Here is a 288,358-nt window from a genome sequence, read left to right on the forward strand (position 1 = left end):
AAGCCAGATCAGCTTAGCATTTTAGTGACTTGGCCTTGTGATAAAATAAGTAGGGGTTATCCACAGCCTGGTAACTGAGTAATGGGTGCAACGAAGGCTGAGTTCACACTTTATTTATTAGTTATTTGCTCAGTTATTTCCATCAGTTACTGTGAATCCAAACTAGGTGCATCTTTCATTATACCTTTTTTTGTGTAGGCCTCACTACTGGTTTTGGCTCACAATAACTAACCAAATGTGAAGAGTGAACTAAACGGATTCCCTCTAAACCTGTCTATTCATGGTAGCTGAAGTGTTATTTTCGAATTGGAAAAGGAATACATGGCCACTAGACTGGTCTGATGGTGTTATTCTCCCCCCCCCCCCCCCCGATTGTAGACATTAGGTGGTAAGGGTCCTTACTGACCTGGAATTATTGGTGACTGAAGAGCCCCTCAACTATAGCGTTCTCTAATGCACTGTGTGAATAGGAATTTAAAAGGTCCCCTTTTCAAAGCAGAGTGCATGTTAACACCCAATCTTACTAGTGAGAAGTGCATGCACACCTCCACTGGTTCCCCCTGAGTAACTGTTGGTCAACCCCAACAAACCACCATATCGCTGAGGCCCATGATTGGCTGTATTGAAAGTGGGGTGGGTCCAACAGGTGAGTTTTCTGGAACAGTCTGACCATGGTCTTCTTGACATGTACCCTAAAATTATTGACCATTTCAACTCATCCTGCAAACAAAAGCCCTCATATGGCTAAGTAGATAGAAAACAAGGGGTTGTTAGTCTTTTGGGGGAGAGAAAAAGCCTTTCTACCAAGACCCCCTCCACACACTTGTGACTGGACCTGCAGAGGGAAGCATACACTACTGATCCACTCTGCTGGGTTTCAGCTCCTTTGGTCCATTGCTGTAGCTCCTAGTGCTGGTTCCTTGTCAACATCCTGTTTGGCTGTGGTGTCCACGAGACCCGCATCAATGACTGGCCACAGTAGTGGTGTCCTCCATGTGTCATGTCATTGAGTCGTGTGATGTTTTGGACAGGTCTCCTCTGCAGAAGCCAAATGACCGGTGTTAAACAGGATGTTGACAGCTGTGGGCCATAACAAGGCATCCATGGTGAGGGATCAAATGAGCCAGAAGCTAGCTGTGGGGAGCTTTTTTTTTTTTTTGGGGGGGGGGGGGGGTTTTATCCCCATTAGTTATCCCCATCCACAGGACGGGGAATAAGTTTCTGGCTGGGGTTAAACTACTGGGTCACCTGCCGATCACTAAAAGGGCCCTGTGTTATTTTAATGGAGTTATGGTCAGGCACTTGGGCTGCTGCTCAATACAACTGTAAGGGACTGTTAAGGATAGCCATGTACAAGCACTTGGCCTTGTCCAGCAGTCCCATAGAAGGCATGTGGCCAGCACCATCATAATCATTCTAGAGGTCTGCCAATGCTTCCTTTCACCTTCTCTTCTTGGCAGGGGCACATGAACCCATTTGTCTCCTTGGAAACATCTATGCTCACATGAAACTTTGAAAACTGCCCCATCAGAAAACACAGGGAAATGGTGATGACATGTGGCTAGCATATATAGAATAATTACTGAAAATCCTCATGCTCTTTCTTGGTTTTCTAGTGGTCTGGTGCTGGAAATAAAAGATGTCTTCTGGCTGGGACAGCAGTGGTGCAAGCCTATTTGTGTCGAATGCCAATCTCACATTGACTGAGATAATGGACACAGGATTTGTTGCAACAGTGAGGGGTAATTCCTCTCCATACCCTACACTCGAGCAGCTGGACCACAGAACAAAGTCTGGTGGATCCCCATTCTTTATCAAAGCATCAGAGGCAACAAGACTGGCAAGTGGAGGAGGGAAGCTATGGCTGGAAGAAATTGGACCAACTGTTTGCAGATCTCCATTAAATCCTGATGGCCCAGTCTTTGAACAGTCGTCAATAACCTCTGAATCTATTAACCAATTTAATAACTCAATTGTAGGTGTCTTCTATGGAGCTAAAGTGTCTACACCATGTAAGAAAGAGGACTTGGAGAACTCTGACCCTCTTGTAGATGTTACCATCTCAAAGCTGCAAGATCCAGAAGTGACTCTCAATGCTGTTGGACAACCGAAATCTGCCTCACCAATGTGGGAAATTTCTGAAATAAACTCTGTACTGGAGGAGCCCACTCCTTCCTTAGATGTGTCAATCTCTGACTTGAGGTTTCCAAATGGGTCTAACGAATCTGAACCTCAAGTTCCTGCTCATTCATCTGCTCCCTTTGCTCAGTGGGTAGGGGTGAAGCACAAAGACATGGGACACTCCTTCCTTCGACCATTCTGCTACCAGCGTCAACTGAGTGCATCTGAGATCCAAATTGGCGGTCTTGCCCCTCCACTCTGCTCTTATCAGATTTCTGCAGTGGCTCCTGATAAACCAGGAGAGTGGCAGCTTGAGGTAAAGGGAATACAGGCGCCCTAAGCTATTGCATATTTTACCTGTCTTGATGTAGGCTTTGTTACATGAATGGTGGATTCAGATGGACTGAATTGTACAATACAGATTAAGACAAATTTAGACTTTTCTATGGACCACAAATTGGTAATGTAACAGTCTGCTGTTGTCCTGGTCATGTGTATTTTCAATGTGTGGATAAATAAAGTAAAACATAACTATTTAAAAATGAGTTGTACACCTTCTCTTCCCAAATGTTATCCCTCTAACTTAACACCCGACTCCTCTTGGTCACTTAGGTGGGGGTCAGGTGACTAATTTGTTTCATCCTTTAACTGAGATGGTAAAATCTGCTAGCTTTTTTGCATGTGTTTTTCCTGTTTGGGTTTTTAGTTGTGAAGTTGCCCTTAAAGGGGTTGTCAAACTGCCTGGACTCAGTGGGGTTCATACTTAATTGTTCCCCACCTCTGGAATCTGGCTGCATCACTCCTCGGCAGGTCCTGGGTCTCTGGGAATGAACATCCTGTTGATGGGTGTTGCCTGACCTCTGCAGCCAAATATTAGCCACGGCAGTGACCGGTCACCCATGTGGTACATCACTGGGTCACATGCAGCATGGGTGACAGAGCACCTGCAGTGGCATGTGACGCATACAAGATGTTGATTCCCAGCCACTCTGAAGAGATGTTTAGTCTTGGGATAGCCACTTAAAAAGTTTTTAACTCCAAGCTGGTAAGTGACATAATGTAATTGGGATTCATAAAGTGGATGTTTCTCATGACATTCAGTGTGAGCTTAAATGGGGTTCCTAAATTTTTACTTGTGCACGTACTGTGGCTTTAACCAAAAATTGCAACTTTGCACCAGAAGACACGGATGGCATCTGTTGCATTCATTCTTTTTCATGCACCTATAAACTATTATGGGTGTGATGGATGGACAAAATGGAGCATGCATCCGTGCTAAAAACATGGACCCACGGACTGTTCTAAAATATGTGGAGGGTGGCCATCGGGTCCCTGTGCTGCTGTGATGGATCTGTGAGATCCAGCCCCCTGGATCTTGCAGGATGTAAGGCCCCTTGCAGACAAGCGTGTCCGGATTAGGTCCAGATGCTTTCCGGCAAACCCGTGCAAGTAGGTACGCAATTGTCAGTTTTGACTGCAATTGGATTCCGTTCAGTTTTTATTGCGTGTGTAATGTGTTTTGCACGCGCGTGATAAACTGACTGGTACCCAGACCCGAACTTCTTCACAGAATTTTGGGTTCAAGGTTGTGTAGATTGTATTTTCCCCTATAACATGGTTATAAGGGAAAATAGCATCCTGAATACAGAATGCATAGTAAAATAAAGCTGGAGGGGTTAAAAAATAAATAAAAAAATTAACGCTCCTTAATCCACTTCGTGCAGCTGGCATCTCTTCTGTCTTCATCTGTGAGGAGAAGGACCTTTGACGTCACTACGTTCATCACATGGTCCATCACCATGGTGATGGATCATGTGATGAGCGTAGTGACATCAAAGGTCCTTTTCCTCACAGATGAAGAGATGCCATCTGCGTGAACAATTGGATTAAGGTGTGTGTGTTTTTTTTTTTGTTTTTTTTTACCCCTCCAGCCCTATTTTACTATGCATTCTGTATTCAGAATGCTACTTTTTCCCTTAACCATGTTACAAGGGAAAATAATAATGATCGGGTCCCCATCCTGATCATCACCTAGCAACCATGCGTGAAAATCGCACCGCATCCGCACTTGCTTGCGATTTTCACGCAACCCCATTCATTTCTATGGGGCCTGTGTTGCGTGAAAATCGCAGCATGCTCCTCTTTGTGCGTTTTTCACGTAACGCACACTTTGGTAATACACTTGCAGCCAATGCATTACAATACAGAAGTATTGTAAAGAGGATCGCACCCTAAAAAGTTGAAGTCCCAGAGTGGGACAAAAAATTAAAGTGAAAAAAGTTACAAAATTAAGTTTTAAGTAAAGCCTTTTCCCAAAATGGTGGGAGGGGGGGGGAGGGGGAGTAGACATATTTGGGTATCGCTGCATCTGTATCGACCGGCTCTATAAAAATATCACATGACCTATCCCCTCAAGGCTTTTTTTTTTTTTTTTTAACCTTACATCAAAAGTATATTACCAAGCGGTCAGTCATATGCACCCCCAAAATAGTACCACTCAAATGTCATCTTGTATCAAAAAAGAGCCCCTACATATGTCATCCAAAAAAAAATGGCTTTCAGAATAGACACTAAAAAAATCTATTAAATGTTTTATCTGAAACTAACCTAAAAAGTTATCATATTTGGTATCGTCACATCTGTAAAAACCTGCTCTATAAAAAAGGCACATGACTACCTGTCAGATGAACTGTCCCAAAACTTAACCTTTCCTCACAAAGTGTAATATAGAACAACCAAAAATCATATGTACCAACAAAACCGCGATCTTATCCTGTAGTTTCCAAAATGGGGTCTGAGTTTCTACTCTAGGGGTGAATCAGGGGGGATTTTAAATGTGACTTGGCAACTTAAAATGATTCCAGTGAAAAGGGCCTTCCAAAAACCATATGGCGTTCCTTTCCCTTTGCGCCCTGCTGTGTGCCCATACAGCAGTTTACGACCACATATGGGATGTTTCTGTAAACTACAGAATCAGGGCAATAAATGTTTGTTTGGCTGTTATTCCTTGCTTTTTGTTACTGTGGGGGGGGGGATTGAAAATCTGCCAAAAAAGTGAAATTTCACTCACCTTTTCCTTTAATTTTTTGTTGAACACCTAAAGGGTTAAGAAAGTTTTGACTACCTAGAGGGGTGTAGTTTCTAAAATGGGGCATTTATGGGTGGTACCACTAAGTGTTTTAACGTTATCACCACATAGTGACACGTCAGATTTGTGAAAAATGGTAGGGTCCTGAAGGGGTTAAACTTGACACAGAGAATGCTGTAAAAATGAATCCCCAAAACAATGGTGGAATTCTATGCTTCCCCTTTGCACCACAGAAATATATTGAACTTCTCTAGACAGTATATGGATCATAGTGGTGGTCATAAAAAAAAATAAAAAATGCATAAAACAAGCTGTCGTACAGCTATGTGGAAAAATAAAGTTATGGCTCTTGGAAGGTGAGGAGGAAAAAAAATTTAAGTGCTGCTTTCATTTGGCTGGTCCAGAAGGGAGTAAATCTTCCCACCTCTGCTGCATCCACAATTATTAGCTGAAAGACTTCAAAATTTCACTGTTTCTTACCAGCCAGAATCCTATGGCCAGATGTTACATGCAGCAAGAGTCCATCATTCTTCTATTATAATGTATATGTTCCGTGATCACTCAAACGCAACCATTGATTTCAACGAAACTTGGTAAACACATCCCTTGCTACCTGGAAATAAATCTTGTGGGGGTCATACGCCCCTACACAGCAGCTGCATGGAGTTTGTATGCTCCAACTGTTTTTGCTACACACACACACACTGCTCTGTAATTCAAAACCTCATCGATCAATTTTTACTAAGGGTACTTTCACACTTGCGGCAGAGGATTCCAGCAGGCAGGTCTGTTGCAGGAACTGCCTGCCAGATGCGGATCCGTCTCACAAATGCATTGCAATACCGGATCAGTCTTTCTGGTTGTCGAACAGAAAAACTGATCCGGTATTTATTTTTGTCACAGATTTAATGGTCTGTGCGGATGGAAAGAACAGACCTGTTTTGCCGGAACACTTGGGGCTGGATCCAGCATTAATGCATTTCGATGGAAAGTTATGCCGGGTCCGGCAAGTGTTCAGTATTTTTGGCTGGAGAGAACTGCAGCATGCTGCGGTATTTTCTCCGGCCAATAAACGTAAGAGGGACTGAACTGATGCATCCTGAACGGATTGCTCTCCATTCAGAATGCATTAGGATAAAACTGATCAGTTTTCAGATATTGAGCCCCTAGGATGGAACTCTATGCCGGAAAAGAAAAATGCTAGTGTAAAAGTACCCCTAAACTTAATACACGTATCACTTACTATCTGGGAAAGAATACTGTGTAGGTAACATGCCGGTACACAATGAGTTTCTGTTCTTTATGCGCAACCAAATCACTGGACTGATCTTCACAAAATTTGGTACATCAGGTGTCCGGGAAGGTTTTAGACCGGGTCTCGGCTCTCTAGGACATACCGTTCCTGAGATATTCACAACAAAATGACCTGCATTAGCCAATACAAGCCTGCAAGTCTTTCTCTTCATATCCCAACTGCCATACACACGGTCACATGTCCCTTATCAGCCAATAGAAGCTTGCAGGCCCTTAGTCTCCACATACACCCAGGTTTCCATAACAACCCAGCCATTTTTCGTCACTGCTGTAGGTCAGCTTTAGGCTACACAACGACATAGGGCACAACCACGTGTGTCGCATGTTTTTTTTTTTTATAATGATAGACTATGGTGTTGCACTGCAACATGCTGCTACTGTGACAGTTGCAGAAAAATCTATTTTGGATGGATTTTTTGTGACTGTTGCAGCATGTCACAGTGCAACACCATAGCCTATCATTATAAAAATTGTTGAGACAAAATGTTGTGCGACACGTTGTCGTGTAGCCCTAGCATTAAAGGGGCAGGGCTCTGTGGAGGTCACTTAAGGGGGGCAGGTCCCAGAGGAGGGCATTCAAGGGAGTGGGGTGCTGTGAAGGTCAAAGTTAGGCCTCTTTCAGATGAGAGTAATGGATTAGGTCTGGATGCATTGAGTGAAACTCGCACCATTTTGCAAGTTCAGTTAGTTTTGTCTGTGATTGCAATGTGTTTTTCATGCGCGTGATTAAAAAAAAAAAGGTTTACAAACATCTCTTAGCAACCATCAGTGAAAAAATGCATTGCATCTGGACGCAAAGCGTTTTTCACTGAAGCCCATTAATTTCTATGGGGCCAGAGCTGTGTGAAAAACACAATATAGAACATGCTGCGTGAAAAAAACCGCTCATGTACACAGACCCATTGAAATGAATGGGTCAGGATTCAGTGCGGGGGGCTATGCGTTCACGTCACGCATTGCACCCGTGCGGAAAACTCGCTCATGTGAAAGGGGATGGGCTGCTGTGGAGGGCTCCTTTCAAAGTGGTGGGGTGCTGTAGAGGTCACTGTTATGGGGGGATACTTTTGACCTTTTTTAACGACACACAAACATTAAATGAAATATACCCGTGCGAAGCTGGGTCCTTCTGCTAGTTATGATGAAATGCATCCCACGCGCTGTCTCCGAAGTATTCATTAAACCGACCGGAAAATACTGGCCTGTCTGTTCTCAAGAATCACCCAAAGGACTCTATAGACGGTAGTGTGTGGGTGAGCAATACGCTACTTTGAAATGCGCTGATGTTTGTAATATATCATGCTATTCTCTGTAGTCATTCATTTTAGAGATTGAGGATTTTGCGGAAGACTATGTGCAAATCCCCTCTAGATGAAAGACTTCCACTGTTGTAATGGGCGAAAACAAATCCAACCACTCTGTGTTCCTGTGGATCTAACCACATAACACGCACAAGGGGTCAGCGAGCAATGGATTATTTGCATGAGAACATTATGTGCCTGAGGAACTTTACCACCGCTATTCCTGGCACAAGACTCCAGTACGGGTAGTTCCAGCCTGACGCTAATGCACTATGACATGCATCCAGAGTACAGCTGCAGGGGGCAGTGCCAGCCTTCCTCTGTCTAGCATAGCAGGCACTGTACCACAGAAAACTGATCTGCCTTCTGCCAGATGGGAGCTTTTGATAAAAGCAAGACTACACTTCATATGTGAATATATAAAGCAATTTAATCTAGGTACTCCTCATACAAATTGCATATTTACAGTGTTCTTACACACGACAATACAAAATGATAAAAACGTGAATAAATATGATAATGGAGTCGTCGTCTTCGGCTGGCATAAGGGTTGTTTGTTGAGTTTCAGCTGCTCTGGAAACCCGTTTCACTAGTATCCAAGTCGTGCTCCTGCAAGACAGTGACAAGTAAGCCATCAATGAAGAGAGTATAGTCGTGGTTCTAGGCCAACTGGAACGCTGCCATATGTATAATAAGAGAAATTAATGGGTCTGCAGACCCCCAAATGCATAGTTTTTTTTTTACAGTATCTCTTATTTGCATGGCTCCTGGATTTTAGGACTTAAAGGGACACTTCTGTCAGAAACAGTTTAAAAAACTTTTTGGCAAAATTTAAATACAGAATATTGTCCTACTTTCGCAGTCAGCACCTATACACACAGATAATCCATTGTCAATTTACTGCTGCTGTGAGGGAAAGATATGTTAGTAAAATAGTACATTGGAAGAATTATGATGGCAGCTTTGTTGCTCTCTTGATAGGACTAGATAGAGATACCCACAGAAGAGCTTTGCATTTATTAGTGTGATCTAATTTAAAGGGTTTGTCTCATCATGGACAATGGGGGCATATCGCTAGGATATGCCTCCATTGTCTTAGAGGTGCAGGTCCTAGCACCTCTATCGAGAACGGAGCGCCGCAAGGTGGCTCCCCATAGAAGTGAATGGGAGCATACCGCGCATGTGCGGCCCCCGCTCCCATTCATTTCTATAGGGCAGACGGCTATTTTCGCCGGCCTCATAGAAAATGAACGGAGGGCGGCTGCGCATGCGCCCTCCTTCACTTGCGGGGCTCCGTTCTCGATATAGCCATGGGACCCGCACCTATAAGACAATGGGGGCATATCCTAGCGATATGCCCCCATTGCCCATGATGAGACAACCCCCTTTAAGGGCATCTGTCAGCAGTTTTGTACCTATGAAACTGGCTGACCTGTTACATGTGCACTTGGCAGCTGGAGAAATCTGTGTTGGTCCAATGTTCATATGTGCCCACGTTGCGGAGAAAGATTGTTTTAATATATGCAAATGAGCCTCTAGGAGCAACGGGGGCGTTGCCATTACACCTAGAGGCTCTGCTCTCTCTGCAACTGGTGTGCCCTCTCCATTTTGATTGACAGAGCCAGGCAGTAGTCATCACATTTACACTGTCCTGTCAAAGTGCAGAGGGCGTGGCAGTTGCAGAGAGAGCAGAGCCTCTAGGTGTAATGACAACGCCCCCATTGCTCCTAGAGACTCATTTGCATATATTAAAACATTGTTTTTCTCAGCAATGCGGACACATATGAACATGGGACTAACACAGATGTCTTCAAGTGCACATGTAACAGGTCAGCCGGTTTTATAGGTAAAGATCTGCTGACAGGTGACATTTATAGTCAATTCCTCCACAACCTTCTCTCTCTGGTCAGAGTGAATGGTCTGACGGAGGCAGTTTGCTTTGCTAAAATTCCAAACAAAAGAGAAAGAGTGTCAGGACAGGACGTAGAATGCATGGAGTCACTTCAAATAAATGATATCTAGAAATCCATCCACCTATTTGTTAAAAAAGTACATGGAATATTGATATATAGACTGTTAATATGTGATAAAAAATAAAATTGTCCAGTTAATCTTGATATATGATTACCCAGTACCTTAGCAAAACAAAGGGCATAGGAAGCCGCTGCTCTTTCAGTATTCAACATTGCTCTGATCTCGATCATGTGGCTCTATAGGTACTTTAGCTTATCTCCCTTCTCTTGAAAGGAGAGGGAAGGTCCTGTGTTGGGTACCGTGGTGAAGGGGGCCTTTGTTCTGCCGATTTGTGGGGTTAACATTTGCTGGATTCTTACTGACCGAGTTATGAAAGACCTTGTTGATGGGAACCTATCACCTTGCTTATGATGTGCAATACTGTGAGCAGGTTATAGAGCAGGAGAAGCTGAGCAGGTTGATGTAGCCGAGCTAAAATTGACTCTGATAACACACGTGACAGTGTTATCCTGTGCCATCTTGTGACAAAAGCCATTAAAATGCATACCTTTTTGTGCCATTTTTTTTACTTAACGCGGCATCAAGTTTAGCTCGGCTGCATCTGTAGTTTTGTGGGAACAGATTCAGTATAACTTGCATTTCATTCATGTAAATGCTGTGAACACCTTTTGGGGTATTTATAACTTGAGATAAAATACCTTTTCCAATGGTTTTTATTAAAAGCTTTTAACAGTTTGTCTTCTACTGCCTTCAGTTGTCACTGTCTCTGTAGACTGTTCTTTGTGCTTTTCAGTGAAATCCATCACAGAGCTGCTCTGTAGACCTTATCAGTACTTTCAGTTTATAAACACACATTTTAAGCTAGATTCTTATCAAATTGATATAACTTCAGCTTAAATGAGCACTGTGCTGTCAGGAAACTAGAGAGAAGGGCTGTACAACAAGTTCAAGAGCGTAAAAAAGAAAAAAGAAAACAAGGTTATCCCAACTCTATCTAGGGATCAACTGAATGCCCCTGAAGAGAAGGAAAGACGGGCGCCAACAGGACTGTGATAATTGTGAAGATAGGGTTAAAAAAGTCACTAAAAAGAAGTAGGCAGCTCAAATCAGTGTAAACAGAGTTTAAACACTAAGTCAATGAACAGAAAAAACAAAATCCGTAACCCGTGAAGTGATAGAAACGACACCGGGGAGGAGAAGGATGAGCGCCAAACTTCCAATCTGTGATGTTATATGTAAATGTAAATATATATATATATAGTGATAAATACGTAAAAACAAGTAATAAGAGCTTTTCCACTCGCTTCACAAGGGGGGTCACCTCCAAGATAAACTCAAGACACTTGGGGTGATACCCCCCTGATCCGAGGTCGTTCGTAGAATGGTAGAGATCCAGGTAAGTGGACCAAATCAAGCTTGTTTTATTCTCAATAAAGAGAGATTTCATGAAGTTAAGGATCCGCCTGCTGTTTCCATCTTCACCGCAGATTTGGTCCACTTACCTGGATCTCTACCATTCTACGAACGACCTCGGATCAGGGGGGTATCACCCCAAGTGTCTTGAGTTTATCTTGGAGGTGACCCCCCTTGTGAAGTGAGTGGAAAAGCTCTTATTACTTGTTTTTACGTATTTATCACCTCTATATATATATATTTACATATAACATCACAGATTGGAAGTTTGGCGCTCATCCTTCTCCTCCCCGGTGTCGTTTCCATCACTTCACGGGTTACGGATTTTGTTTTTTCTGTTCTATGTACAACAAGTTGTCAGGGCAGCTCTCTAAAGGCCCCTTTACACTGCTCAACTCCCGACAATCGCTTGCACCTCAGTGAAGAAGATCACACTTACATGCAGGGATCTCATCCACAGTATTGGAAGGAGCAATCTCTAACGCCATCGCTCATCCCCATACAAAATCATGGTTTGCCAGCAGGAGAGGCTGTTTAGATGGCACAATCTGCTGCCGGCAAATAATAATTTAGTTGATCGCGCCAACGATTCTATTACCTGATGAATGAGCGTTTCACTTGTTCATAGGGTAATCAGCGGCACCTTTAAACGTCCCGATTATCGCTAACTAGAGATGAGCGAATTATTTTTAAAAAAAGTTTGATTCGGCTGATTCGACAAATTTTACAAAACAATTGGCTTGATGACGAATTACTTAGTCACGAAGCTAATTTTTTTTGTAAGTAGCGGGTGCAATGACAGGGAGCTGCGATAGTGCCGCCCCTCGTCACTGAACCCCTTAGATGCCGTGTTCATACATGATCACGGCATCTGAATGTAAAAACAGTGTAAAATTAACATAAAAAAAAAAAGTTATCAAATTTACCGCCTCCATTTGCTCGCGACGGGCCGGCCGTCATCTTGCTTGAAGATCTGGCGCAAAATCTTGTGCGGCGCGTGGTGACTTAATACGTCGCCACGCACAGGATTTCGGCCGAGACCTTCAATCAAGCTGGCGGCCCGTCGCGAGCAAATGGAGGTGGCAAGTATGATTTTAGTTTTCTACACTATTTTAGGTTAAACCGATTAGTTAATACGAAGAACGAGGAAATTTGGCTTCGAGGCGAATCAAATTTATTGTGGGATTCGATTCGCTCATCTCTATTGCTAATGAGCGTTCATGTATTGAGCAGTGTTAAGGGGCTTTTACATTGCACAACTGTCCGTCACATTATAGGCAATGATTTAGGTGACCGCACAAACAATCATATTACGCTCTTTCATTGGGTAATCGGCGGCACCTTAACACCAGGAGATCATCCGTAATGAGCATCCAAACAGGTCTAATGTAGTTATTAAAATGCCTCCAAAAGGAGACCGTAGCCTTGTAATATCTGCTCTTTCTATATTCAGGATTTGAATTTTTTTTATATCCTTTTTATTTACAACGTAACTTTTAGGGCCCATTCACACGTCCGTAGTGTATTGCGGATCCGCAATACACCCGGCCAGCACCCCCCATAGAACTGCCTATTCTTGTTTGCAATTGCGGGGCCGCGCTCCGGAAATGCGGATGCGGAGAGCCAGGGTGGATTTGATTTAAATCACGATTTAAATCACTAGTCAGTAAGGCTTCATTTAAATTCTAGTTGTCTACATAAAGACAAATTCTTGCTGGTATAACTTATAATATGCAAGTAGATGAAGATTTTCAGAATAACAACTTTTCATATTAGTTTGATTAGGTTGATTCTGCATTCATAGGTTTGTAGAAGTTAGGATTGAGGTATTTTTCTCAACTCTGTTCATGTTATAACATTTTTGAGTCAAATTCAGTTTTGAGAACTGCAAAAGTAAACCAAGCATCTGTGATATCTTGTAGGCAGAGAAACTGCCCAATAATCTTACAAAAACCTCTGGAAGAGCATGACATTGTGAATGGATTAATGGAATTTATTTACCCAAAAATTTACACACTGTATACAGCCTTATTCTACATAATTAAAAAACGAATCTTTATTTCATGATGGAATAACCTTTTGGATGGTAATATATTTTCCTCAAAAAGCATTTTATATTAAAAAAAAATAATCAAATCTTTTAGATTTTTTTTAAATCTGTTTTTTTTTTTTTTAACCGCCTCCGGACCGCCTAATGCAGGATCGCGTTCCGGAGGCGGCAGCCCTGCGCACAGTCACGCATATATGAGTCATCTCGCGAGACGCGAGATTTCCTGTGAACGCGCGCGCGTTCACAGGATCAGAAGGTAAGCGAGTGGATCTCCAGCCTGCCAGCGGCGATCGTTCGCTGGCAGGCTGGAGATGCGATTTTTTTAAACCCCTAACAGGTATATTAGACGCTGTTTTGATAACAGCGTCTAATATACCTGCTACCTGGTCCTCTGGTGGTCCCTTTTGTTTGGATCGACCACCAGAGGACACAGGTAGCTCAGTAATATGTAGCACCAAACACCACTACACTACACCCCCCCCCTGTCACTTATTAACCCCTGATCACCCCATATAGACTCCCTGATCACCCCCCTGTCATTGATCACCCCCCTGTCATGCTCCATTCAGATGTCCGTATGATTTTTACAGATCCACTGATACATAAATAGGATCCGCAAAACACATACGGACGTCTGAATGGAGCCTTACAGGGGGGTGATCAATGATGGGGGTGATCACCCCATATAGACTCCCTGATCACCCCCCTGTCATTGATCACCCCCCCTCCCCTGTAAGGCTGCATTCAGATGTCCGTATGTTTTTTACGGATCCACGGATACATAAATCGGATCCGCAAAACACATACGGACATCTGAATGGAGCCTTATAGGGGAGTGATCAATGACAGGGGGGGTGATCACCCCATATAGACTCCCTGATCACCCCCCTGTCATTGATCACCCCCCTGTCAGGCTCCATTCAGACATTTTTTTGGCCCAAGTTTTTTAGACATTTATATTCCAGAATTCTTCTCATGCTTTAGAGCCCCTAGAATGCCAGGGCAGTATAAATACCCCACATGTGACCCCATTTCGGAAAGAAGACACCCCAAGGTATTCCGTGAGGGGCATATTGAGTCCATGAAAGATTGAAATTTTTGTCCCAAGTTAGCGGAAAGGGAGACTTTGTGAGAAAAAATAAATAAATATCAATTTCCGCTAACTTGTGCCCAAAAAAATAAAATTTCTATGAACTCGCCATGCCCCTCATTGAAATCAAAATCTGTAAAAAATGGTCGGTGAAATCCGAAAGGTGCTCTTTGGAATGTGGGCCCCTTTGCCCACCTAGGCTGCAAAAAAGTGTCACACATCTGGTATCACCGTACTCAGGAGAAGTTGGGCAATGTGTTTTGGGGTGTCTTTTTACATATACCCATGCTGGGTGAGAGAAATATCTTGGCAAAAGACAATTTTTCCCATTTTTTTATACAAAGTTGGCATTTGACCGAGATATTTATCTCACCCAGCATGGGTATATGTAAAATGACACCCCAAAACACATTGCCCAACTTCTCCTGAGTACGGCAATACCACATGTGTGACACTTTTTTGCAGCCTAGGTGGGCAAAGGGGCCCACATCCAAAAAAGCACCTTTTGGATTTCACCGGCCATTTTTTATAGATTTTGATTTCAAACTACTTCGCACGCATTTGGGCCCCTAAAATGCCAGGGCAGTATAACTACCCCACAAGTGACCCCATTTTGGAAAGAAGACACCCCAAGGTATTTCGTGATGGGCATAGTGAGTTCATAGAAGTTTTTATTTTTTGTCACAAGTTAGTGGAATATGAGACTTTGTAAGAAAAAAAAAAAAATCATCATTTTCCGCTAACTTGTGAAAAAAAATAAAAAGTTCTATGAACTCACTATGCCCATCAGCGAATACCTTAGGGTGTCTACTTTCCGAAATGGGGTCATTTGTGGGGTGTTTGTACTGTTTGGCCATTGTAGAACCTCAGGAAACATGACAGGTGCTCAGAAAGTCAGAGCTGCTTCAAAAAGCGGAAATTCACATTTTTGTACCATAGTTTGTGAACGCTATAACTTTTACCCAAACCATTTTTTTTTTTTATCAAAGACATGTAGAACAATAAATTTAGAGAAAACTGGATTTTTTGTACTTACCGTAAAATCCTTTTCTCGTAATAGGCATTGGGGGACACAGCACCATGGGTATATGCCCAGCTGCCACTAGGAGGCTGACACTAGAAACAAAAAAAGTGTTGGCTCGTCCCAGGTGGGCTATACCCCTCTGCAAGAGCCGAGACATATCAGTCGGTACAAGAGCAGTAGGAGCAGTACACCAGAACCAAAAGGAAAAACAGAGCCAACAAGTCTTCAACTGGGGGACCCCGACAACTTCGGGGCCTCAAAAAAAGAAGAAAAATCGAGGGTGGGATCTGTGTCCCCCAATGCCTATTACGAGAAAAGGATTTTATGGTGAGTACAAAAAATCCAGTTTTCTCGTGCATGGCATTGGGGGACACAGCACCATGGGACGTCCCAAAGCAGTCCCCGAGGGAGGGAAGTAGGAAACGCCATGCCACAGTCTAAAGCACCGCTGCTTGCAGAACTTTGCGCCCCAGACTGGCGTCGGCAGAAGCCAGGGAGTGAATATGGTAAAACTTAGAGAAAGTATGAATAGACGCCCAGGTGGCGGCCCGGCACACCTGGGAAGCAGATGCCTGATGACGCCCAGGAAGCCCCAACAGCCCTAGTAGAATGCGCGGTCAACCTGCAAGGGGGAGGGCAGCCCTTCGCAACATAGGCCTCCTTGACGGCCGACCGAACCCAGCGAGAAATGGTGGCCTTGGAAACGGGCAACCCCTTACGAGGGCCCTCAGGTACCACAAAAAGAGAGTCCGAACGGCGGAATGGTTCCGTGAGGCGAAGATCACATCCAGGCAATGGAGAGATTTCTCCCTAGGGTGAGAAGGATTAGGGCAGAAGGAAGGAAGGACAATTTCCTCGTTAATATGAAAAGAGGAGACCACCTTCGGAAGAAAGGAAGGGACTGGACGCAAAACCACCTTGTCCCGATGGAACACCAGGAAGGGGGAACGGCAAGAAAGCGCCGCAAGTTCGGAGACCCGGCGGATGGAGGTAATGGCCACCAGGAAGGCCACCTTATACGAGACAAACGACAGAGAAATCTCTGCCAACGGCTCGAAAGGAGAAGACTGAAGAGCGCTGAGATTGAAGTTCAGATCCCAAGGCTCCACCGGAAATTGAAAAGGTGGGGCTCGGCGAGCAATTCCCTGGAGAAAAGTCCTGACCTGAGCCCGCGAGGCCACAGGACGTTGGAAGAGGACCGAGAGGGCGGAAATCTGCCTCCTAAGAGAAGCTAAGCGAAGACCCTTCTCAAAACCAGCCTGGAGGAAGACCAAGATGTTAGGGATGGAGAAACTGAGAGGGCGAAAACGCCCAGATTCGCACCAGGCAAAATAAGCTCTCCAGGTCCGGTAGTAAATGCGGGCTGACTGGGGCTTACGAGCGCGCAGCATCGTCTGGATGACCGAGTCAGATAGGCCGCGGGCCTTCAGGACCGCGGTCTCAACAGCCACACCGTCAAACGAAGCTGAAGTAAATTCGGGTGGAACAGAGAGCCCTGGGAAAGGAGATCGTGACGCAGAGGAAGTCGCCATGGAACGTCGGCGAGCAGAAACACCAGATCTGCGTACCACGCCCTGCGGGGCCAATCCGGAGCCACCAGGATTGCCGGAACTCGGGCTGTCTTGAGGCGCTTGAGCACTCGGGGCAGAAGAGGAATGGGGGGAAAAAGATACAGCTGGCTGAACTGAGACCAGGGCAGAACTAGGGTGTCGACCGCGAGAGCCTGAGGGTCCCTGGACCGCGCTACATAGCGCGGGAGCCTGCAATTGAAGCGAGACGCGAAAAGATCCACGTCTGGAGTCCCCCAACGGTGACAAAGTTGTAGGAACACTTCCGAGTGAAGGGACCATTCGCCCGGGTCGACGAGCTGACGACTGAGGAAGTCTCTGCCGCCCAATTGTCGACCCCGGGGATGTGTACGGTGGAAAGGACAGGAACGTGAATCTCCGCCCACCGCAGGATCCGGGAGGCCTCCTGTAGGGCCATCACGCTCCTGGTGCCCCCCTGGTGGTTCAGATAGGCCACAGCAGTGGAGTTGTCCGTCTGAACCCTGATCGGGAGACCGCGGAGACGTGGGGTCCAGTGAGATAGGGCTAGGAAGATTGCTCGGAGTTCGAGAACATTGATCTGCAGGGAAGATTCTTGAGCAGACCAAAGACCCTGTATGGTAAGGGACTCGAAGACCGCGCCCCAACCCGAGAGGCTGGCATCCGTGGTGATCACTCGCCAGTTGGGGGGGGGGAAAGACGGACCCAGGGACACCGTCCGAGGATCCAGCCACCAGGAGAGGTCCAGGCGAAGCTCGGGAGGGAGACGGATCTGGAGATCGAGCCCTGTCGGGGACTTGTCCCACCTGGTCAGGATGAACAGCTGAAGGTCCCGGGAGTGGAACTGGGAATAGGGAATGGCCTCGAATGAGACCACCATCCTCCCCAAGACGCGCATGCACGTCCTGATGGTCAGAGAGGATGAGTCGCGGAGAAGAGTCACCCCTGCCTGAAGAGAGGCAATTTTTTCCGGGGGAAGAAACACCCGCCCGAGGCGAGTGTCGAAGATCATGCCCAGGAAGGGCATCCTCCGACATGGGACCAGAGCGGACTTGGAGTGGTTGATGAGCCACCCGAATTGAGAGAGTCGAGAGGGTGATATGTAGACTGGACAGGTTGTCCTCCAATGACGGCGCCCGAATCAGAAGGTCGTCCAGGTAAGGCACAAGTGCAACCCCCCTGGCGCGGAGAAGGGCCACGAGGGGAGCTAGCACCTTGGTGAAAACCCTCGGGGCAGAGGCCAGGCCGAAGGGCAGGGTGACTAATTGGAAATGAAGAGAACCTACCGCGAAGGAACCTTTGATGAGAGAGGGCAATGGGGACGTGGAGATAGGCGTCCTGAATGTCGATGGACGAAAGGAACTCGTCGGCCTCCAAGGAGGCGATCACCGACCGGAGGGATTCATGCGGAAGTGACGGACGCGGACGAAATGATTGAGCGCCTTCAGGTCCAGAATTGGACGGAGGGAACCGTCCTTCTTGGGGACCGTAAACAGATTGGAGTAGAAGCCCAGAACCGTTCCGATTCCGGAACCGGAACAATGACCCCGAGAGCGCGAAGGGAACGAATGGCCCGAAAAAAAGCGTCTGCTCGAGCGGGGGACCTGGGGGGGGCGACGTCAGGAAGAACCGTCCTGACGGAAGATCGGCAAATTCTATCTTGTACCCGGAGGAGACCACCTCCAGAACCCAGGCGTCCTCCACACTTGCTTGCCAGATATCCTGAAAGGCGAGCAGGCGCCCCCCCCCACCTCGACCAGGGCCGAGTCATGCGGAAGGTGGTTTAGTGGACTGGGGGCGAGCAGGTTCGGGCTTGGCATGCCATGAGGGCTTGGCCTTAAAGGAAGGTCTGGTAGACTTCTTGTCGGATCGGGCAGAAGGGGCCCGAAAGGGACGAAAGGGCTGCGCACGAGAAGAAGAACCAGAAAACCGACGGCGGCGAGACTGATTCTGGGGAAGAAGAAAGCTCTTACCACCAGTGGCCTCAGAGATGAGCTCCTCTAAACGTTTACCGAAAAGCTTTCCACCAAAGAAGGGAAGGGAAATCAACGCCTTTTTGGAGGCAGAGTCCGCCGCCCAAGAGCGAAGCCAGATGGTGCGGCGACCGGAGCGGCGGGCCGATTCCATAGAGGCATCGCAAAGGAACTTGGATGCCTGGTAAATTTGAGAGGCAAGCGCTGCCAGCTCCCCTTGGGCAGAGTCCGGAGGTAAAGCCCGAACAAGCTGCTTTGCCCAAATAACACAGGCCTTGGCTACCCACGAAGCAGCAAACGCAGGTCGGATGGCGGCACCTGCTGCCACAAAAACGGACTTGGCCAAAGAATCGACCCGTTTGTCAGCGGGATCCGATAAGGAAGCCGCGTCAGCCAGAGGAAGGGTAGTTGCCTTCGCAAGGCGAGCGACCTGAGGGTCTACCTGAGGAAAAGCCGTCCATAGGTTGACAGATTCCTCAGAAAAAGGATAAGGAACATCCGATGCCTTGGTAGAGTGAAGGCGCCAATCAGGGTGACGCCACTCCTTAGATAGAAGTGCATCAAGGTCCTCATGATTCGGGAACACCATAGTGGACCGTCTAGAACGGCGGAAAGACACAGCCTCCTGGGAGGAGGAAGAAGGGTCGTCCTGTATATAGAGCGCGTCCTGTACGGCTCTGATAAGATCCTGTATGGCCGCAGACATCGCCGGACCCCGCTCAGATTCAGAATCAGAAGCGGAGGAGTCCCCAGGAGCGGCGGAAGCGGCTGAAGAGGAGATCTCGCCGGACTCAGACCTAACCGGGGAGTGATCCGGGGTAGCTGAGGAGGAGTGGGAACCGGCCGAGATCGTACGAGGACGTTTGCGGGATCTCGTGCCGGAACGAGAACGTCCATCCCCAGCGTAGGAGCCCCTGCTAGAGGCGGCAGCAATCTGCGCAGGCAGACTGTCCAGGGACTGCGCCAGGGATTGAGAGAGGCTGGCCAGGTTTCCTATGGCTTGGGACAGGGTAGCAGCCCATTCCGGAAGAACCGTCACAGAGGGACCCGCAGGGGGGGCCTGGGCGGCCCTGGGGGCAAGGCACTAAGCGCAGAGGGGATTAGACTACCCGCATGGAAACTTCCCATTACACAGGGAGCAAGCATAATGGGTTGAAATGGCGGCAGGGGGAGTGGGGTCCCGAACAGAGGAGGACATGATGGCAGGGAGGACTAAAAAGAAAAAGAAATCAGCCAGCAGGCTGCCTACCAGATCCAATGGTGCTGTTTCCCGGACAGCAGGAGCCGAAAGCAGGTGAGAGAGCGCAGGAGCTTGCAGCAAGATGGCTACCGAACCTCAGAGAGAAGGAGGACGGAGGCGGAAAGAAACTCCTCTTCAGAAGCCCGCGCTAGCACAGGATTGGGAGAAACAAGGTGCCTCCCAGGGCGCCTCCTACAAGAAGGAGGAGAAAGGAAAAAAGCCCGGGAGGCAGAGGGGGGCGGAGAGATAACGGCCCCACGTGACCCGCGGCCTAGACCACCGGGGCCTAGATTTCTTACACAGCCGGCAGGTACCAAACTCTAATGCCGGCGAATCCTAATAGCCGCCCTACGGTCCGCGACAGCGGACAACCGGAGGCCAGCAGGGCAGAGAGAGAGAGAGAGAGAGAGGGGGCTCAGCGAGAGAGCCGCAAGGGGGGTGGGGGGTGGGGGGGGGGGCGGATTGGCCGGAAGGAAGAGAGAGAGAAACCGGAGGGTTTCCCTGGGGGAGAGAAGGAGGCCTGAGGAAAAATTTGATGACAGTGGCGGGCCGCAATGCTGCGGTGACTGTAAGTAGAAATGACCCCTGCCAGCAGACCACTCGACATGAGCGGAGCGCAATAGCAATATCAGGAAGTTACGGCCGCCTTAAAGGGGCCGTAACAAATAAGAAAAGCCTGGGCCAGAAGCTATCAGGAGCCCAGGTACCAAAGAGGGGGCCTAGAGGAAAGCCAACTAAGCACCGCTTGCGCTGCCAGCTCCTCTAACTTGGGTCTGGGTGGAAGGGAGGGTAGAGCCCTGCAGTGGATCCAGGATCCAAATTACCTTCCGACGTCTTCAGGCGCGGCAATGACCACCCCCTCAGCGGACTCAACATGGGGGCCATGGGTCCACCGGAATTCCACTGCGGAAGCAGTTTCAGGTGGGGACTGGGTGGCTGCCAGGTACCTAAGTATGCGCCTGCAGCAGGTCGAAACCTGCAAGAGAGAACAAATAAAAAGAAAAAAGAAAAACAAAATCAAATATTAGCAGAATAACCTGCGAAAATAAAATAGCAGGTCATGTCTGCCTCCTACGGACACTAGAACTAGACTGATATGTCTCGGCTCTTGCAGAGGGGTATAGCCGACCTGGGAGGAGCCAACACTTTTTTTGTTTCTAGTGTCAGCCTCCTAGTGGCAGCTGGGCATATACCCATGGTGCTGTGTCCCCCAATGCCATGCACGAGAAAAATTTATATATGGATGTCGTTTTTTTGGCAAAATTTTACAACTGAAAGTGAAAAATGTCATTTTTTTGCCAAAAAAATCGTTAAATTTCGATTAATAACAAAAAAAGTAAAAATGTCAGCAGCAATGAAATACCACCAAATGAAAGCTCTATTAGTAAGAAGAAAAGGAGGTAAAATTCATTTGGGTTGTAATGACCGAGCAATAAAGGGTGAAAGTACTGTAGGTCAGAAGTGTAAAAAGTGGCCTGGTCATTAAGGGTGTTTTAAGCTAGGGGGGCTGAGGTGGTTAACATATGTTTTATTGTTTTCAAAAAGGAATGTTACATACATTCTATGAGTTGCATGTCTCATTATACAGTGTAAATAAACAGTATTTAACAATACTACATGAGATGTTTGTCCTCGTCATCCCCAACATAGGGACACCAGGGTAAAATTTATGAACATTACTATAAGGTAACATTGGGAAAGTAAGGAAAGTGGGACGAAAAGAAGGGGAGGTGTGTGTCAAGGATTGATAAATACTGGCTTCATTCCAAATTCAACAAAGTAAAGTACAGATGTATTTAAATCATTGATTTTTATCCATCCTGCGGAGAGTACATAGTGTGCTCTCCGCATCCATTTCTGCCCCATTGAGAATGAATGGGTCTGTACCCGTTCCCGATATTGCGGAACGGATGCAGACCCATTTGCGGACGTGTGAATGGACCCTAAGTCCCCTTAGGAAACTTGAACATGCGATCTTATGACCACAGTAGAATACTGTTGTGGTCTACTGGATTCTGAGACACCTGCTGAGCTGTGCCTTGTGCATTACTTTACAGTTAGTTAGGCTCCATTCACACGTCCGTAATAACGGGTCCGTATCCGTTCCGCAATAACGGGAACGGGTACAGACCCATTCATTCTCTATGGGGACGGAATGGATGCGGAGAGCACACTATGTGCGCTCCGTATCTCCGGAGCGCGCCGCCGATCTTCCGGTCCGCGGCTCTGGAAAAAGATAGCGGACAAGAATAGGCATTTCTATGGGGGTGCCGGACGGATCACCAATGCACTACGGACTTGTGAATGGACCCTAAACAGTGAGAGGCCTGCGAACTTTGAGAAGGCCCCAGACTGTCATGTTAACTGATCGGAGCCCGGCAATTTCACTGCAGTATTAACATCCAAGGGGGTCAAAAAACAGGGTCCATTATCATCGCTGATCTCTGTCATTATGGCTGGGTGCCTGCTGTATTATAACTTGCTCCATACAACTCTTTAAGCATAATCATATACATGATTATGAGCGAAGGGGTTAATAGGAAACATTTCTAAAGGATAATTTTGCCATTCCCCAGCTTGTCATTTTTTTTAATTTTAAGCTGCTCAGTAAGTAAACAAGGTCTTAGAAGTTCATTTATGTTCTTTATACCTGATTAAGTTTCTTGAATTCAACGACTTGGAAAAAAATGTGCTGAAGAATGTGTTTGGCATCTTGTTCTTCCTTTGGTAGGTTTCCAGTTACCCCCAGGATATCCCCACACTTCCGTACATAAAACTCCAGGTCATCTTCGGTGCCTGCATAGATACAGCAAAGTGTATACATATTAAAAGTTCTGGATGCTGCATGTGAGATGGCGGGGGCTACACAAGATGATAACAATGTTGCACTGCTAAAATTGCACCTAATGATAGAAAACATAGTTGCAATGGAATCCAGCGTTCTTGGATTTTGGCCAACTGCTATTTTGTGGTAACTCGCCAGTCACAACGCAACCACATTCTCATTAGTTGTGATGCAGCAGTGCGACATTGCAATTTCATGTCGCACGGCCACCAGTAGCTGTCTAGCCGTAGCCTTAAAGGGGTATTCTGGTTGGTTAACATTATCCCCTATAGATTGATGGGGGTCCTACCGCTGGAACCCCCACTAATCATGAGAACAGGTACCCCCTGCAGCACCCTTGAAATCACAGGAGCGGCCAGTCGCAGTTGCGTTGTACTCGGCTATTTCCAGAACTCCCATAAAAAAATGAATGGAGCGGCCACGTGCGATCTGTGGGGGTGCAAGCACACCGATCTAATACTTATCCCCTATTCTGCGTATGGGGATAACTTTAACCAACTGGAATACCCCTTTAAAGTCTGACTCTGAATCAATTACAGAGTATAGCTAAACTCTAATATATGGTAAATTCTGGTCCTCGTCTCAGTTTATTCTATTGCAATCTGCGTAAAAAGACCAATAAAATTAACTTTGAATAAAACGTGCAATTCGGTCATCATCATCAAATCTGGGCGATTGGGTATGTTATCTTCGCCTGCTCCTATCATTCTCAAGGTCTATTTATTGCTCCCATCCACTAAAACAGTTCTGAGAAAATCCTGCTCACTTTTCATACTGTATGTGGTAGATGGTGTTTGACACATTTTAATGTATTTGGATCAGAAAACTGGTATCAATACATTAATACATCTCCTCCCCTAAACATACCGCAGATCATATATAGGTATAAATCTGAATAATACTCACATCGATTTGTTATTTGGGCCAGCCGTGATTTTTCAGAAGAGAAATTCTCATCCAAATCAAACAGCTCAAGGGCTGGTGCAGAAGGTTCACGGAACGATGGAGGGAATACCTACAGGGTTACGGGGAAAAAACTAATTTGGGTGAAACTCATTTTCATAGTGTAGCTAATAGGAGGCCTCCTAGTTATATTCAAGATCTTTAAAGGGATTGTCCAATATCTGATCGTCAGGGGTCTGAAACCCTACACCCCTGCTAATCAGTTCTTTGAGAGTAGCTCCAGTACTGGAATTATACAGCTCCATCCATTGTGTAGTGGACAGAGCTGGATCCTGCAGGGCCGTGCCCATTGAAGTGCATGAGAGCAGCGCTGCAGTTACAAGCATGGACAGTGCTGTGTAATTCCAGCACTGGAGCTACTGCAGAACAGCTGATCTGACAACCAGCACCCCTGAAGATCAGATAGGACAGACTATTAATACATGTGGTCGACCCCTTTAATATAGGTGCATAACTAAACATGAGCGAATCGCTTTGTCTCATCAATAATTCTTCACCTGTGAGAGGCTGTCCCTGCCGCTGAAGAAGCCTCCCCTTCCGCTTGATTGACAGCGCTGCACATCTCGTCCGGCCCTGACAATCTTGCGCCTGCGCTGCTGCTCCAAGTAGCAGAGCTAGCACAGAGGCTCTGCTAATCCAGCCGAAGAGGGAGCTTCTTTAACGGCGGGGACAGCCCCTCGAAGGTGAAGAACTGCTGATGATAAGACTAATCAATTTACTCATCTCTATCTATAATCCAATACATGCTAGAAAATTGGAAAAAATACATATTTATGTAGCTGCAACTGTATTCTGAGAGTCTCAGAGGAGCACAAAACTATTGGCAAGATTAGAAAATAAGTACATATTAGGGAATTGTAATAAAGCTATTTTCTTACATACATATATAAATTAAAACTATCTGATCCTGGTCACAGGTCTCTTTTAGATCATAATTTTATCTTCATGACTGCTGAAAATGTCGCGGTGGCATGATTTTTTTTTTTATTAGAAAACTCCTGGGATGGTGAGCTGATCACAAGTGTACTGCTGTGGACACCTCCACTGATCAGCTGTCTTTGGTAGGGATGAAATATTACTCCTGCTGGGAGGCTTCAGTGAAAATGTATTAGATAATGCCCTTAAAAGCAAAGGGTGACCATTTCATACAGTCCTCCAGAGTGGTAGTTTCTGCAGGACCAAATATCCTTTGGCTAAAAAAGGGTGTCTTGTACCCCTATATGATGTCACAAAGTCATGACCATGTCATATAGAGAACTGTTGTCCTGATGGGACATCACATTTAAATGTCAATCTATGATACATGTCTGTTTTAGTAACTACTTGCATTACCCATTTATTAAAAATTCTGGGGCATCTGTTCTTATAAATGCGGGTGGATAAGCCTCGACGAGTATGAGGTCTGCCGCAGAAGCCCAGGGAACCACCGCGGGTGCGGTGATCTTGGTGGTAGTAGCAAATATTTAAACGAACATTGAAGGCCGAAGTGGAGAAGGGGTCCATGTGAACAGCAGTTGAACATGGGTCAATCGGTCCTAAGAGATGGGCGAGTGTCATTTAGAAGGGACCGGCGATGGCCTTGGTCACCCTCAGCCGATCGAAGGGGAGTCAGGCCCGGAACCAGGCGCCCCTTCTCCCTGTCGCAGGGTGTGAGAGGCAGCGGTAGGGCATCCAGTGTGGCAACACGACTGATCCCAGAGAAGCCGACAGTAGCCCCGGGGAGAGTTCTCTTTTTTTGTGAAGGGCAGGGCGCCCTGGAATGGGTTCACCCTGAGAGAGGGGCCCACACCTTGAAAAGCACTGCAACACCGTCGGCGGCCAGTGAGTTGTCGCTGGCACCTTAAAAATCCTGGGGAGATTGTGTAAATCTCGCGCCGGGTTGTACCCTTATCCGCAGCCGGTCTCCAGGGTGAACAGCCTCTGGCACGTTAGAACAATCTAGGTGAGGGAAGTCGACAAGTCAAATCCGTAACTTCGGGATAAAGATTGGCTCTAAGGGCTGGGGTAGGAAACGGGGCTGGGAGCACGACACGTCTGGACGAGGCACCACCCCTGCTCCCCCGTCCCACAGGCCCTCCCACCACCATCCCTGTCCATAGTCTTTCCTCAACCACCCCAATAGCCGACACACACGCCCCCCCTTCCCGCGCTCACCTGGGCCGGCGGGAGGTGGGGGGCGACCAGCGCAAAAAACAAAAAAAAAGGAGACTTTTGTATTACTTACCAGTAAAGTCTCTTTCTCGCTCTTCCTTGGGGGACACAGGAAACCATGGGTATAGCTCTGCTCCCTAGGAGGCGTGACACTAAGTGAAAGCTGTAAGCCCCTCCTCCATCAGCTATACCCCTCAGCCTGGAGAAGAGACTGCCAGTTGCGTGTCCAAGTAGTGAAAGATAACCACCAACCGGAAAAAGAACCGTCAAGCCCCAACGGGGGCAACCAAGCCGGAACCACAACTGTAACCCAAATGAAGGGCGGGTGCTGTGTCCCCCAAGGAAGAGCGAGAAAGAGACTTTACTGGTAAGTAATACAAAAGTCTCCTTTTCTCGCCCATATTCCTTGGGGGACACAGGAAACCATGGGACGTTCCAGAGCAGTCCCAGAAGGGAGGGACCAGAACAAACTAGACCAACACCGGGGGCATCAATCAACTGCCGCCTGCAACACCAGACGGCCTAAAGCAGCGTCAGCCGACGCATGAGTATGCACCCTGTAGAACTTGGTGAAGGTGTGCAAGGAGGACCAAGTGGCCGCCTTGCAAATCTGCTCCGTAGAAGCCCGATTCCTCTGAGCCCAGGAAGCCCCGACCGCTCTAGTGGAGTGAGCGGTAACACCGAGGGGCGGAACCTTGCCCTTGGCGAGATAAGCCTCAGTAACAGCCATCTTGACAAAACGGGCGATAGCAACTTTGGATGCCGCCATCCCTCTGCGCGACCCCTCCGGAACCACAAAGAGCGAGTCAGTACGCCTGAAAGAGCTGGTTACCTCCAGGTAAACCTTGAGCGCCCTGACAACGTCCAGGCGATGAAGCTCCCTCTCCCGGGGGTGGGAAGGGGAAGGACACAAAGAGGGGAGAACGATGTCCTCGTTCAGATGAAAGACGGAGACCACCTTAGGAAGGAAGGAAGGGACCGGACGAAGGACCACCTTGTCTTGGTGGAACACTAGGAAAGGTTCCAGACAGGAGAGTGCAGCCAATTCGGACACCCTCCGAAGAGAGGTGACGGCCACAAGGAAAATAACCTTGCAGGACAGAAGTCGCAAGGAAACCGTCCGCAGAGGCTCGAAAGGAGAAGCCTGGAGCGCTGAGAGAACCAGGTTCAGGTCCCAGGGCGGTACCGGAGGGCGGTACGGGGGAACCGCGTGAGCCACGCCCTGAAGGAAGGTCTTGACAGGACCAAGGGGGGCCAGTGGGCGCTGAAACAAAATGGACAGCGCAGACACCTGACCCTTCAAAGAACTAAGACCCAGACCTTGGGCAAGTCCGCTCTGCAGGAAGGACAAAACGGTGGGGAGAGAAAAGCGGAGCGGAGGAATCCCCAGATCGGCACAGAACCCCAAATAGGTCCTCCAGGTCCTATAATAGATCCTAGAAGAGGACGGCTTACGGGCGCGGATCATGGTGCGGACGACGTCCGCAGAAAAACCCCTACGTGTCAGGACGGTGGTCTCAACAACCACGCCGTCAAACGTAGGGACCTTAAACGCGGGTGGAAGATCGGTCCCTGAGAGAGAAGATCTTCCCTGGCGGGCAGCGGCCAGGGCGCGTCTGCCAGGAGCAGCATGAGGTCGGCATACCAAGACCGGCGGGGCCAGTCCGGAGCGACCAGAATCACCGAGACGCCTTCCGCCGCGATCTTCCGAAGGACCTTGGGCAGGAGTGGGATGGGAGGGAATATGTATGGACGCGCGAAGCCTCGCCAAGGAAGAACGAGGGCGTCGGCTCCGCAAGCTCCCGGATCCCTGGCCCTGGACAGATAGGCGGGGACCTTGTGATTGAACTTGGAGGCCATGAGGTCCACGTCCGGTATGCCCCAACGAAGGCAAATGGCCTCGAATACCTCCGGGTGAAGAGACCACTCGCCGGGGTCGACAGTGGTGCGACTGAGGAAGTCCGCCGCCCAATTGTCCACCCCTGGAATAAAAATTGCCGATAGGGCCGGGACGTGGGCTTCCGCCCAACGGAGAATGCTGGAGACCTCCCTCATTGCAGCAGCGCTGCGAGTGCCCCCCTGGTGGTTTATGTACGCCACAGCCGTGGCGTTGTCCGATTGTACACGAACTGGATGACCCTTCAACAGATGAGTCCAGTGTCGTAGAGACAGAAGGGCCGCTCTCAGTTCCAGGACATTGATCGAGAGTCTGGACTCCAATGGAGACCAAATGCCCTGCCCTGGACGGATCGGGGAGGAAAGACGCCTCCCCAGCCCAAGAGACTGGCATCGGTTGTAACCACCAACCAGTTGAGTGGCAGAAAAGACCTGCCCAGAAGAGGGGACTGTAACCACCAGCGGAGAGATGACCTCACCGGAGGCGATAGATGGAAGGGATGATCCAGAGACTGCGGCGATTTGTCCCAGGAGGAGAGGATCGCCCGTTGGAGAGGGCGGGAGTGAAACTGCGCAAATGGGATCGCCCCGAAGCAGGCAACCATCTGCCCCAAGACCCGCATGCAGAAGCGGAAGGACGGTCGACGGTGGAGAAGGAGACCCCGAACCGCCCCACGGAGGATCAGACGTTTTTCCGAGGGAAGACGTACTTCCGCCGCTCCCGTGTCTAAAAGCATTCCCAGGAAGACCAGTTGTCTGGAGGGGGGAAGGGAGGACTTGGGGAAGTTGATGACCCAACCGAACCTCGTCAGAGTCTCTAGAGTGAGATCCACGCTGGCAACCGCTTGAGAAAAGGACGGAGCCTTGATGAGGATATCGTCCAAGTACGGTAGCAGAAAAACACCCCTGGAACGGAGTAAGGCCAAAACCGGGGCCAGGACCTTGGTGAACACCCGGGGGGCTGTTGCCAGCCCAAAGGGAAGGGCGACAAACTGGAAGTGGAGGTCCCCCACGGCGAATCGGAGGAAGCGATGGTGACACCGGGCTACCGGAACATGGAGGTAGGCATCCTGTATATCGATGGAAGACATGAAATCTCCCTGCTCCAGGGAAGCCACCGCGGAACGGAGGGACTCCATCCGAAACCGTCGAAGGAGGAGAAAACGGTTGAGCTTTTTGAGGTCCAAAATGGGCCGCACCGAACCTCCCTTTTTGGGAACTACAAAGAGGTTCGAGTAGAACCCTTGGAACCTTTCCTCTAGAGGAACGGGGGTAATCACCCCCCTGTCCAGTAAGGCTTGAACGGCCGCGGAGAACGCAGCCGCGCGTTTCGGGTCCCGTGGCGAGCGGGAGCGAAAGAACCGATCTGGAGGGAAGGATGCAAATTCGATTTTGTATCCGGAGGACACAATTTCGAGGGCCCAGGCGTCGGAGACGTGAGCCAACCAGACGTCCCTGAAAAGGAGGAGCCGGCCCCCAACCCGGGTGGGTGGGGGCGCGCCTTCAGGCAGAGGATTGCTTTGCTGCGGGTGTGCGGGCAGCCTGCGGCTTGCGCCAGGAGGGCTGCGCCCGAAAAAACGGCTTCCTATGCTTGTCCTGGGGAGGAGCCGAAGCGGCAGCTGTGGTGGGAGCCCCAGAGGCCCTGCGGGAGGACCGAAAACGAGACGCACCAGGGCGTCCGCGGGGGGCGCCCCTGGCTTGGGGTTGAGGAAGATGGGTGCTTTTACCACCCGTGGCCTCCGAAATAAGTTCGTCTAGGCGGACCCCGAAAAGGCGGGAACCCGCAAACGGTAGCCCCGCCAAGGAACGTTTGGAGGCAGCGTCCGCTTTCCAAACCTTCAGCCAGAGCTCCCTCCTGACGGAAACTGCCAGGGCGGAGGAGCGTGCAATAAGGGCTCCCGCATCAAGGGAGGCCTCACAAACAAAATTCCCGGCCCGAATAATAAGCTGGGCCAAGGAACGTAGGTCCTGGATGGGGACGTCCGAGTCCAACTCCTGTTCCAGCTGCGCACCCCAAGCAGAGATTGCTTTCCCTGCCCAAGCAGAGGCAAAAACCGGTCTGAGAGCAGAACCGGAGGCAGCAAAAATGCCCTTGGAAAGGGTCTCCATGCGACGGTCCTCCGCTGACTGAAGAGAGGACCCGTCAGGAACAGGGATGGCCGTGTTCTTTGACAGCCGGGCCACAGGGGGGTCCACCTTGGGTGGGGAAGACCATGTGGCCACGACATCGGCTGGAAAGGGATAGCAAATGTCCAGCTTCTTGGGGTTGACAAAACGGGCGTCCGGGCGAGCCCAAGCCTTAGACACCACAGAGGAGAAATCAGAGTGGATTGGAAAGACTTTTGAGACCTGCCTGGGTCTGATAAAGGAGACGCTAGCTGCGTCCGAGCTAGGGGGATCATCCTGCACCTTAAAGGTGTCACGAATATCCGAGATGAGTTGACCCATCGCTGAGGCTAGCTTGGACGGCAGGGCCGAGTCCATTTCCAAATCTGAAACCGCCAATTCACCCTCAGAGAGCGAATCCTTTGGAGAGGAGAGGCTCGTCTGGGTGCGCACGCGTGGCGGGGAGAGGGAGGCATCCGAGGAGGAGGCTCGCTCTACTCTAATACGCTTCTGAGAGTGCCTAGCTCGGGAGGGGTCACTAAGAGGGAGTGAACCCGCTGCAGCGGCAGAAGCAGTGGACCCGGAGGGCGCGACAATCAGTGAGGCTTCCTGCGGGGTAGGTGGCCTGTCTATTAGGCGGCCCACGACATGAGTGAGGCTTTCCACGGCCTGGGACAGGGATCTAGCCCAGTCAGGGGGGTCAGAGGCAGCAGGGAGCGACACAGCGGGCGACTGAGGCTGCGGTGGAGCCCTGCATGCAGTACAGTGCGGATCAGACTGCCCCCGGGGAAAGGGTTCCCTACAAGCCGTACAGGCATGGTACCAAGGCTTGGCGGCTGCAGAAGGGTCTGACATGGTGGAACAAGATGTTGCACTTGAAGTGGGAGACCCCAAAGAAAAGGAACGGGGATAACACCCAAGCGACAGTACTGTGGCACGGAGGGGGTTAAAAGTCCTACCAGACCCGGATGATGCAAGCGGCAGCGGTAAGGGGAACAGACTGAGGAGGCTGTGGAGGAGAGGCAGCAGCACCGGCTTCGGATCGCACTGCAGAGAGGATTCCACGCAGCACTGTGCGATGAACCCGGAAGTAGCGGAGCGCATGTAGGAAGCTCCGCCCCCCCTCTGCCGCTCTGAAGCAGAGCCGCGCGCGCGGCAAAATGATTTTAACCCCCCAAGTGAAGAAGTGCCGGCCATGAAATGGCGCCGTTCACACCATGTAAGCGGCCCCCGCCGCGCCTGCTTCAACCTGCGAATTGGCCGACGGTTTGCTTGCCTGCAGCCGTCCCCTGTAAGGCAGCGTCTCTGTGCCCAGATAAAACTCCCCTCCAACATTGCCCGGTAAGGGGGGGGGGGGGGCTCGGGAGGGGTGGTGGGAATGGCTGTAGCAGTGTGCATGTAGCAGTGGCCATGGCCATGGGGACGTAGCAGCGGTGGGAGGGAGGGAAAAGGGGAGGCTGGAGCAGCCACTCTCACCATCCGCTGTCTTCACCCTCAATCCGTCCAGCAGGGTCGCCCCTTCAGCTCCTGGCACCGCAGTGGCAGGAAACCGGGGGAGGGACTTGGCGTGCGGGCGACCCTGAGCTGGCGGGACGCAGGGGAGCGAGGCTGCCCTGGTCCACCTTGTCTTCTGTGGGGGAGGCGGCAGTGCGGAATTACCGGCACTGGCGCAACTCAACCCCGGGAGAAACAGAGGGGTCTAATGCGCCTCTGTTGTCCCTGTAGGTAGAAAAAAATCGAATTAAAAACAACAAATAACGCAAAAATAAAAATCATAGGAAAAACAACCCTGCATAAGCAGGGGGTGTCTTGCCTCCTTGGACACTAAGCAAAAACTGGCAGTCTCTTCTCCAGGCTGAGGGGTATAGCTGATGGAGGAGGGGCTTACAGCTTTCACTTAGTGTCACGCCTCCTAGGGAGCAGAGCTATACCCATGGTTTCCTGTGTCCCCCAAGGAATATGGGCGAGAAAAAAAAACGACAACTAAGGGGAGAAATAACTGCATAAATATATCAGGGGTCAGTACAGAGATCTCTCCCATCATCTATTTATCCCCAGGACTGTGACGAGGGGACATCCTCTGCGTCTGGAGGAAAGAAGGTTTGTACACAAACATAGAAGAGGATTCTTTACGGTAAGAGCAGTGAGACTATGGAACTCTCTGCCTGAGGAGGTGGTGATGGTGAGTACACTAAAGGAATTCAAGAGGGGCCTGGATTTATTTCTGGAGTGTAATAATATTACAGGCTATAGCTACTAGAGAGGGGTCGTTGATCCAGGGAGTTATACGGATTGGAGTCAGGAAGGAATTTTTGCTGAATTGAGACAATACCTTTAAGTTTGTTTAAACTGATGATCTATCCTCTGGATAGATCATCAGCATCTGATCGGCGGGGATCCGACACCCGGGACCCCCGCCGATCAGCTGTTTGAGAAGGCAGCGGCGCTCAAGTGAATGGAGCTTAGCCTCGCCCAGGCCAGTTGATACTAGTCGTGACATCACTGGGCCTGAGGTAAACAGTGAGAAGGCCGCGGTGCTGCTATGGCGCCGCTGCCTTCTCAAACAGCTGATCGGCGGGGGTCCCGGGTGCCGGACCCCCGCCGATCAGATGCTGATGACCTATCCAGAGGATAGATCATCAGTTTAAACAAAGTGCAGAACCCCTTTGTAAAAATCAAGAATGACTTTATAAAGTACATACAGCAGGCTGAAGCGCAGGGAGCGGAGCCTCAAACTGTGGCTGGATAAGCTGAAGAGTCTCATGCTTCACATTCAGTTCCTTATAGGACCTGCAAAGTAACAATGTGGAAGATGAGAAACCAAAGGCCGACAATGCGGGGCAGAGAAGGAGAGAGAACAGACTGCAATCTGGAGGCCGACTCATACTTGATGACTTTGGAGAGAGAAGAAGTATCCAGCTGATAGATGCTCATGTCAAACAGAGTGGTGAAATCTCGAGGATTTTCATCTCCTTCCTGCAGACAGACACGCAGCTGCTGGGATAACTTGTTGGTGTCAGGGATCATGGTGTAATCACAAATCTGGAAGGATGAGAAGGTTTAGAGCAGGAAGAACCGAGACAAGGACCTCTAATACCCAATGTCTTACCGATAACCCCGTAGGCGGATTCTGTCACACTCACCTCTGGAGCGTCGGCATCAATTTGGTTCAGCTGGATGTCATCGGTAGTGAGCCATTGCATTAGCACATCCTGTGGAATCGGCCATACTGATTAGATAGATATATGAAGCTACTGAACCTGCCTATCAGAAATCAGTACTGCTAAATAATAAAAGACAACAGGATGGCATGTTTGCATTAGCTTTTCAGAAACCAATGGTAATTTGGCAGTTTACAGACTGAACATGCTGACATCCGTCTGAGAAGCTAATTCACAGGAGTCCCCCAAACTGGCTAGGCCTGCTCACAGTGTTTGGAAAAAAATGTCTGCCACAAGACAGAATAATGCCAAAATCAAGTAAAAAAAAAACAAGAAACAGACGTACCAAACAGTTTTAACTTCTGATTTAGACCACGTCCACTTTTGCTTTCCTAATTCTGGTCTTTTATTCCGGCATGGGAACAGAATACTGGAATTGCCGTATTCAGCGTATACCGACACCACCAGTGCCCAACGGATACCATTCACTGTAATGGGGTCAACTGGGTTTCCCGCATGAATACCAGCAGATGTGGACGTAGCCTAACTAATATACAATGTATTTGAAAAGTCTTCAGACCCGTTCACATTTTGTTAAAGGTGTAAAATAGGACTGAAGACTACTCCAGTCAGGGGCTTTTTTATGAGGAGGCCTAAGCCTCGTCATAAACTAGCCGCTTTCTCAGCCAGCGCAAAATGCCGGTCTTTGTAAATGACCCCCTACTAGAATGTTCAAATCTTTGCTAATTTATTGAAAAGGAAAAAATAAAATCTTGCATTGACATAAGTATTCAGCCCCCTTTACTTAGTACTTAGGCCTCATGCACACGGCCGTGGTTTGGGTCCGCATCCGAGCCGCCGTTTTGGCAGCTCGGATGCGGACCCATTCACTTCAATGGGGCCGCAAAAGATGACACTCTTGTACATCTTCTAGAGGAAGGGGAAAGACCTAAGGGTCAGGGCCCCTTTACCACCTTGAGAAATAAGAGTGTCAAGATGCCACCCAAAACATTAAATGACGCAAACATTGACATCTTTTTAAAATCGGTCACACGTGATCTTGAAAAAATTGTCTACACCACCTCTGTAAAAAATTACACTGCGGCAGAAATGACTGCATTACAGAATTTGAGCACTAACAGGGACATCATTATCAAATCATCGGACAAGGGGGGGAATATTGTTGTTCTCTCATTACAACAATATAGAGACATGTGCCTCTCCTTGGTCTTAGATAAAAATAACTATACAGTCCTGAGGGCGGATCCAACTGATAGATTCCAGATGGAATTGGCTCAGATATTACAAGGCTTGGAAAATAGATGTATTGACCGAAAAGAATTTGAATATTTATTACCTACCATCCCAAAAACAGCTACTTTCTATGGGCTTCCAAAGATACACAAGGGCGTAAGTCCCTTGAAGGGACGTCCCATAGTCTCTGGGATTGATAGTCTTACCCATCATGCCGGTGTATATATTGACAAAATCCTTCGTCCCTTTGTATCCACACTTCCCTCGTATCTATGGGACACGACTGATTTACTGCAAAGAGTTGAGGGTGTCACCATAGAACCCGACAGCTGGTTTGCTTCTATAGATGTAGAGGCTCTTTATACCTCTATCCCTCATAATAAGGGTCTATCAGCAGTTAAATTCTTTCTGGACTCCAGATCTGTGGACTTACATCAACATAATCAATTTACCCTCCAGCTTCTTAATTTTATTTTGACACACAATTATTTCATTTTTGAGGACCGCTTCTACCACCAGCTCAGGGGTACTGCGATGGGTAGCCCTTGTGCACCAACGTATGCCAACTTACTCCTGGGCTGGTGGGAGGACACAGTTGTCTTTACTGAATCTATGTTATCTTGGACCAGATTCATCACACTCTGGTCCAGATTCATAGACGACATTTTTCTTCTATGGTCTGGGACAGCCAGTCAATTCCAGCAATTTATGGACACACTAAATTCCAACCATATTGGACTGTTTTTCACTTCTGAAATACACCATAATACTATCAATTTTTTGGATGTATGTTTAGAAAGAGACGAATATAACAACATCAAGACGACCCTTTTCAGGAAAAAGACTTCTACCAACAGTCTCTTACGATGGGAGAGTTTTCACCCCATCCCCCTTCAAAGGGGTATCCCAAAGGGTCAGTTCTTGAGAGTCCGCAGAAATTGTTCAGACAACAAAAGCTTCACACATGAAGCATCCAAACTCTTTGCCCGGTTCAAACAGAGGGGCTACCCAAGCCCTTGTCTACACCAAGCATGTGACTGGGCAAAGTCAAGGGATCGTACTGCTCTATTTCTCAAAAATCAAGACAACAAACTCTCAAGATCCAATAAGAATTATTGGTACCTTTGATTCAGAATCCCATCAGGTTCGGGACATTCTAAACCGCTATTGGGCTTTGTTAAAGACAGATCCTGATTTAACACAAGTGTTATCCGAAAACCCGGCTATCACCTATAGACGTCGGCGCAATGTTGGCGACACGCTAGTCCACAGTCACTTTTGAGCCCCCAGAAAAGAATACATGGTTGTCCAATAGACAGATGGGCACATTCAAGTGCGGTAAATGCAAAGCCTGTGCATTTATAGCCTTAGGAAAAACCTTCTCCGATAGTGCGGGAAATCGAATCTTCTATGCCCGCAATTTTGCAAATTGTAACACATCTGGGGTTATATATATGGCTCAATGTGACTGTGGACTCAAATATATAGACCAACTCCTTTATCAAGGACCCCATATATATATATATATATATATATATATATGTATATTTACTTTTTGTCAATTACCCTCTAATAATTAAAATAAATTTGGCGTACTTAATTATGAAGTCATAAGCCCAATATATCCAAACAAATATTCATTTGATAACTCTATATGGGCCATTGCTATGTAACGTTATAATATATGTGGCTGTTATTAACATATATTGGGACCTACTCACCAGTACCATACATCCAGTGTGGTCTATGTATTAGCTATTAGTTTTGTTTTCTCTAAACGGCTATCAGACTCTGTGATTGGCCTGACATACTAATCATATGTCCGGCTCTGTAAGACTGGTCACATGATCGACACAGCGGTCATCGGGGCGCGTCTGCTGTCGGACTCATTAGGTTTACCTCCCACTAAAGTTTATGCACCTACGCATGACGTCGGACGCTATCCGGCACCGCGATCACATGACATTTCTTTGTGATCCGGAAGTCACAGTTTAACATTAGATATGCAGTGTTTACCTGGGTGCGCCTGACGTCAGACACTACCTTTCCCATCTCCTAACGAGGCTTGGCTGCTGGCGTCGGACGCTATTTGCTATCGCGATCACGTGGGTATCCATGTGACCCGATACCCGGAAGTCAAGGTTTAAAAGGCAGGAACGCCGGCAATATCTCGCCGCCTACCTACCGGACGCCACCACCTCAGACTCTCCTTGATGCCACTACTGCCATGAACACCTTGATCTGCGGACATCACCATTTACCTATCTAGCCACAAATGGGCATGCAAGTACTATCGATAAAAACTATCCGTTACTAGTCCACAGTACATAATGATTGGTGTTGTTGTATATATATACACACCTCTTGATGTGGCAGATGCCATCTATAGTTGATTAAACAGCTATGCCATAACTGAGAGAATCATCTATATCTTTTACCTGATATCTGTTATTGGCATAATTCTTGGTGTGGTTCAAATACACAGGCATAGTCCTAATATAACAGACAGAGTAGTATACACCTAGATACATGGTTTGGTGTATCCCAGTCTGGCCACAACTCTAAGCACGAGATATATGAACGAGTTGGGGTTTTTCATCAATATTGTAACCTTCTCTCGCTCACTCATTTATTTATTATCTCCTGCTGATAGCAATTGACCTGATCATCTTATTGACTTGATCGATCAGTATTTGTCTAGGTACTGGCCTATCTTATTTTAAGCTCCAATATCTCTTTGTGTATCCTCAAAGGGGAAAAAATATAAATAAAAAGAAAATAAAAATCTTTATATATATGTAATAATATTTGTAATATTCTATGGTGATAGGTACTCCTTGTCAAATATGTCCCCTGATGAGCCTGACACCAACCAGGCGAAACGCGTAAGGACAACATTGGACATTTCACTTCTGTAATTCTACTATCTAATTTTCTTATATATCCTACTTCATATTAGGGTGTTGTCTGTCACTGGTTTTTTGCTATCTATATACATTTATTATTTTTCTTGTGTAGATTAGCCCAGGTGTTCCTATAGGGTCCCTCACTACATAGGCATCCATCCCTATAGGGTTAACCAGGGACAATAGGAGGCACGAGAGACGGGATCGCCCCTATCGGGGCGGCTATTCCGTATTTAGGTAGGGCTACTACGTTAGGGCCAGAATTAGGGTTATTACCCCCAAATAGGTTTCACTAACATCTACTAATCTAACAGCAAACATCCTGCTACATAATACCATTCTGACCCTAGTTTTTCAATTTATTTTTCCTTTTTTCTTTTCTTTTTTCATTTTATTATCGATTATCTATAAATTAGAGGGATTTATTGACTATTTTATACATAAATATTAAAAGTTATATTTTAGAATGATGGTATTGCTGTGAATCCTTAAGTTGTTGACCATATTCTACTATAGAATTCCCTGAACAGGATTATGTTCAATCTGTGAATACCGCAAAAGATGCGGACAGCACTCTGTGTCCGCTTTGCGGACAAGAATAGGCATTTATATTGACGGCTGCCCGTTCCGTTCTGCAAATTACGGAAGGCACATGGGCGGCTTCCGTTTTTTGCGGATCCGCGGTTTGCGGCACGGTCGTGTGCATGTAGCCCTAGTTGAAGCATCTGTTGACAGTGTTTACAACCTCTGGTCTTCTTGGGTAGGATGCCACAAGGTGTGCACACCTGGATTAGGGGATTTTCTGCCAGTCTTCTCATGACTTGGTTTTTGCGCTAATATACATTGTCAGCTGTGAGACCTTATAGACAGGGACATGTCTTTCCAAATCATGTCCAATCAACTGAATTTACCGCAGGAGGACTCCAATCAAGGTGCAGGAACATCTCAAAGATGATCAAGAGAAATGGGAGGCCCTCAGAGCTAAATTTCAAGTGGCATAGCATAGGGTCTAAATACGTATGTTCATGTAAAATTTTAGTTCTTCCTTTCTAATAAATTAGCAAAAATTTCGAAAATTCTGATTTCACTTTCTCCTTATGGGGTACTAAGAGCAGATTGATGGGGAAAACGTTATTCCTTTTTTATTTTGGCACAAGGCAGCAACATTATAAAATCTGAAAAAAAGTGGAAGTGTCTCAAGACTTTCTGAATATTTACAGTATATGGACATGTTCAAGGTTTGCTAGAAATCCTGAAGATCCAGCCCAATGTTTGAAAAGGCACATTCTATAATTAATAGGTGATGCTTTCTGAGTTTATGCTCTCCTTCCCTTTCACGACCTTGATCACACTGAAGTTGCAGTGAAATAATGCCGTCTGCATTTTCGTTTTTAACAGGGTCTTCCAGGTTCAGAATATTGATGTTCCTCAGGATAGTTCATCAATATCAGATCAGTGGGGATCCGACTCTTGCCAACCCCGTCAATCAGCTGTTTGAAGAGGCTGCGGCATTTGCGGAAGCGCTCTAGCCTCTTCATTGTTAACCTGCACAGCATCTACATAGTAATGGCGGTGCATGGCAATTACAGCTTCATCCCGTTAAGCTTTGGCATGCCTGTAAAGATGAAGAGGCTGCAGCGCTTGCATAAGTGCTGCAGTCCCTCAAACTATTCAGCAGGGGTGCCAGGAGTCACAAAGTAGTAGAAAGCATCCCCTTAGAGGTTTGGGTTTACTACCCACTTGAAGGTGCAACATTATGGGGGTCATTTACTAACAGTTTTACGCCTGTGTTTGGCATAAAAAAGTCACGTTCCCTTTTTTTTGCAACTTTTTTAAATGCCAGTGCGACAATATTTGTCAGATAGGCGGTTTTACTCCGCGTTCAACAGAGAGGGAGTGCCGGAGAGGCCATAGCAAATGTACTTATTTTATGGCAAAAAAAAGGTGCAAGAACTATGCCGTAGATTTTCCAGCAGGCGCACAGACTACCAAAGGTGCGCCTAATTTATGACAAGGCGCAAGCCACGTCATAAATTATGCGCATCTTACAGCCCCAACGATGGTATAAAAGGAATGACAAAGACCGCAAAAAATAACGGTCTTAATAAATGACCCCCTATATGTACTGTTCACATAAATCATGGGACATAAGTTCAAGGCCTCATGCACCCGACCGTTGTGAGTTTTGCAGTCCGCAAACCGCGGATCCGCAAAACACAGATGGCATCAGTGTGCGTTCCGCAATTTGCGGAACGACACGGACAGCCATTAATATAACGCCTATTCTTGTCCGCAAACAAGAATAGGACAGGTTATATTTTTTTGGGAACCACGGAACAGAGCAACGGATGCGGACAGCACATGGAGTACTGTCCGCATCTTCCGCGGCCCCATTGAAGTGAATGGGTCCGCATCCGAGCTGCCAAAACTGTGGCTTAGATGCGGACCAAAACAACGGTCGTGTGCATGAGGCCTAAAACTGTGTGGTCTGTAAGTCACCGAAACAGAAGGCTTAATGAGGTTTAGGACATTTAACAAACTGACGTCCTTCTTTTAGAAACTGTTCATAGTCTGTGTCCGGAGCTGACCAGCAATACCAGACCACGGACATCTGGAAGAAACCAGGGCTGTGGAGTCGGTAGATAAATGGTCCGACTCCTCCGTTTTTGGTAACTCCGACTCCTCTGTATTTAATATGCAAATGTATTTTATACTATAAAATACATTTGCACAGCCCTGCAAGAAACCAAGTTTTTCCAATCTTATACCACATCTTTAAAATAGCTTAAAGTGGCACTGTACTTTGGGAAAACTTTTTGAAATGTCACAGAGAGACATCAAAAGCTTATATTGAGTCCAAGTGCTGAGACAAACACCGATTGCTAGAATTCACATAGGAAACGGCGAGCGATCGGCAGAGGTCTCAGCACCCCACCAATCAAAACCTTTGCTATGTCGCTGATATTTGTACCGATCTTAGAATATCGTCCCTGCTATGCAGGTCCTTGCACAAATGGGTGGTAGGGAGCACCACTGTATAGGGAAAAAGTGAAGGAGTTGCGGTGCTCCTTCTAAGAATTAGTAGGATCCTGCTAGTCTCCCCACCGATGAAGAAGTGATGACACATCCTAGAAATGTCAGCTTTTTCGAAAGTGGTTAAAATAGATTCTCTAATGTCAATACGGCTGCTCTAATGCCAAAGTACACCACTGGGCCTCCACTGCATATATCCAGTGAAAGCACATCCATGTATGAATAGGGAATGGTGGTCACAAACCCAATGTTGGGCAGAAATTCCTTCAAATTGACATATTCAATAAAGAACCAATGATTTACTTTGGTACTGAGGAATGGATGAGGATCCCTGTAAAATCACACTGTCTGGTAAACCGTGCTAGTTTCTCTTCTTGGTCTAGCAAAGCAGCCGTTCGGTATACAAAGCTCATTATACTTACAGCTTTTTCACCGATTTAAAAAATCCCTTTCCTGTGCATCCGGTTGAGCAGGAGGTTACTACAGCAATGTCTGCAATACTAGTCCAAGGGTCAGTACCTTGTCGGTCACCTCTCTATCCTGATATCGGTTATCTCTCTGTTATGTATCATCCGTCACCTCTCTATCCTGATATCGGTTATCTCTCTGTTATGTATCATCCGTCACCTCTCTATCCTGATATCGGTTATCTCTCTGTTATGTATCGTCCGTCACCTCTCTATCCTGATATCAGTTATCTCTCGGTTATATATCGTCCGTCACCTCTCTATCCTGATATCAGTTATCTCTCTGTTATGTATCGTCCGTCACCTCTCTATCCTGATATCAGTTATCTCTCTGTTATGTATCGTCCGTCACCTCTCTATCCTGATATCGGTTATCTCTCTGTTATGTATCGTCCGTCACCTCTCTATCCTGATATCGGTTATCTCTCGGTTATATATCGTCCGTCACCTCTCTATTCTGATATCAGTTATCTCTCTGTTATGTATCGTCCGTCACCTCTCTATCCTGATATCAGTTATCTCTCTGTTATGTATCGTCCGTCACCTCTCTATCCTGATATCAGTTATCTCTCTGTTATGTATCGTCCGTCACCTCTCTATCCTGATATCGGTTATCTCTCAGTTATATATCGTCCGTCACCTCTCTATCCTGATATCTGTTATCTCTCTGTTATATATCAGTAATGTTCAGGAGTAACACCTCCACATCTTCCATGTCCCACAAAAGACCAAAGAGAGGGGGTTATGTGGTTTGTGTTATTGGACGCAAATCAGAAATCTCACCAGGATCTTTGCATTTTCTTCCTTATCCAGGTACTGATCGTTGAACATGTGACCTGATCCCACCACAGCCAATTTGCCTCCATGTGGCTGCAAGGATAAAGGAAAGGTAAATGCACCCATGTTGGCCTGGATACATTGAATTTCAATAGAAAACATTCTTATGATCAAGTACTGTAATACTTGGGGTCCATTCACACGTCCGTAAATTGGGTCCACATTCGTTCCTCAATTTGCGGACCCATTCACTTTCAATGGGCCTGGAACGGATGCGAATCCGCATTTCCGAGATCCGCATCCATTTTCGGGATCCGCAATTCCGTTCCTGAAAAAAATAGAACATGTCCTATTCTTGTCCGTAATTGCGGACCAGAAAAGGCATTTTCTATTATAGTGTCTGTGATGTGCGGTCCGCAAATTGCAGATCGCACATTGCTGTTGTCAGTGTTTTGCGGATCCGCAATTTGAGGATCCGCAAAACACTTACGGACATGTGAATAGACCCTAACAGTTTAAAAAAGTTTTTTTTTTTAAGTTTTAAGCCATTAAAGGTGTTTTCCGAATATATAAACTAAGGGGGAATTTTTTAATTGACCGTTTTCTGGCATAAAAGCGAACCATGACTTTTTAAATGCCATTGTGACTAAATTTAGGTCCAAGCAGTGTTTCTGCGCCACTTTCTCAAGAAGGGGGTATAATGAGGGCAGAGAGGAAGCAGTGCCAGCAGTCCTGGCATATTTATCTTCTTTTTCACCACTTTTCTAGCGTAAAAGAAGAACGATATCTACGTCAGCTCTGAGCCAATATGATATTTAGGTGTATAGACTGCCAGAAGGATGCGCCTAATTTAAAAGGAGGCCAGCACCTCGTCATAAATTAGGTGCATCCTCCGGCAGCATGTAAAATACCCCTTACACTTTATTCCACCGGTCGGTATGAATGTTTTTACATTTTACTACTTTTGCACAATAAAAACATGATAATAAAAAATGAAAACCAAATTTGTAGCCACATTCTGGGAGGAATAACCATTTTATTTTTCGATAAAAAAAAATAAAAAAAATAATCATGTATCTACTTTTCAGTGGCACCATTTTGGGGTAGATATAATATATTGATGCCAATGTTATTCTATGGATCCTTATGATTGCAGTGGTACAAAGTATGTATTTTTTTTATGTTTAACTATTTAAAAAATATATTTATATTTTATCTTTTTCTGGGGGGAGGGGAGGATGTTTTTATGTTTATTAAACAACTTTGTTAATTTATTAAACTCAGCACGGCCAAACGGATAGAAACTGATAGCATACATTGGGGGAAGGACATCTTTGTTAGGCCTCTGCCTGCTAAGGTAACCATTGGCACCTCACTCTGTCAAACACCTTAAATACTGGCGTCGCAAATGACTGGCATCTAACGGGTTAAAGGAGTTATCCAATTTCACAAACAGCCCCCCCATGTGCCAGGCCCCTCAGAGGGAATATACTTACCCCGCTCCCCGCGCCTGGTCCCTGCACCGCCGCTTCTCCCTGTACATGGATGAAAACATCCGGTGTCGGGGGAAGGGGAGCAGCCAATGGCAGGCGGGAATGGGGGTGAGCCTCCCTAGCGTCACCCGCGATGCTAGGGAGGCTCGTCCCCGTCTGCCATTGGCTGCCCCCTCCACCCCCTGACACCAGATGTTTTCATTCATGTACAGGGAGAAGCAGCAGCGGCGGTGTGGGGACCAGGAGTATATTACCTGTGAGGGGCCCGGCACATGGAGGGGGGGGGGGGGGGGGCTGTTTGTGAAATTGGATAACCCCTTTAAATGGAGAAGATCAGAGACTCTTCTGATCTCAGTTATTAGAGCAGGCTGCTAAGAAGAAGCTGCGGTGCTCACCGAGGCGCCAACAGCCTCTTCAAACAGCTGATCATCGGGTTGCCAGGAGTCTGATCCTCACCAAATCAGATACTGATGACCTATCCTGGGGAAATATATCAAAATACTCGGAAAACCCTTTTGACTTTTAGATTTTATATTACCTTGGAATGATAAAATGCCATGACTGGTCTGTTCAGTGGGAAACACACTGATCCTGTGGACAGAACAGCCACTGCTGGCTTCATAACGTTGAGCGTGGCACCAAATGGGTACACAAAGGTCAAACCCCTGTAAGCAGAGGGAAAAAAAAACATGAGCAGCTATTGAATCACACTGTTAACTGCAAGGTATATAACAGAAATCGAGACAGGCGGAAGGGTGTTCCCATACTACATCAGCGGAGAGCATTAGCATTGCAGACGGCTTTAAAGGGAAACTTCCATCAGAAAGGGGCACTTTTTGTAACTTAAAATTCATAGAAAACTATATTTTTGTGTTATTTCATTTCCATTTATTATTTCACTCTACCATTTTAAATTAAATAAAATAAAAATACTGTCCTTTTGTAGCAACCATCACAGACAGACTCCTATGCAGATAGGGGACCCGCTGTCAGTTTATTGCTGCTGTGAGGGAGATGTTATCTGCTATAGTATAATAGTAGATTGCAGAATTGGAAGGACAGCTCTATTGTTCTCTAGATAGGCCTAGATAAAGCGGTCTACAGAAGAGCATTACATTCATCGGTGTGATGCTCTAATGAAGTCACCCCTCCACATCCCTTCCCTCTCTGGTCACAGCGATGATCTGACTGAGAGAGTAGAAACAGAGGAGGAATTTAAGAGGAGGAGGGCAAGAAGTAGAATACATGGAGTCACTTAAAAATTATATCCAGAAAACCATCCACCTGTTTTTTATTTTTGCAAATCACACAGAATATTCACATATAGGCTGTTAAGAAGTGAGAAAAAATATTTTGCTGGTAATAAAATATCCTTAGGATAGGTCATCAATATAACATCGGCAGGGGTCCAAGTCCTGGCACCCCCACCTTTCAGCTGTTTCGGGAAGCTGTGGCGCTCAGCGGTGCACTGGTGAACGTGGCGGCCTACCTGCAGCTTTCCGTACGTAGTATAGTGGCTGTGCTTGGTACTGCAGCTCAGCCCCATTCACTTCAGTGGGGTTTAGCTGCAAGTAGGTCAAGTGACCGATCCACAGTGACGGTCACATGGTACGGTCTTGGTGTCGGACCCCCACCAATTTAATATTGATGACCTATCAGAATAGGTCATCAATATTCATTTGTGGATAAGCCCTTTCAATGAAGACTAACACATCACACATTCTACTTCACCTTTCAAATACGCTTTTCTTTCTTTTGAGAACTTACTGTGAATTGTTGCCTTCAACCTCATCATCAGTTACTGTCGAGATGTTCTTTCCAGCCGCTCTATTGATCTCCCTGTAAAAAAAAAAAAAAAAAAGACAAAAACCACCGATCATTTATTTCCAGTACCTGAGAGCTGGAACCAGTCACACATTTCAATGAGGCTGGACAATCAACTTTCTCTGCAACAGCGCAGGCTGAATTCGCACTGCGTCTGCAGACTCCATTTACCATGTACTCCAGGAAAGTTCCCAACCTATACATGAAATGTATCTATAGGACCCTATTCAGCTGCGTGTCTTTGTAGTATACATCGGGATGCCTACTTGTCAGCGGTATGGGATGCAGTCTGCTGCACAATTCCATACAGAGGCATGTATAGGCATAGGTTTTTACACATGGGAGCCTAATAGTGTCACAATGGCATACCTTGGAGGCATCTGGTGGATGTATACAGTACTGTGCAAAAGTAGGCAGGTGTGGAAAAAATGCTGCAAAATGAAAATATTTTTGAAATCATTCTTATCAATGAAAAACGCAAAGTGAATGAACAAAAGAGAAATCTATATTGGGTGTGACCCTTTGCCTTCAAAACAGCATCAATTCTTCTAGGCACACAGTTTTTGACGCAACTCGGCATGAAGGTCGTTTCAAATATCATGGAGAACTAGCTACATAATCTTGTGTGGATGTAGGCTTGCTCAAATCCTTCTGACATCTTCTGATTTTAAATGGAAAGAAGCATGAAATGTCTTTCATCTGCTGCACTGAGCAAATGGAGTCGGATTAATGCTGAGAAATACAGACACTTACTTATCCATCATGTAATACCATTAGGGAGGCATCTGACTGGCTCCAAATTCATTCTGCCGAAGGACAGCAGCCCCAAATATACAGCCAATGCCATTCAGAACTATTTACATTGTAAAGAAGAACAAGGCGAACTGGAGGTGATGAGACGGCCCCCATTGAGCCCTGATCTCAACATCATCGAGTCTGTCTGGGATTACATGAAGCGGCAGAAGGATCTGAGCAAGCCTACATCCACAGAAGGTCTTCAAGATGTTTGGAACAACCTCCCTGCAGAGTCTCTTCAAAAACTGTGTGCAGGTGTACCTAGAAGAACTGATGCTGTTTTGAAGGCAAAGGGTGGTCCCCACCCAAATATAGACTGGATTTAGATTTCTCTTTTGTTCATTCACTTTGTATTTTAATTGATAAAAATAAACAAAGGGAACCTGTCACCAGGATTTTGTGCATAGAGCTGGGGACATGGGTTGCTAGATGGCCGCTAGCACATCCGCAATACCCAGTCCTCATAGCTCTGTGTGCTTTTATTGTGTTAAAAAACCTTTTTGATCAATATGCAAATGACCTGATATTTGTCCTGTGTCCGGAGATGAGTCAAGCGGAAAGGAGCCCAGCACCGCCCCGCGTCCTCCGAATCTCCTCCTTGCTGGCTGACGTCACAGAGCTGGAGCGCCGAAATCTCGCGATGCGAGAGCTAGCGCATGCGCAGTGTCATGTTCATTCCCTGTGCTGGCATCAGCACAAGGAACAAAGTACGCATGCGCTAGCTCGCGCATCGCGAGATTTCGGCGCTCCAGCTCTGTGACGTCAGCCAGCAAGGAGGAGATTCGGAGGACGCGGGGCGGTGCTGGGCTCCTTTCCGCTTGACTCATCTCCGGACACAGGACTCATATCAGGTTAATTTGCATATTGATCAAAAAGGTTTTTTAAACACAAAAAAAAGCACACAGAGCTGTGGGGACTGGGTATTGTGGATGTGCTAGCGGCCATCTAGCAACCCATGTCCCCAGCTCTATACACAAAATCCTGGTGACAGGTTCCCTTTAACATCTCTATTTGTGAAAGCATTCTTCCTTTGCAATATTTTTTCTACACCTGCTAAAAACATTTGCCCAGTAGTGTATGTAGGGAAATCCTGCTGACATATACCGTGCAAGTACCGTGTGAATAGACTGCTGCCGTTCTAGATACTGGTCAGTACCTGGAGTACAGACTACACTTCCCGTCACAATGAAACGCGCTCATGTGTACTTGTCCATCTCTATCCAACACCCAGCAATGTCCTTCATAACCTACAGCTATTTTTCTAGGATGTCTCCAAGATCTCTCTTGTGCTGCATTTGTCCTTTGAATGCTTTCCCCCAGTCTATCAGACTAACCCCCAACATAAAATGTATCCCGAAACCACATCTTTTGAATGTCTCTTACCACAAATTATGAAGCCGTACAGCCTCCTATTCTGCTTTTTAGTACACCTTCTACATGTGCTTGTAGAGAGCCCATCCTCTGGAGTGACATGTGCAGACTCGGCACGTGACCGCTGAGGATCAGGAGTCACGTGCAGTACCTGCACACGCCAATGCTGAGGCGGTCGGTTGGCCAGAAGAGGTGACATGCAGGGAGTCAGCATGTCACAATTGTGGCAAGACAGGAACCGGAAGCAGTGGGGACAAATCCATCCTGCAGAAACTGGAGCCACCAGTTCACGTCTGTACCATGCATGTAGACATCCTCCATGGCGTAAATAAAGATAGAACTCTACGGCGGCTCTGAGCCGTTGTAGATTTCTGGTTAGGCGCACGTACACCTCGTCATAAAATGAGGCACCTCCTCAGGCAGCGCAGGGGATATAAATCTCCCCAACTAAAACTGTAAGCAAAAAAATTGCCTGCAAAGTCTCAAAGCATGCAGCACTGACTGTTCTGGGTGGAGTAATGATATAGGGATGAATTAAACCATTAGGGTTTAGCCTTGTGGGTAAAGCTGCTATGGCAGGAACATCTCTTGGGTGTGAGCCTTGAATACACAACCAAGGGTCACAATGACTAAGCCTGCTTATCGCACTCGGCTGGCAAAGTATCAAGCTATTAACAAACATAATTCAGCCAAGTGTTCATGCGCCGGGACTTACCGGTTTAGCACTCCATTGGAAATGAGCGCCTCCTTGGGGTGGAAGTATTTGTAGTAAACGTTTCTAACAACAGCATCTTCAAAGTAAAAGTAAAAAAGAGAAATATGAAGGCGACATCTTGTTAATACGTAGATTCTCCATCTCATTCCTGACAGAGTGGGATTGCCACAAGGGGTCAGGGAGAAATCTCTCCCTTGTAGGGCAAATCGGCCAATGTCTTAGAGGGTTTTTTTTAATTAGTGTCGATCAGTAAGGGTAAATTAAGATTCCTGTACAGCCCCTACTATACAATTAGAGGTCTGATCCACCCAGACTTGTATGATGCATCGAAATGTCTATACCTTGATGCATCTGCAGGTTCCATATGGAGATTGTCCATAATAGGAGTAGGTCTGTCTCTACGGAGAACCTGCTGTGTGTGCTACCCAGTGCACGCCATGTTCATATCAGTGCCCGGCCCGATCAGTGCCCACTTGCTGCTCTTTAGTGCTGCAGCGGCGGCGGCATCACAATAGGAGGGAGGGACTCGTATTAAGCCAACGTTGAGCTAAATTATGGTGTGACTTATTATTAATGTGAGGCACGTGGTGTTATTCTTTTAATACCGCCATGTGCCTCACATTAATAGTAAGCAACCCCATCATGTACCTCACGCATTAACCCAATGTTGCCCATCATGGGAGGAGGCACTTTATGGGATCACATACTATTAACGTGAGGCACATGGTGTAATCAATTTTGAACCTCCATCACATATTACCCCCAAGGTAGTACAGTGCATCACATAACAGTGCCTCTTAGGACAAGGCCACATGGGGAAGCATTGGGGCTTGGCTTTCTAATGGAGTGTACAGCGTTGTCCAGCTGCTCCGTTTTGCCAGAAAAAGAGCCGTTTTACCCACAAAACAGAGTGTCCATTAATAATCTGATTGATAATGGCCATAAGGGTTTGCGAGTCAGATTTTTTAATTCACCTAAGAATCCACGTAAAATTATTAAAAGAGTTTTCTGACATCTTTTTATTGATGATCTATCCTCTGTATAGCTCATCAGTATCTGATCAGTGGGGGTCCGACACCCGGGACCCCCGCCGATCAGCTGTTTGAGAAGGCACCAGCCTGTGGCACCAGGGACCTCTCTCCGCTCACCAAGCACAGTGCCGCATATTGTATAGCGGCTGTTCTTGGTATCGCAACTCAGCCCCATTCACTTCAACGTAGCTGAGCTGCACCTAGGCCATGTGACCTATGAAAATGACGTCACATGGCCTAGGGAAAGCTGTGAGGAGGCCGTGGCGCTACAGCGAGTGCCGATGCCTTCTCAAACATCTGATTGGATGGGGTCCTGGGTGTCGGACCCCCACCGATCAGATACTGATGACCTATCCTATCCAGAGGATAGGCCATCAGTAAAAAGATCTCAGAAAACCTCTTTAAGGGCTCATGCACACGACTGTATGTACAGTAGATATAATAAGTCCCCTGTTAAAATGTCAGGTGTCTGTGCTGTAAAAAAATTTGACAAAGATAAATCATTTCAGAACTTTTTCCACCTTTAATGTGACCTATAAACTGTACAACTCAATTGAAAAACAAACAAATCTTTTTTAGAGGGAAGAAAACAAATATAAAAATAAAATATGGTTGCATAAGTGTGCACACCCTTAAACTAATACTTTGTTGAAGCACCTTTTGATTTTATTACAGCACTCAGTCTTTTTGGGTATGAGTCTATCAGCATGGCACATTTTGACTTGGCAAGATTTGCCCACTCTTCTTTGCAAAAACACTCCAAATCTGTCAGATTGCGAGGGCATCTCCTGTGCACAGCCCTCTTCAGATCACCCCACAGATTTTATATCGGATTCAGGTCTGGGCTCTGGCTGGGCCATTCCAAAACTTTAATCTTCTTCTGGTGAAGCCATTCCTTTGTTGATTTGGATGTATGCTTTGGGTTGTTGTCATGCTGAAAGATGAAGTTCCTCTTCATGTTCAGCTTTCTAGCAGAAGCCTGAAGGTTTTGTGCCAATATTGACTGGTATTTGGAACGGTTCATAATTCCCTCTAGCTTAACTAAGGCCCCAGTTCCAGCTGAAGAAAAACAGCCCCTTGGCATGATGCTGCTTCACTGTGGGTATGGTGTTCTTTTGGTGATGCGCAGTGTTGTTTTTGTACCAAACATTTTTTGGAATTATGGCCAAAAAGTTCAACCTTGGTTTCATCAGACCATAACACCTTTTCCCACATGCTTTTGGGAGACTTCAGATGTGTTTTTGCAAAATGTAGCCTGGCTTGGATGTTTTTCTTTGTAAGAAAAGGCTGTCGTCTTGCCACTCTACCCAATAGCCCAGACATATGAAGAATACGGGAGATTGTTGTCACATGTACCACACAGCCAGTACTTGCCAGATATTCCTGCAGCTCCTTTATTGTTGCTGTAGGCCTCTTGGTAGCCTCCCAGACCAGTTTTCTTCTCGTCTTTTCATCAATTTTAGAGGGACGTCCAGTTCTTGGTAATTTCACTGTTGTGCCAGATTTTCTCCACTTGATGATGACGGTCTTCACTGTGTTCCATGGTATATCTAATGCCTTGGAAATTCTTTTGTACCCTTCTCCTGATTGATACCTTCTAACAATGAGATCCCTCTGATGCTTTGGAAGCTCTCTGTGGACCATGGCTTTTGCTCTGGGATGCGACTAAGAAAATTTCAGGAAAGACCAACTAGAGCAGCTGAAGTTTATTTGGGGTTAATCAGAGGCACTTTAAATGATGGCAAATGTATGCTGACTCCTATTTAAAGAGGAGCTTTCATTACAATAAAAAAATCTAAACTAAGTATGCTGACATTGAGAGCAGCGCCCAGGGATCTCCCTGCACTTACTATTATCCCTGGGCGCCGCTCCGTTCTCCCGGTATAGGCTCCGGTATCTTCCGATTTTCGGCTCAACTGGGAGGAGCCTGCTCTGGTTCTCCTGGGCGTCTCCTCCCAGGCTGGAGTGCTGGTCAATCACAGCACTCAGCTTATAGCCTGGGAGAAAAAAAAACTCTCAGGTTATGAGCTGAGCGCTGCGATTGGCCAGCACTCCAGCCTGGGAGAAGGAGACGCCCAGGAGAACAAGAGCAGGCTCCTCCCAGTTGAGCCGAAAATCTGAAGATACCGGAGCCTATACCGGGAGAACGGAGCGGCGCCCAGGGATAATAAGTGCAGGGGGATCCCTGGGCGCCGCTCTCCATGTCTGTATGCTTAGTTTAGATTTTTTATCGTAATGAAAGGTCCTCTTTAACATGATTGTGAATGTGATTGCTTAATTCTGAATACAGCTACGTCCCCAGTTATAAGAGGGTGTGCACACTTATGCAACCACATTATTTTAGTTTTTTTTTTTTGTTTTCTTCCCTTCAGTTTGTTTTTCAATTGAGTGGTACAGTTTATAGGTCACATTAAAAGGTGGAAAAAGTTCTGAAATGATTTATCTTTGTCTCATTTTGTTACAGCACAGAAACCTGACACTTTAACAGGGGTGTGTAGACTTTTTATATCCACTTTATATTGCGGTCTGCAAAAACGGATCCGCAACAAAAATGGATGACGTCCGTGTGCATTCCGTATTTTGCGGAACAGAACAGTACTATCTTTGTCCGTAATGTGGACAATAATAGGACATGTTCTATTATTTTGCGGAACGGAAATACGGAAACGGAATGCACACGGAGTAACTTCCATTTTTTTTTTGCAGACCTACTGAAATGAATGGTTCCGCATACGGTCTGCAAAAAACTGAACGGACAAGGAAAGAAAATAGGTTTGTGTGCAAGAGCCCTAATGGTGTGCTTCTCCATTTAAAGTAATGTATCAGATAGAATTGGAAGTGGAAATTAGAAATACTGGGTTTGTTTAAATGCTATAAAATAAAAAAAGAACCATTACTCAACTGATAAATTCCTGCAGCTCAGGTGATCGCCGCTGGTCCTTGCCAATTTTTCTGAGGCAGCGACACGCTGTACACCAACATGACCAATGATTGTTCTCAGCGTTTTTGTGACATATATGCCAGTATTAAAGCTAAGGCCAGTGATTGGCTGCAGTGGTCACGTGGACGGACGGCACGTCAACACGGCAAAAAAATCCACATAAATGAGTGGAGACCATCGCAGCAGTGAAAAATTTACCAGGTAAGTAAAGGTTTGGTTTTTTATTTTATGGCACGTCAGTCCTTTAGGCCTCATGCACACGACCGCGGTGTGTTTTGCGGTCCGCAAATCACGGATGGGGTCCGTGCGCATTCCGCAATTTGCGGAACGGCACGGACAGCCTTCAATATAAATGCCTATTCTTGTCCGCAAAGCGCGGACAAGAATAGGACATGTTATATTTTTTTTAGCGGGGCCACGGAATGGAGCAACGGATGCGGACAGCACACTGAGTGCTGTCCGCATCTTTTGCGGCCCCATTGAAGTGAATGGGTCCGCATCCGAGCCGCCAAAACGGCGGCTCGGATGCGGACCAAAACAACGGCCGTGTGCATGAGGCCTTAGTCTAATTTTTTCCAATCCTGAAAACACCCTTTAATCCAGGTTCAATTCAACCACATCCAATTATAAGAGAAATTGGCCTCTTTGCACTTTGTAATTGTGCATCGCTTTGTAAGTGAACAGACTTTGTTAGATGGTTCGTGTCGAAATTCAGTCCGCTACTTCTGTAGCTGCAGTCCTCTAAACAGGATCAGTCTTAAACATGTAACATAGCAGTCTGTACATAGATCCAAATAACCCCTTTAACCAGGGCCGTCTTTACCGCAGGGCAAAAGGGGCAGCTGCCCCGGGCCCAGTTGCTCCTGGGGGGCCCAAGCAGCATTTTACTTGGATTTTACTTGGGCCCCCTATATTTTGTTGCCGCCGCCGCCCGCCGGCCCTGTAACATAACAAAGTCATGGTCCGGACTATAGAAAGAGAGAGTGAGGAGGGGGCGGGGCCCGGGGCCGCTCTGCGCTCCGCTCTGCTGCCTGGCCTGCCTGTCTCTAACAGAGCAGACCAGTGGCTGCTGGAGCGTGATGCAGCTGCCGCACAGACAGAGAGAGGAAGGAGGCGGAGCCCCAGCCGGCAGCCACAACAGACACAGCCTGAGCCAGCCAAGCAACAACAGAACTTACAGGTATGTGGTAGCCATGGGGGGGATGGGCTCATATAGGACAGGGGAGGGGGGGGGGGGGCGGCTCATATAGGACAGGGGAGGGGGGGGGGGGCTCATATAGGACAGGGGAGGGGGGGGGGCCTCATATAGGACAGGGGAGGGGGGGGGGGCCTCATATAGGACAGGGGGGGGGGGGGCGCCTCATATAGGACAGGGGGGGGGCCTCATATAGGACAGGGGAGGGGGGGGCTCATATAGGACAGGGGAGGGGGGGCTCATATAGGATAGGGGAGGGGGGGCTCATATAGGACAGGGGGGGCTCATATAGGACAGGGGAGGGGGGGGGCTCATATAGGACAGGGGGGGCTCATATAGGACAGGGGGGGGGCTCATATAGGACAGGGGGACAGTGTGTGCTTTCCTGCTACTACATCAACCCCCCCCCCAGGGATCTTGGGGGCATTAAGGGTTGGACTTTAACTCCTTGCTGCTGATTTTGAGTGTGCCAGTGTGTGTGTGTCCGTCCCTGTGTGTGTGTGTGTCCGTCCCTGTGTGTGTGTGTGTGTGTGTGTGTGTGTGTGTGTGTGTGTGTGTGTGTGTCCGTCCCTGTGTGTGTGTGTCCCTCCCTGTGTGTGTGTGTCTCTCCCTGTGTGTATCACCATGCCCACAGTGTTCCTATGTCTTGACGCAGCTGCTTCAGAACGTTCTGTGCGGGACAAGAGGAAGAAGATGGAAGAGGAGGCAGCGCCAGCATGGAGTCTGTGCGATAGACACAGGGAGGCACACTAAGGACGAAGGTAACACTTCCACATGATCTACACTAGTGTTATCTGTGGTTTTACATAGGACTGCAGGTAACACTACTACATTATTTAGCACTAGTGTTATCTGTGATTTTACATAGGACTGCAGGTAACACTACCACAAGGTTAGCTCGCACAGGGCGCCTGAACACCTAAGGCCAGCCCTGGCTGCGCACCCCAGTGCCAAGGGATGACGTCACTGATGTAATATGCCTCTTATATGTGGAGAGCGTGATGTCACAGATGTAATATATCACCTATATATGGACAGCGGTGATGTCACTGATGTAATATATTACTTATAAGTGATATATTACATCAGTGACATCACCACTCTCCACACATAAGTAATATATTACATCAGTGACATCACCGCTCATCACATATATGTGGAGAGCGGTGATGTCACTGATGTAATATATCATTATATGTGGAGAGTGTTCATGTCACTGATGCAATACAGCGCTCCAGATGGCGAGCAAAATGGTCGCCAATGTGCCTTAAAATTTGCAGATGGCAACAAGACTTGTCATAGACTACAGGCCTGAGGTCTATTTGGTAGTGAAATCCCAGCGCAGGCAGGCGTGATGATGTCATCACGCCCGCCTGTGCCAGGACGCGGTGAGGTGTGCACGTCTGCGTTGCACCATCCCTCGCCGTACCAGCAGCTAGTGAGCGCCAGTGAAAGGAAACAGGTAAGTATAAGATTTTCGCTTTTTTTTAAGGTGTGGGAAGGCGGGATTCAGGGGGCCCAAGTAAATTCTTGCCCAGGGTCCAATCAATATTAAAGACGGCCCTGCCTTTAACATATGTTCTGATGTCTAGACAAAGGTTATCACAGGTATAATATTTCAATCAGTATAAAAAAAGCACAGGCGTAATAAATACTTCATAACAATGACAGTGGATGCTTACCAGTATTCACCATTATGCCATACTCCTCTAAGAAAAAATTGATATTGGTATCATATTTGGCCTCTCCTCCCTCTCCCAGCATCACAAGAATGTCACCGCCTTTCTCCAGAAACTGCTTCAATGCTTCAAACTGCGGAAGAGTTAACCGAAACCATAACTAACGTATTGAGAACTTAAATTTCTCCTTTAGGGGTTAACACTATACCTCTTATTTTTAGGAAAACTGTCCACCATAATAATAATATTGTAAGTTTTCCTTTACAAATGATAAGGCTGGTGCTATACTGCGATCTTGTTCTCGGCAGTGTAGCAGTGCAGCCTTTGAAGTGAGAATGGGCCTTAAAAGGGTTCTGCACTTTGTTTAAACTGATGATCTATCCTCTGGATAGATCATCAGCTTCTGATCGGCGGGGTTCCGACACCCCAAGTGAACAGAGCTTAGCCCCGTCCAGGCCAGTGATACTAGTCGTGACGTCACTGGGCCAGCGGTAAACAGTGAGAAGGCCGCTGCGCTGCTGGAGCGCCGCTGCCTTCTCAAACAGCTGATTGGCGGGGGTCCCGGGTGTTGGACCCCCGTCGATCAGAAGCTGATGATCTATCCAGAGGATAGATCATCAGTTTAAAATGCAGAACCCCTTTAAGCGCAACTCACAAATTGCCAAGGCCCAAGAATCACAAAAAATCCTACACTGCTGGATTTAACTGCAGTTCTGGCGGTGGGGTCACTCCAACTTGTGAGTCCTCTGTGACCCTATTCAGTTCAAAGGCTGTAGTGCTACACTGCGGTCTTTGGTGGTGCAACGGGTCTTGCAGACAAGATTGCCACACAGTCCCAGCCTAAAAGGTTTTTTTCCAGGACATCCTCCATGACAGCACCCATTGAGGATGTCCTTATTGGCTTCTGTAGGGACAGGAAGAGAGACAGTTTAAAAGGCCCCTCCCCACCCCCTCTCTCCAGTGTTCTTCCTGTCCTTACTGGGATAGGGTGAGTGAGACAAACTCCCTCCTAGTAAGTTAGGTAGGGAATGGGGCGAGTCTGGTCGGGGGGTGCTTACCTCTCCTCTTCAGACTCCTGCAGCCCCTTAACCAGCACCCCTCTGTGAAGTGGTCCCCTGGTTTAGTGTCCGGTACCTTTTCTGAAGCATGGCCGCAAGGATCGGGGACGCCGAAGCCGCTTCTCCCTTCCGGAGCTCTGGGCTCGGCAGCGGCTCCTGCGCGCGCTAGGCCTGGATTGCCGAGCGCTCCCACGTGACCGAAAGCCAGCATGCGTCACCGGAAGTGTCATGGCGGCGCGCACCGGCATGCTGGAGACCTTCTGCATCAGGAGGTCTCGCATGTCTAGGGGGTTGACTCTTCCTTGGAATGAGTTTTCCCATGAAGAGCAGGAGGAGGCAGAGCCAGGTGGCGACGGGCGGACCGGTAAGAAAAAAAAAACCAAAACGATTTAAATGTCTAATGGCAACCTGGTGAGGATGCATCATGGAGGTCCAGGCGTCTAACAAGCAGGAGACTTGCTCAGACTCCCCCGTCCAGGCCCCTGTAAGTAGCAGCTTTTATGTGCTTAGACAGGGGTTTTTATGGGAATCTTTGACTCTAAAAGTGGTCTCTATTCCGTTTTCCCTAGAACTACTAAAAGAAGGGAAGAAAGTGTGCGACCTGCCAAACAAGGCTTCTGGAGCCATATAAAAAACAATTATGCCCAGAATGCCTTTCCAAAATTCTTAAGGACGAGCGGTCATCTCTACTCTCGGATTTGAGAGCTATCGTAAGAGAGGAGGTGCAGGTGGCAACCTCGGGCCAGAACCTAGACCCAGTACCATCTCCCCCCCCCCCCTCCAAAAGAGCCAGGATCCAGTTAGACTCTGATTCAGAGGAAGAGGGATTATGTGCTTCAGATGAAATGGAAGATGAGGACTCAGTGTCCTATCCTCAGGAAGAACAAAGAAGATATTTATTTTCATCTGAGGATCTAGACCCCCCTATTCACCGCCATTAGGCAGACCATGGCTATTGAGGAGGAGGAACAGGCATGCTCCGTTGAAGACAAAATGTTCGGGGGCCTTAAAGTCAGGAAAAGGAAGGTCTTCCCAGTAAATAAAAAAATTAAAAGACCTCATTACAGAAGAATGGGCAGATAGAGAAAAGAAGCTCTTCATTCCCAGGAGAATTTAAAAACAGACTGCGCTTTGATCCGAAGGACACTAATCTCTGGGACAAGGTCCCAAAAGTAGATGTCCAGGTGGCCAAGGTAGTAAAAAAGACCTCAATCCCGTTTGGATTCGTCGCAGCTGAGGGATCCCATGGATCGGAAGTTGGATGGTCTACTGAAAAAAATCCTGGGAGTCAGGGGCGGCTGCAATTAACACTAACATTGCTGCCACTTGAGCTTCCAGAGCTTTAGTCCTATGGATAAATCAACTAGAGAATCACCTCAGGGCTAAGACATCCAGGGAAGAGATCCTAGAGTCACTCCCTTTGCTAAAGATGGCCTCAAGTTTCCTGGCTGACGCTTCAGCGGAATCTATTAGATTTGCAGCTAAATCACAGTCTCAAACTAACGCTGCTAGACGTGCCCTCTGGCTCAAGTCCTGGTCTGGGGATGTAGCGTCTAAAAACAGACTCTGCTCCATACCATTCTCTGGTTCTTTCATGTTCGGCCCAATCTTGGACTCTATCCTCCAAAACGCGGCTGATAACAAAAAAGGGTTTCCTGAAGAAAGACGTAAAAAAAAAACGCACCCCTTTCGTAGAGCCTCTGGCCAGAGTCAGCCCAAGTCTTATAGAGGTAAAGGTAAATCAGGCCGTTGGAGCTACCCCAAAGGGGGCAGGGGAAGGGGTTTCCTCTTCAACCCCAATACCAACACAGGGAAACCATGACGCCAGACCGGTAGGGGGGAGACTTCATCACTTTTGGAAAAATTGGAAGAGAGTTACCCACAATCAATGGATCCTGGACTCCATCAGGGACGGCTTCAGGATAGATTTCAGAAATCCTCCTCCACAAACCTTCCAGTTGACTTACTTCGAATCTCCTCTCCTCCAGCAACAACTGCTGTCGGATGTACAAAAACTTCTGGTTCTGGGAGCCGTCACCCAGGTCCCTCCTCCCCAGCATTTCACAGGACACTATTCAAGAAGAATGTGAAGATGTGAAGAAACCAGATGGGTCGGTAAGGACGATCATCAATTTAAAATTTCTAAACAAGTGGGTGACCTACTACAGGTTCAAGATGGAATCAATAAGGTCCACTACACTTTTGATCCCACCAGGTGCTCACCTTTGCACATTGGATCTCAAGGATGCGTACTACCACATCCCCATACATCTTCAACATCAACAGTATCTAAGGTTTGCGGTCAAGTACAAGGAGGCGATTCTTCACTACCAATTTCAGTGCCTGCCGTTCGGGATTTCATCTGCCCCCCGTCTCTTCACAAAGATAGTAGCGGAAATTATGGCCCATCTTCGCCAGAGTTCGATTACAATTGTGCTCTACTTGGACGATTTTCTGCCGATAGACTCAGTACAAAAGCTGGAGGGGGACATCCATCAGACTTTGGCCCTATTAAAAAGATCTGGGGTGGATTGTGAACTATCAAAAATCGGACCTAGTACCAGACACAAGGAAAGAATTCCTGGGCACTCTCCTGGACACGAGGACACAGCACTCCTTTCTGCCGGAGAGGAAACAAATCAATATAAAAGAAAAGATGGAGTCGTTCAAAAAGTAGAGAACCCACTCAATCAGAGAAGCTATGCAGATCCTGGGACTGATGACCTCCTGTATTTCAATTATACCTTGGGCCCAGTTCCACTCTAGGACCCTCCAGGAGGCAGTATTGACAGCCTGGGACAGAGACCACCGCTCTCTAAACTCCAAGATAAGATTGCCAGACAGAGTATTGAAATCCCTGTCCTGGTGGATAGAACCCGAGAATTTGGAGAAGGGGGTCCCGTGGAATATGACTCCAGCCATAACAGTTACCACGGACGCAAGTCTCAATGGCTGGGGGGGGGGGCATGTGTACCAACATCTCTTCCAAGGTTCTTGGGTGCTTCGGGACAGAATAAGGTCCTCAAATTACTGGGAACTGAAAGCAGTGCTGAGGACGCTGAGAGCAGCCAAGCACCTTCTCCAAGGTCAACACGTCAGGATATTATCAGACAATATAACGACAGTATGTTATCTGAAGAGACAGGGCGGAACCAGATGCCGCTCCTTAAAGATCTAGCAGATCAGATTTTCACATGGGCAGAGAGGGAAGTTCTGTCCATTTCAGCGACCCATTTACAAGGTTTTCAGAACTCGAGAGCCGACTTCCTAAGCAGTCACAGAATCGACACGGGGGAATGGAGCCTGAACAAGCAAGTTTTCAAACAGATCTGCCAGGTATGGGGCCAACCAGAGATAGATCTCTTTGAGTCCAGGGAAAATTCACAGCTGGACTGTTTCTACTCTCTAAACCCCAGTGGAAGTCCAGTGGCAGTAGACGCCCTAGCCCACAGATGGGACATGAAAACTGGCATACGCCTTTCCTCCTTTGCCCCTAATCCCGGCAGTCTTAAAGAAGATGAGGACCAGCTCTACCACTCTGATCCCAAGAGAGCCTGGGCCCAAGAGAGCCTGGTACCCTATCTTAAAGGAGATGTCAATCAGAGATCCGTTTCCCCTTTCATACAGGAGAGACCTGTTAACGCAAGGGCCTCTGGAGCATCCCAATCTCAACAAGCTGAGACTGGCTGCCTGGATCCTGAGAGGCAGACCCTGAGGAAGAAGGGTCTCTCCGACCAGGTAATATCAACCCTGCAACAGGGCTGTAAACCAGTAACTTCGGCCATATATTTTAAAATATGGAAGAGGTTCTCAGCTTGGCTAGCCCAAAATCACCCAGGGACTGGAAATCCGTCCTAGATACTAGATTTCCTCCAGAGAGGGTTTGATATGGGTTTAAAACCTAGCACACTCAAAGTGCAGATCTCGGCCTTAAGTAGCTGCTTAGACTTTCCCTTCGCAGAACACAGGTGGGTTAAGAGGTTCATCAGGGCAGTTTCCAGAATGCGGCCCACCTTAAGACATACGGTTCCCACGTAGGACTTAAACGTAGTACTGAACAGCTTATGTGATTCTCCCTTCAAACCCATTGAGAAAATATCTGACAAACTTCTATCCTTCAAGACGGTATTTCAACTAGCTATCACTACTGCCCATAGGATAGGCGAGATGCAGGCCCTGTCAGTTAGGGAACCCTTTTTTAAGGTCCTAGATCAGTGATGGCTAACCTTGGCACTCCAGCTGTGGTAAAACTACAACTCCCAAGATGCCCCCCTTGCTTGGCTGCTCTCAGAACTCTGTAGAAATAAATGGAGCATGCTGGGAGTCGTAGTTTCACCACAGCTGGAGTGCCAAGGTTAGCCATCACTGTCCTAGATGATAGGATGGTTCTTAAATTGGATCATTCCTTTTTACCCAAGGTTGTCTCAGTGTTTCACAGAGAACAGGAGATAATACTCCCTTCATTTTGTACCGCTCCCAAAAACATACAGGAGGAACGGTTCCACTTTCTGGATGTGAGGAGAGCAGTCCTCGCCTACATCAAGCGGACGAAACCTTGAAGAAAATCACCAAACCTCTTCATCCAATTCGGTGGTAAAAACAAGGGATGCAAAGCCTCTAAAACCTCTTTAGCCCGCTGGATCAAGGAGACCATCAGGGAATGTTATAGATTGCAGAATTTGTCTTGCCCCATATTTTGAGGGCTCATTCTACCAGAGCCATGGCTACAACCTGGGCGGAGAAAGCCAGAGCCTCCATTGATCAGATCTGCAAAGCAGCAACCTGGTCTTCCTCCACTACCTTTGTCAGACATTACAGACTAGACTCAATGGCCAATCAGGACTTAGCTTTCGGCCGTAAAGTCCTACAGGCAGTGGTCCCCCCCTAAGATTACGTTCTAAGTTGTTAGTTCTCCATGGGTGCTGTCATGGAGGACGTCCTGGAAACATATATTTAGTTTACCGCTAAATGGCTTTCCAAGAGTCCGGAATGACAGCACCCAATACTACCCCCCCCCTTTTGTTCTTTTCTGTACACTATTTGGTTTGTATGGCTTGTACTGCTACTGTATACAGTGTGAATTAACATTGTTCCCAAAATAAAGATGTGGCAGCCTATCCGGTGTAGTAAGTTATAAGAACACTGGCGAGAGGGGGTGGGGAGGGGCCTTTTAAACTGTCTCTCTTCCTGTCCCTACAGAAGCCAATAAGGACATCCTCCATGGGTGCTGTCATTCCGGACTCCTGGAAAGCCATTTACCGGTAAAAACTAAATATGTTTAGACACTTTTTAACTGATGACCTGTACTCTGGACACCCAGGACCCCCGCCGATCAGCAGTTTGAGAAGGCGCTGCCTCTCCTATGAGTGACGCAGCTTTCTGACAGCTCAAACTAGGCCAGTGACTTCACATTCATCGGTCACATGGCCTAGGCGCAACTTGGTCCTATTCAAGTGAATGGAGCTGAGTACAATACCAAGCACTGCCACTATACAATGTACAGCACTGATCTTGGTAAGCTGCGAGAGGCACTGACAGGAGCGCAGCTCTCTTCTCAAACAGCTGATCGATGGGGGGTGTCAGACTCCCACTGATGACCTATCCAGAGGAGTTAGAAAAGAGTCGGAAAACCCCTTTAAGGAAATGGAGCTAGCGGCAGAGTATAGATTCCTGTTTACAATGACAGCGACACTATAACGCTCACCTCAGCTGCTGTGAATTTCTCCCTGGGTCCAGCAGTGATCCAGAGTTTGACCCCTGACAACTTCTCAGGTGTGATATCTTCTTTCAAACTAAAGGGAAAAATGGCCAAAAAGTAAGTGTCTCAGAAAAAAAAGCTATGAAGATTGAACAGATGAGATGCGTACAGAATTTATATACCAGAAAATCAATGTCCAAAAAGTGCAGGTTCTGCTGCTACATCAAGAACTGGACCCCAACGTGATGGACAGCAAGCTGGAGAGGTGAATGGAGAGGTGGCCACACTTGGGCGGTGTTCTATCCATTCACTGCTAGGGAAACTTCTGAAAATGGCCGAGTGTACTCTTTCACTGTGGCCCCATTCTTGACACAGGAGCAGGTTTAAGAGGTGGGAACCACACCTGACATTTACAGCATATCTTATCGATATGAACAAGCGGGCACAGACAAAAAATAGACGATGTGGTGCTCACCACAAGCATGAACACCTCTTGTCTTATTAAATACATCCAAGCGATATTTCAGCAATCGCCACCGATTGATACTGAGGCACAGGGATGAGGTGGGCACCTGCTAGAGCAGGGATGCCCAACCTGCGGCCCTCCAGCTGTTGCAAAACTACAACTCCCAGCATGCTCGGACAGCCTACAGCTATCAGCCTACAGCAGGGCATTGTGGGAATTGTAGTTTTACAACAGCTGGAGGGCCGCAGGTTGGGCATCCCTGTGCTAGAGAGACTGGCTAATGCTTGGTGGACTCCAGATGGACATGCGTTACATGGTTGCCCATTCATTTGCAGTACAATACAATACTTTCCCTGCTGAACTCAAAGCAATAAGCTCATCACTAGGATCGCTGCTTGTAAGTCCAGATGGGACAACCCTTTAAAAGGAATATGTCCACTGTCACCTTTGTATTTTCCAGTTGGCGCGGAGTCTTTTCTGTAGAGACTTGTAGCCCCCGCTCTCATTTTTCGATACATTAAACAAGATGGTGGTTCGATTCTCATGATCAGATGCAACCTAATAAGAAGAGGAGATAAGAAATGAGATACTGTAGAAGACACAGACCACATATGCAAATGTACTTAAAGGGGTATTCCAGTTATGTAAAGTTTTTCCCTATCCACCAATCATGAACATGGGGACACTGTACCCCATAGAGCCCCCAAAAATGAACAAAGCAGCCTCTCCATTCATTTTTATGGGAATTTTGGAGATAGCCAAGAACTGTAGTTGGCTATCTCTAGAACTCCTATAGAAATTAATGGAGCAGGCACACTCCTGCCTGAATGGCCACTTTGTTCTTCCGTGGGGAGCCTCCATGGGGCACTGGGTCTCCATTCTCATCATCAGTGGGTGTCCCAGCAATAGGACCCCCACCGACGTAATACTTATCCCCTAGACACATAACTGGAACAGATGTTTATCTATGGCAGCAATGTCCCCTAACAGCTGTCTGCTCACATATCCCTCATTGCTGTCATGGGTAAAAGGTGTTGTACAAAAAAGGATTATTATTGGCTTTTGGGTGAAGTGTGGCGGCATTTCTGAGACTGCGCATACTGCGTTGAAAGTGTATCACGAGTGGTCAAATGGCACCATTGTGAATGAAAGACGTGCAGAGCACCGCGTGCCAACGAAAGTGTGCGAGGGTCAACCCTACCGCCAAAATGAGCCAGGGGGCTACCAGACGTGTGTCTACAAGATGAGCGAACCCTACTGCGGATGGTCATCAGCAGAAAAGGCAGTATCAGAATTGGACCTCCGCTGATTGGCAGAGGGTTGCCTTCTCCGATCAGTCATGTTTTCTGCTTCATTGAATGGATGGACGTCGGAACACAAGCTGGAGGTGGCAGTGTGAGGCCACCTGCACCCGATGCGGAATATGTGCGGACTCACGTGTGTAGTACAGTACCAGCAAAGTGTATGAGATGACACAAATCTGCTGATTTTTTCTGTACAGAAATCGACCTGCTGTCCAGATTAACAAATTTATAGCATGTCCATTCTATAGTGGCACAATGACAGAGTCTGGAGGTGGCAGCAGCATGAGGAGGCCGCAGACTGGCACAATGCGGTTTTAGCTGCAGATTTCACCCTTTTCCAACGAAGGGCGAGATCTGCGGCAAAATCAGATCTAATCTGCACCAAAAAAAAAAACACTGCTAGAAATTGCAGAAATGCTGCAGAAACGCACATAAATCGGGATGCGAAATCCGTGCGGATCTTATGTGCGTTCACCTGTGTGAAGGCGGCCTTATGGTGCGGTGAATGTTTTCTGGGTCACTCTCAACTGATTAGGACATATCTCTATGTAGTCTCTTCTCTTTGCACGCCCTTCATATGAGGGTCCATTCACACGACCGTATTTCTGTTCCGTAGACCCATTCATTTTAACGGGACGACCAGCCCTATGATAGAAATGCCTATTCTTGTCTTGTAGGACTTGTTCTGTCTTTTTTTGCGGGGCCTCGGGACTGCACACCGCGTGCTGACCGCATCCGTACTTCTGTCCCGAGGCCCCTACAAGACAAGAATAGGCATTTCTATCATAGGGCTGGTCGCCTGCGTTCTGCAAAATCCACAACACACAAGGCCGGGACCTGAGGTCTACGGATCCACAATTTGCAGACTGCAAAATACTTACTGTCGTGTGAATGGACCCCTAAACCAAAAAGTCCTTGTAGCCCTGATGCCCAAGACGAGACTGGCATTCAGGGGCAGAATTAGGACACATAATAACGGTATATTATTAATATTAATTATTGTATAGATCAGTGTTTCCCAACCAGTGTGCCTCCAGCTGTTGCAAAACTACAACTCCCAGCATGCCCGGACAGCGTAGTTTTGCAACAGCTGGAGGCACACTGGTTGGGAAACACTGGTATAGATGATAAAGGGTGGCCATGTTCTCCGCTTTATTCAATAAACTTTAATGATCCGGTACAGAGCTAAAAGCCGAGCAGAGGGATCCCTGCCGCCCGCCACATGTATACAGACTGTACATTGTGCTAGATGTAAACCAACATGACACCCCCATCAATTACTGGGGGGCACATAATAAAGCTACCTATTTACTACCACTAGGTCAGAATTCTGGGCCACAGACTAGCAGCAGATCTTACAGGCATCTATGCTGGGAGTTGTAGTACCCCTGCTGCTGTAGGACTATCCCGCATCTTCCATACCTGCAGGCAGGACTGTATGTAAGGGCTACTTACCTGTCTGCTGACCCCCATCTTTCCCCCGGCGCGCAGCATTACCGGTAACCAGGAGCTTCCGCTGCCTAGCAACCAACCGCCGTCACGTGACGAGGGCCAGGTCTGCCCGCTCCGACGTGTGAGGGTGTTCAGTCGCCAGGCTGCAGCAGCAGGGCGGGGGCCCCGGTGGGAGAATGCAGGTGCAGGTATACGCCAGGCCTAACAGGAGCAGGGGTCTATCGACTATAAAATTAACCCTCCCCCTCACGGATATCAAGCCCGAGGAGCCATATTGGTGGTGGCAAACTCTCCTCAGAATTCCCAGCATTCCCAGCGACGGCCACAATGATAGGGATGAAAAGAGCGCTCATAGCGGTGACAATGTGTAATAACTGAGAAGGCTTATGTGGTGGAGCTTGTGTCTCCCAACCGTAAGGCTGTATTCACACTGCGGTATTACAGCTCCCGTCTTTTGGAAAGGGCTTTCTTAATTAGAATAATAACTTGTGCAGAGAATCTCCGGCATTAAATGTCCAATCTGCCAACCAACCAATAAAAACTACTGTATTCTGTAGATGGAATTATAAAAAAAAGTTATAGCTGTCAGAATATGGCGATGCAAAGACATTTTTTTCCCCCAATATGTCCTATCTTGCGGATCACAGACCCGTTCAAGTCAATGGGTCTGCACCGCAACACGAGTGCACAAGGCCGGTGTCCTTGTGTGGCAGACCCCACTCTTTGTGGTCCGCAACGCGGGCACGGAGGCCATACGTTCGTCTGAATGGGGCCTAAATCAGTATCTGAAAGGTGGGGTTCCAGGACCCCCGGCGATCAGCTGTTTGAGAAGGCACCGGTACTTCTGTGAGCGCCACTGCTTCTTCTAGACCAGTGAGGACACGTTCATTGGTCACGTGGCCTAGGAGCAGCTCATAGAAGTGAATGGGGCTGAGCTGCGATACCAAGTACAGCCACTATACAGTGTACGGCGCTGTGCTTGGTGAGCGGACAGAAGGACGAGGCGCTCACAGGAGCACCAATGCCTTCTCAAACAGTTGATCGGCGGTGGTCCCAGGTGATAAGAGGATAGGTCATCAGTATGAAAATCTCAGAAAACCGTTTTAAAGACAGTAAGAGGTAACGTAACTTACAGCTTTGGACTTTACTGCATGGGGTTTGGGTTAATTGCCTCTGGTGTCCGCTGCACTGCAGAGACGGACCGCACTCCGCAGCAGGGAACTGCAGAGATATACGGCAAGGACTTGAACGGCTTTGGTCATTTGGGAAGACTGCATGGTATACCTAGAGGGAGGGGACCATCATACTGCCTTGTGAAATATTCGAGAACTGTGCCTACTGCTTGTATTTGTAAAGCTACCCCCATCATCTACTCAGTAAGGAGAGACTTTATTTATTATAACCAAGACGGCCTAGTCACTGGTCTCCACGTCCTGACCCCAGGCCTCTGTTTTTCTGCCTTGCTATCTGTTCACCTAACAGGGACACCCCAGCCACCACCCGGGTGGAAATCCCCGAAGTCCAGGGTGTGCCCAGAGGGGAAGAAGGGTTGCGCCCTCCATTCACTGCCTGTGCGGACAGAGTTTAGCCACAGTAGGAACTATGACCACCCTCAGCCCCACTGGATTGCAGGGTGGTCGTAACCATGGAAACGAGCAGTGTATAATGTGATGGAAAAATGAACCCAGCCAGCAAAGGAGTCAATATGGATAATCACAATACATTAGTAAGTGCCTTGTATTAACTTTCTCTACATAATAAATGCCACTTGCTGAAGTGAGACAAGCCCTTTAAAGGGAATCTGTCACCTGGTTTGAGCATATTAAGGCGTTACTACTGCCATGTACAATAACATACCTTATTTCTTGCTGTAGTCTTCATTTTTTGTGTCATGTTTTACTAGCGATAAAATCCACTTTGTATGTTATACAATTGAGTGTCCGAGGTGCCCAGAGGGGCGTTATTATTAGGGCTGAAACGATTACTCGATTAAATCGAGTAATTCGACACAAAAAAATCCTCGATGCAAATTTTTTGCATCGAAGATTTGTTTGTGTCATGTGACCACGGATCGGGAGTGAAGCGCTTGCTATTACTCTCGCTCCGTGGTCTCCTGCGGCGCTTGGAATACTTACCTTTCCAGCAGGCGGCCTCCGGACACTCCACAGCACGTCCATGGTCCCGCGCTGCTCTGACCTCCTGACGTACGCATACTGTGACCCGACGCACTGTGACGTCAGGAGCAGAGCAGCGCAGAACGATGGAGTGTCGGCAGCGCCCCTGCTGGAAAGGTAAGTGGATGAAACCGAGGGGGTGGGGGCGCAACTAAGGCCAGGCGCCTGGAGTGCACAGCGTCATAGAAACCAGTGACGCTGTGCACTACGGGTGTCAGGAGGAGCATGGCAACAGAGCTGATGGCACATTGGGGGCAGAGCTAATGGGGCAGAGCTGCTGATGGCACAATGGTGGCAGAGCTAATGGGGGCAGAGCTAATGGGGGCAGAGCTGCTGATGGCACAATGGGGGCAGAGCTAATGGGGGCAGAGCTGCTGATGGCACAATGGGGGCAGAGCTGCTGATGGCACAATGGGGGCAGAGCTAATGGGGGCAGAGCTGCTGATGGCACAATGGGGGCAGAGCTAATGGGGCAGAGCTAATGGGGGCAGAGCTGCTGATGGCACAATGGGGGCAGAGCTAATGGGGGCAGAGCTGCTGATGGCACAATGGGGGCAGAGCTAATGGGGGCAGAGCTGCTGATGGCACAATGGGGGCAGAGCTAATGGGGGCAGAGCTGCTGATGGCACAATGGGGGCAGAGCTAATGGGGGCAGAGCTGCTGATGGCACAATGGGGGCAGAGCTAATGGGGCAGAGCTGCTGATGGCACAAGGGGGCAGAGCTGCTGATGGCACAAGGGGGAAGAGCTGCTGATGGCACAAGGGGGCAGAGCTGCTGATGGCACAAGGGGGCAGAGCTGCTGATGGCACTGGGGGGAACTGATGCACTTGGGCTGATCGCACAGTGGGGAACAAAGGGTGTTGGGGGCTAATGGCAGGGCGTCTGAGTTTTTATAAAGGAAAACAGTATTATTTTTTTCTTATTAGATTACTCGATTAATCGTAAAAAATAATCGATAGAATACTCGATTACTAAAATAATCGTTTACTGCAGCCCTAGTTATTATCCTTCTCTGGAGCCCAGGAACTCCCCCCTACAGTGCCCAGCCCGCCTTCCTCTAGAGGCCAAGCACGCCTCTTCCAGCATAAGTCACTGCCCACACCCGAACTCTTTGCCGCCGCCCCCCTCCGCTATGTGAAATCTCACGCAGGCGCAGTACCGTGGACTGCCTGCGCGATGTAGAAGCTCCTGAGGGCAACAGCTTCAAATGTGTCACTGGGCATGCGCCGAGCCCAGTGACGTAATCTGAGCGCTGTTGCCTCAGGAGCTTTATGATCGCGCAGGCAGTCGGCGGTACTGCGCCTGCGCCAGATTTCCGGCGGCAGACATGAAAAATAACGGGGCGTATCTAGAAGGTTAAAGATGACGTAGCGGAGGGGGCGCCGCCGTTTGCCTTGGCTGTGGGAGGATATTTCTGGATCAGGAGGCGTGCTTGGGCTTCAAATTAAGGCGGGCTGGGCACTGCAGGGGGGGGGGGCGTTACTGGGCTCCAGAGATGAAAAAAAAACGCCCCTCTGGGCACCTTCGAGGTTTATTTTCATAACAGAAAAAGAGCTTTTTTTTAAATCAAAATGACAACACGAAATGAAGAAAGACCACTGCAGGAAATAAGGTAGTTTATTGAACATGGCAATGGTGACAGCTTAAAATGATAAAACCAGGTGACAGATTCCCTTTAAGGGGTTAAATTGCCAACTTTCCAACATGTGTGGTCATTAGTGGAAGAGCTGGTGAATGGCATCACATGGGCAACAACAGCTTTCTGTAATACAAGTAGGATCTGAGAAGAAAAGCCTGCCACAATGAACAAATGAATCACTGGCAATCCTTGCAGCTGACCGCAAAAGTATTGTGAGTGCATTAAAAAAATTCTCCGCATACTTTTAATTCTTTCTTGCATTTAAAACACCAGTAAAAGTATTAAACTGAAAAATGGACTAATATGCAGAACCGTCTATCTAATATTACATATTGGTTACTGTCTGGGCCATTTAAAAAATCTTGAGTGCTAAGGGTACTTTCACACAAGCGTTTTTCTTTTCCGGTATTGAGTTCCGTCCTAGGGGCTCAATACCGGGATAAAACTGATCAGTTTTATCCTAATGCATTCTGAATAGAGAGCAATCCAATCAGGATGCATCAGTTCAGTCCCTCTTCCGTTTTTCTTGGACGGAGAAAATACAGCAGCATGCTGCAGTTTTCTCTCCAGCCAAGAATCCTGAACACTTGCCGGAATGCCGGATCCGGAATTAATTTCCATTGAAATGCATTAATTCCGGATCCGGCCCCAAGTGTTCCGGAAACGGATCCGTTCTTTCCGTCCGCGCATGCGCAGACCATTGAATCTGTAAAAAAATTAAATACCGGATCCATTTTTCCGGATGACAACCGGAAACACAGATCCGGTATTGCAATGCATTTGTGAGACGGATCCGCATCCGGATCCATCTCACAAATGCATCCGTTTGCGTCCAGATTGCCGGATCCAGCAGGCAGTCCTGCCTGCCAAAATCCTCTGCCGCAAGTGTGAAAGTAGCCTAAAATAACAGAAGAAATAGTACTCACTTGGAAGATTCACCGTCCTGGTGCTCCGGGCGGTCCGTGTTGCTGTCCTGCAGTGATGATGTGACTACCCGCATGTCACTGCTGGCAGCAGCTGTCACGTGCAGGTAGTCACACGTCATCACTGCAGGACAGCTGCAGATTATCTGGTGGATTCATGTTTATTGTGCTATTTTAGCACATGCTCTTCTTTCTCAGCAATTTTTTTAATCTCCTGGACAACATCTTTAGGCATTTTGCGGAACGGAATTGCGGACCCATTCATTCCTATGGGGCAGCACGATGTGCTGCCCAGACACGGAATTGCGGATCCGCACTTCCGGGTCAGTACTTCCGTTCCGCAAAAAAATAGAACATGTCCTATTCTTGTCCGCAATTGCGGACAAGAACAGGCATATTCTATTAGTGCCGGCATTCTATTGGGCACCTTCGAGGTTCATTTGCATAACAGAAAAATAGCTTTTAAATCAAAATGACAACATGAAATGAAGAAAGACCACTGCAGGAAATAAGGTCGTTTATTGAACATGGCAATGGTGACAGCTTAAAATGATAAAACCAGGTGACAGATTCCCTTTAAGGGGTTAAATTGCCAACTTTCCAACATGTGTGGTCATTAGTGGTAGAGCTGTTGAATGGCATCACATGGGCAACAACAGCTTTCTGTAATACAAGTAGGATCTGAGAAGAAAAGCCTGCCACACGTTGCAGACGTGTGAATGGACCCTTAATCTATGTATTTTAGGGGTGAAATCAGTTAGCATAGAGCTTAGGAGGCAGTTTCAGGACCTGCATTTTGCTATCTATGCAGTTGAGATATTTATATTCCTCTCCAAAAAAACCTATACATCTTATATTTGGACATATGTACCCACTGACTTTCATTATTTATAAAAAAATATATATATATAAATTTGTCAGAAAGTTGACCGCTTGTCACTGTTGTGGACAAATATTCCTGCATATGCAGAGGATGGGAGTGATGGTGGTCCTTAGATGATGTGTCCCTATGTGATGTGTCATGCTGTACTCTCTCAGGCCATTGCACCCTGAGGACTGGTAAGCTGGAAACGTATAGAGAATCAGGCCACAAGTAGAAGAATAAAAGTGTCTCTCTCTCATAATAGAAGTTGTAGTGTATCTAGCAATAGTTTGTACACAGTGCAATTTCTTTTCCCAGATGATGCGGTATGGTAGCTGGCAAAGTGACAGATAATGGTACCTCTGGTATGCTATCTTGCTGATGTCTCTCTCCTGAACTTCTGGCTAACAGCTGAAAGCTGGCTCTTGTGGCTGTGAGACTTTTTTTTTGTTAACCTTGCCTAGATGTGATCTAAGGTGATGGGTGTCTGATCCATAGTCCCTCACTTGCAGCAGAGTCTGGATAGCTATGGTTGCTGGTTACTCTGCTGTCTGTAACACTGTAGCTTTGAAAAATATCTGTAGTTTTGTCTCTGCAGTCTCTCTGGAGCAGTGGTTTCACAGATGAGTTGATTCTCTGGTCCCTAAGACCCTTGGAGCAGGAGCAATAAGACCTGCTTCCTCACTCCTTACTGTCCTAGCTAACACTTCCGTCTCCTGGCAGGAAGTTGTGCAAGTCCACTCCTACCAAAAGGGAAGGAATGAGGTGGTTAGCCCCATTCCTGATGCCAGCCATACCTAACCTGCTGTGCCAGTGTACAGCACAGGAATGTAGTGGACTTCAAAAGGTCAATATACTAGTGAATGGGAGCACACCACCCTTGTACGGCCACCGCTCCCATTCATTTCTATGGGGCTGACAGAAATAGCCAAGCCAGCGCTCGGCTATTTTCGGCGGCCCCATAGAAGTGAATGGAGGGTGGCTTCGCATGCACAGTCCACCCTCCACCACCTTTCCCTGTTCCATTCTCATTGTAGGTGCGGGTCACAGAGGTGGGACCCTCACCTATCGGACAATGGGGGCATATCCTAGCTATAGACCTCCATTGTCTGTGATGGGAATATCCCTTTAACTAGAAATGGTCAGTAAAAAATCCTTTAGGAGGGGCCGATAAGGTCACCAAGATAAACAAGTGTTAAGATGAAAGAAAAAGAAACCGAAAACACCCATGCATGGAGGAACCTGTCACCACAAAATGCAATGCAATCTGAAAGCACCATGTTATAGAGCAGGAGGAGCTGAGCTAAGCTTCCTATTAAAAAGGATCTGGAGCATCTATTCTCATGACTCTCTATGTTGTGCCATTCCTTTATTATTCCTGCTAGAAGTTATGAATGAATTGCTAGCAGTCTGCAGTAAGGGTACAGAGGGGAGGTAACCAGTTGGGGGGGGGGGGGGGGGGTGTACCTGCATAGTCTGAAAATGGCAGCACTGATTGGATAGAGTCAGACTGTGCAGGTACACGCCCCCAACTGGATACCTCCCCTCTGTACCCTTACTGAAGGCTAATAGCAATTCATTCATAACTTCTAGTAGTAATAATAAAGGAATGGCACAACATAGAGCCATAAGAATAGATGCTCCAGAATTGTTATTACATGGGGAATGCATGAAGCTATTAAAACAGGCATCAGGAGGTGAAAGGTCCTCTTTAATACCTCTCGGTACAGGAGGGACGTGTTATCAGTGATTGATGGCATTGTGTGTATAAGTGTGCATGCAGAGATCAGTCACTGATAACTCCTCCCTCCTGTACCGATAGCTGTTCACAGGAGGTTGAAAAATCTAAGATATAAATGTATAAATTACTAGTTTTACTGAATCTTTTCCCACAAATATATATATCCATCTACTCAGCTTCTCCTGCTCTATAACATGGTGCTTTCAGATTGCACTGCATGTTGTGGTGACAGGTCGTCTTTGAAAGACACAAACGACATATAAAACACTGAGATTAGACATACACAAGACAAACAGGAGGAGGAGGGTTCTCTCACAGGATGGTGGCCATAGCTGGTTATAATGAAACCTAAGTAGGGATTCACTCAAATGGAGAGAAATGAGTGCGGGTCAGCAAGGCAGTAGTCGATCCAAAAGGTCCAGATCTCTAAGGCCCCTTTCACACGGGCGAGAATTCCATGCGGGTGCAATGCGTGAGGTGAACGCATTGCACCCGCACTGAATCCGGACCCATTCATTTCTACGAGGGTGTGCAGTTGAGCGGTGATTTTCACGCATCACTTGTGCGTTGCGTGAAAATCGCAGCATGCTCTTTATTGTGCGTTTTTCACGCAACGCAGGCCCCATAGAAGTGAATGAGGCTGCGTGAAAATCGCAAGCATCCGCAAGCAAGTGCGGATGTGGTGCGATTTTCACAAATGGTTGCTAGGAGATGATCGGGATGGGGACCCGATCATTATTATTTTTAATTAACATGGTTATAATGGAAAATAATAGCATTCTTAATACAGAATGCATAGTAAATTAGGGATGGAGGGGTTAAAAATAAATAAAAAGTAATTAAACTCACCTGTTCCACTTGTTTGCGCAGCCCGGCTTCTCTTCTTTATTCTTCTTTAATGACCTGAGGGAAAAGGACCTTTGGTGACTTCACTGCACACATCACATGATTTATCACCATGGTGAAGGATCATGTGATGGACCATGTGATGAGCGCAGTGACGTCATCAAAGGTCCTTTACCCAGGTCCTGAAGAAAGAAGAGGAGATCCGCTACGCGACCAAGTGGATGGGGTGATTTAAATTTGTTTATTATTTTTAACCCCTCCAGCCCTATTGTACTATGCATTCTGTATTAAGAATGCTATTATTTTCCCTTATAACCATGTTATAAGGGAAAATATTAAATCTACAGAACACCTAACCCAAACCCGAACTTCTGTGAAGAAATCCGGGTTCGAGTCTGGGTACCAAACATGCCAATTTTTCTCACGCGCGTGCAAAACACATTAAAAACGCTTTGCACTCGTGGGAAAATCGCGCATTTTCCCGCAACGCACCCGCATCTTTTCCTGCACGTCACCCGCAACGCCGGTGTGAACCCAGCCTAAGGCTCCATTCACACGTCCGCAATGTGTTTTGCGGATACACGGAGTCACGAATCCGCAAAACACGGAAAGCGGCAATGTGCGTTCCGCATTTTGCGGACCGCACATTGCCGACATAATAGAATATGCCTGTTCTTGTCCGCAATTGCGGACAAGAATAGGACATGTTCTATTTTTTTGCGGAAACGGAAGCACGGATGCGGAAGTGCGGATCCGCAAATGTGGATGCGGACAGCACATTCCGTCCCCATAGAGAATGAATGGGTCCGCACCCTTTCCGCAAAATTGCGGAAAGGATGCGGACACATTTTGCAGACGTGTGAATCGAGCCTAAGACTTTGTCATCTACTAGATCAGAATTCAGCTTCTCATTCATCGTCTCTTGACCTCAGAGAATTCCTCTTTCAGGCCACAGCAATCGTCTGCTTAGTGGCCAAAAAAAAAAATATCTCATTGAATTCGAGGGGACCCAGAGATCCTCCAGTTCAACAGTACCTCCCAAGAGTCTTTCTGGAGGTTGTTACTCATTACCATATTAATAAGAAAATTGACCCAAATCCAAAGTCTTTTCACCTGGGGGCAAGCTCACCAAATATGTATCATGTCACAAAACAGCTAAGAGAGTAGCCCAGCCTCACATGGGATACCCTAAACTGGTCTAAGTGTATTAATGTTCTTTTTAACTATTTGGAGTCTGTGGCAGATATTCAGTAAAAATTCTATAAAGCATTGCTTCCATGGGAGATTAGGGTGACTCCCTCAAGAACAAAGCAACAGTAATGACTATGAGTGCGTAATATATAGTCCGTAGGGACGCTGGCACTGTGCAGGGTCCCTAGCACTCCGCTTGCCTTTATGTATCAACTTTTCATTTCTGCTCTATGTGGAAGGTTGAACTTTCGTTCCTCGTAGTTTTCTCCAGAACGAAGTAGCTCGGAGATCTCAAATATCAAGAAGATCTCAACTTGCTGTTGTGGTTTTATATAGTTATGATCTCTGGGAGCCACTACCTTTCCAATACAGAGATGATGAACCAGTCTGGTTGGTGTGTAATTATGTAACGCCTTAATCCTTTGTGAGGTTTTATATGGATTGGATGTAGGGTTGTTTCGGGTGATACCCAATCGATACTTTTAGCCCGGTATATCGATACCGGGATTTGTCTTTTATCTATACTAGGCTATGCTATTGCACAGCCCAGTATCAGAGAATATGGATCACTCTCAGTGTGCGCCATGTTCCCTCAGCAGCTCGGGGAGAAGGAAGCAGTCTCTCCCTCCCCCCTGTGCCGCTGCTGCCACTGCCTCCAATGAGAGCGCGGAGGAGGGGAGGGGCTGTGGCCACTGCACCACCAATGATAACTAACGTTTAATACATTAGAAATGCAGGCGGCGGCAGAAACACATTGCCTCTGACAGGGCGCTGAGATCCGCGGCAATTAACCCCTAAGGTGCCGACAATGTGTTTCTGCCACCGGCTGTATTTGTATATTAAACGTTAATTATCATTGGTGGCGCAGTGCGCCCCCCTCTCCCTCCACAGTATTAAAAACATTGGTGGCAGTAGCCACAGGGTCCCCTCACCTCCTGTCATTGGTGGCAGTGGCAGCTTCTGATCGGAGCCCCAGCAGTGTAATTGCGGGGCTCCGATCGGTTACCATGGCAGCCAGGACGCTGCTGAAGCCCTGGCTGCCATGGTAAGCGCCCTGCCGCTGTGTGTACTATGCACAGGGCAGCAGGGAGAGTGTGAAGTCCTATTCACCGTAATAGAGCTCTATCAGGGTGAATAGGACAAGGGATTAAAAGATCCCAGGTTCTAGCCCCTAAGGGGGAAATAGTCATTAAATAAACTAAAAAAAAAAAAAGTAAAAATAAAACACACCAAAATATTAAGTATAAATCCCCTCTTTTCCCAATTTTACATATAAAATATATAAACAATAAATAAATAACATTTTACATATCGCCACGTCCGAAAAGTCCAAACTATTAAAATATAGAAAAATATCTCCTATGCGGTGAACGCCGTAAAATAAAAAATAAGACAGGACTGTTCGATTATGGGCCGAACTTTCCATAAAATGCGGGATGCACGCGGCTTTTTTTGGCATTTTATTTTTTCGCGTGGTATTGAGTATCGCAATACTTTTTTATGGTATCGAAACCAAATCAAAATTTTGGTATCGAAACAACCCTAATTGGATGTACAGGTTGGGATAAGAGAATAAAATCTCATTGTGAACATACTGTACATCTGATTCCTTTCCTCATAACAGTAGAGTCTGACAACTGGATAAAATACTAAGGGGAATTTTTCGGATGTGCAGCTTCCCACCTATGTGTGTAAATGGGACACTTCAAACATCTTAATCTTAACATTATATGGTATTCTCTATTATCTGGCTGGCAATTTCATTTACATCCATTCGCCCCTAGGTGGTGCTGGCACCACATAATATATATATAGTGGGGGTGTCTAGCTGAGAGGAGAATGTAGAGAGAGAAATGAGTTAGTAGGAGAAGCAAGTTCATAGAGGCGAGAGACCGGCTAAAGTCACCATGTAGCTGTGTTCCTTTCCTCTGGGCCCTGATCAAGCCTGGAGAAGATACCTACAGAAACCAAGCACCAGACAGTGAGTCTATACACCAAGATGCAGAGAGACTAGTGAGGGTAACAGCTAACTATAACTTATGGACCTCATCAGCACAAGTGACCAGGAATAGCTTTCCGAGTGCCTGGACACAAATGGATCATTGATGCGCAGAATTGTCTTTATCACTAACTTAACCTTCTGGGTTAAAGCATCTTTAGTGCCAGAGTGGTGTAAATAGAGTGAACTTAGGATTACCACCAGGATCCTTGCCTGTAAAGAATCAGCATTAAAAGAATCTCTCCATAGACAACTGCCACTGCCTGATAATAGGAGTACAATTGAACTTCTTATTATTTGTGTTACACAAAACGCTTTTTATTTATGAACTGTACCAACTGTCCAGAGACAATTGATTTAGTAAATGTTCAACTGGTTTACAGCAACCGACTCCTTATTCTTACTACTGCTACTCTCAACATTTGCACCTAACAGTGCTGGCGTCACGAACCAGGGGCCCAGGCGCAAAAGCACCTTACACCAATTACCATCAAGGGCACCAAACCAACATCTGGCTGGTGTTCCCTGCAACTGAGAGTGCCCCGGAGGATTTTGTGCTGTCTTCTTATCCACTGCACTGCCGGCCCCAAGGGACATAAACCGTGAGTACTACTACTATCATCGGCACCTTTGGATTTGACCCTATTTCCCTATTCGGATTTTCTGCACAGAAATCTGCACCGTGTGCAGGCACCCTTAGATAGGTTTGTGGAGACTGGAAGTGGCACAGTCTAAAGAAAATAAGGTTCATCGATTAGTGAATTTTTGGTGTTCTAATTACTCATAAAATACACAGTAATCAGCCCAGAATTGTTACAAGTCAGCAGTTTTGAGATAAATTTTTAGACAGTGTAAACCTAGACTAAACAGTATAAATCTGCAAGATTTATCAAAGGGGCTGATGCTGGGTGATAAATCTGCTGTTTTTATACCGCCTAGTCTTGAGGTGGATTTATATGTCCAGATATTCGGGCAGATTATCGGAAACGCTCATTTGCAGCAATCTGCACGTGTAAAGGTGTAGCCGATCACCCGATGAACGAGCGAAACGTTCATTCATCGGGTGATACTGTTGTTTGTGAAGGCACTTAAATAATCGGTTCTGGGCAGCAGATCATGCCGCCTAAACAGCGATCTGCTGCCCAGAAACGATGCTGCTGTATGAGGGCGAGCGATCACAATAACTTCGACCCCACTAAACGAGCAGCCGACTGTCGGGAAGGAACGCTTCCTTCCCAGCACTCTGCTGCTCATCGGTAAGTGTAAATGCACCTTAAGTGTACACCTATTAGTTGGCCTACTTTATGCCAGGATCGTGTGCCAAAGTTTTGGCGCACATTGTCACATATATTTCAGTTAAGGCATGCAGACTACCAGAGGATGCGACGAGACCTGCATCCCGCCATACAGTGAGCTTATCCACAGCAGTCTTGATAAATGTTTACAGATTTTACATGATCTCAGAAGACTTGTGAGCCCACAGAAATGCTGAGATGCATGCCCGCCAAGCTCACCAATTTCATCAGGATTGGCCAACAATCTAATGTGCATAGTGGCTCTCCCCCAAAAGCAGATGTCAGGAGAGAAAAGGATTGGTCTGTTGGATTTGGATATGTCCAATCTTTTTGTACTCTAGTCTAGATAGAAAGCCGCCACCACCAGGGGTGTCTCGCAGCCGCAATGTTGTTAGGAGTGTTCGTAAGACAGCTATGTGTCTGGTGAGCTTACATTTTAAGCGCATTTGGGCAGATTTACTAATACTGTCCAAGATTTAGACCGTGCAAACTTAGACTAGGCAGTCTAAAACTGCATCAGATTTATCAGAGTGGCTGATGCTGAATAACACATTTGGGGCATCTTTACACTGTCTATTATATCACCTAATAGTTGGCTTATTTTTCAGCAGAAACATGCTCCAAAATTTTGGCAGTTTTTTGGGCACATCATAATCGTAAGCTACGCTGCCTTTCCGTAGTCCACACCCCTTTCCAACTAAACTATGCCCCCTTAAAAGGGTTTTCTCTGCTACCTGTATTGATTCTGTATCTTCAAGATAGATCATCAATATCCAAATGGTGGGGGTCCCACAACAGGAACCCCCTCTCATTAGCTGTTCCCTGCAGCCGCTGTGCCAGACCTACCACTTTAAATGCAGCCGGAAGCACAGCTTTGTGGTGGCTGTGCTGCAACTCAACTCCCATTCATTTGGCGTCATGCACACAACCGTATGTATTTTGCAGTCTGCAAATTGCAGATCCACAAAATACTGAAGCAGTCCGTGTGTTGTCCACATTTTTTGTGGACCCATTGACTTCAAAGGGTCCATGGTCCGCCTTTTGTCGGCAAGTATAGTACATGTTCTGTTTGTGAAATCAATGCCAATCAGTCAATGGTATCAATGGGACCACACAAAAAAATGTGGATGGCACACAGGCCACTTCCATATTTTGTGGATCCACGACTGGATGACTGAAAATGGATGCATGGGACCTAAAAGGGAGCTGAGCTGCATTAACCCAGCCCGGCCACTACATATTGCACTGAACTGTGCTGGTTCCAGAGGTAGTTCTGGCAGATGCAGGGGATAACTGATCGTATGGTTGCTGGGTGTCTGACTACATTGTTAAAATCTCTATTCTTTCAAGTACATGGACTTAAAAGCTATGGACACTTTTGGGCATTTTTTATTATTGCATTCTGCTTATCTTGGACTAAAAGTAATTTTTCCATTTGGCTTTTATTGAAAATTATCAACAATTTGTCTACGGCCTTAGGCCTCTTGCACACAAACGTATTTTCTTTCCTTGTCCATTCCGTTTTTTTTGCGAACCGTATACGAAACCATTCATTTCAATGGGTCCGCAAAAAAAAACGGAAGTTACTCCATGTGCATTCCGTTTCCGTATGTCCATATTTCCGTTCCGCAAAAAAAATAGAACATGTCCTATTATTATCCGCATTACGGATAAGGATAGTACTGTTCTGTTGGGGGTCAGCTGTTCTGTTCCGCAAAATGCGGAATGCACACGGATGTCATCCGTATTTTTTGCGGACCACAAAATACATACGGTCGTGTGCAAGAGGCCTTAGTTAGAAATAAGGGCTACAGAACAAGCTGTCAGAGCAGCTCCCTGATGGATTTTACGGAGAAGGAACAGTGCGCAGATGCAATATTGCGGAACGGCACGGACAGCCATTAATATAACTGTCTGTTCTTGCTTGTCCGCAAAACGGACAAGAATAGGACGGGTTATATTTTTTTTGCGGGGCCACGGAACAAAGCAACGGATGCTGACAGCACACGGAGTGCTGTCCGTATCTTTTGCGGCCCTATTGAAGTGAATGGGTCCGCATTCGAGCCGCAAAAACTGCGGCTCGGATGCGGACCAAAACAACGGCCGTGTGCATGAGGCCTAAGACAGTTTTTAATAAAGACCAATTGGAAAAAAATCATTTTTAGTTCAAGATAAGTAGAATGCAGTAATAAAAAAAATGCCCCCAAAGTTGTGATCAGCAGGGGTGCTGAGAGTCGGACCCCCACCGATCTCATACTGACTGAGGTCATCAGTATTAAACACTCGGACAACCGCTTTAACTCATAATTTCTTAAATGGGTGTATGAAAATAGGTTAACCCTTGACCCTGAACACAAGCTTCGCTTCACACATGTAGGCTACATGCACACGAACGTTTCCATGTCCGTTCAGTTTTATTTTATTTTTTGCGGATTGGATGCGGACCCAATCATTTCAATGGGTCCGCAAAAGATGCAGACAGCACACCGTGTGCTCTCCGCATCAGTATGTCTGTTCCGTAGCCCCTCAAAAAAAAATAGAACATGTCCTACTCTTGTCCGTTTTAGGAATTGTTACAATGGATCCGCAAAAAAACAAAACCGATGGCATACAGATGTCATCAGTTGTTTTTTTTTTTGCGGATCCACAATTTGCGGAATGCAAAACACATACGGTCGTGTGCATCTAACATTAGCTTGTATCAGTGGAGCATTGGAGCATAGCGCCTGACAAGGGTTGTTTGTTTATTGCCAGTGACGTACCCGTCTTTTACTCCGTATGCTAGGCGGAAGAAAAAGCCCTTGCCTTGTGCGACGAGTTGTAATTTGGGCCATTTTCTTTCCTAGTTAACCCTGCTCACTTTTAAAAAGTGTCGAGAGGTGAGCTAAGTTGTCAATTTTAAAGCAAATGTGTTAGGCTCTAAAACGTGCCATTTTTTTTAACAGCAAAGCTGTTGATAATTTCATATGGAATTTTTTTATTCATTTTTAAATTACCTTTTTTGTATTATTGTGGGTTTTATCTTTTGCAGAGAAATTGTTGGAAATGGAAAGAAAATCATAAAGAACGGAGTTCACTTAGGACAAAAAGAGGGAAATACCAGGAGGAGGTGCCTGACAAGCTCCAGAGGTAATGCTGGGGGCAAATATATCAGGTGAATAGTGTAGCCTAACTATTATACGCCAAAAATAACCTAAGGGTTTTTTTTTATTCAAGAAAAGTCAATAGGCAGACATGCAGGCATACAACATGTATTTGAAAGAATGCCATGTGTCTAAGTGGTTCTGAGGGTATACCATGATGTATAGCAGTTAAAAATCATTTTTAAACATATATGTGTTCATAAGAACAAATGTATGCCCCAAACATCATGTGAACAGAGCCTTAAGGCCTCTTTCATTGTGTCCAGTGTGGAAAACACGCTCCGTGTGGGAGAGTAATTTTTCTGTTATGGACACTGTTGCTTTCACAGGACCGCACAGCATTATAATGATTTATAATGCTGTGTGTCTCTGCCTGACCGTGCACCTACTGAATTGTACTGACATAATGCTGTCAGTATAATTCAGTAGATGCAACGTCAGGCAGAGACACACAGCATTATAAATCATTATAATGCCGTGCGGTTCTGTGAAAGGAACATTGTCCATAACGAGAAATCACGGTCCCACGTGGAGCGTGTTTTCTGCCCTAGACACACTCATCTGAAAGAGGCGTTAGGGCTCGTTCACATTCGTCTTGAGTCTGTACAGCAGTGCAGTGAGTCTATCTGTCTATTCCATGATCACTGTTTTACAGCCTTCGTGCACATCCATACAGGCTTTGTCAGACTTCATACACATGGAGATATTCTCCCCTAGAAGCAATGCTTCTAGAGGAGTTCGCCTCCATATATACAGCATCTGTTGGAGCATACCACAATTCCTACTAAATCTGTATGACTCCATATGAAATGGGAAGCCTATGGAGGTACAGTAGAGGATCCATAAACCTCTATGGAAGCCCTTTTACAGCTAAGCACTCTAATATGGCCATGTGCATGAGATGATGGAGCAGATCAATGGCGATTAAAAGAATATTGTAGATCAGTTATTTTTATGTATGTGAGATTTTATAAAAATATCCGTGTAGAACAATGCCTGAGAGATACCACTAGAACATAAGCCAACGTGACGGACAAAACAAATCCAGTAATTTAAGAAACCCATAATGAAGTGAACAAATAACAGATCCACGTGATGACCAGGGAATTTCAGAATATATTCAGATGATTAACATGACAGTCTTTGCTGATTTACACATCATCCACGCTCCCCTCTTTGCTTCTCCAGTTGAGGTTGGCCCTTGAGAAGGACTGAAGACACCTGAAGGTCTCTGATGGATGGACGAGGTTTCTACTATTCCATCAGGCGTAAGAAGCTTCAAGGTGCTTGTTACTCACAAAACTGTACTATTTATGTATGTAAAAAAAATGCTTGTACGTCAACTGCAAACTCAACTCAAAATGTCATCATCACTTTGTGCATAGGAGAAGCCATAGAAAGCATTGGAGCAGCTGGAGCTGGTGTTCAGGTCAGGGGTACGACTCACAGAGTTGGGCACTGCCTCTTGTGTGAACTCTGGATCAAAGTGCTGTAGATCGCCTGGACCAGCCTAAAAAAAAGTGAGCAGATCTGTCAGTATTTTCATTTCACACCGAGACATAATACATGTAAGCTCAGGCCATCACCATATGCATTGTGAAGATGGCCTACAGAGCACTGCTGATAGATATCACTTGCTAGAAATCTATTAAGTGTTGATTACGGGAAACTTCTTCCTCAGGATGGGTCATCAATAGCAGATCGGGGGGGGGGGGGGGTCTGACTCCCAGGACCTCCGCTGATCAGCTTATGAAGAGGCCACATGCTTAGGGTCCATTCACACGTCCGTATGTGTTTTGCGGATCCGCAAAACACAGACACAGGCAATGTGCGTTCCGTATTTTGAGGACCGCACATCGCCGGCACTCTCATAGAAACAGGACATGTTCTATTTTTGTGCGGGTCCCCAAATGCGGATGCGGACAGCACATTCCGGCCCCATTGAAAATGAATGGATCCGCACCTGTTCCGCAAAATTGCGGAAGGGATGCAGACCCATTTTGCGGACGTGTGAATGGACCCTTAGTCCTCTTACTAGGCCATGTGATGTCACGTTAATCCGTCACATTGACTAGGCCAGGGATGGGCAAACTGCGGCTCTCCATCTGTTGTAAAACTACAAATCCCATCATGCCCTGCTGTAGGCTTATAGCTGTAGGCAGACTGGGCATACTGGGAGTTGTAGTTTTACAACAGCTGTAGAGCCGCAGTTTGCCCATCCCTGGCCTAGGCGCAGCTCAGTCCCATTCAAATGAATGATCCTGCGCTGCTCACGAATACTGCTGAACGCCGCGGCTTCCTGAAACAGCTAATGGTCGGGGGTGCTGGGAGTGGGACCCTCACCAATCTTATATTGATGACCTATCCTGGGATAGGCCATTGATATGAAACTCCCTGGGAACCCCTTTAATTCTCAGGATTCTAAGTTTCATATGACAATTGTCGTATGACTTTGTATGCTAATGTGGCACCCCTGGGCATGACTGGCCACAGGTTGATGGTTATCCAATCAGGTCAGGATTCAGGAGGCTCCAAAATTTTCATAAAATCAGCACCTGCTGAATCATATCACTAAAGATGTTCTTTACAATTGATGAGTTTATGCTGTAATCAGTTCCAAATGATCCCATACACTTTATAACTATAAGGGGGCATTCATACAACCATAAGTGTTTTCCGGTCTGCAAAGTGCGGAGCTGCAAAACACAGATACTGGCCACGTGCATGCCACATTATTGTACAGAATTGACTTCAATGGGTCCGTGGTCCGCATGATGCGGCAATGTATAGGACATGTCCTATATTTTGCAGGGCGCCACACAGATTTGGAAGCACACAGAAGCCCTTCTGTGTGCTTCTGCATCCTTGAGGTTATACTTTGCTGCAATATGCAGACCACGGACCCATTGAAGTCAATGGTGCGCACGGTCATGGTTACTTACAACATTAGGGTTATAAGGTGGGGGAATCCTCTTATGATACAGATCATCCCAGTTAATTGGACTGAAGAACACATGATTCTTGATTTCCACCTGCAAAACAGAACATGAAATTGTATTATCACCAGGGGTGGACTTTATCATCATGCAAACAAAGCAAATGAGCTCAGGAGCCCTCTCAATGCATTTTACTGCTGGTTTGTTGGAGCACAGCGTCATGCATGTGAGTATGACGATAAAAATTACGAAACCGAACTCGGCGTCACACTATATACCACTTTTTTCAAAGAAAAAAAACTAAGAATAATTAAATGGAAAAAAAAACAAACACCACTATCCCACACTGCAACCTCTCACCCTGTAAACTATATACTGTAAACCATATATCCCCTATATGAAAATGACCATAACGGAAAGGGGGACACAGTTTAAAATTTTATTTTTGTTGTACTTTATGCTATTAAAATAAATGGAAAAAAAAAATCAAGGAAAGAAAAACTAAAATAAAAATTGCACAAAGCCTCCTATATCAGTGAAAAAATGCCAAAATGAATGGCCTTTGAAGCCACCTGTCCTAAAAAAAAACTAAGATGTGTCTGGTTAGGAAGAGGGAGGTGAGGGGTAAGGGGCCTGGTTTTGAACTGGTCAGCAATGCTTTTCTCACTGTGGCTACATGCTGATATGTTCAATAGAATTATATTATGTATAAATTGTGCTATGAATGGGCTGTTCCATTCATGTACATCATTATTGGATGTAAGTTTGTTGAACATGGATTACATGGAGTCCTGTTGTGTGTAGAAGAAGCCGGCCAAACACAATGATATGCCTCATTGATACCTATGGTTGGGGAGGCATCTTTTGGCACTCAGACCCCCTGCTCAGTGTGGGTCCAAATCTTTACTTTTTTGTCTACCAGAAAAGCAAAAATTCAGTTTTTAGGCTCCATTCACACGTCCGCAATTGTGGTCCGCATCCGTTCCGCAATTGTGTGGAACGGGTGCGGACCCATTCATTCTCTATGGGGACGGAATGGATGTGGACAGCACACAGTGTGTTGTTCGCATCCCCATTTCCGGAGCGTGCCGCCGATCTTCCAATCCACGGCTCCGGAAAAAAAATAGAGCATGTCCTATTCTTGTCCGCAATTGCGGACAAGAATAGGCATTTCTATGGGGGTGCCGGCCGGATGTATTGCGGATCCGCAATGCACTACGGACGTGTGAATGGACCCTTAATCAGAGATTTTCCAGTCTTTTTATGCCATGCTGAGAACTGAGAAGTATTCATTACCCCCCTATAACGTTTGCACTATTTTCACACTAACAAATAAAAAATTGTGGTGAATTACAAAATCAGCCTTGGCTCCCAGGCGGCAGTGCTGATCCTTGTGTAGCAGTCCCTGGAGAATGTCGCAGGCTGCGGTGGTTTTTCCTCCCGGTAGTTGCAGAGGTTGATGAAGGATATTGTCATACATCTGTGATACATCCCGGCTATAAAATGGTGGCTGCACACAAGAAGAGGAACAATGAAGGCATGACATGAGAGTTTACCAGACATGTATATATTAAAGTGACGCTCTCATCTGGAGCTGCTCTGAAGAAGATTTGACTGAGCAGCATAAATAGCAATTTCCTAATACAACATTATTCAGCAAATAACATTATAATAGGAAATTGCTATTTGTTCAGTTCATTAAGGCTATGTACACCTTTGGGAGCAATTATAATTTTTTTTTTTATTGCATCGTACACTTTTGAGCTAAAAATAATTTTTCAATTGGTCTTTATTACATTTGGATTTTCTGTCTTTATTTGGGGAGCAGACTGCTTCTTATCTCTGCTCTCTGACATTATAAACACTTACTATCCTCAGTTCTTATCTTACTGATAAGAATGTGGCTTAAATAAGTGTTTATGACCTTTCAGTAGTTTAGAGATAAGGTTTATTAGGCTACTTTCACACTGGCGTTTCTAGGTCCGCTTGTGAGATCCGTTTCAAGGCTCTCACAAGCGGCCCAAAACGGATCAGTTCAGCCCCAATGCATTCTGAATGGATAAGGATCCGTTCAGAATGCATCAATTTGGCTGCGTTTGGTCTCCGTTGCGTTTTTTAGACGGTCACTAAAACGCAGCTTGCAGCGTTTTGGTGACCGTCTGACTATGCGGAGCCAAACGGATCCGTCCTGACTTGCAATGTAAGTCAATGGGGACAGATCCGTTTTTCACTGACACAATATGGTGCAATTGAAAACGGATCCGTCCCCCATTGACTTTCAATGTAAGTCAAGACGGATCAGTTTTGACTTACTGTTTAAAAAATGAATAATGCAAACGGATCCTTTATGAACAGATACAAGCGTTTGCATTATCGGTGCGGATCAGTCTGTGCAGATACAAGACGGATCTGCACCAAACGCGAGTGTGAAAGTAGCCTTAGATGACCAGCGAAAAGTGAAAGTACCAGTCACACAGCTAGAAAAACAGTTAAGGCTACTTTCACATTAGCGTTTTTGCGGATCCGTCATGGATCTGCAAAAACGCTTCCGTTACAATAATACAACCGCATGCATCCGTCATGTCTTTGTTAACAATGTCAGTTGTTATTATGTCTTATATAGCAAGATGGATCCGTCATGAACACCATTTAAAGTCAATGGGGGACGGATCCGTTTTCTATTGTGTCAGAGAAAACGGATCAGTCCTGACACACAATGTAAGTCAATGGGGACGGATCAGTTTTCTCTGACAGAGGCAAACTGATGCATTCTGAGCGGATCCTTTTCCATTCAGAATGCATTAGTGCAAAACTGATCTGTTTTGGACCGCTTGAGAGAGCCCTGAACGAATCTCACAAACGGAAAGCCAAAACGCTAGTGTGAAAGTAGCCTTAGCCTGTGTGACAGAACAGCTCAATATTTTTAATAAGGGCCAATTGAAAAAAAGATTTTTAGTCAAAAATGAGTAATTTGCAATCATAAAAAAATTGCCTCCGAAGGTGTACATAGCCTTTTTCTACTTTTGACAACCTTTTTTACAGTCTTTCTTAAGGTATATAAAGTCACTAGAATAAGGTTTGAAAGAGAGAGAGATAGATGAAGTGGCTATAACCCTGGAGGATCTGGAAGATTTGAGAATATCCCACAGAACGAATACCTGTGGTATGTCCTGATGCATTGACACTAATTGTATCACCTGCTCAGATCTGATATGGGATTCTAAGGATCTGATATTGGAGTCTGATTTGGGGATATGATATGGGGGTCTGATCTGAGGTGTGATATGAGGGTCTGAACTGAAAGGTAAGGGGGGGGGATTTTTTGTACTGGTGCACAATGTTATTCTTCCCACTTTTCCAAAACCTCCTGAAATACCTCCACATCCATTCACCCAGCAAGGAACTATTCATCTTCCCCTCCATCTTACCTACTCATCTGAGCACTTGCACAAACCTGTTTGGCAAGGTGAAATACTTCCTTTTCAAACACACACAGCCACCTTATGCCCTCTCTTATTCTCACCTAACACTTTCTCTGCTTCTCCTTATTGCTGGTGATATCTCTCCAAATCCAGGCCCCCCTCAGCAAATCTCCACTATCACCTCTACCTCCCACTACAAATATCCTTCTACAAATTTCTGCAACCCCTTAAACCTAAAAAACATTCCTCTGTCCCCTGCTCCCTTGGTCCCTCTTTCAGCAGCATTATGGAACGCTCACTCTGTCTGTAACAAACTATCCTACATTCATGACCTCTTCATCTCTCGAACTTTCCTTTCTGGGCCTCACAGAAACAGGGCTGACACCCTTTGACACCTCCTCCCCTGCTGCACTCTCTTACAGCGGATTTAATTTCACTCATACCCCCCACCCTGGCTGCAAACACGGTAGAGGAGTTGGTCTTCTCCTATCAGACACCTTCTCCTACAGCTCAATTCCACTGCCACCCTCCATTACGCTCACTTCATTTGAAGTACACTCTGTTCGCATCTACTCTCCCTCCATCCTCTAAGTAGCTGTCATTTACCGCCCTACAACTTTACAACTTTAACACATGGCTCCTACACTTTCTTTCTGCCAACATCCCTACTATCATTATGGGTGACTTCAACATTCCTATTGACACCTGCCACTCAGCCACCTCTAAGCTCCTATCACTTTCTTCCTCCTTCGGTCTCTCACAGTGGTCTTCTGCTCCCACCCACAGAGATGGTCACACTCTGAATCTTATCTTTACCCGCCTCTGCTCCCTATGTAACCTTTCTAATTCGCCTCTCAACCTATCCGACCACAACCTACTCACCTTCTCTTCTCTGGTCTCTTCTGCTGCTCCCCTGGTCCACACGTTAACACCTCCCCCCTGCAGGAACCTTAAACGTCTTGACTTCACCACATACAAACAATCACTCCTCATTTTCAAATCCTCACTCGCTGATGCAAAACAGGCCTACATCTCATCTCTCATATCTTCCCTGTCCCACAGCCCTAAACAACTTTTTAACACTTTCAACTCCCTTCTCCGTCCCCCAGCGCCCCCACCCTGACCTCTCATCTTACCTGAGCACATACTTCAAACATAATATCGTCAACATCAGAGAAAGATTCAGTGCACAGTCCCCACAGCTCCCTTACACAACTACTCAGTCCACTTCTCCCAAAACCTGCTTCTCCACCATCACAGAAGAAAAACTTTCCATTCTACTCTCCAGATTACATCTTACCACCTGTGCACTTGACTCAATCCCAACCCACCTCATCCCTAACCTCACCACAGTGTTTTTACCAGCCCTAACTCATCTCTTCAACCTATCACTAACCTCTGGTGTGTTCCCCTCTGGTTTTAAACATGCTATCATTATACCCATCCTCAAACAGCCTTCACTTGACCCATCTTCTTTGTCCAGTTATAGCCCCATATCACTTCTTCCATATGCCTCAAAGCTACTTGAGCAACATGTCCATTCTGAACTGTACTCTCGCCTCTCCTCCTTCTCCCTCTTTGACCGTCTACAATCTGGCTTCCGACCTCACCACTCAACTGAAACTGCCCTTACCAAAGTCACCAATGACCTGCTAACAGCCAGAACCAAAAAACATTACTCTGTCCTCTTTCTCCTTGACCTGGTCTCTGCCTTTGACACTGTCGACCACTCCTGTCACGGGACGCCAAGGCACTCGCTCTCCTCAGCGCCGTCGGTGTCCCTTTGCTGTGCAGGAGAGAGGACGCGCACAGCGTCCTCGTCCCCTAGGTAACAGGGGCGGCGGGCATCCTCAGTTCCCCCAGTAACCAGGGGAGGTCTGAGCACCGAGCTGGACACTCGGTGCTCGGCTGTTCTCCCTGGTGCAGGTCATGTGGCGCTGGCCACGTCACATGACCTCAGCCTGCCTGTATTTAACAGGCAGCCTGCTGGCCAAAGGTTGCCTGTTAATTAGGTATCTGGCGTTTGTTTGGTTTACTGCATACTTACCTGATCCTGTGTTCCCTGACAATTCTCTGCCTGCTCCTCCTGTACTGCGCATCTCTCCTGGTATTCTGACCCCCGCTTCCACCTGACGATTCTTTGCGGACTCCTGTTGTACTTAGTCTCTCTCCTGGTATTTGACCTCGGCTTCTCCTGACTATTCTCTGCTTATTCCTTGGTACTACTTATTTGTCTTGTCTGTCCTTCCCGCACGTATCCTAAGTTAGCGACTGCCGTCCAGTTGTCCCCTGTCATCAGGACTCGTGAGACAATTAGGCAGGGCCAGGGGTGAGGGTGGAGCGCAGTGGTCACTATCCTCCCCCCTGTGTGTGCGCGTACGTGACCGTTACAACTCCCTTCTGTTACAAACTCTCTCATCTCTTGGCATCACTGACCTGGCCCTCTCCTGGGTCACATCATACCTCACAGACCGGATATTTAGCGTCTCCCACTCCCACCACCTCCTGGTCTCATTCCCTCTCTGTTGGTGTCCTGCAAGGCTCTGTCCTAGGACCCCTGCTCTTCTCTATCAACACTCTCGGCCTGGGACAGCTCATAGTCCCATGGCTTTCAGTATCACTTTTATGCTGACGACACACAAATCTACCTCTCTGGTCCAGACATCACCACCTTACTGTCCAGAATCCCACAATGCCTATCTTCCATATCCTTTTTCTCCTCTCGCTTTCTAAAACTTAATATGGATAAAACAGAATTCATCATCTTTTCCCATCTTGCTCAACCCCCCCCCAACAGACCTATCTATCACGATCAATGGCTGCACACTCTTCCCAGTCAACCAAGTCTACTGCCTTGAAGTGACCTTGGATTCTGCCCTCTCCTTACGATCCGCACATTCAAGCCCTTTCCACAATCTGCCGCCTCCAACTCAAAAACATCTCCCCCATCCGCTCTTTCCTCAACTTTGAGTCTGCAAAAATGCTTGTACATGCCTTTATCATCTCCCGCCTAGACTACTGCAACATTTTCCTCTGTGGCATTCCATCTAGCACTCTCGCACCCCTCCAATCTATCCTCAACTCTGCTGCCCGACTAATCCACCTCTCACCCTGTTACTCTTCTGCCTCTCCCCTCTGCCAATCCCTTCACTGGCTCCCCATTTCCCAGCGAGATCAGTTCAAAATACTAACAAATACATACAAGGCTGTCCACAACCTGTTCCCTCCCTACATCTCTGAGCTACTTTCCCGATACATCCCCACACGTAATCTCCGATCCTCACAAAACCTTCTTCTCTCCTCTCCTCTTATCTCTTCACATTCGCCTCCAAGATTTCTCCCGTGCATCCCCCATACTCTGGAACTCGCTACCCCAACATATCAGACTCTCACCTACAGTGGAATCCTTCAAAAGAAACCTAAAAACTCACCTCTTCAAACAAGCCTACAACCAGTGACCCTGCTGCCTCTATACCGCCATGACCATCTTTAGGCCTTATTCACACGTCCGTTGTTTCTTTCCTGATCTGTTCAGTTTTTTGCGGAACAGATCTGGACCCATTCATTTTCAATGGGTCCTGAAAAAAAATCAGACATTGAGCTGTCCGTTTTTTTTCAGGACCCATTGAAAATTAATGGGTCCAGATCTGTTCCGCAAAAAACGGAACAGATAAGGAAAGAAACAATGGACGTGTGAATGGACCCTAACCCTCTCCTACTGTGTTCTTCTACCATACTATGTAGATTGTAAGCCCTCACGGGCAGGGCCCTCTCTCCTTCTGTACCAGTTCATGCTTAGTGCAATTGTCTGTATTATGTATGTATACCCCTTATCAAATATACGGTGCTATGGAATAAATGGCACTTTAACCCTTTCGCTACCAGCGATTTGGAAATATGGCACCTGCTCGCACGTGCAGCGGGCGCCATGGCCAGCAGATCTCTGCTGTTTAAAACAGCAGAGACCCGCGGCTAATTACCTTGACCTGCAATAATGCCGATCGCGGTAATTAAATGCTTTAGGTGCAATGATCAAGTGAGATCACGGCATCTAAATGCGCAACAACCCGGAAGGCCGCGCTTCCGACCGATGCCCCGTGCAGCCAATTGGGGCATTGGTAGTTGTGCTGAACACTTTCAGCCTCACTGACGAGGCTGAAAGTGTTCATGCTGCAATTCTCATTTTGGCCACCAGATGGTAGGCCAGGGTAAGAAATGAGCAATATTCAGTTCGAATCGCATTTAAAAAATACCTGATATACAACTGGACGGCAATCCCTAGCTTGGAATTGCAGGGAGGACAGACCAGACAAACAACAGAATGTGAACGGACCGAGTCTATACCAGGAAAGCTACGAAGTACAAATGGAGCAAGCAGAGAATAGTCGGGAGAAGCCGGGGTCATAAATACCAGGAGAGTCGTGAAGTACCAAAGGAGTCAGCAGAGTATCGTCAGGAGGAAGCCGCGGTCAGAATACCAGGAGAGCAGCAAAGTACACAAGGAGCAGGCAGAGGATCGTCAGGAATTCAGCAGGAGGTAAGTACGCCAGGAAAGACAAAGTCGCAGGTGGAACCTAAATAACAGGCAATCTGTGGCCAGCAGACTGCCTGTTTAAATAGGGAGCCAGAGGGGTCATGTGACGTGGCCAGCGTCACATGACTCCACACAGACTACACAGCCGAGCGCCAAGTGATCAGCTCGGCGCTCAGCCCTAAAACCATTCTCATGAATGCGCATAGACGCGCGGGGGGCGTGCATAGTATTATCAGGAGCGCGGGTGACGCTGGACGCGCTGATGATGCGTGCGCGCTCCGGACGTGCCCGCCTCCTAGACCGCGGCGTGACAACATGTACGTCATATCTGACCGGGACTTAGAGACCAGTGACGTACAGTACATGTACTGCATGGTGATAGGGCGGGTGCAGGAGCTGCGCCTGCCCGATCAGCTGCAGGGGTCCGGCAGTCACTGATAGCCAGGCCCCTGCTGTATGCGCCGGCATCGGTGAAAACACAGATGCCGGCGCATTAACCCTTGATGTGCCGCGGTAACCTCTGGTAGTCAAAGGGTTAATAATAATAATAATAATATAAAGGGGTATTTACACTGAAGAACATTATAAGGGGGCAGTTTTTGTACTGGTGCACATTATAGGGGTATTTTTGTACTGGCACACATTATAAAGGGGGTATTTTTGTACTTGCAGATATTAGGGGGTATTTTTCTTCTACTGGTACACATTATAAGGAGAATTATTATTGCAAAAGGGACAAATTTGCTATTGGGGGCACTGTTAACACTATGCGCTTTGGGAGATAATTATTTCTATCGGTGGGACTTTAGGGAGCACTAATTATGTGGTGGCACCCTGGCACAGTATTATTTTGCACAATTATTTTGAGGAAAATTATGGTTACACTAATGTAGTCATTGGGACAGGAAGTGATGTCATTTGATGGATCGGAGAACATAATTTGGAGCAGAAGGGATGTCACAGGAAAATGCATGCAATCATGTTTCATGGCGTACTGTATTTATCACATAGGTTAAATATTGTTTTCATTCTGAACTTTGAGGTTTTAAGAAGAACACTGACAGTGAAATAGGTGAAGTGTGAACATGCGGCAGATTGATGCAAAGGACAAGTTTATTGTCACGAACCAGCGGGTGTGAACCCACTGTACCACGTGTCCTACCTCCTCTAAAGGCATTGTCTAAGTGAACCCCTCGATCTTCACAGTACCCCTGATGGTGGGGATAGACTTTCCTGAAGGGAACACCAGGTCACTACCTCTTGAGGAGGATAGGCACACGAGATCAGCTAGTCCAGGCGGACCAGGAGGTACCAGAGGTGCAGGACTGAAGGATGAGGCAGAGGCGAAGTCAGACAGGCAAAAGGTCAGGGCAGGCAGCACAAGTACCAGTCAGGCAATCCGGGTCAAACAACAAGATAGTCAAGGCAAGCAGGCAGGCAGGCAGGGATCAAACAGGTAGCATAATCCAGGAACACAAGTACGAATCAGGAACACAGACACACAAGCAGCTATCAGGACACAAGGACTTTGATACTGAGGCATCTGGGAAGGGGGGCTGAGCCACTTATATATGTGCAGGAGAGCTAGGATTGGTCAGCGAGGTCACATGACCTAATCCATAAAGTCCAGGAAGTGACACGCGCCGGCCCTTAAGGAAGTGCTGCAGGAAACAAGCAGCAAGCATGCTGTGGCGAGGGGCTGAGCGGAAACTGTGGAGCGGATCCTATGAACAACAGTACCTGCACAGAAGGAGCCCAGGACTGCAGCGGTGAATGGGAAGCACTGGCCGCAGATCACTACTGAACACGGTGCCTGGGACCGCGGTGCACCGCAGCCGCTGTTACATTTATGAGAAAGACAACTATGCCCTGCTTACCCAGTCCAAGGCTGCTCAATCTGCCCCAACTGCTGTACTAGTAGACAGCTGCAAGCAAGCACCATATCCTCAAATTTTAGGGAATGAAAAGAAAAAGAGAAAAGGCAATGGAAAAAGAGCCATAGAAAGAGTAAGTGATGAATAAAATGATTGATGTAATGTAATGTATTTTCTGCCTGGTCACAGATACTTGCCAGTCCATACAGCATCTCATACAGGACTGCGCCCAGACACCACCAGTCTACAGTGCGATCATATGGCTGCTTTTTTAGAACTTCTGGTGCTAGATACTTAAAAAATAAAAATAAATACATAAAAAAAAGTGTATGTGTATATATATATATATATATATATATATATATATATATGCAACTTAAAAGGTGAAACTAACATATGAGATAGACTCATTACATGCAAAGTGAGATATTTCAAGCCTTTATTTGTTATAATTTGGATGATTATGGCTTACAGCTTATGAAACCCCAAAGTCACAATCTCAGGTCCCCTTTGCTTAGGGGGTATGGACTAATTAGCTGACTAGAGTGTGACACTTTGAGACTAGAATATTGAACCTTTTCACTAAATTCTAGTTTTAAGCGGCATTAATGCAATTCCTTTTAATTTGCATTACTGAAATAAATGGACTTTTGCACGATATTCTAATTTTTCAAGTTTCACCTGTATGTAGGCTTTGGCAGCCTACATATGTGCAAAACATAAGCCCACACCGGAAATACTAAGGAGGGAATTTATCGTCCCGCCACGCTAGTGTTCTGGCATTAAAAAGTTGCAAAATCTGTTTTTTTCAAATAGCGATGTGACTTTTTTAGTCACAACTGCCATTTCTCTCTAGGTTTCTAAGAAAAGGTGGTGAGGTGTGGGCACATTCATCATTATTTATGCCAGAAACTGAGCTGGAGTAGATTTCAGACTGGCGCACGGACTGCCGTTGGAGGCATTTTATTTATGACAAGGCCTGCGCCTCGTCATAAATTAAATGCTAGCTCTGACAGCGCGGCTCTATCAAGACCAGCGTCACACATTCTGGTCTTGATTAAATCAAAGGCCTAAAAGTTCACACTATTATTTTAATACATGAAAAACAGCAATATTCCCATAAAATTATGAATACAAATAACTACCTCAGGTGTCCCACAGAAGGTACTGGTGGTCCCTTCTGGTTCCATCCCCTCTTTACAGAGTCCAAAGTCAGTCAGCACCACGTGGCCCTAAGTATGAGAGAAGTTGAATCTATAAGATGAGTCTCAGCTCAACTAAAGGGAACCTGTCACCATAAAGTGCAGTGTTATCTGCAGACAGCATGTTATAGAGCAGGTGGAGCTGAGTGGATAGACATATAGGGGTCAGTTATGACCAAATATACGCCACTTTTTGGTGCAGATTTTGTCGCAAAGGTGATTTGTGGCAAAATCTGCAACATCTTCCACGTCACGTACACCAGTTCTAAAGAAGGGTGCGTGGCATAGTCGGAGAAGAGGGCAGGCCGGCCTGTCTCATTTATCATTTTCTACGCCAGTTTTTGGCGTAGAAAATGAACTAAATATACGCCAGCAAGGGAGCTGGCGTATATTTAAGGCTTTTTTACACCGGCAGTGGATGCACCTAAGTTATGTAGAGGCCAATGCCTCTACATAATTTAGGCGCATCAAGCGCCAGCGCAGGGCTATTAAGACCGGCATCTAAAACGCTGGTCTTAATAAATGACCCCAATAGTCACATATTACCGCAATTTTTTTTTCCCATTTTTACTTCCTACCTGACTGTCGAGCAGGATATTTTCTGGCTTTAAATCCCTAGGGAAAAAAACAAAACAAGACATTGCATTGGAAATGATAAATCTGCACCATGTCCGCCATATGGTTGAGGTATATGTTATCAAAACGAATAATTAATTAAAAGTCAATATATGCTTATACTATTTAATGTATTTGCCACTGATGCCCCTTCATATCATATTAGTACACATAAGGGCTAATGCACACGACCGTATGTATTTTGCGGTCCGCAAAAAAATACGGATGGCGTCCATGTGACATCCATATTGCATCTTTTTTTTTTTGCGGATCCTTAGTAACAACGCCTATTCTTGTCTGCAAAACAGAATAGGACATGTTCTATCTTTTTTGCGGAATGGACATGCTGACATACAGAAAATGAATGCACACAGAATCATTTCCGTTTTTTGTGGACCCTTTCAAGTGAATAGTTCCGCATACGGACCGCAAAAAATACGGAATGGACATGGAAAAAAAAATACATTCGTGTACATGAGCCCTAAGAGAGAGTGATTTATGTACCATTAGGCCCCATTCACACGACCGTATTTTTGGTCCGCAATAGGATGCAGATTTTTTCATTTCAACGGGGCCGCAAAAAATGCGGACAGCACAACATGTGCTGTTTGCATCTATATGTCCATTCCGTGGCCCTGCAAAGCTAGAACAATAGAGGCCCACAAAAAGTACAGGATGCACACAGACCGCATCTGTATTTTGCGGATCTGCAAATTGCGAGCCGCAAAATGCATACGGTTGTGCGAACGGACTCTAAGGGTGCATTCACACGACCATATTTTTGCGGAACGGGTGCGGACCCATTCATTTCAATGGAAAAGATGCGGACAGCACACTGTGTGCTGTCTGCATCCGTAGTTCCGATTCGCGGCCCCGCAAAAAAGATAGAGCATGTCCTATTCTTGTCCGCAATCGCAGACAAGAATAGGCATTTCTATCATAGGGCCGGTTACATTCACACAGCTGGTATTCGTGTTTTGCGGATCCGCAATTTGCGGACCTCAAAACATATACGGTCATGTGAATGTAGCCTAAGACTGATACAGCTAAGGCTATGCTCACATCAGAGGCTCAGTTAAGGTCCACAGTCACTTATTCCGTTAAAAATGTCGGACAAAATACCGCAGCATGCTGCACAATTTTGTCCAGTAAAATGCCACCTTTTCTAATAGGAACCTGACAGATCCCATTATAGACAATGTGGCGCAGTTTCTGTTATATTAGTTGTTCTGTTCCTATAATGGAACAGAACAATGGAAATAATAAGCAGAGATGTCAACATTGTCTTATTTACCTAATAAGGAAAAGAGAAAAATCTGAAAACAAAATAAATAAATAACGCTAATATAAAGAAATTCTGAAATATTTTCAATTAGCTACTCATGCTTCTTTTCCTAATCAGTCCTGTAAATTAAAATGGCTGCTGTCCGTGCTGCCTGCATGAAACCTGTCCTAAAGTGTAGATCGGTGAGTTGAATGGCACTGATGAATGGGAGGGCAGCTTCCACCAGCCGTACAGGTAGTTCAAGTGTATTTCTGCTGACAGAACACACCTGTGCCTCTTATCTGCACTCTGTTTGCTTTTAACATTGACCTGTATTTAAACACTTGATAAAATGTAAGATATGATTTTTTCAACTGGGTGGCTCACCTCCCTTCTCCACTATGTACAAGGTGCTCTGACTGTATGAGTCACCCCGTTGATATAATATCAAATTGATTTATAACTATAGACAGGCACACTTCATTTGGAGGAATGCAGAGAGACCTTATCCATGTCACTCAAATCTTTCATTTATTAATGAATCATATACAGTACAGACCAAAAGTTTGGACACACCTTCTCATTCAAAGAGTTTTCTTTATTTTCATGACTATGAAGGCATCAAAACTATGAATTAACACATGTGGAATTATATACATAACAAACAAGTGTGAAACAACTGAAAATATAAATTCTAGGTTCTTCAAAGTAGCCACCTTTTGCTTTGATTACTGCTTTGCACACTCTTGGCATTCTCTTGATGAGCTTTAAGAGGTAGTCCCCTGAAATGGTCTTCCAACAGTCTTGAAGGAGTTCCCAGAGATGCTTAGCACTTGTTGGCCCTTTTGCCTTCACTCTGCGGTCCAGCTCACCCCAAACCATCTCGATTGGGTTCAGGTCCGGTGACTGTGGAGGCCAGGTCATCTGGCGCAGCACCCCATCACTCTCCTTCATGGTCAAATAGCCCTTACTTTCAAAGTTTTCCCAATTTTTCGGCTGACTGACTGACCTTCATTACTTAAAGTAATGATGGGCACTCGTTTTTCTTTACTTAGCTGCTTTTTTCTTGCCATATTGCAAATTCTAACAGTCTATTCAGTAGGACTATCAGCTGTGTATCCACCTGACTTCTCCTCAACGCCACTGATGGTCCCAACCCCATTTATAAGGCAAAAAATCCCACTTATTAAACCTGACAGGGCACACCTGTGAAGTGAAAACCATTTCAGGGGACTACCTCTTGAAGCTCATCAAGAGAATGCCAAGAGTGTGCAAAGCAGTAATCAAAGCAAAAGGTGGCTACTTTGAAGAACCTAGAATATGACATATTTTCAGTTGTTTCACACTTGTTTGTTATGTATATAATTCCACATGTGTTAATTCATAGTTTTGATGCCTTCAGTGTGAATCTACAATTTTCATAGTCATGAAAATAAAGAAAACTCTTTGAATGAGAAGGTGTGTCCAAACTTTTGGTCTGTACTGTATATATAATCATATGATGGAAAAATATAAAAAAATATACACAGATATTATATAAAACAAGTTATTGCGTAAAATATATGAATTGCAATTCATTAATTGTATTGTATAGAGAGAGGCTACTTGTTTCTCTTTGCTTCCCTCTGTATGTCAAATTGTTGAAGGGAATAACTGAAGGACATTAGAAGCAACCGTGAGTATTTGTGTTCTTGTGATGGGCGTATTTTTCATCAATTGTTACCCATATACATGTATCAACCTAGTGTCTTTATATATTGCTCCGATATATTCAGCTCCTGTATCAATTCCTGATTAAGCAAACCGTTCTCATAGTTGGTTTGTAACCGTTTGTGTCGATCTGTTTATGATCTCATATTGTAATAGTGACACTCTGTCGGTTTTTCAAATCTCCATATGATGGTAGGCAGTATGAAGGTGCTCAAACAGGTAGCGTTACCTTCAGATGTACACAATGCAGGGGTGATGCGGTGGGCGGCGAGGTAGCAATCCCCTCGAGGTGGCAAGCCGCCGTTCACTGATGTAGATAATCCGCCTATGTGGAAGCCGCCGGACCTCAGCGTTTTACGTGGCGCTGTGGTAAGGTGATTGGCGCTGGGATGACGATCCTCTCAGAAGTGGCAGCTACCGTTATCGCTGCCGTGAACAATCAGCCGCAGTGAGAATCAGTGTCCCACAATCGGCATGTGTATTGGGATATACGAGCTTCAAAAAAGGGGATCTAGTTTCATCCTTAGATCCAGTGGGTTCTTTGTGGAGGGTTCTGGGTTCTGTGTATCTTTTTGGTACCAAAGATACACAGAACCCACCACAAAGAACCCACTGGATCCAAGGACGAAACTTGATCCCCTTTTTTTGAAGCGCTTCTTTTTGGTACAAAAGATACACAGAACCCTCCACAAAGAACCCACTGGATCTACGGACGAAACTAGATCCCCTTTTTTGAAGCGCTTCATATGAGAGAACTATCCTGAGAACCCATTATATCCTAATACACATGCCGATCGTGGAACGCTGATTCTCGCTGCGGCTTTTTTTACACAATAACTTGTTTTATATAATATCTGTGTATATTTTTATTTTTATATATTTTAGATTATATTTTATATATATGATTAATTAATAAATTGAAGATTTGAGTGACATGGATAAGGTCTCTCTGGATTCCTCCAAAAGAAGTGTGCCTGTCTACAGTAAATCACTTGATAAAATGTGTTGTTTAAAAAGCCCAAAATGAGATAAGAAATCTATACAGTACTATAGTGACTGCTTCCTAAGGGTTCATTTACATCTACGTTACCGTATCCTCGGTGTCTATAGCGCTTTAGAATGCATACACCCATACACCGCTGACATGTCAGTGGTGTATGGCTTTCACTGTACTGTAGGTATAGGGACCGCAGTAAGCACCGTACATCACTGCTCCTGTCTGTGCCCGCTCCACTCTGAGCCTGGAAGCTGAAGCCTGGCATAGCACATGGGTGCAGGGTCCCCAGACAGGAGCAGCGATGTACAACGCTCACCGCGGTACCTATGGCGGCAGTACAGTGGAATGCATACACCCGTACACCACACACATCGGCGGTGTAACAGTCTATAGATTTTAATGCACTATAGGAACCCCCGTGCCTAAAACAATAAAATAAAGCATATTCTAATAATTCATAATAGGGCATGTAGAATAGTTTTAACAAAGCTGTAGAAAAGTTTAGTTACTCTTTAAAGGTAATCTGTCACCAGAGACCGTCCTATCAGACCTTCCTGATTCCCCAGTTATGATACTTTTTCTAATAAGCAAAGTAGGTCTTTGGTGCAAAGAAGGCGTCACCCTTGTCTTGTTGCACCCAAGCATCATTCATTTCTGGGGCCAGCTCCTCCCTCGCTGGTTTCCTACTGCCTGGCCCTATCAATCAAAGCAGCTAGGGAAGTGCTAGCCAGAGAAAGGAGTGGAGCTTGGGTGCAGCAAGAGCAAAGGTGACACCCTCATTGCACCAAAGACCTAATTTGCATATTAAGAAAAAGTAGCCTCACTTGGGAACAGAGCCTCGGATCAACAAACAGGGGATCATTTAGATGCTTGTTTCAATAAGGCCCTGTGACGGCGGTGGATCTGCTGAAGTTATGTAGAGGCCCTTTCCCATCCCACGCCCAGTTTTGTAGACCTGGTGTGAGCTGGAAAAGGTCGCAGATTGTGCCGCAAAGAACCTTTGCGCCGCAACATGTGCCAGAAATACACCAAATTTAGACGTATATTTCCGTAAGTAAATGACCCCCACAGTGTTTAAATCAGGTGAACCACAGCTATGTGTCAATGCAAACAGACTGATAACGAGATCGCTGGTGACAGATTCCCTTTAATTCACGCTTACCGTTCTGTAGAAACTTTTAATGAAGATCACAGGTGAGACTTCTCTGTACTGTAGAGAAGATATGCGGAGTTCAGAGCTGATGGAAGTACTGAACATCATCTCCTCTGATGTGCGATTCATCTCCTGCACTCATTTTCAGTGGCTGACCTCAATCTCTCCTGCTTTGAACTTGGGTGGACATCTGAAAACTTCTATTTGCCTTGATACTTTTGTTTAGGATAGAACCTGCCCATCAAGGATAATGTCTTGTTGCTATCCTCGCTCTTACCATGAGGTAAGTATTTTGACCCCTTGAGTACCAGCGCCGTACATGTACGGAAGTAGGGGTTTTAAATATGGCGCCTACTTGCATACAAGTGCACTGAAGTCGGACCCAAACCACTCCGTGCACTCTTGCTCCTCCTGCTTCCTCTGACAGCCTCTCCCTCTCCTTGATTGACAGGTGACAGGGACAGGTTCCTACATAGTCATCTCGCTTGGCCCTGTCAGTCAAGGAGAGGGAGGGGCTGGCAGAGGAAGCGGGAGGAACAAAGGTGTACATAGTGGCTTGGTCCCGCTCCTGGGACACTTTACTGTTCATCTGCATTTGGATTTAAAGTATTTTAGTTTCTTTTTTGGGAAAATTAATTTGAATGCTAGTACAGAATACATTGCTGCAAAATATATATTACATGTGTCTCATGTTCATATGTGCCCGCATTGCTGAGAAAAATAAAGTTTTAATATATACAAATGAGCCTCTAGGAGCAACAGGGCCTTTACTTGTAGAGGCTCAGCGTTCTCTGCTACTGCCGCGTCCTCTGCACTTTTAATTTCAGAGAGTCAGGGCCAGGTGTGATCATGTTTACACGACCCTTTCAAAGTGCAGAAGGCGTGGCAGTTGCAGAGAGAGCAGAGCCTCTAGGTGTAATGGCAATGCTCCCGTTGCTCCTAGAGGCTCGTTTGCATATATTAAAACATCATTTTTTCTCCGCAGTGTGGGCACATATGAACATGGGAACAACACAGATGTCTTCAGCTGCCAAGTGCACATGCAACAGGTCAGCCAGTGTCATAGGTACAAAACTGCTGACAGATGCTCTTCAAGACATATGCCTTGTATTTTATTCTACATTCCTCTAAGCAGTACTACCTGTAGACAATGTTTTGAGAATGTAGGTAGCCAATCGCACTGGCCACTTCCGCTGAATAGAAACGTGCCCGCGGCTCCAGGAAAGAACGCTCCCTTTGCAAGTGGAAAAAAAGCTACGGAGAGAGAGAAGAAAGATTCTGAACAACTGAGCAAAAACCCTCTTAGGTCCATTAATATGAATAAGTATATATAATATGAATAAGTATATATTGCACTCGTTTTTTACAGGCAGCCACCGTTTAGCCATTACATAGCATCTTCCATGGGTCAAGTATTTGGAAATGAAATGAGTATGTAAGCAATAGATTGGAAACTGTATGATCAGTGCTGCTGTCATATATTCTAACTTCAGTCTCATGTCTGGTGGTAACGGAAGTATAATCGGAGAGAGCACAGCGCCTTATATCAGTAGTTGTCATTTCATCCTCCTTGAGATAGAGGCAGAATATGGCAGAGGAGCTGTAACACCCCGATTGTGAGGCGATAAAACATTACATGGTATGGGGATAGTTGTGGTTTCATCATCATTGCATTTAGCGCTCCTCATGACGATATGCTGATCTTGCTGATTTACTTGCCGCTCTCCACCTTGTTTAGAATCACTTGGGTGACCATGAGGGAACATGCTGAAAACAGCACAGATATAGATCAGACTGCAAAATTTACCCTTTCCAACACAAGCTAAGCTAAGACATCTCTACAAACACCTAATACGTCTTGTTCAGGGCCCAGTCATATACTTTCGGGGGGGAAGGGGGAGTTATCAAAAACGGTGCAAAGAAAAACCAGTTTAGTTGCCCATAGCAACCAATCAGAGTCTAAATTCTAAAAATGAAAGGTGGAATCTGATTGGATGCTAGGGGCAACTAAGCCAGTTTTCTAAGCTTTACACCAGTTTTGATAAATTTCCCTCTTTGTCTCCATCCAGTTGGATCTCCGAGCATCAGTAATGATCAAGGGCAGTAGTTGGTGACAAAATTATCTGAGATTGTCCGGAAAGCAGGGCAGCACTGCTATGGTTACGTATTATGGGCTGTCAAATTAATCTATGGTAACTTGCACTCTCACCTCTCCTCCGTTTACATAGTCCAGGACGAAATAGAGCTTCTCGGGGGTTTGGAAGGAGTAGTGGAGTCCCACAAGGAATGGATGCTTTAGGTTCTTCAGCAAAACATTCCTCTCAGCCATGATGTGAGATTGCTGAGAAGGAACGGGAAAGAATTAGTGATATATCACTAGAAACGCCAGTAAAACCTGGTTGAGTGCGTATGATGCAGTACCTCTTTTCTCTTTAGAACGGTCTTCTTCTGTAGAACCTTCACCGCATAGAACTTTTTGTCACTTTTGCGCTTGGCCAGCAGGACCTGTAGAAGGTAAACCTTCTTTACTTGCCGATCCAAGATTTGCTTCAATTTACTGATATGGGCCACATGCTCGAGGCCATATTACAGATCTATGTTGTATGCATAAATCCATATTATGACTCCCATACACTGCTATGGACTCCAATTTTATACAGAGACACATGGAGGTTATGAATACTTATAGATTCCATGCCAAAAATAATCTGTTGGGATTTTCTGACATATTGAGCACCTTCCTTCATGGGAATTGCCCCTTACCCCCTCTATATGGTACCTTATCAAGCTGTAACATAGGACCGTATATGATCACCCTAATGCTCTTATATTAGTGAATTACAATCCCCCAATACCATGCTATAATCAGAATTGTTCTCTTTATCTACATACAGCAGATTGAATGGATTTGCTTCGGCATCAAGCACATGGAGTTCTGCAATCCCTATTTTTGCAGAATCATAGAAATGAATGTGTCCGATCCGCAAAGAAATTGCAGATGTTAGGACCTATGAAGAAATCCATACTGATCCCCTCTGGTTGGTTCTGGGCTATCTTCACTGGACTTCCAGTAAATTCCTGCACTGACTGGCCTCAGCATTGACATGTCTCCAAAGGTACAGTATCTATACTATATATGTGCTAAGCAAGAAGGATCTTGCCGCTTGACCTACCTAAATAGTGATATATATGTAGAGTGTATGTGAGTTGGCCATATATTAAACTCCTGCCGGTTCTCATACACGATACATGCAACCAATATAGAAAGCGCTTTATTGTGTATTGATTGGGCTTTTGCCCCTTTTTTGTTTCTGGGGGGATTTCATTATCCATGTTTTTACCATATACTTATTTTATTTTGTGTTTTTAATATATATGTACCTAGCGTGTATTTGATCAGAAAGGAGGAGTGGGGAGTGTTTTTACTTTAAAAAATTCAGTCTTTTACAGCACAGTAGTGGGTGTTCCTGCCTTATTCTTATAATTAACATGTCCCCAAAGGGCACGTGACACAGCAGTGGCAAGCTCCCTGGCCATACATCACCACTGCAGCCAGTCATTGGCTTTAGCGCACATGTGACTCAGACCATGCAGGAAATTGACAGCCAGGGACTTGATGTGCAATGAAGACCACCAGGAAGCCGGACACCAAGCAGCGGGGACTGAGTATGGATTTTTCCACAGGCCAAGATGTCTGGGGCTTAGATAAAAAAATAAACTACTGGACAATCCCCTTTAAAAGACTGCCATTTTCTTGATGGTCTATGCTCATTGTATATGGGTAATTTGAATTCCCTAGCAGAGATATCAAGTATATTGTTAGATGATTATTTTGCTTTAGAGGGAGAATATCTCATAATAACAGTAGGGAAGTTCTAGTTATGTAATTACCTACACTGATCATCTTGTTTCCAAACCAGAGCTTTGTTTTATGGCAGACTTTATTTTTCATAATCGGATTGGATATGTATAGAACTGTTTCACACAAGCGGATGCCGTGCGTGTCATCCGCAGCGTGATTTTGTAGTAAAAAGGTCACAGAGATGCATGGAGCATTATCAGTCATGTTACTGCTCTGTGTCTCTGCTGTCCAGTGCGGGGCTTGGCTGTCATTCACGCTGCGGATGACACGCACGGCATCCGCTCGAGTGAAAGAGCCCATAGAGTTAAACCATCCACACAAACTAAGCAGTGCTAATACACAGAAACAGAAGAATCTGCTCCTCGTAATAGGTTATGTAGGGCAGGGGAGTCTATGCAAACTGTAAAACATTTTAACAGCAGCCCCTCCACCCAGCAACATCCTGCAGGGTCAGCTCCAGATTATAAGATTAGCCGCAAACTTTGAGTCCTTGGCAGCAGAGGCAGGAATTCTCGCAGCGGTGCCCCAGAATTTGCACTTCTCTAACCCCGAGTCCCATGTAGCACAAATCCCAGTCAATGTCATGGTGCAGTCTTTTTAAAAAAAAAGAAGAATATATCTGTCACAGCTTATATTTGCTTGTATGTATTTACTTTACAGTTATAGTATTATTGTCAGAGGCTCCAGAGTTTTTAGGGGACAATCATAAAAAAAATCTGCCTGAAATCACTGCTGCATAAAGCTGGGGCTACATGGTCACATGTTTTGCACAACAGCAAGTTTCAGAAAAGTAGTTTAATCAGAAATATTTGTGCGACATGTCTGCAACTTGATTTTGTGTGACTATTGTAGAGCTGTGATTTGGCTGTAAAGAAACAGCCACGTTGCGGAAAAGTCACAGGTGAGTTGTATGTCACCCCCAACTTGCATTGTGGTCAACGATGGCAAAGTCGTATGCAATTTGTGACAAAAAATACAATCTATGTTAAATGGTAAAACACTGGGTAACACGGAGATGAAAAAGGACTTAGGAATTTTAGTGAACAGCAAACTTAACTGTATAAATTAGCGTCAGGCAGCTGCTACCAAGGCCAATAAGATAATGGGTTACATCAAAAGGGGCATTAATCCCTGTGATGAGAACATATTCCTACCACTTTACAAATCACTGGTCAGACCACACATGGAGTACTGTGTACCGTTCTGGGCTCCTGTAAACAAGGCAGACATAGCAGAGCTGGAGAGGGTCCAGAGGAGGGCAACTAAAGTAATAACTGGAATGGGGAAACTACAGTACCCTGAAAGATTATCAAAATTAGGGTTATTCACTATAGAAAAAAGACGACTGAGGGGAGATCTAATTACTATGTATAAATATATCAGGGGGCAGTACAGAGATCTATCCCATCATCTATTTATCCCCAGGACTGTGACTGTGACGAGGGGACATCCTCTGCGTCTGGAGGAAAGAAGGTTTGTACACAAACATGGAAGAGGATTCTTTACGGTAAGAGCAGTGAGACTATGGAACTCTCTGCCTGAGGAGGTGGTGATGGTGAGCAGTGATGGCCAGTTCACAGTGTTCGCCGACGAACACATGCGATCTGCCATCTTCACTCCCAAGTCCGGCGATGAAGGCTGTTCTCGGAACTGCCTGCTCCCGGTGACCGCATGTGTTTCAGAGCGGCTCGCGGCGCAGGCACAGGTAAGGACTTACCTCTGCATCGCCGGACTTGGGGGTGAAGATGGCAGATCGCATGTGTTCGTTGGCGAACACTGCGAACTGGCCATCACTGATGGTGAGTTCTCTAAAAAAAATTCAAGAGGGGCCTGTATGTATTTCTGGAGTGTAATAATATTACAGGCTATAGCTACTAGAGAGGGGTCGTTGATCCAGGGAGTTGTTCTGATTGCCTGATTGGAGTCGGGAAGGAATTTTTTCCCCTAAAGTGAGGAAATTTGGCTTCTACCTTATAGGGGGCTTTTTGCCTTCCTCTGGATTAACTTGCCATATAACAGTCTGAACTGGATGGACGGATGTCTTTTTTCGGCCTACCAGACTATGTTACTATGGTGTTGGATTTTATGCGTTTGACATTCGCATACCCCAACCCCTGCAGTGCCCTCAGTATATATTATGCCTGTCCAGTGTCCTCAGTATATATAATTGACCCCTGTTGTGCTCTCAGTATATACAATACTGACCCCCCCACCGCCCAGTAGTGCAAAAAAAAAAAAAAAAAAAACATGTGCATGAACACTTCCTCCTCACTTTTTCAGCATCCTGACTTCACATGATCATGCTGTGCTGAGAACATCAGGTCCTGCTGCTACCAGTACAGACGCTTGCCTCTGATGAGGTCAGTACTTTTTTTTTTTTTTTTTGTTTCATAGTGTACCCATTTTTTAGTCTGTCTGGCTTTCAAAACGGGCAAAAATAGGACATGTCCTGTTTTTGGACGTCCATTATTCACTGGCCGTTAAAAAACATCCTTGTAAATAGTCCCATAGACCGCAATGGTTCTGAAAACAGCTGTGTGATGGCGATCAAAAAACTGGCTATCATATGGACGTTTTCCACTGTCGTGTGAATGAGGCCTTAGGTTTCTTTTACACCATCATTATTAGTCCCGGCAGCCTGTTCCAGCGGAGAACAGTCTTCCAGAGCTCTCTGGATCTGCCACTGGCAGATGTCACCTCAATGCGTACTGGCCCCATTGACCATAATGTCATGATTCAGCCCGAAGGTAGCGGCCGGATCTCCACTGGACCCCATTATAGTCAAAGGGGCTGGCGAGTATTGCGTTAATATGCCTGATCCAGTGAGGCCGTACTGGGCGACAGTTAGGGGAGGCCGTCATGAGGGGTTTTGGTAGGAGGGGGCCAGCGGTGATAGGGTTAAATGGATGTAGGAATTGCGGTGGGTGGAGTGAAAAGGGGGTGGTATAGGGAGGTTATATTAAGGGGAGGAGTGTAGGAGCCATTTTAGATTAGATTTTAAATCTGAGGAGAAGGAGCAAACTAGCACTTACGTGATGGAGGTTGAGGCTTTAATTGAGCAGTTGCGGGCAGCGGCGGAGACCCGGGGACCCGAATGGCTGCAGGAACAGGTGGCTGGTGTGTTGCAGGGGGCGGCGGTGAGTAGTGTCAGCTCACCGCCAACTGGTAGACGGCCGGCCTTAGTCCGGAGGCAACCCCCAGGGCTCGGCGCCGGGTGCAGAGCCCCCTCGGGGACCCTTCACTGAGGGAGGGCGGCGGTGTACCTGCTGCCAGACCCTCCCGACGTGGGAGGAATCAATATGCACGGCGGAGCCCTAGGACAGGCGGGCGGATTCCTCCCCCGCCTCCGGCAGTGAGAGCGGTGGATGCGGGACCAGGTGCGGCGGGTGCCCCCAGTCCGGGGGAGGCCGCCCGGCGTGGGAGAGATGAGCAGGCGGTCGTGGCTGTGGGCAGAGAGATGGCGGTGGCGCACAGGCCACAGGAGACGGTTGGGCGACATGGCGGAGGCTCCGCCCATCGTGTGAGGGGAGAAGATCATGGCGCATCCAGCAGGCCAGGTGCTGGGATGTTGGTGGCGCAGGAAGAAGAGGTTCGTGCTGAGGAGGAAGATCATCAGGAAGCAGGACCTTCGGCTGCGGGGTTCACAGCCCCCCGGCAGCTTGGTGAGGCTAACTGTGGTATCATTAATGCGTGGACGGGTGGCCAAGGGGGGGGTGGGGTGCCACAAGGTGATTTGGGTAAGGGATTGGGGCAGCTTTTTCAGAGTTTGGCGGGTTGGGTGTCTGGTTTTGGGGGGGCAGGAATTTCACCTGTGCCTGCATGGGGAGTGGGGGCTGGGGTTAGTGGTGGTCCGGCCAGTGTGACGAGCAGGGTGGGAGACTCGGTGTCCGTGCAGACGCAGGTTGGGGGGGAGGATGATAGGTCAAAAGTGGACGACACAGCGCGGGGGGAAGTGTATGTCTGCTTTGAGGGTCCTTTGGGGGCGCACTTAAAAATGGAGGTGCGGGAGCGCATATGGAAGGGGGAGTATGTGGAAATATTTTCCTTGCTCCCCCTGGAGAGGTTTAATTTAGATAGGGGTAAGAAGGAGGATGGTAAGAAGGAGGAGGAGGAGAAACGGAGGTTTCGTCTTATTCCACGGACGTTTTCTAATTGGCTGCAGGCATTTGCTATTTTAGCCAGTGTGGTAGGAGAAAAGAAGCCGGAGTGTTGTTCGGCTCTTTTTTGCTATATGGATGCGATTGGGGAAGCGTTTCGGGTGTACGGGGGGACGGGCTGGTTGCGGTACGACGAACAGTTCCGGCAGAGGATGGCGGTGCGTAGTACAATTAGATGGGATCATAAGGACATAGGGTTATGGATGCGGGTGATGGCTCCGGTGCGTGCGGGGCAGTCCTTTCGGGGTGAGTCGGGGGGATCAGGTCAGGCAGCTTTTTCAGCGGCGTCGGCAAAAGGGCTTTGCTTCCTCTTTAACGAGGGCAACTGCAGGTTTGGGGCAAAGTGTCGTTTTAAGCATGAATGTTCCGCATGCGGGGGGGAATCATGGATTCAGTCGTTGTTTCAGAGGGGGTAGGCAAAAGGGGGGTGAGGCAGGTGGAAAAGGGGCTGACACCGGTGCGGGTAGCAGAGATGGGCCCCTTCCTAAATAGATATCCTGATCAAGGGATGGCGGAATTTTTGAGGGTCGGTTTTACGGAAGGTTTTGGTATCCCCTCGTTTCCAGTACCGGTGATTGCAGGGAGAAAAAAATTGCGTTCGGCACTTGAGCATCCCGAGGTGGTGTCTGAAAAATTGGCGAAGGAGGTATCTTTGGGGCGCATGGATGGCCCCTTTGTGAGTCCGCCTTTGGTCAATTTGAGGATATCACCTTTGGGGATTGTCCCCAAGAAGGAGCCGAACAAGTTTCGGTTAATTCATCATTTGTCCTATCCTAAAGGTGCGTCGGTCAATGAAGGTATTGATCCTGAACTATGTTCGGTGGTATATACTTCATTTGATGCGGCTGTAGAGTGGGTGAGGAAATTGGGGGTGGGGGCGTTGTTGGCAAAAACGGATATTGAGGCTGCGTTTCGGTTGTTGCCTGTTAATCCGGATAGTTTGCATTTGTTGGGTTGTTATTGGGAAGGGGGTTATTTCGTGGATAGGTGTTTACCAATGGGGTGTTCAGTGTCATGCGCATATTTTGAAGCATTCAGTTCTTTTTTGGAGTGGGTCGTTAGGGACGTTTCGGGTTGTTCATCCATTATTCATTATTTGGATGATTTTCTTTGTTTGGGTCCGGCGGGGTCTAGGGTTTGCTCGTTGTTACTTAGCACATTGGAGTCGGTTTTTGGAGTATTTGGGGTGCCGTTGGCTGAGGGAAAAACGGTGGGTCCCACTACGGAATTGAGTTTTCTGGGTATTGTTATTAACACGGAAAGGATGGAATGTCGGTTGCCTGAGGATAAATTGCAGGATTTACGTTTAGTGGTGGAGAGGGCTAGGAAATCGGCTAAGATCAGGTTGAGGGACTTGCAATCGCTGCTAGGGAAACTCAATTTTGCATGTCGGATTATGCCAATGGGGAGAATTTTTTGTCGTCGGTTGGCGGGGGCTACTGCAGGCGTTACGGCCCCGCATCATTTTATTAGGTTGGGGAAGGAGTTCAAAGGGGATTTGGCGGTGTGGGGGGAATTTTTGCAGCAGTTTAACGGTCGGACTTTGGTTTTGGGGGCAGCTGTGGATAATTTTGACTTTGAGTTGTTTTCGGATGCGGCGGGTGGTTCGGGTTTTGGTGTGTACTGTCATGGGCAATGGTGTGCGGGTAGGTGGCCGATTGCCTGGGTGGAGAGGGGATGGCTTCAGAATTTGGCATTGTTAGAGCTTTTTCCAATTGTATTAGCTATGGTGTTGTGGGGGGATCGGTTTAGAGATAAAAAAATCCGGTTTCATTGTGATAATTTGGGGGTGGTTCAGGCCATTAATGGTATGACGGCGTCTTCGCCGCCGGTTATTCGTTTGTTACAGCATTTGGTTTTGGTCTGTTTGTCGCGTAATGTGTGGGTGGTAGCAGTACATGTGCCAGGTATTTTTAATAATATTGCGGATGCCCTTTCTCGTTCTCAGCTGGAGCGGTTTCGGCAATTGGCGCCAGGAGCGGATGCCGAGGGATTGGAATGTCCGGAGTCCATGTGGGAGATGTTGGAGGTATCATAGACGGTCTCCTTCGGGACTCAATGAGTACCGGGACGTGGTTGGCGTACGGTAAAGTGTGGGGGGAGTGGCTGCATTGGTGTGAGGAGTTGGGGGCGCGCGTGGATGAGGGGGATATCCCGTTATTGTTGTTTTTGGGGCATGTGAGGGAACTGGAGTGGTCGGTGTCAAAATTGAATAAATGGATTGCTGGGCTGGCGTTTGGTTTCAAATTGAGGGGTTTGGCGGATGTGACCAAGACGTTTTTAGTGAGGCAGGTGTTGCGGGGTTGGCGGCGTGGGCAGAAGGTCAGGGACAAAAAGAGGCCAGTCTCGTTTGATTTGTTATTAAGATTAGGCACGCAGTTGGAATTGGTGGGTAGTTCAGGTTGGGAGGTGAAGTTGTTTAGGGCAGCTTTTTCTTTGGCGTTTTTTGGAGCGTTTCGGATAGGCGAGTTGGTATGTCAAAGTGTGCGGGCTGTTGGTGGCAGGCTGCTGAAGGAGGATGTGGGGTTGTTGGATGATAGGGTGGTGATTAAAATTCGTAGGTCTAAGACTGACAAGTTAGGTAAGGGAAGCTTGGTGAGGTTGTTTGAGGTTCCTGGCTGTTCGATGTGTCCGGTTCGGTGTGTTGGGGAGTATACAGCCTTGGGTGTCGCTGAAGGAGGTCCGTTGTTGAGGCATAGGGATGGTTCGTATTTGTCGCGGTACCAATTTCTGGCAGTGTTCAGGCGTTGTTTGCAGGAGTTGGGTATTACAGCGGAGGATTTTGCGGGGCACTCGTTCAGGATAGGGGCGGCTACGGAGGCGGCCAGGTGGGGTATGAGTGACGAGGTAATCAAGAGGATTGGTAGATGGGAGTCTGTTAGGTTTAGGTCCTATGTGCGGGTGGGGATGTTGTAGAAGGGCATTGACTGATGTGTCTTGTGTTTGCCTTGTCTTATTTTTCAGATTCCGGTTCCGCGTGGGTTTGGATCATGGGGCACTCATTCGTGTTCTGGGGTGCTTTGAGGGCGGATGTTCGTCATGAGGGTCGGCAGCTGGGGTTTGACAGGGACGTCGCGGTCATCAGATGGTTGGGGGTGAGAGGTATGTTGTGGCAAGGGGTGTTAAGGGAGGTCCATCGTTATGTACGTTTGAGTAGAGCGCCGGATGTGTTGGTGCTGCATGTGGGTGGGAATGATTTGGGGGGGCGGCCCGTTAGAGAGCTGTTAAGGGATATTAAGTTTGACTTGTTACGTTTGTGGTCTTTATTCCCGGGCATGGTCACGGTGTGGTCAGACATCGTGCCTAGGCAGGTATGGCGTGGGGCGCGTTCAGTGGAGCGACTCAATAAGGCGAGGATAAAGGTTAATAGGGCGTTGGGTAAGTTTATGGCCAGGAACGGGGCAGTGGCAGTGCGGCATTCGGAGTTGGAGCCTGGAGTGGGGGCGTTTTGGAGGGCCGATGGTGTCCATTTGAATGCCGTTGGTATTGACTTGTGGTCATTGGGGCTTCAAGGAGGAATCGAGCGAGCATTGGGAGTGTGGAGGAACGCGCAATTCTGAGGGTGTTGAGTCAGGTTGCGCGTTGTTGGCGGTGGGAGGTCCTCGAAGTTGGTGGTAAGGATGCTTCAGGTGAATGGGAGGGCCTCAATGGTGGGGCTGGACTCCCATGCTTGGACAGTTGGCTCGGATAAAAGGCGTCCGTCAGGTGGTCTCCGAGCTGGTGCTTTACGGCTGGAGGCAAGACGGATGTGCCAGTTTTTTGGTGACTTGTGTTTTAACGAATTTGGGGCTTCAAGGACCTCCCTCGTCATGGGTAAGAAACTGTAAGATTATTTATGGTTTATTGTATTTATGTTAATGAACGGCTGCTGTGGCCATTATTATCCAACTCTGGTCTCTGTGTCTTATTTGGAGAGTTAGGGTAAATATGTGGTCAAAGCAGTAAAAGAGGGGCCCCCGAGTGAATAGCCAATAACCCTCTCAAGAGAGTTTTGGCAGGTTGTTCTCTGCCGGAACAGCCTGCTGGAGCTAATAGTGTTGATGTGGAAGAAGCCTAGCTGGTGCCAGACACCTCTAGTGGCAGCTTATCTTCCTTTTTACAAAAGGATCAGGTGTGTTAAAAACCAATGGGCCGGTCCTTCTTTCCTCTTGATATTTGCCGATTGAGGATATCTACATGAAATGGCTGACCAATCCTACCATAATCAGCCTTAAGTGCCCCTTTAAAGCAAAGCTTCACTTTTATAACTACTTCAATCATTCTTTCCCTCATTCTGCTCAGTACACGTTTATAATTTTACACGGATTCACTTAGGAGGTGACCGGCTTCCCGTAACATCTCTCGGTAAAATGTGGAGGTTTGTAGGTATCGATGGCATATGCTTTACAAACCTTTCCAAAGCTCCCCTTTCCTATAACTTTCAGGAAGTCAAAGTCAGTTGGTTTAGCACTGGAAAAAAAAGATAAAGATGACAATGTAACAATTTATATGACTTTATTGCTAGGATACATTCACACACAAAAGATTTATTGCAGAAATTTCTATTGCTGTTTCATTAAAGGGTTTGACCACTTTCTGGTTACTGTTCACCAATCTGTTTGTGAGATGATTATATGTCACTTACTAATATAGTCTTTGTTGAAATTCTGCACCATTTTCTATATTTCATGATGTATGCCCCCTTGTTTACAAAGTCTTTTGTGCTGTCCACACAGAGGTCCTGTCCATAAGATGGCCGCTGATGTGACCAGGCAAATCACCTCCATGTGATGTCTCCTCCATTCAAATGCACTGCACCTGCACTAAACTTTCAACAGTACAAGTGCAGATGACAGGTGCAGTGTATTTGAATGGAGGAGACATCACATGGAGGTGATTTGCTTGATCACATGACCCTCCATCAGCAGCCATTTTATGGACAAGACCTCTGTGTGGACAGCACAAAAGACTTGGCAAACAAGGGGGCATACCTTATCAAATATAGGAAATGGTGCAGAATTTCAACAAGGGCTATATTAGTAAGTGCCATATAATCATCTTACATACATATTGGTCAACAGTAATCAGAAAGTGGCCAATCCCTTTAATCTCAGTGAAGCTTAAAGAAATCCATGCACATGGAGAGGAAACCACATTCATCTGTATGGAAAGTTTGAACTCTGTAAGGAAAGATGTGCAGCTCCATACAACCTCCCAGTAGGACACCCATAGACTGTAATGGGGCCCTACTGTACTTCTATACAAAGTCAAAAAGTTATTTTTCCTGACAGATTCCATATGATTTTTTAACAAACTTGTGCCTCCAAGGGGCTCCATTGGATGCTGTATTACAGAGGAATCCTCCCCTAAAAGCATTGCTAGGGAGCAGAGGAAAGCCATTGGGGGAGAGTTATCAAAACTGGGGTAAAGGAAAACTGGCTTAGGCTACTTTCACACTAGCGTTCGGAGCGGATCCGTCTGATGTTTCATCAGACGGATCCGCTCCGATAATGCAGACGTTCGCATCCGTTCAGAACGGATGCGTCTGCATTAAAACTTAGAAAATTTTCTAAGTGTGAAAGTTGTCTGAGCGGATCCGTTCAGACTTTCCATTGAAAGTCAATGGGGAACGGATCCGCTTGAAGATTGAGCCATATTGTGTCATCTTCAAGCGGATCCGTCCCCATTGACTTACATTGTAAGTCTGGACGGATCCGCTCGCCTCCGCACGGCCAGGCGGACACCCGAACGCTGCAAGCAGCGTTCAGGTGTCCGCTCACTGAGCGGAGCGGAGGCTGAACGCTGGCAGGCGGATGCATTCTCAGTGGATCCGCCTCCACTGAGAATGCATTGGGGCCAGACGGATGCGTTCGGGACCGCTCGTGAGCCCCTTCAAACGGTGCGCACGAGCGGACACCCGAACGCTAGTGTGAAAGTAGCCTTAGGCTACTTTCACACTCGCGTTTTGTGCGGATCCGTCATGGACAGATCTGTTCAGATAATACAACCGTCTGCATCCGTTCAAAGTAAATGGAGGACGGATCCATTTTCTATTGTGCCAGATTGTGTCAGTGAAAACGGATCCGTCCCTGTTGACTTACATTGTGTGCCAGGACGGATCCGTTTGGCTCAGTTTCATCAGACGGACACCAAAACGCTGCAAGCAGTGTTTTGGTGTCCACCTCCAGAGCGGAATGGAGACGGTACGGAGGCAAACTGATGAATTCTGAGCGGATCCTTTTCCATTCAGAATGCATTAGGGCAAAACTGATCCGTTTTTGACCGCTCGTGAGAGCTCTGAACGGATCTCACAGACGGAAAGCCAAAACCCGAGAAAGTAGACTTAGTTTGCCATAACAACCAATCAGATTCAACCTTTCATTTTTCAGAGCTTCATTAGAAAATGAAAGGTGGAATCTGATTGGTTTCTTTGGGCAACAAAGCCAATTTTCCTTTGCGCCAGTTTTGATAAATCTCCCCCATTAGGCCTCTTTCACACGAGCGTGACAGATTAGGTCCGGGTGCGTTCAGTGAAACTCGCACCATTTTGCAAGCAAGTTCAGTCAGTTTTGTCTGCGATTGCGTTCAGTTGTTCAGTTTTTTCCGCGCGGGTCCAATGCGTTTTAATGCGTTTTTCACGCGCGTGATAAAAAAACTAGGTTTACATACAACATCTCTTAGCAAGCATCAGTTTTTCACTGAAGCCCCATTCACTTCTATGGGGCCAGGACTGCGTGAAAAACGCAAAATATAGAACATACTGCGTTTTTCACACAACGCAGAACAGATGCGTGAAAAAAACGCTCATGTACACAGACCCATTGAGATGAATGGGTCAGGATTCAGTGCGGGTGCTATGCGTTCACGTCACGCATTGCACCCGCGCGGAAAACTCGCTCGTGTGAAAGGGGCCTTAGTGTCAATGGACACTGAACTGAGGCAAATGGCTGCCCAGTTCAGGATGCAATCCCAGCTTCTGGACCCATATTCCATCTGAATGACAAGCTATAAGATAATGAAGACCTAAATGCAACATTACTTTTTAAGGGTCACTAGACTTTCAAAAATGTTATGATGTGTCCAACTTTTGATATGTCATATCAAAGGCTTTGATCAGTGGAATATCTCTTGCAGTGAGGAAGGAGAGTGTGGTATGTGAGGGCTTGTCTCGTTCTATTGATCATGGAAGTCTCTGCACTCAGGCCCCCACCGATCAAAAGCTTTGATATGACACTATGACATATCGAAAGTTTTTTGGGAAAATCCCATGAACCTTTGAAGGCTTTTCATCGAAAGAATGACAAACCTGAATTTGCACAATAATTAGAAACACCTTATTGACCCCTCCCCTGCGACAGGCAGATAAGAACAAGAACTCTTCAATGCAATATTATCAGTGCACACGACATGTGACGGTATTACATGCACCATTGTGTTATGATTGCCTAGTGGTAACTGTACTTGTCAGGGCTCATGCTCACTAACAGTCTGCAATATACTGTATATGGGAAGTGGTCACGTGCTCTCCATATCATGGATGCAGACCCATTCGCTCGAATGGGTCCGCAAGATACGGAGATGAAGCCCACAGAAACACTTCAGAGCGCTTCCGTGTGATCTCAGTCCGTGCTTCCGCACCGCAAAAAAATAGATCCTGTTCTATTTTTCTGCGGTGCGGACTGAATCTTGAGGATCACGGACCCATTCAAGCGAATGGCTCCACATCCACAAATGGCGGGCACACAGCCGGTGCCTGTGCATTGCAGACCGCTGTTTGCAGCCCGCAGCACGGGCATGGGGCACACATGGTTCATGTGCATGAGCCCTTAATGTATTGATTATTATTACTAAAAATGATATTGTCATTTTCGGATCAGGCCAGTAGACATAGGGCCTCGTGCACATGACCGTGTCTGTTTTGCGGTCCGTTAAGCGCAGATATCAGCAGTGTGCTTCCCGTTCCGCACTGCCCGCCCTATGTTAAATATGCCTTTTCTTGTCTACCGCACAGACAAGAATAGGACACGCTCTATCTTTTTTTGCGGGATGGCCGATGGATGGGAACGGACTTTTTTTTGCAGCCCCTTTGAAATGAATGGATCCACATCCAAGCCACAAAAAATGTGGATCGGATGCAGACTAAATATACCGTCGTGTGGATGGAGGCTTACTACTAGTGTTGAGCGAACTTGTGTTTTAAGTTCGGCGTCTAAAGTTCGGGTTCGGGTTATCGAAGTATCCCGTTATGGATTCCGCTACCACGGACCATAACGGAATTTAGAATCCATAACGGGATACTTCGATAACCCGAACTTTAGACGTAGAACTTAAAACAGAAGTTCGCTCAACACTACTTACTACGTGTTTCTTCTGACCTGTGTGCACTTACAGATTTCCACAGATCTAGTCTTTAGAGGCACAGCTGAGGGGGGATGTGTACTCACTTAGGGTTGGCAGACGGGCCCAGGTTTATGTTCGAAGTCATGACTGAAGAGAGACGTTGACCGATTCCAGTCTCGATGTCACTCAATGGTCTGTAAATTGAAGAGTTTAGACTCCTTTATAGTTAACCACAAACATTCAGAATGAAAAAGGAAGAAAAAAAGGCACAACAGGAAGAATCAGCAGGTAGGAAGTCATTTATTAAGAGCAGTGGCGTAACTAGAAATGACTGGGCCCCACAGCAAATTTTGAACGGGGCCCCCTAGCAACTTCTTCACAACCCCTTCCTCCCATGCAACCCCCACTTCTGTGGCTAGTCAAGATCGCTCTCTCAGACGAGGCCCGACAGCTGCTCTGTCCTACAGTGTCACTGTATATAATGTCATTTTATAATACCGTTGAGGTGGCCCTGACAATAAAATCTTTTATTCCTCCTCTCAGGTGGGCCCCTTCTGAGTTCAGACCCCAAATCAGCCGCTTCCCCTATAGCTACGCCCTTGATTAAGAGTCAAGGGTAGGTTCACAAGAATTTTTTGGGAAGTGTTTTTTAAGGCAGATTTTCTGGCCGGTTTTTCAGCCAAAGCCAGAAGTGGGTCCAGCTGGAAGGTGAAGTATAATCCTTCCTTTCTATTTCCGATTCCTTGTAATCCACTTCTGTCTTTGGCAAAAAAAAAACTGCAGGAAAATCTGCCTCAAACCCTCCACAAAAAAAAAAATCTGTGTGCACCTACCCACAGTGTTATGGATTTTCATAACATGCGTGGTGATCATATCACACAAGCTGTGTCTTTTTTATGTAGAGGAAATCTATGTCTGACCACCCGAAGCCTGTGCACTACACGCCTGCTTTTGCAGTAAATATAATTGTGGCCACCATTGCACCAAAACTATAAAAGTGTATTGACGTGCTAATTTTGCGATTTTATATATTTTTTTTACAAAAATAGGATTTATTTTCAAACTATCTTAGGCTTCGTTCACATCAGCGTTCAGCCTTTCCGTTCTCCGGAAAGGACGGATTCGGCACATAACTGAGCCGAATGGAGCCTACGGACCCCATAGACCCCCATAGACTATAATGGGGTCCGTTAGGTTTACGCTCAGAAGAGACAAAAGTAGTGCATGCAGGATTTTTATCTCCGTTTCAAAAATCTTCCTCTGGGCGTAAACCTAACGGACCCCATTATAGTGTATGGGGGTCTATGGGGTCCGTAGGCTCCGTTCGGCTCAGTTATATGCCAAATCCGTCCTTTCCGTTTTTCCTGCCCCTATAACAGAGTAGGAGAACGGAAAGGCTGAATGCTGATGTGAACGAAGCCTTAATACTTTTTATAAGTTTTGTGCACCTGTGGTGTTTTTATTTGAAGTGATTTTGTGGCATCTAACAACGTGAGGATGTTCCTTTTGTGCAGAATAGGTCACCAATATCCAATCATTTAGTGTCCAACACCCGCTACCCCACTAATCAGCCGTTCCCTGCAGCCTTCGGTGCCAGAAGCAGCTCTCGAATGGAGCAGGGAGTACAGCTCCACCCAAAGTGTAGTGGCTGTGCTCGGTTACTGGGCTGCTAGCTGCTACTGAAGGAGACCTCCCAAGTGTCCCTCTTTTTGACTTTTTGAAGTCCCTCTGTCCCTCTATGCTCCATAAATGTCCCTCTTTTTGATCTGAGGTATTACTGCATTTACAATATTGATCCAGAAAGTCTGGTTCCTTTCTGCATATTAGAGCCCACCTTGTATATTATTTCATTACGGTATTTGATGCAATTTGAATTTTAGAAATGTCTATATTCCGAGTATTTTTGCACTATTTTGTAAGAGAGAACAATTGAAATATATAGATATGGAGGAAAAATTGATATTTCACGCAATGAACCATAAGTTTCCCTTTTTGAACGTTCAAAAAGTTGGGAAGTATGCTGAAGGGAATGGGGGCTGAGCTGTAGTACCTTGAGTGAGCGCTAAACTTTAATCTTCCGCCTTTCATTTTACAAAGGAGCTCTGAGAAATGAAAGGTGGAATCTGATTGGTTGCTATGGGCACCTAAGCCAGTTTTCCCTTTACATCAGTTTTGATAAATCTCCCCCATGGTGTTTTTATATTATTTATCCCAAAGTGTCTTGGACAACTACAGGTATAACTGCCTTTACTTATCAGTACAATGGTTCTGGTGAAAGATGCTATTGCCATAGACAAGACAGGATAAAAGAATGCACTCATAGCCAAGTATGTTTGACCCAAACCAGGTCACGTGGACTGCTCAATTTATAATAGTCCACCTAAGTCGCAAAAAAATAAGTGTCTCCTTGTAGGTATCATATGGAGACATAAAAACTTGTTCCATGTGATATCGGATGTTTTCTTACAGAGATTTTCTGCGCTAGAAACATTGATTCAAAGACAGAATATCCATTGACTTTGACACGGCAAACGCTTATCAGCCCTTTACATTATAATAGCACCATTACCAGCCGTGTTATTTTATTCCATTAGTGGCACTTCTGACTTTGATGCCTTTTCCTTCTCTAAAAGGCGGACAGCTTAGGCTAGATCCACGTCCACTGTGTCTGGCCTAGCCGGATAGTGCCATGCACCGCTGGAGCCCAATTACTATAATTGCATCCGGCGGTGATTCGACCAGTTACCAGCATGAGTGCCGGGTTTTGGACGGACAAAAACGAATGCGTGCACCAGTTTTTGTCCGGCAGAAACTCTGCACTCATGCCGGGTCGGCCGCACTTACAAAAGGTGCAGTCATCATAACTTGGAAAGTGCCAGGTCTATCTCAGAAACCTATTTCCCCGTCGACTTATATTGGGAAATGAGATGTGGCATCACGACCGTGTCATATGGTGATACACTTATGCTGTTCCTTTGTTATTCTTCCTGGAAAGTTATGAATACAGTGATACTAGATGTTATCTAGTCAATAGACTATAGTGTGCAGAGTCTGACATGTCCTCACTGACTGGTCTGTATTAAACTCTGTAGGGACAGGCCCCACTGACAAGAGGAATCATGACGTCCAGTGGTCAATGTATTCATTCATTTCCAATATTTTACGGTGAATAACAGAGGAATGGCACAGAGCAGAGTTGTAGGAAAAGATGCTCCAGAATTCCTATTACATGAGAAATAAAATTACAGGGAAACTTGCTCAGAAAAAATGGTCTTTAATGGGATAGTCATCTCAAAGAAAAAAAAAGCATACAGAATGAAGTCGGCAAACATGTACAGCACACAAATAATCATGAACCCCCTAAATCGTGTCACTTCCAGTTTAAGATGGTCCCATCATCTGAAATTCATTCACACTTAGTTTACTGGTATAAGCTGAATTGCGTTATGGATTCTGTTACCACGGACCATAACGCAATTCCATGACGGAATGCATAAAGGGAGTCCTCTCCTGCATAACGGAAATGGGACGGATCCGTTTTGCAGCCCATAGACTTCAATTATGACGGAATGAATAACCGAATGCCTCTAAAGGCATTCCGTTATGCATTCCGTCATAGAATTGCGCTATGGTCCGTGGTAACAGAATCCATAACGCAATTCACCTTTTACCAGTAAACGAAGCGTGAACGGATTTCATAACCTGAAATTCGCTCATCTCTACTCCCCAGCATGGCACTTCCTAAACTCTTGGTACCCATCATGGCTCCATTCTCATTTCTGATCCATATGGTGGCTTCCCTCATAGTCCCAGTCCCCAGCATGGTGCTGCCTCTCATTCCTGGTCCCTATTATATCCGCCTTCTTAGTCCTAGTCTCTGCCATAGCTCCCCTCTCATTCCTGGTCCCCAGCATGGCTCCCTTCTCATTCCTGGTCCCCAGCTTGGCTCCCTTCCATAATATGGCTTTACCTCTCATTTCTAGTCCCCACCATAACTCCCCTCTCATTCCTGGTCCCTATTATGGCCCCAACTTGCATTCCTTGTCCCAAGTATAGCTCCATCTTGCATTCCTAGCTGGCAACATGGCTCCTCTCTAAATTATGTCCCCCAGCGTTGCTCCACCTCCTATGTCTAGCCTCCAACATGGCTCTGCATCCCATTCCATGGCTCCCCTTTTCATTTTCACCCCTCGTTGCTAACCTTGACACCTCAGAAGTGGTCTGCAGGCTCCCTTATTCAGCAGTTGTGTTAGCTGTTCAGTGCAGAACTCTGCTTTTCTGACAACCTCCCCTGATGTCCCTGTCTCTTGCTCCTGCTCACTCCAGTCAGGTGATGCAGTGCAGCCCCAACTCACGTCCAGGCAATTTACAGAGTATGTAAATCCAATATGTGTTCCTTTCAAAGGGTTCTCACTGAAAAATGTGCTAAAAAAAAAAAAGTTCTTTGGTTGGATGGGGGTGGGGGGGTCTCAGCATGCATAGAGGCCCGGCCTCCGTCACTCCCTCGCCTCTCCCAAGTGACAAGCACAAGGCAAAAAAACGCCCGTGTGACAAAGTATTGCCGCATGGGCATTTAAAAAGTAGCAAAATGTGGTCTTGCGACTTTTTTACTCCAAAAACTGGCATAGCGCCCATCACAAATGACTTCCATTGTTCGTAGCCAGCTCACCCATATGTTACTAAACTTACTAGGATCTCTGCTGCTTGTGAACAAAGCACACTATCCAAAAAGAAGTGTCCAGCGTCTTGAGGATCCTAAAATCCTGGCTTCATTTAGACATAAAACCATAACCATACGAATAGCCAAAAGAGAGTCCAAACAATGCTTGCGCGTTTTAGACATACACATAAATGGGCATCCCATGTGGGGTGCCTTTATTATATCAGTTGTCAGAGATTCGTCCTTATGAATTAGTTGTCGGTGTCATAGTTTATGTGCAGACACAGACTTGTAACTGCAATAGACTGCTTGGAACTAGTGTTGTCCTGTTTGGTGCAGGTTCTGCAACTCTACAAAGACGTGTGAGCTCTTATTTTAGGCGGCTCCTCTTCAGCCTGTGACATTCACTTATTGTTAAAGCAGTAGTAGTTAATAAACCAATAATCTCATGAATGTACCGGTACATGCAGGTCCAGTGGAGGAGGGCAGTTTTTGATGCATTTTTTTATCCAAATCCTGGAGTGGATTGTACAGATAAGACAGGTATAAAATGCACTGTGTGAAAGAGACTTCCAAGTTATTCTGTCTCTCTTTGTCTCGTGTTTCCAATTCAGATAATGGGTATCCTTGTAATATACACGGTCCCCTGATCCCCCCATAGAGGGAACAACTCTTTTTAGCAGCTGTTTGCTCTCTGTAATAGAGGAGGTTTGAGCTGGGAACCCCAAAAGGGATTGCCTTGATGGAACAACCCCTTTAAGGTGACCATGCCTAATTTTTCTATCTGTTGGAAGAAGGTTACGGCCACACGGTCAGGAGTGGATCATAGAAGGAGAGAAGGAGAGAAACTATTAAAGGGGTTGTCCATGATTTTGATATTGATGGCCTACCCTCAGGACATCAATATCTAATCGGAGGGGGTCCGACCGCTGGGAACCTTGCTGTTCAGCTGTTTGAAGAGGCTGCTGTGCTCTGGTGAGCACAGTGGCCTCCTCTTCCTCTTCTCGTTCAAGTAAATAGACCCGGGCTGCAAATCCACCACTATCGAATGTAAGGCGCTGTGCTTGCTATGCTGTGAATAGGCAACATCACTTGTGTCTCTTTAAACAGCTGATCAGCGGGGAGTCAGACATATTGATAACCTGAGTACAAGCCCTTTAAAAGGAACCTGTCACCGGGATTTTGGGTATAGAGCTGAGGACATGGGTTGCTTGATGGCCGCTAGCACATCCGCAATACCCAGTCCCCATAGCTCTGTGTGCTTTTATTGTGTAAAAAAACCGATTTGATACATCTGCAAATTAACCTGAGATGAGTCTTGTCCCTGACTCATCTCACGTACAGGACTCATCTCGGGTTAATTTGCATATGTATCAAATCGGTTATTTTACACAATAAAAGCACACAGAGCTATGGGGACTGGGTATTGCGGATGTGCTAGCGGTTCCCTTTAAGACAGATACAATTTTCTTTTCTTTTCTTTTTTTTTATTCATTCCTGGTTTTGGCTTCCAAAACTGCATCAGGAAACCGGATCGAATGTCTATACCCTACTAAAGGTACTTTCACACTTGCGTTTTTCTTTTCCGGCATAGAGTTCCGTCCTAGGGGCTCTATACCGGAGAAGAACTGATCAGTTTTATCCCCATGCATTCTGAATGGAGAGTAATCCACTCATGATGCATCAGGATGTCTTCAGTTCCGTTTTTTTGACTGATCAGGCAAAAGATAAAACCGCAGCATGCTACGGTTTTATCTCCATCCAAAAAAACGTAAGACTTGCCAGAATGCCGATACGGCATTTTTTTCCATAGGAATGTATTAGTTCAAAATACCGGAATGCCGGATCCGTCCTTCCGCGCAGACCGAAAAAAAGGTGAAAAAAATAAATGCCGGATTCACCGGAAAGACGGATCTGGCATTCCAATACATTTTTCAGACAGATCCGTCATTTTTCAGACTGATTAGGATCTTGATCAGTCTTACAAATGCCATCAATTGCCATACGTTTTGCCGGACCCGGCAGGCAGTTCCGGCGACGGAACTGCTTGCCGGATCACTCTGCCGCAAGCGTGAAAGTAGCCTAATAGTGCAGGAATTCTAAGGTGTATTGGAAGATGCAGAACACATGTTACTTCCTCACCTCTTCCAATATCTCTGCTTGCAGTCAGTGAAAACATTGAGGACAATATGCTTTTATGTACTGTAGGAAGGCGCAAGGGTCGGTCATTGACGGAAGGTTTCCTCGGTGAGGTAAGAGCCGGTAATTTCATCGGTCGGACCCCCGCCGGTCAGATGCTGATGATCTATCATCATTTTAAACAAACTGCAAAACCCCTTTAATGACTTATGACAAATCCGAAGGTCTCTATAGCAATACTTATAGCAGGAATACACCTTTCACGTTGCTGTGTACAAAACTAGTCACGCTATGTGTTAACAGTAAGCAAGATGTCATTTATAGAACAAGATCATCATGTCCTCATATGTTAGGAAGAAATACATTGTTGTGTACACACTGACCCAGTGGTGTACATAGAGAAGTAAAGGATAGCAAGGATTAAACCCGGCCCCACACACAGGACAGAAGGGTTTCTGCCTAAACCCTTTCAATGACCCTTGGGCCATTTTTCCCCTGCCTCATTTGCTAAAAGTTGTTCCTTTAAAGGGTAGAGTCCAGACCAAGTTTTCACCTCCAGTAGAAGAGGAGATAATCCCAACTAAGACTGGTCCCCTCTTGCCCTGGGCCCCATAGCAGTCGCATGGTTTGCCGCTATGGTAATTACGCCCCTGCTGTGACCATACCTCCTAACTGTCCCGGAACAGGCGGGACAGTCCCAGATTGCAATGGCTGTCCCAGTACTGGGGAGCTATGTCCCGCTTTCTAGCAGCTGTCTCTGCTTCCATAGAAGCCTGTATTATGATGAAGCAGAGATCCGTCATCGGCTCCCTGCTTCATCATTCCTCCGCCGGCTCCGCCTCCTCCACAGACCAGAGCAGCCGATGTCCTGCTGCTGCTAGGAACAAGGTATGTGGTGTTTATTTTTTTTACTTTCTGTAAGGGGCACATGACTGGGCATATTACTCGGGCACATAACTGGGCATATTACTGTCAGGGGGCACAGCTGAGCATATTATTGGGGGGCACAGCTGAGCACATTATTGGGGGGCACAGCTGGGCATATTACTGTCAGGGGGCACAGCTGGGCATATTATTGGGGGGCACAGCTGGGCATATTATTGGGGGGCACAGCTGGGCATATTACTGGGGGGCACAGCTGGGCATATTACTGGGGACACATAACATGGCATTGTCACGGACTTTGGTGGGCGCCGTGACACGGTTGCCGTGCATGTGCAGCGTACTCAAGTTGTGTGTAACAGGTGTTTCTGGGTGATGTAGTGCAATATACACTAACCTGGTACGGCTGACTCTCTGCAAGGGCAGGTGATGGTATAAAATGTTCGTGACGCCAGTGCCAAGTAAACGGTGGCACGCCGTTTGCGGATCGCAGGAATAAATGAGGAACACCGTGATCTTAAAGCAGAACTCCAACTTTAGTAGGTTTCATAGAGACAATAATGGAATCGCAGTTCCTTGGCATACAGTCGATTTTGCAATACGGTTGATGCAGGCAATTACAGTTTTAGCAAGGTGATTACAGAGTGTTGAACACAGGACTTGCAGTACAGGAGCTTGCACTCTATTTCTGTCTGATCCTGGAATATAGCAATTCTTCACCAAGGCCCAATAACCTAATTCTGGCTTTATATCCTTGGTTGTAGCTTTAGAAAGTACCTCCTCTGTTATTTTGAGTACCTCTTGCTTCTCTGCACTTTGCCTCGGTCTCTCTCAGCTTCCTTAGACTCTTTCACTTAAGTATTCCTGTTTCTGCATAAGGGAATTCAGGAGGGAATCTTCTCCTGGACAGCAGGCTTCAGGCCTGGACTGGTTTCTGACATTGTCTAATCTCCAACTGTAGATTACAGACACTAGACTCCGTCTGCCTTTCACTTCCCTGACTGGGCCTTATATAAACTAGGGCTCTCTAGCTCCCTCTAATGACTAGAAGCTGGAATGACACCCCTAGCAGGCCTGTACATGCAAGTTTCACAGTAACAGGGAAATACATGCATTACATTATATGACATTTTATAAAACTGACATATACCAACTTCCCATAATTAGGAGGGACGACAGCACACCAAGTGACACTTTGGTAGTGACGGGTATTACAGTCCCCGTACACTACATATGCTGTTGCCAGAGGCAACCTGTTGTGGTTACAGTTTGTAGGTGCCTCCTCCTTTCTCCTTGGGCCTTCCCTGTCTAGTGCCGGAGGGGTTAATTATCTAGCTGGTGGGGATTTAGGTGTGGCCATGAGGTTTATATTACCTGTGGCTTCCAGGCTGGAGTCAGTGGTACTCCAGCCGTTTGGTGATGGAGCTCTGCTCCTTTTCTGGGTGAACCTGCCCAGTCCTTGAGGGCCACCTTGTTGGACATAAATTGTCTTTCTATTCTATCCTCCATGTTCCGCTTCCTTACCTGTGTGAGTTTATGTTCAGGGTGTGGTGTCTCGTATTGTTGTTGTTACATGTCTGGTCAGTTGGTGTTTTATGTCCGGCATGCATGCAAGTCGTACCCTGTTTATTGTGCCTCCGGAAGGGGGATCCATGTTTTCCCGGAGGGGTGAACCAAAAGTCAAGTCTGTGAGCTTGTTCCTGTGTGTCAGTATGTACTGTATCCGTTTGGTGTTTGGATTGCAGTACGTGTGTATGGGTTCCATTGGTGTGGTCTTCTTTTGTGCCGTCCAGCAGTTGCGGCAGGTAAGTTACCATGCCTTCCTGGGTTCTTGGTTCAGTGGTTATTCCCTCCACTGGATACTTACCTGCCGTTCCACTTGGCTTTCTCTCCTTGCTGTTAGGCCTGCAGAGACTCCTGCTCTTCTGTGTCTTGGAAGAACCGGTCGTCTCTCCCCTGCTCCTATGTGAGGGATAATCAGGGCAACTCAGGGTCCTAGGTATCCTGGGTATGAGCCATTCTACCATCCAGGTAGGGGACGCTTTAGGAGGTGACCTGCTCCCTGATTCCGGCATCCTGGCCTAGCAGCTTCCCCGCATACCCATTATTGTACGGTGGGGAGTTTTCCCCACTACCCACCGTGACAGGCATATTACTGGGGGCACTTCTGGGCATATTACTGGGGGCATATAACAAGGCATATTACTGGGGGCACAGCTGGGCATAATGTGGGCATAAATACTGTTCGGTGGCAGAGCATTAAGAGGACTAGTTGGGATTAGGTGCATAAGTATGCTTTGGGCGGAGTTAGAGGCGTGGCCTAGTGAGGAAAAAATGTCCGCTTTGTGCGCCGCACAATATGTCCCTCTTTGTTCATTTAGAAAGTTGGAAGGTATGCTGTGACCACTCAACTGGTTTATTTCCTTCAGCGCTTTCTCCCCTCTACACTCCGCCTCGCCGATCTGTCAGACTGCTAGCAGTCATCATGGAAGACAATACCAAGACATGTATCATTTCCAGGGACCTTGGTCTATATAGAACAGAAATGTCCCATGTAGAGCAACCTATAATACATGCGGCAAAATGTTATGTTATGAGACAGAACAGCATTTGCTAATTTTGCAAATATCATAAGCTGTTATTAATAGTTGTACATTGGACGGTACAGTTAACAAGTACAGCACTGCTACATCTATATTTAAGCTGTCCATATATTTTAGACAGTAGAGTGAATGCTCTTTTGGCTACGTCTCTCAACCCCTCAAAAACATGCACACTCAACTCGACCAAGTGTGCTTGTGTTCTGAATGGGGAGAGGGGAGCATGCTGCTGACAGACCCCTCTGGTGGTGACTTATCTTCAGGAATGGACTGGGAACGTAAAGTGACCCTGGAAAATAAAAGCTAAAAGTGGCACCATGTTGTAGGCAGGTCCAAATTAACAGAAGGCGGGGCAACACAAGTAGGTGGGGTCAGCAATAGCATAAAGCAAAATACCATCCCAGCAGAACCAAATACCGTGGTCCCTCAAATTACAATATTAATTGGTTCTGGGGCGACCATTGTAACTTGAGTCCATAACTCCATGCAAAACCAATAATTGGTTCTCAAGATTAGAAAAAGTGAAATTTTAAGAAAAATAAGCAGATAACCAAGATGCATTGTCACGGACTGAACCATCACAGGGGCCGCTGGAGAGGCCTGAGGGCTAGCCTCCTTTCTATGGACATGGACTATGGACCCAGAACTATGGAGACACCCCCCCCCCCCCCTGCTCATTGTCCTAGGAAGTTTCTGCCTGTGAGTGATTACGTTATCCCATTATGTTGATTAATTGTATCATGTGTGTTTTCTGCCTGTAACTGCATGGTTTGTGTAAGAAACTGTCTCAGTCTTCCACAAGGTCCCCAATGGGAGTGTCCCTTGCTGGAAGACCTGCATAAAAGGCTGACATGTTGCCCCATTAAAGTGTCCTGTTCTACCCTTCATGAAGTCTGGGCTCATGTTTGGGGATTGGAGAACTACACTCTGGGAATTGCTATAATCATTATACTCTCCAGAGTATAAACCCTAGCTCTTGTAAGAGCTGTTCCTGTATCGCTCTCTGAAGGAAGAGAGGTGCACCCACTGGAACCTGGAAACCTTGTCGTAGGTCCAGGGTGGGTAGAAGACGGCGAGATCCCAACCAAGCTGTGGCGGTTCCTGGGGTCGGCAGTGCTTACAGTGTCAAGTGGAGTGCTTGGAGTCCTCGGGAAGCACTAGGAGCATCCATCAATGGAGGTACCCAGTCGGGTGCCAGGAGATCCGTTACAGTGGTGGCAGCAGTGGGATGGCGTCCTAGTGCAAGGATAAGCAGCTCGGAGACACCGTTCGTGGATTTACAAAATTGAGGGCAACACTTGTCCCAGTACAGCGCCCCTGGCTACAGCAGCATGGAATCGGCTAGTTCTTGGACAGCGTTCCATGATGAAGAGGAGGATCACCCGAATTACAGGGATGCAGTCTGGAAAGACGTATGGCACGAGGCCCTGGAGGACGTGCAGCGTCAGCGGGGCGAGAGTCTCCCCAGTGAGGAGCAGAGGTTGCGGATGCGATGTGAGCTGCAAATGCCTCTACTGGGAGAGCAGCCCCTGAAGGGCTGGGAGTCGGAGCGCGAGACACTGGTATGGCAGGAGAACTGGCTGGATGATGCATACCAGGCACTATGGGAGGACCCACAGTCGGCAGGTGGAGATGGGACCGAGGTCTCTCTACCGGCCCTGCAGGGATGCTGGGCATCCGGACCAGATCCCTGGCGGCAGTGTATTATAAAGGGAGAAGAGACAACCGGTCTCTCTCCCCAGCGCAGCCCATGTCACAGAGAGAGGAGACTGTCGGTCCCTCATCTCAGCAGCAAGCATCACTGGGAGTGGAGATGGTCATTACCGCTACCCAGCGGCGTTCCAGGGAGAGGAGACAATCGGTCGATCTCCCCAGAGGCAGAGGGCGTTCCAGGGAGAAGAGGTAGCTGACCTCTCTTCCCAGCGGCAGTATGGTTACCCAGGAGATGATATGGGTGGCATCACTCTCCTGCAGCAGAGTCAAGCGGACCAGTTGGAAGAGGTTCTGGATTCATCTTGTTCGACTAACACAGGTCCAGATCAGTTGGGGGTCTGGTACCTGGTTAGTCTACTCTAGTACCGGCTCATTATTCTGCAAAGGGAAAAATTGGAAGTTTCTGCCTGTGAGTGATTACGTTATCCCATTGTGTTGATTAATTGTATCGTGTGTGTTTTCTGCCTGAAACTGCATGTGATTGGTTTATGTAAGAAACTGTCTCAGTCTTCCACAAGGTCCCCCATTGGACATGTTGCCCCATTATAGTGTCCTGTTCTACCCTTCATGAAGTCTGGGCTCATGTTTGGGGGATTGGAGAACTACACTCTGGGGATTGCTGTAATCATTATACTCTCCAGAGTATAATCCCTAGCTCTTGTTAGAGCTGTTCCTGCATCACTCTATAAAGGAAGAGAGGTGCACCCACTGGAACCTCGAAGCCTTGTCATAGGTCCAGGGTGAGTAGAAGACTGCGAGATCCCAACCAAGCTGTGGCGGTTCTTGGGGTCGGCAGTGCTTACGGTGTCAAGTGGAGTGCTTGCAGTCCTCGGGAATCAGTAGGAGCATCCATCAATGGAGGTACCTAGTCGGGGTGCAAGGAGATCCGTTACAGTGACTGTAACGGATCTCCTAGCACCCCGACTGGGTACCTCCATTGATGGATGCTCCTGGTGCTTCCTGAGGGCTCCAAGCACTCCGACAACGTAAGCACTGCCGACCCCACGAACCGCCGTAGCTTGGTTGGGATCTCGTCATCTTCTACCCACCCTGGACCTACGACAAGGTTTCCAGGTTCCAGTGGGTGCACATCACTTCCTTCAGAGAGTGATGCAGGAACAGGAACAGCTCTTACAAGAGCTAGGGTTTATATTCTGGAGAGTATAATGATTATAGCAATACCCAGAGTGTAGTTCTCCAATCCCCCAAACATGAGCCCAGACTTCATGAAGGGTAAAACAGGACACTTTAATGGGGCAGCATGTCAGCCTTTTATGCAGGTCTTCCAGCAAGAGACAGTCCCATGGGGGACCTTGTGGAAGACTGAGACAGTTTCTTACATAAACCAATCACATGCAGTTACAGGCAGAAAACACACACATGTGATACAATTAATCAACACAATGGGATAACGTAATCACTCACACTCAGAAACTTCCAATTTTTCCCTTTGCAGAATAATGAGGGGGGGTGGGGGGTTCTGGGTCAATAGTCCTTAGGAAGGAGGCTAGCCCTCAGGCCTCTCCAGCTGCCCCAGTGACTGTTCAGTCTGTCACATTTCTCCACTCCCAACAGTAGACTAACCAGGTACCAGAACCTCTTCCAACTGGTCCGCTCTGCTGCAGGAGAGTGATGCCACCCATATCATCTCCGGGGTAACCACACTGCCGCTGGGGAGAGAGGTCCGGCTGCCCAGCCTGCAGGGCCGGTAGAGAGACCTCAATCCCATCTCCACCTGTCGACTGTGGGTCCTCCCATAGTGCCTGATATGAATCATCCAGCCAGGTCTCCTGCCACACCAGGGTCTCGCGCTTCGACACCCACCCCTTCAGGGGCTGCTCTCCCAGTAGAGGCATTCGCAGCTCCCATCGCATCTGCAACCTCTGCTCCTCACTGGGGAGACTCTCGCCCCACCGATGCTACACGTCCTCCAGGGCCTCGTGCCATACGCCTTTCCGGACTGCATCCCTGTAATCCGGGTGATCCTCCTCTTCCTCGTGGAACGCTGTCCAAGAACTAGCTGATTCGATGCTGCCAGAGGCGCTGTACGAGTACCAGCATTGCCCTAATTATAAATCCACAAATGGTGTCTCTGAGCTGCTTCTCCTCGCACTCGGACGCCATCCCACTGCTGCCACCACTATAACGGATCTCCTAGCACCCGGACTAGGTACCTCCGTTGATGGATGCTCCTAGTGCTTCCCGAGGGCTCCAAGCACTCCGCTCGACACCGTAAGCACTGCCGGCCACACGAACCGCCATAGCTTGGTTGGGATCTTGTTGTCTTCTACCCACCTGGACCTACGACAAGGTTTCCAGGTTTCAGTGGGTGCACCTCTCTTCCTTCAGAGAGTGATACAGGAACAGCTCTTACAAGACCTAGGGATTATACTCTGGAGAGTATAATGATTATAGCAATCCCCAGAGTGTAGTTCTCTAATCCCCCAAACATGAGCCCAGACTTCATGAAGGGTAGAACAGGACACTTTAATGGGGCAACATGTTAGCCTTTTATGAAGTTCTTACATAAACCAATCACATGCAGTTACAGGCAGAAACACACACACACACACACACCTGTGATACAATTAATCAACACAATGGGATAACGTAATCACTCACAGGCAGAAACTTCCCATTTTTCCTTTTGTAGAATAATGAGCCGGGGGGGGGGGGGGGGTGTCTCCATAGTTCTAGGTCCATAGTCCATAGGAAGGAGGCTAGCCCTCAGGCTTCTCCAGCAGCCCCAGTAACGGTTCAGTCCGTCACATGCTTAAAGCAAGTCCTTACACAAAACAGCCAGGAATAGAGGCTGGAAACTGTAAATCACCTTCCATGCTGAGGACAGGAGTTTTTTCAGGAACTTGCATAGTACATACATACCAGAAAATTAAAATTAAGCCTCAGCTCACCTGGTGTCCAAAGGAGCAGCTCTTCCTGGCATATATAGGGGGCAGTTGAGAAAATGTAGTACGAGAGCGGAGCTATTAGACAACCAATAAAGGTGTTTTACCAGTGAAATGGCAATGTTGATTGGTTGGACCTGAGTCTAAGGCATTGTATGTTGAGTTGAGTTTTAACTTGCGATGGCCCAAGAAAGACCATTGTACGCTAAAATATTGTATCCTGAGGCCATTGTATCTCGAGGGATCACTGTACCAAAGTGCTGCACAATATATTGCCCCAAAAGCTGTCCCTCTGTGGTGGTCAGGGGGCTTAGGAGGTGAGATGTGAGCCACAACAGCTGAATTCAGGAGGACAGTGTGGTCGCTGGACGGGTAACATGAGTACCTGATTCTCACAGCGTTAATTACCAATAAGAGATCATTATGTACCCGGCCAGCGGCAGAGAGGAGGGCTTGTGCGGACCCCTGGGCATCGGCCCACTGGGGAATTTCCCTGTACGGTCTATGGCTAGTCCACCCCTGCTTATGTTCCCTAAGAATAAAACAATCGGACATGCTGAAATCCAACTTCCCAATCTTCGTTTCCCCTGAAGTCTGCCGGGAAAGTCGAGGCACCTCTGTCCACATTATATGTTGCTTTTGCCTAATATCTTTCTTCAATTAAAAGATTATTCATCCACCATTCGCCTGTTCGGGGTACTTACCATAACTCCTTTCCGGACTAATGTAGCAGAGTTTGTCAGGTGGAAAGCCTTATTGTGCTTGATCTGTTTTACAAAGGACTGTAAACAAATCTACTGCATTATCTTTACTCCGAGTAGACACATTTAGCTCTGGTACATACACACCATTCATATTATTACCGCGCTAACATGCACCTAATAACGTGGTTCCATCTCTTATCCCACCGTAATTTCCACAAAAACTAACGCCATTGCTACTTTCACATTTCCGATAATCCCATACATGCTGCCAATGTAGCCGCCGCAGACCTGCTGCTGTCTTACCTCATCCGTATACTGCGTCTAACGTAGTTTTAAGCATTGATTCAACAGTTCTGGTCCAGTGGATTTGACAACCACATCGGAAGGCAGTCAGAGTGGCACAGACCCTACATATATCACATATTGCGTTGCCATGAGACGTATTTCCAACACGGCCGGTGACAGTCATTGTTTTATTACCAGCTCAGAAATAGCTTTACAGCCGCACATAGGTATCTACCTGCAGCCGTCGTGGAACAGAAGCCGTACAACACAAAAGTATTACTATTAACCCTTTTCATCATAGACACGGACACTTTGCAAAAAAATGGCTTTAACGCTGTCTGCGTCCTAACCTTTTGCATTGACATTCCTACCTGTGAAGTTCTATGTCTTGAAGGAAGGGGGGGGGTCCACTCTCACAGCCGCCTCTGACCCCGAATCACCTATAACTAATAACAAGTCTTGTTTTTGAGCTTAAGGAGGTGGGGAGAAAGTAGCCAGGAGGAGGAGGCATTGGAGGAGGTTGGTGCTGTGGAAAGAGGGGTGGGGGACAGTGTGAAGGTCAAATATATTTCTCTCAAGGAGCGCCTGGCATTTGGCTGGTTAATGAGTAACCCCTCTCAGTGTTTTGGCATTTTTACGGGCATTAAAAGTGTACAGAAATAATCCTCCTCAGACTTTCATTCAGCCAGGTGTACTTAGGACCATGAAAAAGGGTGAAGAGAGAGAGAGAGACGGCTCGAAAAAATGCAGTCTTTCACACAAATGGAGAAAAGCCAGAAAAACTGGCCGACAACACAAGTGACATTGTAGATGAAGAGTCTGGTCAGAAGGTAAACCAGGGACATGAGTCATGACATCTATGTGCTGACAGATGTAATAATCCTGGCACCCTGCAGCCAGACATTTTAATAAGCATTTATATTTCATGTTCGGTAGGGCAGGTGACATACAAAGTATGCACACAATAAAAACTGGGTCATGCAGCGCCATCTGGTGGTTGAAAGTTCTCACCACTTATCAGCTGTCTTCAAAGGCTCCAGACTGTGCAGATAGTACTCAGGTAGTACTGAAGCCCCCGGGGAATCAGCTCAGCCATGGGATTTTCAGATTCAGTGTCTCAGAAAACCATATTTGCTCTGCATAGAGGGCATTCATGTGGTAGCCTAGGACATTGGTAACGAAGGTCTACAGGATCTTTGAGCCAGTAGGTCAGTCAGTCTGTAGAGTCCTCAGTATTCTTGAACATGAGGATGGAGTTGTAAATCTTCACTGCCGGCCCCAGTTTTATGCACAAGATCTTTACAATGTCCGTCTGTGTTAGGAGCAGGAGGGCTTGTCCGTCTATCATCTGTCAGGAGAAAACAGAAGGCTGGGATTTGGTGACAATGACAATCAATACAGTAGAATGCCTTTTTGGTCAAAGGGACTCAAGGGAAGATATGTCCTGGGGCAACATCCCAGGATATACTACAGTCTAATATAGTATATCTTCCATGTACTTTATCATTTAGCTATAATATCCTGCCTACATTCAGTGCACGCTGCCTGTGCTATTCATATTGCGCCCTGCGCTGATGAATGGCAGGAAAAATACGCCTTAGACTTTTTCCATGGTGCGGGTGCCCACAGAGAGGGCTCTGAGTGCCACTTCTGGCACCTCTGCAATAAGGTTCACCACCACTGTCCTAGAAAGACGTAGGCGCCCAACACCAACACACAAAAGGACCACCTCAGGAAGGGGATAGTTTGACAGTAGCCACAGTATCCATTGGTAGTGCCTAAATGCCACCTACTGTGTCCTTCCCCCATACCTTGTAGATTGTAAGCCCTTGCGGGTAGGGTCGTCTCTCTTTCTGTACCAGACTCGTCTTGTTCATACTTATTGCAATTGTCTGTATTTATTTATGCAATTATATAGCGCTACTATATTCTGCTGCTTAGGGTATGTTCATACATAGCCGTTGAGCTGCAGCTAAAAACTGCTTCAAAACCTTCCTGCGTGATACGGTATTGTTGTGTTTTTTACAGGCAGAACACTTTTATTTAACACGGTTCAGCCGTAAAAACCATAACTGTATTGTGCCTTCACCTATGCCGTTTCAACCACACCTCAACCGCTCAGTGTGAGCATGAGGCTTGATCCTGCAGACAGATGCCCTTTAACTCTTGGCTGAGGCCTTATACACTCAAGCGTAGGCTCCATGCACGCGACCATATCGTGTATGTTCCGCATGTCCCGCCCTATGTTAAAAATGCCTATTCCTGTCTGCAAAACAGACAAGAATAGGACAAGTTCTATCTTTTTTGCAGGGTGGCGGAATGGATATACGGATGCGTACAGCTCCATTGAATCAAAAATACGGTTGCTTGCATGGGGCCTTTATTGAGATCCCACGGGCAGGGTCACTACATTTCCGTGGATACATCCATGTGGTAATGGCATGTGAAGTCAACATAAGGGTCCATTCACACGTCCGTGTGTGTTTTGCGGATCCGCAAAATGCGGACACTGGCAATGTGCGGTCCGCATTTACGGACCGCACATCGCCGGCATTTAATAGAAAATGCCTATTGTTGTCTGCAATCACGGACAAGAATAGGACATGTTCTATTTTTTTCGAGAACGGAATTGCAGACCCGGAAGTGCGGATTCGCAATTCCGGATCCGGCCAGCACATCATGCGGCCCCATAGAAATGAATGGGTCCGCAATTCCGTTCTGCAAAATGCGGAACAGAATTGCGGACGTGTGAATTGAGCCATAGTGACATGTCGCAACTGTGACGGTGCAATTGCAGAGAATCAACACACTGGATTTTTTAGTCGCAGGTGGAACACGACTTTGCCATTATAGACCCCAATATAAGTTGTGTGCAACATACTATTTGCCTGCGACATGGCTGTTCTTTACATCCAAATCACAGACCCCAAATTAGTTGCGCAACAGATATATTTCTGATCGAGCGACGCACAACGCCATGTAGCCCTAGCTTCAATAGCTGTCTGCCAAGTTACCTCATTGTAAGTGTAGGCTTGATACTTCTATAGTACTGCCATCTGCTGGAATGACATGGTACACAAACCACAACCTGCAGAGATACATGCTGTCTATAGTATATTTACACTGTACAGATGCGTCCATATTTATTGTAGGCACATTGTACATCAGCCTCTTATTACCTATGGAGAAATATTGCATATACACTAGACTGGATGACCGTTCAGCATTCGGCGCAGGCACGGTGAGGAAGGTGGCAGCCTGCGAGCGTCTTTCCCTCACCACGCCTGCGCCGAACACTGAACGGCGCGAGATTTCACCAAAGCACAGGGCTGGCAGACAGATGCGAGCGCTGCCTGGCCCTGTCAATCAGGAATTGGAGGGAGGCGACAGAGGTGGGAGAACGGAGCCTCTAGGAGCAGGAACAACGCCGACCCCCCCCCCCCGCTCCTAGAGGCTAATTCGCATATTATAAAAGTTAGATTTCGGGAGTAACAGGGGCATAGATAAAAGTAGGAAAAGACTAGTTAGGTTCAGCTGACATTAGCACATTGCGAATGTCAGCTAGCTTAATAGGGTTAAATCTGGTGACAGAATCCCTTTAATGTCAAAATTACTTACCAACGACTTGGGCTCAAATATGTATACGACATCTACTTAACATCTCTGGATAAATCTTAAATGTATTATATGTCCAGATGGCAGCCCAGCAGCAAGCAGTAAAGCCACACGCCGAATAGAAGAGCGACAACCGAGCTGATGTGCTTACGTGGCCCACTGAACACTTTGTCGTGGCCTTTCCATAATAATATCCACCCATCTGTGCTGCAGGCGTCAGGACAACTGATTCCTTTATACAATGGACACTTTTTACTTGACCTTTTGAGACAATTTTCTGCTCCGGCACCAACTGCCCGGTATCCACCCAGCAGTGACACATACAACCTAAAGATGGCACAGTCTTTAGGTCTCATGCACACGACCGTATTTTGTATCCGTGTACCCGTCTGCATTTTTTGTGAATTCCACATGGACCCATTCAGTTCTATGGGTCTGCAAAAAACTTATAGTAATGGGCGTGAGTAAAATGCGGATTGCACACAGAAGGTGGCCATATTTTGCGGATCCGTGGTTTGCGGACCCCAATACAGACACAGTCCTGTGCATGAGACCTTATGTAGGGCACACTGTCTGCGCTGCTGATGGCACTGGTGACAGGTCCTGCTGCCCCCATGAAACGGTGTGTTTATTAGATCTATCAAGGCGTTCATTATTTGGTATTGAGCAATTTTATATACTAGGACTGCCATTTTAGTAACCATTGTGACACAGAGTCGGACATCGCACCTCCTCCTTGAAAAGTCGGGCTTGGTCCTCACATCCTGTCAGCGTCTGCACGAAGTTGAACACCTAGAAAAGAAAAGGCTTGTATTTATCACAAATGAAAATCACACATCCAAAATACCGTAAGCAACGCTATTGGGGCCATTTACCAAAGAATGGTGTGTGCAGCACCAGTCTTGGTATCCCCTGCGCTGCGATGGCGGTTTGCAACTTTTTTACGCCATAAAACTGGCCCAAGGGTCACAGTAACTGACCCCCTATGTTTCCAGCATATGTTTGGTTTGCATTTTAGCCATCACTCAGCTCCAGCATGCTGCCCATAGCCTGAAGGGAAACATACCTCTTCTGTGCTCCATTTCGATACAGTGCTGGCACTGATACCAGCAACGCCAGGCAAGAGTCGGCAGTGCTGTTCCCAGCAGTGAGCAAGGGCTCGATCAGGATGGACCGACATGGCCGACATAAAGAGCGACTGGTGAACTGGGTCTAGGGACAGAGGAATGACAGAACTGCGGTATAATAGAATGAGGAGACATTTTATATAGAGATGGTTCATTTATTGTCACATGAACTTTCAGGGTTCCTTGTAGCACACTTTACGGAATCGGCTTCGTCTTTACCTTGAAAGCTGTCTTGTTGCACTCTGCGATATTTGGGAGGACGTCCAATTCTATAATGGGATATAACAGTTATTTAAGGATCATGAGGCTGTACAGTGCGACAGGATACGAGAAGGGGAAGTAACAATGTCCAGGACTCTATAATGAGGGACCCAGTTCCTGGACCCCCTGCTTCTTTTTCCAATGTCGAGATGAGACAAATACAGAAATCAGTGCAGAGCAAGAAATCTGGGATGACTCTGAACATCCTTACTATAGTCTTTCATTTTAGGCTACTCTCACACTTGCGTTTTTGTTTTCCGGTATTGTGATCCGGCAGAGGATCTCGGTACCGGAAAAAAAGGTAGAGATCCATTCAGGATGTCCTCTGTTTTTGCAGCATTCTGTTTTGTGACCGGACACAAAACTGCTGCAAGCTTCGTTTTTGTGTCCGGTCACAAAAACGGAAAAAAAAGGATCCGGCACTGAAAACAATGTAAGGCCTCTTGCACACAAAAGTCATTTTTTTCCATTTCCATACCGTTTTTGCGGATTCCATTTGCGGTCAATGGGTTCGCAAAAACAACGAAAGGTACTCCGTATGCATTCCGTTTCCGTATTTCTGTTCCGTTCAAAGATAGAACATGTCCTATTATTGCCCGCAAATAAGGATCCATGGCTCTATTCAAGTCAATGGTTCCGCAAAAAAACCAGAATGCATACGGAATGCCTCCGTATGTCTTCCGTATCCGTTCTGTTTTTGCGGAACCATCTACTGAAAATTTTATGCCCAGCCCAATTTTTTTATGTACTTACTGTTTTACCATTATTGTATGCTTCCTTTTCCGTTTGTGATATGCAAAAAACGGATCACAAACGGAAAAACTGAACGGAAACGGAACAGAAAAGGAAACACTACTGAAACAAAAAAAAATGGCAAAACGGATCAGTTTAAAACGGACCGCAAAACCATACGGTGGTGTGCAAGAGGCCTAAAGTAATGGTGACAGATCCATTTTTTCAGGAGCCTAAAAAAACTGATCCGTCATCCATTGACTTTCAATTTTTTGTATTGATTTCACACAACTGCATACTAACAGAACGGATACATCCTAATGTGCAAAATCAAAACTGATCCGTTTAATTCCGGAATTGAGATCCTCTGCCGGATCTCAATACCGGAATTAACAATGCAAGTGTGAAAGTAGCCTCAGCCATACCAGATTAATATCAACATCATTGAGCTAATATCCATGAGATGCAGTACATCTGCCTAGAACAATAGCCATCTTGATTTTCATACCCCTCCCATAAAAAAAAGTGCATACTCCCCAATAAATATAAAATAAGTACCGTACATACTTTATCAGGATATCTTAAAAACATATTAAAAACGCATAAAAATGAGTCACTGCGTGAGGAATGACGGCATTCCCTAAATACATAAGACAAAATTTACATGCAAATGACAGGATGCTCAAATCAAAACGATATGAGTATATAGTACACAGTACTTATCTGATATTGAGCAGAGTGTATGCACTTTTCTGTATATTGAGCTATAGACATGTATTACTTATTCTCTTTAACTTTATTTATCGACATTTGGTAAGTCTTTGTGGTATATTCATCTTGATTTTCATGCCTGCCCCAACCACGTTCATAGATTTTGTTTAAACAGGACCCATCGACACTCCTGATGTCTGTTTCAGGGCACTTTCACACTTGCGGCAGAGGATTCCGGCAGGCAGTTCCGTCGCCGGAACATCAGGATCCTGATCTGTCTGACAAATGCATTGAAATGCCGGATACGTCTCTCCGGTGTCATCTGGAAAAACGGATCCGGCATTTATTTTGTTTCAAATTTTTTGGAGTCTGAGCATGCGCAGACTGCAAAAACAGATCCGTTTTGCCAGAACACTCGGGGCCGGCATAAATGCATTTCAATAGGAAAAAATGCTGGATCCTTCATTCCGGCAAGTGTTCTGGACTTTTGGACGGAGATAAAACCATAGCATGCTGCGGTATTATCTCCGTCCTGAAAAGGCAAAAAGACTGAACTGAAGACATCCTGATGCATCCTGAACAGATTGCTCTCCATTCAGAATGCATTAGGATAAAACAGTTTTTTTCCGGTATTGAGCCCCTAGGACGGAACTCAATACCGGAAAAGAATAACGCTAGTGTGAAAGTACCCTTAGGCCCCATGCACGTGACCTTCTCCGTTTTGCAGTCTTCACTCCGCGGATCCGCAAAACACCAACAGTGTCCACAAAATGGACAAGAATGTGACAAACTTTATCTTTTTTTGTAGAACAGCTGCACGGACGTACGGATGTGCACAGCACACAGTCTGCTGTCTGCATCAAATCTGCAAAAAATTTATTTTACAGGAAATGACCCTTCTGAAGCATCTGTTCTTCCGACTTTGTGTTGTACTGTTACTCTGTTACCATTTGTAGATATGTCCAGTCAGTGCTGCCAGTGTCAGACTCTGCCGGGACACACCACTGTCACAAGGACCTGTTATTGCATGGGAAGCAAGTATTTACTAAAACAGACACGTCAGGAGGGGTGACAGGTCCCTCCAACGATGGACCCCCTGCACATTGATCTGTCACCTGCCATGATGTCTGGATTTCCTCCGAGGTGGCAGTGGGATAGGGTTCCTGCTTCTTGCTGGTTGCTGGTTCCGATCAGCCAGGGGACAACCAGACAGACAGTGATGAGCTGTGAATCTTCCGGTCACATGGCCAGAACCATCGCAGCCAGGAGTGGGGCACTTCCTATAGGTAGAACCAGATGAGGGATAAACGACATGGCAATCTCCAGACATTTACAAAAATTTGACCAGACATGGGTGGGAACGGGTGCTGGCCCCCTGTTTTATATTGTTTGTCGCATTGCTGTCTTATAAAAACATTTTTTATTTAAAAAAACACTATTTTTTCTGGTTATTTTATCTCCAGATTATTTTTCTTCATTCCCAGTCACTGTGATTTGTTTGAAGCCTCCTGTAAACAAGGGCGCACAATTACATTTTAGGCTCCGTTTACGCAGTGTCTTTTAACAATGGAATTTTGGATGGAATTCCGCCCCAAAAAGCTGACTCTGCCTCCCATTGTTTTTTGTGGTAGCCTGCACTGCCGTTCATGCTGCCAGCGGTTTAAAGCTGTGACCATGCCAAGAAAGGACATGGCGGACGGGTGTCGCATCGGGTGTCTTTTCATGGTTTAGCTCCATTTAATGAGGGCTAAACAGCAAGTGGGTGAAAAACCATGGCAGAACCCGGAGTGGTTTCTGGTGCGGAATATGCTGCGGATTTGCCTTTGCTTGTGTGAACAGGGACAGGGACCTTTTTAGGAATTATGTCATCTAATAGGAGAGACATAATACTTCCCTCCAAGCAGCTGCCAGCCCTCCCAGTAAAAAGCAACTTAGAGAATCTAGGAGACCATTGACACATCCCAAACTGTCACTCTACAGTAGTAGACACCAGGGTTGCCAACCGTTCAGAAATTAATAGACAGACCATAAAAATGTATGACTTTTTTCTGAGGCAGGTGGTACTTGACTAGATTATTTTGGTGTTAATTATCATCATTTTACAGCTCTCTGTAAATACTGGTAATGAGTTCTTATCAGTATATTGAGCTATAGACATGTATTACTTATAACCTTTATCATTCATTATGGTTTTCCAATTTGTCCGTAAAAAATGTTGGCTGTCCGTGATTTTGGGATAAGTTGTCCAGAAAAAAAGAAAAGAGCAGCTGACCTGTGGTGGAAACTGTATTTATTGCTTCGTGAGTGAGAAATCCCTTTACAGCTGAGAGACACACAAGCGCCCGGTGATAAGTTTGGAGAATCACGGTGTCCTGTAAAAAGAGAAGGAAGTGAAACCGAGGAAACGTATTCCGTTACTGACAGCCTGCGCTAAAGCTCGCCATACAGTCCCCATAGCTGTCGGCCGACTGCTATTCCTAAGGAACTCCCCATACACACTCATTCTCAATAAGGAAAGGGGAATATTTTGCTGCCAGACACCTATGATGGTGGATTATCTACCCTGAGAAAAAAGATTGGGCATGTTGAAATTCAACATACCTGATGTTTTTTCCACCAAACATACATTGGCTAAATACCGTATTTCATATAACTTAGGTGGTTGGCCATTCTCACCAAAATTGGCAGGTTGGACTGATTCAAAACAAGATGAATTAGGCTACTTTCACACATGCATCAAATAAATTTGCCAGGCTGTTCTGGCAGAGAACTTTTATAAAAAAAAACACGGCACTCTATAATTAATTTATAAGTTGCTTGTTTTATTTCATTTCATATCTTTTTTATATATATTTCTTTTGTAAATCCATCCAAGAAAGTAGCCACTGGCCAACGTTTCGGTCTAGTCTTAGACCTTGTTCACGGCCTAATATATAGATAGGTAAATATTTACATTAGTATATACAGTAATAGAACAGAAATAGAACCATGGTTGTCCTTGGTCCGTTATGTATTCTCCTGTAGGTTAGACATGTTCTCTCTAATTCATGTCATACCAAAGAATTACATTGTCAACATGATAACTTTCTGTTCTATTACTGTATATACTAATGTAAATATTTACCTATCTATATATTAGGCCATGAACAAGGTCTAAGACTAGACCGAAACGTTGGCCAGTGGCTACTTTCTTGGATGGATTTACAAAAGAAATATATATAAAAAAGATATGAAATGAAATAAAACAAGCAACTTATAAATTAATTATAGAGTGCCGTGGTTTTTTGATAAAATTTGGATGTACCCTTACCACAGAGCACCGCCCACCCTCCAACAAGGAGTGCCGCTCAACCCCCTTTCTTCAGTTCTGGCAGAGAACAGCCTGCCAGAGTTCTCCGGATCCAGGACAGTGCCGTGTGCCCACCGGACCACATTAACTATAATCGGATGTGGCGGGGATCCATATATCAACTGGGATTTGGTCAGACAAAAATTGCTGTACGCAATGGTTTTTGTTACGGCACTATCTGGCTATGCTGGATCCAGAGGACTCAAGCAGGCAGTTCTCTGCCAGAACAGCCAACCGGATTTCTTTGACGCATGTGTGAAGCTAGCCTTAGATTACATCTTGGATTTTGAAGGCCACATTGTAGGCAGTGCCATTCACAGCTAGTTACTTAAGAAAGAAAAATGTCATGCATTTTACGGATTGGTATCTTGTTGGGAGCGTCTCATTCTCTTTTCTGTATTTGCTTTTATTAAGACATCCACAACCGAATTATAGTGCGCAGTACTCACGGAGTGGAGTTTGCAGTGGGTGTCCTGTTCTCTGGCACCAACCCACAGGGTGTAAATCTGGGTGGTCAGCGTCCAGCCAAAAGTCATACAAATGGCTCCAGCCATCAAAGTGAACCTTGGAAGGTGGGATGGGTTGTCAGAAACCCAGGTATTAATAACCCTTCCCCGTGCCCCACAACATAAGATGGAAGCACACCAACACCCACGTAAGACATAGGCATGTAATGGGAGAGACGGAAATTTTACCCATAACGGACTGAACTCATGTATTCACCTTTATTCTGCACTCTTCCACTTCCACCACCGATGCCACCCGGATCAGTGAAGGATTCCTTCTGTCTACCGCCTCCAGCTTCATGTTGATTTTGAATCCATGTGGTGGCCGCTGCAGAAGATTTTAAGGATAAAAACTGATTATGAATGAGATACAACAAAGAGAGAAATGAGCAAATAACATTCATAGTATAGTATATATATGTACTATAGATAACATTACAGTGTGGAAGGCTCGGGCAGGCACTTCAGTGGCTCCTGTCTCCATCAGGTATTGCTCCCAGGTGAAGTTATCAGGGTCTGGATAGTCTACAGGAAGGCAGCCATGTTATTTCTTGTACTTTTAACAATAGCTTCCCCTACAAACACTATAACCCTTTTACATTTTTTTGTATGTCATAGTAGCTCAGAACTTTTTTCTTCTACTCTGTTGTCACCACAGCCCTTCTGTGTCAGTACCTTGAGGGGCGGTGAGAGGCTTCCCATGTTCTTGACACCATCCCACAGGGTGAACATAGGGACTGCTAGGGTCACACCTAGGTAAACAGAAAGAATACATCACTTAAATGCAGGAACACTTGCTTTATAACCTAAAATAATAATATTTAGCAGTAGTTTGAATGTATCCTTGGACAATCACAAAGATGCAATATTGATACAATATTTTGTGTAAGTCCCCTTTTATTTTAAAAGGGGTTGTCCATTGATAATATCCTGATCAATGACAGGGGGGTAATCAATGACAGGGGGGTGATCAGGGAGTCTATATGGGGTGATCACCACAGTCATTGATCACGCCCCTGTAAGGCTCCATTCAGACGTCCGTATGCGTTTTGCGGATCTGATCCATCTATCAGTGGATCCGTAAAAATCATGCGGACGTCTGAATGGAGCTTTACAGGGGGGTGATCAATGACAGGGGGGTAATCAATGACAGGGGGGTGATCAGGGAGTCTATATGGGGTGATCACCAGTCATTGATCACGCCCGGACGTCTGAATGGAGCCTTACAGGGGCGTGATCAATGACTGGGGTGATCACCCCATATAGACTCCCTGATCACCCCCCTGTCATTGATCACCCCCCTGTAAGGCTCCATTCAGACATTTTTTTGGCCCAAGTTAGCGGAAATTATTATTTTTTTTCTTACAAAGTCTCATATTCCACTAACTTGTGTCAAAAAATAAAATCTCACATGAACTCACCATACCCCTCACGGAATCCAAATGCGTAAATATTTTTAGACATTTATATTCCAGACTTCTTCTCACACTTTAGGGCCCCTAGAATGCCAGGGCAGTATAAATACCCCACATGTGACCCCATTTCGGAAAGAAGACACCCCAAGGTATTCCGTGAGGGGCATATTGAGTCCATGAAAGATTGAAATTTTTGTCCCAAGTTAGCGGAAAGGGAGACTTTGTGAGAAAAAATAAAAATAAAATCAATTTCCGCTAACTTGTGCCAAAAAAATAAAATTTCTATGAACTCGCCATGCCCCTCATTGAATACCTTGGGGTGTCTTCTTTCCAAAATGGGGTCACATGTGGGGTATTTATACTGCCCTGGCATTCTAGGAGCCCTAAATCGTGAGAAGAAGTCTGGGATCCAAATGTCTAAAAATGCCCTCATAAAAGGAATGTGGGCCCCTTTGCGCATCTAGGCTGCAAAAAAGTGTCATACATCTGGTATCACCGTACTCAGGAGAAGTTGGGGAATGTGTTTTGGGGTGTCATTTTACATATACCCATGCTGGGCGAGATAAATATCTTGGTCAAATGCCAACTTTGTATAAAAAAATGGGAAAAGTTCTCTTTTGCCGAGATATTTCTCTCACCCAGCATGAGTATATGTAAAAAGACACCCCAAAACACATTGCCCAACTTCTCCTGAATACGGAGATACCACATGTGTGACACTTTTTTGCAGCCTAGGTGGGCAAAGGGGCCCACATTCCAAAGAGCACCTTTAGGATTTCACCGGGCATTTTTTACAGATTTTGATTTCAAACTCCTTACCACACATTTGGGCCCCTAGAATGCCAGGGCAGTATAACTACCCCACAAGTGACCCCATTTTGGAAAGAAGGCACCCCAAGGTATTCGCTGATGGGCATAGTGAGTTCATAGAACTTTTTATTTTTTGTCACAATTTAGCGGAAAATGATGATTATTTTATTTATTTATTTTCTTACAAAGTCTCATATTCCACTAACTTGTGACAAAAAATACCACATGTGTGACACTTTTTTGCAGCCTAGGTGGGCAAAGGGGCCCATATTCCAAAGAGCACCTTTAGGATTTCACAGGTCATTTACCTACTTACCACACATTAGGGCCCCTGGAAAATGCCAGGGCAGTATAACTACCCCACAAGTGACCCCATTTTGGAAAGAAGACACCCCAAGGTATTCCGTGAGGGGCATGGAGAGTTCCTAGAATTTAATATTTTTTGTCACAAGTTAGCGGAAAATGATGATTTTTTTTTTTTTCTTACAAAGTCTCATATTCCACTAACTTGTGACAAAAAATAAAAACTTCCATGAACTCACTATGCCCATCAGCGAATACCTGGGGGTGTCTTCTTTCCAAAATGGGGTCACTTGTGGGGTAGTTATACTGCCCTGGCATTCTAGGGGCCCAAATGTGTGGTAAGTAGTTTGAAATCAAAATCTGTAAAAAATGGCCGGTGAAATCCGAAAGGTGCTCTTTGGAATGTGGGCCCCTTGCCCACCTAGGCTGCAAAAAAGTGTCACACATGTGGTATCTCCGTACTCAGGAGAAGTTGGGCAATGTGTTTTGGGGTGTCATTTTACATATATCCATGCTGGGTGAGAGAAATATCTTGGTCAAATGCCAACTTTGTATAAAAAAATGGGAAAAGTTGTCTTTTGCCAAGATATTTCTATCACCCAGCATGGGTATATGTAAAATGACACCCCAAAACACATTGCCCAACTTCTCCTGAGTACGGAGATACCACATGTGTGACACTTTTTTGTAGCCTAGGTGGGCAAAGGGGCCCACATTCCAAAGAGCACCTTTTGGATTTCACCGGCCATTTTTTACAGATTTTGATTTCAAACTACTTACCACACATTTGGGCCCCTAGAATGCCACGGCAGTATAACTACCCCACAAGTGACCCCATTTTGGAAAGAAGACACCCCAAGGTATTCGCTGATGGGCATAGTGAGTTCATAGAAGTTTTTCTTTTTTATCACAAGTTAGTGGAATATGAGACTTTGTAAAAAAAAAAAATCATAATTTTCCGCTAACTTGTGACAAAAAATAAAAAATTCTAGGAACTCGCCATGCCCCTCACGGAATACCTTGGGGTGTCTTCTTTCCAAAATGGGGTCACTTGTGGGGTAGTTATACTGCCCTGGCATTCTAGGGGCCCAAATGTGTGGTAAGAAGTTTGAAATCAAAATCTGTAAAAAATGCCCGGTGAAATCCTAAAGGTGCTCTTTGGAATGTGGGCCCCTTTGCCCACCTAGGCTGCAAAAAAGTGTCACACATGTGGTATCTCCGTACTCAGGAGAAGTTGGGGAATGTGTTTTGGGGTGTCATTTTACATATACCCATGCTGGTCGAGATAAATATCTTGGTCAAATGCCAACTTTGTATAAACAAATAGGAAAAGTTGTCTTTTGCCAAGATATTTCTCTCACCCAGCATGGGTATATGTAAAATGACACCCCAAAACACATTGCCCAACTTCTCCTGAGTACGGAATACCACATGTGTGACACTTTTTTGCAGCCTAGGTGGGCAAAGGGGCCCACATTCCAAAGAGCACCTTTAGGATTTCACCGGGCATTTTTTACAGATTTTGATTTCAAACTCCTTACCACACATTTGGGCCCCTAGAATGCCAGGGCAGTATAACTACCCCACAAGTGACCCCATTTTGGAAAGAAGGCACCCCAAGGTATTCGCTGATGGGCATAGTGAGTTCATAGATCTTTTTATTTTTTGTCACAAGTTAGTGGAATATGAGACTTTGTAAGAAAATAAATAAATAAAATAATCATCATTTTCCGCTAAATTGTGACAAAAAATAAAAAGTTCTATGAACTCACTATGCCCATCAGCGAATACCTTAGGGTGTCTACTTTCCAAAATGGGGTCATTTGTGGGGTGTTTGTACTGTCTGGGCATTGTAGAACCTCAGGAAACATGACAGGTGCTCAGAAAGTCAGAGCTGCTTCAAAAAGCGGAAATTCACATTTTTGTACCATAGTTTGTAAACGCTATAACTTTTATCCAAACCATTTTTTTTTTTTTACCCAAACATTTTTTTTTTATCAAAGGCATGTAGAACAATAAATTTAGAGAAAAATTTATATATGGATGTCGTTTTTTTTGCAAAATTTTACAACTGAAAGTGAAAAATGTCATTTTTTTGCAAAAAAATTGTTAAATTTCGATTAATAACAAAAAAAGTAAAAATGTCAGCAGCAATGAAATACCACCAAATGAAAGCTCTATTAGTGAGAAGAAAGGGAGGTAAAATTCATTTGGGTGGTAAGTTGCATGACCGAGCAATAAACGGTTAAAGTAGTGTAGGTCAGAAGTGTAAAAAGTGGCCTGGTCATTAAGGGTGTTTAAGCTATGGGGGCTGAAGTGGTTAAAAGAAAATATGGCATTTTATTGTCTGCCTAAGGCTTGGACATTAAAAACAAAGTCCTACCAATAGTCATAGGTGTCACCCCAATTGTCAAAATGCACAAGAAATCTGTCTTCTACTACATCAGTAACGCTGGCCACACATATGAGAGATGGATTCATCTTGTCCACAGCTTCTAATTTCATACCCACCCGAAAGAGGGATGGGGGAGCACCCTATTAAAGACAGAGACAATCCCAAGTATAGTGAGAATTGCTAGAAACATTAGACCAAACATTTTTATCATGCGTCCCAACCCACTAGCATTAATGATGCAATGCCAAATGGATATCCTATGAATAATAACTGAGCTCTATCATATGTCGATGAAATGTCAGTAGTCACAAGGGAAGCTCACCGGTGCTTGTAATATACACTGCTCAAAAAAATAAAGGGAACACAAAAATAACACATCCTAGATCTGAGTTAATTAAATATTCTTCTGAAATACTTTGTTCTTTACATAGTTGAATGTGCTGACAACAAAATCACACAAAAATAAAAAAATGGAAATCAAATTTTTCAACCCATGTAGGTCTGGATTTGGAGTCACACTCAAAATTAAAGTGGAAAAACACACTACAGGCTGATCCAACTTTGATGTAATGTCCTTAAAACAAGTCAAAATGAGGCTCAGTTGTGCGTGTCACCTCCACGTGCCTGTATTACCCCCCTACAACGCCTGTGCATGCTCCTGATAAGGTGGCGGACGGTCTCCTGAGGGATCTCCTCCCAGACCTGGACTAAAGCATCTGCAAACTCCTGGACAGTCTGTGGTGCAACGTGACGTTGGTGAATAGAGCGAGACATGATGTCCCAGATGTGCTCAATTGGATTCAGGTCTGGGGAACGGGCGGGCCAGTCCATAGCATCAATGCCTTCGTCTTGCAGGAACTGCTGACACACTCCAGCCACATGAGGTCTAGCATTGTCTTGCATTAGGAGGAACCCAGGGCCAACCGAACCAGCATATGGTCTCACAAGGGGTCTGAGGATCTCATCTCGGTACCTAATGGCAGTCAGGCTACCTCTGGCGAGCACATGGAGGGCTGTGCGGCCCTCCAAAGAAATGCCACCCCACACCATTACTGACCCAATGCCAAACCGGTCATGCTGGAGGATGTTGCAGGCAGCAGAACGTTCTCCATGGCGTCTCCAAACTCTGTCACGTCTGTCACATGTGCTCAGTGTGAACCTGCTTTCATCTGTGAAGAGCACAGGGCGCCAGTGGCGACTTTGCTAATCTTGGTGTTCTCTGGCAAATGCCAAACGTCCTGCACGGTGTTGGGCTGTAAGCACAACCCCAACCTGTGGACGTCGGGCCCTCATATGACCCTCATGGAGTCTGTTTCTGACCGTTTGAGCAGACACATGCACATTTGTGGCCTGCTGGAGGTCATTTTGCAGGGCTCTGGCAGTGCTCCTCCTGTTCCTCCTTGCACAAAGGTGGAGGTAGCGGTCCTGCTGCTGGGTTGTTGCCCTCCTACGGCCTCCTCCACGTCTCCTGATGTACTGGCCTGTCTCCTGGTAGCGCCTCCATGCTCTGGACACTACGCTGATAGACACAGCAAACCTTCTTGCCACAGCTCGCATTGATGTGCCATCCTGGATAAGCTGCACTACCTGAGCCACTTGTGTGGGTTGTAGACTCCGTCTCATGCTACCACTAGAGTGAAAGCACCGCCAGCATTCAAAAGTGACCAAAACATCAGCCAGGAAGCATAGGAACTGAGAAGTGATCTGTGGTCACCACCTGCAGAACCACTGCTTTATTGGGGATGTCTTGCTAATTGCCTATAATTTCCACCTAATGTCTATCCAATTTGCACAACAGCATGTGAAATTGATTGTCACTCAGTGTTGCTTCCTAAGTGGACAGTTTGATTTCACAGAAGTGTGATTGACTTGGAGTTACATTGTGTTGTTTAAGTGTTCCCTTTATTTTTTTGAGCAGTGTATATGGGGATGGCTGTTACATGCCAAATAGCCAATGCTGAACAATGGAGTTTAATGGAGTTAAGTCATATATTGATAGAAGTGTGTAAAACCTGATAAAGAATCTCTGTCAGCATGGTCAACCCTATTAAACCAGGCATATTGTCTGGTAGGATTGATTATGCTGAAGAAAACATTTTGCGGCCTCGGTACCCTCTGCATTGTTTTTGCAGACCCACTGACTTCAATGGGTCCGTGGTTCACATTTTGTGGACATGTTCTATCTTTTTGCGGAAAGGACATAGAGAAGCAGGAAGTACATGGATGATCCAATTTGCAGACCACAAAATATATATGATCATGTGCATAAGCCTTGTGCAAATTATGCAGTTTGAGCACTGAGGGGCTGGCATAGCTCTTGGAGCACCACCACTGCTATACCCCTCAGTACACACCCCTCTTCCATTTAATTGACAGGGCTAGACAGATAAGATAAAGATAAAAGTAATGATGTCTCTCCAACACTGCACGCTACAGATACAAGAAATATAACATTTTCATCAGCATGAACAACCCTACCTCGCAATATGCCTGGTTTAATAGGGTTGATTATACTTACAGAGGATGTTAACTTGGAGGATGGGATTCTATAGTCAATTTTATAGGCGTGTAAAAAAAAAAGGGGTATTTACACTTTTGACATTCATAGCATAAGAAGAAAAACTGCTACAAGAGGACATAGTTTTAAATGAGAGAGGCAAAGGTTTAAAAGTAATATCAGGAAGTATTACTTTACTGAGAGAGTAGTGGATGCATGGAATAGCCTTCCTACAGAAGTGGTAGCTGCAAATACAGTGAAGGAGTTTAAGCATGCATGGGATAGGCATAAGGCCATCCTTCATATAAGATAGGGCCAGCGGCTATTTATAGTATTCAGTATATTAGGCAGACTAGATGGGCCAAATGGTTCTTATCTGCCGACACATTCTATGTTTCTATATGCGCAGGTGGGGGTGTGATCTCTAAAGAAATTCGGGAGATCCTAACCCATGTTATTGTAGGCTGTTAACATGATTGTGAAGCAGAACTCACAATTTTTGGGGTTATAAATAAATGTTTAGGAGCAACATGAGCTTTTGTTAGTCTCAGGTAATGGGTCCAGCTGAAGTCTTCATCTTTGTATCCTACACAGAAAGATAAGATCAGATAAGAAATGTGCTAGCACAAGACACAGTAAAACGGCTCTTAAATGGGATGGAACAAGGGGCTCCTAGCACAAGTAAGAAATGGTCTGCAACATATGGAAGTTGGTGAAGGCGTGATCTTCCGCATATGCAGGCAGGAGGAATGGTTTAGCACATTTGAAGTATAGGAAACGTGTGCTCTTGCACTAAGGGAACACAACAAAGGGCTAGAGAATAAATGGTATCACATACTGTATAGGATGGCTGGAGAAAGAGGCATCTGGCACATAAGATGTCTGGTAAAGATACGGTCTGACACGTATAAGGTCTAGTGTAGATAGGGTCAGGAACATAAAAGGTCTGGTGAAGATGGGGAATGACACACAGAAAGTGTGGTGAAGATGGGGTCTGGCACATAGAAAGTCTGGTGAAGATGGGTGGGGTCTGGCACATAGAAAGTCTGGTGAAGATGGGTGGGGTCTGGCAAATAGGTCTAGTGAAGATGGGGTCTGGCACATAGGTCTGATAAAGGTGGGGTCTGACACAAAGAAGGTCTGATGAAGATAGGGTCTGGCACATCTAAGGTCTGATGAAGATGAGGTCTGGCACATGGAAGGTCTGGTTAAAAAGGAGTCTGGCACAAAGAAGTTCTACTGAAGATGGGGTCTGGCACATAAAGGGTCTGGTGAAGATGAGGTCTGCACATAGAAGCTCTGGTGAAGATGAGTGAGGTCTGGCACATAGGAGGAAATAGGAAGGGCAGCAAAGGGAAGGTTTATAAGGAGGTAGCTGGTGAAGAAAGGGTCTGGTACACAGGAGGTCCAGGGAAGGTATGCTATGGTTCTCCCTCAGAAGTTGTTAGTGTGACCATAATTGCAACAAGATATTTGAAGAGACTGGATGCAATGAAGGTTTTCATAGACCTCATAAATCACAATAGTTAAATTAAACTGCAAACAAGGTGGTAAAAACCTTTCTTTCATAATGACCTTTTGGGGGCTGTAACTTGTGTCCAGTCCTCTCACACCAACCAGCAGGGTGAATATCAGGCGAGTCGGCGTTCACCCAAAAATCATGGCAGTCTGAATACCCATCAAAGTGAACTCTTATACGAAATCCACACACCTAAAGAACATATATACATAAAAAAATAGACAAAAAAATCAACAAAAAGTGAACATATTAAAATATTAAAACAGAAGTGGCACATACAGTAGATCCCAAATGTAACACTGTGTGTGTAAATATATACTTCATGAAAATCAATAAAATTATAAACAGTCGGTCCTAGATTTAATCCTGTAAACTGGATTCGATGGTGAAACCAGTATAATTTCACATGATGAGTGGAGTAGCACTTTTGGGAAAAGATTTAATCTTGTAAAGGTTAGTGCCTTATATACACTCACCAAACAGGTACAGAAGAGAGTGGGAATACATATACCGGTAGCAAAACTACTTGGGTACGGCCCATCACATCCATATCATAATCAACATTTTATCCAGGTCTCTCTGATTCCTACTTCAGTTCCTTCATACTTGTCCCAAATAAAGGTGGCATTCCACTTTTTCCAAGTTGCAATAGAGGTGTTTCAAAGACAACACGACTGGGCATAAATCAGCTGGGACTCTGATCTGGGTTCACATCACTGTTTAGTTTTCCGTTCTTCTGATCCGTCAGAAGAACAGATGGATCCTTTATTTTGAGCAAATGTTTTGCTTATTTTGTATCAGTTTTTGTCAGTTCAGTGAGGCCGTACTGGGACGACAGTTGAGGGGAGGCCGACATGATAGGGTTTGGATGGAGGGGGCCGGCAGTGTGAGGGTTAAGAGTTTTAAAAATATGGGGGGTGGCGAGTAAGAAGGGGTGGGTTTACAGAGTAGGCTATAAGAAGGGGAGGCAATCGGCGCCATTTTAGAGTAGTAATCAAAAAAGACCAAACTCACATCATGCAGGCGGTGGAGATCCTTATCCAGCAGTTGCTCGACGCCGGGTTCGAAGCCCCTCCGGGGACCCTCCGCTCTACGGGTGGCTGGCAGGGTGGATGTCAGGGTTTGGGGCGGCCGGTGTTTCCCCGGTGCAGGCGGGGGGGACGGGGACCGGGGGTGGTAGGGAGAATGGTGATGCGGCAAGCAGGGTGTGCGACTCGGTGTCAGTGCAGACGCAGGTGGGGGGGGAGGGGGACAGACAAACCGTAGACGACGGAGCGCGGGGTGAGGTATACGTCTGTTTTGAGGGACCGCTAGGGGCACATTTGAAGCAAGAGATGCGAGAAAGGATTTGGAGGGGGGAATACGTAGAAATATTTTCCCTGCTCCCTCTGGAGAGGTTTAATTTAGATAAGGGGAAAAAGGATGACGGGAAGAAGGAAGAGGAGGAGAAACTGAGGTTTCGATTGATCCCGCGTACATTTTCCAATTGGCTCCAGGCTTTCGCGATTTTGGTCAGCGTGATTGGGGAAAGGAAGCCGGAGTGCTGTTCGTCTCTTTTTTGTTACATGGATGCGATCGGTGAGGCCTTTCGGGTATACGGGGGGACGGGCTGGCTGCGTTACGACGAGCAGTTCCGGCAGAGGATGGCGGTGCGAAGTAGCATAAGATGGGATCATAAAGATATTGGATTATGGATGCGGGTAATGGCACCGATACGGGCAGGGCAGTCCTTTCGGAATGAGTCGGGGGGGATCAGGGCAGTCGGCATTCTCGGTGGCCTCAGTGAAAGGGCTCTGCTTCCATTTTAACGAAGGGAATTGTAGGTTTGGGGCAAAGTGTAGATTTAAGCACAAGTGTTCAGTGTGCGGCGGTACTCATGGAGCCAACAGATGTTTTAGAGGGAACAGGCAAAGAGGAGGGGAGGAGGCTGGAAAAGGGTCGGACTCCGGTGCGGGTGGAAAAGATGGAGCCCTACTTAAGTAGATATCCCAATAAAGGGGTGGCAGAATTTTTGAGGGACGGGTTTACTAAGGGTTTTTCTATTCCCTCGGCGCCGTTGCCGGTTGTTATGCGAAGAAAGAATCTGCGCTCGGCGGTTGAGCATCCGGAGGTGGTGTCTGACAAGTTGGCCAGGGAGGTTGCCTTGGGGCGCATGGGCGGCCCCTTTTCGGAGCTGCCTCTGGTCGATTTGAGGGTATCGCCTTTGGGGATTGTACCTAAGAAGGAGCCGAATAAGTTTTGGCTCATTCACCATTTATCCTACCCGAAGGGTGCGTCGGTCAATGAGGGTATCGATCTGGGACTCTGTTCGGTGGCGTACACTTCATTTGATGCGGCGGTAGATTGGGTACGGAAGTTGGGGGTGGGGGCGTTGTTAGCAAAGACGGACATCAAGTCGGCGTTCCGTCTCCTACCCGTAAATCCGGACAGTTTGCATTTGCTGGGGTGCTACTGGGATGGGGGGTACTTCGTAGACAGATGCCTACCGATGGGGTGTTCGGTGTCGTGCGCATATTTTGAATCATTTAGTTCATTTTTGGAGTGGGTTGTTATGGACGTTTCGGGTTGCTCATCCATTATTCATTACTTGGATGATTTTCTTTGTTTGGGCCCGGTAGGGTCTAGGGTTTGTTCATTGTTACTGAGCACGTTAGAATCGGTTTTTGGGGGGTTCGGGGTGCTATTAGCGGAGGAAAAAACTGTAGGTCCTACTACGGAATTGAGCTTCCTGGGTATCGTTATTAACACGCAAAGGATGGAATGTCGGTTGCCTGAGGAGAAGGTGCAAGATTTGCGGATGGTGGTGGAGCAGGCGAGGAGGGCAACGAAGATCAGATTGAAGGATTTGCAATTTCGCATGTAGGATTATGCCAATGGGGAGAATTTTTTAGTCTGCCTTTGGCGGGGGCTACGGCGGGTATTGCGGCCCCGCACCACTTTGTTAGGTTGGGTAAAGAACTGAAAAGGGATCTGGCAGTTTGGGTGGAATTTTTACGGCATTTTAATGGGAGGACTTTGGTTTTGGGGGAGGCGGTGGATAATTTTGTTTTTAAATTGTTTCCAGACGCGGGTGGGGGATCGGGTTTTGGGGTGTATTTTCATGGGCAATGGTGTGCGGGTAGTTGGCCGGTTTCATGGGTAGAGATGGGATGGGTAAGGAACCTGGTGCTATTAGAGCTTTTCCCAATTGTGCTAGCAGTAGTGTTGTGGGGGGATTGTTTTAGGAATAAAAAAGTCAGATTCCATTGTGATAATTTGGGGGTGGTCCAGGCCATTAATAACATGACTGCGTCGTCGCCTCCCGTAGTTCGTTTGTTGCAGCATTTAGTTTTGGTTTGTTTGTCGCTGAATGCTTGGGTTGTGGCAGTACATGTGCCGGGAGTGTCTAACGGTATTGCGGATGCCCTTACTCGTTCGCAGTGGGAGCGGTTTCGGCAGTTAGCGCCGGGAGTGGACGGCGAGGGGTTGAAGTGCCCAGAGTCCATGTGGGAATTGTTGGAAGCACCATAGGACGGTTGCTGCAGGACTCGATGAGTGCCGGGACGTGGGTGGCTTACGGTAAAGCGTGGAGCGAGTGGCAGCGGTGGTGTGAGGATTTGGGTGTGCTTGTGAACGAGGGAGATACGCCTCTGTTATTGTTCCTGGGGCATGTTAAAGAGCGGGGCTGGTCTGTGGCGAAAATGAATAGGTGGATTGCGGGGGTTGCTTTCCGTTTTAAGCTAAGGGGTTTGGCGGATGTAACCAAAACTTTTTAGTGAGACAGGTGTTGAGGGGCTGGAGGCGCGGGAAGCGAACGGAGGACAGGAGGAGGCCAGTTTCATTTGAATTGTTGTTAAAGTTAGGTATGCGAGTGGAGTTGGGTTGTCGCTCATGTTGGGAAGTGAGGCTGTTCAAGGTTGCTTTTTCCCTAGCGTTCTTTGGGACCTTTCGGTTGGGGGAGTTGATATGTGATAGCGTGCAGGCCGTCGGCGGTGGGTTATTGAGGGAGGACGTCGTGCTATCCGGAGACAGGGTTGTCATCAAGATCCGCAGGTCGAAAACGGATAGAGAGGGAAAAGGTAATTATGTACGGTTTTTTGAAGTTCCGGGCTGCGCCCTGTGTCCACTGCGGTGCTTGCGGGAGTATGATGTGAGTGGTGTGGTGGCGGCAGGTCCTTTGTTGAGGCATGAGGACGGGTCTTATCTATCATGATACCAGTTTGTGGCGGTGTTTAAGCGCTGTCTGCGCGAGCTGGGTATTGCAGTGGAAGATTTTACTGGGCACTCGTTCAGGATAGGTGCTGCCACTGAGGTGGCTAGAGCTGGGATGAGTGATGAAGGGATTAAGAAGATGGGGAGATGGGAATCAGTGAGGTTTAGGTCTTATGTTCGGGTGGGTTTGTTGTAATAATTAAGCTTGTGGAATGATGTGGTCTTGTGTTTTTTCTTTGTTATATTTTTCAGGAGCTAGGCCCGCGCTGGTCTGGATACTCGGACACTCCTTTTGTGTTTTGGGGGGTGCTGAGGGTGGACGTTCGCCCTGAGGGAAGACAATTAGGGCTCGATAGGGACGTTGCGGTGGTTCGGTGTATTGGGGTGAGAGGCATGTTGTGGGAAGGGGTTATGAGGGAAGTTCACCGGTACGCCCGGTTGGGTAGTCCCCTGGACATATTGGTGTTGCATGTGGGGGAGAATGACTTAGGGGCTAAGCCGGTTAGAGAGCTGATCAGGGACGTGAAATTCGATTTGTTGCGCTTGTGGTTGCTGTTCCCGGCCATGGTAACGGTTTGGTCCGACATTGTGCCTCGTTAGGTGTGGCATGGGGCGTGGTCAGTGGAACGCCTGAACAAGGCAATGATTAAGGTTAACAGGATTTTGGAAAAATTCATGGCTAGGAATGGGGCGGTGGCAATGCGGCATGAGGAGCTGGAGCCGGGTGTTGGGGCTTTTTGGAGGGCAGACGGGGTGCACTTAAATGCTGTGGGGATTGATTTGTGGTCACTGGGACTACAAGGTGGGATCGAGAGGGCTATTAGGTTGTGGAGGAACGCGCAAGCCTGAGGGAGGTTGTCAGGTTGCGCGTCGTTGGCGGTGGGAGGTCCTCGAAGTTGGTGGTACAGATACTTCGGGAGAATGGGAGGGCCTCAATGGTGGGGCTGGACTCCCATGGTTGGACAGTTGGCTTGTGTAAAAGGATTCCGTCAGTTGGTCTCCGAGCTGGTGTTTTACGGCTGGAGGCAAGATGAATGGGCCAGTTTGGGGAGCCGTGATAACGAGGTTTTGGGGCTTCGAGGACCTCCCTCGTCAGGGAATAAACATTTGTAGTTATGTTTATTTATGTTATGTATTTATTAATAAACTGCAGTTCGAACTGGTCTCAGTGTGTTATTGGTAAGTTTGGGTCAGAATGTGGTTTAAGGTGTGTGAATGCAGGCCCACGAGAGATGGACAATACCCTATTCATGTCTGAGATTCGTTATGAGGAGAAAAAAAATCCTCCTCCTAGGACTTTTTCTTATGTCTAAAATAACAGATCTCAGACGGAACTAACAAAACTGGATGGAAAATGAACACAATGGATCAAAAATAAAGGATCCATTTTTTTTATTTTTCTATTCTTCTGCCAGATCAGAAAACCAAACGGTGATGTGAACCCGGCCTTACTAACAGCCTTTTATCTAACGCAACCATACTAAGACTGTTCGCTACTCTGTAGAGACTGCTCCAGTAAAATGAGGTTATGCAATTTTTGCCAAACTAATGTGTGATGTATGCTGGAGTTTGATGTATGCTGGAGGGGGGGGGGACCTGGAGTAACATCTCTAGAAAAAAGTGTTCTCTTTAAAGATGCACCGGTTATCAAACAATGTGCAACATTTGATAAATTCAGCGCAAGCAATGCAGACTCAAGCCTGACTTCAAAAATTCCCGCCATGATAAATCTCCCCACTGTTTATATTTTACTGATCTGTAAATACTAATCATACCCTGTGGTCAAGGGTGGAGCTGTTTCTGGGAAAAAGAAAGAGGCCCTTTTCTCTAATACCACAACCCCTTTAAAGGGCATCTGTCAGCAGTTTTGTACCTATGAAACTGGCTGACCTGTTACATATGCACTTAGCAGTTGAAGGCATCTGTGTTGGTCCCATGTTCATATGTGCCCGCATTGCTGAAAAAAAATGTTTTAATAAATGGAAATGAGCCGCTAGGAGCAACAGGGACGTTGCTGTTACTCCTCGAGGCTCTGCTCTCTCTGCAACTGCCGCTCTCTCTCCACTATGATTGACACGGCCAGGCAGTGAAAGCATCATAATGCCTGGCCCTGTCAAAGTGCAGAGGTCGCGGCTGTTGCAGAGAGAGCAGAGTCTCTAGGTGTAAAGGCAACAACATTTTTCTCAGCAATGGTGGCACATATGAACACGGGACCAACACAGATGCCTTCAGCTGCCAAGTGCACATGTAACAGGTCAGCCAGCCAGTTTCATAGGAACAAACCTGCTGACAGATGCCTATGAAGTTTTGCACAGTTACAATGCATTTGATTTACATGACTATTTTGCTGTACCTGTGTAAGCTGATCTCACCTCAGCCACCGTGAGGATGAAATACATGGATGGATGCTGGGGGTCGATTCCCTCTAGCTTCATCCCCACCTTGAAGCCATTCTTGTGCTGAGTTCCCAGCTGGCACTGCAGACAAATCAATTCCTTTATCATACGGGCAAAACATTATACTGATGACGTATAAGCAGTAACAACCCAATGTGAGTGGCAGCAGCAGTGCAACATAAGTACATGAAATGGCTTGATTCCAATACAGCTGATGGGGTGGTAGTGGTTATAGCTCTTCAGAACAACAGCAGAGCAGACCGTAAAATAACAATAACCATGAAGATGTTTCCTGCAGGTCCTATATATGCAGAAATTGATGTGTACTCCCACTACTGCGAGTGTCTACTATAAGTCATGCAGTATCTTGAGCTATTTTTATGTATGATTCTTTAGATGCCCAGAAGAATATAACCTATATGATGAGGAATGTAAACAGCATGTTCAGATGCCAACAAGAACCATGAAGGCTTGCAGCCCCAATAGTTGACTTCTAGGAAAATAGATCAAAGCAATATACAATGCATTCAGAAAGTTTTCAGGTCCTTTCACTCTTTTAACATTTTGTTATGTTACAGCCTTGTGCTAAAATAAAATAAAAATAAAAAAAATAAAGTCCCCCCCCCCCGTCAATCTGCACTCAATACCCCATAATGAGAAAGTGAAAATAGTAATTTAGACATTTCTTCAGATGTATTAAAATGGAAAAACTAAAATGATGCAAGGATATGAGTGTTCAGACACTGTTATGACAATGGTGCCTGCCATTTCTCTTCATCATCTTTGAGACATTTCTACAGCTTGACTGTAGTCCATCTGCTGTAAATTCAGTTTGGAAATCATTTTTGCCCAAATTAGCATCTACTGTACTGAACGCTGATGACAGATGACTATAAGATGCATATGCAGATTTTACTATGTTTCCCTGCCTATTTGATCTGTGCCAGCAGTAATCGCTGGTATACCCACTACTCTATCTGCCCAGTGCACCGTTGGTTAGCTAGTAAGCACCAGGAAGATAGGGGAGAGCAGGGCTACCACCGATCAGCGCTGATAGTGAGTGTTAAGGAACACAGACAAAAAGTTTTGGCTTCGTACAGCTTTCTGCCTCTGTCCTTGTAAAACTTGCTGTCAGTGCTGATCGCTGGCAGCTCCAGTCCCTGTACTTTCCCAGAGAGTCTCTAATTAGTAAGCACCAGGCAGAGGAGGGCAGTGCCGCCAGTGATCAGCACTGACAGTAAGGCCCCTAGTAGACCACACAATTTTCAGGCCAATTATCGGGAACAAAAGTTCATAGGAATACTGGTTTCCGATAGTGGGCCTGTATAATTGAGCAGCTGATCAACGGGCAACCACTGTTTTGTCGGCTGATGGTCATTTTTCATCAGGATGAAATATGACGATTATCTACAGAGCATCTCCCTGTGTAATTAGGGGTCTGCTGCCGGTAACAGAAATGAATGAGGGAGGAACAACTACGATAGCAACTGTTTCTCCCACATTCAGTTTGCATCGCCTGTGCTACTAGCGCTTGCCCTGCCCAAACGTTGGACAGTGTAATACAGCCCTAAGGCTTAGGGCTCATGCATACGACCTTATGTATTTTGCGGTCTGCAAAAAACAGTTCCCCCAAAAAATGGTTGACATCTGTGTGAATTCCATATTTTGCATAACGGAACAGCTGGCCCCTAATAGAACATTCCTATCCTTGTCCGTAATGCAGACAATAATAGGTCATGTTCTATTCGTTTGCGGAACGGACATACGTAAACGGAATGCACGCGGAGCAACTCATGTTTTTTTTTTTGCGGACCCATTATAATTAACGCAAAAACAAAATGGAACAGACACGAAAAGAAAATACATTCGTGTGCATAAGCCCTTAGGGTTTTTTACAGCTTTCTGCCTGTGCCCTCACACGTGGTGGAATTTTCCCTCATGTTGTCCTATGGGGCTGAATATTGTCTATCCCTGCATTGTGTTCCGCTGCGGAATTTACATTTTGCAGAGTATACACTCACCTAAAGAATTATTAGGAACACCATACTAATTTGGTGTTGGACCCCCTTTTGCCTTCAGAACTGCCTTAATTCTACGTGGCATTGATTCAACAAGGTGCTGATAGCATTCTTTAGAAATGTTGGCCCATATTGATAGGATAGCGTCGGCAGTTGATGGAGATTTGAGGGATGCACATCCAGGGCACGAAGCTCCCATTCCACCACATCCCAAAGATGCTCTATTGGGTTGAGATCTGGTGACTGTGGGGGCCATTTTAGTACAGTGAACTCATTGTCATGTTCAAGAAACCATTTTTCCAGTCTTCAACAGTCCAATTTTGGTGAGCTTGTGCAAATTGTAGCCTCTTTTTCCTATTTGTAGTGGAGATGAGTGGTACCCGGTGGGGTCTTCTGCTGTTGTAGCCCATCCGCCTCAAGGTTGTGCGTGTTGTGGCTTCACAAATGCTTTGCTGCATACCTCGGTTGTAACGAGTGGTTATTTTAGTCAACGTTGCTCTTCTATCAGCTTGAATCAGTCGGCCCATTCTCCTCTGACCTCTAGCATCCACAAGGCATTTTTGCCCACAGGACTGCCGCATACTGGATGTTTTTCCCTTTTCACACCATTCTTTGTAAACCCTAGAAATGGTTGTGCGTGAAAATCCCAGTAACTGAGCAGATTGTGAAATACTCAGACCGGCCCGTCTGGCACCAACAACCATGCCACACTCAAAATTGCTTAAATCACCTTTCTTTCCCATTCTGACATTCAGTTTGGAGTTCAGGAGATTGTCTTGACCAGGACCACACCACTAAATGCATTGAAGCAACTGCCATGTGATTGGTTGACTAGATAATTGCATTAATGAGAAATAGAACAGGTGTTCCTAATAATTCTTTAGGTGAGTGTATATTGTTGTGATGCAGATTTTCTGTATGAGAATCTTTCCATTCAAGTCAATGGGAAATTGATTCGCTGCAGAAAAATCCATGTGGAAAAATGCATGCAGACTTTGTCGTGGATTTTTCTGCTGTGTTTTTCCACTGCAGAATCTATTTCACATAAAATACACAACTTTCTAAGAATCTCCACCTCCGGATTTTCCTGCGGAATTCTCGACCACATGTGAGAGCACCCTTACTGGCAGCCCTGCTCCCCTATATGTTGCCAGGGATGCACTGGGAAGGCAGAGGAGAGCAGCCAGCGATTAGTGCTGGTAGCAGATCGAATAGGCAGGGAAACAGTAAAATCTGCCTCTGCATCTTATAGTTATCTGTCATCAGCATTCAGAAGACCCTGAAGATAGAATTTCTTAACAAACGCTCAGGGGACACTTTACATGCAGTTTTCTAATAAAAGTTTACATTTTTCCCTAATAGAATATATTACATCACTTTGAATCACCGTCTACACTTGTAGGAAAGATTCTTATTATATAACGGACTCCTAAGTCTGTAGTCCATGCTGCATACCGCAGAGTGCTAGGTCTCCTAGGTTCCTGTATTCAGGCTTTATTGATATACCTGTAGACAGGAGCACTGCAGGACTGAATACAGGAGCGGAGGAGACAGAACATACACTCGTTTAGGAGATTGACTGTAACTTCTGAAAAAAACATCAGAATTCACAAGTAAAATGTTGAAAGAAGTCCAGCCTTGTGGTTTATTTTTCTCATTTCATTGTATCAGTCTATACTGCCACCTGGTGTGTTACTGAAATATATGTAGTCAGGTAACTGTACTTAGGCAATACAGCTAAAAGGGAGAACATAAAGAGGATCTGGCAGCTTTCCATAAATGACGACTTTAGTAAATACTTGTGCTCCCCGTAATATAACAATTCTGGAGAATTTCTTTCTTAGAGCTCTTTCACACTTGCGTTCTTGTCTTCCGGCATAGAGTTCCGTCGTCGGGGCTCTATGCCGGAAGAATCCTGATCAGTTTTATCCTAATGCATTCTGAATGGAGTGAAATCCATCCAGGATGCATCAGGATGTCTTCAGTTCCGGAACGGAACGTTTTTTGGCCGGAGAAAATACCGCAGCATGCTGCGCTTTTTGCTCCGGCCAAAAATCCTGAAGACTTGCCGCAAGGCCGGATCCGGAATTTATGCCCATTGAAAGGCATTGATCCGGATCCGGCCTTAAGCTAAACGTCGTTTCGGCGCATTGCCGGACCCGACGTTTAGCTTTTTCTGAATGGTTACCATCGCTGCCGGGACGCTAAAGTCCTGGCAGCCATGGTAAAGTGTAGCGGGGAGCGGGGGAGCAGCATACTTACAGTCCGTGCGGCTCCCGGGGCGCTCCAGAGTGACTTCAGGGCGCCCCAAGCGCATGGATCATGTGATCGCATGGATCACGTCATCCATGCGCATGGGGCGCTCTGACGTCATTCTGGAGCGCCCCGGGAGCCGCACGGACTGTAAGTATACTGCTCCCCCGCTCCCCGCTCCTACTATGGCAACCAGGACTTTAATAGCGTCCTGGCTGCCATAGTAACACTGAAAGCATTTTGAAGACGGCTCCGTCTTCAGATGCTTTCAGTACACTTGCGTTTTTCCGGATCCGGCGTGTAATTCCGGCAAGTGGAGTACACGCCGGATCCGGACAACGCAAGTGTGAAAGAGACCTTAGGGTACTTTCACACTTGCGGCAGAGGATTCCAGCAGGTAATTCCATCGCCGCAACTGCCTGCCAGATCCGGCAATACGGATGCAAACTGATGGCATTTGTCAGACGGATCCGGATGCAGATCTGTCTGACAAATGCATTAAAACACAGTATCTGTCTCTCCGGTGTCATCCGGAAAAATGGATCCGATATTATAATTTTTTTACATTTTTAAAGGTCTGCGCATGTGCAGACGGGAAATCCGGATCCGTTTTGCCGGAACACTTAATGCAGGATCCGGCACTAATACACTTCAATGTATTCCGGCAAGTGATCAGTATTTTTGGCCGGAGATAAAACTGCAGCATGCTGCGGTATTTTCTCCGTCCAAAAAACGTAAGAGGGACTGAACTGATGCATCCTGAACGGATTGCTCTCCATTCAGAATGCATTAGGATAAAACTGATCAGTTTTTTCCGGTAATAAGCTCCTGTGACGGAACTCAATACAGGAAAACAAAAACGCTAGTGTGAAAGTACCCTAAGAACTCTGAATTCTGCTGTTATTCCTAGAAATATATGAATAAATTTACTACTGGGTATTACCAGTTGGGGTTGTGCCACTAAATGTTCTGACACTTGACCCATGTTGACGGTATTAGACTGTATAAGGACATGCCACTTTAAACAAGTTATGGCTCCGGGAAGGCAGGGAGTAAAAAAAACTCAAAGCAGAAGTAAGAGAGGAATGGAACAAAACGGACCTATAAACATAGATGCCCCAGAATAGTTGTCTTAGGGAAAAGTATTTACTATAACAGACATATCAGAAGGGGCAACAGGTCCTTTTTATGACAAAATGGTTTAGGGTATGATGTCCGACTCTCCTATGGTTGCCTCAGCAATTGTACCACCCAACGCACACTAGCATCTCTTTACATCTGATCAGGCCGCAGATTCAAATTTGAGGGACCATTGCCCTGTTATGCCGTTTATGGCAGAGCCGAAGCAGTGGGCAGCTAAGAAGCATTCCCATTTACGCTACTTTCACACTTGCGTTTAACTTTTCCGGTATTGAGATCCGGAAGAGGATCTCAATATCGGAGAAAAATGCTTCCGTTTTGCCCCCATTCATTGTTAATGGGGACAAAACTGAACTGAATATGTTCCAAAATGCATTCCGTTCTATTTGGTTGCATTTCCATACTGTACAGAAAACCGTAGCATGCTGCGGTTTTATTTCCATCATGGGATGCGGAGCAAAATGTATCCGGCATGACACACAATGCAAGTCAATGGTGACGGATGAGTTTTCTCGGACAAAATAGGAAACAGATCCGTCCCCCATTGACTTACAATGGTTTTAGTGACGGTTCCGCAATGGCCATTTTAGAGATAATACAACCGGAAGATTATTACAAACGGAAGAGTTTTTGCTGATCCCTGCCGGATCAGACAAAAAGCTTAGTGTGAAAGAAGCCCTAGTCTTGCAAAGTTGGATGAAAACTGCTACATATTTGGGGTTTTGCAGCATGAAATGTGACCAACCCCCAATGGAAAGCCATTTTAGTTGTCACTAGTGTATTTAAAAAAAAAATATGCCTGACAAAACCTCTCAAAGCCCAATGTGTAGCTTGTATGTTTTATGGATACTTTTGTCATGTAGATTGCCTATTTTTTTTCTCATTGGTTTAGTTACAATGCTTTTTCATCAGGTGACATTTGTACATCTTTTGTTTTACTCTCAAGTCTATAAAGTGGACATTTCTTCTAAATCGTAATAATATTTAATGTGTTTTCTAAAACCAGACTTACCTCCCGAAAGAGATTAAGAGGAGCAGCAACGCATTTCTGTTCCTCCAGGTAAGAAGACCAAGACCAAGAATCTCCCGACTCGTCCCCTGAAACTTTGACATTGCAGGAAATAAGACAGGCACCCATAACTGTAAAGTAAAAACGGGGGTCTGGAAGGATGGAAAAGCTACATTTCTGGAGTAGAGACTCAAGTGTGGGTACTGGGGCTAATCTGGGTGCAAGAGCTGGACATGCAGGCATTTAGGGTATAATTACCCAGATGGGACATGACATTGGAAGCAAGGGGAGAGGTTCAAGAATGATCTAAACAAATGTTGAATTTAAATGACAAAAATACGTGGTCTCCAAAGGCAGGAAATGCTCAACCCCAAATGCAGTTGTGCATTTATACTCGGGGGAGCAGATACTGCGCTTGTGGTCTGTTGCTAAGGGCGATCCCCAGCAAAAAGTGCATACAGTGGAGGATGCCCGCAACAGACCACAAGTGTCACAGAGACATCCTACACCAGATGGTAAAATGTGTGGATGTGGAATGATATATAGAATAAATAATTACAAGAATAGGTGCACTACTGTTGTGGATGCAAACAGTAACATCTGACTAAACCCTCACAATGATGTCAAAAATGAGACTTTAGCCAGTATATCCTTATATTAAGGACATACCTGAGCCCGCGCACCGCGACAAGGTTTCTCAAGTGGGAAACTTGAGAAACCTTGGCGTGGTGCGCGGGCTCAGGTATGTCCTTAATATAAGGATATACTGGCTAAAGTCTCATTTTTAACATCATTCTGAGTGTTTAGTCAGATGTTACTGTTTGAATCCACCACAGTAGTGCACCTATTCTTGTAATTATTTAAACAAATGTTGAAGAAGAAAATACATGAGGCACTGACACTGCAATCAGTCATACCAGATTCAGTTTACTGAAGGCCTTTCCTAACCACAGGTCAACAGACCTCTCTTTATCTCCTACCAATCATACATGGTGCTATGAAGACTGCACTGTTAGGACGCCAACATGTTCTGCAGTGCTATATAGAGAATGCCATCACTTCCTGTCCCTATTGTTACTTATAACCTACCGAATATCGGAAATTAACCTATCAGTATGTTCTGTAGAGAGTGTGAGGAAACCAGAGTACCTAAAGAAAACCCACGCACATATGGGAGAACATACAAAGTGCATGCAGATATTACTCTGAACCCAGCAAGGCAACAGTGTTAACTACTGAGCCTCCATGCTGCTCTAAGGTAATGCCTGCGAGCCATAGAAATGCTAGAATTTCCACAGACGACTCTGGATACCTAACCTACTGTAAATGGACTCAACTGTGGCAAAGCTTTAGAATTTATTTGAAATAAATATTTTGGCCTTTCACATATTTTGAGTGATGTCCAATTATGGGGTTAGGAATATATTTTGAAGTTGGTAAATCTATAAATCCACCTCCTTAACCACCTCAGCCCCCAGTGCTTAAACACCCTGAAAGACCAGGCCACTTTTTACACTTCTGACCTACACTACTTTCACCGTTTATTGCTCGGTCATGCAACTAACCACCCAAATGAATTTTACCTCCTTTTCTTCTCACTAATAGAGCTTTCATTTGGTGGTATTTCATTGCTGCTGACATTTTTACTTTTTTTGTTATTAATCGAAATTTAACGATTTTTTTGCAAAAAAAATGACATTTTTCACTTTCAGTTGTAAAATTTTGCAAAAAAAACGACATCCATATATAAATTTTGCTCTAAATTTATTGTTCTACATGTCTTTGATAAAAAAAAAATGTTTGGGTAAAAAAAAAAATGGTTTGGGTAAAAGTTATAGCGTTTACAAACTATGGTACAAAAATGTGAATTTCCGCTTTTTGAAGCAGATCTGACTTTCTGAGCACCTGTCATGTTTCCTGAGGTTCTACAATGGCCAGACAGTACAAACACCCCACAAATGACCCCATTTCGGAAAGTACACACCCTAAGGTATTCGCTCATGGGCATAGTGAGTTCATAGAACTTTTTATTTTTTGTCACAAGTTAGTGGAAAATTATGATTTTTTTCTTTTTTTTTTCTTTTCTTACAAAGTCTCATATTCCACTAACTTGTGACAAAAAATAAAAACTTCTATGAACTCACTATGCCCATCACGAAATACCTTGGGGTCTCTTCTTTCCAAAATGGGGTCACTTGTGGGGTGGTTATACTGCCCTGGCATTCTAAGGGCCCAAATGTGTGGTAAGGAGTTTGAAATCAAATTCTGTAAAAAATGACCTGTGAAATCCGAAAGGTGCTCTTTGGAATATGGGCCCCTTTGCCCACCTAGGCTGCAAAAAAGTGTCACACATCTGGTATCTCCGTACTCAGGAGAAGGTGGGGAATGTGTTTTGGGGTGTCATTTTATATATACCCATGCTGGGTGAGAGAAATATCTTGGTCAAATGCCAACTTTGTATAAAAAAATGGGAAAAGTTGTCTTTTGCCAAGATATTTATCTCACCCAGCATGGGTATATGTAAAATGACACCCCAAAACACATTCCCCAACTTCTCCTGAGTACGGAGATACCAGATGTGTGACACTTTTTTGCAGCCTAGGTGGGCAAAGGGGCCCATATTCCAAAGAGCACCTTTCGGATTTCACAGGTCATTTTTTACAGAATTTGATTTCAAACTCCTTACCACACATTTGGGCCCCTAGAATGCCAGGGCAGTATAACTACCCCACAAGTGACCCCATTTTGGAAAGAAGAGACCCCAAGGTATTCCGTGAGGGGCATGGCAAGTTCCTAGAATTTTTTATTTTTTGTCACAAGTTAGTGGAATATGATGATTTTTTTTTTTTTTTTTTTTTCATACAAAGTCTCATATTCCACTAACTTGTGACAAAAAATAAAAACTTCCATGAACTCACTATGCCCATCAGCGAATACCTTGGGGTCTCTTCTTTCCAAAATGGGGTCACTTGTGGGGTAGTTATACTGCCCTGGCATTCTAGGGGCCCAAATGTGTGGTAAGGAGTTTAAAATCAAATTCTCTAAAAAATGACCTGTGAAATCCGAAAGGTGCTCTTTGGAATATGGGCCCCTTTGCCCACCTAGGCTGCAAAAAAGTGTCACACATCTGGTATCTCCGTACTCAGGAGAAGTTGAGGAATGTGTTTTGGGGTGTCTTTTTACATATACCCATGCTGGGTGAGATAAATATCTTGGTCAAATGCCAACTTTGTATAAAAAAATGGGAAAAGTTGTCTTTTGCCAAGATATTTCTCTCACCCAGCATGGGTATATGTAAAATGACACCCCAAAACACATTCCCCAACTTCTCCTGAGTACGGAGATACCAGATGTGTGACACTTTTTTGCAGCCTAGGTAGGCAAAGGGGCCCATATTCCAAAGAGCACCTTTCGGATTTCACAGGTCATTTTTTACAGAATTTGATTTCAAACTCCTTACCACACATTTGGGCCCCTAGAATGCCAGGGCAGTATAACTACCCCACAAGTGACCCCATTTTGGAAAGAAGAGACCCCAAGGTATTCGCTGATGGGCATAGTGAGTTTATGGAAGTTTTTATTTTTTGTCACAAGTTAGTGGAATATGAGACTTTGTATGAAAAAAAAAAAAAAAAAAAAAAAACAGCATTTTTCACTAACTTGTGACAAAAAATAAAAAATTCTAGGAACTCGCCATGCCCCTCACGGAATACCTTGGGGTGTCTTCTTTCCAAAATGGGGTCACTTGTGGGGTAGTTATACTGCCCTGGCATTTTCCAGGGGGCCTAATGTGTGGTAAGTAGGTAAATGACCTGTGAAATCCTAAAGGTGCTCTTTGGAATATGGGCCCCTTTGCCCACCTAGGCTGCAAAAAAGTGTCACACATGTGGTATCGCCGTATTCAGGAGAAGTTGGGGAATGTGTTTTGGGGTGTCATTTTACATATACCCTTGCTGGGTGAGAGAAATATCTTGACAAAAGACAACTTTTCCCATTTTTTTATACAAAGTTGGCATTTGACCAAGATATTTCTCTCACCCAGCATGGGTATTTGTAAAATGACACCCCAAAACACATTCCTCAACTTCTCCTGAGTACGGCGATACCAGATGTGTGACACTTTTTTGCAGCCTAGATGCGCAAAGGTGCCCAAATTCCTTTTAGGAGGGCATTTTTAGACATTTGGATACCAGACTTCTTCTCACGCTTTGGGGCCCCTAGAATGCCAGGGCTGTATAAATACCCCACATGTGACCCCATTTTGGAAAGAAGACACCCCAAGGTATTCAATGAGGGGCATGGCGAGTTCATAGAAATTTTTTTTTTTTGGCACAAGTTAGCGGAAATTGATATTTTTAATTTTTTTCTCACAAAGTCTCCCGTTCCGCTAACTTGGGACAAAAATTTCAATCTTTCATGGACTCAATATGCCCCTCACGGAATACCTGGGGGTGTCTTCTTTCCGAAATGGGGTCACATGTGGGGTATTTATACTGCCCTGGCATTCTAGGGGCCCTAAAGCGTGAGAAGAAGTCTGGAATATAAATGTCTAAAAAATTTTACGCATTTGGATTCCGTGAGGGGTATGGTGAGTTCATGTGAGATTTTATTTTTTGACACAAGTTAGTGGAATATGAGACTTTGTAAGAAAAAAAAATAATAATTCCGCTAACTTGGGCCAAAAAAATGTCTGAATGGAGCCTTACAGAGGGGTGATCAATGACAGGGGGGTGATCAATGACAGGGGGGGTGATCAATGACAGGGGGGTGATCAATGACAGGGGGGTGATCAGGGAGTCTATATGGGGTGATAACCACAGTCATTGATCATGCCCCTGTAAGGCTTCATTCAGACGTCCGGATGCGTTTTGCGGATCCGATCCATCTATCAGTGCATCCGTAAAAATCATGCGGACATCTGAATGGAGCTTTACAGGGGGGTAATCAATGACAGGGGGGTAATCAATGACAGGGGGGTGATCAGGGAGTCTATATGGGGTGATAACCACAGTCATTGATCATGCCCCTGTAAGGCTTCATTCAGACGACCGTATGCGTTTTGCGGATCCGATCCATCTATCAGTGCATCCGTAAAAATCATGCGGACATCTGAATGGAGCTTTACAGGGGGGTGATCAATGACAGGGGGGTGATCAGGGAGTCTATATGGGGTGATCACCACAGTCATTGATCACGCCCCTGTAAGGCTTCATTCAGACGTCCGGATGCGTTTTGCGGATCCGATCCATCTATCAGTGCATCCGTAAAAATCATGCGGACATCTGAATGGAGCTTTACAGGGGGGTGATCAGGGAGTCTATATGGGGTGATCACCACAGTCATTGATCATGCCCCTGTAAGGCTTCATTCAGACGTCCGGATGCGTTTTGCGGATCCGATCCATCTATCAGTGGATCCGTAAAAATCATGCGGACGTCTGAATGGAGCTTTACAGGGGGGTGATCAATGACAGGGGGGTGATCAGGGAGTCTATATGGGGTGATCACCACAGTCATTGATCACGCCCCTGTAAGGCTTCATTCAGACGTCCGTATGCGTTTTGCGGATCCGATCCATCTATCAGTGCATCCGTAAAAATCATGCGGACATCTGAATGGAGCTTTACAGGGGGTTGATCAATGACAGGGGTGTAATCAATGACAGGGGGGTGATCAGGGAGTCTATATGGGGTGATAACCACAGTCATTGATCATGCCCCTGTAAGGCTTCATTCAGACGTCCGTATGCGTTTTGCGGATCCGATCCATCTATCAGTGCATCCGTAAAAATCATGCGGACATCTGAATGGAGCTTTACAGGGGGGTGATCAATGACAGGGGGGTGATCAGGGAGTCTATATGGGGTGATCACCACAGTCATTGATCACGCCCCTGTAAGGCTTCATTCAGACGTCCGTATGCGTTTTGCGGATCCGATCCATCTATCAGTGCATCCGTAAAAATCATGCGGACATCTGAATGGAGCTTTACAGGGGGTTGATCAATGACAGGGGGGTGATCAGGGAGTCTATATGGGGTGATCACCACAGTCATTGATCATGCCCCTGTAAGGCTTCATTCAGACGTCCGGATGCGTTTTGCGGATCCGATCCATCTATCAGTGGATCCGTAAAAATCATGCGGACGTCTGAATGGAGCTTTACAGGGGGGTGATCAGGGAGTCTATATGGGGTGATCACCACAGTCATTGATCATGCCCCTGTAAGGCTTCATTCAGACGTCCGGATGCGTTTTGCGGATCCGATCCATCTATCAGTGGATCCGTAAAAATCATGCGGACGTCTGAATGGAGCTTTACAGGGGGGTGATCAATGACAGGAGGGTGATCAATGACAGGGGGGTAATCAATGACAGGGGGGTGATCAGGGAGTCTATATGGGGTGATCAGGGGCTAATAAGGGGTTAATAAGTGACGGGGGGGGGCGGTGTAGTGTAGTGTAGTGCTTGGTGGGACTTTACTGAGCTACCTGTGTCCTCTGGTGGTCGATCCAAACAAAGGGGACCACCAGAGGACCAGGTAGCAGGTATATTAGACGCTGTTATCAAAACAGCGTCTGATATACCTTTCAGGGGTTAAAAAAACACATCTCCAGCCTGCCAGCGAACGATCGCCGCTGGCAGGCTGGAGATCAACTCTCTTACCTTCCGTTCCTGTGAGCGCGCGCGCCTGTGTGCGCGCGTTCACAGGAAATCTCGCGTCTCGCGAGAGGACGCGCCGGCGCGTCCAGGAGGAATGAATCAACCACCTCCAGGACGCGTCTGTGCGTACAGCGGTCCGGAGGTGGTTAATAGCCCAGGCTGTTTCCCTATGCCAGGGGTAGGCAACCTCCAGCACTCCAGATGTTGTAAAACTACAACTCCCAGCATGCATACTTCCTCTGCTCTTCTCAGAACTCTCACAGAAATGAATGGAGCATGCTGGGAATTGTAGTTTTGCAACAGCTGGAGCGCCGGATGTTGCTGACCCCTGCCCTAGGCTTTATTATTATGTAAATTTTATTTTAGCATTTTTTTTGTTTTTAATTTTTATCCCAGGGGAAATGAAATTCTAATAGCTTTAAGTACAACTTAAATACTTTTTTTTTTTTTTAAATGTTGTCCCTTCTCCATAATAGTCATGGGGGATATCTGGTTTATGAAGCTGCAGTGTAGCATTTCTTTGTTATTTTTTACACTCTGTCCCCCCCCCATAAGGTCATACTCATACAAGACAGTTAACAGTTAGCATTACACTTTTTTTTTATTTCTCCTGTAACCTATTAGCCACAGTTACAGGAGGAATACAGCTCCCAGGGGTCGTACAAGGTGCAGAGATCTCTAGGTCTACTAAGACCCAACAGCTCATCCAGATGCAGCAACCACATGATCACTAGAACCAGATCAGAAAGTGGTGGCGTTGCCGCTTCCTGATCTGTACATACAGTGCTCATTGAGAGCTGTGTGTACGGCGATAGGGAAGGCAGAGACAGTAAAAAACGCCCCTGCCTTCTTTATGGGCAGTTCAGCTGGGTTCCCCACTCCTGCACCTGCACAATATCAGACTGTCAGCGTTAAGTGCTTACCCCCCGGCATTTATAGTCAACAGGCAATCCGCAAGCTGTTAAAGGGGTTTTCAATATACATTTTTAATGGGCCAACGGCAGGGACATTGTTAAAATAATAAATAAAGCTTAATCTCACCTTCCAGAGCCCCCTCGGATCCAGCGCTGTCGCTTTAGCTTCTCAACTGGGCTGCAGCCATGATGTTTGCTTTGGCTCCAGCGGTCACGTCCGCTGCATACCGTTGCAGCCAGTTACTGGCCTCAGCAGTGTAAGACACACAGGGTTGCCAACCAGACTTTTTCTTTTTTCTGGACAACTTATCCCAAAATCACGGACAGCCAACATTTTTTACGGACAAATAGGAAAACCATAATGAATGATGAAGATTATAAGTAATACATGTCTATAGCTCAATATACTGATAGTAACTCATTACCAGCATTTACTGTGAGCTGTAAAATGCTGATAATTACCACCAAAATAATCTAATCAAATTCCACTAGCCTGAAAAAAATAATAATCCACAGACACAGGAAAAAAGAAATTTCTGGACGGTTGGCAACCCTGTGCAGAAGTATATAGGACATCACTGCCGCAGTCATTAGAGGAAACCACGAGGAGACACTGGATCAGAGGGTGCTTGGGAGAGTAAGTTTAAGAGTCCTGAGTTGATTTCAATGACCCTGATTAAAGCATTTGCACTATGTTTCGTACATATATATATAAGCAAGACACAGATTGAGTAAAAGAATTACTTTGTGGTTCTCTCTGGCTCCATAGTTCCCCTTCTGAGCTCCTCACATGGGGATCATCAGCATCTCCTGGGCTTTTCCGCTCTTTCAGCTTTTCCTGAATAGAAATACTTTCCAGGTACATATCTGACAACAGTACACTACAATGACAGCGTGCACATGGACGTATCACTTATTCTTTTCACATGTTTATGAGCATGCATCGTGTTACACTGAGACTGGCGCTCGTTTCTGTTGTAGCACAGCGATAGGTGATGCTCAACGAGGGTCCAGTGCAATGTTCATTTTCAGACACGGGAATAGTTTATCTTAAAATCTTGTGACACACCACGTGGTCGAAATATCACATAGTTCTGGTCCCATCCCACAGTCCAGTCCTGATACCTACTGCACTCTCCATTCATAACACTTGCACAGACAGTACACGGTTGACATGAATACAGTGATGCCTCTTTCCTCACCATTGGCTCAGCCTCCGACTCTGCTGGACTTTGGTATTCCTTTGGTCTCCGTTTCTTGACGGGTTTTGGGGTCTCGTTGCCTACCCCAAAACCTTGTGATGGCTCCACGATCACGGACCTGCTGTAGATACCCCAGAAACCAGGGAGAGGGTGACACTGACCCGCTCCCCAACCAACCCCTACCCCCCAGATTTTTTTCTTACCTCTCTTTAAATTGACAGACTTCACCGCAGGTTTCACATTTTGCCCCAGGCACATGCTGGCAGCCACACGTATCACAGAGACACAGTGTAGTATCAGAATGAGGGCTGTCCTTTCCCTCAAGGCCTGTAAGGAAATTCAGGAGTCATAAGTGGTGATACACATGCATGGCCATATGCATAGTCAAAGGCATGGATAGAGTACTAAACCCAGCGTAAGGGTCCATTCACACGTCCGTTTTTTCTTTCCTGATCTGTTCCGTTTTTTCAGGAACAGATCTGGACCCATTCATTTTCAATGGGTCCTGGAAAAAAACGGACAGCTCAATGTCTGATTTTTTTCAGGACCCATTGAAAATGAATGGGTCCTAAGGGTGCCTTCACACGCTGCAGAATTTTCCTCAACTGAATGAAAATAAGCAGTGCAAGGGCTAGTTCACATGGTGGATTTTGCAAAGGCAAAATGCAGCAAGTATTCTGCGGTTTCTGCCACAGTTTTTCAATTTGAATGCCGCAGACCCACTTGTGGTTTAGCCCCATTGAATGGAGCTGACCCTTGATTGGACACCAGCTACAGGTTCCACAGGTGACTGTCTGGACATCATGCCGAGAGTCCTTTCGTGGTACAGTGGCAGTTATAAAACTGCAAATGAAGTGCATTGAAAACGAAGGGAGGCAGATTCAGAGCTGCTGCCGGAGGTTTATTGGCATGGTATCCACACCAAATTCCACCAGCAAAACAAACCTCTTGTGAATACCAGCTAAGTACATAAGAGTTTTAAAATCTTATATGCACTGTGTAAGTTAACCCGTGGTGCACATTTTGAAATCCGTAGCATGTCAATTGTTTTGTTGTGCAACCCACAACAGAATCCGCATGTAACACAAGCGAATATTGGTGTGAATACGGTGTGGAAACACAGCAAAATCCACATGAAGCATATGCATAAATTACACTACCATGTGCATGGAACCTAAAAGTCCATGGAGATCAATGAAAGCAAACTCTGGTTATTATAGGCAATGCAACCACTTTTTCTGCACCAGATTTAACTACAGAAGGTGCTGTGTGAGTAAATGAAATTCTACACGTGGGACTAAGGCCTCATGCACACGGCCGTTGTGTGTTTTGCGATCCGCAAATTGCGGATCCGCAAAACACGGATGGCGTCCGTGTGCGTTCCGCAGTTTGCGGAACGGCACGGACAGACATTACTATAACTGCCTATTCTTGTCCGTAAAACGGACAAGAATAGGACAGCTTATATTTTTTTTTTGCGGACCACGGAACGGAGCAATGGATCCGGACAGCACACGGAGTGCTGTCCTCATCTTTTGCGGCCCCATTAAAGTAAATGGGTCCGCATCCAAGCCGCAAAAACTGCGGCTCGGATGCGGACCAAAACAACGTTTGTGTGCATGGGCCTAAATCTGACATTTCATATAGCAGTGGTCTTCAGGCTCCGGACTCGCAGCGAGGCACCCGTCCTGAACTTCCAGCACTGTCGGGGTCACATAGGATTATATTGATTTATGATGCTATGCAACCCTTAGAGATCTGGAATGTATTGGATAACACTGACAGCATTATGTCAGTGTCATCTAATACATTCCAGAACTGTAAGGTTTACATAGCATCATAAATCAATATAAAGACACTCGCTCGTCAGAAAGGGGCCTTAATTAAAATATGTCCTGAAATGGGGAAATTTGTTAAAAGGCATGGGTCTCTTTAAAAATTTTGTGCACCCTTCTAGCAGTCTGTGCACCACAAAAGCAAATCTATGCTTCTGGCATGAAGTATACTAAATATGTTGGGCCGTGGATGCCACGACCTGTCTGATAACCCCTACCCAACTTTTTCAAAAGTGCTGAGCATAATTGTGGAAAAAGTAGCAAATTTTCTGCAAAAGAAAAAAAGATTCCTGAGCAAAAATTACAGCGGTTAATAAATTCCGTCCAGTATGCAGCGTGAAATACAGATGTGGGCATGGCTGTCATACACATGACTTTTGTAGAATGGAGCTCACCTTCTGGGTAGGCTTGGCTGGTTATTTCTATGGTCTGTTGAGGGCTTTCATCTTGTATAGCAGGTTCCTCTTTAGGCTCCCGGGAGCTGAAACAGAACTATAACAGAGAACAGAAGAATAAGGCCTCATACACACATTGCAGATTTGCATCGAAGTGCAGTGACCCCCTGAGAAGCCGGTGTAGAGCATGGGAGTGGGAGTGGAAGTGGCCCTGTTGAAGTGTTGTGTCACAGTGTACTCCCTGAGGCTGAGTTCACACGAACGTGTGTGACCCGTGCCTGTGCTGCGGCCCGCAAATAGCGGGCCGCAATGCACGATCGCCGGCCGTAGGTCAGCCGCATTGGATCGCGGACCCATTCACTTTAATGCAGTGTTTCCCAACCAGTGTGCCTCCAGCTGTTGCAAAACTATAACTCCCAGCATGCCCGGACAGCCTTTGGCTGTGTGGGATGCTGGGAGTTGTAGTTTTGCAACAGCTGGAGGCACACTGGTTGGGAAACACTGCTTTAATGGGTCCGCGATCCGGCCGTTCCGCTAAAAGATAGGACTTGTTCTATCTTTTTGCGGAACGGAAGTACGGGACGTAACCCCACGGAGGCACTTCGTAGTGCTTCCGGATTTGCGGACCCATTGAAGTGAATTGGTCAGCATCCGTGATGCGGAATTCACACAGAACTGTGGCCGTGTATTGCGGCCCGCGATTTGCGGGCCGCAATACGGCCACGGATCACACACGTTCGTGTGAACTTAGCCTTAGACCGTTACTCCCTGGGGATCGGTGCAATGAAAATGTAGTAATGGAGAATGAGGCCAGACTTTCTACCCTGGAGGTTTTTGCGTTTTCGTTTTGCGCTCCCTGCCTTCTCAGAGCCATACCTTTTTTATTTTTCCATTCACATAGTTGTATGAGGGCTTGTTTTTGCGGAACAAGATGTACTTTCCAACACCACCATTTAATATTGCATAAGATGTAGTGGGAAGCAGGAAAAAAATTCCAAATGGGGTGGAATTGGAAAAAAAAAACGCAATTCTGCCACAGGCTTATGGGTATTTTATTTACGACGTTCGATTTGCCACAAAACTGAACAGTTACTTTCATTCTACAGATCAGTACAAATCCGGCGATACCTTTATATGCATAGTTTTTCTTGCATTTTGATACTGATAAATATTAAAAATCTTGGAAAAAAAATCTGTTTTATTTTTTCATCACCATATTCTGACACATATAACTTTTTTGTAGTTATGTGTACGGAGCTCTATGAGCATTCACTTTTTATTAATTTTTTTCAGAGACATGAAGCGAACAAAAACGGCGAATAGGCCATTTGGAATTTTATTTAGGCCATTTTGACATTTGCTGTATGGGGAAGATATTTTTATAGTATTGGTATTTTCGCACCTGCCAATACCCATGATATGTATTTTTTTATTTTGGGGAAAGGTTGGTGTTTTGAATTTTTATATATTTTTTTAACTTTTTTTAATTTTTAAAAACTTTACTTTTTTTTTTACACTCATAGGGAACTATAACACACAATCATTAGATTGCTATTCTCATAGATTCCAATGCATTAGCTTTGGAGTCTATGAGAAATGTAGTAGTTTCCTATGGAGCCCTGCCACAGACAAGGGCTCCATAGGAAATACTGAGCAGCAGCCTCCTGTCATTCTCTATGACAGGGGCTGCTGCACACAAGCTCCGGCTCCTCCGATCGCCACAAGAGGGAGCCAGATCATACCCGGAAGCACCTGCCTCCGGTAATACACACCCTCAGATGCCGTGGTCAGGTTTTACCAAGTGTTAAATGTCTGAGCGGCATTATCACTCTTGGCGAACATGAGTCACGGGTGTCTGCTGTATAAAACAGCAGGCCCCCCTTCCCTGCAGCGATGGCGCCCGCTCCTCTCAGGAGCGGGCGCAATGTTTTTAAGACCCGGGAAGGGGTTAGACGTAACAAAGTCTCCTTTACCGAGTGCAACATACAACTTTAAATACATACAGCAGCAGCAGGCTTTAAGTGCACATCTCTTCTGGCACCAGTAAGGATATGGAGGCAGGTTGGTTTGTGGCAATTCTGCACTTAGGTGTTACTGGCCTAGCGGTTGTTGATGGGTGTCTTGGCTGTAATCCCACACGTCACAGCGTTGCCTTCTATGCTGATAGTAGCAGGTTGTGCTGCTGTTTAGGGTCTCAAGGCTTTACTTGAGGGAAATTGGAGTAATTCTCTCCTGAGAATCTAACAGGAGCAGGAGCTCTGCAGTGTGCTTCCTCTCCTCTCTAGACAGAAACTCCCGCTCCTGCAACGGAGCAGGACCAGCCCACTCCTACCAAGAGTGGAGGGTGGTTAGCCCTGTTCCCGCCAACCTTTGACAACCATTTCTTGCTGGTAACTACGGGCAGAAGTAAACAATAAAATGCATAATACATGACAATATACAAATTGTAGTTCCCCCAGGTCTGGGGTACTAGAAAAACCAAAATCAGGAAAGGATGCTAAAAAAGAGACAACCTGTAAGTGTTTCCATTACACTTTCTTTGTGTTTTTTGGACCAGCTCCTAAAAAGGAACTGATGCAAGATACTGACCAAATCTGCAATGTGTGCATGAGGCCGTAAAGGATTATTGCTTGAAGAACATTATGTACAAGGCGAACAAATTAGGACACAGCCATATTCTTATAATAACTGTGATCCTTCAAAAGATGGAACCTTGCATCATGCTTAGAATTAGTAGGATAATTACAGTAATTGGCTTCATATTTGGAGGACCAGTTATCTTTTTACTGTTGATGATACTTTACTGCAGTAGCCAGATGTGCACTGAATGGAAAGTCATGACGTTTCTATTCATACATTGAATTATTTTGCGGTGGTTCTAGATCTCAGTTTTTCGATAAATCTGTTTTTGCTGCTTTATGTTTCTTTTGAGTCGCAGTTTCCTGTGTGAATGAGACTTTTTGGCTGTTTCAGCTAAAAATGATGTTAGTGCACAGTATAGATATGGGTCATTCATGTGCATCAGGGTGACTACATGCTGGGCAAGGCAGGGTGACAAGTGCTCCGTAAAGAGACAGTAAATGAATATGGTCATTGATTTATTGCTGCTGTGGCTTATAACTGTTTCATACGGTCCCAGCAGAGGAACATTTTCTTGCTTTAGAAGCAAGTTATTGATAAGTCTATATTGGCATATTATATATCGGACAAACACAATAGTAGGGGTATGTCCACATATAGGGGAAATTGTGCAGGTTTTCAGACTGGAATCACATTGCAAAAGCAGCAGAGCTAGGCTAAGTTCACACGAACGTGTGTGATCCGTAGCCGTATTGCGGCCCGCAAATCGCGGGCCGCAATACACGGCCACAGTTCCGTGTGAATTCCGCATCACGGATGCGGACCCATTCACTTCAATGGGTCCGCAAATCCGGAATCGCGGAACAGCCGCACGGGACGGGACCCCTCGGAAGCACTACGGAGTGCCTCCGTGGGGTTACATCCCGTACTTCCGTTCCGCTAAAAGATAGAACAAGTCCTATCTTTTAGCGGAACGGCCGGATCGCGGACCCATTAAAGTGAATGGGTCCGCGATCCGATGCGGCTGACCTACGGCCGGCGATCGTGCATTGCGGCCCGCTATTTGCGGGCCGCAGCACAGGCACGGGTCTCACACATTCGTGTGAACTCGGCCCTAAAGAGATTTTAACAAATGGTGTGGGGAAGAATTAAAATCTGCACCATGTGATTTTTGTATTAACAGATTTTTCAGTGGCTTTCAACACAACACAATCTGCAGGGAAACATGCTGCAGGTTCACTGCTGAGTTTGGACTCGATTTTTCCATCCTGTGTGGACATGCCCTAAGGCTGGGTTCAGACCTGAGCGTATTTGATATGCGCGTTTAAGTCACGCGTTTTTATGCACGTTTTTTGCAATAGTAAACGCGCGTTTGACGCGCGTTTGTGTGATTGACTGCAGTGTCCTATGGCCACAAACGCGCGTCAAAACGCCCCAAAGAAGCTCAAGAACTTGTTTGAGCGTAGGGCGTTTTTCAGCACGTTCAAACGCGCTGTAAAACGCTCAAGTGAGAACCAGGGCCATAGGGAAGCATTGGTTTTCATGTGTTGAGCGTTTTACAGCGCGTTTGAACGCGCTGTAAAACGCTCATGTGTGAACCCAGCCTAAGGCTCAATTCACACCTGAGCGTTCTGAAAGGAGCGCTCTGTATGCGCGATTGTACGGACGTTTACAAGCGCGCATACAGAGACAAGCGTGCACACAGTGTCGCGCGTTCCCGAAAGTCTATAGTACGGGAACGCGCGACAAGCGCCCAAAAAAACGCTACAGAACTTGTGTGAGCGTCGGGCGTTTTACAGCGCGATCGTACGCGCTGTAAAACGCCCAGGTGAGAACCATTCCCATAGGGAAGCATTGGTTTCTCCTTGTTGAGCGTTTTACAGCGCGTAGGAACGCGCTGTAAAACGCTCAGGTGTGAATTGAGCCTTAGAGTGCTGCCACGTGTCGCGGCTATGCTGCACTTTTGATGTTGCAAAAGAAAATACATTAAAAAAAAATGCAGTTTTTGCAAACACAGCAAAACTAAAATACATGAATTAAGTCTGCTGTGTTTTCTCTTTGCTTGAAGAAAATGCAGCATAAATGCAGGTATGTTGTTTCAAAACTGCAGAATAGCCGCGATGTGTAGCAGCACCCTCAGTGTTTTTTGTTTTTTTTTAAACTTTCTTTATTCGGATGTGTGAAGCATACAATCATATACTACAAAAGACATATTGTATGAGGTATACAACCATAATCCATATCGATCACATTCAGATACATCCTTTTACATCATTTGATTACATTATATAGAGAACCAAATAATCAAAACAATCCTATTTCCCTCCCAACCCACCTCCCCTCCCCCACCCCAACATCTGCTGCTCATGCCAAACTTGATCGCCTCCTCTTAACTTCTATTTTGTGATATTGCCTAAGATTACGCAGTTAGACCTCCAGAGAACCTAGCGTGCCTTTCAATTTTGCCTCTAGATACCACTTAGTTTGCTGAAACGGAGATATCAGTTCCTTAATTTCTTCCCTCGTCAAGATATGCTCAACCAGTTTCTTCCATTTTTTAACGAACTTTGCCACTGCCTTCTCTTTGCTTTTACCTGCTTCTAGTCTCTCTAAATAAAGGATCTTTTTTATCAGACCTATTACTTCGTCTTTGATAGGAAAAGTGCTCACCAACCAGTGTCGCAATAGACACTTTTTAACTGCCATAAGGACAATATGAATCTCCGGTTCCGCTACACCTTTTCCTTGCGAGTCATCTTGGTCCACTGGAATATATTGGAATATACATTGTTGGGGGTCTGCCCTACCCTCAGTGTTTTAAACATTGATACTATATCAATTGGATATGTTATTAGAGGGGGGGGGGGGCGGTTGGTAGACCCATATCACAGAAAATAAGAGAAGCAGCCATTACATTGTTGGGAACAAGTTGGGAACCACTAACGAAGGGTCACATCACTTTGAGTACTGTAGCCCCTTTGGATCTGTACCAGACACTGTTCAGCTCTTTTCTATACGATGTGTCAGAACCGTTTACTGATCAGGTAATAGTTATACTAGGATCACGACTTGTGGACAGATCACAGTAATATTGCGGATGCAACTTTAATTGCTTCCTGTAGGAAAGAACGTCATAATGAACATGTTCATTCACATCTGCGTTTAACTGATCTTGAGTTCACCGGATCCGGCATAGCTGGACACGACCGCCAAACCCTGCCTAAATGCCGGCTTTGGCCGGACAAAAAGGCCTGCATGCACTTATGCCAGAGAGTGGCCAGATCCCATTATAGACATTGGGGTCTGGCGGTGGAACAGTAAAATGCCGATGCGAATCAGCCTAACCTACAACTATTGCAACATGACAGAGATTTACAATGTCCCTCGTGGCTTTCTTTCCATATGGGACACCTAAAATTCACCTTGTGACCACAATATCCCTGCAGCTTCCAGTTACCATCATAACTGTGACTTACCTGCGAGTTCACCGTGGCCATAACTGGCGCTGCTTCCCTCCTTTCTCGCTGCTCTCCCACCAGTGATCGCTGCATTTCTGAGCAGGTGACTATGGGGACAGTGACAGCTGATGAAATGAAAGAAAAGACGGTTATCAGGTTTATGTAACCTGTCCAGGTCTAGATCAGATATGGAGGTTGTATGGGTTGCAGCATGTGGATTACAATAGTAGCATGATTTATTAACCATTAGCATACCAAATAGAATAGCATAGATGAAAGGACTGATAAAATGACAATATAAATATCACTATACACATAGCTCCCCGGCTGACAGTACACGTACACAGAACTGCGTAGTTGATGTCATTAGTACATCACTTGTATTATGCAACCTTTCCCCACGGATATATCAGATGAGCATACTATAGAATCGCACAGCAATGATCTCCTGTATATACCTCTGTCAGTGATGTTTAGGGGGTCATGCACACAACCATATTTCGCAATGACCCATTCATTTCTAACGGTCCCCCCAAAAAACGGACAGTACATGATGTCATTTAGGTGCTGTCCGCATCCATATGTCTGTCCCACAAATTATAGAACATGTCCTATTCTGGTCCATATTGCAGACAAAAATAGTCATTTCTATTGATGGGAGCGAGCAAAATGTGGATTGTACACGGAAGGTATCCGTATTTTGCGGAGCCATGGTTTGCGAACCGCAAAACAGACGCGGTCGTGTGCACGAGGCCTAACAGACATTTTTTTTTCCTGCTACTGTACCTGAGGCAGAAGGTAAAAGTATCATGCCCTTCTGGGTCACCTGGCACAATGGGACCTCACTGTCCTCCTCACTTTTCACTTTGGATGCCGATACATCCATAGCAGCCCGTCCCCGGATCAGATCATGTAGTTCTTGACTGGACACAAAATAATAAAATAAAAATAGGGTTTAAAGATATGACAGAGATGGGGGTGAGAAGGAATGGTAGGTCATGCAGAATCCATTATGGATAAATGAAGATGAGATCGACCAGAAGATAAAAAAAATAATAATATTGCAAATCAGCACAAGACACATTGATGCACACAGTACACTTAAATCTCTTGCCATGTGAGAATAGTGCCGGCCACTGCCATGGCATCAAAAAAGGATATCCACTTCTGAGTTTACCTCCGAGCACACAGGATTTCTGCAGTCTCCGGCAGCTACATCAATTTAGTGCTGGGGAGAGAAGGCAGATGAGTTAAGGATATATAAAGCTTGGTACAGGGTGCTCGCCTTCTTTTTTGATGTGTTACAGCGGTGAAGAGGTTAAATGCAGAGAATCTTACCTATTGCAACAACACTGCTATTCCAACCGCAATCTGCAGGGAGCGTGTGCGCCTGCGCTGCACCATTATGTGTGCAACACAGGGGATCAGGGAAGACAGAAGCAGCTTGCAGAAGAGGGGGTGGAGATGGAGCCGAGCTTCCAGGATCAAGAGAAATGAAGGAATAAATGGCCGTAGTTTGAATGACTCCATCTGTTGTATGTATCTATACAGTAAGAAGAGGGTACCGTTGCTGCGAGCGTTACCATAACCCACAGGCAGATTTACATACTGAATGCAAGAATAAAACCATGTAACAAGGGCAAGACAGATCAGAGGAGAACAATATGGAGTCTCCCGTCAGAAGGGCAATGGCAAAGAGTTTCCTAATAGATTACTTATGCCTGTCTTGTCTAGAGGAACTGGTAAAACGCTCACAATGTATTTAACCCTTAATGGCCGGGTTATTTTTTTGGCACGTCCTTGTGCAACGTTTCGGCTGTAGAGCCTTTGCGAAACCTTTACAGCCGAATCGTTGCATCTGGAATAAATTCCAACACAAGGACGTGCTGACTCCATCCGTTTTTTTCCCTGTATTTTTTGATCATCCGATCAGTGTGAGGAAGCATACCACTTTCCCTGGAGACGTGCACCCACTCTCTTTCAGATTCGGATTATTTTTTTGTCAGGACGTATTATGCATTCTTTTTAACTCCACATAACCCTCAAAAGGGTAGGGACAACTTGTGCGCTAAAGTACGGTAAGGAAGTGAGCCCCCCGAATCTCACTTCTTCATCTATAATTCCCCCCCCCCCATGGATTCATATGGGATCTGTAAGAAGAACGAAAAATAGTGTTAATGTGGAGGCACAGGTATTTACAGTATGGGCCCATGGCGGGCTATAGGTTCTGTATTACAGCGCTGTGGACAAGTGCATGATCTGACGCTGCAATTACGGGATGAAAGCTCTACTTTTTTTAAATTTGTTACAATCAGAGCTGATCCATGTTGGTTTTCTCTGTGATGCCTATGCCTTTGTCTAATGAGCCTTATGACAGCCCGAATGTAATACTGTTATCATAATAATAGTTTATATCCTTAGGTTTGGGATTAAAATAACTGCTGACCCAGCAACATCCTTCCAGTATACAAGAGTCTTAAGGAGGGCTTCCTGCTCCACCATTTCACACGTTCTCTGTAACACAAGTTTGATGATGTCATAGCGCCTCCTGTGTATATGTAAGAAGAAAGGGCAGGTCTATATCACAGCAGAAGAACTAGTGAGTATATTTTTTCTATGGGGGGGCAACAGCTCTTTTATTTGCTGTGAAACTAGTGTGGCCCCACTGCCTGGGAGCACTATGAGGTGTTGTGTATAGTTATAGAGAGGGAAGATGTCCTGCACAAGACCCAAATACATTCACAGATTCTGGAGGCCTGGGATTGATGGAGAAGAAAAAGGAAACAGAATGAGTACAGTCAGGGAATATGTCTCCTGTGAGCCACTGAATATCACTGTTTGTGACTACATCTGATCAGGGCCATATTCTCCTATAACGTCTGCTGTGTTGTCATTCTTATTTGTGAAATAAAGTCCCAGAATTCCCTCACCGTTGTTTAGGTCATGCTGGGAGCTGTAGTTTTACATTTCTGTAATAAGGGTTAACCCGACTTAGCAATTTATCTATCTTCTGGTGCTTATATATGTATCCTAAATTTATCTGTAGGGGGCATGGCAAAATAGCTGAGAGATATGCTGTGTTGCACTGTGCATGCGCCACTTAGGTCACCCTCTAAAGCCTCGTTCGGACAACCATAATGCAGCCACATTTTAGCAAATGTTTTATGACCGCAAGACCCTGACCAACCAAAGGTCCAATTACACCAGCTCATGACATTAGACCACGGTCCGACTAGAACTTACAGCCATAATACAGACTCTGAAACGTAGCTGGATGATGCCTGTGTACACATTGCTTTTCTTGCAGAGCACAGCATATCTAAATGGGTACTGAATGTCCACAGAAAGGTCTTTAACAGTGTCATGTAGTGATTGTGAATACCTAGCCATATGTAATTATATTCATAGTGTGGCAGACTAATTTTAAATTCTAGTGGAGGCAGTGGCACACAACTTTGCAAAAATGAATAGGCTATGCACCTGTTTGCTGCTCTGTCAGCCAAGTAGGGAACCTGTTAAAGATTTAAATCCCCTCCTCAGACTACGCCATTAACGTATAAGTGGAAAATTCCTCCCCAAGCCCCCCCACCACCACCAAGCCGAAGAACAAGGAGAGAGTGGCACACACTGTGGCTCCGTAACGCCTTCATTGTAGCAGCCAGGAGACCTGCCTGTTTAAGTGACTGTAGTTGACCTGCACTGACAAGGAACAGCCACATTCTTGGAAGTTACTCTGGCAGGTACTGCAGTGAGGGAGCCACAGCAGTCCAAACCTTTTGAGGCTGGGTTCACATCAACGTTTGATCCGCTGATCCATCAGAAGAACAGAAAAAAATGAATCCTGTATTTTAAGCATCTGTTATGGACATTTTTCAGTTTTAGCCACTTCCGTCTGAGATTCTTTTTTTAGATGGAAAAAAAGCCCTATAAGCGGTTTAAACGGATGCAAAATGTGCATAACAGATACTCCGGATCTGTTGCAAATTGCGGATCCGAAAAAAAAAAACGGATGACATCCGTATGCCATCCGTTTTTTTTCAATGCGGATCCATTGTAACGACACCTAAAACGGACAAGAATAGGACATGTTCTATTTTTTTTTGCGGGACTACGGAACGGACATACTGATGCGGACAGCACATGCATTTTTTGCGGACCCATTGAAGTGAATGGGTCCGCATCCTATCCGCAAAAAAACCTGGAAAGAACACAAACAAACAACGTTCGTGTGCATGTAGCTTTAGGGTGATTTTCCACACAGCATTTTTTTGGGGGGAAAAAAAAAGACAGTTTTGCATGCAATTTTTGAGCCAGTTTCAAAAACTGCAGTGGTGTCCAATCTCACACACACACACAAAAGTGTGAAACCACCTTTAGGGTATGTTCTCATAGTGCATATGCTGGGGATTTGCATACAGCAAATACACCATGTTTTACAGTGCCAGCAAAGTGGGTGGGAATTTAATAACTCTCATCCACATGCCGTGAAAATAAAATTCAGGATAAATTGCCCAGCAGTGTGGATGTTAAAACCATAAAATAGTAATTTATGCTGAGATATCCACCACGGATTTCACCCGTTGCATTGCACAGAGTGAAATCTGAAGCAAACCCAGAGTAGAAATTCCGGTAGGTGTAGCCGTACCTTTAGGCCCCCTTCACACAAGCGAGTTTTCCGCGTGGGTGTAATGCGTGGTGGAACGCATAGCACCCGCACTGAATCCTGACCCATTCATTTCAATGGGTCTGTGTACATGGGCGTTTTTTCACGCATCAGTTCTGCGTTGCGTGAAAAACGCAGCATGTTCTATATTCTGCGTTTTTCACGCAGCCCTGGCCCCATTGAAGTGAATGGGGCTTCAGTGAAAAACGCATTGCATCCGAAAGCAAGTGCAGGTGCGATGCGTTTTTCACTGATGGTTGCTAAGAGATGTTGTTTGTAAACCTTCAGTTTTTATCATGCGCGTGAAAAATGCATTAAAACGCATTGCACCCACGTGGAAAAAACAGAACAACTGAACGCAATCGCAGACAAAACTGACCGAACTTTCTGGCAAAATGGTGCGAGTTTCACTGAATGCACCCTGAACGCATCCGGACCTAATCCGTCACGCTCGTGTGAAAGAAGCCTTAGGGATGGTCACACAAGATGGAATTTACTCAGTAGATTTGCTGCTTTTTTGCCGTGAAGTACGCATGGAAAAATTGCATGTGTTACATGTACATATTTGTGCGGATTTCACTCCATGTAGGGTTAAATCTGCAGTGGAAATCCGCAGCATAAATTCACATTCTGCAGATTTAAAATCTATGGAGATGGGGGGGAAGGGGGGTTGCTAGATGAGACGCACAAACTGCAATTTCTCAGCTCTGCAGCACTTAGCACTTTTGACCCTGCTATATCTAGTAAGGTAAGGATCTACCACTGTTCAGAGTGAGGTAATAAATCACTTACTAGCTGGCATCAGCCTCCTCCTCTCTCCAGAAACAGAGAGGATGCTATTAGAGATAAGAGGCTACTTGAAGGGAAGGAGGCGGAAACCAGCCTGAGAAGCCCAAGAGGAAGCATAGTTCTTTAATAAAATATATTACAAACTTTCTTATATTCACATGTAATATTAATTTATGAAAATGTCGATGAGCAAATTGTTTCTTCTCTTCCAAAATGAACCCTCAAATAACATGAACGGGCTAATTTTAGGTAACCAATATGAACCTATATGTGTGGTACCTCTGTCCACTTCAGTATTATCTCCTAGAAATGTTTGAAAGGGGAATAGAGCAACATTGTGTGCTTCTGGGCCCATGTGATTGTGCTGCAAAAAAGGTCATGTCCTCTTAAAGAAGTCACTGTGGGGTGCACACGGCCAATGTCCGTGTTCTGCGGATCCATGGTCTGCAAAACGGACACAGTCATGTGAATGGGTCTTAAGAGGCAGAGAAAATCAAATGCTGAATCTGCCTCGAAAATCAGCTTATTTTTTCAATGCAGAATCTTCCTGTTTATTTAAAACAGGTTACCTCACGACATGTGTAGTACACTCTTGGACATTCTGAGGAAGGGGGCCACTGGACTAGGTATAAAGGAGAGAAACATGTAAGAGATTGAATCTCCAAGGAAGACGTCATGTGAGGAAGAAGTCTTTGACTGCTTCTCTTTTTGTTGGATGAGCCATGTTAGGGCTGGGAGCTGGCCAACGAGGAACTTACCCATTGATTGCAGGTTAAGTTTTTTTTTTTCTCTGTATGTGAAGTCTGAATATGTATTTTATCACTGTTCAGTAAACTTTTTATGCACAGCCCTTGTTAAGCCTATTTTATTTCCGTATCGTAGAATCCACTGCAAAACAGAGGCTGATTGTGAGGTGGAAAAACATCAAAACCAGCTGCAAAAAATGTAAACATAGCCTCATGGGCAGTTCACACTGAGTTTTTGCACAGATGATTTTGGCACAGATTCCATGCCAGTGGGAGGCTGATTTCGCACCAAATTCAGCTGTCAGAAAACTCCATATAAACAACCTCTAAGGCCACGTTTGCATCAGTATTTGTAAGCCAAAGCCAGGAGATGAATCTATACAGAGAAAAAGTATAATAGATACACTTGTGTCTATTCTGCATTTTGGAACCACTGCTGGTTTTAGCTTCTAAATACTGATTGTATGAAAGTGGCCTGAAAAGGATACATTGTTTTGGGAATAACAGTGTTGAGTACAAAAAAATGAGAATTCCTGTGTTATATACTAACTCCTCAGGCCCTGCATTAGACAGAACAGAATGTAGCTTTTTTTTTATCGGAATGCTTCAAATAGAACAGTAACGGCCATATTGCCCCCATTATTTATCTTTTGCCATGCTCATCTGAGTAAAAGTGCAGGACCTGCAAGATGCAATTGAAAACCCTCTAATGGCTGATATGCATCTAGGCTAGATTTGGGTATTGTGCTGTTATGTACAGTCAGGTCCATAAATATTGGAACATTGACACAATTCTAGCATTTTTGGCTCTATACACCACCACAATGGATTTGAAATGAAACGAACAAGATGTGCTTTAACTGCAGACTGTCAGCTTTAATTTGAGGGTATTTACATCCAAATCAGGTGAATGGTGTAGGAATTACAACAGTTTGCATATGTGCCTCCCACTTGTTAAGGAACCAAAAGTAATGGGGTATAGTAATAATCATAAATCAAACTTTCACTTTTTAATACTTGGTTGCAAATACTTTGCAGTCAATTACAGCCTGAAGTCTGGAACGCATAGACATCACAAGATGCTGGGTTTCATCACTGGTGATGCTCTGCCCGGCATCTACTGCAACTGGGTAAATTCAGACTCCAGCACTCACTTTTTTTCGAAGTTTCAAGTTCTCCACTTTATTCAATAGTTACACACGGACAGTACAGGGCTCAAGATCTCTCTTGGTACAGGCTGCTGCAACTGTCTTCAGTTCCTGCTTGTTCTTGGGGCATTTTCCCTTCAGTTTTGTCTTCAGCAAGTGAAATGCATGCTCAATCGGATTCAGGTCAGGTGATTGACTTGGCCATTGCATAACATTCCACTTCTTTCCCTTAAAAAACTCTTTGGTTGCTTTTGCAGTATGCTTTGGGTCATTGTCCATCTGCACTGTGAAGCGCCGTCCAATGAGTTCTGAAGCAGTTGGCTGAATATGAGCAGATAATATTACCCGAAACACTTCAGAATTCATCCTGTTGCTTTTGTCAGCAGTCACATCATCAATAAATACAGGAGAACCAGTTCCATTGGCAGCCATACATGCCCATGCCATGACACTACCACCACCATGATTTACTGATGAGGTGGTATGCTTAGGATCATGAGCAGTTCCTTTCCTTCTCCATACTCTTCTCTTCCCATCACTCTGGTACAAGTTGATCTTGGTCTCATCTGTCCATAGGATGTTGTTCCAGAACTGTGAAGGCTTTTTTAGATGTCGTTTGGCAAACTCTAATCTGGCCTTCCTGGTTTTGAGGCTCACCAATGGTTTACATCTTGTAGTGAACCCTTTGTATTCACTCTGGTGAAGTCTTCTCTTGATTGTTGACTTTGACACACATACACCTACCTCCTGGAGAGTGTTCTTGATCTAGCCAACTGTTGTGAAGGGTGTTTTCTTCACCAGGGAAGTGACAGCTCTTTGGATCTCATCTTGAGAGTTGACAGCAACAGATTCCAAATGCAAATAGCAGACTTGAAATGAACTCTGGACCCTTTATCTGCTCATTGTAATTGGGATAATGAGGGAATAACACACACCTGGCCATGGACCAACTGAGAAGCGAATTGTCCCATTACTTTTGGTCCCTTAACAAGTGGGAGGCACATATGCAAACTGTTGTAATTCCTACACCGTTCACCTGATTTGGATGTAAATACCCTCAAATTAAAGCTGAATGCAGTTAAAGCACATCTTGTTCGTTCCATTTCAAATCCATTGTGGTGGAGTATAGAGCCAAAAATGTTACAATATTTATGGACCTGACTGTATGTGTATTGTATTGTAACTGTATTGGGTTCACTAGTAAGCAGTCTGTCAAAATGATAATCTCTACTTTAGATAGATTCTAGCCATTTCCATAAAAAGTATATGTCTGTACGCACGACATCTGTGCAATGTGTGTTTGTGAATTATGGATCTCTTATGCGTTCATCCATATTGAAAATCATTTCCTAACACAGAAATTAAATTGAAACCTGTTACTACAGCAACAGATAAGTCTCTCATCATGCATAAATTATCCTCTGCGACAACAATTAATTCATCTCTGGAGAATATGCATATAAATACGACTTGGCTGATTATAGCAAAACACACGGGGACACACACTTTTTTCCCATAAAAGAGATCATAACATAAAATAAAAAAAGATTCCTAATTTTCAAGGCCTCTTGGAACTTGGTACAGTACAATCTTTGTCTAATTCTTGAAGTCTAGATATCCCACATTTTTTGTGAAATATGAAAATCCTCCCAAGCCCTTATTAAACAGACCAGAATGTTCCAAGAAAGTAGTAGTCTGGTTAAGGCCTAATGCACATGACAGTGTCATGTGCATTACAAAGGATCCACAAAATATGGATAGCTTCTGTATGCACTCTGCATTTCTCATTCCAATCAATAGAAAGGACTATTCTCATCCGCAATATGGGCAAGAATAGGGCATTCTATGATTTGACTAATGGCCACAGATATGTGCATGGCCCGACAGAAATGCATGGGTCAGTGTCCTATCTGCAAAAATTGAGTTCAGCAAATGAATGAAAAATTTGGTTGTACACATGAGGCCTTACAAAATAATATCCAGACCAGTGTCCTCACCAGATAATGATAACCTAATTCTATAGTGTTTTTCAATGTGGGTGAAACATAACATGAATTAAACAGATTTGAGAATGAATAAGTTTACGCAGGCTTGGTGAATAAATATATTTACTAAGTGATTAAATATAACAAAAAAATGAGAAATTACATATAGAATAGTAAAAAGTAAATAATCATCACTAGTCTAAATATGTGGGGTTCTGGTCGGCCATTCTATAATACATGGCTGTCTACCATGTTTTAACAAATTACCAACACCCCAGGGTGTACAAGAGATAGGGCAAACAATACTTGCATCCTACCAAGGATGAAGTTCCTGGTCAAATCCCAATTAATTTGTTAATGCAGACCACACTTATTCTCATCAGCCCCTGCTCCAGTGTGCATCACGCATGTCTCTGAGATCACTCAGAAATGTGTTCTTATCAGCACAATGGGGGATGGGTACTATCTCTAACTCACTTCATTACAAGGAAAACTTGTAAACTATTACACAGAGTATTAAACAGAATTGAAGGGGACAGAACCAATCAGTACTTATACTTAAAAATACCCTTACAATACAGTGGGTTATCCATCTTCCGGCTTGGTATGCATATGTTCCATCTGCAGTGCTACAGCAAATGACTGTCTTCTATGGTGGCACATCACAATGTCTGTACACTCATTGACAAAAAATATATATCAATCACCAAGAAGAAGCTGTTGGATTTGAATGAAACTGTCTATGTGTGGCTGTAATATGATATATGTAAGTGCAATATTAGAGTAAAAGAAGTTTATTGGGGAAAACTGTACAATTGAAAGGAGGCTCTAGGACCCAGTTGGGCTGCCTCTAGACTGGATACAAGATGAGATACGGCCTGTAGTCTGGATACATGATGACACATGGTCTCTAGCCTGGATACAAGATGAAATACTGTTTGGGAATGGAGGCATATAGTCTGATATCCTGCAGCACATTTGCACACAGATGGGCCTGTAGATACAGCACACTCATAGGTTGCAGAAGCTGGTTCCATAAATGCTATATTGGTGATAAATTTGGCAACCAGGAAGGCCAAGTGTTGCAGTCTCGCAGACACATTCCTGCGAAACCCTTGCTGTATGTGGGTAAAAAATTCCAGTTGGAGGCCTGCCATGAAGGGCAATATGTGGCCGCAGGATAGCCAGCACATGAGCTGTTAGTGTCCCTCGTATCACTAATATGGGTGGCCGATTGTCATATGCGATGGCTCCCCTGACCATCACACCAGCAGTTGGGGCATTGTGTCGCTCCACACCAAAGGCAGGATTGAAACGTTCATCATCAAATCTCGATACCAGGCATCCTCAAACTGTGGCCCTCCAGCTGTTGCAAAACTACAACTCCCAGCATGCCCGAACAGCCTACAGGTATCAGCCTACAGCAGGGGATTGTGGGAGTTGTAGTTTTACAACAGCTGGAGGGCTGCAGTTTGAGGATGCCTGCTCTATACTCAAGCCCGACCATCATCACTAAAGATTATACGGTTCTAGTCCATAGCTGTCCAGGTTTCTTGTTCATGACTCCACTGCATGAAGGTGACAGTGGCTGTCAATGGCAGGACACATAATGAGCACCATGACACCAAGTTTCCTTCTGTTAAGTACCTGAAAATATTCCGAGCAGAGACAGGGGTGTGTAATGAAGGTGTTGCCTGTGTCTGGATGGTGGTCAACGAAACTGTGGGAGCTGCTTGTGCTTGTCGGCAGATCAAACAATCCTCAACACTGGTGGCCTATCTGAGCCTGTTCGCTATGTGTCTATCCTCACATAATCACTGCTTCCAACACCTTCTAACAGCTAGGTCAGAATGGCCTAGATCAGGGATGACCAACCTGAGGCTCTCCAGCTGTTGCAAAACTACAACTCCCAGCATGCCTACAGCTTTCAGCCTACAGCAGGGCAGGATGGGAGTTGTAGTATTAGAACAGCTGGAGAGCCGCAAGTTGGCCATCCCTGGTCTAGATGGTGGGCCATTAGTTAAAACAACCACATTGCTTCTCTCAGTCCAATAATGCGCCCCCTCCCAAAGTCTGTCAACAGGACAAAATGTCAGGTGCATCGTAGAGGCATGTTTAACGCATTGTAGAGGCATGTCTAACAGTCAGCGCTCTCTCACCAAGAGGTACACTCCCCAAACGTAGCCTCGGCGGCAGGAGGGAAGACTACGCCCTCTTGTAGCAAGACCCAGTGTCTCATCAGACCATACCTGTAATCATTTACATATCTGACATAACTGCATGCAGATTTTTGCAGCAATCTGTAAGTGTGTTTTATACACAGAGCATATTGATATTCATCATGTAATACATCTGACATGGCTAAACACTTGCTGGCAGGTTCCATCATGGTTTAGAGCTGTTCACAAGGCAAAATAAGGCTACTTTCACACTAGCGTTTTGGCTTTCCGTTTCTGAGATCCATCATGGGCTCTCAGAAGCGGTCCAAAATGGATCAGTTTTGCCCTAATGCATTCTGAATGGAAAAGGATCCGCTCAGAATGCATCAGTTTGCCTCCGTTTTTCTGTCCACCATGTGGTGCGGAGCAAGACGGATCCGTCCTGACTCACAATGTAAGTCAATGGGGATGTCACTTGTTACTGGCACATGATTGGGGGGCATATATGGGGGCACTTGTTATTGGCACATGATTGGGGGGCATCTATGGGGGTACTTGTTACTGGCAAATGATTGGGGGATATCTATGGGGGCACTTGTTACTGGCACATGATTGGGGGGCATCTATGGGGGCACTTGTTACTGGCACATGATTGGGGGGCATCTCGGGGGCACTTGTTATTGGAACATGATTGGGGGCATCTAAGGGGGTACTTGTTACTGGCACATGATTGGGGGCATCTATGGGGGTATTTGTTACTGGCACATGATTGGGGGGAACTATGGGGGTACTTGTTACTGGGACATGATTGGGGGCATCTATGGGGGTACTTGCTACTGGCACATCATTGGGGGGCATCTATGGGGGTAATTGCTACTGGCACATGATTGGGGGCATCTATGGGGGTAATTGTTACTGGCAAATGATTGGGGGCATCTATGGGGGTACTTGTTACTGGCACATTATTGGGGGGCATCTATGGGGGAACATGTTACTGGCACATTATTGGTGGCATCTATGGGGGCACTTCTTACTGGCACATTATTGGGGGCACTATGGGGGCATATACTGAGGCCACAAAGAAGGGGTATTTTATATGGGAGAGGAACACTATGGAGGCTTCTACTGAGGACACAAAGAAGGGGTATTTTATATGGGGAGGCTCTGTATAGGGGCATTTTATACTGGGACACATTATGGTGGGTACTATGAGGAAGAGGAGTACTATGGGCTCATCTATGGGGGCACTAAGAAGGGGTATTTTATACTTGCAAATTATGGGAGACACTGAGGGCATCTACTGGGGCACTATATATGGGGCATTTTATACTAGTACATTATGGGGGGCACTAGGAAGAAGGGGCGAGAGGAGCACTATGGGGGCATTTACTGGGGGCACTATATAGGGGTATTTTATACTGGCACATTATGGGGGCACTATGGGGACATTAGCTCAACTGGGGTCATTAAAAGGGGGTATTTTTTGCACTGGCACATTATAAGGAGAATTATTACTACTGGGGGGCATTATGATGGGCTTTATTGCTACTGGGGGTCTATGGGGAACATGATTACTAGTATGGGCACTATGGGAGCGCTATTATTACTACCATGTGTGCTCTAGCAGAGAATTATTTTTGGGAGCACTATTACAGTGGGGGCACCTTGGCACAGTATCAGCTTACCATAATTATTTTTGGGGGACATTATGTTTACACTATTAGTGTCAACTATATTAACTGATGCCTAACTAGGCAGTAGAACCTATCTTGACCCAGGTTAATTAAAACTTCACTTTTATTTCTATATGTGTTAACCTGAATAAGGTGGATATACACTGCTCAAAAAAATAAAGGGAACACTTAAACAACACAATGTAACTCCAAGTCAATCACACTTCTGTGAAATCAAACTGTCCACTTAGGAAGCAACACTGAGTGACAATCAATTTCACATGCTGTTGTGCAAATTGGATAGACAACAGGTGGAAATTATAGGCAATTAGCAAGACACCCCCAATAGAGGAGTGGTTCTGCAGGTGGTGACCAAAGATCACTTCTCAGTTCCTATGCTTCCTGGCTGATGTTTTGGTCACTTTTGAATGCTGGCGGTGCTTTCTCTCTAGTGGTAGCATGAGACAGAGTCTACAACCCACACAAGTGGCTCAGGTAGTGCAGCTTATCCAGGATGGCACATCAATGTGAGCTGTGGCAAGAAGGTTTGCTGTGTCTGTCAGCGTAGTGTCCAGAGCATGGAGGCGCTACCAGGAGACAGGCCAGTACATCAGGAGACGTGGAGGAGGCCGTAGGAGGGCAACAACCCAGCAGCAGGACCGCTACCTTCGCCTTTGTGCAAGGAGGAACAGGAGAAGCACTGCCAGAGCCCTCCAAAATGACCTCCAGCAGGCCACAAATGTGCATGTGTCTGCTCAAACGGTCAGAAACAGACTCCATGAGGGTGATATGAGGGCCTGACGTCCACAGGTGGGGGTTGTGCTTACAGCCCTACACCGTGAAGGACGTTTGGCATTTGCCAGAGAACACCAAGATTGGCAAATTCGCCACTGGCGCCCCCTGATCTCTTCACAGATGAAAGCAGGTTCACACTGAGCACATGTGGCAGACGTGACAGAGTCTTCAGACGCCGTGGAGAACGTTCTGCTGTCTGCAACATCCTCCAGCATGACCGGTTTTGCATTGGGTCAGTAATGGTGTGGGGTGGCATTTCTTTGGAGGGCCGCACAGCCCTCCATGTGCTCGCCAGAGGTAGCCTGACTGCCATTAGGTACCGAGATGAGATCCTCAGACCCCTTGTGAGACCTTATGCTGGTGCGGTTGGCCCTGGGTTCCTCCTAATGCAAGACAATGCTAAACCTCATGTGGCTGGAGTGTGTCAGCAGTTCCTGCAAGAGGAAGGCATTGATGCTATGGACTGGCCCGCCCGTTACCCAGACCTGAATCCAATTGAGAACATCTGGGACATCATGTCTCGCTCTATCCACCAACGTCACGTTGCACCACAGACTGTCCAGGAGTTGGCAGATGCTTTAGTCCAGGTCTGGGAGGAGATCCCTCAGGAGACTGTACGCCACCTCATCAGGAGCATGCACAGGCGTTGTAGGGAGGTCATACAGGCACGTGGAGGCCACACACACTACTGAGCCTCATTTTGACTTGTTTTAAGGACATTACATCAAAGTTGGATCAGCCTGTAGTGTGTTTTTCCACTTTAATTTTGAGTGTGACTCCAAATCCAGACCTCCACGGGTTGAAAAATTTGATTTCCATTTTTTTATTTTTGTGTGATTTTGTTGTCAGCACATTCAACTATGTAAAGAACAAAGTATTTCAGAAGAATATTTAATTAATTCAGATCTAGGATGTTTTATTTTTGTGTTCCCTTAATTTTTTTGAGCAGTATATAAACGTATTACTTATCTTTATTAATTATTCCTACAAACCAAAAAGAAAGAGTTTAAAAATACAGTCCCCACTGCACTAGTGAGTTGTAGTAATAAGTGGTGAAGAGGGGACGGGAGAGTGCACTAACTCCCACCCTCTCACATTGGAAGCAAAATGCTACAGTGTCACCATTTGTAGAGCTGTTACTAGCTCTGTGCTGCTGTCAGTTTGACCATGTATAGCGGTGGGGACCTAGAAGCGTCACCCCACTGTCAAAAGGATGCACACTGCACCCATACAATCAGCAGGTCAGCTAGAGGCCAAAAGGCTAGTGGCCCTACAAACTATTGATGGACACTGCTATATGCCATGTGAAGCCTGAATGTTTGAGAAATCACACTGTTGGAGTGTAGTCCATCCAGGACTAACCACAGCTGATTCACTGTGAAGTGGGAGACTGCGTGTTAAAAACTACAACTGCCCCCCGACATGTTTTGCCAGTATTCTGGCTTCTTCAGGGGAAATGGGCAGCATCATTGCAGGGACTGGATAAGGGTGACAGATACTGGGTATGATTAAGGGGGCAGGGGACTGGATAAGGTTGACACTGGGTATGATTAAGGGGCAGGGGACTGACTTTGGTTGACACTGGGTATGATTAAGGGGGGCAGGGGACTGGGTAAAGGTGACAGGGCATGATTAAGGGGGGCAGGAGACTGGCTATGGGTGACACTGGGTATGATTAAGGCCCTTAATCATACCCAGTGTCACCCATAGCCAGTCTTCTGCCCCCCTTAATCGTACCCTGTCACCTTTACCCAGTCCCCTGCCCCCCTTAATCATACCCAGTGTCAACCAAAGCTAGTCCCCTGCCCCTTAATCATACCCAGTGTCAACCTTATCCAGTCCCCTGCCCCCTTAATCATACCCAGTGTCTGTCACCCTTAATTTAAGGGGGACAGGGTGTAATTGATTGTACTTGTTTGCACTTGCACTTAAATGATCTGTAATAAAAAAAAAAGTTTGTTACAAAGATTGTTTTCCTCTTTGTGTATGTTTAGGTGAACCGAGGGGGAAAGGGGGGGCGCCACAAGATTAGCTCACACAGGGCGCCTGAACACCTAAGGCCAGCCCTGGTTGGATGATGGAAAAGCAGTAAACTAAGATTTTTTTTTGTCAAACTGCAGAGACGAGAAATGGCTGAAAAATAGTGGTCTGGTCTGAAGGGAGAAGATGAGGAAAGAGAACATCTACATCCAGGGGCGTAGCTAGAAATGCATGGGCCCCATAGCAAAAAAATTTCATGGGCCCCCTCCCCCAATCTCCCACCGCCACATATCTATGGGGCCTCCCACCACCCCTTCCAGAGCTCCCACACAAACACCCATCCTAGATCTCCTACCGCCATGAGCATAGAAAAGTCAGAGGAAAAAACAAATAAGCTGCTGCTCCATCCCCATTGACTATAATGGGGACGGGGATGGAGCTTCGGTCCAGCACGGCAGTGTGCGGTGAAAGGCTGGCGGACGAAAAGTACTGCAAGTCCGACTTTTTCATCCGGTGGCCTCTCACTGCGCAGTGCCGTGCTGGGCCGGAGCTCCGCCCCCATCCCCATTATAGTCAGTGGGGACGGAGCAGCGGTCCAGCGAAATAGCGGCAGGACGGATTCGACAGGCTGAACAGCCTGCCGGATCCGTCCTGCCGCAAGTGTAAAAGTACCTTTAGTCTGTCATATAAGGAGGGGGGCACACTCTAGTTCTGGGGTTTCTTCCCTCCCGTCTGATGGTGGACACTACAGAGGTGTGTGTGCTGTAATTAGTAAGTGAGAGTCTGATGATCTGAAGTTAAAAAGAGATGCCAGCAGTGATAAGGAGGGTGCCCCTTCCTTCTTTTGGGGGGCACACTCTAGTTCTGGGGTTTCTTCCCTCCCCTGTCTGATGGTGGACACTACAGGGGTGTGTGATGTAAATTTGTAATTAGTGAGAGTCTGATGATCTGAATTCTGAAGTTAAAAAGAGCTGCCTGCAGACCTGCAATGATAAGGAGGGCGCGGGGGCCCCTGCCCCCTTGCTTCTCTTGGGGGCCCCAAGAGAAGGAAGGGGGCAGGGGCACCCACGCCCTCCTTCACTTAAGGTCTGCAGGCAGCTCTTTTTAACTTCAGAATTCAGATCCTCATTATCAACATCATCACGATACTGATCATCATAATCTTCTTAGTACTAAGTTCTCACAATTCTTTTTCACTTAATCACTTACTTTTAGAGGCACACTGGCACAGTCAGAACAGCAACAGCTGTTACAGCAGGCACTGGGCAGCCGCAGGCACAGTCACAGAGGCAGTTCACAGTGGAGTGGACGCCGGAGTGGAGACCACTGACCAGTTGAGGAGGAGGCAGGAGCACCGGCCGGGAGCAGACTGAAGAAGGGTCGGACCGGTCACCGGTCCCACATCGCAGGCAGGCTGAGCTGAGGCACAGGCTGGCAGCAGTGAGACTGACACTCTCAGTCAGTCTCAGTCAGACTCAGATACTGCTGCGGCGGGAATCTGACTGGCGCCGCGGTGGGAGTTGAGACCACTCCCTCCTAGACTCCAGGACCAGGTAGTACACACCCCGTGACCCCGGCCCGACCCCCTCCACCGCAGCCTATCTCATCTGCTGCCCGGCCCCGTCGTGCCCTCACTGCCCTGCTCTCTCCTGACTCCTTCTCCCCAGCCAGGCCCGGGCCGCAGACCGCCCACGGACGGGCCGGCAAGTGTATGTAAAAAAATAAATAAAAAATCAACAGGCCCGGGCGGGCCCCCAGTGGCGTAGGGCCCGATAGCCACTACTATGGTTGCTATGGCGATCCCTACGTCACTGTCTACATCAAAGAGACGTCACTGGTATGTGGCGCTGTATTACCCTGTATGTAGGGGTGGATGGGGGGGTTAGTAGTACAGTACTATCTGCACATTGAAAAAAAAAAAGTAATCTGCAAAATACTATATATTTGTGTCAGAAGTTGTGCTTTTTAAATTTTTAGAATAATGATAAAGCCATTTTATTTGATACTTTTGTGCTGATTCTTTTTTTTCTATATATTAAGGGACACTATAGTCACCAGAACCACAACAACTAAACGTAGTAGTTCTGGTGTCTATAGCATGTCTCTGCAAGCTTTTTAATGTAAGCACTGCCTTTTCAGAAAAAAAGGCCGTATTTACATTACTACCAAGAAACACCTCTAGTGGCCACTCATCATTATTAAAGTTTACTACTCTACGAGGTGTGTGGATTTTTTTTTTGTGTGTGTGTGTTGTGGTGGAGGGGCGTGATTGCATGCTAGGGCGTGGAAAGGCGGGATCCAGGGGGCCCAAGTAAATTCTTGCCCAGGGTCCAATAAATATTAAAGACGGCCCTGACTACACTACACCTACAGTCTGATTTTCTAACGAGTGGGTGACGACTTATTACATGCTCAGATATGTGCTTGATGAACGAGAATTTTTAAGCATGCTGAAAGATCACAATCAGCGAGAATCTAACGATTTTGCGATTGTTGGAAACTATCACAGTGTGAAGACTGCTCTTTTGCAAATGATATTACAATTTTTGGTTCAATGCTCGCAACATTTAACACAAGCCTAACACCTGTATATACAGTAGTATATGGAGAAGCAGAGAGGAATAATGATGAACGAACATTGGCCGGGACGGTTCGCGAATGCGCATTCGCGCTCAAATGTTCGCGAACCGTGTGTTCGCAGCGGGCCCCATAGACTTGAATTGCAGGTGAACCTAAGAAACCTTCAGGTCATATTTTTGCAGCCACCAAATAATTACTAGAAGTGCACAAATAGTCCCACAGCATGGACAGTATTCAAATTTGCGATCTCCATTCATTATTTTTTTAATGCAAAATATCGGTAATGTAATTTTCGCATATGCGCATGCGCAAAATAGGCGCGGCCTACTACAGCAACTGGTTTCCACCAGACCGAAGTTGGCTGCGATCAGAAAAGATGGTTGGCAACAATTTTCGCAACGTTGAGGAAGAACTTCTCACTGTAAGTAATTTGACAATAAAGCAGTGTATTTGATTACATTTCACATGCATGTTAGAACAATCGCTGTATATGCAGATTGAGGGTTTAAAAAAAGTGCCATTGCGAAAATCCCTAATGATGCGATTTTTTTTTTTCGCGGTACACACAACTTCACATTTTATAAGGTCTCATGAGATATTAGTGATTGGTGCACAAAGTATTGTTGTGAGAAATTGCCAGTACAGGCCCCAAAAGTTAGCCAATAGGCATTCACCTGGCAGCAAACAACTTTGTAGGATTCTGTGGCTGGAAGCACAGGATAAAAATGTAACTGCCGGCCAGTACAGGCCACAAAAATTAGGCATTCAACGGACATAAAAGGTATTTTATGCCGCTATATTTACCTAAGACAGGGACCATGATTTGTTCTGGGTGGTGGAGGATATTTGTGGGCTGTCATGAGGAAATACAATCAAACGTGGTCGACTCGTCACATGTGTTGAATTCCTCCGAGATCCATGCCTCATTCATTTTTACAAATGTGAGGTAGTCCACACTGTCATGAGCTAGGTGAGTGTGCTTATCGGTCACGATCCCCCCTGCTGCGCTGAACGTCCTTTCGGACAGGACACTGGACGAGGGGCAAGCCAAGAGTTCCATGGCAAATTGTGCCAGCTCTGGCCACAGGTCAAGCCTGCACAACCAGTAGTCCAGGAGTTCATTGCTTCTCAGAGCGTCCAAATCGGCCATTAACCCGATGTAGTCGGACACCTGTCGGTCTCTGCGTTCCCTGAGGCTGGATCCAGAGGACGGCTGTCGATGGGTTGGCTGCAAGAATGATCTCATATCCAAAGTGACCAACACATCTTCAAACCGCCCTCTTCTTGCATGAGCTGTTGGATTTGTACCCGCAGCTGTTTCTCTGTGAGTGGAAATTCCTTTGCCAGCACCCGTAAAAACAGAATGCAGCATTTCTCAAAGCAAGGCCTGGAAGTGCAAGATCTTCTAAAATGGCCAGAGATTTTTCTGGCCTGCCGCAAGACATCCTGGACCCTGGGGCATTTGGCAACGAATCGCTGCACAACTAAGTTCAGGACGTGTGCCATGCATGGCATGTGTGTCATTTTACCCTGTTTCAACGCGCTCAGCAGATTGGCACCGTTGTCGCACACCACTTTACCAACTGTGAAATTGAGCGGGGTTAGCCACTGATCGGCCTGTGACCGCAAAGCTGAAAGGAGTGCAGGACCAGTGTGGCTCTTGGCTTCCAGGCACAACAGACGCAGCACAGCATTGCAACGTCTCACCTGGCTCGTCGAATAGGTTCTGGGGAGCTTGGGGGGCACAGCGGAAGATACGGTAGCAGCGGAAAAGGAGGAGTCAGCCAAGGAGGAGATGGAGTACGAGAAGAGGCAGGCCTGCATGCAATCCGTGGCGGTAGCACCAAATCTACATGGGTGGCATGGGTTGCATGCTTGACGGTTGTCAGAAGGTTCACCCAGTGGGCAGTAAAAGTTATGTACCTTCCCTGCCCGTGTTTGCTAGACCACGTGTTAGTGGTCAGATCTATCTTGGCACCAACACTGTGTGCCAGACCCAGAGATACATTCACTTGCCGCTGAACGTCGCCATATAGATCTGGGATGCCCTTCTGGGAGAAATATTTCTTTCCGACCTCCGAGTCCACCAATTTATATGGCAGTAGTTGGCGGGCTAGCAGTTCTGACAACCCAGCGGTCAGCTGTTGGGCAAGAGGGTTATCAGGCATCATCATCTTTTTTCGCTCGAACATTTGGGGCAAGGAAGCCTGCTTTTTGCCAGATGAACGCGACGACGGCAGGGTGGAAGGTGGTCGGAGGACAACTAGGAGGAGTGAGGAGAAGAGGCAGGACGGGGGAGCGCCTGGAGTGTAGCTTTGTGGGTTCTGACAATGTTGCTCCCACTGGGCTCGGTGATGGGAGGCCAGGTGCCTTCTTAAGGCGGTCGTCCCTAGGTGAGTGTTGGGCTTACCGTGACTTATGCATTGACAGCACAGGCTGCAGATGACAACCCTATTGTCAGCAGCGGACACGTTAAAAAAAAAGCCCACACTGCGGAGCCATGTGTCGGCGTCCTGGGAGCGGCAGATGTGGCAATGCACGGTGGATGGCTCGTTCCAGATACATTAGCAGTCTGCTTTTTGCCTCCTGCGCACTGTAAGTTCTGCCTGCTTCTCCTCCCTATCTGCTGCTCCGTCTCTCCCTCTGAACTCCCCTCCTCTTCCTCTCTTGTGGGCACCCACGTGACGTCCATCGACACGTCATCATCGTTACCTTCACCACCACTGACATTAGAGATCTTGGAGTAGGCAGCAACAGCGGGGACCACCCTCCTTGGGCTGATCTGGGTACTATCGTCAGACTGCTGGGTGGCGACCGTTAATACCTCCTCTTCCTGATCCGATGCCAAGAATGGCTGCACATCGGTAAGGTCTTGTAATGGATGGGGAAATTATTTCTCTGACTCGAGTGGAGGGGATATGTTGGTGGTGTCTTTGAGGGTGCACACAGCAGAGAGTGAAGAGGGTGCAGATAGAGAAGATGAGGAGGGTGTAGAAGCGGAAGGCTGAGTGAGCCACTCAACCAAGTCTGGTGCGTCCTTTGACGTAACCGCATGCACCTTCTGCAACTTCCCACTTAGGCTCGGCCTGGTGCACCTTCCCGACCCCTACCACCCCTACAGAATGGCCTGCCTCTTCCTCTGCCTGTCATTTTCAAAATGACCCTGTGACAAAAGTACCTATAGAAGAGCAGTATTTGTAGAAGAAGGTATATAACACCCCTGCCTCTATCGATTTTTTTGGCGGGCAACTGGTATATCACACCAGTAGAAATTATTTGTTCCAATAGCATTTGTCCCTCTGTGTAGCTGCGTTAACGCAGCAAAACCGCAAACAAATGCTGCACTACCTAAATGCACTATAAAGAAAGTATATTATTGGTATATCACACCCCTGGTTCAATCAGTTTTTTTGGGGGGCAACTGGTAAATCACACCAGTAGAAACTATTGGTTCCAATAGTGTTTGTCACTCTGTGTAGATGCGGTAATGCAGCAAATACGCAAACAAATGCTGCACTACCCAAATGCACTATATAGAAAGTATATTATTGGTATATAACACCCTTCAATCAATTTTTTAGAGGGGCATCATGTAATAGCTCCAGGAAACGCATCTCTCTGATGTCGCTCACATGTGTGGACCACATATGCCAGATCAGTCTGGGTGTTCAAAATCGTGAACCTATGGATCTGACATGCTCACCAAACCTGACCTGCATAGGGCGTATAGTTTTTCTAATATAGAAAACACCACAACTGTAGCATAAACCACATAACTTGATTTACATGGGATAAAAGCCTTGATTGTAAATGCTTGGCATCCTAATTTGCTAAATCGATTAGTCTATCACAAAAACGACACTGTCCACATCTATGATTGCCATTAGGGAGGAAGTTTAACACCCCTTCTTTTTTCCTACTATTATTGAATCCTAAATTCCGACCACTCACCAAGCAATCACGTACATTTTTAGTATGTCTAAATGTGATTAAAGGTTGAGGGTGTATTTTATCTGTAAATATTGGATCGCTAGTTATCATGTGCCAATTTCTTCTGATTGACGCTTTTATAGCTTCAGATACCGGGCTATAGGAGAAGAAGGTAAATCTCCTCTTTCTTTCTCCAGTATGTGACCTGGCCTCTCTTTTGGAAATAAGATTATTATGTTCTAGTTGCCTTGCTCGATTCAGAGAAGATTCTATAAGAGGGAAGGGGGGATCGTTCAATCCCTTGGCCTTTGTCTCAGAAAAATCATCCTGATTTGTGATGTGACGAAACGCAGAAACTGACCATAAGGGAGAATTTGTTTCACATGTCTTGGATGGTAGCTGTCTTATCTAAGTAAAGAATTAATAGCTGTGGACTTCCTATATTCACTAGTGTGAATGCTCCCTCCACTTGTGTCAATATTCATATCTATAAATTTTAAGTGCTGTCCCCCATATTAATACGTGAACAGCATGTTAAATACATTGCCATTCATATATTCAATAAAGGAGACAAAGTACTCCCTGGAGCCTGACCATACGATGAACACGTCATTGATGTAACGTAGATAGGTGTGAATGTATTTAATGAACGGGTTGTGGGCAGTATATACCATAGATTTTTCTACCACTAGATATAAGTTAGTGCTCGTTAGAGATGGTCTTGCGGTTCGCCCAGCGGTCGTTTCGCGGCGAACTTTGCTCGTTCGCTGTATGCCGAACAGGCGAATATATGGCGATGTCCGCTGATGCCATATTCTTTGCATTGTGCAGAACTTTGACCCATGACATATCCATCAGGTGGGACAGGACAGCCAATTGAGACGTTTCAGCACATGGACACACCCCTACCCTATAAATAAACCCGATCTGGCCGCCATTTTACATTCTGTTTTTTGCCAGTGTAGGGAGAGGTTGGAAAACTAATTGCAACTGGTGTGATATACCAGTTGCCCTAAAAAAAAATCTGATTGGGGCAGGGGTGTGATATATCTATAATATCATTTCTATATAGTACATTTGTATTGTGCAGCATTTGTGTACGGTTCCGTTGAGATACGGGGCAAAAGTGGAGAAGAGAAAAAAGAGGGAGGTTATCCAAAAGCTACAAGGGACTGTGCTTTGTCCCTGAAGAGAAGGATAGAGAAGGGGCGCCACCAGGACCGTACGATGGAGGGGTTGGAAAAAAGGACACAGTAGGATGGAGAGGCAGCTCTGGTGTGGGATAAAACCAAACACCACAGAGAAATCGAGATAAATCAGTGAAGGGTAGGGAACAGGGGGTAGTCACCCACCCCGAGTATCACACCGGTCACTGTGAAAATATATGCGGTTGAGCGCCAAACTCCCAAAAGACAGAATAAAAGTAAGTGATGGTGTTAGCTAATCGTTAACGGTATCAAAAATCACCAAACTCAGGTGCTATAGACTGATAGGTAGAGCACTGTCGAGGGTAGGTAAAAGGTAACAGGAATAAGATGATACTTGTAATATTATTAGGTCAAATCGTGCAGCACTAAAACTGAATAAGATATAGATGCATACAACGAAGTAATTTCTTCAAGAATGTAAAAAATATATAGAGACAATGATAAAAATAAAATTAAAATCATTGATAAAAATCCACTCACTTCACAGGGGGGTCGCCACCAGGATTGCGTATAAGTTGTTAGAGGTTGACGTCTACGACCCGGGTGTACAGCCTGGTTGGTAAAGCAGCAGACAAATCCAAAGGTGCGTAATCAATCCTCTTTATTGGTATAATGTACGGCTCAACGCGTTTCAGGGGTCATAATACCCCTTTCATCAGGAGCAGGATATAGAATAGACATAATGTATGGGCTTTAAATACATGTTGGTGTGCCGTTTTGGCGCCAAAAAACTGTGGGTGGAGTTACAAGAAATGACATCATCATTATGGAAATCAGAATAAAAGTTGTCTATATAATGAAATAAAAGTACATTGGTAGGGCTTGTAATGAGTAAAAGGCTAAATACCTATGTATAAAAGAACCTATATATAAAACTGCCCTCAGATCGTAAGTCTCTCAGTATTGTGAAGTTGCTTACCGCGCGACCGGAAGTCAGGTGGGTGGAACGCAACATGCATCCACCAGACCATATCCGGGACAGAGTAAGCCGCGACCGGAAGTAGCTATAGTCGAAGTAAGTGGAACGCAGTGTACGTTCCACCTAGTGCATATCCGGAACAAGGGGACCGGAAGTTGGCCTGTGGAACGCACAGGTGTCACACCATGCTACAGATCTCATCAGAAATGTCGTCGCCCGAATCCGGAAGTGACGGCACTCGTGGTGGGAGGTTACTTTGGTGAAAGGCAGATGTCAAAGTGTTCTGCGTTTCACCTAGTTGGTCTATAGGGAGGGGGGGGGGGGGTATGTAGAAGGGAATGCTCTGAAAAAGTCTATGGTATGCGAATATTAATTGCCTACTAGACATACAAGTAAAAACGCACAAACATCAATAAACAAATAGCCATGGAAATATATCTGGTAAATCAGTCAATGACATTATAAAGAATTTTAAAAAGACAGGTAGTATAACAGTAAAAGGATCAGTAAAATGAAGAAGTATACGCACCTCAATTATCCCTATATATAGCTACAGGGATTAGGTCGGTGATAATAATAATATTAGTAGTAATATAAAGAAATAAGTGGGTATCGACGTTAAAATCAAATGACATAAAAAACATACATAGAGACTGGTTTATATTGGTGTCTATGGGGAATATATATGCTTCTGCTGAACAGTACGGGGGTGTTGTCTCCAAAAAATACCTATTTCGCCCCAACTAGAATAAAATAAAATAATGATTGATGAATAAATAATAATAATAATAATAATAATAACATAAATGCATAGTGATCATATCACAATAATATAATGAAAATTGGTATATCAATGCATAGATGAATTGATCCATATATTTATTTATTTAAATAATTTCCCTTAAAGATTAGGTATATGGTGGTGTAATATCTGTAGATGGATCAAGACCTATGTAGGGAGCTAGTAATTTAATATTTGGTATATTCAAGGGATTCATTGAGGCCAAAGGGTACAAGGGTGTTTAGCTTAAAAATCCAGAACATTTCTTTTCTGCACAGTGTTTGGAATGATCGGGGGACCCATTCGAGTAGCGTGACTGACAGAGATGTGGGGTCACCTTCGTGATGAGAAGCATAATGTCGGGATACACTGTGTGTGCAAACTTTGCGTCTTATATTAGAACGATGCTCATTCATACGTTCCTTCAGGGATTGAGTAGTGCGGCCAATATACAGAAGGTTACAGGGACATTGTAGTAGGTAGACCACATTTGTAGTGCTGCAGTTAATTGAATGGTGTATGGTAATTGGTTTCATAGGGTGAGGTAAAGTGACCCGTTCGCCGCAACAGTTTATGATGTCACAGCACATACATCTTTTTATTCCACATTTGTGTGAGCCTGTTTTCTCTAGGCTCTTGTTTGGACCAGATTTGGGACATCGTGGGTTAGTCTCAAGTTTGGAACATGAGGGGGCTAAAATATTTTTCAAGGTCTGGACACGTTTAAAAATTAAATTAGAAGTTTTTGGGATGGTCTTGCCTATAATGGGGTCCTTTAGTAGAATATTCCAGTGTTTATTTATTAGTTTTCTGATATCCATGTGTCTGGAGTTGTAGCGTGTGACGAATCGAAAATTGGATTGAATATTATCCGTACCTAAAGTTTTATTTTTATTTTGGCCACTGAGACTTGCTTTTTGGGATGTTCCTAAAGCTCTCTTTTCTGAATCTTTTACAAGTTTGCTCAGGTACCCTTTGTTGTGGAAGCGTTTCTTCAAGATGGATAGTTGTTCCTTAAAGACCGTGTCATTTGTACAGTTCCGGCAAATTCTGCGCATCTGACTATATGGTATATTATTTAACCATTTCTTGTGATGGCAACTCTTAAAGTCTAAATAACTATTCGTGTCCACTTTCTTAAAGTGTGTTCTTGTGGTTATTTTCTTATTAGAGATTGAAAGATCTAGATTTAAAAAGGTTGCTTCTGTAGGGTGTGTCTCGAGTGTGAAACTAATGTTCCCACTGTTAGTATTAATGTGATTGATCAGACCTGTTAAGACATCCGGGTTCCCTTCCCAGATTAAGATGATGTCGTCTATGTACCTCTTATAAAATTTTATGTTGGGATGGGTGATAAAGCCATGTAGTTCCTTGAATGCCCCCATGAACAGATCGGCATAGGCTGGGGCGAACTTAGTCCCCATGGCCGTTCCTTTGCATTGTTGATATACAGTGGGATGCGAAAGTTTGGGCAACCTTGTTAATCGTCAGGATTTTCCTGTATAAATCGTTGGTTGTTACGATAAAAAATGTCAGTTAAATATATCATATAGGAGACACACACAGTGATATTTGAGAAGTGAAATGAAGTTTATTGGATTTACAGAAAGTGTGCTATAATTGTTTAAACAAAATTAGGCAGGTTCATAAATTTAGAACTAATTATTGGAACTCAAATTGGCTTGGTAAGCTCAGTGACCCCTGACCTACATACACAGGTGAATCCAATTATGAGAAAGAGTATTTAAGGGGGTCAATTGTAAGTTTTCCTGCTCTTTTAATTTTCTCTGAAGAGTAGCAACATGGGGGTCTCAAATCAACTCTCAAATGACCTGAAGACAAAGATTGTTCACCATCATGGTTTAGGGGAAGGATACAGAAAGCTGTCTCAGAGATTTCAGCTGTCTGTTTCCACAGTTAGGAACATATTGAGGAAATGGAAGACTACAGGCTCACTTCAAGTTAAGGCTCGAAGTGGCAGACCAAGAAAAATCTCGGATAGACAGAAGCGACGAATGGTGAGAACAGTCAGAGTCAACCCACAGACCAGCACCAAAGACCTACAACATCATCTTGCTGCAGATGGAGTCACTGTGCATCGTTCAACCATTCGGCGCACTTTACACAAGGAGATGCTGTATGCGAGAGTGATGCAGAGGAAGCCTTTTCTCCGCCCACAGCACAAAAAGTGCCGCTTGAGGTGGGCTAAAGCACATTTGGACAAGTCAGCTTCATTTTGGAATAAGGTGCTGTGGACTGATGAAACTAAAATTGAGTTATTTGGCCAAAACAAGGGGCATTATGCATGGAGGAAAAAAAACACAGCATTCCAAGAAAAACACCTGCTACCTACAGTAAAATATGGTGGTGGTTCCATTATGCTGTGGGGCTGTGTGGCCAGTGCAGGGACTGGGAATCTTGTCAAAGTTGAGGGACGCATGGATTCCACTCAGTATCAGCAGATTCTGGAGACCAATGTCCAGGAATCAGTGACAAAGCTGAAGCTGCACCGGGGCTGGCTCTTTCAACAAGACAACGACCCTAAACACTGCTCAAAATCCACTAAGGCATTTATGCAGAGGAACAAGTACAACGTTCTGGAATGGCCATCTCAGTCCCTAGACCTGAATATAATTGAAAATCTGTGGTGTGATTTAAAGAGAGCTGTCCATGCTCGGAAGCCATCAAACCTGAATGAACTAAAGATGTTTTGTAAAGAGGAATGGTCCAAAATACCTTTAACCAGAATCCAGACTCTCATTGGAACCTACAGGAAGCGTTTAGAGGCTGTAATTTCTGCAAAAGGAGGATCTACTAAATATTGATTTCATTTCTTTTTTGTGGTGCCCAAATTTATGCACCTGCCTAATTTTGTTTAAACAATTATAGCACACTTTCTGTAAATCCAATAAACTTCATTTCACTTCTCAAATTTCACTGTGTGTGTCTCCTATATGATATATTTAACTGACATTTTTTATCGTAACAACCAACGATTTATACAGGAAAATCATGAGGATTAACAAGGTTGCCCAAACTTTCGCATCCCACTGTATTGTGTCCTGGAACATAAAATAGTTATGATGGAGGATGAAGTTGATGGAATCTATAATGAAGATTCGTTGTGTGTCAGGTAGTTAAGGGTCTTGACAGAGGGTTTTGTTTACAGCAAGGATGCCGAGAGAGTGAGTGATATTACTATAGAGGGAGGTGACATCTAGTGTCACCCAATGGTAGGTATCACTCCATTCAAAAGTCTCCAAGGCACTAATGAGATGGGAAGTATCACGTAGATACGAGGGTAATTGCAGGACGTATTTCTGTAGAATACTGTCCACATAGTCGGACAAGTTGGAGGCTAGTGATCCAATACCAGAGATAATGGGTCTTCCTGGGGGGTTCGTTAGGGACTTATGTATTTTAGGTAGAAAATAAAAACGTGCTATGGACGGATGTGGTGTTTTGAGGAAAGTTCTTTCTTTTTTACTAATGATGCCTGACCTAAAACCCTCGTCAACTAGAGATATCAGTTTTTTCTTATAGTTATTCGTAGGGTCGGATGGTAAAATTTGATAGTATTCTTTGTCGGAGAGGATTCGTAGTGATTCCGCTAGGTAGTAGGACGAGTCCATGACAACGATTCCCCCTCCTTTATCGGCACTTTTAATGACAATATCTCTATTATTGGTGAGGGTTTTTAGAGCTCTAGAGTGGTCTAGGCTCAGATTACTTTTCCCAGGGGGGCTGGGTAGGGTTGAGAAGCGGTCTTTGAAATCTGACAGTACTATATTAAAAAAGCTCTCTATGTGGGGGCCTTTGCTTTGGAGGGGATAAAAGCCTGATTTAATTTTGACATTTGACAGAATCGGTGTCGGTTGTGGGGGAGCAGTCGTAGCCTTTAAGGAGTCATGTGATAGGTAAGTATCTGACGTATTTAACTCCTTTTCACCCAAATCAGGTACATTGGTGGAGCAATCTTTTGACATGTTGGTGTCTGTACTGGTATTCTCGGGTTGGAGAGCCAGTAAGGGGACGGGTAGGGTAACGGACGAAACGCTGCTGCCTGGTCCCAAATTTTTTATGGTGAAATGTCGGTGGAGGGTGAGTTTTCTGGCAAACTGGTTTAGGTCTACGAACAGTTCGAATAGGTCCGGTTAGTTCGTGGGGCAAAAAGAGATTGAAGTAGGGCCGGGTTGAGAAGTGGATGGTGGCGAGGTGATGCTCGGCAGTTTATCACATTCTTTTAGAAAAAGTAGGTTGGTAGAGCTGGTAGTTGGAACTTCCATTAATGATGGTAACGTAGTTTTATTAGAGGGCTGCTCGTGGGCAACTGGGTCTAGTAAGGAATGAATGTAAAAAACTTTTGAGAGATATAGCAGACCTCAAAGAAAATAGGGTGAGGGCCTGGGAAAGGAAAAAATCACCTACCCACTATCCTCCCCATACCCATCGTAACAAAGTCAATGAAGATGATAATAAGTATAAAAATAAGTCCACCCACTACCAGACATCACATTTCTCTAGTAGCCCTGTAGGTCCCATCACCTCCAGGACCATATACAATAGTAAGATTAATTCACGCCCGAAATCCCATTCCAACGAAATCACTATCAAACCAAAAACGACAGATGGCCATTCTAAGTTTAACCCACGCAGAATCATCAATGACTATCCCGAAACCAAAAATCTAAATAATATGATTAATAGCTCTAGAAATGAAAAACATAAGGGACTTAGACACACCGCACCCTCAGACTTTGCCAATCCAAAAACACCCCTAGCCACAAGTAAATCCCCGCCTTCTAAGCCGACCTGTGAGATTCCCCCCAAACTAGACCCAGTTGCCCACGAGCAGCCCTCTAATAAAACTACGTTACCATCATTAATGGAAGTTCCAACTACCAGCTCTACCAACCTACTTTTTCTAAAAGAATGTGATAAACTCCCGAGCATCACCTCGCCACCATCCACTTCTTAACCCGGCCCTACTTCAATCAACCTATCCAATATCTCAACATACCCAGTTTCCCCACCCAGTATTCTACAGAAATACGTCCTGCAATTACCCTCGTATCTACGTGATACTTCCCATCTCATTAGTGCCTTGGAGACTTTTGAATGGAGAGATACCTACCATTGGGTGACACTAGATGTCACCTCCCTCTATAGTAATATCACTCACTCTCTCGGCATCCTTGCTGTAGACAAAAGCCTCTGTCAAGACCCTCAACTACCTGACACACAACGAATCTTCATTATAGATTCCATCAACTTCATCCTCCATCATAACTATTTTATGTTCCAGGACACAATATATCAACAATGCAAAGAAACGGCCATGGGGACTAAGTTCGCCCCAGCCTATGCCAATCTGTTCATGGGGGCATTCGAGGAACTACATGGCTTTATCACCCATCCCAACATAAAATTTTATAAGAGGTACATAGACGACATCATCTTAATCTGGGAAGGGAACCCGGATGTCTTAACAGGTCTGATCAATCACATCAATACTAAAGGTGGGAACATTAGTTTCACACTCGAGAGACACCCTACAGAACCAACCTTTTTAAATCTAGATCTTTCAATCTCTAATGAGAAAATAACCACAAGAACACACTTTAAGAAAGTGGACACGAATAGTTATTTAGACTTTAAGAGTTGCCATCACAAGAAATGGTTAAATAATATACCATATAGTCAGATGCGCAGAATTCGCCGGAACTGTTCAAATGACACGGTCTGTAAGGAACAACTATCCATCTTAAAGAAACGCTTCCACGACAAAGGGTACCCGAGCAAACTTGTAAAAGATTCAGAAAAGAGAGCTTTAGGAACATCCCAAAAAGATAGTCTCAGTGGCCAAAAGAAAAATAAAACTTTAGGTACGGATAATATTCAATCCAATTTTCGATTCGTCACACTGTACAACTCCAGACACATGGATATCAGAAAACTAATAAATAAACACTGGAATATTCTACTAAAGGAATCCATTATAGGCAAGACCATCCCAAAAACTTCTAATTTAATTTTTAAACGTGCCCTTGAAAAATATTTTAGCCCCCTCATGTTCCAAACTTGAGACTAACCCACGATTTCCCAAATCTGGTCCAAACAAGAGCCTAGAGAAAACAGGCTCACACAAATGTGGAATAAAAAGATGTATGTGCTGTGACATCATAAACTGTTGCGGCGAACGGGTCACTTTACCTCACCCTATGAAACCAATTACCATACACCATTCAATTAACTGCAGCACTACAAATGTGGTCTACCTACTACAATGTCCCTGTAACCTTCTGTATATTGGCCGCACTACTCAATCCCTGAAGGAACGTATGAATGAGCATCGTTCTAATATAAGATGCAAAGTTTGCACACACAGTGTATCCCAACATTATGCTTCTCATCACGAAGGTGACCCCACATCTCTGTCAGTCACGCCACTCGAATGGGTCCCCCGATCATTCCAAACACTGTGCAGAAAAGAAATGTTCTGGATTTTTAAGCTAAACACCCTTATACCCTTTGGCCTCAATGAATCTCTTGAATATACCAACTATTAAATTACTAGCTCCCTACATAGGTCTTGATCCATCTACAGATATTACACCACCATATACCTAATCTTTAAGGGAAATTATTTAAATAAATAAATATATGGACCCATTCATCTATGCATTGATATACCAATTTTCATTATATTATTGTGATATGATCACTATGCATTATTATTATTTATTCATCAATCATTATTTTATTTTATTCTAGTTGGGGCGAAATAGGTATTTTTTGGAGACAACACCCCCGTACTGTTCAGCAGAAGCATATATATTCCCCATAGACACCAATATAAACCAGTCTCTATGTATGTTTTTTATGTCATTTGATTTTAACGTCGATACCCACTTATTTCTTTATATTACTACTAATATTATTATTATCACCGACCTAATCCCTGTAGCTATATATAGGGATAATTGAGGTGCGTATACTTCTTCATTTTACTGATCCTTTTACTGTTATACTACCTGTCTTTTTAAAATTCTTTATAATGTCATTGACTGATTTACTAGATATATTTCCATGGCTATTTGTTTATTGATGTTTGTGCGTTTTTACTTGTATGTCTAGTAGGCAATTAATATTCGCATACCATAGACTTTTTCAGAGCATTCCCTTCTACATACCCCCTCCCCCTATAGACCAACTAGGTGAAACGCAGAACACTTTGACATCTGCCTTTCACCAAAGTAACCTCCCACCAAGAGTGCCGTCACTTCCGGATTCGGGCGACGACATTTCTGATGAGATCTGTAGCATGGTGTGACACCTGTGCGTTCCACAGGCCAACTTCCGGTCCCCTTGTTCCGGATATGCACTAGGTGGAACATACACTGCGTTCCACTTACTTCGACTATAGCTACTTCCGGTCGCGGCTTACTCTGTCCCGGATATGGTCTGGTGGATGCATGTTGCGTTCCACCCACCTGACTTCCGGTCGCGCGGTAAGCAACTTCACAATACTGAGAGACTAACGATCTGAGGGCAGTTTTATATATAGGTTCTTTTATACATAGGTATTTAGCCTTTTACTCATTACAAGCCCTACCAATGTACTTTTATTTCATTATATAGACAACTTTTATTCTGATTTCCATAACGATGATGTCATTTCTTGTAACTCCACCCACTGTTTTTTGGCGCCAAAACGGCACACTCACATGTATTTAAAGCCCATACATTATGTCTATTCTATATCCTCATCCTGATGAAAGGGGTATTATGACCCCTGAAACGCGTTGAGCCGTACATTATACCAATAAAGAGGATTGATTACGCACCTTTGGATTTGTCTGCTGCTTTACCAACCAGGCTGTACACCCGGGTCGTAGACGTCAACCTCTAACAACTTATACGCAATCCTGGTGGCGACCCCCCTGTGAAGTGAGTGGATTTTTATCAATGATTTTAATTTTATTTTTATCATTGTCTCTATATATTTTTTACATTCTTGAAGAAATTACTTCGTTGTATGCATCTATATCTTATTCAGTTTTAGTGCTGCACGATTTGACCTAATAATATTACAAGTATCATCTTATTCCTGTTACCTTTTACCTACCCTCGACAGTGCTCTACCTATCAGTCTATAGCACCTGAGTTTGGTGATTTTTGATACCGTTAACGATTAGCTAACACCATCACTTACTTTTTTCTGTCTTTTGGGAGTTTGGCGCTCAACCGCATATATTTTCACAGTGACCGGTGTGATACTCGGGGTGGGTGACCACCCCCTGTTCCCTACCCTACACTGATTTATCTCGATTCCGTTGAGATACCGCAGCTATACAGAGGAACAAACGCCATTGGAACAACTTATTGCAACTGGTGTGATATACCAGTTGCTCCCCCAAAAAACTGATTAAGGGGTTCTATATACCTGCTTCCACAAATTCTGCTCTTCTATAGGGACTTTGTCACAGGGTCATTTTGATGACAGGCAGAGGAAGAGGCAGGCCATTATGCAGGGGTGGTAGGGGTCGGGCAGATGCACCATGCCGGAGCCTAAGTGGGAAGTTGGAGAAGGTGCGTGTGTTTACGTCAAAGGATGCACCCGACTTGGTTGAGTGGCTCACTCAGCCTTCCACTTCTGCACCCTCCTCACTCTCTGCTGTGTGCACCCCCAAAGACACCACCATAGCCCCTCCAAATTATTTTCCCATCAATTCCCAGACCCTACCGATGCGCAGCCATCGGAAGAGGAGGTAGCAACGGCCGCCACCCAGCGGTCTGGCGACAGTACCCAGATCAGCCCAAGGCGGGTGGTCCTCGCTGTTGCGGCCTACTCTCAGTGGTGGTGAAGGCGACGATGATGACGTGTCGATGGACGTCACGTGGGTGCCCACAAGAGAGGAAGAGGAGGGGACTTCAGAGGGAGAGACGGAGCAGCAGATAAGGAGGAGAAGCAGGCAGAACTCGCAGTGCACAGGAGGCAAAAAGCAGACTGAAAATGTATGTGGCCATTCACCATGCACGGTCACATCTTGCTCTCCCCGGACGCCGGCACATGGCTCCGCAGTGTTGGCTTTTTTAACATGTCAGGTGCTAATAATAGTGTTGCCATCTGCAGCCTGTGCTGTGAACGCATAAGTCGTGGTAAACCCAACACTCACCTAGGGACGACCGCCTTAAAATGGCACCTGGCCTTCCATCACCGAGCCCAGTGGAAGCAATGCCATAAGAACCCACAAAGCCACACTCCTGGTGCTCCACGTCCTGCCTCTTCTCCTTCCATTTGTCCTCCACTCCACCGTGCCATTGTCGCGTTCATCTGGCACAAGACGTTCTTCCGTGGCCCAAATTTTCGAGCATAAAAAAAATGACGCCGGATAATTCTCTTGCCCAATGTCTGACTGCTGGCTTGTCGGAACTGCTAGCGCGCCAATTACTGCCATATAAATTGGTGGACTCGGGAGGCCTTTCGAAAATTTGTGGCATTGGCACACCGCAATGGGAGGTCCCCAGAAGGAAATATTTCTTCCAGAAGGGCATCCCTGAACTATATGGCCACGTTCAGCGGCAAGTTAATATATCTTGGGCACGCAGTGTCGGTTACATCTGACCATAGACACGTGGTCTAGCAAACACGGGCAGGGAAGGTACATAACTTTTACTGCCCACTGGGTGAACCTGACGGCCGTCAAGCATGCAACCCGTAGCACCCGTGTGGATTTGGTGTTACCGCCACTGATTGCATGCAGGCCTGCCTCTTCTTCTCCTCCTCCTACTCCATCCTCCATCTCCTCTTCGGCTGACTCCTCCTTTTCCACTGCTACTGCCTCTTCTGCAGCACCCAAACTCCCCAGAACCTATAAGTTCCAGGTGAGACGTTGCCATGCTGTGCTGCAGCTGTTGTGCCTGGAAGCCTAGAGCCACACCGGTCCTGTACAGCTTTCTGCTCTGCAGTCACAGGCCGATCAGTGGCTAACCCCGCTCAATTTGACAGTTGGTAAAGTGGTGTGCCAATCTGCTGAGTGCGCTGAAACAGGGCAAAATGACACACGTGCCATACATGGCACACATCCTGAACTTAGTCGTGCAGCGATTCGTTGCCTCGTTACCCCGGGGTCCAGGACGTCTTGCGGCAGGCCATTTTAGAAGATCTTACACAGCTATGGCTTGTCTTGCTGGCGTTCAGTGGCGACACCACTTGCCTGTCAGACGTCTAATTTGTGACTGCCCGATGTGCTGTAACTCCACCCTGTATATAGGCTTCTCCATCAGAAATGTGCTGTTAACGACTACCTGTATGAACTCTGCGGCAGGACAGGTTCTGGGTTTTTTTTGTTTTTTTTACCGCGCCAGTGGCTGCTGACGCGTGATGCATGCAGACTTCTGCGCCCATTTGATGAGATCACCAAACTGGTCAGTCGCAGCAAGGGCGCCATCAGTGACATCATATCTTATGCCTTCTTTTTGGAGCGTGCATTGCGTCGTGTTATTGATTAAGCCATCGAGGAGTATGAGGAAGTCGCAATGCTGAATGAATTCCCAGGGGGGGGCCACTCCATCTGAGACAAGTCAGCAGGAGTCTGAAGAGGAGTCAGAGGAGGATGGTGCCTGGGGGGAGGAGGAGGAGCAAGAAGAGCATGCTTTGAACTTTTCTGGGGTCCCTGGTGTTGTCCGTGGATGGGGGCAGGAGACCGAGGACGACATTCTCCTGGGCGATGAGCAGGACCCAGGCCGCTCCACCGCTTCCAATTTAGTGCAAATAGGGGCCTTCATGCTCCAGTGTTTGAAGAAGGACCCCCATATAAAAAGCATAAAGGGCAAGGACCAGTACTGGGTGGCAACATACTTAGGCCCCCCGATACAAACACAAAATGGCAGACATGTTACCAGCATCACAGAGGGCTGTCAGAATACAGCATTTCCAGGCCTTGCTGCGAGAGATGCTGCAGTCTGCTGTTGCGGGCGCTGGCAGAGGAATTTCCACCCACAGAGAAACTGTTGCGATTACCAATCCAACAGCACATGCAAGACGAGGGCGGTTTGAAGATGTGTTGGTCACTTCGGATATGAGATCATTCTTGCAGCCAACTCATCGACAGCCACCCTCCGGCTCCAGCCTCAGGGAACGCCTAGACCGACAGGTGTCCGACTACATCGGGTTAACGGCCGATGTGGACGCTCTGAGAAGCGAGGAACCCCTTGACTACTGAGTGTGCAGGCTTGACCTGTGGCCAGAGCTGGCACAATTTGCCATGGAACTCTTGGTTTGCCCCTCGTCCAGTGTCCTGTCCGAAAGGACGTTCAGCACAGCAGGGGGGATCGTGACCAATAAGCGCTCTCGCCTAGCTCGCGACAGTGTGGACTACCTCACATTTCTAAAAATGAATGAGGCATGGATCTCAGAGGAATTCAACACCTGTGACGTCCACATTTAATTGAATTTCATCATGACAGCCCACCAATATCCGCCACCACCCAGAACATATAATGGTCCCTGTCTTAGGTAAATACAGCAACATAAAAGGCCTTTTCTGTCCGGTGAATCCCTAATGTTTGGGACCTCGGAGGAATTCAACACCTGTGACGACCACGTGTTCTCGAATTTCAACTATCATAATTAGTTTTTTTTTTTTTTCAAGAGGGGGGATTTCGTTAGCCATGTTTTTAATCCAATTTTATATTTTTTGTTCTTTTAAACATATGTATTTGACATCTATTTGTACTGGCCTGCAGTAAAATGTATATCTAATGACCGTCTAATATACCTCCAGCCACATAATAACTTGTTCTTTTCTGTCCGTTGAATGCCTAATGTTTGGGGCCTGTAGTCCACTGGCCTGCAGGTAAAATTGATATTGAATGGCCGTCTAATATACCTCCGGCCACATAATCACTTGATCATTTATGTACGGTGAATGCATAATTTTTGGGGCCTGTAATCTAACTGGCCAACAGTAAAATTGTTATACGGTGACCGCCTAATTTACCTCAAATGACACCTGCACCTTTTGACAGCCGAAAAAGATGTTGACAGCACTCCGTGTGTTGTCCGCATTTGTTGCTCCGTTCCGTGGCCCAGCAAAAAATTATAGATCATGTCCTATTCTTGTCCATTTTGCAGACAAGAATTGACATTTCTATAATGGGCTGCACGTTCCGCAAATTGCGGAATGCACAAAGGTGGCATCCATTTTTTGCGGATCCACAATTTGCAGACCGCAAAACACGGCACGTATGTATGACCCCTAAGTCAGTGAGATCAGCTCCTATCCATTGTGTCTATGGCCCATGTACCTGCTCTCAAAAGACAGGAAGACTTAACATATTTTAGACCTAGTGGCCGATGTGAAAATTGCAGGATTATAGACAATTTTTTATACATGGTGGAATGGAAAGATAAAAAAAAAACACACCAAAAATTCTATAAAAATGTGATTTAAATAGGTCGTTTTCTGATGACACATTCCCTTTAACTCCTTCATGCAAAAGGATGTAACTTTATGTCCAGATTGCATGCAAGTACAGTTACGCCTGAACTGTTAATAGTTTATAGTGTCACAACCCTGGTTAAGTGTCACAGCCACCGAAGTGTCTGCTCTCACTGATAGCAGAGACACAGGAGAAGCCGGCAAGGGACCAGACTAGTCCCTTGCCAGCGATTGCTTCGATTGGTTAGACTGTGCATACTGTAGGTAGTATAAAAATGCCAGTTTCAAGCCCTGATCTCCACTCTGGAGATCAAAGCCTGAAATCAGGCATGGCCCCCTTTGCGCCACAATTGTGTCCCCTGCAGCCATCTGCACACAAAAAATGTAATTTTTACATTTCACCTCCATTTTGCTTTAATTTCTGTGGAACACAAAGGGTTACCAAAGTTTGTAAGATCAGTTTTGAATAAATTGAGGGGTGTCGTTTCTAAAACTTTTTTGGGGTGGTTTTTGTTATGTAAGCCCCTTTTAAAGTCACTTCAAAACTGAATTGGTCCTTAACCCTTTCATGACCAAGGGTCATTGATGCCCCAGTGTCCAGGTCAAAATTTACAAATCTGACATGCGTCACTTTATGTGGTAATTGCTTTGGAACACTTTTATTTATCCAAGCCATTCTGAGATTGTTTTCTCGTGACATATTGTACTTCATGATAGTCATAAATTTAAGTCAATACATTTCACCTTTATTTATGAAAAAATCCCAAATTTATCAAAAATGTAGAAAAATTCACAATTTTCAAAATTTCAATTTCTCTGCTTTCAAAACAGAAAGTCCTACCTAATAAAATATTTATTACTTAACATTTCCCATATGTCTACTTTATGTTGGCATCATTTTGGAAATGTCATTTTATTTTTTTAGGACGTTAGAAGGCTTAGAAGTTTAGAAGCAATTCTTAAAATTTTGAAGAAAATTTCCAAAACCCACTTTTTAAGGACCAGTTCAGGTTTGAAGTCACTTTGTGGGGGCTTACATAGTGGAAACCCCGATAAATGACCCCATTGTAGAAACTACACCCCTCAAGTTACTCAAAACTGATTTTACAAACTTTGTTAACCCTTTAGGTGTTCCACAAGAATTAAATGAAAATGGAGATGAAATTTCAAAATTTCCCTTTTTGGCAGATTTTCCATTTTATTAATTTTTTTCTTTAACACATTGAGGGTTAACAGCCAAACAAAACTCAACATTTATTACCCTGATTCTGTGGTTTACAGAAACACCCCACATGTGGTCGTAAACTCATGTAAGGGCGCACGGCAGGGCACAGAAGGAAAGGAACGCCGTATGGTTTTTGGAAGGCAGATTTTGCTAAACTGGTTTTAGATGCCATGTCCCATTTAAAGCCCCCCTGATGCACCCTTACAGTAGAAACTCCCAAAAAGTGACCCTATTTTGGAAACTAGGGGATAAGGTGCCAGTTTTATTGGTACTATTTTGGGGTACATATGAGTTTTAATTGCTCTATATTAAGTTTTTTGTGAGGCAAGGTAACTAAAAAATGCCTGTTTTGGCACAGTGTTTTTTTTTTTTTACAAGATTCATCTGACAGGGTAGATCATGTGCTATTTTTATAGAGCAGGTTGTTACGGACGCAATGATATCAAATATGTCTACTTTCTTTGTTTGTTTCAGTTTTACATAATAAAGCAATTTTGAAAAAGAAATTATGTTTTTGTGTGTCCATTTTCTGAACATCATATGTTTTTTATTTTTCTGCCGATCGTCTTGTGCAGGGGCTCGTTTTTTGCAGAAAGAGTTGAGGTTTTTATTGGTACCATTTTTGGGTACATAGGATTTTTTGATCATTCATTATTAGACTTTATGGGGCAAGGTGACCAAAAAATTTGATGTTTTGGAACAGTTTTTATTTATTTTTACAGCGTTTATCTGAGGGGTTAGATCATGTGACAGTTTTATAGAGCAGATCGTTACGTTTATTTAAGTTTTACACAATAATAGCATTTCTGAAACCAAAAAAATTATGTTTTAGTGTCTCCATAGTCTGAGAGCCATAGCTTTTTATTTTTCGGGCGATTGTCTTAAATAGGGTATCATTTTTTTTGCGGGATGAGGTGACGGTTTGATTGGTACTATTTTGGGGGTCATAAGCCTTTTTTTTTTCATTTTACATTTTTTTTTATTTTTACTTTTATTATTTTCCCTTTTTTTTTTATCAAGTCCCTCTTGGATCTTGAAGATCCAGTGGGGCTGATGGCTGTACTATACTTTGCAATGCTCTTTCATTGCAAAGTATAATACAATCAGATGCCCTGTAGGTGGCAACAGCGGACGCTTTTGCAAAGTGTCCGGTTGCCATGGCAACCATCGGGCGCTGTCATCGCAGCGCGGCAGCCCTGATGGTGGAGAGAGGGAGCCCCCTCCCTCTATTAACCCCATGGATGCTGCTGCCACAGGCATCTATGGGGTTATGGGGGGTTACGGCCATCATTGAGGGGCAGCGCAAATGGGGGCAGGAGGCGGACCGCATCAGGGCACTGGGCAGGCTGCAGGAATGTGGATGGGAGCGGGGGGACGACGACTTCATAAGGGGCAGGCGGGGACAAGGAGGGGCACAGATCGGGGGGGGGGGGGCACGAGGACACTATCTGATTTCAGGCTCTGATCTGCAGAGCGCAGATCAGATCCTGAAACCGGCATTTTTTCACTGCCGCGATCCGATTGGTTAGTCTGCACAGACTAACCAATCGGATCGATTGCCGGCAAGGGGCCACTCTGATTGGTCCCTTGTCGGCATTACTGAACTGCATGCTGTCCGTGACAGCACCAGGGCAGGGGCAGAAGCTTTAATCCAAGCGCTTTGCAGCGCTTAAATTAAAGAGCTGCCATGTCGTCTATACACGTGGTAGCTGCACGGGGTATGTGCAGCTATCACGTATATATACGGATTGCGGTCGTGAAGGGGTTAAAAACTGTTTTAAAATTTTTCTTTCAAATTTCCAAAATTGCTTTGAAAATTCTAAGCCTTCTAGCATCCTTAAAAAAAAAAAATTACAAAATTATGCCAACAAAAACTAGACATATGATGAATGTTAATTAATAACTATTCTGCGAGGAATCACTGTCTCAAAATATGAGAAATTCTAAATCAGAAAATTGCAAATTTTTCCAAATTTTTGGTAAATTTGGGATTTTATACATAAAGGTAAAACATATCACCTCAGATTCACCACTAACATGAAGTATGATGCGTTACGAGAAAACAATCTTAGGGCACTTTCAGACGAGCGTGTGCAGTCCCGAAATCACACTATGTGTGAGCGTGATCCACCATTCGGGACACTGCTCGTGTTGTAGGAGCGCACGGCATTATACTGATTTATAATGCTATTTGCTTCTGCATGACCTTACTGCTACTAGGGATCGACCGATATTGATTTTTTAGGGCCGATACCGATAACGATAATTTGTGAACTTTCAGGCCGATAGCCGATAATTTATACCGATATTCTGGGAATTTTCATTTTTGAGAAAAAAAAAAAATTCCTACACAAATCTGCTGAAAATTAATATGTTTATTGTTAATGTGTATTTTTTTTGTTTATTGTTAATGTGTATTTTTTTTTTATAAATCTTTTTCATTTATACTTAATATTTTTGTGTTTTTTTTTTTTACTAACTTTTAACCCCCTTAGGGACTAGAACCCTTGTCCTATTCCCCCTGATAGATCTCTATCAGGGTGAATAGGATCTCACACTGTCCCTGCTGCTCTGTGCATAGTGCACACAGCAGCATGGAGCTGAACATGGCAGCCAGGGCTTCAATAGCGTCCTGGCTGCCATGGCAACCGATCGGAGCCCCAGGCTTACACAGCTGGGGCTCCGATCGGAGGAGCAGGGGAGAGGGGATCCTGTGGCCACTGCCACCAATGATTAATACTGGGTGGGTGGGGCGCACTGCGCCACCAATGTTTTTACTATTGGCCGGGATTGGGATGGGGGTGGGGGGCGCACTGCGCCACCAATGATTAATACTGGGGGGCTTGGGGGGGGCGCACTGCGCCACCAATGAAGATAAGTCTATCGATCATTCATATACAGGAGGCGGGAGCTGGCTGCAGAATCACATAGCCGGCTCCCGACCTCTATCAGCGGTAGCTGCGATCCGCGGCACCTGAGGAGTTAACTACCGCGGACCGCAGCTATTGCTCATAGAGGCCGGGAGCCGGCTATGTGATTCTGCAGCTCCCGCCTCCTGTATATGAATGAATGAAAGGCTTATCATTATTGGTGGCGCAGCGGCCACAGCCCCTCCCCTCCTCTTATGTTCTATCCCCTCATTGGCGGCAGCGGCAGCAGCAGCACAGGGGGAGGAGACACTGCTTCCTTCTCCCCTGTGCTGCGGAGGGAACACAGAGAGCGCTGTCAGCAGCGCGTTCTGTGTTCCCCATACGTTATCGGTATATCGGCAAAATAGATGCCGATACCGATAACGTTCAAAATCCTCAATATCGGCCGATAATATCGGCCAAACCGATAATCGGTCGATCCCTAACTGCTACAGAATCATAGTGACAGCATTTTACCAGGTAAAGTCACACAAGTCAGATTTGAAAAATGGGGCTTAAGCATTTGGTCCAAACTTTGTTGGAAGGGGTTAACCACTTAAGGACCATAGGTTTATACCCCCCTAGTGACCAGGCCCTTTTTTACAAATCGGCACTCCACAACTTTAGCGGTTTATTGCTCGGTCATGCAACTTACCACCCAAATGAATTTTACCTCCTTTTCTTCTCACTAATAGAGCTTTCATTTGGTGGTATTTCATTGCTGCTGACATTTTTACTTTTTTTGTTATTAATCGAAATTTACAGATTTTTTTGCAAAAAAATGACATTTTTCACTTTCAGTTGTAAAATTTTGCAAAAAAAACCGACATCCAAATATAAATTTTTCACTAAAAATATTGTCTTCTATAATTAGATCTAATCGATTTGGGTAAGGTCTCAGCCATTCCGGGCATCTAAGTGCTATTACTGCTTTATGATAGGTATATAAGTCCGGAATACCAAGCCCCCCATTTGTAGGGTGTTGCACTAGAAGAGTAAGAGGTAATCTAGATCTTTTACCCCCCCAGAGGAATTTGGATAATATTCCCTGTAATTTTACAAAATAAACCTTTGGGATTGGGATAGGCAAAGCTTGTAAAAAGTAAAGGACAGTGGGCAGCAATATTGTTTTAATCAGTGTCCTACGACCAAACCATGATATAAATGGGATATCCCAAGAGCCTAATAGGTCTTCTAATCTTTTTGGTAATGGTTGGAAATTATCTCGAAATAAATTCGAGAAGTCTGGGGTCAGTGTTATCCCTAGGAATACTATAGACTCAGTGGTCCATTGGAAAGGGGTTGTTTCTTTCATCTTAGCCATAAATTTCTTCCCCAGGGTCACATTCAGAACGAAAGGTGCTCTTTGGAATGTGGGCCCCTTTGCCCACCTAGGCTGCAAAAAAGTGTCACACATCTGGTATTGCCGTACTCAGGAGAAGTTGGGCAATGTTTTTTGGGGTGTCATTTTACATATACCCATGCTGGGTGAGATAAATATCTCGGCAAAAGACAACTTTTCCCATTTTTTTATACAAAGTTGGCATTTGACCGAGATATTTATCTCACCCAGCATGGGTATATGTAAAATGACACCCCAAAACACATTCCCCAACTTCTCCTGAGTACGGCGATACCAGATGTGTGACACTTTTTTGCAGCCTAGATGCGCAAAGGGGCCCACATTCCTTTTAGGAGGGCATTTTTAGACATTTGGATCCCAGACTTCTTCTCACGCTTTAGGGCCCCTAAAATGCCAGGGCAGTATAAATACCCCACATGTGACCCCATTTTGGAAAGAAGACACCCCAAGTTATTCAATGAGGGGCATGGCGAGTTCATAGAATTTTATTTTTTTTACCACAAGTTAGCGGAAATTGATTTTTTTTTTTTTTTCTCACAAAGTCTCCCTTTCCGCTAACTTGGGACAAAAATTTCAATCTTTCATGGACTCAATATGCGCCATGGTTAGAGTAGGTTCCCACTTAAACAAGAGGCATCCTTGTCGCGGTAAGTGGGCCTATGCGCTTTGATCAAACTGTATACTAATTGCCTCTCTATAGTGCACAGCAAATGATTGATAGCATCGCTGTATAGCCATGTTTTATCATAAGAAATGCTGATATTGAAAACAGTTGTATATCAGAAGCATAGGTATGAGGATGTGCGATTTAGAGATTCTCTCCACATATCCATACAATTTAGGCTATAAACTTCTTTTCCCCCCTCCCCTGAATCAGCACTCCTCCCCATGTGGCTCAGGTGCTTTTTAATTAGCAGAAGTCTGCAAAGGGTTTATATATTCCTACCACATCTCAGTTGGAGTTCCTGAGAGGCTGTGAACAGGTGAGCCATTTGCACCAGTTCACATGCGGCGCTGGACGGCGGCCGTCTCTGCTTCTGTGCCGTGCTGGTGGAGTGATGGGACCCGGGGCCCATGTGGCCTCACTGTACAGTGGGGCCGCTGTGCGGCTGCTGGATCCCATTGCCTGCTGGAGCGGTGTGGAGGCGTGTCGGTCGCCGCACGGCTCTGCGCCATGGTTAGAGTAGGTTCCCACTTAAACAAGAGGCATCCTTGTCGCGGTAAGTGGGCCTATGCGCTTTGATCAAACTGTATACTAATTGCCTCTCTATAGTGCACAGCAAATGATTGATAGCATCGCTGTATTGCCATGTTTTATCATAAGAAATGCTGATATTGAAAACAGTTGTATATCAGAAGCATAGGTATGAGGATGTGCGATTTAGAGATTCTCTCCACATATCCATACAATTTAGGCTATAAACTTCTTTTCCCCCCTCCCCTGAATCAGCACTCCTCCCCATGTGGCTCAGGTGCTTTTTAATTAGCAGAAGTCTGCAAAGGGTTTATATATTCCTACCACATCTCAGTTGGAGTTCCTGAGAGGCTGTGAACAGGTGAGCCATTTGCACCAGTTCACATGCGGCGCTGGACGGCGGCCGTCTCTGCTTCTGTGCCGTGCTGGTAAAGTGATGGGACCCGGGGCCCATGTGGCCTCACTGTACAGTGGGGCCGCTGTGCGGCTGCTGGATCCCATTGCCTGCTGGAGCGGTGTGGAGGCGTGTCGGTCGCCGCACGGCTCTGCGCCATGGTTAGAGTAGGTTCCCACTTAAACAAGAGGCATCCTTGTCGCGGTAAGTGGGCCTATGCGCTTTGATCAAACTGTATACTAATTGCCTCTCTATAGTGCACAGCAAATGATTGATAGCATCGCTGTATAGCCATGTTTTATCATAAGAAATGCTGATATTGAAAACAGTTGTATATCAGAAGCATAGGTATGAGGATGTGCGATTTAGAGATTCTCTCCACATATCCATACAATTTAGGCTATAAACTTCTTTTCCCCCCTCCCCTGAATCAGCACTCCTCCCCATGTGGCTCAGGTGCTTTTTAATTAGCAGAAGTCTGCAAAGGGTTTATATATTCCTACCACATCTCAGTTGGAGTTCCTGAGAGGCTGTGAACAGGTGAGCCATTTGCACCAGTTCACATGCGGCGCTGGACGGCGGCCGTCTCTGCTTCTGTGCCGTGCTGGTGGAGTGATGGGACCCGGGGCCCATGTGGCCTCACTGTACAGTGGGGCCGCTGTGCGGCTGCTGGATCCCATTGCCTGCTGGAGCGGTGTGGAGGCGTGTCGGTCGCCGCACGGCTCTGCGCCATGGTTAGAGTAGGTTCCCACTTAAACAAGAGGCATCCTTGTCGCGGTAAGTGGGCCTATGCGCTTTGATCAAACTGTATACTAATTGCCTCTCTATAGTGCACAGCAAATGATTGATAGCATCGCTGTATAGCCATGTTTTATCATAAGAAATGCTGATATTGAAAACAGTTGTATATCAGAAGCATAGGTATGAGGATGTGCGATTTAGAGATTCTCTCCACATATCCATACAATTTAGGCTATAAACTTCTTTTCCCCCCTCCCCTGAATCAGCACTCCTCCCCATGTGGCTCAGGTGCTTTTTAATTAGCAGAAGTCTGCAAAGGGTTTATATATTCCTACCACATCTCAGTTGGAGTTCCTGAGAGGCTGTGAACAGGTGAGCCATTTGCACCAGTTCACATGCGGCGCTGGACGGCGGCCGTCTCTGCTTCTGTGCCGTGCTGGTGGAGTGATGGGACCCGGGGCCCATGTGGCCTCACTGTACAGTGGGGCCGCTGTGCGGCTGCTGGATCCCATTGCCTGCTGGAGCGGTGTGGAGGCGTGTCGGTCGCCGCACGGCTCTGCGCCATGGTTAGAGTAGGTTCCCACTTAAACAAGAGGCATCCTTGTCGCGGTAAGTGGGCCTATGCGCTTTGATCAAACTGTATACTAATTGCCTCTCTATAGTGCACAGCAAATGATTGATAGCATCGCTGTATAGCCATGTTTTATCATAAGAAATGCTGATATTGAAAACAGTTGTATATCAGAAGCATAGGTATGAGGATGTGCGATTTAGAGATTCTCTCCACATATCCATGGACTCAATATGCCCCTCAGCGAATACCTTGGGGTGTCTACTTTCCGAAATGGGGTCACATGTGGGGTATTTATACTGCCCTGGCATTTTAGGGGCCCTAAAGCGTGAGAAGAAGTCTGGAATATAAATGTCTAAAGAATTTTACGCATTTGGATTCCGTGAGGGGTATGGTGAGTTCATGTGAGATTTTATTTTTTGACACAAGTTAGTGGAATATGAGACTTTGTAAGAAAAAATAATAATAATAATTTCCGCTAACTTGGGCCAAAAAAATGTCTGAATGGAGCCTTACAGGGGGGTGATCAGGGAGTCTATATGGGGTGATCACCCCCCTGTCATTGATCACCCCCCTGTAAGGCTCCATTTAGACGTCCGTATGTTTTTTACAGATCCACGGATACATGGATCGGATCCGCAAAACACATACGGACATCTGAATGGAGCCTTACAGGGGGGTGATCAATGACAGGGGGGTGATCAGGGAGTCTATATGGGGTGATCACCCCCCTGTCATTGATCACCCCCCCTGTAAGGCTCCATTCAGACGTCCGTATGTTTTTTACGGATCCACGGATACATGGATTGGATCCGCAAAACACATAGGGACATCTGAATGGAGCCTTACAGGGGGGTGATCAATGACAGGGGGGTGATCAGGGAGTCTATATGGGGTGATTACCCCCCTGTCATTGATCACCCCCCCCTGTAAGGCTCCATTCAGACGTCCGTATGTTTTTTACAGATCCACGGATACATGGATCGGATCCGCAAAACACATACAGACATCTGAATGGAGCCTTACAGGGGGGTGATCAATGACGGGGGGTGATCAATGACAGGGGGGTGATCAGGAAGTCTATATGGGGTGATCACCCCCCTGTCATTGATCACCCCCCTGTAAGGCTCCATTCAGATGTCCGTATGTGTTTTGCGGATCCGATCCATGTATCAGTGGATCCGTAAAAATCATACGGACGTCTGAATGGAGCCTTACAGGGGGGTGATCAATGACGGGGGGTGATCAATGACAGGGGGGTGATCAGGGAGTCTATATGGGGTGATCACCCCCGTCATTAATCACCCCCCTGTAAGGCTCCATTCAGACGTCCGTATGTGTTTTGCGGATCCGATCCATGTATCAGTGGATCCGTAAAGATCATACGGACGTCTGAATGGAGCCTTACAGGGGGTGATCAATGACGGGGGGTGATCAATGACGGGGGGTGATCAATGACAGGGGGGTGATCAATGACAGGGGGGTGATCAGGGAGTCTATATGGGGTGATCACCCCCCTCATTAATCACCCCCCTGTAAGGCTCCATTCAGACGTCCGTATGTGTTTTGCGGATCCGATCCATGTATCAGTGGATCCGTAAAAATCATACGGACATCTGAATGGAGCCTTACAGGGGGGTGATCAATGACAGAGGGGTGATCAGGGAGTCTATATGGGGTGATCACCCCCGTCATTGATCACCCCCCTGTAAGGCTCCATTCAGACGTCCGTATGTGTTTTGCGGATCCGATCCATGTATCAGTGGATCCGTAAAAATCATACGGACATCTGAATGGAGCCTTACAAGGGGGTGATTAATGACAGGGGGGTGATCAGGGAGTCTATATGGGGTGATCAGGGGTTAATAAGGGGTTAATAAGTGACAGGGGGGGGTGTAGTGTAGTGGTGTTTGGTGCTACTTATTACTGAGCTGCCTGTGTCCTCTGGTGGTCGATCCAAGCAAAAGGGACCACCAGAGGACCAGGTAGCAGGTATATTAGACGCTGTTATCAAAACAGCGTCTAATATACCTGTTAGGGGTTAAAAAAATCGCATCTCCAGCCTGCCAGCGAACGATCGCCGCTGGCAGGCTGGAGATCCACTTGCTTACCTTCCGATCCTGTGAACGCGCGCGCCTGTGTGCGCGCGTTCACAGGAAATCTCGGCTCACGCGAGATGACGGCTATTGGCGTTAGTGTGACCTGGGAGCGCCGCAGCAATGAGTGTGACCTGGGAGCTTGGCGGCAGGTGGTTAAGGACCATGGGTTTACTTTTAAAAAATCTTTCTTAACCCTTTGCCTCTGCAGACAATTTTGGCCTTAAAGGGTACTCCGGGAATTAAGTAAATGAAAATACTTAAAGGGGTTGAATGACTTCAGTAAGTGGCATTTATCATGTAGAGAAAGTTAATACAAGGCACTTACTAATGTATTGTTATTACCCATATTGCTTTCTTTGCTTGCTGGATTTATTTTCCCATCACAATATACACTGCTCGTTTCCATGGTTACAGACCACCCTGCAATCCATCAGTGGTGGTCGTGCTTGCACACTATAGGAGAAAGCGTCAGCCTCTCTGGTGGCCGGGACCATGGGAGCACACATAGGCTGGTGCTTTTTCCTATAGTGTGCAAGCAGGGTGGTCTGTAACCACGGAAACGAGCGGCGTATAATGTGATGGAAAAATGAATCCAGCCAGCAAAGGAGGCAAAATGGGTACTACCAATACATTAGTAAGTGGCTTGTATTAACTTTCTCTACATGATAAATGCCACTTACTGAAGTGATACAACACTTTTAAATATTACTTTATTATAAATATATTCTCAAATACCTTTTATTAGTTATAATGGCTCCTTTGTATAGGGAGCAATCATTAGGAGAAATAAAATGGCTGCCGTTCTATTAGTACACACAAAACCTGTCCTAATCACACAGGAGGTCGTTACTTCACAGCACTGAGCTAACGAGCTGCCTCCTCCTCCTCTCTGCTTGTCAGGGATTATGATCCTGAATACAGTTGGGGATATGGATAATGAGCAGCAGCATTGTATGCAGTCTGCAAAACCACAGCCCAACATTACCACAGTCTGTCCTCTCTGTACTTGAATATCATATAAAACTACACTCACCTAAAGAATTATTAGGAACACCTGTTCTATTTCTCATTAATGCAATTATCTAGTCAACCAATCACATGGCAGTTGCTTCAATGCATTTAGGGGTGTGGTCCTGGTCAAGACAATCTCCTGAACTCCAAACTGAATGTCAGAATGGGAAAGAAAGGTGATTTAAGCAATTTTGAGCGTGGCATGGTTGTTGGTGCCAGACGGGCCGGTCTGAGTACTTCACAATCTGCTCAGTTACTGGGATTTTCACGCACAACCATTTCTAGGGTTTACAAAGAATGGTGTGAAAAGGGAAAAACATCCAGTATGCGGCAGTCCTGTGGGCGAAAATGCCTTGTGGATGCTAGAGGTCAGAGGAGAATGGGCCGACTGATTCAAGCTGATAGAAGAGCAACGTTGACTGAAATAACCACTCGTTACAACCGAGGTATGCAGCAAAGCATTTGTGAAGTCACAACACGCACAACCTTGAGGCGGATGGGCTACAACAGCAGAAGACCCCACCGGGTACCACTCATCTCCACTACAAATAGGAAAAAGAGGCTACAATTTGCACGAGCTCACCAAAATTGGACTGTTGAAGACTGGAAAAATGTTGCCTGGTCTGATGAGTCTCGATTTCTGTTGAGACATTCAAATGGTAGAGTCCGAATTTAGCGTAAACCGAATGAGAACATGTATCCATCATGCCTTGTTACCACTGTGCAGGCTTTTGGTGGTGGTGTAATGGTGTGGGGGATGTTTTCTGGGCACACTTTAGGCCCGTTAGTGCCAATTGGGCATCGTTTAAATGCCACGGGCTACCTGAGCATTGTTTCTGACCATGTCCATCCCTTCATGACCACCATGTACCCATCCTCTGATGGCTACTTCCAGCAGGATAATGCACCATGTCACAAAGCTCGAATCATTTCAAATTGGTTTCTTGAACATGACAATGAGTTCACTGTACTAAAATGGCCCCCACAGTCACCAGATCTCAACCCAATAGAGCATCTTTGGGATGTGGTGGAACGGGAGCTTCGTGCCCTGGATGTGCATCCCTCAAATCTCCATCAACTGCAAGATGCTATCCTATCAATATGGGCCAACATTTCTAAAGAATCCTATCAGCACCTTGTTGAATCAATGCCACGTAGAATTAAGGAAGTTCTGAAGGCAAAAGGGGGTCCAACACCGTATTAGTATGGTGTTCCTAATAATTCTTTAGGTGAGTGTATATTCAGGATCATAATGCCTGACAAGTAGAGCAGAGAGGAGGAAGAGGCAACTCTTTACCTCAGTAACTTGTCCTTCTGTGTGATTAGGACTTGTTTTGTGTGTACTGATAGGGCGGCGGCCATTTTATTTCTCCTGATTGCTCCCTAGACAAAATAAGCCATTATAACCTATGATAGGTATTTAGGAATGTATTTTTAATACAGTTGTGTTCAAAATAATAGCAGTCAGACATCACTAACCTGATCAATCACTGTTTTTGGTAGAAATGATATTTCTACATGGTAAATAATTTACTAGCAGGTACCCAACAGTTATGACATGCATGCTGCTGATTCTGTGTAATTGAATCACTAATTGAAAGGGGCATGTTCAAAATAAGGCTACACACAATGTAAGTCCCCTTTGACATTGTGTCAGGACGGATCTGTTTGGCTCAGTTTCGTCAGAAGGACACCAAAACGCTGCAAGAATGCATTAAGGGCAAAACTGATCCGTTTTGGACCACTTGTGAGATCCCTGAACGGATCTCACAAACGGAAACCAAAAACTCCAGTGTGAAAGTATCCTAATAGCAGTGTGGAGTTCAATTAGTGGATCATTCTTTGAAAAACAGGTGGCAATTATTGCCCTTATTTAAAAAAGGAAGGCAGCAAATGTTGTACATGCTGGTTACAGTGCATTTCTCTCTGAAATTCTGAGAAAATTTGTTTTTTCCAGACATTGTTCAGAAGAACAGCGTACCGTGATTAAAAAGTTGATTGAAGAGGGGAAAACATAGTGCAGAAAATAATAGGCTGCTCAGCTAAAATGATCGCAAATGCTTTACAATGGCAACAAAAACCTGAAAGACGTGGAAGAAAGCGAAAAACTACCATTCGAATGGATAGAAGCCAAATGGCAAGGACTCAGCCAACAATCAGCTCCAGGAAGATCAAAGAAGGTCTAAAGTTACCTGTGAGTACTGTTACAATTAGAAGACACCTATGTGAAGCCAAGCTATCTGAAAGAAGCCCCCGCAAAGTCCCACTGTTGAAAAAAAGACATGTGCTGAAGACGTTACAAGAGCACATTGACTGGCCTAAAGAGAAATGGCGCAACATTTTGTGGACTGATGAAAGTAAGATTGTTCTTTTTGGGTCTTGTGGCCGGAGACAGTTTGTCAGATGACCCCCAAACACTGAATTCCAGCGACAGTACACTGTGAAGACAGTGAAGCATGGTGGTGCAAGCATCATGATATGGGGATGTTTCTCATACTACTGTGTTGGGCCTATTTATCGCATATCAGGGATCATGGATCAGTTTGAATACATCAGAATACTTGAAGAGGTCATGCTGCCTTATTCTGAAGAGGAAATGCCCTTAAAATGGGTGTTCCAACAAGACAACGACCCCAAACACACCAGTAAACGTGCAACATCTTGGTTCCAGACCAACAAGATTGACGTTATGGAGTGGCCAGCCCAATCCCCGGATCTTAATCCAATAGAAAACTTGTGACATCAAAAATACAGTTTCTGAGGCAAAACCAAGAAATAGAGAAGAACTGTGGAATGTAGTCCAATCATCCTGGGCTGGAATACCTGTTCACAGGGGCCAGAAGTCGGTTGACTTCATGCAACACAGATGTACAGCAGTTCTCAGAAACAGTGGTTATACAACTAAATATTAGTTAAGTGATTCAAAGGAAAGCAAAATCTTCAAACATTTTTCAGTTTATATAGTGAATGTCTGAGTTTGTAAAGAAGAATACAAACACTGCTATTTTTTTGAACAGTCTAATACAGTGATGCCCAACCTACGGCCCGCGGGCCAAATGCGGCCCGCGAAGCCGTGTCATGCGGCCCGCGCAGTGACCGGACTTTATCAGCGCAGGGCGCACTGCGAACGGCACAGGCAGCAAATCGATGCTGCCTGTGCCTGCAATCTCCCCACCCAGCGCCGCCTCCTAGCTAATTTATTCACTGCACTTGCCTCTGTGAAATTGAAGAGAAGTGCCGTAATCTCGCACAGGCGCACTGGCAGAGGCATCGAAGTGCACATGCACAATCTTCCTGGCCTCTGCTAGTGCGCCTGTGCGAGATTACGGCGCTTCTCTTCAATTTCACAGAAGCAAGTGCAGTGAATAAATTAGCTAAGAAGCGGCTCTGGGTGGGGGGGGATATCTGTGGACGACACTGAAGGGGGGGATATCTGTGGACGGCTCTGGGTGGGGGGGATATCTGTGGACGGCTCTGGGTGGGGGGGATATCTGTGGATGACACTGAAGGGGGGATATCTGTGGACGACACTGAAGGGGGGATATCTGTGGATGACACTGAAGGGGGGATATCTGTGGACGACACTGAAGGGGGGATATCTGTGGACGACACTGAAGGGGGGATATCTGTGGACGACACTGAAGGGGGGATATCTGTGGACGACACTGAAGGGGGGATATCTGTGGACGACACTGAAGAGGGGATATCTGTGGACGACACTGAAGAGGGGATATCTGTGGACGACACTGAAGGGGGGATATCTGTGGACGACACTGAAGGGGGGATATCTGTGGACGACACTGAAGGGGGGATCTGTGGACGACACTGAAGGGGGATCTAGGGAGGGGTGTGGGGATGTTGGGGTGGGAGCTCTGGAAGGGGTGCGAGGTCCGATAGGTATGTGGGGGTGGGAGATCCGGGAGGGGGGGCCATAATTTTTTTTTGCTATGGGACCCAATCATTTATAGCTACGCCCCTGATTGTTAAGATTGGGTGGGCACTGGAGCGATAGAGCGCCCTGCTGTAGGAGAAGCCGGCAGGAGATAAAAGGAGGAGGGGCCAGCTCCTGGTGGTGTTGGGCACATGGCACAAGCATGGTGGTGGAGGATCTGACTGAAGCCTAAAGACCAGACATCAAGGTAGACCTGCAGAAGAAGGTGACAGCGCAGTATGTGATGTATTACATGTGTGTAATGTATGTAGTGCAGTGTGTGATCATCACATACTGCACTACATACATTACACAAATATATACATCACATGCCCTCTCACAGTAATAATGCCAAGATATGTGCCCTCTTCACAGACGTAATGCTCACACATGCCCCCTCACAGTAGTTATGCCCAGATATGTGCCCTCTTCACAGTAGTTATGCCCTGATATGTGCCCCCTCACAGTAGTTATGCCCAGATATGTGCCCCCTCACAGTAGTTATGCCCAGATATGTGCCCCCTCACAGTAGTTATGCCCAGATATGTGCCCCCTCACAGTAGTTATGCCCAGATATGTGCCCCCTCACAGTAGTAATGCTCACTCATGCCCCCTCACAGTAGTTATGCCCAGATATGTCCCCCCTCACAGTAGTTATGCCCAGATATGTGCCCCCTCACAGTAGTTATGCCCAGATATGTGCCCCCTCAAGGTAGTTATGCCCAGATATGTGCCCCCTCACAGTAGTAATGCTCACTCATGCCCCCTCACAGTAGTTATGCCCAGATATGTGCCCCCTCACAATAGTTATACCCTGATATGTGCCCTCCTCACAGTAGTTTTGGCCAGATATGTGCCCTCCTCACAGTAGTTATTCCCAGATATGTGCCCTCCTCACACTAGTTATGCCCAGATATGTGCCCTCCTCACAGTAGTTATGCCCAGATATGTGCCCTCTTCACAGAAGTAATGCTCACACTAGCCCCCTCACAGCATTTGCATTTCTTTCTGGCAAAGCTACCTGGTTCCAGCCCGCGAAATTTATACCAAGTCTAGTGCGGCCCTCAGACGAAAAATGATTGGGCACCACTGGTCTAATATATACTTTTCTTAAAATTTTTTACAGGAACAACACAAATTTGATATATTTTTAGATAGAATAGAAGGTGCAGTGTTCCCAATGCATTTGTGTGTATGGAAATAAGTTATTTAAAGGATTTTGAGCTTTATTCACTTTTTAAACACACTGCTATTATTTTGAACAGAACTGTAAAGTAATATTCAAGTATTTTCATTTTCTTAATTCCAGGAGAAACCCTTTAATGACCAAGCACTATTTTTCAAATCAGACTTTTGTCACTTTATGTGGTAATAACTTTGGAATGCTTTTACTTATCTAAGGCCCCTTTCACGTGAGCAAGTATTCCGCGCGGGTGCAATGGGAATGCATTGCGCCCGCACGGAATCCGGACCCATTAATTTCAATGGGGCTGTGTACATGTGCATTGGTTTTCATGCATCACTTGTGCGTTGCATGAAAATCGCACCATGTTCTATATTATGCGATTTTAACGCAATCCTGGCCCCATAGAAGTGAATGGAGCTGTGTGAAAATCACATCGCATCCGCAAGCAAGTGCGGCTGCGATGCGTTTTTCATGGATGTTTGTAAACATTCAGTTTTTTATCACGTGCGTGCAAAACTCTACAAAAAAACTGAACGTGATCGCAAACAAAACTGAATGAACTTGTTTGCAAAATTTTGCAGTTTTCACTGAACGCATTCGGACCTAATCAGGACACTCTCGTCTGCAAGGGGCCTAAAGGCTACTTCCACATCTGCACTTTGACAGAGGATCTTAAAACCGGGCCAAAAAGGTTCAGTTTAGGGCCAATGTATTGTGAATGGTGCTTTGTTTACGATGCATCAGTATGCATACCGTTCTGGTAACATTCTGTTTTGTGTACTGTCATCAAAACGGAACAAATCGGATCAGTCAATAAAAACAATGTAAGTCAATGGTGCCGAATCAGTTTTTTTCGGATCCTATAAAAAATGTGATCCGTCACCCATTGACTTAGTGTTTTTCGTGACAGATCCGGTTTGCTCAATTTCAATTTAACACAACCGCATCCTATCGGAACGGATGCATCCTGATGTGTTAAATCAAACAGAACTGTTTTGGTCCGGTTTTGAGATTCTCTGCCAGATCTCAAAACCGGAAACCAAAGCGCAGATGTGAAAATAGCCTAAGCCATTCTGAAATATTTTTTTGGCGACACACTGTACTTCGTGTTAGTGGAAAATTTTAGTTGATATGTTTCACCCATAAAAAAAAATCTAAAATTTACAAAAAATTATAAAAATTGGCAATTTTCAAAATTTGAGTTTCTCTGCTTTCAAGATGGAGAGTGATACCTCATAAACGTTATTACTTTACATTCCTCAATTGTCTACTTATTGGCATGATTTTGTAAATGTCATTTTTTTAGGACGCTAAGCTTGGAATTTTAGAAGCAAGTTAAAAAATTTAGAAGAAAATTTTCAAAAACGAATTTAAGAACCAATTCAGTCACTTTGTGGGGCTTACATAATAGAAGCCACCCATAAAAGACCCCATTTTAGAAACTTCACTCCTCAAGTTACTCAAAACTGATTTTTGAAACTTTGTTTTAGTACTTTTAAAGCATGAAATCACTTTTTTTTTATTTTATTAAAAATTAAAAATATTTTTCATTGCCATATACTAACATCCATAAAATGTTTTATTTTTTCACCAATCTAACTGTGTGAGGGCTTGTTTTTTGCGGGTCGAGCTAAAGTTTTTATTGGTATGATTTTGGGATACATATGACGTTTTGATCACTTTTTAATACATTTTTTTGGGAGGTAAATTGACAAAACAGCAATTGCATCAGTTTTTTTTATGGCATTCAACACGCAGGATTAGTATTGTAAATCAGCAGATATGTGAAAAGGCAATTTTTTTTTTATCAAGTCCCTCTTGGATCTTGAAGGTCCATTGGGGCTGATGGCTGTACTATACTATGCTATACTCTTCTATGGCAGAGTACAGTAAGCCTGATCAGACCCTGCAAGTCTGATCAGATACATGGCAAGCCTGGATGCCGCAACGGGACGACCCGGCGGTGAAGAGAGAGGTGGCTACTCATGGCAGCATCTAAGGCGTTAAACAACCGGGATTGGTGCCAGCACCGATCTTGGCTGTTGCATCTGACACTCACTGCTGATGGCAGCGGCTTTCCTGAGCCACCACCATCACATTCAATACCGGGGGACCACAGAGAAGGCTGCAGTGCCTGGGCATATGGGACACAGGGGCATAGCATTGGGGGTAGAAAGAAGGCCATGCCTGATTTTAGGCTCTGATCTCCACTTAAACTGGCATTTTTACACTGCCTACGCTCCGACTGATTAGTCTCCACAAACTAACCAATCAATCAGAGAGCGCGCTGGCAAGATCGCTGGGTGAGAGCAGACGTAGCTGTACATCTGATAGCGTAGAAGTCAAGAAAAATAGGGTGGCACTGCTGTGTGTGACGTGGGGATGCACGGGATACAGGGCTACCCTGTCAATGAATACAGCCAGTGATCGTGGTGCTCTGCCCAAAAATGGAAAAGTCTAAACAATCGCACAAAATGTAAAAGAAAATATGAAAAAAAGAGGGCGGCACTCATCACTGCTGAAATAAAATATAATCCTTTATTCGTCATGGATAAAAGCGGTTGGCAGGAGCATAATCGCAAGATGCACGGACATGAGAGCGGCGACAGCCGTTTCGCGCGAGTTTGCGCTTCCTCTGGCCTCACTGCGCTAGTGCGAGTCAGTATTTATTGACATGGCGTCTCGTTGTCATAGCAGCAAAGACGCTCACAAATAAAACACTCATTACTAAAATAATATATTTTCTTCTACATTTTGTGTAGCTGTACATCTGCTTGCAGCAAGTTAAATGCAATCTGGACATACAGTTCCATTTGCAGTAAGAGGTTAAGGATGGAGCCTGTCACATAATTACCTGCCAAACACTAAGGATTCCGTATTTTTGTCCGTTCTGCTTCCCCATCCATTCTGGAAGTCCACAAAACACAGCCATATAATTGCCATTTGTCACTGTTTTTTTGCGGACCGAAGAAAAACGGAAAGAGGAAATTGTCACTATTTCAACCACAACCACCTGAAAAGACCCATAAGGTGGTCACATGATCACTCCAGTGCCATTGTCTACTACTTGTAATATATGCAAATGAGCCTCTAGAGCAGGGGTCCTCAAACTTTTTAAACCGGGGGCCACTTCACTGTCCCTCAAACCATTGGAGGGCCGGACTATATTTTTTAAAGGGGTATTCCCATCTTGGACAATAGGGGAATATCATTAGGTGCAGGTCCCACCGCTGGGACCCGCACCTATATAGAGAACGGAGCCCCGAAAGTGAATGGGAGTGTACTGCGCATGCACTGCCCATGCTCCCATTAATTTCTATGAGGCTGGCGGAAATAGCCTATTTTCGGCAGCCCCATAGAAATGAATGGACGGCGGCTGCTTATGCGCAGTGCGCCCTCCTTCGCTTTCGGGGCTCCGTTCTCTATATCAGTGCGGGTCTCAACGGTGGGACCCACACCTATAGGACAATGGGGGCATATCCTACCTAGCGATATGCCCCCATTGTCCAAGATGGGAAAATCCCTTTAACTATGACCAAATTCCTCCCTATATAACGGGCCAAATTGATACGTCCTAAATCCGAACACTGAAAAGGAAACGCAATCAGTAATCTATTTTACACTTAAGTTGACGTTCTGGTTTGGAATGGCTATATAAGCAGGAAGATCCTTTCCATGGGACAACCATGACACTAAAATAGGATCTTCCTGCTTATATAGCCATTCCAAACCAGAACCCCCACTTGCAGGTCTGTGCCCCCGATGTGGACACTTACCTCTTGCAGGCTTTTCTATGCAGACCAGATCAGTGACTGACGGGGTTCTCCCTATATAACGGACGGGGTTCTCCCTATATAACGGGCCTGAAAGGAAATGCGTATATAAGTAGGATGCTATTTTATTATCATGGTTGCCCCATGGAAAGAAAACTGGCAGTTGGCTGGATTGGCATGCTCTCAATTGTTTCCCAAAGAGACTTGGATAATGAAATATCAGGCTGCAAGTCTGCATTTCAATAGGTCAGATTCTGACCTATTGAAATGCAGACTGGCACCCTGATATTTCATTAGCCAAGTATCACTCTGACTGACCTGTTGACAGTCTCTTTGAGTATGAAATGAGAGCATGCCAACCCAGCTAACTGCCCGTTTTCCCACTGTCACAGTGGCCACCATTTTCATTTGCCCCACAGACAAGTGGCCGCCATTTTAATGTCCCCCTCATCGGCCCCGCCACCCCCCCATTGTGAAAAATGCCCACCACACACTGCCACACTGACGCACCCACAGTTGTTCCGGCTGTTCTTCTCTCTGCTCCGGGCGGTGATGTGAGAAGCTGGCGGGCGGCGGCGGCGCTAACTCACTGCGTCGCCTGAGAGGAGGCGCGTGACGTCAGTGAGCAGTCACGTACCGCCGGAGCAGAGCTGACATCGGAGGGAGCAGATGCGCGTAGGCCTAATGTTAACTGTTAAAGACCCGGCGGGCCGGATCAGAGTCCTCGGCGGGCCGCATGTGGCCCGCGGGCCGTAGTTTGAGGAACCTTGCTCTAGAGCAATAAGGGCATTACCATTACACCTAGAGGCTCTGCTCTGTCTGAAACTGCTGTGCCCATTTCACTTTGACAGGGCTAGGCAACGTAAACAATCATCACTGCCTGGCCCTGTCATTTTTCTCAGCAATGTGGGCACATATGAACATAGGACCAACACAGAGGTCTTCAGCTGCCAAGTGTACATGTAACAGGTCAGGCAGGTTCAATCGGTGCAAAACTGCTGACAGATCCTCTTTAATAAAAAGCACCTCTGATTGCATCGTGAATAAGCTTTGGGAGCTGCAGTGCTTTTTCTTACTATGTAAGTGGCATGGGTACCCTACCCCTACATGAATCGCAGTGTGCCAAAAGAAAGAAATTTAGGTTGTTTAGTGTAGGGACTCATAAGAGAATGAGAACCCTTGATGTGAGCTTGCAAGCTGGGTAATTTTACTATCCAAATTCCACTTTCAATCCAAATTTTAGGACTGACTGTGCAAAACAAAACTGTCCTAGCAGTAACCACATAAATTAGAATTTGACAAAAATGACCTTCTAACATCTCATTAGAATCAACCTTTCTAAATCATAGCTTTCAAGGTTTCAGTGCATTATTTATTTAATTATTTATATTACTTAAGTTTGTAACTGGTCCGAATGAAAACTGGCTCAGCCGCCCATACTAAACAATCCTTTACCTTTAGTTTTTCAGTGCTCGTTTTTGAAAAAGTAAAAGCTCAATTATTGGATGTTATGGGCAACTACGCCAGTTTTCATTTACAACAGTTTTGAAAACAATCATTTCTTTTTAATTTAAAAAAGGGGGTTTAACTTGTACTACAGAATCAAATTTGAAAGGGGTCGATAATGAAAAGGCCAAAAAATTAAAGGACTTTGTTTTTGTTTTATTCAAATTCTTCTGCAGGGCTATTTATCATTCCCCCAGTTTTCTGGCATTAAAGACATATCTATGCCAGCTAGGGGCTGGCATAGGTTACAGTTAGGCGTATGGACTGCCAGAGGATATGCCTAATTTATGACGAGGCCCATCCTCCGGTTGCACAGTCGATATCATACACCAGCATTAAACGATTGTCTATCAAATTCCCCATTTCTGTTCTCCTGCTCAACTTAAAGACCATAAGAGAATAAGGGAATAAGGGAATTGTATAGTGACTAAATATTAACGGCCTATCCTCAGGATAAGTCTTCATTATGATTTTGGCAGTATTTAGGGGAATCTGCTGTATGAATCGTTAGCAACTGTTATGCATGTGCTATTTAGACTTTCAAATTACAGGGTCATTGTTCACTTAAATGGGTTGTCCAACGAAAAATGTTCTACAATTTTCAAACCAGCTCCTGGATCTGAATACTTTTGTAATTGCATATAATTACAAAATGTGTACAGCCACTGAGTTATTCATTATAATGTATCTGTATAGCGCCACCTGCTGTTTGTTCTGTTCACTGAGATGGACACACCCCCGGAGCTGTGATAGGGAGAGCTGAGACACACCCCTTGAGCTGTATCAGAAAAGACACTCCCCTGAGCAGTCAGCTTGATATAAATCTAGCAGAGCAATGACTGGGGAGATCTCTAGATCCATGTGAGGTACAGGGCCGGTTCCAGCTTTGTTAGAAAGAGTACCATGTACTATATAATGTCTGATTTTCATTTTTTACATTATTCATGGTATAACCCCTTTAATTGTAGCAGTCTTAACTGCTCTTCCCATTGCAGCGGATTGGATAAGTAGTTGTAATTACACTGCACCACCGTGGCGAGAAAACAATGCATTCATAATTTGAAGTAGCATGCACAAAAGCGGCAGCAAAGCTTCAAACATCAGATCCCTGGGAGGTGCTGCAAGTCCAACGCCCACCAAAATCATACCAAAGACCTATCCTGAGAATAGGCTATCAATATCCCCTTAAGTGGGGAAAATTGGCTTCTACCTCAGTTTTTTTTTTTTTTGCCTTCCTCTGGATCCACTTGCAGGGTAACAGGCCGAACTGGATGGACAAATGTCTTTTGTTCGGCTTTATATACACTGCTCAAAAAAATAAAGGGAACACTTAAACAACACAATGTAACTCCAAGTCAATCACACTTCTGTGAAATCAAATTGTCCACTTAGGAAGCAACACTAAGTGACAATCAATTTCACATGCTGTTGTGCAAATAGGATAGACAACAGGTGGAAATTATAGGCAATTAGCAAGACACCCCCAATAAAGGAGTGGTTCTGGAGTGGTAACCACAGACCACTTCTCAGTTCCTATGCTTCCTGGCTGATGTTTTGGTCACTTTTGAATGCTGGCGGTGCTTTCACTCTAGTGGTAGCATGAGACGGAGTCTACAACCCACACAAGTGGCTCAGGTAGTGCAGCTTATCCAGGATGGCACATCAATGCGAGCTGTGGCAAGAAGGTTTGCTGTGTCTGTCAGCGTAGTGTCCAGAGCATGGAGGCGCTACCAGGAGACAGGCCAGTACATCAGGAGACGTGGAGGAGACCAACAACCCAGCAGCAGGACCGCTAACTCAAACCTTTGTGCAAGGAGGAACAGGAGGAGCACTGCCAGAGACCTGCAATGAGGGCCCGACGTCCACAGGTGGGGGTTGTGCTTACAGCCCAACACCGTGCAGAACGTTTGGCATTTGCCAGAGAACACCAAGATTGGCAAATTCGCCACTGGCGCCCTGTGCTCTTCACAGATGAAAGCAGGTTCACACTGAGCACATGTGACAGAGTCTGGAGACGCTGTGGAGAACGTTCTGCTGCCTGCAACATCCTCCAGCATGACCGGTTTGGCATTGGGTCAGTAATGGTGTGGGGTGGCATTTCTTTGGAGGGACGCACAGCCCTCCATGTGCTCGCCAGAGGTAGCCTGACTGCCATTAGGTACCGAGATGAGATCCTCAGACCCCTTGTGAGACCATATGCTGGTGCGGTTGGCCCTGGGTTCCTCCTAATGCAAGACAATGCTAGACCTCATGTGGCTGGAGTGTGTCAGCAGTTCCTGCAAGACGAAGGCATTGATGCTATGGACTGGCCCGCCCATTCCCAGACCTGAATCCAATTGAGCACATCTGGGACATCATGTCTTGCTCTATCCACCAACGTCACATTGCACCAGACTGTCCAGGAGTTGGCAGATGCTTTAGTCCAGGTCTGGGATGAGATCCCTCAGGAGACCGTCCGCCACCTCATCAGGAGCATGCACAGGCGTTGTAGGGAGGTCATACAGGCACGTGGAGGCCACACACTACTGAGCCTCATTTTGACTTGTTTTAAGGACATTACATCAAAGTTGGATCAGCCTGTAGTGTGTTTTTCCACTTTAATTTTGAGTGTGACTCCAAATCCAGACCTCCATGGGTTAAAAATTTGATTTCCATTTTTTTTTTTTGTGTGATTTTGTTGTCAGCACATTCAACTATGTAAAGAACAAAGTATTTCAGAAGAATTTTTAATTAACTCAGATCTAGGGTGTTATTTTTGTGTTCCCTTTATTTTTTTTGAGCAGTGTACTATGTTAATATCCTGACATGGCACAACCTTTTAAAGGCTGCAATTAGGGATGAGCGAATGTTTTATCCAAAGTCTATGCACATACCACTTGGAACCAAACCAGAGCTCGGGAAATGTGTTTTCACAGTATAAATCAATTTCTGAAGTTATTATGCAAAGGATCGGAGCCAATACATTCTAATACTGTATGGAGCGCTCGCTCCATACAGTATTGAAACAAAGCTTTATGCGAATTGACTTCAGATGTTTCATCCAAAGTAGATTCGCTCATCCCTAGCTGCAATAATAAACCATCTAATCCCACCTGAAAGACAATTAAAATTTAAACAAGAAAGAAAACATTTACAAAAATTTAAGATTATACAGGTCTCACATGAAAGAACCAGGTGCATGGTTAGAGGGGCATCCCCTTTGTATGTTCCGCACAAGTGCAGTATACTGCAGCAGGTGCCCCTTAAACTGGCACAGCAAGACGTGGGCCTGATGTACTCTGGCTTGCATACCATCCTCATCCATGCCTGCTCAAAGAATTGTTGACTCTCCACCGGCTTCTGTGGTCCCACAATCAGATCTAGGTTTGCAGTGATCAGGCCAACACCACCATGCTCTTCCTGCACACAAAGGTAGGGGTCCGACTCTTCAGAAAAGCCTCCTTGTGGCCCTGCACTCTGTTTAGATACTCAAGCACTTCCCCATCAATCACGGCTAGAATACCTATATCAGAAACAGGCTGAGGTAGTCCCTTCCTTCTGTGTGATGAACATGGGTGGAAAGCCTCTGGCCTGGGTTATGCTGGCTGTGGTGTTAGTCCTGCCAGCAGGTCTTCAGGCTGGGATGTGAAAACGACAACTCAACCATACCTAAACAGATTCAAAGCTGCATGAACCTTCATGTGTTCAGACACCCACCAACTTCTTTCACATTCTTTAAGGTGCAATAGTGGCTAACATACTTTAGAGTGTATGGGTAGTCAGAATACTGTATGGGGCAATAGGAGTTAAATTTCTTTAGGGTACAACCAGGGGTTAAATAGTGTAATAATTTAAATTACTTTCTGATACAGAAGGTGTTCACATACTTTATGATGCAATAGGGCTGTGATGGCCAACCTCTGGCACTCCAGCTGTGGTAAAACTACAACTCCCAAGATGCACACTTGCTTGGCTGTTCTCAGAACTCCACAGAAATGAAAGAGCATGCTGGGAGACACTTTCTCCACAGCTGGAGTGCCGGAGGTTAGCCATCACTGCAATAGGGGTTACAATACAGTTGAGTCACATTATGACGACCACCATCCCAGATAACCACGTGCAGCAAGGTCAGCAGGTAGACAGGCTGGGAGTCACTCAAGGTCCTGGTAGGTTGTCACATGTATCTGGAGCCATGCTGCCTGCAGTGCATCCCACAGCTGCACGGGCAGGATCCACAGAGCGAACACAAGGATAGAGGTGGCCTAACAGATGATCAATTGGGTTCAAGTCTGGGAAATTAGGGTGCCAGGGTAGCAAATGAAGTCTTGGTCATACCCTTCAAACCAAATGTCAGACATTTCTAGCCGTGTGACATCACATTGTTTTTCTGAAAGATTCCCACCTGCCCAGGGAAGACAATCAGAATGTATGTGTACATGATCTGCAAGGATGGACTCAACTGATTTGGGTATGAGTGCATTCCACATGGATAAGCGTCCCAGAGAATGCCACAAACCCAGACCATAACACTGCCACCACCAGCATGTTTTCTTCCAGCAATGGTAGCAGAGTGGTTGTTCTCTGATGGTGTGTCAGGCAAGCAACATCATCCATCCATCGATGAAGGTATACGTGCGCTGATAACCACATCACACACCTTACATACCCACCTAGCCACATCACCACAAGTGACTTCCTTCATTAGCTACACGTTGCCGAGGTCAAAAAGGGTCATAATATGACTCGACTAAGTTATGATGCAACAGGGGATCACATACTTTATGATGCAATAGGGGGGTATACTTTATGGTGCAATAGAGGTTAAATTACTTTAGCATCCAATCAAGGATTCACATACATATGTGTCAGTGGAGGCACTTACCCATTAACACTGACGCCCCGGTTCGTTCTCTCCCCGGTATCTTTTCTGACAATCATAGTACCGGTCACTGCGTGTCCCACAATTTGGCCCTCTCCTCGACCAATTTGTCCACGTCCACACGTGGCATTTTTTTTAGACTAATGGAACAGTGGAGCAAGGCCAGGCAGTGCAAATAATGACTCACACCTTTTCTGCATAGTTTGAAGATACCTCAGGGGTGTGTGTACAGTTTCCAGGCAACAGATCTGCAAAATGTGGACAGCACAGAGATGGCTTCCTAATGACTTGATTGGAGCCAAGGGCCACATTTTGGGGGCAAATAGGATAATTTTCAAAACTGATTCTAACAGCACACAGATGTCAACAGTGTGCTGTCCGCATTTTCTGGGTCTGCATGTGATCCAAAAAAAATGTGGATCGGATGAACAAAAACAGTTGTGTGCATGAGAACTTATGGCAGTGTAGGCGAACCTTTTAGAGAACAAGTGCCCAAACTGCAAACCAAAACCCACTTATTTATTGCAAAGTGCCAACAGAGCAATTTAACCTGAATACTGAAAAATACTGGTCAAGTTAAGCTGTGGGGTGGCTTAACACAGGCTGCAGTAAAATGAATGCCTCCCTTCGCGCCACCGGTATTAAAAATGTCCTATTAGCTGCAATCAGTATTAATAAAGCCCCCAGTAAAAATAATAACCCCATTAGAGGCCACTCAAAACTCACCTCATCCATTTCATTGATTCCGTTTTTTTTGTTTTTCCTTTATTACATTATCCAAACTGTTTAAAGCGGAAACAACCCAAAGCTCCAGGTAAATAAAACACACAGCTACCTGCAGTCTGCCAGACTACCATATACACAGCAGTTTGCAGCACAATTCTATGTAAAAATTGATCCTATACACAGGCACCTTGAAAATTCACAGAAAACATTCAAATAATGACAAGGAACTGCAGAAAGCCAGGTTGCACAGCAGAAAAAAAACTTTATTTGCTTTGCAAAAATGAACTTACAGAACATCCTAAAAAATGAAAAATTAAAAAAACGCCCAACAGATAGTACAAACCTTTTATTTACAATGTCAGCAGCTAAACTGAAATGGGATCTCCATTAAAAGTCCCATCAACCACTGAAGTTTTAAATACTTTCTTGCTCAAAGACAATGCAATGCACTTCATTAGGGGTGTACATGGAACCAGTCATAGTAATTTGAGTGCATCTACTATAGCAGGGATCAGCAACCTTCGGCACTCCAGCTGTTGTGAAACTACAACTCCCAGCATGCTCCATTTATTTCTATGTGAGTTCTTAGAAGAGCAGAGCAAGTATGCATGCTGGGAGTCAGTTTCACAACAGCTGCAGTGCCGGAGGTTGCCTACCCCTGTACTATAGTAATCCACCGTACTAAGTAACTAAAGGGAAAAATACCTTTCAGCGCCATAACTTCAGCTCTTGAAATTTTCATGCAAAAAAAAAATAAAAAATTATTGCCTTTTAATATTTACATAGCTGAAACCCTTCCCTTGTCAGGATAGGACAGAAAAACATGGACACGTCTGCACTGAAACAATTAACAAAGTGATTTATGGGAATCAAATTGTGGGGACCAGTCCTGACACTCTGCATATAAATCTACTTCACAACAAACACTACTCTGGGGAGCTAGAACGAGACCTAGAGCTGGCGGCAGAGGTAGGGCGTGGAGGTGGAGAAGTTGACCCTTCCTTACCAGCAGAAGGTGGGCCAGGTGATTTAGACCGGGATCTAGCATCACCTTTACCATTTTCTCTTGGGGAAGGGGATCTGGAACGACTATGGGAAGATCTTTCCTGTTTAGTGTTTGATCGACTCCTAGAACGATCCCTATTGCTTCTTGATCGACTACGAGAGCGGTCATGTTCCCCCTTGGACTGACTTCTGGATCTCTCTCTGGAATCCTCTCTATTTCCCTTTGAAAGACTACGAGATCTTTCCGGAGACCTCTCTCTTGATCTCTCTCTAGACTGGCTGCGTGATCGCTCAGGAGATCTGTTCTCCTTTCCATTTGATGGACTACGTGATCGTTCTCTGGATTGATCTCTTTTACCCATAGACTCTCGTTTTCCTTTGGAGCGACTTCGGGAACGCTCACGTTTGCTCTTGGAACGACTGCTGGATCGATCGCGCTTTGACTTGGAGCGGCTGCTAGACCTCTCACGTTTTGATTTGGGACGGCTGCTAGAGCGTTCTCGTTTCCCTCTAGAATGACTACGAGATCTCTTGCGTTTTCCCTTGGACCGGCTGCGAGATCGAGAGCCATGATCCGATTTAGGTTTGCTTACTGAACGGGACTTTCTCTGCTTTGATGGTGATCGAGAGGTTTCCTTACTTCTGGACCGAGATTTTGACCTAAAAGAAAAAAAAAAGATTAATGAATCCAAGGAGGGAGCGGCAACAAATAAAACTGATGTTTTATTCTAATTAAGGCAGCACAAATCTGTAGCATGTGTGACAATAAGTCTTATTAGGAAAACTTTAATCATTTTTACTAAACAGACATGCTTACCTTGATTGACTCTTAGCAGGTGAATGTGAACGGCTGCGTTTTATTGGAGACCGAGAGCGGCTTTCCTTAACAGGAGACCGAGACAGACTTTTCTTAGCAGGGGAATGAGAGCGACTTCTTTTGGCTGGTGAACGGGAACGACTCTTCTTTGCTGGTGAGCGAGACCTGCTTCTGGATCTGCTGTGGCTGCTATGTCTGCTCCTGCTGCGAGATCTCCTCCTGCTCCTTGATCTTGACCTGACCGCCAAAAAAGTTTCAAAATTAACCATGTTTGAAGGCCAAATATTTATTTTATGCACTTATATAGCCCTGCTATATTCTGCAGCGCTTTACAGACATTAGCATCAAGCTGTCACCAATGGGGCTCCAATCTAAGTTCCCTATCAGGATGTCTTTGGAGAGTGGGAGGAAACCGGAGAACACGGAGGAAACCCACACAAATACTAAAACTTCAATTTCAGATGCAGACAGTCAGAATTTGTTTTGCTGCGGTGTTGCAATTCTAGAGGACCAAAGAAAGATGGAGCAGGGATTGTGTATGGAGCTACATCTATACAGATGACTTTAGATATACAGGTGAAACTCGAAAAATTAGAATAGTGTGCAACGTTTATTTCAGTAATGCAACTAATATACGAGAGACTCATTACATGCAAAGTGAGATATTTCAAGCCTTTGTTATAATTTGGATGACTATGGCTTATGAAACCCCAGTCACAATTTTGAGGTACCCTTAACTCAGGGGATATGGATTAATTAGCTGACTAGTGACACTGAGCCTAGAATATTGAACCTTTTCATAAAATTCTAATCTTTTAATTTGCATTACTGAAATAAATGAACTTTTGCACAATATTCTAATTTTTCTAGTTTCACCTGTATATTGAGGAACGTGCTGTACAAAATAACTATGTACTATCACGTTTTCGCTTCTGAAAAGTATCTTTTACCTTGACCTGCTTCCAGAATAAGACCTTCTGTGGCGAGTCTTGCTTTCAACCAGGCGAATTTTTCTGCCATTTATCTCTGTGCCATCTAGCTTGTCAACAGCTCTCTTCATATCAGAATAGGATCGAAATTCAATCACACCCTCATTGGTATGCTCCTTGTGTGCATCTGCATAGGTAACCTCACCTGCCTGCCTCATGAAATCCTGCAGAGAAAAAAAAAAAAGAAAAAAGGTTGAGAACATGTAATACAGGAAAGGAGCTGTCAACAGGATTAACACATTTCAGCGTAAATTAACAACCCATACACAAAAGTTGGTATATTAAACGGTAACTAAACCTTTGGTGCTGCTCCACGTAGAATGACCCTTCAGCTTGCATCAGCCTTGCTCAGCTTTTCAAGCGTGTAGAGTACAGATCCCATATACTCTCTATGGATCTGTACGCTATACACTTGAAAAGCCGATCAGAACTGATGAAAGCCAAGGGGGCAGAACAGTCTGTGCAGCGGTTCTGCACCTTAGTTTTGTTTGTTTGTTTTTTTAAGTCAAAGGTTTAGGTTACCCTTTAACCACTTAAGGACCACAGGTTTATACCCCCCTAAAGACCAGGCCCTTTTTTACAAATCGGCACTACACTACTTTCACCGTTTATTGCTCGGTCATGCAACTTACCACCCAAATGAATTTTACCTCCTTTTCTTCTCACTAATAGAGCTTTCATTTGGTGGTATTTCATTGCTGCTGACATTTTTACTTTTTTTGTTATTAATCGAAATTTAACGATTTTTTTGCAAAAAAATGACATTTTTCACTTTCAGTTGTAAAATTTTGCAAAAAAAAACGAGATCCATATAGAAATTTTGCTCTAAATTTATAGTTCTACATGTCTTTGATAAAAAAAAAATGTTTGGGTAAAAAAAAAATGGTTTGGGTAAAAGTTATAGCGTTTACAAACTATGGTACAAAAATGTGAATTTCCGCTTTTTGAAGCAGCTCTGACTTTCTGAGCACCTGTCATGTTTCCTGAGGTTCTACAATGCCCAGACAGTACAAACACCCCACAAATGACCCCATTTCGGAAAGTACACACCCTAAGGTATTCGCTGATGGGCATAGTGAGTTCATAGAACTTTTTATTTTTTGTCACAAGTTAGCGGAAAATGATGATTTTTTTTTATTTTATTTTTTTTCCTACAAAGTCTCATATTCCACTAACTTGTGACAAAAAATAAAAACTTCCATGAACTCATTATGCCCATCACGAAATACCTTGGGGTCTCTTCTTTCCAAAATGGGGTCACTTGTGGGGTAGTTATACTGCCCTGGCATTCTAGGGGCCCAAATGTGTGGTAAGGAGTTTGAAATCAAATTCTGTAAAAAATGACCAGTGAAATCCGAAAGGTGCTCTTTGGAATATGGGCCCCTTTGCCCACCTAGGCTGCAAAAAAGTGTCACACATCTGGTATCTACGTACTCAGGAGAAGTTGAGGAATGTGTTTTGGGGTGTCATTTTACATATACCCATGCTGGGTGAGATAAATATCTTGGTCAAATGCCAACTTTGTATAAAAAAATGGGAAAAGTTGTCTTTTGCCAAGATATTTCTCTCACCCAGCATGGGTATATGTAAAATGACACCCCAAAACACATTCCCCACCTTCTCCTGAGTACGGAGATACCAGATGTGTGACACTTTTTTGCAGCCTAGGTGGGCAAAGGGGCCCATATTCCAAAGAGCACCTTTCGGATTTCACTCGTCATTTTTTACAGAATTTGATTTCAAACTCCTTACCACACATTTGGGCCCCTAGAATGCCAGGGCAGTATAACTACCCCACAAGTGACCCCATTTTGGAAAGAAGACACCCCAAGGTATTCCGTGAGGGGCATGGCAAGTTCCTAGAATTTTTTATTTTTTGTCACAAGTTAGTGGAAAATGATGATTTTTTTTTTTTTTTTTTTTTTCATACAAAGTCTCATATTCCACTAACTTGTGACAAAAAATAAAAACTTCCATGAACTCACTATGCCCATCAGCGAATACCTTGGGGTCTCTTCTTTCCAAAATGGGGTCACTTGTGGGGTAGTTATACTGCCCTGGCATTCTAGGGGCCCGAATGTGTGGTAAGGAGTTTGAAATCAAATTCTGTAAAAAATGACCTGTGAAATCCGAAAGGTGCTCTTTGGAATATGGGCCCCTTTGCCCACCTAGGCTGCAAAAAAGTGTCACACATCTGGTATCTCTGTATTCAGGAGAAGTTGAGGAATGTGTTTTGGGGTGTCTTTTTACATATACCCATGCTGGGTGAGATAAATATCTTGGTCAAATGCCAACTTTGTATAAAAAAATGGGAAAAGTTGTCTTTTGCCAAGATATTTCTCTCACCCAGCAGGGGTATATGTAAAATGACACCCCAAAACACATTCCCCACCTTCTCCTGAGTACGGGGATACCAGATGTGTGACACTTTTTTGCAGCCTAGGTGGGCAAAGGGGCCCATATTCCAAAGAGCACCTTTCGGATTTCACAGGTCATTTTTTACAGAATTTGATTTCAAACTCCTTACCACACATTTGGGCCCCTAGAATGCCAGGGCAGTATAACTACCCCACAAGTGACCCCATTTTGGAAAGAAGAGACCCCAAGGTATTCGCTGATGGGCATAGTGAGTTCATGGAAGTTTTTATTTTTTGTCACAAGTTAGTGGAATATGAGACTTTGTATGAAAAAAAAAAAAAAAAAAAAATCTGCATTTTCCACTAACTTGTGACAAAAAATAAAAAATTCTAGGAACTTGCCATGCCCCTCACGGAATACCTTGGGGTGTCTTCTTTCCAAAATGGGGTCACTTGTGGGGTAGTTATACTGCCCTGGCATTTTCCAGGGGCCCTAATGTGTGGTAAGTAGGTAAATGACCTGTGAAATCCTAAAGGTGCTCTTTGGAATGTGGGCCCCTTTGCCCACCTAGGCTGCAAAAAAGTGTCACACATGTGGTATCGCCGTATTCAGGAGAAGTTGGGGAATGTGTTTTGGGGTGTCATTTTACATATACCCTTGCTGGGTGAGAGAAATATCTTGGCAAAAGACAACTTTTCCCATTTTTTTATACAAAGTTGGCATTTGACCAAGATATTTCTCTCACCCAGCATGGGTATATGTAAAATGACACCCCAAAACACATTCCCCAACTTCTCCTGAGTACGGCGATACCAGATGTGTGACACTTTATTGCAGCCTAGATGCGCAAAGGTGCCCAAATTCCTTTTAGGAGGGCATTTTTAGACATTTGGATACCAGACTTCTTCTCACGCTTTGGGGCCCCTAGAATGCCAGGGCAGTATAAATACCCCACATGTGACCCCATTTTGGAAAGAAGACACCCCAAGGTATTCAATGAGGGGCATGGCGAGTTCATAGAAATTTTTTTTTTTTGGCACAAGTTAGCGGAAATTGATATTTTTAATTTTTTTCTCACAAAGTCTCCCTTTCCGCTAACTTGGGACAAAAATTTCAATCTTTCATGGACTCAATATGCCCCTCACGGAATACCTGGGGGTGTCTTCTTTCCGAAATGGGGTCACATGTGGGGTATTTATACTGCCCTGGCATTCTAGGGGCCCTAAAGCGTGAGAAGAAGTCTGGAATATAAATGTCTAAAAAATTTTACGCATTTGGTTTCCGTGAGGGGTATGTTGAGTTCATGTGAGATTTCATTTTTTGACACAAGTTAGTGGAATATGAGACTTTGTAAGAAAAAAAAAATAATAATTCCGCTAACTTGGGCCAAAAAAATGTCTGAATGGAGCCTTACAGAGGGGTGATCAATGACAGGGGGGTGATCAATGACAGGGGGGGTGATCAATGACAGGGGGGGTAATCAATGACAGGGGGGGGATCAATGACAGGGGGGGTGATCAATGACAGGGGGGGTGATCAATGACAGGGGGGGTGATCAATGACAGGGGGGGTGATCAATGACAGGGGGGGTGATCAATGACAGGGGGGGTGATCAATGACAGGGGGGTGATCAATGACAGGGGGGTGATCAATGACAGGGGGGGTGATCAATGACAGGGGGGTGATCAATGACAGGGGGGTGATCAGGGAGTCAATATGGGGTGATAACCACAGTCATTGATCACGCCCGTGTAAGGCTTCATTCAGACGTCCGTATGCGTTTTGCGGATCCGATCCATCTATCAGTGCATCCGTAAAAATCATGCGGACATCTGAATGGAGCTTTACAGGGGGGTAATCAATGACAGGGGGGTGATCAGGGAGTCTATATGGGGTGATCACCACAGTCATTGATCACGCCCCTGTAAGGCTTCATTCAGACGTCCGGATGCGTTTTGCGGATCCGATCCATCTATCAGTGGATCCGTAAAAATCATGCGGACATCTGAATGGAGCTTTACAGGGGGGTAATCAATGACAGGGGGGTAATCAATGACAGGGGGGTGATCAGGGAGTCTATATGGGGTGATCACCACAGTCATTGATCACGCCCCTGTAAGGCTTCATTCAGACGTCCGGATGCGTTTTGCGGATCCGATCCATCTATCAGTGGATCCGTAAAAATCATGCGGACATCTGAATGGAGCTTTACAGGGGGGTAATCAATGACAGGGGGGTAATCAATGACAGGGGGGTGATCAGGGAGTCTATATGGGGTGATCACCACAGTCATTGATCATGCCCCTGTAAGGCTTCATTCAGACGTCCGGATGCGTTTTGCGGATCCGATCCATCTATCAGTGGATCCGTAAAAATCATGCGGACATCTGAATGGAGCTTTACAGGGGGGTGATCAATGACAGGGGTGTAATCAATGACAGGGGGGTGATCAGGGAGTCTATATGGGGTGATAACCACAGTCATTGATCACGCCCCTGTAAGGCTTCATTCAGACGTCCGGATGCGTTTTGCGGATCCGATCCATCTATCAGTGCATCCGTAAAAATCATGCGGACATCTGAATGGAGCTTTACAGGGGGGTAATCAATGACAGGGGGGTGATCACCACAGTCATTGATCATGCCCCTGTAAGGCTTCATTCAGACGTCTGTATGCGTTTTGCGGATCCGATCCATCTATCAGTGCATCCGTAAAAATCATGCGGACATCTGAATGGAGCTTTACAGGGGGGTGATCAATGACAGGGGTGTAATCAATGACAGGGGGGTGATCAGGGAGTCTATATGGGGTGATCACCACAATCATTGATCATGCCCCTGTAAGGCTTCATTCAGACGTCCGGATGCGTTTTGCGGATCCGATCCATCTATCAGTGCATCCGTAAAAATCATGCGGACATCTGAATGGAGCTTTACAGGGGGGTGATCAGGGAGTCTATATGGGGTGATCACCACAGTCATTGATCATGCCCCTGTAAGGCTTCATTCAGACGTCCGGATGCGTTTTGCGGATCCGATCCATCTATCAGTGGATCCGTAAAAATCATGCGGACGTCTGAATGGAGCTTTACAGGGGGGTAATCAATGACAGGGGGGTAATCAATGACAGGGGGGTGATCAGGGAGTCTATATGGGGTGATCACCACAGTCATTGATCACGCCCCTGTAAGGCTTCATTCAGACGTCCGGATGCGTTTTGCGGATCCGATCCATCTATCAGTGGATCCGTAAAAATCATGCGGACGTCTGAATGGAGCTTTACAGGGGGGTGATCAATGACAGGGGGTGATCAGGGAGTCTATATGGGGTGATCAGGGGTGATCAGGGGCTAATAAGGGGTTAATAAGTGACGGGGGGGGGGTGTAGTGTAGTGTAGTGGTGCTTGGTGCTACTTTACTGAGCTACCTGTGTCCTCTGGTGGTCGATCCAAACAAAGGGGACCACCAGAGGACCAGGTAGCAGGTATATTAGACGCTGTTATCAAAACAGCGTCTAATATACCTGTTAGGGGTTAAAAAAAACACATCTCCAGCCTGCCAGCGAACGATCGCCGCTGGCAGGCTGGAGATCAACTCTCTTACCTTCCGTTCCTGTGAGCGCGCGCGCCTGTGTGCGCGCGTTCACAGGAAATCTCGGCTCACGCGAGATGACGCCTATTGGCGTTAGCGTAGCCTGGGGGAGCCGCCGCAATGACGCCTTTCGGCGTTACAGTTGCGGGAAGTGGTTAAAGGAGTTATCCCATGACGAATGTAAAAAATTAAAATCAGGCATCATATAGTACATGGCGATTTCTTTCTAACAAAGCTAGAACCAGCCCTGTACCTCACATGGATCCAGAGATCTCCACATTCATTACTCTGCTAGTTATATCAAGCTCACAGCTCAGGGGGAGTGTCTGGGCTCTCCCCCCATCACAGCTCAGGGGGAGTGTCTGGGCTCTCCCCCCATCACAGCTCAGGGGGAGTGTCTGGGCTCTCCCCCCATCACAGCTCAGGGGGAGTGTCTGGGCTCTCCCCCCATCACAGCTCAGGGGGAGTGTCTGGGCTCTCCCCCCATCACAGCTCAGGGGGAGTGTCTGGGCTCTCCCCCCATCACAGCTCAGGGGGAGTGTCTGGGCTCTCCCCCCATCACAGCTCAGGGGGAGTGTCTGGGCTCTCCCCCCATCACAGCTCAGGGGGAGTGTCTGGGCTCTCCCCCCATCACAGCTCAGGGGGAGTGTCTGGGCTCTCCCCCCATCACAGCTCAGGGGGAGTGTCTGGGCTCTCCCCCCATCACAGCTCAGGGGGAGTGTCTGGGCTCTCCCCCCATCACAGCTCAGGGGGAGTGTCTGGGCTCTCCCCCCCATCACAGCTCAGGGGGAGTGTCTGGGCTCTCCCCCATCACAGCTCAGGGGGAGTGTCTGGGCTCTCCCCCCATCACAGCTCAGGGGGAGTGTCTGGGCTCTCCCCCCATCACAGCTCAGGGGGAGTGTCTGGGCTCTCCCCCCATCACAGCTCAGGGGGAGTGTCTGGGCTCTCCCCCCATCACAGCTCAGGGGGAGTGTCTGGGCTCTCCCCCCATCACAGCTCAGGGGGAGTGTCTGGGCTCTCCCCCCATCACAGCTCAGGGGGAGTGTCTGGGCTCTCCCCCCATCACAGCTCAGGGGGAGTGTCTGGGCTCTCCCCCCATCACAGCTCAGGGGGAGTGTCTGGGCTCTCCCCCCATCACAGCTCAGGGGGAGTGTCTGGGCTCTCCCCCCATCACAGCTCAGGGGGAGTGTCTGGGCTCTCCCCCATCACAGCTCAGGGGGAGTGTCTGGGCTCTCCCCCATCACAGCTCAGGGGGAGTGTCTGGGCTCTCCCCCCATCACAGCTCAGGGGGAGTGTCTGGGCTCTCCCCCATCACAGCTCAGGGGGAGTGTCTGGGCTCTCCCCCATCACAGCTCAGGGGGAGTGTCTGGGCTCTCCCCCATCACAGCTCAGGGGGAGTGTCTGGGCTCTCCCCCATCACAGCTCAGGGGGAGTGTCTGGGCTCTCCCCCATCACAGCTCAGGGGGGCGGTTGAAGGATGAAACTGAGCATGTGCGGCCTTTTCGGTGAGCAGGTCAAAGAAATAGGAAAAAAACAGCAGGTGGCGCTATACAGATAGATAATATGGAATAACTCAGTGGCTGTACTAAATGTTTAATTACCTGCAATTACAAAAGTATTCAGATCCAGGTGCTGGTTTGAAAACTAGAATATTTTTCATGGGACAACCCCTTTAAAATATGAAAATCTAGTCATATTCAATGCCTTTTAAAAGGGTCTCTGGGAATTAGGAGCTGTCCAAGTTGAATAGAATTTTCCCCATGCCACCGAAAGGTTTAAAATAAAAAAAATATATACCAACTTGTTTCTCCTGCACGGTCTCAGTGCCCCGGTCTGTAGTCCTCCCATTTTTGCATACAATTAAAGTGATAGCCTACAGGTATACACAGGTTTAGTACAGCCAAAGACTGTCCTCAGGGGTCTCGTAATGAACATCTTTAAGGACCGTAGTAAGCTGCAGCAGTCACATGCTGTGAAGCTCTATGTCACCACTGTAGCCTTGCATAGAAAGATCAGAAAGAGGACCCGACCAGGGGTGCGGAGTGCTGCAGGAGAAACAGGCGAGTATATTATGAAAAATTTCTCAAAATTCCATAAACAGTCAAGTATGTTCCGTCCAAGCATATATGGCTTTGTACTGTTGCCAGCTGTCATTGTGAAAGCCTATGGCTGCCCCGGTATCAACAGACTAAACATACTTACTGGGCATCCTCAGTGTACATAGGCTGCAAGATGGTGGCGGTCACGTGATCGCACCCTTGGGCTGCTCCTGAATACTATTACTTCTGCCTAGACGTTAAACGATGCTGGACGCATCTGGCACATGCTCAGACGCGGGAAGGGGCCACAGCGCTCATCTGTCTATACATATTATACCACGCACAGCACTGTATACTTGAATGTGACTGTTGGACATGACGTTACAGGTTGAGGCACTCAAGTAGGTGCCTCAGCCTTTTCAAAAAACTGATTGGAAGGGGTGCCAAGAATTAAATCCCAGGATACAGAAGACCTATCCCGAGGACAGCATCACTTCTTGAATCACAGAAAGCCCATTTCAAGGTTGCCATCTAGAAGCCGACAGTAAGTCTACAATACGTACCTTAAGGTCCTGCCAGCTGCAGCGACTAGAGAGGTTTTCCACAATTAGTCTGAACTCTGTACGTACAGGCGGACCATACTTATCTCTGCCAGATCTTTGGCTCCTGTAGCCACCTTTACACATAGAAAGAAAATGTCAGGGCTGCATACCAGATGCACAAGTTATTATCTAATTCTCTGAATTTCTGGGAGGGCATTAAAGACTAGAGTATGCAATTCTTTACTTAAAACCTCCTTTGAAGCCGTGATTCTGGCGAGTGATTAGCAGCAGGGACGTTGAGTTACTCCGTTCTGCTGTGATAAGAATGGGTATTGCTTAACGAGTGAAGTCAACCTCATCAACATGAAATCTTACAGGATTTAATGACATTACAAGGTTTAACTTATTTACATGCATTTCTACAAAGTTATGTAACAAGAGAAGCCAGTCACTTCATTACATTAAGGCAGGAGGTATAAGAAGTGGCACTTGGAAGCACACGCAAGGGGAGTCACCTAGTCCAGATTAAAGCCGGTTTTGTCTAACCCTTTTAATCCTCACCATCACCCTGCGTCTAATGGCAATAGGCTGCTGTCGTCATGGCTTCCGGTAAGGTCAGCCAAAGGGTCATAGGGCAAGGGTCACACAATGTTTGGAAAGGCCAACCAGGAAAGGCAGTCATCTTAAGCCTCAATGGTCTCAGCCCCCACTGGTCTCTTTCAAATTGAAACATCAAGGACGGTTAAAAAGGATTTTGGAATTCAACATGCAAAAAGGTTAAGAATATACAAGTTAAAATACATTCATAACACCATAGTAACCAATGTAACCCCCAAATGATATCCCATATTTAAAGGGATTTTCTGGAAGTAGAATACTGATGACCTATCCTCAGGATAGGTTATCAATGTCAGATCGGTGGGGGATTCGACCCCAGGATCAGCCGTTTGCAGAGGCCATGGTGCTCTTTGAGCGATGCATCCTCTTCCTAGGCCAGTGACAGTGTATTGGTCACAAGGCCTATGTGCAGCTCAGTCCCACTCAAGTGAATGGACCCTAGGCTGCAACACCCACAGCCACATACAACAGTTTATCAGCTGGGGTGCCGAGGGTCGGACCCTCACCAATGAGATATTGATCATCATCCTCAGGAACGATCATCAATATTAAACTCCCAGAAACCCCTTTAACATTAACATATGTTAGAGAATTTAGGGTTCCTCCACGCGTGCAGAATGGCACCATATGCTTTAGGCGTGCAGCTAATTACTGTGTGTTTTCATCTGTACATTTAAAAAATGTACAACAGCAACTTCTGAAAAATGCACATAGTAATAAGCTGCATAGCTAAAAGGCTGTGCCATACGGCACGAGAGAAAGTGCTCCTAAAATTCACCACTGACGCCACAGGAGTCAACTCATAAGTGGGTCAGAATATCTACTACATCTTAATTATGGCCCATGCTGTACAAAACTGTTTAAAGCCCAACTATTCCAGCAATCAAGTAAGGCTACTTTCACACTTGCGGCAGAGGATTCCGGCAGGCAGTTCTGTCGTCGGAACTGCCTGCTGGATCAGGCAATCTGGACGCAAAATGATGGCATTTGTCAAACGGATCCAGATCAGTCTGACAAATGCATTGAAATACCGTATCCGTCTCTGGTGTCGTCCAGAAAAACTGATCTGGTATAAAAAAAAAATCTTTGCGCATTTTTAAAGGTCTGCCGGAACACTTAATGCCGGATCCGGCACGAATACACTTCAATGTAAATGATGGCCGGATATGGCATGTGATCTGTATTTTTGGCCGGAGATAAAACTGCAGCATGCTGCAGTATTTTCTCCGGCCAAAAAAACGTAAGAGGGACTGAACTGATGCATCCTGAACGGATTGCTCTCCATTCAGAATGCATTAGGATAAAACTGATCAGTTTTTTTTCCGGTATTGAGCCCGAGGACAGAACTCAATACTGGGAAACAAAAACGCTAGTATGAAAGTACCCTAAGAAAGCGACAGCTTGAGACCCAGCAGCCGTGGAGCCACTTACAGATCTAAAGTGTCGGAGGAATAATCCAGTCCACAAAACTTATTATTCCAGTCTGAAAATAAACTACTTTTCTTAGGCCTCTTTCACACTTGCGTTGTTGGGATCCGGCATGCACTTCCGTTGCCGGAGGTGCCTGCCGGATCCGTAACAACGCAAGTGTACTGAAAGCATTTGAAGACGGAACCGTCTTCCAAATGCGTTCAGTGTTACTATGGCACCCAGGACGCTATTAAAGTCCTGGTTGCCATAGTAGGAGCGGGGAGCGGGGGAGCGGTATACTTACAGTCCGTGCGGCTCCCCGGGCGCTCCAGAATGACGTCAGAGCGCCCCATGCGCATGGATGACGTGATCACATGGATCACATGATCCATGCGCTTGGGGCGCCCTGACGTCACTCTGGAGCGCCCGGGGAGCCGCACGGACGGTAAGTATGCTGCTCCCCTGCTCCCCGCTACACTTACCATGGCTGTCAGGACTTTAGCGTCCCGGTAGCCATGGTAACTATTCAGAAAAAGCTAAACGTCGGGTCCGGCAATGCGCCGAAACGACGTTTAGCTTAAGGCCGGATCCGGATCAATGCCTTTCAATGGGCATTGATCCCGGATCCGGCCTTGCGGCAAGTCTTCAGGATTTTTGGCCGGAGCAAAAAGCGCAGCATGCTGCGGTATTTTCTCCGGCCAAAAAACGTTCCGTACCGGAACTGAAGACATCCTGATGCATCCTGAACGGATTACTCTCCATTCAGAATGCATTAGGATAATCCTGATCAGTATTCTTCCGGCATAGAGTCCCGACGACGGAACTCTATGCCGGAAGACAATAACGCAAGTGTGAAAGAGCCCTTACTGTTATAAAATTTTAAATACATTCAACTTGATGTTTCACAATGCAAAAAGCATAATAAGGCTGCATTCACACCGGGTTTCAGTCATGCAGCCTGTTATTTTACCAGACAAAATTGTGCTCTATTCTGTCTGCTGGAACCTGTGACGGAGACCCCACATGGAGCCTCTGACGCAGATGTGAAGGCAGCCTAACATGCAGAATCTCAGTTCTGCCTGGACCCCCAGCTCCTCATCCCACTGCTGTTACCAGCCTCTGTTCTCTCCAAGTTTAGGTTTGCCACTGCTTTTCTGCTAATGTGGAAGCTAACCAAGCAGCATGTCTGTACACAGATGACTGCATCGCAGCCTACATACACCGCACAATAGATCACTGTTGGTTGTGATCACTCTGTGCACAATTATGTGCCAAATGTGAGGAAAAGCAGATGCGAACACCGCAGGCAGAGGTTGGTAAAGGTAGCAGAAGAGAAGTGTGGGTCCAGAATGTGCATTTAAGGACTATGAGCTGTTGCTTTACTGACATACAGAAATTCAGTCAACTTTCTCTATGCACTTCTAGTACTCCTACATTATACAGCCAATACAGTCTCTAGGACTCCCCAAAGAACTGCTACCAAAAAATGCAATGCTTACTGCGACTTCCAAAGCTGAATCCATCTCTGTCCCGGCGTGGTCCCCTGGCATGCTCTACGATCACACGCTCTCCGCAAAGGTCTTTGCCATTCAGCTCATATACAGCATCGTCAGCGTCACGCGAGTCTTCAAACTCCACAAAACCGTACCTAAAAAGATAAAGGCCATTACAATTTGCACTGTACAGAACTGACAGATAGAAATGAGAAATCAATTAGTACAAAAACGTAATAGCCAGGCAAATACACAAACTGTCCTCTTTATAGAAAAACCTTGGTTTGCTCCAATTCTTCAGATGCCCCCTGTTGTTGGGAAGGCAGCAATGAAGTCATGACTGCATCAGAAGGGGGCCAGTAGAATACATGACACCTGGTTCTCAATGTTCTGCTGTGGTCATGAGATAAGGGGAAGTTTTAGCATGGACGGGGGTCGTCATGGTCTGAACGGTGGAGAAGCCATGCTACAGACAAATGGTAACTTCAATGTAGTCAATGACTGGCAAGCTTAAAGGGGTTTTCCGAGACTAAAAAATGTCCCCCATATGCCCGTGGCCCTCACACTAAATCTACTTACCTAGCTACCCGCGCACAGATGAAAACATCTGGTGTTGGGGACAGCCAATAGCAGGCAGTGACGGGGATGAGCTTCCCTAGCACTGCAGATGACTCTAGGGAGACTTGGCCCAGTCTTCTACCCCCCGACACCGGATGTTTTCATCCTCACACGGGGAGAAGCAGCAGCGCGGGGACCAGGTAAGTATATTCAGTGTGAGGGGCCCGGGAATATGGGGGACAATCTTTCTCAGATAACCCCTTTGAAAAAGGACCTGTCACCGCTCCTGGCGTCTGTTTTAGTAACTTCTTGCATTCCCCATGTAATACCAATTCTGGAGCATCTATTCTCATGACTATGCTGTGCCATTCCTGTATTATTTCTGCTAGAAGTTGGGAGCAGTCTGCGTGTCTGACTGTCCGGTGCTGCTGGAGTCACTGTACAGGACACACCGCCAACTGGTAACACCCAGCAAGCTGCTGGCAATTCATTGATAAACTTCTAATAGAAATACTACAAGAAAATTTAGACTAGCACAGTCACAGGAGCATATCCATCAAGCAAACATGGTTGATAATAAAATGGTTTGATCAAAAATGTTCGCAACGAGCATCTATTTTTCCATTTATAGTAGGTATAATATACTACTTTAATTTAGAATGATCCCCATTTCTAAGCTCCATTGTTTATATGTGAAATGTTGTGCAGCCATTTTTTTTTATTTTCTAATAGAAATTACAGGAATTGGACAAAGCAGAGCAATAAGAAAAAACATGCAGTTATTAACAATTTATAGGGGTATTCCCATCACAGACAATGGGTGCATATCACTAGGATTTGCCCCCATTGTCTGATAGGTGGGGTTCCTGCACCTACAATGAGAATAGAGCGGGGAAATGAACGGAGGGCGCACTGCGCATGCGCCCTCTGTTCATTTCTATGGGACTGCTGACAATAGAGCGCTGAATAGAAATGAATGGGAGTAGGGGTCACGCGTGCGTTCCCATTCACTTCTATGGGAGCAGCACTTGGTGGTGGTGGATGAACCCCGGTAAATCCAGGGTCCTCCAGCCACCACTCTCCCCGCTCCGTTCTCACTGTAGGTGACCCGCACCTATCAGACAATGGGGGCATATCCTAGCGATATATGCCCCCATTGTCTGTGACGGGAAACCCCTTTAAAGAGAGCGAACTGGCTGTAAAACGACTCAAGCTTGCATGCTTATTCCAACGATGGGGAAAATAAGCCATTGCACATCGGCAGTAACTCGACATGTCGAGAATTAAAGGGAATCTGTCAGCAGATTTGTACCTATGACACTGTCTGACCTGTTACATGTGCACTTGGCAGCTGAAGACATCTGTGCTGGTCCCATGTTCATATGTGTCCGCATTGCTGAGAAAAATGATGTTTTATTATATGCAAATTAGACTGTAGGAGCAACGGGGGCGTTGCCATTACACCTAGAGGCTCTTTGATTGACAGGGCCAGGCAGCAACACTAAAACTCCACAATGGCAGACCATGCTTCCAAAGCAGCTGTGTAACGCAGACTCCGGCTACAATAAGGCCTCGTTCACATGAGCGGGTTTTCCATCCGGATGTGACATGTAGTGAACACACAGCATCCAGATTGAGTCCTGACCCATTCATCTCGAAGTCGCAGCATCTTCTATATTGTACGTTTTTCACAAAGCTCTGGCTCCATAGAAGTGAATGGGGCTTGCAGGAAAGATGGAAGGCTAGGATGCTAGAAGATATTGAGGGTTAATCAGTTTTTCTTCACACGTATGAAAACACATGCTATCCGGATGGAAAAAGAAACACACACTGGAAGCCATTGCAGACAAAACTGATGACCACAAGGCTGTGCAGGAGGCACCTCTACCTCCTACAAGACCACAAGGCTGTGCAGGAGGCACCTCTACCTCCTACAAGACCACAAGGCTGTGCAGGAGGCACCTCTACCTCCTACAAGACCACAAGGCTGTGCAGGAGGCACCTCTACCTCCTACAAGACCACAAGGCTGTGCAGGAGGCACCTCTACCTCCTACAAGACCACAAGGCTGTGCAGGAGGCACCTCTACCTCCTACAAGACCACAAGGCTGTGCAGGAGGCACCTCTACCTCCTACAAGACCACAAGGCTGTGCAGGAGGCACCTCTACCTCCTACAAGACCACAAGGCTGTGCAGGAGGCACCTCTACCTCCTACAAGACCACAAGGCTGTGCAGGAGGCACCTCTACCTCCTACAAGACCACAAGGCTGTGCAGGAGGCACCTCTACCTCCTACAAGACCACAAGGCTGTGCAGGAGGCACCTCTACCTCCTACAAGACCACAAGGCTGTGCAGGAGGCACCTCTACCTCCTACAAGACCACAAGGCTGTGCAGGAGGCACCTCTACCTCATACATGACCACAAGGCTGTGCAGGAGGCACCTCTACCTCATACATGACCACAAGGCTGTGCAGGAGGCACCTCTACCTCATACATGACCACAAGGCTGTGCATGAGGCACCTCTACCTCATACATGACCACAAGGCTGTGCATGAGGCACCTCTACCTCCTACAAGACCACAAGGCTGTGCAGGAAGCACCTCTACCTCCTACAAGACCACAAGGCTGTGCAGGAGGCACCTCTACCTCCTACAAGACCACAAGGCTGTGCAGGAGGCACCTCTACCTCCTACAAGACCACAAGGCTGTGCAGGAGGCACCTCTACCTCATACACGACCACAAGGCTGTGCAGGAGGCACCTCTACCTCATACACGACCACAAGGCTGTGCAGGAGGCACCTCTACCTCATACAAGACCACAAGGCTGTGCAGGAGGCACCTCTACCTCCTACAAGACCACAAGGCTGTGCAGGAAGCACCTCTACCTCCTACAAGACCACAAGGCTGTGCAGGAGGCACCTCTACCTCATACATGACCATAGCCTGTGCAGGAGGCACCACTACCTCATACATGACCATAGCCTGTGCAGGAGGCACCAATACCTCATACATGACCATAGCCTGTGCAGGAGGCACCTCTACCTCATACAAGACCATAAGGCTGTGCAGGAAGCACCTTTACCTCATACATGACCATAGCCTGTGCAGGAGGCACCACTACCTCATACATGACCATAAGGCTGTGCAGGAGGCACCTCCAGTCCATGGACACAGCCTCGCACGTGTGGCAGGCCTGTAGTATCACACAGCCGGGATACTCCGGCTCCATGTGCCTGATAACATGCAGGATGAGTCCCGGTTATCATCGGCCACCAGAGCAGCGCAGAGCGCCCAGTCTCAGCACGAGCTGCAGACCGGTGACGTCACAGAACCATGCCTCTACGTCACCGAGTCTATGTCACCGCTCAGCCCGTCTTGTGCAGCACAATACCCCTTCAGCCATGTCGCGCCTCCACTAACCCCTTACACCAATGCAACAAAATGGCCACCGAGAAATCTCACCACAGCGGGCGCCCCATCTAAACATCACCACGACAACACAGGCCTAAAGCCTGGTGCAAAAACGGCGCTACGCAACAACATCCGTATTTTCCTCACCCATTCTTCAGATCCACCTCCAGTAGCTTTCCGTAACCTCCGAAAAACCTCTGGATGTCCTTCTCCCGGACGTGATAACTCAGCCTCCCGATGTACACACGCGGCATGGCGCTGCTACAGAAGATGGCGGCCTCAGCTCCGCAGACGAGTGACGTGACAAAGGCGGGAGGTGAGCTTTATAAAGTACGTGGGCGTGGTTAGAGAAAGAGGCGGGAAATCGGATGCGCAGTGTAACAACAGAGTTGCGCTGAGGTATTGGGTTGAGATTAGAATGGAGCTGGTAAAAGGAGGTCCTTGCTGTCACTGTGAAGTCAGTAAATTGGTGGGCTAAAAGGGGGTCCTTCCCTTTACTCTCCATGTGCCCTAACATATTACTAACCCCTGACCCTAATCTGTGGCATGCCGCCTAGGCTGTTTGGCACCCGGGGCGGGTCCTTTCTCTGGCACCCCATTCCCGGCCCACCAGTACTTGACCACATACCGCTTACTTCAAGTGACATCTCCTGTCACGTAGACCTTCTCTTTCCTCTTCTCCTCCGTTAGACCTCCATGACAAATTCTTTCAGCCGCATCTCGTCTCTACAGAGTTTGTAACACAGACACGTTAGATTTCTCAGTTTTTCCATCAACCTCCCCATCCTGGTGTCCTCACAGTGTCCTCCTGCTGCCACCCCCAATACTGTGCCCGTTGTGCTCCCCAATGGCCCAGGTACTATAATGCTGAAAAAATAGTGACCCCAGTAGACATAATTGGGGTCATTTATCAAACTGGTGTAAAGTAGAACTGGATTTCCAAAAGAGCTGTCAAAAATGAAAGGTGGAATCTGATTGGCTGCTATAGGCAACTAAGCCAGTTCTGCTGTACACTAGTTTGATAAATGACTCCAAATGTTCCTATAGTGTCCACAGCAGCTATAATGTCCCCTAGAGTGCCCCGAGTAATAATAACACCCTCTACTGTGCTCCAGGTAATAATCCCTGTATAGTGTCCCCAGAAATAATAGAATTGCCCCTACAGTGCCTCCCCAATAGCAACGCCCCCCCACACTGCCCCCATATAGTAATTTCCCCCACACTGCCCCCGCACAGTAATTTCCCCCACACTGCCCCGCACAGTAATTTCCCCCACACTGCCCCGCACAGTAATTTCCCCCACACTGCCCCCATATAGTAATTTCCCCCACACTGTAATTTCCCCCACACTGCCCCCGCACAGTAATTTCCCCCACACTGCCCCGCACAGTAATTTCCCCCACACTGCCCCCATATAGTAATTTCCCCCACACAGTAATTTCCCCCACACTGCCCCCGCACAGTAATTTCCCCACACTGTCCCCGCACAGTAATTTCCCCCACACTGCCCCCGCACAGTAATTTCCCCCACACTGCCCCCGCACAGTAATTTCCCCACACTGTCCCCGCACAGTAATTTCCCCCACACTGCCCCCGCACAGTAATTTCCCCCACACTGCCCCCGCACAGTAATTTCCCCCACACTGCCCCGCACAGTAATTTCCCCCACACTGCCCCGCACAGTAATTTCCCCCACACTGCCCCGCACAGTAATTTCCCCCACACTGCCCCCGCACAGTAATTTCCCCCACACTGCCCCGCACAGTAATTTCCCCCACACTGCCCCCGCACAGTAATTTCCCCCACACTGCCCCCGCACAGTAATTTCCCCCACACTGCCCCCGCACAGTAATTTCCCCCACACTGCCCCCGCACAGTAATTTCCCCCACACTGCCCCGCACAGTAATTTCCCCCACACTGCCCCGCACAGTAATTTCCCCCACACTGCCCCATAGAGTAATTTCCCCCACACTGCCCCCATATAGTAATTTCCCTCACACTGCCCCTGGGCACACACAGTAATTTCCCCCACACGGCCCCACACTACCGGATTTGTCTCATCCGGAATACCGGATCCAGTATTTAAATGGGTTCTGCACTTTGTTTTAACTGATGATCTATCCTCTGAATAGATCATCAGCATCTGATCGGCGGGGTCCGACACCCGGGACCCCCGCCGATCAGCTCCAGCAGCGCCGCAGCCTTCTCACTGTTTACCGCTGGCCCAGTGGCGTCACGACTAGTATCAACTAGCGTGGGTGGGGCTAAGCTCTGTTCACTTGATTGGAGCTTAGCCCCGCCCACACTAGTTGATACTAGTCGTGACGTCACTGGGCCAGCGGTAAACAGTGAGAAGGCCGCGGCACTGCTGGAGCGCCGCTGCCTTGTCAAACAGCTGATCGGCGGGGGTCCCGGGTGTCGGACCCCCACCGATCAGAAGCTGATGATCTATCCAGAGGATAGATCATCAGTTAAAACAAAGTGCAGAACTTCTTTAGTTTCAAAAATCATTTATTTTGTTTTTGAGCATAAGTAAGCAAGTAAACTTACAAAAAGTAATACTTCAACAGAATTACAGAAAGGAAAAATGGGTTATCGAGGCATATACATATTCGTTCATATTTCAGCAAATTCAGAATATAGGTGGTGTTCCATCAAACACGAATGGAGGTAACAATCATCAGAGAGGGGTCCTTCACTTCTGGAGGATATCGACATAGTAAGGCTACTTTCACACTAGCGTTCGGGTGTCCGCTTGTGAGCTCCGTTTGAAGGGGCTCACAAGCGCCTCCGAATGCATCCGTACTGCCCTAATGCATTCTGAGTGGACGCGGATCCGCTGAGAATGCATCAGTCTGGCAGCGTTCAGCCTCCGCTCCGCTCAGCAAGCGGACACCTGAACGCAGCTTGCAGCGTTCGGGTGTCCGCCTGGCCGTGCGGAGGCAAGCGGATCCATCCAGACTTACAATGTAAGTCAATGGGGACGGATCCGTTTGAAGTTGACACAATATGGCTCAATCTTCAAACGGATCCGTCCCCCATTGACTTTCAATGTAAAGTCTGGACGGATCCGTCTGAACTACTTTCACACTTAGAATATTTTCTAAGCTACAATGCAGACGGATCCGTTCTTAACGGATCCCAACGTCTGCATTATAGGAGCGGATCCGTCTGTGCAGACAGCAGACGGATCCGCTCTGAACGCAAGTGTGAAAGTAGCCTAACTATAATGAGATACTGTAGTGTATGTCTGAGGCATAGGAAGAGGACAGCCAAGGTTCCCACACCTTCTCAAAAGTATTGAATGTATCGGTGCGTAAAGGCTGACAATTTTTCACATTGGAGGATTTTGTTAATCCTATCTAGCACCATTTGTAAGCAGAGAGTATCAGTACGCCACTTAAAAGCTATGTGAATCCTGGTGGCCAATGGCCATCAATATGTGTTGTGATAGTTTAAACTTGGCATATGTCAACCAATGAGGCTTGTCGCCTAATAAACACAGAGGTAGCGTCATAGGGAAATTACATTGTAATACTGTAGACAGTAAAGAAGTTGTTTGAGCCCACATCCGTCTAACAATTGGGCAAGACCACCAAATGTGATGCATAGATCCTTCATCTTCGCAACCTCTAAAGCAGTTGGGAGAAACCTCTGGGTAAATACGATGGAGTCTGGCAGGGACCATATAGGTTCTGTGTAGTATTTTAATTGAGGTTTCGGCTAGTGTGACCTGCCAGGATCCTTTCGTAAGAGTTTGGGATCTCTGGAACCATTTGGGGGATGAAGATTCTTGTTGCATGTCCTCCTCCCAGGCTCTCATATAGGGCAGTTTGACACCTTCATGTAAGTTACATAGCGAACCATAAATACGAGAAAGTAATCCCTGTCTGTATAAGGAGTAGGTAATAGATCGCTCGAATGGGGAGAGCGTAATGTTCCCATCTGGTGTTCGTAAAGACTTCAGGAAAGAGAACACTTGATTCATATGAAGATATTCCCCAACTGGAGGGGAGTGGGCATCTTTGAAGTTGTCGATTGATAACAGTTTACTTCTGGTTAGGAACTTATGCAATGTGCATAGTCGGTTATTCAACCACCATGTGAAGTTACAGCGTTGGAGACCCGGGGAGAATTGGGGATTTCCTATAACTTAAACCAGGGGGGAGGGCCTGGATTGGAAATTATGTTTAAATCGAACGGATCTCCACAGAGGCAGTGAGTAATATGATAATAGCGAGGAAGATCGTATGGAATGTGGTATCGCGCCTTCATTCCAGATCAAAGCCCTCCAGGAATAAGGGGAGATATTAGAAGCCTCCATTTCAATCCATATGGTGGGTCAAGAACATTTGGGCTAATCTAGCTGCTTTGTAGTATTTTACAAAGTCTGGGACAGATAACCCCCCAACCGACTTGTGCCTACACATGATTGATTTGGAAATGCGGGGACGCTTAGTGCAGAACCCCTTTAAAGATCAAAAGCAAAAATAGCTCCTCCTACGTCCTGGCGCATGCGCAGACCGGAAAACCGGATCCGGCGATGCAGTCTTTTTCCGGAATACTTGGTACAGGATCCAGCATTAATACATCTCTATGGAAATTAATGCTTGATCCGGCAAGTGCGGTATTGTTCCGGGAATTTGTCAGGAAAAAATACTGCATTTTGTCAGGTCAAATACCATACAAGGGACGGAATAGAAGACATCCTGATGCATACTGAATGGATTGCTTTCCATTCAGAATGCATTAGGACAAAACTGATGTATTTTTTCCGGTATTGAGACCTTTTACTGGATTTCAATACCGGAAAAGAATAATGCTAGTGTAAAAGTACCCTAATACGAACTGTAACACTAATCTAACCCCTGACCCTAATACTGACCTTAAAGGGGTTTTCCCACTTTGCTAAATCAGCTTCACCTGCAGCCAGCTCTGCTGGTACTTCCTGGTTTTCTGCAGCTAAGGCTGGGCGGGCTTAGGCAGCTAGAGTGAAGGCCGGCCACACCTCCTTATGACATCACACTGAGCACTGCTCGTTCATGTGAAGAGTATGACTCATCAGTAAGCAGTGTCTGTGAGGGGAATGGTCACTCAGAGCCATGTGAAGTGAGCTCAGTGTACAGTTTTACACATAAAATCTCTGTCTGATCTTTTACAAACCCATTCTGTGCATCAAAAACTATAATTCCATATTATACATTAGCCCAAAAGCTTGAACGACCCCCACCCCTCAGCACTGATGCAGATTTGTTTCCATTACAGCTGTACTCCAGTTGTGTATAAACCTCACACTATGTATCTTTATAGATGCATATACAGCTCTGCTACATCTGACTGTTTATCTCTTCAACCAGCACTGTGTCAGAACAGCAGCATATTCAGCTCTACTACATCTGTTTCTCTCTTCAAACAGCACTGTGTCAGAACACCCGCATATTCAGCTCTACTACATCTGTTTCTCTCTTCAAACAGCACTGTGTCAGAACACCCGCATATTCAGCTCCACTACATCTGTTTCTCTCTTCAAACAGCACTGTGTCAGAACACCCGCATATTCAGCTCCACTACATCTGTTTCTCTCTTCAAACAGCACTGTGTCAGAACACCCGCATATTCAGCTCTACTACATCTGTTTCTCTCTTCAAACAGCACTGTGTCAGAACAGCCGCATATTCAGCTCTACTACATCTGTTTCTTTTGCCAGCATTGATGCTGACCTGCCACATATACAGAGCTGCTACATCTGTTTTTCTATTCAACCAGCACTGTGTCAGAACAGCCGCATATTCAGCTCTGCTTCATCTGTTTCTCTTTCACCAGCATTGATTCTAAACCGCCACATACACATCTCTGCTAAATCCGTCTATTTCCTTCACCATTAGTACTGTGACTGAACAGCGCTTATTCAGCTCTGCTACATCTGATTCTATATTTCACCCGCATTGATTCTAAACCGCCACATACACATCTCTGCATATCTGCCCCCATAAGTACCTCCTCCATCCGCCCCCATAAGTGCCTCCTCCATCCGCCCCCATAAGTGCCTCCTCCATCCGCCCCCATAATATAGTTGCCCCCAGTGTACATACATATAATATAGTTGCCCCCAGTGTCCATAGATATAATATAGTTGCCCCCATTGTGCATAAAATTCATATAGTTGCCCCCAGTGTGCATACATATAATATAGTTGCCCCCAGTGTCCATAGATATAATATAGTTGCCCCCATTGTGCATAAAACTCATAGTTTGCCCCAGTGCCCATAGATATAATATAGTTGCCCCCAGTTTACATAGATATAATATAGTTGCCCCCAGTGCCCATAGATATAATATAGTTGCCCCCAGTGCCCATAGATATAATATAGTTGCCCCCAGTGCCCATAGATATAATATAGTTGCCCCCATTGTACATAAAATAAATATAGTTGCCCCCAGTGTCCATAGTTATAATATAGTTGCCCCCAGTGACCATAGCTATAATATAGTTGCCCCCAGTGCCCATCGATATAATATAGTTGCCCCCAGTGCCCATAGATATAATATAGTTGCCCCCATTGTACATAAAATAAATATAGTTGCCCCCAGTGTCCATAGTTATAATATAGTTGCCCCCAGTGACCATAGATATAATATAGTTGCCCCCAGTGCCCATCGATATAATATAGTTGCCCCCAGTGCCCATAGATATAATATAGTTGCCCCCATTGTACATAAAATAAATATAGTTGCCCCCAGTGACCATAGCTATAATATAGTTGCCCCCAGTGCCCATCGATATAATATAGTTGCCCCCATTGTGCATAAAACTCATAGTTTGCCCCAGTGCCCATAGATATAATATAGTTGCCCCCAGTTTACATAGATATAATATAGTTGCCCCCAGTGCCAATAGATATAATATAGTTGCCCCCAGTGCCCATAGATATAATATAGTTGCCCCCAGTGCCCATAGATATAATATAGTTGCCCCCATTGTACATAAAATAAATATAGTTGCCCCCAGTGTCCATAGTTATAATATAGTTGCCCCCAGTGACCATAGCTATAATATAGTTTCCCCCAGTGCCCATCGATATAATATAGTTGCCCCCAGTGCCCATAGATATAATATAGTTGCCCCCATTGTACATAAAATAAATATAGTTGCCCCCAGTGACCATAGCTATAATATAGTTGCCCCCAGTGCCCATCGATATAATATAGTTGCCCCCAGTGCCCATCGATATAATATAGTTGCCCCCAGTGCCCATAGATATAATATAGTTGCCCCCAGTGCCCATAGATATAAAATAGTTGCCCCCAGTGCCCATAGATATAATATAGTTGCCCCCAGTGCCCATAGATATAATATAGTTGCCCCCAGTGCCCATAGATATAATATAGTTGCCCCCAGTGCCCATAGATATAATATAGTTGCCCCCAGTGCCCATAGATATAATATAGTTGCCCCCAGTGCCCATAGATATAATATAGTTGCCCCATTGTACATAAAATAAATATAGTTGCCCCCAGTGTCCATAGTTATAATATAGTTGCCCCCAGTGACCATAGCTATAATATAGTTGCCCCCAGTGCCCATCGATATAATATAGTTGCCCCCATTGTACATAAAATAAATATAGTTGCCCCCAGTGTCCATAGTTATAATATAGTTGCCCCCAGTTATAATATAGTTGCCCCCATTGTACATAAAATAAATATAGTTGCCCCCAGTGTCCATAGTTATAATATAGTTGCCCCCATTGTGCATAAAATTGATATAGTTGCCCCCAGTGTGAATAGAGATAATATAGTTGCCCAAAGTTCTATATATAAATATGCCCCCATTGAATTCACTATGAACCCCCTCTATTGCAGAGTTCAATAATCGTTGGTCTATTAGTGGGCCATTAGATATTATACTTACAGTATCCTCCGACGTCCGTCCGCTCACTCCGCTGACTCGCCCGAACTGTTCGGATGGCCGCGCATGCGCAGCTCTATCTAAGACGCGGTGGATATACTGCGCATGCGCGGTCGTGCGCGTTCATGTAATGGAGAGGCCGGCCGAGTATTTCTTTGCCTGTAGTGCGCAGGCGCGGCGAAACGATGCGGCCGACGAAAAGCCGGCCGTATCCATGGGACACCAGGGTAAACAACAGCTTCTAATAGAAGCTGTTTGCAGAAGACTGAAGCATTTTTTTTAATGACATAGATAGGAATAAATGTTCATTGGGGAAAGTAAATTGGGTTAAACAGATTTAATGAAGTGGGACAACCCCTTTAACCCCTTAAGGACTCAGCCCTATTTCACCTTAAGGACTTGGCCATTTTTTGCAAATCTGACCTGAGTCACTTTAAGTGCTGATAACTTTAAAACGCTTTGACTTATCCAGGCCATTCTGAGATTGTTTTTTCGTCACATATTGTACTTCATGACACTGGTAAAATGAAGCCAAAAAAAATAATATTTATTTATAAAAAAATACAAAATTTACCAATTTTTTTTTTTATGCAAATTTCCAAATTTCAATTTCTCTACTTTTATAATGTATAGTAATACCTCCAAAAATAGTTATTACTTTACATTCCCCATATGTCTACTTCATGTTTGGATCATTTTGGGAATGATATTTTATTGTTTGGGGATGTTACAAGGCTTAGAAGTTTAGAAGCAAATCTTGAAATTTTTCTGAAATTTTCAAAAACCCAATTTTTAGGGACCAGTTCAGGTCTGAAGTCACTTTGCGAGGCTTACATAATAGAAACCACCCAAAAATGACCCCATTCTATAAACTACACCCCTCAAGGTATTCAAAACTGATTTTACCAACTTTGTTAACCCTTTAGGTGTTCCACAAGAATTAATGGAAAATAGAGATACAATTTAAAAAATTTCCATTTTAATAATTTTTTTCCAGTTACAAAGCAAGGGTTAACAGCCAAACCAAACTCAATATTTATGACCCTGATTCTGTAGTTTACAGAAACATCCCATATGTGGTCGTAAACCGCTGTACGGGCACACGGCAGGGCGCAGAAGGAAAGGAATGCCAGGCGAATGCCAGGAATGAAAGGCGTTTTGCTGGACTGTTTTTTTTGACACCATGACCCATTTGAAGCCCTCCTGATGCAACCCTACAGTAGAAACTCCATAAAAGTGACCCCATCTAAGAAACTACACCCCTCAAGGTATTCAAAACTGATTTTTACAAACGTCGTTAACCCTTTAGGTGTTCCACAAGAATTAATGGAAAATAGAGATACAATTTCTAAATTTCACTTTTTTGGCCAATTTTCCATTTTAATATTTTTTTTACTTTTACAAAGCAAGGGTTAACAGCCAAACAAAACTCAATATTTATGGCCCTGATTCTGTAGTTTACAGAAACACCCCATATGTGGTTGTAAACCGCTGTACGGGCACATGGCAGGGCGCAGAAGGAAAGGAATGGCATACGGTTTTAGGAAGGCAGATTTTGCTGGACTGTTTTTTTTTATACCATGTCCCATTTGAAGCCCCCTGATGCAACCCTAGACTAGAAACTCCATAAAAGTGACCCCATCTAAGAAACTACACCCCTCAAGGTATTCAAAACTGATTTTACAAACGTCGTTAACCCTTTAGGTGTTCCACAACAATTAATGGAAAATAGAGATAGAATTTAAAAAAATTCCATTTTAATAATTTTTTTCCAGTTACAAAGCAAGGGTTAACAGCCAAACCAAACTCAATATTTATGGCCCTGATTCTGTAGTTTACAGAAACACCCCATATGTGGTCGTAAACCGCTGTACGGGCACACGGCAGGGCGCAGAAGGAAAGGAATGCCATATGGTTTTTGAAAGGCGTTTTGCTGGACTGTTTTTTTTGACACCATGACCCATTTGAAGCCCTCCTGATGCAACCCTACAGTAGAAACTCCATAAAAGTGACCCCATCTAAGAAACTACACCCCTCAAGGTATTCAAAACTGATTTTTACAAACGTCGTTAACCCTTTAGGTGTTCCACAAGAATTAATGGAAAATAGAGATACAATTTCTAAATTTCACTTTTTTGGCCAATTTTCCATTTTAATATATTTTTTTACTTTTACAAAGCAAGGGTTAACAGCCAAACAAAACTCAATATTTATGGCCCTGATTCTGTAGTTTACAGAAACACCCCATATGTGGTTGTAAACCGCTGTACGGGCACATGGCAGGGCGCAGAAGGAAAGGAATGGCATACGGTTTTTGGAAGGCAGATTTTGCTGGACTGTTTTTTTGACACCATGTCCCATTTGAAGCACCCCTGATGCAACCCTAGACTAGAAACTCCATAAAAGTGACCCCATCTAAGAAACTACACCCCTCAAGGTATTCAAAACTGATTTTACAAACGTCGTTAACCCTTTAGGTGTTCCACAACAATTAATGGAAAATAGAGATACAATTTCTAAATTTCACTTTTTTGGCAGATTTTTAATTTTAATATTTTTTTTACTTTTACAAAGCAAGGGTTAACAGCCAAACAAAACTCAATATTTATGGCCCTGATTCCGTAGTTTACAGAAACACCCCATATGTGGTTGTAAACCGCTGTACGGGCACACGGCAGGGCGCAGAAGGAAAGGAATGCCATACGGTTTTTGGAAGGCAGATTTAGCTGGACTAGTTTTTTAGTCACCATGTCCCATTTGAAGCCCCCCTGATGCAACCCTAGAGTAGAAACTCCATAAAAGTGACCCCAACTAAGAAACTACACCACTCAAGGTATTCAAAACAGATTTTACAAACGTCGTTAACCCTTTAGGTGTTCCACAAGAGTTATTGGCAAATGGAGATGAAATTTCAGAATTTTCCATTTTAATCCATTTTTCCCAGTAACAAAGCAAGGGTTAACAGCCAAACAAAACTCAATATTTATGGCCCTGATTCTGTAGTTTACAGAAACACCCCATATGTGGTCGTAAACAGCTGTACGGGCACACGGCAGGGCGCAGAAGGAAAGGAATGCCATACGGTTTTTGGAAGGCAGATTTTACTGGACTGTTTTTATTTACACCATGTCCCATTTGAAGCCCCCCTGATGCACCCCTAGTGTAGAAACTCCAATAAAGTGGCCCCATTTTAGAAACTACGGGATAGGGTGGCAGTATTGTTGGTACTAGTTTAGGGTACATATGATTTTTGGTTGCTCTATATTACACTTTTTGTGAGGCAAGATAACAAGAAATAGCTGTTTTGGCACCATTTTTATTTTTTGTTAGATCATGTGATATTTTTATAGACCAGGTTGTCACGGATGCGGCGATACCTAATATGTATACTTTTTTATTTATTTATGTAAGTTTTAAACAATGATTTCATTTTTGAAGCAAAAAAATATCATGTTTTAGTGTTTCCATAGTCTGAGAGACATAATTTTTTCAGTTTTTGGGCAATTACCTTGGGTAGGGTATGATTTTTGCGGGATGAGATGACGGTTTTATTGCCACTATTTTGGGGTGCGTGTGACTTTTTGATTGCTTGCTATTACACTTTTTGTGATGTAAAGTGACAAAAAATGGTTTATTTAGCTCAGTTTTTATTTTTTATTTTTTACGGTGTTCATCTGAGGGGTTAGGTCATGTGATCTTTTTATAGAGCCGGTCGATATGAACACGGCGATACCTAATATGTATACTTTTTTTTTTATTTATGTAAGTTTTACACAATAACAGCTTTTTTAAAACAAAAAAAATGATGTTTTAGTGTCTCCATATTCTAAGCCATAGTTTTTTTATTTTTTGGGCGATTGTCTCAGGTAGGGGCTCATTTTTTGCGGGATGAGGTGACGGTTAGATTGGTACTATTTTGGTGGGCAAACACCTTTTTTTTGTTTCAATCGTTTTTATTGGCATTTCAATTTTAGACATGTTACAATAAAGATGCATTTTAATCACATCTATGGCAGTTGAGTTATTCATAACAAAAATAACATTACAATGATATAACTATTGTCAAAGAATAACGCCACTGATTTCTATGAACATTATCCACGGCTGGAGCACAATTTTTATATATGGATTCTTTTAAGCTTTCCAAGAATAAAGCCTTATATCTCTGGAAATTAGTAATTAGATGCCCACCCCCTCCACCTTATTTCTAACAGACATTTTGTACAGTAGATTTATTGGTAATCCAAAGCTCATGCGTGGTTATAACTAGATAAAGAAAAATCACAGATATGTCCCCTCTTACTTCGTCCTCATCCCATTTTACAATGTGGAGATGTCATCCAAAATTGCCACTGTTTCGTACATTTTTGGTAGGAACCATTACCTAGGGCTATGATTTTTTCTTAAGCAAAGGTAGTGTTAATAGCGGACACTAAGTCCCTTACTTGCGGCACTTCCTGAGATTTCCATCTCCACAATAGCATCAATTTGGCCAAAACACAAAGAATGCATACCAGTTTCCTACTTTCTACTGTCACAGCCAGACAGCTGAGAAGCGCTCACAGGAGCTTCTCAGATCCTCCTCCTTGAATTTCTTTGTTTTGGTTTAGTTTCTCATCTCGTTAGTCTATCTCAGCTGTCATGCAGTTAGACTGATCGCTACCCTTTAAGTTCCTCCCCATAATGCAGTAGTGTGCGGCTGATACAACTTCCTGGAGTGTGTGTGCATGCTGTTCCCAGTTCCCAGTCGTCATTCGTCATTCGTCTGCAAGATAAGTGCTGTTTATGTATTTATGATTTTGTCTTTTCTGGATCCAGGTGACCCTGACTCCCTCCGTGTCAGTGTAGGGAGCCGGTGGTCGTGTCCCTTCACTATTGTAGGGTCTTCCAGTAATAGATAGCCGAGGAACGTGGATATGCGGCCATCCACCTTTGGGGTGTTCGCATAGGCTGAGCAGTGAGGGAGAGTGGCAGGTCTATTGCAGGGGTTTCGCTTTGTTCCTTAGTTGTGGATCCAGAGAGACATTGTTTATATGGTATTGTCTTGTTTCCTGTACACCATCCGTGACATTATCAGCCGCCAAAACCGTCTCAAGCATGGATCCGGTTTCACTTTTGGCTGAACGCTTTCAGGGTCTTTCTTTGGAGGTAGCTGATCTCCGTCAGACTTTTTCTCAGTTTCAAGTGACCGGTTCAGCTTGCGTTCATGGAGTTTGTGCTGAGCCTAAGATCTCGCTCCCGGATACGTTCTCCGGGGGTAGTGAGAATTTTGTGCGTTTTAGAGAGGCTTGCAAACTCCATTTTCGCCTTCTTCCCCATTCTTCTGGTGATGAAGAACGGAGGGTGGGGATAATTATATCGCTGCTCAGGGGTAACGCTCAGTCCTGGGCCTTTTCGCTGCCGGAGGGGGCACGGCCCCTCCGCTCAGTGGATGAATTCTTTTTAGCCCTGGGTCAGATATATGATGATCCGGATCGTATTGCTCTGGCTGAGTCTAGACTACGTCTGTTATGCCAGGGTAAACAATCCGCAGAGATATACTGTTCAGAATTTCGGAGATGGGCAGCAGATACGGGTTGGAATGATGCTGCACTCCGAAGTCAATTTTGCTATGGTCTTTCAGAGGGATTGAAAGATGCATTTGCCTTTCATGAAAGACCTACCTCCTTGGATTCTGCTATGTCTCAGGCTGTTCATATTGACAGGCGTCTTAGAGAGAGAGGAGAGATCTCTCCTTCCTGTCATACTCAGTCCCGGGACAGTGCAGCGGTCTCATTCTGTGCACAGGGGTCTCAGTCGCTGTCAGCCCCTTCTGAGCAGGAGTCCATGCAGCTGGGGTTGATTGCCTCTGACAATAGAAGATTCAGCCCGCAGGGGAGGGTTTGTTTTTGTTGTGGAGGTATAAATCATCTGGCAAATGTTTGTCCCTCTAGGAGATTCAGGCAGTTTTCTGGGAGTAATAAAGAGACAAAAAGGAAAAAATCTTTTAAAAATGTTCCGTCTGTTACTATTGGCAGGGTTGAGGCGGAAATTGAAGGTTTTCCGTTTGCTTGTAGTTCCCGTTTTGTCCTGCCTGCTAGGGTGGCGATAGAGAGCAAGAGCATTTTTTGTGAGATTTTTGTAGATAGTGGAGCAGCTGTCAACCTCATTGATAATCAATTTGCAATAACTCATGGTTTCCAGGTATGCACTTTGGGAAAGGATATTCCTGTTTTTGCTATTGATTCAGCTCCACTTTCTCAGAAATCATTAAAGGGCATAGTTCACAATATCCGTTTAATTGTGAGTGATGCTCATGTTGAGGATGTGTCATGTTTCGTCCTTAGCGGTTTGCCTACTCCTCTAGTGTTGGGGCTACCCTGGCTCACTAAACATAACCCCACCATTGTGTCACGAGGGTATCAAGAGCCACGTCTGACTCCGTTATACCCGGGGTCAGGAAGTCGCAGCGGGTGGCTGCGCGCTCTATATCTAAAGATCACGTTGTTTCTTAGTGATTGTTTTCTGTGTTTGCCTTGCTATCCTTTTTGTCTCACTCAGGGATCCATAGCTTCTCCTCCTCAGCTGTTTCTTGTCTGCCACTCCCAACCTCCTTATATTCTCCCCTCACACTTCTCTAGTTGCCAGTTATAGAGCTTCCTGCCTGGACATCTATACTGACCCACTGGAGTTGTGAATCCTGGTTGTCGTTCCAGAGTGCTACCCTCCGGATCCCTGTTGGACTTATTGTTGTCTCCTGTTGTCGCCCACCTGGGATTATATGTTGAGTCTGTGTTGTCTGTCCTCCCCTTGGTGTTTTCCCTTAGAGCTAGTGGTGCGGACTAGTGTTCCCACCGCCCTGTTCACTATCTAGGGCTCAGCTCAGGGAAAGCCAGGGCTTTAGGCACGTGATCGGCGTACGGGTGAGGAACCCGTCTAGGGACGTCAGGGCAGCCAGGTGCCAGCCGCAAGGTGAGTCAGGGGTCACCACCTTCCCTCTCACTTGGGCAGGGCCTTCCTCGTTCCCTCCCTCTGTGTCACGTATGTGATAGCCACGCCGACCGTGATACATTGATTGGCAAGCGAGGCAAATAAATGGTTGGAGTAACTTTTGCAGAGAGAATTGCCTCATAACATCTGTTTCTGAGGTTTCTACTAAGACTGTACCACCTTTCCTCTCTGAATTTTTGGATGTCTTCTCTGAGAGTGGAGTTCAGGGTTTGCCTCCGCACAGGGAGTATGATTGCCCTATTAATCTCATCCCAGGCGCCAAGCTGCCTAAATCTCGTTTATACAATCTCTCCCAACCTGAGAGGGTCGCTATGCGGGCTTATATCTCTGAGAGTCTGAGAAAAGGACACATACGACCCTCGAAGTCACCTGTTGCCGCTGGTTTTTTCTTTGTTAAGAAAAAAGATGGTTCTTTAAGACCTTGTCTGGATTTCAGGGAGCTGAACAGTATCACTATTCGTGATCCTTATCCGCTTCCTCTGATCCCGGACCTGTTTAACCAAGTTGTTGGGGCTAAAGTCTTTTCCAAATTAGACCTAAGAGGGGCATACAACCTGGTTAGGGTCAGAGAAGGAGACGAATGGAAGACGGCTTTCAATACCCCTGAGGGCCATTTTGAGAATTTGGTTATGCCTTTTGGTTTGATGAATGCCCCAGCCGTTTTTCAGCATTTCGTCAACAGCATTTTTTATCATTTAATGGGAAAATTTGTATTAGTGTATTTGGATGACATTTTGATTTTTTCTCCTGATTTCAAGACTCATAAGGAACACTTACGTCAGGTCTTGCTCATCCTGCGGGAGAATAAATTATACGCGAAACTGGAAAAATGTGTGTTTGCGGTTCCAGAAATCCAATTTCTGGGGTTTCTTGTCTCCGCTTCTGGTTTTCGCATGGACCCCGAGAAGGTCCGCGCTGTGCTTGAGTGGGAGCTTCCCGAGAATCAGAAGGCGCTGATGCGTTTTTTGGGCTTTGCCAATTATTACAGGAAATTTATTTTGAATTATTCCTCTGTTGTTAAACCACTCACTGATATGACCAGAAAGGGGGTAGATTTTTCTTCCTGGTCGGTAGAGGCGCGTAAGGCCTTTTCTAATATCAAGGAGAGTTTTGCTTCCGCTCCCATCCTAGTACAACCTGATATTTCGTTACCCTTCATAGTTGAGGTTGATGCTTCTGAGGTAGGGGTGGGTGCGGTCTTGTCTCAGGGTTCCTCTCCTGCCAAATGGCAACCGTGTGCCTTTTTCTCAAAGAAACTCTCCTCCGCAGAGAGAAATTATGATGTGGGAGATAGGGAATTGTTGGCCATCAAGTTGGCTTTTGAGGAATGGCGCCATTGGCTAGAGGGAGCCAGACACCCTATTACCGTGTTTACTGACCATAAAAATCTGGCCTACTTGGAGTCAGCCAAGCGTCTGAACCCGAGACAGGCCAGATGGTCTTTGTTCTTTTCAAGGTTTAATTTTGTTGTTACGTTCCGCCCTGGGGTTAAGAATGTGAAGGCAGATGCCCTGTCACGTTGTTTTCCGGGAGGTGGGAATTTTGAAGACCCGGGTCCCATTTTGGCTGAAGGTGTGGTGGTCTCTGCTCTTTTTCCTGAATTGGAGGCAGAGGTGCAGGCAGCCCAGTCAGAAGCTCCTGATCTTTGTCCTCCTGGGAGGTTGTTTGTGCCTCTCGCTTTGAGACACAAGATTTTTAAAGAACACCACGACACGGTCCTTGCTGGGCACCCGGGGGCCAGAGCCACACTGGATCTCATCGCTCGGAGATTCTGGTGGCCTGCGCTTCGTAAGTCGGTTGAGGGTTTTGTGGCAGCTTGCGAGACTTGCGCTCGTGCCAAGGTCCCTCATTCACGGCCATCAGGTCCTCTCCTTCCTTTGCCTATTCCTTCCCGTCCTTGGACACATCTGTCCATGGACTTCATAACGGACTTGCCTCGTTCCTCGGGGAAGTCTGTGATTCTGGTGGTGGTGGACCGTTTTAGCAAAATGGTGCATTTTATCCCTTTTCCTGGTTTGCCCAATGCTAAGACGCTGGCGCAGGCATTTATTGACCACATTGTCAAATTGCATGGGATTCCTTCAGACATAGTCTCTGATAGGGGCACGCAGTTTGTTTCCAGATTCTGGAAGGCTTTCTGTTCTCGCTTGGGGGTTCGGTTGTCATTCTCTTCTGCTTTCCATCCGCAGTCGAATGGCCAGACAGAGCGCGTCAATCAGAATCTGGAGACATATCTGCGCTGTTTTGTGGCGGAGAATCAGGAGGATTGGTGTTCTTTTTTGTCCCTTGCTGAGTTTGCTTTAAATAACCGTCGTCAGGAGTCGTCTGATAAGTCACCATTTTTTGGTGCATATGGGTTCCATCCGCAGTTTGGGACTTTCTCGGGAGAGGGCTCTTCTGGTTTGCCTGATGAGGACAGATTCTCCTCGTCTTTGTCATCTATTTGGCAAAAGATTCAGGATAATCTAAAGAGCATGAGTGAGAGATATAAGCGTGTGGCGGATAAGAGACGTGTGCCTGGTCCGGACCTGAATGTTGGTGATCTGGTGTGGTTGTCTACCAAGAATATCAAATTGAAGGTTCCCTCCTGGAAGTTGGGTCCTAGGTTTATTGGGCCTTACAAGATCCTGTCTGTCATCAATCCTGTTGCCTACCGTCTTGATCTTCCTCAGACTTGGAAGATCCATAATGTTTTTCATAAGTCCTTATTGAAACCTTATGTTCAACCTATTGTACCCTCGCCTTTGCCTCCTCCTCCGATTATGGTTGATGGAAATCTTGAATTTCAGGTCTCTAGGATTGTGGATTCTCGTCTTGTCCGCGGTTCCCTCCAGTACCTCATTCATTGGGAGGGTTATGGTCCTGAGGAGAGGATGTGGATCCCAGTGATGGACATTAAGGCCTCTCGTCTCATCAGGGCTTTCCATAGGTCCCATCCTGAGAAGGTGGGCCCTGAGTGTCCGGAGTCCACTCCTAGAGGGAGGGGTACTGTCACAGCCAGACAGCTGAGAAGCGCTCACAGGAGCTTCTCAGATCCTCCTCCTTGAATTTCTTTGTTTTGGTTTAGTTTCTCATCTCGTTAGTCTATCTCAGCTGTCATGCAGTTAGACTGATCGCTACCCTTTAAGTTCCTCCCCATAATGCAGTAGTGTGCGGCTGATACAACTTCCTGGAGTGTGTGTGCATGCTGTTCCCAGTTCCCTGTTCCCAGTCGTCAGTCGTCATTCGTCTGCAAGATAAGTGCTTTTTATGTATTTATGATTTTGTCTTTTCTGGATCCAGGTGACCCTGACTCCCTCCGTGTCAGTGTAGGGAGCCGGTGGTCGTGTCCCTTCACTATTGTAGGGTCTTCAGGTAATAGATAGCCGAGGAACGTGGATATGCGGCCATCCACCTTTGGGGTGTTCGCATAGGCTGAGCAGTGAGGGAGAGCGGCAGGTCTATTGCAGGGGTTTCCCTTTGTTCCTTAGTTGTGGATCCAGAGAGACATTGTTTATATGGTATTGTCTTGTTTCCTGTACACCATCCGTGACATCTACAGGGAAATCAACCACTCCAACTAGAAGTAGGGCAAGTTGCGGTGTCCACCCAAACTTCTGTGGGAGTAATAGGCCCAACAGTTCTCCACATGCTTTCCAATAACTTGTTATCAATGGGCATATTGCCAAAGGATGTGAAGAAGTGTTCCCCTACCGCCACAACCTCTCCAACATTCGCCAGACACTCCCTTGTACATACATTGTAACGTTTCAGGTGTATAATACCAGTGCAAAATTGTTTTTAGAGCCGACTCCACGTGAGTGGAACATTGTAGATGAGAGTTGATCATCTTGATTGTTCTCTGCCAATCACTGTCAGTTATAGAAATATTCAGTGATCTTTCCCATTTACACATGGGATGAGATTTCTTAAATTGGGTTGGTTGGAGCAATGCTTCATATAGTGTTTTTATCCCTTTAGGATTACCAGAAAGGTAAATCATACCCATTTGGTTACAACTCAATTTTGGAGGGCGTAATGTTTGTAGCAGATGCCGGATTTGTAGGTATTTAAAAAATTCTGACTTAGGTAGCTTCAGTTGTTCTTTCAAGGATTGAAAGGACTTCAGCATCCCACTCTCATATAGCGATTCCACTGTGCACTTAGTCTCTGAGTGCCACCCAGATAAATCTGTGTGCGGGAGTAAAGCTCTGATAAAAGAAAATGGCAATGAGACCAGTGTTGGCAGTCTCCCCCCATTTTCTGTGCTATGAAATTGTTTCCATGCTGTAATGGAAGCCAGTATTGTTGGATTTAGTTTATTTGGGACTGGGATGTCCCAGAAAGGCAGATGTAATAGGTCTGGCAAAGTAAAAGGCGATGCTTGTGCCTGTTCTACCTGTACCCAGGGGATCCCCACTGTTTCCTGCTTCCAATTTCTGAGCATGGATACTAAAGAGGCTATATAATATAATTTCATGTCCGGTACTGCAAGACCTCCCATTCCACAAGTTTTTTGAATAATGTTTCTAGCCACCCTCGGTTTCTTATTTTGCCAAATATACTTGGGCAATATATGCTGCACCTTACTAAAAAACCTATTTGGCAACAGGATCGGAACTGTGCGGTACAGATAGAGGAAACGAGGGAGAATACACATTTTAAAAGCTGCAATTCTGCCTAACCATGACGTTTCATGTTTGTGAAAGTTATCCAGATCTCTACCAATCGCTATTAGCAGGGATTCATAGTTAAGGTTATATAATTTTGACAATGAGGGGGTCATGTTAGTACCCAGGTATTTGATGCTATCCGTACACCAATCAAAGTCCCATTTTTCCCGAAAGGATAATGTTAGGGCCTCCGGGATGTGGATTGGGAATGCTTGTGTCTTGGAGGAATTAAGATGGTAATATGAGATGTTTCCGTATGATTCTATTTGGCTCATGACCGCTGCTAGGGATGTTTCTGGTTTTGATAGTGACAGTAGAACGTCATCTGCGTATAGTGAGATTACATGTTCCTGACCTCCAATTTTAACTCCAGAAATGAGGGGATCCAGCCTTATAGCTTGAGCCAGTGGTTCCATGGCAATAATAAAAATTAGTGGGGACAATGGACAACCCTGCCTGGTGCCGTTCGTCAAATCAAACGCCCCTGACAGGGCCCTATTGACATATACGCTAGCTGTGGGGTTGCTATATAGAGAAGAAATAGGTGGTAGGACAGCACCACTTACTTGGGTCAACTCAAAAGATTTTGCGGCGGTGCTCGTGGCGTCAGGTCTCGGCCTCAGAGACCCCCAAAATTACCATGTAGAGATGAAGAAGGTCACGGCACTCTAGTAGCTTCCTTATTCAGTGTTCTTTATTGCACCAAAATAACAGCAGCAACGTTTTGACAATATAGTCTTTATCAAGCTACCTATCTTGCTATATAGAGCCTCTATTGCAAGCATGATAGGACCACTAAATCCCATAACAGAAAGCACTGAGAAGGCGAACGACCATCTTATCCTATCGAACGCCTTCTCGGCGTCCAGAGCCAGGACCAGCAAGAGGCTTTTCTGTTGTTTGGCCTGATGAAAAATGCCCAACATTCTTCTAGTATTAAAATAAGACTGGCGGGTTGGGACAAAACCAGTCTGGTCTGTATGGATTATGGATGGAAGTATTGTAGCTAACCGAAGGGCTAGAAGTTTAGCGTATATTTTGATGTCCTGGTTCAACAAAGATATGGGCCTAAAATTTTGGGGTCTATCAGATGGCTTACCCGGTTTAGGTAGAGTGATAATAATGGCTTGGAAGTTTTCTTTAGGAAAGACTCCAGAGGACAAGGCGGACTGACAAAAGTCCCGTAAAAAGGGGCTTAGAATATGTGAAAACCATTTATAGTAATGACTAGCAAATCCGTCTGGGCCAGGTGCCTTGTCCCGGGGTAAGGAAGCTATTACTTTCTCAACTTCTTCAGTTGTTATTTGGGCATTTAGGGTTTGTAGTTGTGCATTTGTTAGCGTAGGTAAGTTTATAAAGCTGAGGTAATTACATATCATATCGGTCAAGTTTGGGGGAGTTGGTATTGAATCCTTTAAGTTATATAAGTCGTGGTAATATGTCTGAAAACCCTCTGCTATATCCAATGGGGAGTACATTTTAGTTTGTGTCTTAGGATGTAAGAGGTATGGAATTCTACTTTTTATCCGTTTCGCCTTGAGACTAGCCGCCAGAAGTTTACCTGCTTTATTCCCCTGGGAGTAAAAGTGTGCCTTGGTTTTACGGAGCCCTTTCTCAAAGAACTCTAACATATGATTCCTCAGATCCTGCCTTATTTGTTTTAAAGGCTCTGCAGTTGAGGGTGAGGGATTTTTTTTATTGCTGTCCTCCAGTTGTTTTAGTTTGGCAAGCAGTTGTGACATGGCCTCCTCTAATTTCCTCTTCCGCACCGCGCCCTGTTGTATGAATGACCCTCTAATACATGCTTTGTGGGCATTCCATAATACCACGGGGTTAGTTGCGTCTAGTTTGTTGAGATGAAAGAATTCTTTCAGGTCTGATTCAATGCGCCGACCATGCTGTGGACAAGATAGTAGGATAGGGTTGCTCCTCCAGAGATATCTTGGGGAGTAATTGTTGTCCTCTGACAAAGTCATTGTTATTGCAGCATGGTCGGACCATTTAATCTGTCCTATCTCCGTGTCCACCGCTCTTGATAATGCTGCCCTGTCAATAAGGAACATATCAATGCGAGAATAAACATTATGTACTCCTGAGTGAAACGTAAAATCCCTGTCTGATGGATGTTGAATTCGCCAAATATCAAACAATTCTGCCTTCCACAGAGTATCAACTAAAGATGGAACGGATCTACAAGAAGAGGAGGACGTATCTATTTCAGGGTCTGTAGTGATATTAAAATCCCCAAACATTAATAATTGCCCCTTCCTTTTCTTATTAATTAATTTCAGTACTCTATTCAAGAATCGGGTTTGGCCCGTGTTAGGTGCGTATACCGATACAAGAGTAAAGGGTATGTTATTCAATGTGCATACCAGAATTACAAATCTCCCTGTCGGGTCACTAATGTAATCTATCAGTGTGAACGCTAAAGTGTTTTTTATAGCTATCAAAACCCTTCTGGTTTTAGAGTTGGAGTGGGCTTGAAAGATGTGAGGGAATTGTGCGTGTTGTATTCTATGAGAATCTTTGACTAGTAAGTGGGTTTCTTGTGCTCCCAAGACATCACAATTAAGAGATTTGGCCTCTCTCCACAAGTGTGATCTGCACATTGGACTATTCAATCCATTCACATTAATGCTAGCAAATGAGATTACCATAGTAAAGCAACTTAAAACGTAAAGTAAAGAGGTCGCATAGTAAACTGTAGAAAAGGTGCAGGACGCCTCCCAGCCAGCGCGCCCGCATCCATAACACGAAGGTGGTGGAGCATTGTACAGGCATAATTATAGCACCATTCATGGATTTAGCATCATATAACAGTGGTAGAACATAATAACATAAAACCAGAAGCATGAATACGTAAGGTGTACCCGTAAGAGCCAACAGGCTCTCCGTAAACCTGAAGAACTTGAGGAATTAAAGTCCCGTCT

The 288,358-nt window shown here is 45.6% G+C and overlaps 5 protein-coding genes across 6 annotated transcripts; 1 reads left to right on the top strand and 4 right to left on the bottom strand.

The window, feature by feature from the left end:
- The first annotated feature begins 1,613 nt into the window (after positions 1 to 1,613).
- Positions 1,614 to 2,461, top strand: LOC121005718. The gene has a single exon (XM_040438486.1). It carries the CDS (start codon positions 1,640 to 1,642, stop codon positions 2,459 to 2,461), a length of 822 nt encoding a protein of 273 aa, XP_040294420.1. The 5' UTR covers positions 1,614 to 1,639.
- A 5,754-nt stretch (positions 2,462 to 8,215) lies between these two features.
- On the bottom strand, positions 8,216 to 65,000 carry IFT52 (intraflagellar transport 52). The gene is made up of 14 exons (XM_040437730.1): positions 64,717 to 65,000; positions 62,403 to 62,515; positions 61,498 to 61,585; positions 54,739 to 54,868; positions 47,890 to 47,965; positions 44,952 to 45,023; positions 43,723 to 43,849; positions 41,698 to 41,784; positions 33,237 to 33,305; positions 32,981 to 33,135; positions 32,796 to 32,883; positions 23,884 to 23,992; positions 22,783 to 22,928; positions 8,216 to 8,430 (listed from the first exon to the last, which is right to left on the bottom strand). Exons 1-14 carry the CDS (start codon positions 64,753 to 64,755, stop codon positions 8,386 to 8,388), a joined length of 1,344 nt encoding a protein of 447 aa, XP_040293664.1. The 5' UTR covers positions 64,756 to 65,000; the 3' UTR covers positions 8,216 to 8,385.
- A 16,279-nt stretch (positions 65,001 to 81,279) lies between these two features.
- SGK2 (serum/glucocorticoid regulated kinase 2) lies at positions 81,280 to 132,955 on the bottom strand. The gene is made up of 12 exons (XM_040437138.1): positions 132,833 to 132,955; positions 116,677 to 116,766; positions 112,645 to 112,702; positions 102,656 to 102,739; positions 102,444 to 102,575; positions 101,376 to 101,488; positions 95,074 to 95,110; positions 94,439 to 94,525; positions 93,491 to 93,586; positions 84,818 to 84,973; positions 83,470 to 83,559; positions 81,280 to 82,037 (listed from the first exon to the last, which is right to left on the bottom strand). Exons 2-12 carry the CDS (start codon positions 116,715 to 116,717, stop codon positions 81,879 to 81,881), a joined length of 1,053 nt encoding a protein of 350 aa, XP_040293072.1. The 5' UTR covers positions 116,718 to 116,766; positions 132,833 to 132,955; the 3' UTR covers positions 81,280 to 81,878.
- Positions 132,956 to 133,563: 608 nt separating this feature from the next.
- Positions 133,564 to 182,942, bottom strand: L3MBTL1 (L3MBTL histone methyl-lysine binding protein 1). Its single transcript, XM_040437137.1, has 22 exons — positions 182,929 to 182,942; positions 182,538 to 182,674; positions 181,770 to 181,876; positions 175,714 to 175,810; positions 173,687 to 173,810; positions 173,484 to 173,604; positions 173,026 to 173,113; positions 164,712 to 164,803; positions 158,265 to 158,369; positions 151,758 to 151,893; positions 150,677 to 150,768; positions 147,674 to 147,825; positions 143,438 to 143,514; positions 143,202 to 143,287; positions 142,980 to 143,090; positions 142,706 to 142,820; positions 141,180 to 141,279; positions 140,023 to 140,187; positions 137,423 to 137,472; positions 137,143 to 137,288; positions 136,806 to 136,868; positions 133,564 to 133,809 (listed from the first exon to the last, which is right to left on the bottom strand). The coding sequence occupies exons 2-22, from the start codon at positions 182,635 to 182,637 to the stop codon at positions 133,675 to 133,677; spliced, it is 2,262 nt and encodes a 753-aa protein (XP_040293071.1). The 5' UTR covers positions 182,638 to 182,674; positions 182,929 to 182,942; the 3' UTR covers positions 133,564 to 133,674.
- Positions 182,943 to 247,278: 64,336 nt separating this feature from the next.
- Positions 247,279 to 266,159, bottom strand: SRSF6 (serine and arginine rich splicing factor 6). 2 transcript variants are annotated; one of them, XR_005779685.1, is made up of 7 exons: positions 266,021 to 266,159; positions 261,908 to 262,056; positions 258,402 to 258,514; positions 249,814 to 250,016; positions 248,864 to 249,100; positions 247,706 to 248,706; positions 247,279 to 247,560 (listed from the first exon to the last, which is right to left on the bottom strand). XR_005779685.1 is itself a non-coding variant. In XM_040436497.1 (6 exons), the coding sequence occupies exons 1-6, from the start codon at positions 266,125 to 266,127 to the stop codon at positions 247,968 to 247,970; spliced, it is 1,548 nt and encodes a 515-aa protein (XP_040292431.1). In that variant the 5' UTR covers positions 266,128 to 266,159; the 3' UTR covers positions 247,689 to 247,967. The 2 variants fall into 2 exon arrangements, 1 of the variants encoding a protein (XP_040292431.1); XM_040436497.1 differs by lacking the exon at positions 247,279 to 247,560 and having other exon boundaries at positions 247,689 to 248,706.
- Positions 266,160 to 288,358: the final 22,199 nt, after the last annotated feature.

Source organism: Bufo bufo, chromosome 6 (genome assembly GCF_905171765.1).
Source record: "Bufo bufo chromosome 6, aBufBuf1.1, whole genome shotgun sequence".
Taxonomy (NCBI): Eukaryota; Metazoa; Chordata; class Amphibia; order Anura; family Bufonidae; genus Bufo; species Bufo bufo.

Excerpts from the sequence above, each read along its gene's own strand:
- IFT52 (XM_040437730.1), bottom strand. The coding sequence starts at position 64,755 with ATGCTGCGCGCCGGGGGAAAGATGGGGGTCAGCAGACAG. Across the intron at positions 47,966-54,738 it reads TGGCATAATGGTGAATACTG|ATGCTGTTGTTAGAAACGTT; the intron begins GTAAGCATCCAC and ends TTTACTTTGAAG. Across the intron at positions 8,431-22,782 it reads AATTCAAGAAACTTAATCAG|GAGCACGACTTGGATACTAG; the intron begins GTATAAAGAACA and ends ACTGTCTTGCAG.
- SRSF6 (XM_040436497.1), bottom strand. The coding sequence starts at position 266,127 with ATGCCGCGTGTGTACATCGGGAGGCTGAGTTATCACGTCCGGGAGAAG. Across the intron at positions 250,017-258,401 it reads GCAGCTGGCAGGACCTTAAG|GATTTCATGAGGCAGGCAGG; the intron begins GTACGTATTGTA and ends TTTTCTCTGCAG. Across the intron at positions 249,101-249,813 it reads TATTCTGGAAGCAGGTCAAG|GTCAAGATCAAGGAGCAGGA; the intron begins GTAAAAGATACT and ends TTTGGCGGTCAG.
- SGK2 (XM_040437138.1), bottom strand. The coding sequence starts at position 116,717 with ATGACTTCGAACATAAACCTGGGCCCGTCTGCCAACCCTAA. Across the intron at positions 94,526-95,073 it reads ATATCCTGCTCGACAGTCAG|GGCCACGTGGTGCTGACTGA; the intron begins GTAGGAAGTAAA and ends TCTCATACTTAG. Across the intron at positions 93,587-94,438 it reads CCTTCTGTGGGACACCTGAG|TATCTAGCACCAGAAGTTCT; the intron begins GTAGTTATTTGT and ends TTATTTTTTAAG.
- L3MBTL1 (XM_040437137.1), bottom strand. The coding sequence starts at position 182,637 with ATGGATGTATCGGCATCCAAAGTGAAAAGTGAGGAGGACAGTGAGGTC. Across the intron at positions 173,811-175,713 it reads CAGCCAAGCCTACCCAGAAG|GCCTTGAGGGAAAGGACAGC; the intron begins GTGAGCTCCATT and ends ATTTCCTTACAG. Across the intron at positions 143,288-143,437 it reads GCCTCTCACCGCCCCTCAAG|ACTATCCAGACCCTGATAAC; the intron begins GTACTGACACAG and ends GCCTTCCTGTAG.
- LOC121005718 (XM_040438486.1), top strand. The coding sequence starts at position 1,640 with ATGTCTTCTGGCTGGGACAGCAGTGGTGCAAGCCTATTTGTGTCGAAT.